Below are 288,358 nucleotides of genomic sequence, written 5' to 3' on the forward strand. Positions count from 1 at the left end.
GTCCCAATATTCTAATTTCTTTCTGTGCAAAGTGGCACTTCTTGGTGTTGAGCTGAAGGCCTGCCGAAGCGAGACAGGTGAGGACTTCATTCAGGCGCGTGAGATGGTCATTAAAGGTTGCCGAAAAGATAACAATGTCGTCCAAGTAACACAAACAGGTTCTCCATTTTAGGCCACGAAGTACAGTGTCGACCATTCTTTCAAAAGTCGCTGGTGCGTTACAAAGTCCGAACGGCATAACATTAAATTCGTAAAGGCCATCGGGTGTTGCGAAAGCGGTCTTTTCTTTGTCGTCCTCGTGCATAGGTATTTGCCAATAACCTGAGCGGAGGTCCAAGGTCGAGAAATATTCGGAACCTTGGAGGGAGTCAAGGGCGTCATCAATTCGTGGCATCGGATATACATCTGTGCAGGTAATTTTGTTGAGTGCGCGGTAATCAACACAAAAGCGTACCGAGCCGTCCTTTTTTTTAACTAGCACTACTGGGGAGGACCATGGGCTTGTTGAAGGACGAATTATATTGCGATGGAGCATGTCATTTACATTTTCTTCAATTACTTTTCGTTCAGAGAGGGAAACCCGATAAGGCCGTCGGCAAACGATAGTTACCTTCTGTAATGATGCGATGGTGCGCAACACTAGTCCGTCCCAGTGGTGTAGAAGTGGCATCAAAAATGGCTTGGTGGTGTCGAAGCAATGTCAGCAGTTCTTGGCGTTGGTTCGGCGTGAGTTTAGGATTAATAGTCTTTGAGAGAACAGAAAGAGAGACGTCTGACGAAACACGTTGCTGAGGCGGAGGGGCGGTGAGCACCATCAGGGGAAAAGGTTGAACATCCATCATACAATTCAGAGAAGTTCCTTTTGGGAGCACGAGGGATTCACGTGAAGTGTTAGTGGCCACTACTGTCGCTGAGCCGTTGTGGAACCGGACAAGACTTGACGGGAAGGCGATGCCGCGTGCAAGTTGACTATATGATGGTGCTATGAGTACGTCCCCGTCAGTGATGTGGTCAGAAACAACAGTAAGTAGTTTTTCGCACTGAGGAGGCAAAACAGTATCAGCGGCGGCAACGAGGGGATGATGTCGTTCAGAAAAGTCAGATGAAAAATCGCTGTCTGTCATATGGATAACACGGTCACCACAAGAAATTAACGCTGAAGCAGTTGACAAAAAATCCCATCCGAAAATCATGAGATGCGCACAAGGTGAGAGCACAGCAAACTGCACATGATGGCGGATGCCGTTGATAACAACTCGTACGGTGCACTTCGCTGAAGGGCGCAAAGGGACGTCATTGGCTCCACGGAGTTCAGGCCCATCATATGGGGTTGTCACTTTTCGCAAACGGTAGCACAAATCAGCGTGAATGACAGAAATTGCAGCCCCTGTATCAATCAAAGCTTCAACCGGTAAACCTTCAGCGATAACAGAAATCACGTTATACGGGCGATCAGGAGGACTTTTAGTAAGTTCGCAGAGTGCAGTTTGACCTCCGGAAACTGCAACACTTAGTTTTCCGGATGGCGGACAGGGAGAGCGGTTGCGGGGCGGAGAGGGGAAACTGAGCGGCGGTATGGGGATGTGGACCGGCGTCGGGAGACATGGTTCCCCTGAGGCTCAGAGGAAGATACTGGAGGGGGGGAGGATCGTCGAGGTGGGCTTGGAATAGACTGGCGTTGATAATATGAGGTTGAAGGCATGTCGCATTCGAATGCGTCGTAACCGCGGCGCTCGTTCTGAAGGCGGCGACGACAGAAGCGGGATATATGTCCTCTAATACCACAGTAATAGCAGACTGGTCGGGGGGGACGCCAAGGTGCGTAATTGGGTTGTGTAGGTTGAGCCATCGCCATTGCATTGACGTGATTGTATGTTGGTGCCGGTCGGGGCGGGGGAACCAAAGAAGGGGGAGATGCAGTGACGTGCGCGTAGGTCGGCGCTGGGCAGATTGCAGAAGGTTCGGATGTCATAGGGCGGCTGATGGTAGCTAACTCTTCTTTAATCATGTTGCGGAGAACGGCGTCATTAGGAGGTGCGGAAGAATGATCGCACCCATGTCGACAGAAAGGATTGAGGGCTTGAAGCTCCTCACGGATGATTGCTCGAATCATTGCCCGCAGATCAAGGTCAGCAGAGGTCGGACCCGTTGCGAAGCCAGGCTGTAATCGAGAGGACTGCAGCTGGTCGAGGCGTTGACAGGTCGTAATAATTGAGTCAACACTTGAAGGATTCTGGGCAACTAAGGTGTGGTATGCCATAGCATTGATCCCTTTTAAGACGTGGTGCACACGTTTAGGTTCCGTCATGGTGGGACTAATGCGCCGACAAAGTGCAAGAACAGCCTCTATGTAAGACGCATATGATTCATCAGGACCTTGAATGCGGGAAGCGAGCTTGTTTCTCGCGATCTCAGTCCGAACTGCCGGGTCAGCGAAGTATTGTCGGAATTGCTGTTTGAAAGTGGTCCAGTTAGTAGTGTAGGGTTCGCGATTAATGAACCAGGCTCTGGCGACCTCAATTAGATAGAACGAAACGTTGAGGAATTTTAAAGCATCGTCCCACCGGTTATAGGCACTGCAGCGTTCATATGTGTCGAGCCAGTCATACACGTCTTCGTCACGATGACCAGCGAACAGCGGTGGGTCGCGTTGACGTGTGGGCAGAGTCGGAGGCATCGGTGCAGCTGAGGTAGAGGGTCCGGCCGGGTCGGGATTGCTCTCGGTGGACATGATTATGGTGGTAGTTGCCAAACGGCAACCGGAACGTAGCTCCAGCGAGAGGTAGCAAGGGAATCGAATACTACCTCCACCACTTGTGAAAGAAGGCTAGGTTGAGACGGCAAGGTCGTGACGGCAAGGCCAGCGATGCCTTGTCTAGCGTTTTAATCCGGCGACAAAATCCAGGCGCGTGCCGGAGCCGGCGCCGCGGGACGATGATGATGGTATGTACAAATGAAAGAAGAAGATCATGGCATGTACAAATTAAAGAACATCCACGGAAGGCTCACAATATATATATTGCATCGCTACTGCCATTGCACTTATCGTGTAGGGAACTGGGCATGTGAAATTGAACAAAGGAAACCTGTGCCACACTTTGTAATCATCTATATTGTTACGGACGAGCAAGGAAGAAGAAGCGGGCAGTGGCGCGGGCAGGAGCACTCGCGCTAGGCCCGCTAACATATTCATTAAATGTCATCTCACGGTCATCGAACATCTTCTCTCTGTCCTCCGTTCTCCTGTTTTCATCGGCTTGCCGCTTTGTAACAATATCATGAATTTGCATTGTGGAGTGGAAGCAAGGCATTTTTAATCGTTCACAACATTATCAGAGTCGCTGTACGCCCAACTATTGGATTTCACTTATAACAGAGGCCTGGTAGAGTGGTTCTCAGTGTCTTTTTAAAACAAACTCTGTAGTCCACCATGCAGCTTCAGTATACAGTAATTTTTTTTATTATTATTTTGAACTGTCATACTGTAAATGAACTGTCAGTGGCTTCCCCATTTCATACAATCTGCTCATTGTGCTGGCTCTATGGTTGGTGTGCTTGGGTATTGAGCTGAGGACATGGGTTCACACACTGCCCACACACAGGAGCTTTATTTCTGTGAAGGCAGAATGCAGAAGACAGTGTTAACTGTCAGAAAGTGCAATGTCAGTGCACATAAAAAACACCGAGTGGTCTAAATTAATCTGGAGCCCTCTACCAGTTTCCCTTATAGCCGATATGTTGCTTTGGGACATTAAGCCCCACAGTTTAACTTAATTTTGGTAGTACATATGGTATTTGAATTGCAACGAATCACTTATCTTCGTATTGATCATGTACTGCTTACTGATCACTTCATGTTCTGCAGGAATGCATATGTGAGATGGGAACCAAATTTAGCAGCACACTCCTCACGAAAGATCCATCTTCCCACATTGTTCTGTACCCTGCTCCTACACAAAGCTTGTTTTCGGGAACACAACGAAGTAAATTTTTATTCTGACTGCAAACTCACTAACTAGTATAGTAAACCTGGTGGTGCCTGAAGTTGAAGTATCCTGTCATCTCATCTGCATGAAAAACATGTCCACTTTGTGGAAAGTTATTTAGTGACTTTGTTTCTCCTGCCAAGTCCATATTAGGTAGCGTGTTTGCTAAACTGAAGGTAATCAAAGGGATTTGGCTTTTGTGCAAACCTGGGACTAACTAGACTTCACAGTCATCATCTTTCTGCTCTCTTTTTGCTGAGAAGTACTTATTGCCTCTTTAATGTCCTTTGAGGCAAACAGTAGTAGTCCTTGCTCTATGCAAGCTCTCATTCAGGGCGTACTTGGATAAAACCCACCAACCTCATATAGCTCACTCGACAGTCCTGCCTCACTGGCTATCGGATCAAGACAAAACATAATGCTCTAGCACAATGGAGAGAGCACAATGGAAAGCTTTAGAAATATGATAACCCTATAGACTGCATCGAGTGAGGGAGTCGCCGAAACCGGCTTCGCTGTAGCTTCCACAGTGCTTGCGCGGGGTGCACCCGACTGTCCAGGGAACAAAATGGCAGCGCCCAGGGAGCCCAAAATGCAAAGGTCTATTAGAGGTATGGGGGAACAGCGGGACGCAAATGCACCTGCACAGGACACTGTCGCTTCTTGGGTTATTGGATGAGTAGTTGGCACAGATTCGAAACTGATGAAATGGCGTGGCCTCCAAATGCCGGATATGGTTGGACAAGATGGTGATGTCCAGCAAAGCAGGGCCCGCTCGCCTCACTACCAGTTTGTCATTGTCACTTCTCTCTGTCTCGCGTTCGTTGGAAATGAATGATGGACAAAGCTTTTTTATTTTTAAGATGCTCACACCATACAGTTCCAGTGACAAAACACCTCAAATTTTGATGTTCTTTCAGAATTTGACAACTGCTAAAGTCAGAATGCGTGGGATGTTCAAATAACTTTGCTTTGGGGGCAAAAATAGCGGTCACCAAGTATTAAATTTCACATACAGTAGAGCCCCTCTATAGTAAAGTCACAGGGACCAGCAAAACTGTTTACCATATCAGAGGTTTTATTATATCAGATGTTGGTGATGACATAGTCCAGAAGATCCTGTCACAATGGTTAGCTTACACACCAGTGCTGCTTGCCGTCACATCTGTGATGGTGGCGATCTGCTTCTTGGCCCAAGAATGAGAGATTGGCGCTGGGCTCTGGCGCACGATTTTGAAGCAGGCGAAAATAAAGTGGGAGCAGGTGAAACACATGTGAAGGTGGACGGCTACAAAGGGTGCATCAGCGAGGGCTCCTGTTTTCGACCCCTAATAATGGCCTCATTGGCCAGGAGACAACCACAAGGAAATTTCACTTACCCTAACTTGGCAACAGCAATGCCATCCACTTCGGAGTAAATTCTCCATGTACTAATTTGGCGGCAAAAATTATTTTTTTGGAGAGCACTTTTGCTTTTGTCACCGCCTTTCATGCCTGAATGGGAAGTCTGTCAAAAGCCTTTTTGGCAATACATTGAAGGTATGTTTGAGTGTAATGTGAATAGTATTGCTGGAAACATATCTTGGGACATCACTTCTCGTATGAAATGGTTCTAAGGGAAAATCAGGGCGTAACGCCATGGCAGTTGCATTTTAAATGGTCTTCACATTCTTCACATACATTGGCTGGACCACGAGCCCATGCTTATGGTTCATTTTGCTTCGTTCGGGAGGGAGTTCAGTGCATGGAAAGTGCCCAGAAACATAGAAGTAGAAATGATTATGCAAGTTACTGCTTACTCTAATGTTTTTTAGGGGAATCCCCCAAACAGGAGTATATTTGTAATAAAGGAGTAATTATTCATTGACATCCATTCAAGCGCAGCCGTATAGTTACAAAGGGTACCTACATCCACCCCGGACCAGGACGAACTTTTCTTTAATTGTGAAGTTTCTAAGATAGCAGTCTAGCTTTCCTTTGTAATCGTATGGCTACGCTTGGATGGATGTCAATGCGTAGTTACTCTCTTATTAAGTTACTGCTTAGTATTCGCAGATTTCGTGTGTATGCTATGTGACAAGGGTACACTAAAGCTTTTTTTTTCCACTTTGGATTTCTGAGGCTGAGTCATGCTGCCATTAACTTCCTGTAGAGATGATGGAGGCCTTTCCGTTATTGACCTCAAGTTACAATAGTATGTTGGGGCAACAACTACTACGGTTTTAGGTGTAGTTTTTATAGCAGTAAACCAACATAAAATGTAGCCCTAAAAGCCCGAAAACTGACATTTACAGTAAATTCTTGTTACAAGAGACACTCAAGGGACGCGGAAAAGATGTCTCTTGTAAGCAAGGTCTCTTGTAACCAAATATTCTAAAAGCACTATATTGATCAGTTTATTGTACATCAGCATATAAATGCATTCACACGCATTGACAGGAAATTGTTTAAGAAACCTTAAAGAAGTCATTTATTCTAGTATGTCTTTTTGTGAGTGCAGAGTGTATTCCTTCCCAAATTCTGGAGGTAAAGCACTTCGCTTTGCAAGCCTTCCTGTTGCTCACAATACCTTTGAAGCACTCTCATATGCTCGTCACCCTCAGATGCTGACACTTTTTTCTCTGAAATATCCTCGTAGTCATCCTCTATGGCACATGTGCCATTTACTTGTGTGGGAATTGCACAGTCTCTAAGCTCTTCGGGAGCACTCAAGATACACATCTGCAGATACGAATTCCTCAAAAGATTCTGATACCTCAGCAACCCCTTGGATGCTCGACCAAGCTTCACCTTCAAGGAAGCTTTCCAGAGTATCCATATATGGGCCCTCTTACATCATGTCACCAAATTTAAAGCCTACTTGTCTGACAGTTTATCACAGCTTCATTTCTCAGGCCATTCCAGACACCTGAAATCACCTGAACAGCAAACTCTGTATCAATTACAATTGTACAGTCTTGCTGCCTGCCGAGCAACAGGCGTTCTACCAACCTTGTTTTGTGCAGCAACTTGACAGGGTGCATAATTCCTTTGTCGATTAGTTGAAGGTAGGGCGTGGAGTTTGGAGGGAAAAAATAACTTTGGTGACTTTGAGCACAAGAACTTTGATGCTGCAAGAAGCATTGTCCACAAAGAGAAAGACATCAGGATTCTGAGCTTTCATCTTGTGATCAAATTTTAACAGCGAGGAGTTGAAAATGCTGGATGTCATTCATGCATTTTGATTTGCTTCGTAGGTGACAGTAATGCGATGCCAGTGGCTGAAACAACGGGGTTGTTTTGACTTTCCAATCATAAGGAGGCACTCCTTCTCAATTCCTGATATATAGCAACAAAAAGGATGCTGACATGGAACAGAATTAAGGGAATCTAACTGCTAAGGGAATCTGAAGTGCAGCATGTACAAATTGGTATACTTGAGCTACATTGAATGAGCATGCCTGGGTTGTGTCTCTTCTAAACAGTGAAGAATTTACTCTAAGGACCTGAAAAAGTTGTCCTCAGTAACAGAGTATCTCTTGTAATCATGTCTCTTATATGCAATGTTGTTAGCATGGCAGACATAGGAAAACCAACCAAACCATTTTCAAATGTCTCTTTTAACCGAGTGTCTCTTGTAACAAGATTTTACTATATAAGAGAAGCATTTCCTAGAGATGGTTGCCCTCAGTGTCCCTTTAGCGGTTCATGTTCATTCTGTGTTCTAGCCCTTTTATAGTGAAATGAGCAAAAAAATAAAAATTGGCATGTGGTGAAGCCAGTCCTCAGAGAATGGAAATCATGGTGGCATGAACTTTTATTGAAGTCATCTTGCTTTGGAAGTATGCATTGTACACACAGTTTCAAACTATTGAAACAGGGATATCATCCTTGTGAACTGTATGAAAAATCTCAGAAAGCTAAGAAAAAGGCATTTTGCATTATTTTACAGCAGATTGGTTCTTTACACTTATTGAAAATTCCTGCTGTTTCTAAACCAAATTTTAACATTAACAGGTAACGAGCACAATAGGTAGCAGCGTGCTATAATAAACTCTGATATGGTGAACTGAAACAGCAGTCCCAGTTCACATTTACAGACTGCTGTACGTGTTTTTTTTTTTTTTGTTGTTGTTTTTTTTTCCACAGTATAGCCATTTAGTAAGGAAACTGTTAGTAAAGTGTGTCTGATCACAGCAGCCTACTTCCCACGGGATGGTGTCATGGCACGGGCGCAATCCAGGATCACTGGGCCAGTTTGTTATATTTATTGGGGGGGAGGGGTTAGCTAATAACGATAAGTAAAAGAATATTTTGTTTTTGTTTTTTTCTCCTTTAGGTGGCTTAACCACCCAGCTTACAAGGTTTGGGAAGAAAGAAGAAACCAGTTTTTTCAGAGCATTAGAGCCGTTGGCAAAGCATGTGGCACGCAAGGGAACAAAATTAAGACTGGCTGTTAGCATGGAAAGAAGGCGGTGCAGTCAGTTGAGAATGCAAAAGACAGTAAACATGCGACAAGAAGCAGGGAAGGGATTAAAAGGGCAAATTTTTGCAGCAGCACGAGGTCGTGATGACAAGTAGTGGAGGTGCGGCATGTGCGCTTTTGCCGCGCTTGACTATCGCACATCTTTTTCTACCTGTTGCATCCTAAACAACACTAAGACTCCGGAAGATGACGCCTTGTTCATGCAAAGCTTGTGTTTTCACATGGAATAAACTCTCACTGCATTCGTGCTAAAGAGGTATTTCGACTAGATGTAAATGGACTCAAAAATGTGCTAACATAAATTGTGATGACTGGAAAAAATGTCACCTTGAGAAGATGATAAGGAAAGGATGTAAGGTGTTGTTTGGGCTTCTCTTATAAACCAACAAGACGTGTTAGCAGTTGCCACTTAATTTCCAGGCAGCATCTTCAGGACCATGCCATCGCCAGAAACTGATATAGTGGACGCTGATACATTCCATAACTTTTGCTGACTCGAGTGGCTTTACTGTAGAGGAATTCTACTGTAGTGGGGTTTCTCCAACCTTGTGTGTGGTGCATGACAGCTTCAGCTGCTTGTGCGCCTGAAAACCCAATGCACCAACCAACTTTTTGTTTTTAATTTTCATTGGCAGAATCACAGTGCACAAAAACGTCACAAATGATGAGATGCACGAGTTTGCATTTGTTATTAGTAAAGCCAACCTACTGTTCTGTCTCTCTTATGTTGTTGTCTTTTTTTGCAGGTATCTCAAGCAGCTAAAGAAGAACCGTGAGGAAGAGCGGGAGCTCATGAAGAACGTGCCCGGCTGGGTAGTGGGGACCTATTTTGGAGAGCCCATTTACAGTACTCTGAGTCCAAACACTCACATGGACCCCATTCCCGAGGAGTACTTCGCGCACACAGACCCCAAGATCTCCGACTACAACTGGCACTACTGGGACCACAACTTTTAGAGCAAAAGTTCAAACTCGTGAATGGGCCCTGCCCCGAGTCGCTAGTTGTGGTGTGATAGTCACCTAGGCTGGAAAGTTCAGTTCTTTCATTAAAAAGTTCCCCAGTTTTGTTGTGCTACGTGGGTTGCGTGTGAAGAGCTCTAGTTGGATATTATCAGTTAAATTGTCAAGTCGATCACCATGGCCAGTTTTCCAGGGAGCCATTCAAGCTACCCTTTCACTGCCCAACCACCATTTCAAGGTCGCTGCAATCAACCATTGGTAGTATCACTTGCGGTGCATGTGTTTTGAAACCGTTATAGCTGACATAGCAATGTAGTCTTTAGTAAGGAATTTGCTTCATCAGAAATTGTTTCAGGTGGAACTATAAGGGCAGAATGAAAGCATCCCCAGAGAAGTGAAACTGGTACAGTGCCAGGCTGCACCTGAAACTATCAAGAATGATATTTTAAAAAATGTGTAACAGTGTTGTCAAATAGACATATTTCAGTTTTGATGCTGACCCACATCTAAATTTCTAGTTGTGTACATGCTTAAAAGAGTAGATTAGAAGCTTTGTATATCTCGCTTGCATTACTTAGTTGTTTCAAGCATAGTATGGCAGACAAAGAATATGCTGACGATAGCAGTCATGCCTACTATGGAAACTTCAGTGTATACAAGTGCTCTGGTCAAGCTTGCGACAGGCAGAGGAGTAAGTATACCCTACAAAAATAGCACAATTTGAGTGCTCTTTAAACCAAGTAAAAAACTGCAGTCTGCATGGAGTAACGAAACAAATAAGTTACATCTGTCAAAGCCTGCGTTAGGAGAATTAAAGTGATAATATGCACACCAGCAACATTTCATGAATAATTTGTTGGTCCTTACATCACACTGACAAGACTAGCTTCCTATGTGAAGTGGATAGAAGATCACAGTAAGGCATGTTTTATTCTTGTGCTACAATAAACGTGAAAAAGTAAGGAAAATGTTTTTACTGCATGGTTTTTACTTTTTCATGCCACATCGCTTCTAAATAGGAATACCCGTGTTGATTTATTTATTGTTTATTTGTGGAGAAGAATCAAAATATCTTAAACTGTAGAAACAAAAAACTTTTCAGTGCATTAAAGTGGTACTGATAGCAATATCTACTTAATGCTGTAAAGTGAAGTGTAACACAACACACAACTCAAATTGATATTTAAAGCAAAGTGCCTAGGACGGGACAGCTAATGTAAACCACATTACTTGTGAGCTCTCTCTCTCTATCTCTCTCTGTTCTGCATCTTGACAGCGAATGCAACAGTAACTACACTGTACGCATGCTGCATGTCAGGGGAGTTATTGGCAGCGCTGTGGCTGATTAGAAAAATTTGAAATCTTGCTGCTAATGGCAAAAATGGCAGCAATAGATGGTGCCAAGTTGCAGTAATTATGTAATTTATTTGAAATGCATTTAATAAGTAAAACAGGAATTTAAAATTTCTTTAAAGGGATTCGTTTTAACAAAATATGTTGTGACCTATAACCGTTGCATAGGCCAATGCTGCATTTTGAGTAAACCAGAAGCCGCCACAACGAGAGGTGAATTAATTTCACTGGTAAATGTTACGACCGCATTTCCGGGCAAATCGTTACGAGGTGGCAATACTGGCACAATGGCTTTGTGTGTGTGTGTGTGTGTGTGTGTGTGTGTGTGTGTGTGTGTGTGTGTGTGTGTGTGTGTGTGTGTGTGTGTGTGTGTGTGTGTGTGTGTGTGTGTGTGTGTGTGTGTGTGTGTGTGTGTGTGTGTGTGTGTGTGTGCGTGCGTGCGTGCGTGCGTGCGTGTGCGTGTAAAAAGTACACGTGCGGTCTTTCCATGCAAAATAAAATTAAGCAGCCTTCACTTTTTTTTCTCTCTTTGCCTGTAAGGATTCATGTGATCTACTCCAGCTATCTTGTATTTGCGCCGACACTTGAAAACCTTTTGGATCGATTTCCCTTGAAGAACACAGGAAACAGCTGGACGAGCCACTAGTTTGGGGAGGGTCTCCTTCATTGGTCGCTATGACGACAGCGTGTAGACGTGATACAAACCTGACAGCGCGCCGTATGCTTCCTGTTCCAGCGCTGGACCACGACTGCGCCTGGACGAGGACAGTAAGTCGCTACTATGTCGTTGCATTCCGCACAAAGAGCTGCCAGGCGTGGTAGCAACGCCTTTATTTTCGTGTTCGGTTAGAGGCGGCAGTGAACAATAGCAGGCTTATGCCGCGTGTCCTTTCGCTTATCCGTCGAAACAGTTTCACTCCGCTTTGCCACAGTCGGCACCTGTGTTTCAAACTGCATCTGGAGGCAACGCGCTTTAGGTGGTCGGTGTAATATAATCGTTCAAACTTTCCGTCGTGTGCAAACTGTCGACTCAAATTTGGCTGTTATTTGGCGCCAAAAATCTGTTGCCTTATTGTGGCTGTCAAGCATCTTTATGGTAAACCGTATAAATGGAGTAATGTCTTGCTTATATGGAATAGCAGGCCGTAGCTTTGATGGATATTATGCCCGCGAAGGAAACAAGCGCGCTGTAAACAAAGCCGCTGTTTGCTATGTTAATTTTTCAAGGGCCTCACCACGTAGTGTTTGAAGGCAACGATGCTAGATGGCACCACTAGTCAGTATTCGAGCGCTTGAACAGTTGACCTTGGTTTCCTGCGAGGCTCGTTGCGCGGAAGAGGTCCGCGGCGGGCCGTCGCAAATAATTTTACAATCCAGTGGGTTCTATATTTGCTATTGAGTGTCTAAAACCGCATCATAAGTGGAAGTGAAGCGCTCGACAAGTACAGAATACTTGCTTACGAACAAGGTACGGCAATGCTACGGTCACACAACGGCTGCAGTTGTAACGAACGCTCGCTTATTACGAACAATTAAGGGCAGTGCTACCGTCAAAATATGTACTAGGGCTATGTCACTGCGTCTCAGGTAAAACAATTTATTTATAGGAAGGGAAAGGCGCTGTAACTGTCTCACTTGTTTTCTGTGGACACCTCAACCGCGCCGTATGGGAAAGGAGGAAGGTGGGAGTGAAAGTGGAAAGAGAGAAAGAGGAGCCGTAATGGAGGGCTACGGAGCAATTTCGACCACCTGGGGATCGCACAGCACACGGACGCCTCTTCGCTTCGCCTCCATCGAAACGCAGCCGCCGAGGTAGGGTTCGAACCCGGGTACTCCGGCACAATAGTCTGGCGTCATGCATCACCCCGGCAGGGCCGGGTTTTTAAATTTCTTGTTTTTGATTGTGTATGCATGAACGAAACTTCCAAGTTTGGTTGTCACCTGCGCTGTAGAAAAATGAAACAAATAATTGGGTCATAGAAAGGGAAAGGCGCAGTATCGGTCGCATCTTCACTTATTACTGATTTATTTATATAGGAAGGGAAAGGCGCGATAACTGTCTCACTTGTTTTCTGCGGACACCGCAACCGCGCCATAAGGGAAGGGAGGAAGGTGGGAGTGAAAGTGGAAAGAGAGAAAGAGGAGCCGTAGTGGAGGGCTTCGGAGTACTAATTTCGACCACCTGGAGACCACGTGCGCTGACATCGCACAGCACACGGACGCCTCTTCGTTTCGATGGAGGCGCGGACACCTGAACCGCGCCGTAATATAAGAGAGGAAGGTGGCATGAAAGTGGAAAAAGATGAAGAGGAGCCGCTGTGGAGGGCTTCGGAGTAATTTCGATTACCTGAGGATCTTTAGTGTGCACAGCTGGCATCGCACAGCACACGGACGCCTCTTCATTTCGCCTCCATCGCAACTCAACCGCGTGCGGTCGGGATCGAACCCGAGTACTCAACTCGTCTCCACTATGCAAACGAAGAAAGGGGCCCGGCTCTGCCTAACTTGTGCGTCCCTGCATACTGGCACAAAACAACGCTCGAGGCCTTCCGGGAATGTTGTCAGTCACAGTATGGTGACTCAACCGAAGGCTCCCAAGCCAAAACGCAGAGTCACGTTCTCTTCACTCGCTAGCGGCGTCAGCGGCATCAGTCAGTCGCTGCTGTTCTTCGCGCAACGTTCCTATGGGCCCACGCGCTGCCTCTCGCAACCTCCCGATATAACTTAATTGCTCTCTTCATTTCTCCGACCAAAAAACTTCTTCCATGACAGCCAAGAACTGTTAGTGGAGTGTTTCTTGAAGGAATACGCGTGAAAAAGTAAAAAAAAAAAAAAAGGTCTGTAATTGTGCATACATGTCTTGCTCGAAATCTTTGCCTCAATCTATCGAAAAGGTGAAACAGCTGATGAGCTGCGCTCGAATTTCGCATTAAGAAATTACGTAATCGTCGGCATTTTTTTTTTTCATTTCCTTTTCCCCGTTAATGCTGTAGTAATTTTACTAGCGAAATAAATTCACCTCTCATTGTGGGGACTTCTGGTTTACTCAAAATGCAGCATTGGCCTATTCGATGTTTATGTAGGTATCTCATCAACATTTTTCGTTAAAACGAATCCTTTTAAACGAATTTTAGGTTCCTGTCGAGTTTGAATTTTTAATGTGTTTCAAATAAATTCAAAAATTTTTCGACTTGCCACCATCTATTGCTGCCATTGTTCCCACTGCAAAGCAAGGTGAGTAGCATGCCACAGCGCTGCAAATATCTCCCGTCATGCAGCATGTGTACAGTGCAGGTGCAGTTGCACTTGATTCGCTGTCAAGGCGAGAACACACACACACACACACACACACACACACACACACACACACACACACACACACACACACACACACACACACACACACACACACACACACACACACACACACACACACACACACACACACACACACACACACACACACACACACACACACACACACACACACACACCAGTTTTCATTGCACACGCACATCGCGCGCAGTTGCAACTTGTCCAAACACTGTTTTGTAAATTGTGTGCATGATGATAAGAGATTGATTGATTGATTGTTTGATTGATTGATTGATTGATTGATTGATTGATTGATTGATTGATTGAAATTCCGGCACAAACGCCCATGCACGAACATCAAGCACTGATCTAGGAAAAGCTCCTGTACTCAGAAACGTGCATGCAAATGTGTGGTCCGCATTGTAAATCACGTTGGTGCGCACACCACAGCACAGCGCACGCAAGTGTCACAGACGGGTATCTAGTCCAGTTCAACATAAGAAACTTGAAAGAACCTCTTATCACACATAAATCATTAATGTGTCTTGTCCTGGCGCCTAAAGTAGTTCTCTTGGAGAAATGCTGATTGTCGAACTTTTGAGAGCAATATACAAAGCCTTCCTCGCATCAGCGTTTTCATCTGCGAGAGCATTCGCAAATAATGTGATGAATTGTCCCTTAGGTATTCAACTTCGATATTGTATAGCTTTTGGTGTACGCGATTAAACCATGATCGATGGAACAGAGTTCCCTGATGTCGCATAGCGTATTAGATGTGCTCGTCATCCAGTATCAAGCCGAGAGATGCGGTCCTCATCAGCCACCCAGCTTCCGCTGACACTAATATATCACGCGCTTGTCTACTCACCACATACACGGACATACTCCAGCACTACCGACTTGAAAGATGCACATATCCTCCCGCACACCGCAATCTAACAAGACGCGAGGCCGTCCAATGGCGCAAACTACAAACTGGCAGCTTCCCACACCCCACCTTATACAGCAGTATCTTTCCGGAACAGATAACCCCCATGTGTAAACACTGCTCAACTCCGGCCACTCTCATACATATGGCGTGGACTTGTACACATTACAACACAGACAACTCAAACACCCCAGAGACGTGGGAGTCTCTCCTGCGTACTTCCGAGCCAGCAGACCAACGCCGGCTTATCCAACGCGCGGTGGAGTCCGCGGCATCCAAGGAATCTCCGCCGACCTCCTCAAAGCCAGCGCAACCGGTCCTTTGACTGCTCCCCTGTTTTTGGGCGCAATAAAATAGTTCACCACCACCGTGTGGCTCACATCATTCCAACACAACTGCATGGCAGCCTATCACTACACGAGCCGGTGAGGCTGGAACGTCACTCAGATCGTTAATTTGCCTGCTATACCGCAATGTCTGGGCATCCAGTGAAGCTTAATGGTGTGGCCGAACTAAAACGTCTCAGCTAGCAAAAGTATAACATGCTCGATTAGTTGCACGCATGTGCTTGGTTTCAAGCTATGCAGGTCTCGAGTCACAGAATATAGTCCAGCGATTTTCAGTCTCTGGATTAGTGTAACGGATGGCCCCTCGTATGCCTGCCGATTCGGCTGCCGTGGACGATGTTTTATGCATGAGCCCAAAGCGGTGGCTGAAGACCGCTTCTGCTTCCGAAAAAGTGCTCATCACTGATCCGTTTGTAGAAACATGCTGAGATGAGATTTTAAGATGTATGATAGCGTCAATTGCTTCAGTCCAACTTTCGCGATATGCGTCTTCTGTGGTATTCCTGGAATAGTTACACACTCGTTGAGGTTTGGAATTGTCCATAATAATACTCTGGGGGTGTAATTTGTAGGCATACCATTTTGATTCGTCCTGGTGGCTTTCGAATTGTTATTTCACAATGGTTTTACGGGAGTAATGAACTTTCGCTTTAGAATATGACGTTGCATCTCGCTGTTCAATTTTCTCAGTCGGCGTGTCCAGCTGTCATATGTCCGGGGAGTCGGAATGGAGTAATTTTAGAAAGGTCTTGACGGTGCTGAATGCATCCCTATTCATTTTTCCTAGCGCTCCCACTGTCCTCCTCAGCCGTTGGAACTCAGATCATACGAAATGATTGGCTATCTTCTGTCTTCTCTCACATGAACGATGTAGGTTTAACCAAGTGTGAATAGCCGTTGCTTCTTTCTTTCTTTCTTTCTTTCTTTCTTTCTTTCTTTCTTTCTTTCTTTCTTTCTTTCTTTCTTTCTTTCTTTTTTCTTTCTTTCTTTCTTTCTTTCTTTCTTTCTTTCTTTCTTTCTTTCTTTCTTATCCGATGCAGTCATTATATTCCTTTGCCAGACTTATGATGATGTAGCCCAATGACTTTAAGCTCGTCCTCTTCTCGTCATGTCTTATTTAGAATCTTGAACGTGGCTATTTTAGTCCACCTTTTTAGCCGCTGGAACGTAGGCGCACTTTTGCGGTGGCAACTGCAGGTCTGTTGTATTTTCGACATAATGTTTAGGGCCTCTTTAAAATGAAGGTGCTGTGTTTGAAGTTCCTAATTGGTAGACCAAATTGACATTGCCTTCGTAAATCATTAACTGCGCGTACCGATGGTGAAGAGTAATGAACCTAAAACTGAGCATTGTGACACTCATCTATATTTGGCGGGCAATTACCCATTAGTTGTCCATCTTAACCAGATAGGGATTGTCCTGTCCTTCAGACGGCTATATATTACATGCACGACTTGTAGGTCAATGTCTATATAGTCCATGTTCTCAATGATAATGGCGCATGACATATTCCTTTATGCATTACGCATTCGCCACGTCCATTGCCCCACTGCGCGTACAAGGTGGCTATGAGGCGTCACATGTATGACCTCAGCTAATATAGCGAATCCAATTTCCGCGCATCAGCGCGACCGGAATTCAATCGGTCGTGCATTGTATCGTTTTTTTTTTGTTTTTTTTTTTTTTTTTGTTTTTTCTTATTTTAACCGCGGTAAAAGGCTCGCGGAAGTAGTCTTTTCACCGATCATTACAAATTGTGGGTGTTATCGGCCGTAATGACTGTACGTCTTCAGTATTGGAACCGTGCACGACTATTTCCAGTCTTAAGGAGTTCCCCCTCCTTGTCATGCACCATTTATTACACCTCCTAAGTTCTTAACGGCTTTATAAGAAACACTGTCGTGCCCTGCGTGGCGTACTTCTCCCACTCGCTTAGGTAAATGGTAACGTTACACCCGTCTTTTCAACTTCATCTTTGGTCAGTGCTGGCGTTGTAGGTCATGCATGATTCGAAAAAAAAAAAAAAAACGCTTCTGGATGATCTGAAAATTCATCTGGCGTTTGCCTGCTAATGGGGGTGTGGTCACAGGGGCGGATTTATGGGTCGCTCTCGGAAGGGTAGGTTGAGGGGGGGAGGGGATCCAAGTATTCTTGGAATTTTGGGGCCGAAAAAGAAAAAAAAGACGGTGGGTGAGGGAGGAGGAGGGCTTCAGCATGGTTCTTTTTAACATTTTCACACAATTTTCGGACCCCTTTGATGGAAAATATAGAAAGGAAACGGACTGCAACATCGTTTTCGTTCTGTAAAATGTCTCGTTTTGGTGGGAGGATGGGGAGGGAGAAGGGGAGGTTGGCGACCACCCGTACCGCTCCTGGAATGAGAAGGAACGTAGATGCTAGCCTGATACCAGCATATATGAAATCAGATAACGCAATAAATGCCGTGATTATTACGAGAGAGAATGGACCGATAGCTGCTGCAATCATATATAGTGCCCGCAACAGCACATCCAAGTTGGAATATTGGCGGTACCATATAATTCAACGTTTTTGTGAGTGCTCGAAATTTAGGCCAAGTATTGCTAACTCCCTTTTTTTACTCTCAGGGTTGAACAGGCATGTCGGGGAAAAGAATTGAGTACAAGACGAAAATGGCAAGTATATACGCGAAGGATATTAGTACATGTAGTACTGTTCCTATTTTTGGAATGTCAGTTATTTATGCATATAATACAAGTTCCACGAAAAATATGGTTATGCAAAATTTCCTGGTACATGAAAGATTGTTCGTGATCATACACAAGGGGAAAGCAACAATACCAAAACTGTTGTTGTTGTTGCTTTCCATTTTTCTCTACTTCTGCATATTTGTCGTTCTGTGTATTTATACGCTCACGCAATACGTTCGCGCAAGACGCAGAATAATCAGTTGCTGGCCAGTGCTCATGCTTATCTGCTCTTCCTTCGTCCCGTTTCTTCTTTTTTTTTTTTTTTTTCGCTGTTTTACTCAAAGTTGAGGGAAAAGCCCGCGCCAGGGAGCAACGCCTTGTTACGGCGATTATCAATCAGTCAATGGAAGTTTATTTGACCAAAGTATCTGGATGGTCACTCTGAGCTGTAAGCAGCGCACACAGCTTGACAAACGCCCAGGGAACTATAACATGGCAGTAGCAGACGCCAAATTACTGCACTGCTATCCTGACACAAAGACGATGTCCAAGATATTGCATTCAGTTCTCATAGGAAAGACGGAGATACAATCGCATTTTTTTGATTTACTTTTTTCTTTAGAAAATGATGACAAACATGAGGTATAAAACAGAAATTCAATAAAAGAAAAAATTTTTTTATGGCATGATCAACACTGACGAGGTTGCACTAGAGCACAATCAAGGAGTGAACTGAAGTGCAAGTCACTACAGTACACACACATTTGTGCGATACGCTGACACAATTAGCACAGGCTACATTTCCGCGAAATTTCCACGGAAGTGCGTTGGCAGCCTCCCACGCTGTGGGAGGCTGCCTCGGCAGCTATGCCGATGGCGAAAATTACTGCCATATGCGAGGTCCACCCGTCTAAATTTGCGCAGCTGCATAGAGCTGCTGTGTTATCAATTCATTCGCTCCAGTTGTGCAACATCATGACCGCACCACTCCGCCGTTTGTTTTTAAAATTGGAGATCGGGAAAGGTTAGCGCAGGCTTCGTGCGCTACTGCAAGCAGGAGCCACACCGCGGCCTGACGGTCTGGCTTGGCTTGTTCACAAGGACATGGACGCGAATGATCAAAATCTGGCCAATTGTTTCAGCGTATAGGACATAAAATGTCGCAGAACTGGATAAATGAAAAATCTCGGAAGATTTGATGGGAGGAGATTTAACACCTAAGCTTTGCGAAGGGGAAAGTCACACATTGGCACATTGAGCTACCGTGCTCGCAAATATATGCAAAGCAAGTACTTTTCTAATTACTGACCACGGTGGTACTGATATAATTTTTGTCTACTTATACAGCATAAACTGTGCATCCAAGACCTGCCATATGTGCGATTCTGTGCCAGTAATATACAAAGGAAATGGTGTGGCACTGTGCTTTACGTTCTACTGTGTGTGCGCGCGTGTGTGTGCGTGTGTGTGCGTGCGTGCGTGCGTGCGTGTCAGCATTGTTTGTTTGCCAACCTTTGAGAGATTTGGAAACTAAAAACCTAACGCTCCTATGGCGAGTGCACCTAAATTAATGTAACATTAAAGGCCCCGTTCTCTACAAAAATCTGACGTCGGTGTTGGCGCTAGCGTTGCGAGCGAGCATGGCCACTCTAGAAGCCGGGGTGCAAATTAGCAGCTGACATATAGCCGGACGCTGAGTGGTCGGCTAATGTGCGACGTCACAAGACCACGTGACATAGCCGAGATGGCAGGAGCAGGCAATTCGGGTAGCTCCTTTGAGATGGAAGGGTGAGGTGGGAATGGAGCCCTTCGAGATCCTATTATCCCGTGTCGGACACTCTACTCCTATATGCCAGCAGGCACTTTCGTGTATATCGTATATATAGACCTCCTCCATGTTTACATGAGGTGGTATTTGAGGTGGTCTTTCACATAATTTGGCAGCTTGCTACTGTAAGGCTATAGAGACATGACTTAATGGATTACGCGAGCAGCAAAGTCCAGGATCCGTAAGGGGAGCCAGTCTCATAACGCGGTCACGTCACGCCCTTAAAAGCAGAGCTTAACTGACCGCAATTTTTGCTGCTCCAAAATGCCCCAAATGAGAAATTCCAGTATCCTAAAATTTGCTCTTAGTTGCATTTTGCCGTTGGCATCGCTGGCTAGGACAGGCCAAATTATGAACTGCAGCTAGCTGTGGCCATCACCGGCCATTTTCACGTGTAAATTGTGTGCGCTGGTGTCAACTTTTTGGCGCTGATCAGAGACTAAGCTACGGCACCATTAAATTGTAAATGGCTGCTACAAGTCCTTTTATGTCAGAGATATGCCACCGGTTTGAATCGACTGGCAAGATATTTAAACGCGTTTTCCTGCTTCGCGGCAAACGTCAACAACGTACCCAGTAAGGTAATGTGCCTTCCGATGGAGTTGTATTCAGTGTCTATTTACTGTAAGCCTCTCGGCAGCGAGGTTTTCACTAACATATCCGTCTACCAGCAAATTTCGGGCTTATAGATGTACTGCTGAAATGTGATCGCCATCGTGCCATTGTTATTCATTGTCGGGCTTGCTGCAGCACATCCGCACGTTATTCGCTTTCTGTTTTTACGACGTCAAAATTCTCGTGGTGCACTTAAGTCTGCTCAGGCGCAGTAATGCGAAAGCACTGAGAGTTTCGTAACGCCGCCTGGTGGATTCACCCGACACTACGCTAGCGGACCTCGCATATAAGGAGCGGACGAGATGGGACTTTATGAAGACGACGATGTTCCCTGCACAACGCGAGAGTGCGCTACAGTAGTGCTCTCGTACCTGGGTCAAGGAGAGAGAGAGAGAGAGAGAGAAACAACTTTATTTGCTCGAGCTAAATACGACGTCTGCTTAGACGCCGTCGATGGGAGTGGTTCCCTCTTCGCGGGACCCATTTGCATCCCTGGCCGCCTGGCCCCTGGAGATCAGGACGAGCTGGTCTTCTACGGCGGGGCTGGTTAGCAAGGTCTCCCATCGCTCGGTAAGAGAGGATGAGGGATGGGTTGGGGGGTAGTGGGGCAGGTAAGAGGTGGGGGGATTTCCTTGATGAAGTTGCATACTCCAATGACATGTTGGAGCGTGCCTATCTCAGTCTTGCAGAAATCACATTCCTTCTGGTACCTTTCCGGGTACATCTTGTGTTGAAGCTAAGGGTGCGGGAAGGATCCTGCCTGTATCTGCCTGTAGATCGCTTGCTGTTCTCTGATAAACGATTTGTGAGGGTCAAGGAAGCTGATTTGTTCGTTCTGGCACGGGTCTATTGACAGTGGCGTTAAGACTTTTTTCTTTATTGACGGTGCGTGCGGACACGCTCTGTCCCCACTTCCTGTCCACGCTATTCTCAAGTCATGAAATAATTTCGCACTAAAAATCACGCATTAGTTATTGGAAGTTGTTTTTTATGTACTGCACCATATATCTCTTTTCAGTGGACAGTGGTGCAACCGGCAGGCCCGCGCAAGTACCCTTCGACGGATTCTTCAACCTCCTGCTCGACACCATCTACGATGAGGTAAAGTGAATTTGCGTTTTTTTTTTATCTTTCTGTTACGTCTTTGCGTTTTGCGGCCGGGGATACGCATCCAGGCGTCGTAATCTTAGTGATAAAACGTGCCACTATGTCTCGACTACCGACGTTTACTCAATTCCCCTGTGCCTAAGAACAGCTGCTCTTTCCTTACCCGGCAGCCTTTTCTCAGGGATCACTATCCAGATCGAGTAGCCGTCCTTCTTTGCTCCCCATTGTTTCCCTCCTCATTCTGTTGTCTTTTTTTGCATCCAATGGCTCATATGCGCAAAGAGGTGCCCGCAAAGAATCTGGAACATGGATAATAAGCAGCACAGTATGTTGTCATGAATGGTTGAAGGAAGAGAAACATCACTTGTGTGTCATTTTGGTCATGTGGGAATAAAAAGAAACGACAGGAAGGGGGGAGCGCGACGGCGTGGGGACGTTTAAGTGGAATAAAAAAATTGAATGGATAATACTTTTTACTTGATAGCCCAGGCCATTCCAATGCGATATTTTTTACGGCGAAGCGATCACTTTTGTCTCTGCTTCCCCGTACTGTATACAGACAATGCTGCTGCTAGCGAGTTATTCTGATTTGCTGTTATTATCGAGCAAACTGTAGAGTTCCCAGAACGCTTACAAACGTATACAAAGAACAGGATAAGCAAATGAGAATGAGCTCATCCTCAGTGAATTCTGAAAATGGGATATGCTTTGCTATTTCAAGCGCCACTTCAATGCGCTTTCGACTATTTTGGATAGGAAACTTCTGGATACCAGTGTTCAAGCCTCTTATATGCGACAGCACTTCTTCATTTCGAACAGATAAATATCATGTCTTGACACCTGCGGCGACTGATAACTACTTCTTTGTGCGGCTATAACTGAGATATTACATTAAAGACGATGACGATGAGACGTGCATGAGCTGTGCAATGGGATCCAGGCTTTGTGAGAAGTGCCTGCTTAAATCATCCTGCGATATATTAAGAGAGTTTGGTGCGCACCTGCTTCTGTGCTGACGGATTTAACGCGTGAAGTAAATTGTCTGTATGGCTACATATATTCTATTCGTAGAATAACCTTTACAGAGACTCTTGTAACATTCGTCCTGTCCTGGAGCTTTCATTTCTCTAAACACAGTATAGCAGACAAAATCGATGGCGAAGTTATATCAGTGCTCGCAAAAACTTTTGTCATAACCGAATAAGTCGCGTCATTTCCGGTTTTGTTTATTTGTGTATGCTGGCTTAACCGGCGGCTTCAACCACAGAAGATGATGCCTAAAAACTGACTGATAATTGTCATGGCTCCAGCTCATGGGGACAAGTACAGAGAACAAAAAAATTATGGACAGCGACACATAACGCGCTTCTCATTCTCGTTCGAAATCTGGCAAATCAGGGTCTAGAGAGTGACGTCATGGTCACCCTCACCAGTGACGTTGCGAGCGCAGTAAGTGCAAGAGGCCTTGTAGGATGCGCTTGTCTTGGGAAGTGCATCTGAGCACCTTTGACTTTGCAACGAAAAATAATTTAGGTTCCAGACCTCCTTGTTGACATCTCACTAAAGGTGCGTATAAAATCGTCTTTGGGCGTTGTAGCCTGCAGGAGTGTGTGTGTGTAGGAGGGAGGGAGGGGTAGAGGGGTGTTGTTTTGGCGTCTGAACACCCCCATAATTGCACTACAGTAGAAAAATGAATAATATATTGTTTGTTTGAGCACAGGCTGTCTTTATTTACGCCTATTTAGCACTCTCCAAAAACTACTTCCGGCTACGCCAGTGAATTTAGGATCCTTTCAAAAGAAAACTAGTAAATTTTCTGTGGACTCATGAGTATAGGCTTCCAAAGCACCGTCGAGCGGCGCTGCTGCTCCTGACAGGGAGCGCCATCTCTGACAGAAAAATAGAAACTGGGGATAAACGCGGCGGCACGGCGGCACCAACTAGGCTTCCCGTCCAAGTTTTCTCCTTTCGCTCGCTCGCTTCCGCGCGCGTGCAGACGTCTCGCGCTGCTTTTGTCGCGCGGACAGAAAAGCACGCACTGGACGCCGCCGGCTCAGCTCGATCGCTGCCTTCACGGCGTGCGCCGCGAGCTTTCTCTCGCATGAGCACGCGCCTTGACGCGCCCCCGCAGGCGCACCGCGACATGCCACCTGCATTCCGGTTTTATTGGGCAACCTGACGCGTATTGTCATGAAGGATACTTAATTATAGGCGGGAAACTTTTTATTCACGTCTGCACTGTAGAGCAGACAACAGACGGAGATGAGTAAATATTGATTGTGATTGCGTCCTACGTTAGCAAAAAACGTAGGAAGTGCATCTCGAGGTAAGTCCGCTATGTAATTATATTGTCGTATATAATATGTTTAAAAACTGCTTAAGTATCATCAGTACTGTGAAATAAAGTGGCCCGCTTGCTGACCATCGTTTTGGCCTGTCGCATGCGATCTATATACGGATTTCTTATTTTATTATTACGACGTTGCCAAAGGAAATCTTGCAGTAGAAGAATAAGTATGTAGTCCGAAGAAGGTGTTTCTTCAAAGACAAGAACGCTAGCAATCTCATAAGCACATGCGTGCTCCGTGCGCTGCACGCGACATAACCGGCTCGCTGGCTAGGGAGGCAGGTGAAATCCAAGGTTGTACTACATAGTGTTTTATTTCGGTTCTTATTAAATGATTGTGCTTCATTTATAATATTTGGTTTGCACTCACGAACCCTGTGACGCGAATGGGGTGCTCCGTGCGAGTAGTGTCAGTCGAGCCATAGCTAGGATCACTTTTGTACTGCACTTCCGACATATCTTCGTTAATAATAATAATAATAATAATAATAATAATAATAATAATAATAATAATAATAATAATAATAATAATAATAATAATAATAATAATAATAATAATAATAATAATAATAATATAATAAAATTGGTTCACTTATTGGCCAATTTGCGAAAATCTGTAAAAGCGTCTCAGCAAGGCATGTTTTCCAACACCATCCCCACCCCCGAAAAAAAAAAAAGGCCTCGTTCCTAGATATTTTCTTGGTCAATCTAAAAATGAAAAGGCAGCTGTGGACACTTAGAGCACATTCACACATCAGTCTCGATCGCGGACGTCGCATCAGTTGATTTGGTTGCTTTCAGAGCACCCACAAAGCAGGAAGAGAGCACAGAAAATCGCCGAAACTAGACACGCGGGGAGCGAAGAGAATCTTCCACCCTCTTCACTTTTTATGCATGGTGTTAAACCACTGTACTTTTTTGATGCCTCTCCAAGCCGTCTTTGTCAACTGTCAACATTTCTGAGTTTACAAAGAAAGGGGAAATTTGCTCTTTTCGTTTCCACAAAGAACGCGAGACTTCCAGAACGCTGTCATGCGGTTGGAAAACAGGTCTCGCGGACACGCTTCCAAAGAAAACTGCGAATTTACACGTGAGCCTCGTCTTTTGGTGCTTCGCCTACTATTGTGGCTTCCCATGACAAAATGCTACTTAGTACACCCGTTTCACATCAGCGGAAGCGTTTTGTATAGCCAAATAACCACCAGGCGCGACGCGATCGCCGTGCGTGCAAAGGAAGCTAGCGGAGCGTCTGCTCCGGTGAAGCCCCATCGTTTCACATTTCGCCACCACGCCAGGAATGCGGCGCTGCCGTCGCGCGGCGAAACTTGAGCTTGGGCTCCCTATAAGGTGCAAAATGATCAACGCTTGAAATTGACTTGAAATTGAAATTGACTAAAATACAGAAGAGGAGAGTCCGTGTAACACGCATATGACGTAATATGGAAGTACGCCGGTACATCCTTGTTGCTTGTTAAGGGCCTGATACTGCGACCCTCATCTTCTTAGTATGAATTTTTATTTCATATCTCGATGTTGCGACTTCTTTTTGTCATCAGTATGTAAACTTTTGAACTTCGCAGCCGCGGTATTTTCGTTTCAGGTTTTCTCTTTTCTTTTTCGCTAAACTTGGGAATTCCCAGGGAAATGCCTAGGCACTATAGCAATGCCAAGCTGCGCGGATTTGACATCGTTATTTCTGCCCCGCCCAAAGTTCGAAGCTCATCCTCTAGGAAAGCGAAATTTGTTGACAGGAAATCGAAAAGCAGCGCTTGACGTGGGAAACCCACCGAGTTGGTCCGATTTAGTCGGGCGCTATCGAGCTCCCGAGAGCGCGGCCGAGTCGGAGGCCTTCTCTCTGGTCCAACAGTCCCCACCAATCTGCACCGGCTGTTTAACACCGGCATCGGCACGTGAAAGTCGCGCGTTACCCGCGATTCACTTTATTTTGCTCGTTTCGAGCGGGGCCAGCCCTAGGTAGAAAGGTGGACTGCCGTCATCAGCCCCTTCCTCGTGATGTAGCTTGGTCGTTGCAACTTGCCACACGCGTGATGCATATATGCTCTTGTTCCCACCGCGCGCGCTACAAAGATGAGCATTTGGCCGCTTTGGCGGCAGGCAATGCAAGAGGAGGAAAGGGGAGGGATAGTCCTCTTCGCTCAGCGGCCGGAAACCGAAACCTGTTCCCAGCGGGACGCTCGGGTATCCTTCGCCGCTGTCGAGCTGCAGTCCGAGCGCATGCTGCCGCCGCCGCCGCCGCCGCTGTTTTTTCTACCTTCCTCCTTTCGCGCGAGCGCTTTCCCCCCTCCTCTTCCGCGAGAAGTTTGAGAGAAGCAGCGCGCTTCTCTCTGTTGGCTGGGGCAGTAGCATCAGTCGGCTGCCTGCACGGCTTGCCTGCCTGCCTGCTTCGAGGGCTGCTTGGTTGGCTGCCGTCGCCGACGGAGCAGCGCGAGATATGACGGCAGCGGGCCCCCCTTCACGTGCGTTTCTTCGCCGGCGGCTTCCTAGGTCGAGACGCGTGCATTGTATTATTCCCCGGCGCTGCTGCGGCAAGGAATGTGCCGTCAGTGTAATGGGACGGTAGATGGTGATCTTACGGTCGATGACGTTGCCTGTGTCGTCGTTCACTGACGTTTCTTCTCTGAAACTGTTTACGCTGACAGCACTTGACTCAGTTGAGTGACATCGCAGTGATCGTTTATAATCGAGTTCCCAACCCAGCTCTAATTTTGTGTGTTTGTACAAACGAAGTGAATGTTCATTTCCCATCCGCTGGATATGTGATTACTTTGGATTGTGTCCCGGATTTCGTGGACGGTCGCAAGACCTCTTGATATCTGTACTGCCGTGTGAAAGGAATACCTAGCTCTGCCGTGCGCGTGCTTATTTTGTGTGTGTGTGTGAAAGTGCCGATCAGTGAGGTGTGCCGGTAAGCTGGCGTCACGCCGAGTCTACCGTTCCGCGATGAGTTACGAAGTGGATGATGACTCGTCCTCCGAGTGCGAGGCGGCTCCTGTGTACTTCGGCCAGGAGCCGGATGAATACGATGAGCAGCCCAATTTCGTCGTCGTTTCCACCATGGTGAGTCCACGCACCATTCTGACTGCGATGATAGAAATACAGGGTGTTCCGATTTAGGGTGAACAGGTGGTCGCTCTCTTTAAAGCCTAATTGCTGTTGACATAGAGGTGTGTCGAATCAAAGTGACCCAGGAAGACCTGTGGCTTCGAATGTTCTGTCGTTTAGTTTCGATGCGCAGTCGGGTAGAGTGCAATGACGCTCTGACGATAACGGTCACGTGCTCGTGTGTTCACCATAAGAATGCACGACCTTGTATGTAAAGGTGTTTGCACGTCGTTCCAGACGGTCTGAACGCGGACCTACTACTATGCCCGAGAAAGGACTTGCAGAGTTTGGTGCCTGACGAGAGACATCACGAAAATTCTTCTTAACGCGCATAATTGTCATCGATGTTCTCCACGCACAAATTACTCTTATCGTCTAAAGCTTTCGAAACACTGACATACTGACATCACGGTTTTGTTTGTGCATAGGGCGTTATATACAGAACTTCAAATTAAGGTCACAATGTGATTTAGTATGTGTCCTTTAGCGCTGAAATGAACGAACGAGTAAGAAGGCAACTTCATATTGTGCAAACAGCGCTGGTCAAATTGAGAGCTTGTCTGCGCTCAAGACGTGCTCATCCTCTTTCGGATGGCAAGGCAGTTCACTTAAACAAAAATGCGTTCATGTGTTCATGATGTTATAGGACAGCGGCAAGCGCACAGTGCCATTTTTTTTTGTGTGTGTGTATGTTCTCGTGAATATTCACTGTAATGGCTAAGCTCTCAGTGGGTCGACTGCCTTTAAAATGGGTGGTTCTCTGCTGGACTGTCGCGCTCGAAATGTATTTTGCTCAGTTGTCACACTCCGGATTCCGAGTCGAGTTGAGCTACGAGGGTGCCAGCAGCTATTGCATTAACGTAGAAACCAGCAATGGCTGCGGACACCGTTGTGTGTCCTTCACTGGCGCCTCTGACTAGGGTGCCTCTATGCCTTTCGCCTACCTCTGACGAAGCTAGCGCGACCACTGCCAGCTTGATGATAGGGGTCGGAAACCAGATTCTGGCTGTTCTGACTGTCGGCACTGATATCTTTGACAAGAGAACAGCGGTCTCTACACGTATATGTCTTCGTGTCGCAAAATGACGCAATGTCTTTAACATGAGTGGAGCTGCCAGAGGAGCCATTAGCCTGACTGTCAATGCACGGTTTTCTGACAGTGGTCGGGTTCGATCTTTTGTATCATACGTGGGATATGACTCCCGAGATCAGTGTCGATAGCATCGGACTTAGGGATATTCGACAGCCCATGTAACACACTCTATTTACCATTCTTTTTGACAGTTGTAACTGTCAAGGGGATCCCCTGGGGGTCCCCTTTTGGGAACGGAAAAGTGCGCAGTGCTTGTACAAGCTCGCGTGGACTAACAGAAAACGCATTACATACGCTTTAGATTTTTGTCAGAGGGGTGGGGAAGTGGAGACAGACCCATGTGAGCAAAGTGCAGAACGAGCCCACAAGGGTGGCTCCCATTCAGTCATTACGCAACTCGGAACGGAGGCCGTGCAGCTTCGCTCATAATGAATGCAGAATTAATGAACATGGAGCAGCTGATAGGAAACGATTAAAGATACGTGCATGAGGTGTTAGTGTCACGAAATTGAATGCGATTATATTAGATGCTGCACGGCTCATTTCCGCGTTCGTACTGTTTGTGCTGAGGAAGCACTCGACCGCTGCAAGCCGAGGGCTTCTTTGCGGCGAGCGGGAGGAGAAGGTCGTATGGACCAGTTCACTTATCAGCTGATTGCAGGATAACTAATCTACAGTGGTGCTTTAGGCGGGCACTCAGTGTGCGTTTAACGCGCGCTGTAGTTTAATAAGTACCGCTGAACAGAAGTTTCTCCGCATATCCCCTGCAGTTGGGAAGGCAGGGTGTTAGGAAAGCTTCGACGGGGGAGCCGCGATGTGTCAGTCGAACTTGAGATCGAGAGAGGCGTTGATGTCACATGTGCACATAAATCGCTCCTGTTATTATCATTTTTCCTTTTCATCGCACTTACAGCTAATCAGCTCGTGCAAGTTTGTTCTCTCTTACAATCACACTGATTGCGACTTCTTTTCTCAAGGACGACTGCACGTCGTGTGAATGGTTGAAGACTTTGCCTTTTCAATTTTGGCGCGCCAACTCCTCTGGTCAATTTGAAATCATCAGCGCAAATGTAATACTTTGTTTCTGTAAAATTTCTTGAAAAGCGGTTTGAACTTTCTCAAGAATCAGTCCTGCCGTATGTCGATGTCACTCCCAGCACCGGCTGCGCCGGAGTTTACGCGCTGAAAAAGAGACTGAGTTTAGGGCAGCTCCCGACGTACGCAGATTGCCTATGCGCAGCCCCACACCGCTTGCGGAGCTCACAGAATGAATGACAGCAGTTGGAGGGCGTGACGCATTGTTTCATGGATCTGATAACCGTGTGCCGACTGTGGCGTCGCGGAAGGTCGCCCGATAAGGTTGCCCTTTCCCCATTTGCCTCATATTCGGAGCCATCTGAGTGAAAGATAGAATCGAATACAGTTGACAGCCAGCGATAAAACCGAGCTGCGTTTTGGAGTAATCTTGAAGCAGAGGTAGGTAAAAGCGTTCTATGTAAGCACCTGTAGAAGTGCAGAAACGATTATTGTGGCACTGATCAATTAGGCAGCGTTTGAAATAGCTGCTTCGATCGATTAAGCGGCAAGTTTGGCTAGTTGATGACTCAAATAGGAAAGCGTAATTTCTGGCATGGACAAGCATGAACATGGAATAAGAACCGACAGGACAAACGCTATACGTACCAGCTGCCTTTACTGCAAAAAAGAGAGAGGAAAAAGAAAGTACACGTTTAAGTTGATATATTTGTTGGCGCTAGCCATTATGCCTTCCTACGCTTAGTTCCAAATATCCTCGTACTATACCGAGATACTAAAGAGGTAACGCTTCAGCTGTTGATGGAACAGGACATTTTTTGTTTTGTTTTTCTTCACGAAGCGCTGCTTATCACTACTGATGGAAACCTTTGCAATTCCGAGTTACTGATCGTTTCCAGGGAGATGTGTATAGATACCGCGCTGCAATCCATTCGAAGCGGGAAAACGCTATACTGCGAGCTTTTTCGTAACCCTTTCGGCACTCTATTATCGCGAAAAATTCCTTCCATATCAGCCATTCGCACGACCGTTTTCGACCGCATGTATGCATTCTGCTATTACCGATCTCTGAAGGCACATGAACGACAGAGTTGTGTTGACGTACAATGTCCCGCATACTTGCGCGCTGAGTCTGAGAGCTGTTTGAACTTGTCAACATTAAATGCGTATACAGGCGGCGCTGAGCATCATAAAGAAAGTAGCATTGTATGCCGTGCGTTGGTTTAATTAACGTCCCGTAGCGATTCGTGGGCTATGACGGACGCCGTAGTGCGAGGTTCCCGATCAATGGACCATGCATATTTTCTTCTTCTTTTTTTCGACATGCGCTGACATCACACAGCACACGGACATTTTTTATTCTTCGCCTCCATTGAAATACGGCTGCTCCGGTCGGGATTCGATCCGGCGACCTTAGGGTCAGCAGATAAACGCCATAGCTACTGAACCTCCTCGATTTGAGATAAGCTAGTAGCGTACCGTTTGTAGTGTAATTTCAGTGCTGAAGCTCATTAAAGCTCATGCAACACAATCCACAGAAACAAAACTGAAGTTTACATTACAACGATTTACGCGTTCTGCGTGCTGCTCTGTAGCTCTATGGTCCTAGTCAGGCTAGCTTCGCTCGCCGTTTGCTTGATCTTCACGGAGAGGTTCCTTTGTCATGAAAACAAAATAACGTTAAGACCAAATTCATGGTACGTCAGTGCGCTGCTCAAACATGGGTCTTACACAAGTAAGTTCTGTAAAGCGCTCCGGAAGCAGCGCAATTACTCTCTCGAAATCGCCGTTGTCACCCGGACAAAATGCAACAAAAAAAGCTTCGCAACTAGGTCTACAAGTCGTTGTGCTTTCTGTTTGTATTTCTCTGTCCTCATCTATGCGCGCAACCGGCTTGAACGACCACTAAAAGCAGTGATGTCACTTGAACTTCCGTGCTGTTTACTCTCTCTCTCTCTATATATATATATATATATATATATATATATATATATATATATATATATATATATATATATTTTTTTTTAAGGTTTAAGTGCATATTAGTCTAGACGTGGGTGCAAAAATTTCTCCCCCCCCCCCCGCCCTCCCGCCTTTTTTTTTTTTTTTTTTTTTTAGAGGAGATGAAAGGCCTAAAGTTAAAGGACTATAGACACCAAATTTTGGTGGAATTTTTCTTCTTGTTAATGATGCGTAAGTCATTACCGTATATCGATGCGCATGCAGTTTTCGCCTACAACCGCTAAATAATTTATAATTAAATTTTCTTTTCTCGCCAGTTTAGGTTTCGATATCTGAGAGATGGCTGTGACGTCACAATCATGTCTTGATGCACGGCATGAAAAAACAGCGACATAATCTTTCATTCTTCACTTGTAATGATTCCTGTTCTTGAGGCAGGCTGGCTTTATCATTGTAGTGAATTCAAATGGCACAGCAATGATTATATCGCTGTATTTTCATCCCTCGCGTGACCTAGACTTGAATGTGACGTCACAGGCTCGGCTGTTGAAACTGAAACAGGTGAGAAACGAAATTCTATTATAAATTGTTCAGCAGTCGTAGGCGAATGTGACGGAGTGATCCGTGTACAGTATAATGTCCTAAGCATCATTACAAATGATAAAACATGAACCTTAAAATTAGGTGTCGATATAGTCCTTTAAGATTCCGGGCTTCTGCGTTGGAGGAACGGGCATCGGACATCGCACACCCTGAAGCCTGGCTTCTACTGGTTCTTTCAAATTTTTGGCAGGGCATTTCTTGTGGACGTCGTCAGAAATGAGGGAACGGCGGTTCTGCCGACAACGAAGGGCCGAGGCCTCGCAAGGTCGCATTCGGACAGCGGAGCTGGCTCAGACTCCTTGATTGGGAGTGAAGCCAGTTCTTCGTGCAAAATCCTGAGAGCAAATCTCTTTTTGGGCCTGAAAATAAGAACTGTACCGGCAGCAGGGGTCGTCGGAATGGAACAGGGCCTGGCGCATTTTTCGAGGTCCGTTTTATGGGCCTCTTGAACCGCGTTTTCGAACGGTTTTCAGTACAGCTTCGCGATTTGGGGAGTCAACCCAACGGCTGAAGTGAGATGTTTCTGCAGCAGAAAAAAAAAAGCAGACGACGATGGTGCTGCTCTGACAAGTCCAACTAGTGTTTGTCAGCTAGTTCATCTATACCTTTCAACGAAGGTCACCTATTTCTCTTTCTTTCGATTTTATTTTAAACATTCATAGCTCGTCGTCTTCGTCTTGCATTCCTTTGTGCGCTTTTCATTTTTAAGCACTCTTAAGCGGCCACAGTATAGGAACTGCCGCGAATAACTGGACTGCGACAAGGCGCTTGTTCGCGTGTGCATACTTATTGCGTACACATTTTGCAAATACCCAGCCCCTCATGCATTTCACCCCTCCTCGTTGTCTCGTTTTGTCTCCCCCTGTTCCCTCCACCGCCGACTGTTGTCGAGGTGCCAGTCGTGGCACCTGCCTCTCTCCAGGTTGAAACCTCAACAATCCTGAGCCAAGCAATTATGAGGCTGGCAGCCTTTCTCTTTCATCACCAGCAGCGCTAAACGAAACCCCCTCAACTCTATCTTCGGTACTCCCACGTTTTGTGAAGTTGCTGTTGCTCTCCCACTCCGAAGACGAAGACGCGCTAACGGACCAAGGGCGCCAAGTTCAGGACAATGGTGGCGGCCGCTTCCCTTGCTTTCGCTCCTTTCTTTAGAAACAACCCAATCAATAGCAGCCAGGATAAGGCTACATTCAAACAGAACGAGGATAAGCAAGGGGGGGGGGGGGGGGGGTGAAGGGAGGGTTTGTTCGCGAAGGCATGCAGTACGGGCCTCGTTTTGTCGATGTGGCGGACGCCACGGCCGAAGGACGTGACAAAGTAATCGAGCCGCACGCTGCAGCCCCCCTCCTCCTCCTCCTCCTGCGGGCCTGGACGGTGGCGAGCGAAACTTGTTTTTCTCTCGCGAAGAGCCCCGCCGTTTCCTGGAAACACTTGGTGCTACGCGAACAGGTCTCTCACAGCATGCTTTCGTCTGGACGCTGCAGGTGCTGCAGGTGGCCTTTTTCCTCCCGTTTCATCTTCCCTGTGACTTCTCCTTACCCCTCGTCACACCGTCACACACTTATACGTGTATAGACCCTTTACAGCGTGAGCGCATGGGCGCTGCCATATTTGATCATGTGACCCTTCCGCCATTGCCGGCCTTTGGGCCCTCTGGTTTGACGGCTTCCGGCGCGTAGGTAATCGGCTGCACGGAACGGCGCACCCGCTATCGCTGGGGACAACGGGCTTATAGATAGCCAAAAAACTTCATGTGAATGCTCATAGTGTTTGTAGGTGCTAAAAAATATTTAATTTAACCACGTAGTTCATTTATTGCGCCCTCCTAACTCTCTGCATTGGCTAGAACGTGTCGGCAAACCCGCCAGCCGTCTGCTTGTTTTTTTTTTATCCCTTTCTAGCGTTCGTTGTGGGAAACACGGTTTTCTGTAAAACTGAATAGATTGCAAACTGATTATTCCCTCAAACGTATTTTCTTTAAATTTTCTTGCGCAAAATGCGAACGCAAGTTCAGACCGTGCTGGCTGAGACGAATTATGAATATTCACCATTTAGCATTGTACACAATACTTACTGCTCAATATGGACGCGCATGTAATCCCCGACAATTTATAGCATATAATTTGTCTCCTGTAAACGTCCTGGTTTCAGAAGACAATTACGCTGCTCGAAGGCCGCATCAGGTGCTCAGCGGCGTTCACCTGCGCTCGGGCGCAAATGACTGTAAACTGCACCGGAATTCAGAACCCACAGTAGGTAGTCCCAGCAAGCAGGGATATAAAAAATCTTATCATGGTAAATTTCATCATGACCCGTGCATTATCTTCATAAAATCAGCAGTTATTACATGTATTGCAGTAGTGCTTATCTAATTAAAGTTTGGTTTGGTTTTTAGGGTTTAACGTCCTCTCAAGTGACTCAGGCTATGGGTCGAGGACTCCGGAAATTGCCACCCCCTAGGGTTATTTAACGTGTGCTGACATTTCACAGCAAATGGGCGCCTGGCTTTTCGCCTCCATCTAAAAACAGCCGCCGAGGCCGGGATTCGATCCGGCATCCTTGGTAACAGTGCATACTTAAAGTAAGCAGATTCACTGACAGTTTTCCTACCCCGTGGGGTTCTTTATCGTGCACTGACATTGCACAACACGCGGGCGTCTGGCTTTTCGCCTCCATCGAAAAGCAGCCGCCAAGCTAGGCCAGGATTCGATAACGCATTCTTGGGAACAGTACTATAATTAAAGTAAGCAGATTCACTGACATACCCATACTGACTTTGCCTCTCTGCACAATCAATTCTTATAAATGCGTAGAATTAATAGCCACGTCAAGGTACTTACTAAAGCCCTGCGAAAATAACGTGGCAGCAGTGCATAGACGCATTATACAACTCCTCAGAAAACGCCAGGGTCGTTTTTGCATTCTCATGGCTACTGCCGGTGCTAAAATGAGCTGGTATGAGAGGTATAGCCTTTTTATACAGCTCACAGGCGCTTTCTTGTCCCAGAAAGAAACATGAACTTGTGATACATCTCCGAGAGGCCATTATGTGCACATTGTGTAGAAAACACAGTCTGTTCTTCCGCAGTAAACAACAGGGTCATTAGCTCTACTTCCTCGCACAATACTTATACAATAAAGATGACATCTGCATCAAAGCAGCAGTGTTTAAAAGTCTGCCGGCATTCTTACACAAGGCGCACAGCGCAGCATCCCGCACTGCGCGTCGGTGCGTTCTGAAGGCCAGCAATGACGGCCGTGCTAGTGGTGCCACCTGCTAGGGATGAGTGGAACTACTCTCTGTAAACGGTCTATAATTGCTGGCATCTTGGTTTTCATTTTTTTTTCTTTTTTTTTTTTTTTTTTTTTTTTTTTATGGACGGCTGTGTTTCGCCACGGCCGTATAAATAGCCTCGTGGAGATTGCAAACTGCCCCACATATCGAGCTTGCCCGTTCTCCCGCCCAAATCTTGCTCGATTAGTTTGCGTTCAAAACGGACGTATGCTTTCATTAACTGCAAATTAACCACTCTTGAGATGCTCAGCAATGACCGTTCCAACGCTTTCTCCCAATCGGCGCTGTTATTTGAGGAGCAAAAAAAAAAAAAAAAAAGAAGAAAAATCGTGTGTTCGGTGCAAACACGCTCAGGCTTTGCCTCATTTCAAGTGTGCCACTCTTCTGGAACAAATAGTCTTCGGGTTCATCTCAGTATGACGCATGTACCTAGGCAAATTTAAGGTAAGGGGATACTGTTTTGTTAAAGAAAAAAAGAAGACTGTTATACCATATTAAAACCTTCTGACAGAACATTTTTATTTTCGCTCACGAAGGATATATATTATGTATATGCGTTATCAAGAATTCCTTCTTTTTAAATTAATTTTGGGGTGACGTCGAGCAGAAAGGTGCGTGGCTTCATAGTTTTTATTTATATTTCCGTGTTGTTGCTTTTTTAAATAAACAAATTTTTCGATTGCCGATTTTATTTTGGTGATACATTCCTCTAACTTTCAGGTAATAACTAACACTTTGGTGCTTGTCTTTTCAAAAAAGCCTCTTTCAATATATTCTGTGTCCGTGTGGGCCGGAATGGTGGGAGTTTTCAACGGCTTTATTTGCATTTTTCTCAAAACGGCATTTAAGGAAATTTATTAACATTTTTTGGGGGAACTATAAAGCGCAATAAAACAATTTTTTGTGCATTTCCACCAGTGCCTTTTACATGAGCACAACTAGAATCAACAGCCTAGCGAAGTTTGTATTTTTACCACTAAATGATTTGGGGTCGTATTTTTTTGCACCAGTGTAAGAAAAATATAATAAATCAACTATTGAAGAGAATAATTCTACTCACGGATGTATAACATGACCGCTTACAAACTGTCAGAACTCTGCATTCAGTGAATTTTGGGAGAAAGGTATGCAGGTTCCACTGAATGAGATGATTGTTACCACGTGCATTTTTGTAACCGCAAGCTTTATTATTATTATTAGCATTACGAATGCTACACCGCCGCTCTTTGAAAGCTAGTTTCGAAGTCTCACTCCACTTCACTAATGCTACGAGTGATTTTTCTCAAATTTTATCTGTTGTTGGCCAGACCCGATTGAAACATATAGTGGCTTCGTTTTCATTCATGATGATTTTTTTTTTTGTCTACAGTTATTGATAAGCTATACGCTGTTTGTATGAAGACATGAAAGCACTCTTTTGGGATGCCTCAAGTCCCACTGACATCGACGTTTCACGTCTTATATTCAAAACATATGCACAAATGCTAATGCTCCGTAAAAATGCCTGGTTGCAAGAAAATGGCCCGTTGTGTCGACTAGTAGACAAGCCCCAAGTGTTTAAAATTAACGTGGCAGGGCAAAAGCTCGTCCTACGACATTTTACACTTTGCGTTCCTTGTCTCCTCACACCTGTCTTCTACGAGCATACTCCTGGATTCTAAGCTTAGTATCCATCTTCCTTCAGCAAAAGTAAGAAACTATGCGAAGTTTCTGACTCCATTCTCTTTACCGAGAAAGCATTAGAGACGTGTTATCTCTTACCTGTAGACGTACTTTGCCTGCTATTGTTAGCATCGCATTTAGACCTGAAATTTGCGCCAAATTAAGCAGTATGTTATAAATTATTACTGGTTCGAGCTAAGTTTTCTTCAGAATGAAAATTCCCACTTACCTGAGTTCAAACCTGTGCCGCAGAGCCTTCTCTAATACAAAATCGAAAGTGTGCAGATGAAATAAAATCAAACCAGAGCTCCTCGTTTTCATGGAATTAGCGACTACTCTCCAAATACGAGGAGAATCGCACTTTTTTTTTTTTTTTTTTTTTGTAAGTAAATTTTTCTTTTGACAAGTGATCCATTTTGCTCAATACCAACTGGCATCGAAAAGTAAACATAGATTTGGCTTTGAATGTTTATCCCGTACTTGCAAAGCACGCGCCAGAAATGAGGGAGGGCGGTAGGGGCGTTGTCCCCGCTTGATACAAACGCGTGTACCGCTGCCACTCCAACCGGTCTTTACTGCGTCGCTTGCACTGCCAGTTTGCCGCGAAAAATATACGTTCGTGCTGAGGCCGCCGTCTTTCGGGAGACCAATCAACTATACCCTCTCTGCCCCGCTTTCCTATTGGCATGTTGCGTGCCGCCTTGGTGTCGCCGAATCCACTGAGGCCCACCCAGATGAGAGGCCGTCGGGCGTTACTACGGCCCGAGAGGCAGGTACTACTTACTACTCGCAGGCGGGAACGCGCGCTCGCGAAAGCGATGAGTCATCCGACTAGCCGGGGAGGTCAGGTCGCGCGGCGGGCGCGTCATCTTCTGTTGCCGTCGGCGCGCCGCTCCGTTCTGCGCTCGTCTGGCGCTCGGCGCTTTTTCTCGGTCAACAGCAGCAGCCTCTAGCGTAGTACGTATACGTACGCTTACCCCACTCCTTCCCCGGCACCTCGCTCGATTCTTCGTCCTTTTCATTGCTCGAGCTGACGTGTGAGTTCTCTTCCTGCCGGCCTTCGCTGGCCGGTTTAGTTACGCTGGTTGCGAAAGCTATCGCTTCTTTCCTCGCCTCCCTCTCTACCTTCTTTTTCTTTCTGACCAGAAGGCAGGAAAGAAGTCGCTGCCGCACCAAAGGCGCATTTTTGTTGCGGCCGCTGTCTCCTGCCCAGGGTTCGATCCTCATCTCCTGCTGTGACCTCGTTTCTATGAAGCTGAAAAGTGGAAACGCCCTCGCATCGATATGTTGGCCAAGTTGACAGGGCTTTCCGAACTGAACCCTTACGGCCCGTTCGTCGCATTGGCTTCTGTCATGTGCCATCTTCGCGGTATTGTCATCTTCGATTGTGTTTATCGTTGACTCAGTGTAGGTCGCGTGCCAAAGGTCACATGCATGGCTGAAAGTGCAGATGGAGGTTGTTGCCCAATCTGAGTGCTTTCCGGGCCTCGTTTTTCGGTTCTGTCGAAATCCACGTGCTGTACACTACGGTTATCTATGCGGATAACATTGGAAGAGTTTGTTATTATTATTATTATTATTATTATTATTATTATTATTATTATTATTATTATTATTATTATTATTATTATTATTATTATTATTTTTTTTTTTCAATGGGCGTAGGAGGGGGTGTCTGAAACGAGTCAGGTCTACTGAGCCCTTTGTGAGCAAGTTGGGGCAAGACCGATTGACTGCAGTGTGCAGCTAGCTAGGTTAGTAACGTTCGTCGACTTCAAGTAGCCAGTGCCCTAGTCAACAAACAGAGGGGTTTTGAGAAGATGGTTTTGTTATTTTTCCATTTTTTTCCGCTCCAAGAAACGGCGCACATCAATAGCTGAAGAGGAATAATACGTCGCTGTGATGGAACGTGCGAAGGTTATAATACTGTTGCTCATACCTGCTGCACAGCGGAAGAACATAATCGGAAATGGTGGTGTTTTCGCATGGCGCAGCTGATGCGCATATTTTTCGTTATTAACGTTGCTCGGATTTTGTGTCTATGCTTAATTATGTGGCAGCTACCACAGTGCGGGTGGGAAGTATACAACAGCACGTCAAGCTAGCGGGCTAATGATACTTTATCGAGACACTACAACAAGAAGTTGAAACAAAGCCTCGAAAATTTGTCTGTGCCGGAGATAACTGTACCCTCTTGGTCAGTCATGCGGTTTATACCGCGCCTCCGATCTCTCAAAACGACTCGTGTAATCGATCGTGTTTTAGAAACAGGCGCAGAAATTCTCATTTGCAAGGACAACTGGGGCACTCGAACAATGCGTCAAATGCGGGTCAGTGCGCAGCGGCCACTCCCCAGCCTCTTCCACCGGTGTTCTGAATCTGTCTAAAGCTTGAAAGCCATTCCCGCGCAGTGTGTGGTGTCGTGACGCTGGGGCTACGTCGACCCGGCCTTCACTTGGTAGCGTGCAGAGACTCGGGGTTGAAGTAGGATTGAATCTTCGAAGTTGGTGAAATATGTACAAGCAGGTTTAATGGCACTTTGAGAAACTTATTTACAAGATTATTTACACGAAAAAGAAGGGTACATCAGCAAAATGGCAAGCGTTAAGAGTTCATAGCGAGAAGCGACTGGATGAGCCGTTTACCCAGGGCCCAGAGCGACATTTCGTGCTCTGCAGCGTCCTTAAAAACCCCCTATGTCCAGCCCCTCTCTGAAGATGCTGACCAACCAAATCCAGGGCACGCCCCTCAGGTATCGGCATCCAATCGAACACATCACTGCACTGATGGTCTGAAGCACTGACTGGTCCGGCATTCATTCGTTGGGCGTGATCACTTGTTGGCGGGAAAGCTTGGGAACGGCGAGGAGAGGAGGTACATTTCTATTCTTCAGCAAAGAAACCACAGGCTGGTTCTGGGGGTTTTACTTCTCAGAAACCCGAGTGCACGTGGCGCCGCATAGGGCTCCCAACATGGTCCCTTTTCGACATTTGCAAATCTTTCCTGCATTCCCGGGAAATCACTTAATGGCCGTATGAGTCATGCTCTTCTCTTGTCCTGCACGTCAGCGGACATGTCACTCTGTCGTCTCCTTTGGATAGGAGGCATTCATCACTGGAGGATAGCACTTCTCGACTGGAAGGGTGAACAAAAGAAAGCACTTCCTGCTATTTCCCGCAGGGGGACGTTTCTTTGTGTTTTTCCAGACGTTCTCTTGACAGGGCCAATTTGGCATTTGCAGGTTGTCCACAAAGCAAAACATGCTTACAAAACAGGATTCCTGGAAACAGGCTCACTTAGAGCCAATGGACCATCACCACATATTCACAAAACTTTTCCATGCCCACAGGCGAACAATAGAGCGCGCAAATGCGGATGCTTGGTCGTAACAGCCTCCTCCCCCGCCAGAAGAGACTCGGAGGGCAGCAGCCGCAGCTGCTGCATGAAGAGACGACTTAATGGCCTGCACGTGAACGCTTGAAGCTCGCTGTTGCATGTCGCGTTGTCTTGATTGTTGTAGGCCAAATTGCTTGAGCTATCTGAAACTCAACCACATGTCGAAGCAAGCACTCGGCTCCCGTCTGAAGAGACCAGGTCAAAAGAAAACTGCCATTGTTGTTCGAGAAAAGCCCACTCTCAAGACGTTCAGGACCCACGTATGCCTCGAAAACCAAACGTGCTGCTTTACATAGTCATCTATATTCAAGCGCACGAAAAAAAAAAAAAACCTGATTATCAATTTGGATACATGGTGAGGAACATCTCGGACCGCTTAGAAAGAGCGGCTAAGCGCGTCCGCATTCCCATTTAACTTCCCCTTTTTGTATCTTATTTCAAAATTGTACTGCTGTAAAATCAAGCTCCACCTAAGAAGGCGACTGTTCTTCGATGTCGCAGTTTGCAGCCAAGCCAGGGGACAATGGTCCGTCTCTACGGTGAATTTGGCCCCTCCAAGATAGCACTGCAATTTTTGAATGGCCCATACAATGCAAGCGCATTCCTTCTCTGACGCGCAATAAGCCCTCTCTCTAGAACTCAGTTTTCTGCTCAAGTAGAGCACGGGGTGCTCATTACCGTCGTCATCTCTCTGGCAGAGAACAGCACCTAACCCTCGATCACTGGCATCACACTGGACCGTGAATTCTCGGCCATAGTCTGGAGCTCGCAATACCGGACGGCTAATCAGCACAGCCTTCAGGTTTACGAAGGAGGCTTCCTTTTGTTCGTCCCAGACTACATTTGTCGGTTCTGTCTTGCGGAGAGCGTCGGTCAGAGGGCTAGCCAAAGCTGAATAGTTAGGGATGTAGTGATTGTAGTACCCAGTCAGACCCAGGAATGCTCGAATTTCCGTCTTCGTGCTCGGCCGCGGGTAGTCTGCTACCGCAGAAATCTTAATCTCGCTGGGTTTCCTGAAACCTTGACCTACATTGTGACCCAAGTAGTCCACGGTCGCCCTTGCCAGGCAACATTTCTCGGCCTTTACGGTTAGTCCAGCTTGACGCAAAAGGCTCAGTACAGCTCTTAGATGTACCATATGGTCCGCCCATGAGTCGGAAAAAACCGCAATGTCGTCTAAATAAGGCACCGCGAATGTTTCACACCCCTTTAAAACCCTATCCATGAGTCGGGAAAAACAAAATGGAGCATTTTTGAGCCCGAAACTCATCATTGTTGGCTGGTAGCTGCCCGTCGGAGTGACGAAAGCCGCGTATCTGCTGGCGCGTTCAGTGAGCGGTACTTGCCAGTATCCTCGAGTAAGGTCCAGCGTAGTCACATATGCCGCTCTACTGACCTGTTCTACTCTCTCCTCAATATTCGGAATAGGATACACTTGATCCCTGGTGAGAGAATTTAGCTTTCGGTAGTCTACCACAGGCCTAGGGTCTTTACCTGGAGCTTCTACTAAGATCATAGGCGAAGCATAATCGCTTTCCGAGGGTTTTATTACTCCCAATTCCAGCATGCGAGTTACTTCCCTATCCAGAATTTCTCTTTGCCTTGGAGAAAATCGGTAGCACCTTGATCGCACTGGCACGTCTGAAGTCAGCTCAATATCGTGCTCAGTCAAATCAGTTCTGCCTGGCCTGTCCACGAAGCAGGCCTCAAACTCTGTTATTATCTCGCCCAGATCGGACAGCTGGGATTTCTTTAGTTCTCCTCTCTGCTCCGTCTTTTTGAGAAGCTCCTGAGCGTTGCTTCCTTTTCCGCTGAGGCAAATCAAGTTGTCCCCCATCTCCTCGGGAAGGTTTAACGTTAGATTTACCACGGCTTCCCTCTGCACATAAGGCTTCATAAGATTGCAATGATAAATGCGCACTTCTTTACGCCTACCGGGAATTTTCACTGCGTAGTTAGTGTTAGAAAGCTTTGCAACGACTTCAGCCGGTCCTTCCCACTGTACTTCGAGCTTATTCTGCCTTGAACTTCTCAGCAACATCACCTGGTCCCCGATACAAAACGTCCTTTGACGGGCTGACTTATCATAGTACACCTTGGAACGAGCCTGGGCTGACTTCATGCTGGCCTCAACGAGTTCCTTAGTGTTATGTAAGCGATTCAAGAGGTTCAGAATGAATTCTACTACTGTTGGGTCTTCTCCGCGCCCCTCCCAGGCTTCGCGCACCATTCGCAAAGGTGAGCGCAGTGACCTTCCGTACACCAACTCGGCTGGGCTAAATCCAGTGGATTCGTGCGGCACTGACCGCAAAGCGAAAAGCGCTGCAGGCAGGCAGGTATCCCATTCGCGCTTGTTTTCATAGCACAGTCCCCTCAGGACTCGTTTGAGAACAGAGTGCCATCTTTCTACGCTGTTGCTCTGCGGATGATGGATCGAGCTATGCACTACCTTAATGCCGCATCGCTCGAGAAATGAGGTGGTGAGGACACTCGTGAAAACGCTACCCTGATCACTTTGTACCTCGGAAGGGAATCCAACTCGTGCAAACACTGACAGCAGCGAATCCACTACACTCTCGGACGTCACCTCGCGCAGCGGAACAGCCTCTGGAAACTTTGTGGCTGGGCATAACATAGTGAGGATATAACGGTACCCTGACTCGGTCACAGGAAGTGGCCCAACTATATCTATTACTAACCGGTGAAACGGCTCGGTAATGATTGGTACTAACACCATCGGAGCTTTCCACTTATCTTGCGCCTTTCCAACCCGCTGGCACGTGTCGCATGACCGTACAAAATTTTCCGTGTCCTTAAAACATCCAGGCCAATAGTATTCTTGCAACAGCCTCTGCTTTGTTTTCTTTATTCCAAGGTGACATGACCACGAGCTGCCATGGGAAAGTCGCAGTAAGTCTCCGCGGTACTTTTGGGGAACGACTAATTGGTCCCGCTCTACTCCGTGCTTATCCTTGAATAAGCGATACAGCACTCCCTTTCTCATCTCGAAAGAAATATTGTTTGCTGTCTTAGTGGCGCGGTGGCGCTCCCTTATCTCCTGTATATTGGGATCATTGGCTTGCTCTATAGCTAAGTCCTCTCGGGTTCCACTTAAAAGTCTCGTGAGATTACTAGACACTGGCGGCAAGAGGTTACTCTCAAGAACGTCCTCATTCCGCGTCTCATCAAGCTCACTTTCAAGTTGACTTATCTGAGATGCCTCGCTCTCAAAGTTTTCTGACCTGCTATCTTCCGCATTTACCATTGTTTTAACTGCCGTTTCCTCCGCTGTGGATTTTTCTGGAATGAGCAGTGTAGCTAGTTCTCGCGCCTTTGAACGTGTTAAGGCTTGCACAACTCTGTCTCCGAAAAGGATGCCCCTCTTTCGCAGCAGCATGTCCGATTTGTTGGAGAACAAATACGGATAGCACTTAGGAAGCTTTCCTGAAACGGCAGCCTCGGTTGTTAATTCGCCGAAAGGGCCCTCGATGACCACGTTCGCGATCGGCAAGCACACACTCTGTTCCTCAACTACCTGTCGGATCCATGCACACTGTCCTGTATAGTCGGAAGGCGATACATACGCCGGATGGACAACATCCATCGTTGCGGCCGAATCGCGCAGTACCTTGCAAGGCTTCCCGTTGACTACTAGGTCATGCAGGTAGGGTTCTAAAAGCTGCATATTTTCATCGCAGTCCCTGACATACGAGAAAGCAATCTTTTCTTTCCGGCAGTTGACGGCAATGTGACCCTGCTCATTACACCTAAAGCATGTGAGCGGCTTCCTAGCCTCAAGCTTATTCTTTGTGTTCTGCACGTTGGTCACTTCCCCACTTTTCTCACTGCCGTCCTTTCTAGGGAATTTGCCTGAAGAAACCTTCATTTCTTCGTTTCCAACTCTAGCAAAGTGCCTTTCCTGACGGTTTTTCACACTGAACTTGGGATTGCGGGGCCTATCCACTGCTGGGTTGCTGAATTGTCGGCGCGAAGCATACTCCTCAATAAGTTCGGCAGCTTCAGTTGCCGACTTAATTTCGCCTCGGTCCTGTAACCAATTTCTTTCTTTTTCTGGGAGGCAGTTATAAAACTGCTCCAAAAGAATTCGCTCGACTACAGCGTCCCTATCACTGTAGGAATCTGTGCTCTTTAGCCACTCGCCCAAATTTACTCTTAAATTGTACAGGAATTCAGGGTAACTCTCGTCCCTGGACTTAGTAGCGTTCCGAAAACGTTGTCTGAACGCCTCGGCGCTAAGCCTATACTTTCTCAGAAGGCAAGCTTTGACCTTCTCGTAGTTGTCCGCGTCCTCCTTGCTTAGCCGCGCGACAACCTCCGCTGCCTCGCAGGGCAGAACCGTCAATAATCTCTGAGACCAAGTGTCTCGCTGGAAGGACAGTTTTTCGCAGGTTCGCTCAAAGTTAGCCAGATACAGACCGATATCCCCTGATATCACATATGGCTGCATGTACTTTGACATCTTGAAATCTGCCTCCTTGTTGAGACGAGGTACCGCTAGCTGGGGACAATCGCCCGACCTCTTGCTCAACTCTAGTTCTAATTTCCGGAGCTCAATTTCTAGCTCCAGCTTTTTTGCTTCTCTTTCAATTTCACGCTCTTTCTGCTGTCTGAGCTGTTCCTTTTTTTGACCGATGAGGTTCCATGCTTCACTGAGCTCCTCATCATCGGTTCCTAGATCAGTGATTGCCTTTATAATCAAGGGTTTTCGTGCCAAACCACTTGTATCAATTCCCAATTCCTCACACAATAGCAACAGGTCCGGTTTCTGCAGCTTTTGTAGGTCCATGATCGCTCCGAGTGTCGGCTACTTCCAAAACAACTGTGCAAACTACCAAACCTAAAGGCGTTTCAACACTTTTTACCAGTTCTAAAATCTAACCCTGTTCTAGAACCTGGTCCACATCAGAAGAAAAGCCAAGCACTCACCCACACATGCGATCGATGTTCCGAGCTGCCCTCTTGGCCGATTGTTGCTCCTGCTTGTTGCTTGAGATGCCACCTCCGATCACAAGGTGTTGTGGCTTGTAGCTTCAGATCCACCTCCAATCACCAGATGTTGTGGCTTGTAGATTCAGATCCCACCGCTGCCACCAGTTGTCGTGACGCTGGGGCTACGTCGACCCGGCCTTCACTTGGTAGCGTGCAGAGACTCGGGGTTGAAGTAGGATTGAATCTTCGAAGTTGGTGAAATATGTACAAGCAGGTTTAATGGCACTTTGAGAAACTTATTTACAAGATTATTTACACGAAAAAGAAGGGTACATCAGCAAAATGGCAAGCGTTAAGAGTTCATAGCGAGAAGCGACTGGATGAGCCGTTTACCCAGGGCCCAGAGCGACATTTCGTGCTCTGCAGCGTCCTTAAAAACCCCCTATGTCCAGCCCCTCTCTGAAGATGCTGACCAACCAAATCCAGGGCACGCCCCTCAGGTATCGGCATCCAATCGAACACATCACTGCACTGATGGTCTGAAGCACTGACTGGTCCGGCATTCATTCGTTGGGCGTGATCACTTGTTGGCGGGAAAGCTTGGGAACGGCGAGGAGAGGAGGTACATTTCTATTCTTCAGCAAAGAAACCACAGGCTGGTTCTGGGGGTTTTACTTCTCAGAAACCCGAGTGCACGTGGCGCCGCATAGGGCTCCCAACATGGTCCCTTTTCGACATTTGCAAATCTTTCCTGCATTCCCGGGAAATCACTTAATGGCCGTATGAGTCATGCTCTTCTCTTGTCCTGCACGTCAGCGGACATGTCACTCTGTCGTCTCCTTTGGATAGGAGGCATTCATCACTGGAGGATAGCACTTCTCGACTGGAAGGGTGAACAAAAGAAAGCACTTCCTGCTATTTCCCGCAGGGGGACGTTTCTTTGTGTTTTTCCAGACGTTCTCTTGACAGGGCCAATTTGGCATTTGCAGGTTGTCCACAAAGCAAAACATGCTTACAAAACAGGATTCCTGGAAACAGGCTCACTTAGAGCCAATGGACCATCACCACATATTCACAAAACTTTTCCATGCCCACAGGCGAACAATAGAGCGCGCAAATGCGGATGCTTGGTCGTAACAGTGGCCACAATAGAGTCTGCCTGCTTATTCATGGCGCCGAAAACCTTTTGTTGTCATCAGGGCGCGTAGCTGCGAAGGATGATATAGAAACGGACGCAGTGGGAACGCAGGAACTCGTGTTTTGATTTTCTGAAGGCGGACTTTTGAGCAAGCGCTTATATGATATACGGCATCGCGGCGTCATGTTGTTCTAGTAACGTTGACTGCCGCCCCCGGTGAAGGTAGTGGTTTATTATTATTAATCAAAAAGAAGGAAAAGAGTGTTGCCGTCCGCGGCAACTGCTATCTAAAATCTGAAGAACGTGAGCGGCAGCCGGCGGGAAAGAAAAGGGGATAGGGAGAGGATAGCGGAGGGGGGGGGGGGGGGGATACAGAGGGGATAGGAAGAAAGGACAGAGGAGCTTTGTACATTATTTACAAAATACAAAAAGGACAACGAGTTCGCGCGTCGCTCGTGCGCTAGTGTCCGAGCCCTGTCCACAAATGCCTGCACGCGAGCGGCCACTGCAGTTGTTTACAATATAATATATAGTTACATTGGCGTATATACATAGCCGCGCGCACGTAGCGTCCTATCGCAAACAGATCGCGCGCGCGACACAATGCACAAGTTGCCGGTGTAGGGCGCCCGGCAGCACCCGGTGAAACTCACATTACCTGTTTTGGGCAAGACAGCAGGGACGGTGATTAGCACCCAAGGTACCGCAGAGCCCTTTGGAGTACTTGCCCTTTGCGGTGAAGTATGGAGGAGGCAGCTTGATTGTGCTTTGTTCGCGGAATCTAGCGACAACTTTAGCAGATTTTAGTTTTTAAAATATAATTGCAACCGCACCAGGACTGCATACGAAGAGGAGGAGATTGTGGACATGCATGGGGCCTCATCACTGCACGACGGCTATCGATGGTGTGAAGTTCGGTGAACTTTCTAATGCGCCATTCGGTCTCCCGCACAGAGTGTACGACGCGAGGTAACTGCTTCGAGATGTCAGTGTGCACCTGTCCCCGGTCGCAAGGGTTACCAAATTGGTGGAACAGCGGACGGAGGCTCGGTGGATGCTCTATTGTTGACGGCGGCACCGCCGCCAAAGCACTCGTTCTATCCCCGTCTTGCCTTCCTACTACAGATGTCTTTCCGGCGCGCAGCTTTGTTCAGTAATCACAGTGTTTGAATGCATGCAGTCGTCATTTCTGTTGCCAGTAGGCGCTTTTTGTGTCCTCTCGTTTCCCTGCGTGCGCGTCATTCGCTCTGCTCATGTGACATGTCCATAGCTTTTTGTGATAAAGCAGGGGTGCGGTGGTTGACCGGTACGTGATGCGGCGCCAAAGAGTTGTTTGAGCATCAGGTGTTCAGAAGAGGCGCCTGGTTAAGCGAGTCTCTACTGAGCGCTTGACCCTTCAACTACAACTTTCCTTTTATTTTTTTGTAATTATAAATACTTTAAGCGATCGTATGTACGTGTGCGGAAGAGGAAACGCAGGTGAAGGCAGAGATTTGTAATGCAGTGACTTCAGTGTTATCTGTATGTTTGCTTGGGGCCTCTCCTTTTCCAAGTATTTGATTAGTTGATATCCTTTCCCCGGTCTTTGATTAGCTGGCAGAAACCTTATTTTCCTTTCCCTAACCATCGACTGGTGATAAGTGTCGTCTGATTTCTTATTGGTTGCCGTCCCCGCCAAGGGCGGAGACAGAGGGTTTAAGAAAGCGCTCTTGGTTAAACCAGAGCTGATTTCGTGTAATCAACGGTTCAGTCATGTTGTCTCTCCTTGTTTGTTTTTTCTTGTTTTATTTGTGTTGTAAATAAATAGTTAACCTTCCTTTCCTGCCCTCGAGTAATGTGAATGTTTGCGAGTCTGAACCATCAATACACCAAGAACCCCGATTTCTATCATCAAGAAGTGTTTCCTCACATCGTCACCTGAAGGGGAAACTCAACTGATGGGATGAATAATGGCCTACGAATTTCATGCAAGGGCAACTGATTGCGATTCGGAGCTTGCAACAAACGTAGACGATCAGAAGGAGAACGCCAACTGACATTAAGATGATTCTTCGCGTTAGCAGTGGTGTGATTTCTCTTTTCGGCACGCGTGGCCTGCATGTGGTGCAGGCACATGTGGCGAACGCCAGGCGGAGAGTCGTGTGACTCGTGATCCCGACTCTTCGCCTGCCGTTCACTACATCGGCTGGTAAGCGTTGCCAAGAGAGGGGAGGGGGTAGGTATGACGTAAGTGCCGGCGAGTAGGTCACGCCGAAGTGATGCCGTCTCCGCACGCATCTTCTTTTTCCTCCTGGCCGCGCATGCTTCCTCCGCCCGCTGTCACGAGACGAGGGGGCGACGTGTCTTCTGTCGTGCCTGCACGTATAACGGGCGGTCACAGCAAGTCATTACCCTCTGGCTGTGAGAAGGGCTCCCACTTCGTCTCGTGGCGTGCCCGCCCGCATGTCACACGAAAGGGGCAACGGCGTGATGCCAACTGAAGAGGGCGTAATTGGGAGTAGGGCGTTTCAAGACGCTGCCCTTCTTGACATCTCCGTGCGCTGACTGTCTTGCGGGCCCGATTCGACTTCCTGCTTTCCTCTTTCGCTGTCGAGTGATTTAATTAAAGAAACTCGTGCAGCCGTTCCTGTACATGAAATGGCTCGGAGCTCCGATTGTCTCATGAATAATATATTGCGTTGCGTGTCGCAACACTCATCATAACCCACTTTCTTCTTTTTCCCTTCCTCAGAGCGGAGAACATCAGGCCGCGTAATTATACCTTAGGCATAGCGTTGTGCATTTCTCCCGAATAAGCCACTCTCCCCGTTACTCTGTCTACTGCATACTTACTTAACTGTGCTCATCGATCGTAGCCCGCTTGGTCGACGTCACATCGCCTTCATTTCATGTGACCGCACTGTAGGCGAGCCCGTGGCAGTTCTTGGCTGCACTTTTCGACTTTCGAAGCCCAGCACGCGTACGCACGCACGTACACGCAAATAGACGCGCACGCACTATCACAGACGCACGCTCATATAATATGCATTTCACCTAATTCTGTCCCAAGTATTACGACAAATGAATATGGTTTAAAGGCGCATCATTTATTCTCGGCGTCGTCAGTAAAATCTGAAACATTAGTTGACGGGGAATCTGTACAGAAGCACGGTGCCTATCTTGTGGTTTCATTTCGATGTGCGCATAGAGTTGAATGAAGGCACTAGGGTCAGTATACTTATAATGCCATGCGTTCTCCCAAGTAAGAATCCCTTCGTTCTCCGGGCCTTTTCTATTGAAGCTAAAGGGTCGGTAGATCGCAATGTTCGTGGCGTGCACAGAGCTGCGAATGGCGCACAGTACACTCCTACGGTTTCTTTATGGTCTCATGTATCCACACAGGAGTGTAGTCTGCGCTTAGATAACAGTTACTTATTGACGCCTTTACAATCTGTTTAACAACTCGATTGATATCTGAAGGAGGTTTAACGCATGCGTCTAATACCAATGCACGTTCTTCTATGAGTGGCGATTTTGGGACTCCGAACATGAATGCCTATATCTTAAAGTGTGGCATCAGTGCAGTCGCGTACATTCAGGGTCGTATAGAGCTGCGTGCGCACATATCACTCGGTTCACGTTCGAACCCGTATCTTCTGCACACTTTGCGCATATATGTCCGCGCGTAAATATATTTTCTCTGTAACTCTTTAGCCTAACGCCGCCGCTGTTCTGTTATAGGTAGTGTTATCACCAGGTGCAAACTGCACATGGGCGTCACGGTCTAAACGTATCAGACGATGTCGGCAGTGTGGATACCGCGGGGTAGTAACGGTATGGAGGATTAGAGATCTTGGAGCAAACTAGTTGGACCACTTCTCTTCATGCCCTTCTCTTCTAGCGAAGCACTTCCAGTTTTTAAACGGTGCAATTACCATGGGCTTGGCATTCATTGCTTTAGCATTCCACAAGTTAGTATTAGTGGAGGCATCCACTCTAACTAGACATGCTACATCGGCGCACAAAATATGCTGAAACCGCGGGCTCCATCTTAGTGATCAAATTATGCTGCTTATAATCCCTTCAAACGGGCCGGCCCGGAGAGTGCTTCTGGTTGCCCAGACTGCTGCGGAGCCATCCCGTCCTCTGTTGGAGGAGTTCCTGCCATTTCCCGTTCTTTTCCGGGTGTGCGTAGACCGGTGTGCGCGATGCCTTATCTCGGCTTTCGTTCGTTGCTGCGCGGTTTCTTGACCCTGCGAGCGGGATTCCTCTTCCTTCCCGGCTCCTTATCTATAACGCTGGGTGGCCTGGCCGCGATTCTCGAGTTGCCGGAAGAGAAGCCAACAGAGCCCCGACGCTGTGGGAACCGGCGGGCCGTTTAGGTGTACTGCCAGATATCACGCACAGCGCACCGCAAGCAGCAGCCGAGCATGGACATGGTCGATATATATAATGCACCTTTCTAGGAGAGTTGAGATTTCCCATGAAGAACGTAGCGTGACAAATGTAGTGTACAGACAGCGAACAACTCGAGTAACGGATCACGTCCTCGCTAGATGTGTGGTTTATAGTGCCTTTTTTTTTTTTTTTAATCTTTGAAATGTGCGGCCTCAAACTTCGCTATCTCGCCATTTGTGCTTTGGTGTTGAACAGATAGGCAGTTTCAACAAATAGACAAAAAAAGAGAGAAAAGAGATATTGCGGCCGGAGCAGTTTCCAGCCATAGTGAACGATAAGAGGTAATTGCATATTCGTCACAATGATAGCCAGCTGAGAGGGCTCGTCTGTCTAGTTTATTGCTATTGTTTTTGTTATCGAGTTCAAGCCCTTTCTAGCACTTCAGATGAAGTCATGGCTATAGGGCGGGTTTTTCTTCAATTAGTGCCCTCGTATATCGCCAGTTATCTTTATGTTATTGTTTTCGTTTTCAAACCAGCTGTCATTAATTTGCACACTTATCAGAATTATAATCGCATAATGCCCCCTCCCCCCCCCCCCCCCCTTTTTTTTTTTTTCATGTACGCATGTTCATGCATGCATATTCGACCCGCGCGTGCACTGTATAGTTCGCATTGTGCAGCAGAATGGTTGCGTGCCACCATAATTTGCGCAGAGCTAACAAGTGAGCTTCTTGGGGAAGCAAGAAAGCAACATAGGCTGGGGGTGTATCGTTGATAACACATGATGAATTCATTGCATTGGATGCCACTCCAGGCCTCTGTACACACTCACTGTGTCCCTGGAAGTAGCGGTTTGTGCCCCGAGGTTTATCTCTGCGTAGGTTCCGTGCAATTGCGTACGTAGCACAAAGCAAGCTATACGGAATGCAAGAGACAGAGGAACGTCTCTTGATTCTAAATTTGCTCGCTCCTGCTGCCTTTGATAGAGTGCAGAAATGCGAAGGCATCGATCTACCCAGATGTATAGGCACACATTGAAGAACCGCTGGTGGTCGAAGTTCGAAGCTTATATACCCTCTACGGAATGCCGCAAAACTCACGTAGACAGTTTGGCGCGCAGAAGCCTGACAAATATTCACAGTTTTATTTTATTTTTTTCCAAGTTTCTTTTTTTTTTTTCCTGCAGCTGATTCGGCACCTGTACTGCTTGTTTTGTGCGGTCTCCTTTCCCGTTAAGCTCGCCTGCCAGTGGGAAACAGTTATATAGTTTTCATAGACTAAGTCACGGATCACATAGCGGCGCCATCTTTGGAGAATATGGGCGTTTTGCTAATCGAACACTGTGGAAGACATTTTCAACGCAGCAAAGATGACGCTCGTAATGTCACGTGAAAACTGCGTATACAAAAAGAAAAAAATAATAACACGCGCAATCTTTAGATATAGTGCCCGCTTTGAGCCAAAAATGGGCAAAATGGGACGAAGTGTTCCACAAAACGAGTAGACACTCCGCGGATGCCTTTTTGCGGTTGAATAGTTCCTTTCCAGTGGATTAGAAGAACTGAGGGACGTGCATGCATAGATCGAGGCTTTGCATGGATCAGAAAAGGAAACTTTGCGTCAAGAAGCTAGCGTTCGCATACCAGGCAAAGTCGGATCCACTCGAGGGCCGAGCAACTTCCCTGGCGAATAGAGCGCAACTTCCCTGGCGAATAGAGCGCAACTTCCCTGGCAATAGGGCATGGTGACGACTTTCTACTTTTAATAAGCAGCCTCGGCAACTGTAACATGACGCTCCACTCCGAGTTTTTTCTTCCTTCATGGCTGCCCCTCCGAAGACGACGCGTCATAACGTCATGTCACGCGCCTGATCGCGTGCGGCTCCAGTATCGCGCGGCCTTCCTTCGACAGTCGGGGACGATTCCTGGGAGCGCGTCGCGCGATTTCTGTATCACATTCCTCTCCTATGCGTGAGCATGGAGCTGCGCGATCGCAGTCGCGCTCAGTGCTACCCAGTACGGAGAAGGAGCGGTTGCTTGCGGGGGGTCCCAGCTCCCACGAACCTGTCGCGCGGTGAGAGCGCTCGCACCTCAACGCACGGTTGATTTGCTGCGCGCTCGCGTCGACGGTGACAGGTGCGGCGCCCGGAGAGCGTCAAAGCGCGGCGCGGGACACTTCCGCGTGAGAATGACGGAAGATGACGGCTGCGCTTGGTGTTCCGAACCGGTGAGCAGCGCCTGGCGCGGGAAAGAGCGCGTGTGTGGCGGTGTAGCGGAAATGCCTGTCTGGCTGCCTGCCGGGGCTCAAGTTTTCGCGTATCGCTATTGGTGCCAGCAGAATTTGTCGAAGGAGCGCCACGCGGAACCCACGTTGCGCAAGGAATGCGATCTGGTCGCGTATTTGCATATGATAGGTATACAGTACACCACGGTGCTGCGTGTTGGAATATCTCGCATGCATGTATGCCTTATTATATATCATATGGCATACATACATTTGGCTATAACCCATGCACAAATGCCATGTCACATATGACGCATAGTGCCGCATATGCGTGTCACTAACATAGCATGGTTCACGCAGTTTAATTGAAGAGTGATCAAACACCGTGCATTTTTATATGGGAGGTTAGGTTTGTATTTTTTATAACAGAAAAAGTAGTAAATGTATGTACGTCATTGTCAAAAATATACAGCCCAAGGGGTTTGCTTCTAAGCACTCTAACTAGGCTATTGGAAGCAATACCGGTATATGGAGTTAATCATAGAAAAGAGTGAGGACTAAATTTTTCGTCTACGAGATTTAGAGCTCTGCAGATGCGTAAATAGCTTCGTTACGAGGCTTAGAAGCAAAACCCTTGGGCCGCATATTTTTGACAAAGACTGTACTTTGGTCGATGAAGAAAATAGCGCGGAGCTCGGGTACGAACCAGAACACATTTCAGTGTTAAAAATAACTAGAGTACGCTCACGTTCTAGTATTTCTTTTATTTCTGGTAGAATGGTGCTTATTGTGCAAGTGTTCTTTTCTGCCACGTTATTTCTTGCGATGCTGGCTTTGCCTCGCTCCTTGGTGCCGATGAATTTAGGACGAGTTGATACACGTATGATTGCGCCTGACCTTGTTGCTGCATCCTAGCTCGCGCTTCGCCGACCAGGATATGTAGATCGGCAGCAGCGTTCGTGCAAATTTCCAGCCTGGCATGCTGGATTCTCACCGATTTCACTCGAGTGCATTCGTTTGCTATAGCATAGGGTTGGTGGCAGCACTGCTCGCTCTCAAGAGGGCTCCTTACACTCGACGCTACATGAAACCAGGTTGCATAAGACGCGCCACTTGGTTTCGTGCGTTTTTCTTTTTTGTGATTCCTGTGTTGCCTTTTCTCTGTCCCCATCCAGCTGCACTGATTAGCAGGTAGTATTCTAGGCAGTGCCTGTACTCTGTCGCTGGGGCGGTCTGTACATGGCGCGAGTGCTTGACGCGCATTGGATTCGAGCGAGATGCTTCAACGCTACATGACACAAAAATTCAGCGCTGTTTGGTGAGCGCAACTTTATGTACCAAGAAACGCGTGGGAAGTCGACGGGGGTTCGAGAATAGAATGATAAAGAAACAGACCTTCGGACTCGGTCATGATATATTCGACGTCCTGCGTTTTGTCTTGTTTTCGCGTCCCTGGTCAGTGCCTTCTCTTTTCACCATGTCTTCGAAAGTGGAGAGCACGAGGAGGAGGAGTGGAACTTTTAATGAGTATAGTTGATTGTCTTCCTGAGTGAGGGCCGTCAACTTGTGCAGGGCTCGATATGCCGCCGCGATCCTGCAGGCGCGAGCAGCCGTCGCAGCTCTTGTGGCTTCTTGCCAGTCAGAGCGGTCTCAGCAAGAGTTCGGTTTGGTTTGTGGAGTTTGACGTCTCAAGGCGACTAAGGCTATGAGAGACGCCGCAGTGGAGGACTCCGGAAATTTCGATCAGCTGGGGTTCTTGAACGTGCACTGACATGGCACAGCACACGGGCGCTTTGCTTTTCGCCTCCACAGAAAAGCGGCCGCTGAGGATTCGATCCCGTACCCTTGGGCACGGTAGTCGAGCGCCCTAACCACTGCACCACCTCGGCAGAGATTCATCAACAATCAAGAATTAAGAGATTAACTCAGAAAGCAACAAAAAAACAACAACAACAAAGATATCCTCTCAATCTGTCATTACATCGGCGCTATACGTATTTCACTCGATCACTTTCTTTTTATCTGTTCGTGCGCTTCTTGTGAAGAACTCATGTTCTTGTGAACATGAGTTGCTTTTCTGTCGTTTCTGTCGAGTATGTGATAAATAAAATAAAATAAAAAATAAGGAAACAAGCAAAATTTACAAGTGTCCGTGTTGTGTTTCACGCTGTTTCTTATTTTCACTCCACCACCCTCAACGGGGGCGAGAGACACCAGCAAGCAGCCCCAGTTACGTTCGCCTGACGAGTGAAAATGTCGCGGTACGTGAGGTTCGCTTAGGCGTAAAGATGTTACGTTGAGAGCTTATTTCTTTTCTTTTTTTTTAATATTATTATTATGGCTGGAGTTTTTCTTGTCGCGCGCCCACCGTTTCCTTACGAGGTGCACTCACCGCGACGCATGCCGCATCCCCGTTATCGTCCACCGCGCGCGTAAGGTTTCCTCGACGGCTTCGTGTCGCAACTGCGGGTCGCGTTATTCGCTTATCCCCGCTCGCCCCGCTTCTCTGCTTCTCCTTGCTACTGCGGCGCCGCGAACGGGCTCGCATTCCTGCGCGGAGTCGTTGTCTCCGAGGCGCAGCCGCCGCTACCTTTCTCTCCTCGCACAGGGCGCGACTTGTCTTCTTTCTTTCTGTGCGCTATTTTCTCAGTTCTTTAAACTCTTCGGAGCGCGTTCGCCCGGACTTTGACATCTCGAGCGAGCCATATCTCGGCGTAATCTGGCTGCATTCTGTGTCGTGCACGACGCCAACAGCTAACGGACTATACACGCTCGAGTAAAAGCAGACGTTTGGCAAACGTTAGCCTGTGCTGGTTGGTTGGTGTTTACGCGTGCGTGCTTCATATCTGGTATGTGCCACTAAATAAGAAATAATGTTGTTTTTTTTTGCCCCACGCGTTCATAGGTGATACACGGTCCACTTTGGCTAAAGCGAATACGTTCTACCCTGTTAACGGATGGAGGCTTACCGAGGCTTACCGGAACTCGTTTGAGAGAGCTATCAAATGATGTCACGATGTCACTACTTCAGAATCACGTGATCGCTATCGCAAAATGAGTGTAGCATTGTCGTAGTATCCAGCTCGGCGCTGATAGAGAGAGAGATGGCATACTCTCGAGCCCGTTTATCTACTTGGGTGATGACGTAGTTAGTTTTTGTTTACAAGGCACTGTGTACAACAAGCAGTACCCGCAAACACTTTCGTTGAAACTATAATAACATATCTCAAAATGGGGAAGGCAATCGAAGATCTTTTATAACCTCTCTCGCAAGGGCGTGGACGCGTCTCTTGGCATCGGCATGCGTCGACCAATCCCAGCACGCGTAGGAAGCGAATACGCAGTTTTCCGCGGAATGCGACGGAGGCGGCTCGCCCTCCACAACAACATATCTTGGTATACAGGTCGCCGTGGTGGCCGTGGTGCGTCCACTGTTGTTTGGCGGCGGATTCGACGAAAACGAACACCGCTCGATCACCTTGCGAGCGCGCCAAGTGCCGCTACAGACTTTGCGTAACGATTACGGCACTTTTTTTTTTCTTTTTTTTTTCTTCTACCATAGTTTGGTTTGGTGCAGCTTATTACCCTCCAGCGGTTCACTCGCGCTGCTTGTTCGCACACGCCTCGGCACAGTATTCGCAATTTGCATCGACCCTTTCCTGCCACGCGGTCTCTGCCTAGACGCGCATGGGGGCACCGTCTCAGGCTGGTGCGCCCGGCGTTAAGATGCATTGTGCCCTATGGGCTTACAGGCGTCCGGTTCGGGCGCGTGCGCTGTGAAGACTGATGCCTTGCGTTGACCTGGCTGTATACGCCCCGCCGCCATTACGAATCGAGACCGCCACGCACCGCAGTACACGGGAGAAGGGTCACGAGCAAGCGTTGCCTTACGCTGGATGTTGTATAAGTCAGCCATCCCTTATGGGGCGAGAGCGAGTCCTGTTTGCACAGCACCGACCGCGAGAATGCAGGTTGGCGATGCGGGACACGACAGAAAAAACCGCATTGAATAGCGCGCTCTTTCAGTCGCAGGTGGTATTTTGTTCTGAAACGCAGCAGGAGCTGAGTGACACTGGCATACCTTCACTGTACAGGGTGCTCGACAGCTTCTCTGAAGATGTCGATCACCCTGTGCACACAGAAGGGCTGCTTCAAATTATTCTCTCTCGTTTTCCGTCAATATATCTTCAATGTCCTTGTGGTCAGCCTTCCGTACCTAACATATTTAAAAATGTTGCTCACCACATGGTGTCTAAGGAAGTAAATGTGCTTTTCTGAGTGACTGTTGCCGCGTCTGTTATGTGAAGAATAATTAATGCTTGATCCAGGCAGTATCCCTAAATGAAGTATAATGATTGAAATTAATTGCTTAGCGCTACTCGATGAGGCGCTTATTTCAAATTGCTTTGAACAGTGGTTTGCGGAGTAGCAGTTGCGTCCACTCTGTGATCGTTAAAATGTTCCTCGTCAGACCAAAGTGTTTAGGCGTTCGGTCATCAATACCTGCTTACGGGCGTATGGAAAGCAGATACGAGAGGGTGCCGTAGACGAGATGAACCTTGGGAGGTTTTTGTTTTCGGCAGAGTGCGAATCGATTTATCGGTCTCACCGCACACAGCCGTCGACGCGTGCAGTCAAGTCATGCGAACTTCCGCTGGAAGGGCGTGCGAGCAGTGCTTCGCACCAGTGGGCGCGCTGTACCCCAAATATGAGACTGCGTGGCTTTTAAATTCCCTCGAGGAGACGAAGTCTTTTCTTCTGTTCTTTCTTATACTACATTCATATTTCGTCTTTAGTACTTCCCTCTTCGTTCCCTAAACAGGCTTGCAGTAACCAAACCTCACACGAAGCCAAAAGGTCACTGAGCTGAACTGACGTACGTGGTTAGGGAGTTCGTGCAAGCAAGACGCAGCAAGATTGCTTATATCTATCTCCAGTTACACTTTCTTCCTCGTGGTTTCCAGTTCATTGTTGTTCTTTTCCTCTCTTTTATACAGAATAACGGGCGGCAGATGCTCACTACGTTTAGTGGCGTGCTCTCAGTGTAAAACAAGTTGCGCCATTCGAGAGAGAGAGAGAGAGAAAGCGGCTGCAGAGAGACCAGAACTTGGAGGAAACGATGCGTTTCGGAATACGTGGTCGTCTTCGTCGGTCTGCTTCGCGGCACCAGACTCCAAACAAGGCAGCAGCGGTGGCGCGTGAGCGCAATTCTGGTCGTCCATTAGGGGACAGGTCAGAAAGAAAAATTGGGAAGCAGCAGTATAAAATAAAAAATAGGATGAGAAAGAAGCGAACGAACGCAGCGGTGTCCGAAGTGCGTGGATCGGCTCGCTGAAGGAAGCGCAGCGAGCGCTTGTGTGCGCCGTGCTCCTCAGTTTTCTGCAACGAGTGGTTTGGGAGAGTTTGCAGTGCGAGAGTCGTTTGGAATATTTTTTTTTTACTTTCTTTGTCTTCTTCGTACTCTCTAACGTTTTCCTCGCGTGGTACGTCAAGTGAATCAGGTCGTCTCGCATCGGTGCAGTAAACCCAGGCAAATAAAACCGCAGTTGTGGGCGCCCGCACGCGCGCATGTGTGCGCGCATATGTGCGGGCTTGTGTGCGCGCGCGCGCGCGCGCGCGCGTGTCTGTGTGTGTGTGTGTGTGTGTGTGTGTGTGTGTGTGTGTGTGTGTGTGTGTGTGTGTGTGTGTGTGTGTGTGTGTGTGTGTGTGTGTGTGTGTGTGTGTGTGTGTGTGTGTGTGTGTGTGTGTGTGTGTGTGTGTGTGTGTGTGTGTGTGTGTGTGTGTGTGTGTGAAATGCGTGTGCTGTGTGCGCCTATCTGCTACATGCATGAAGATATGTTTGTTGTATGTCTTCACGGAACCGCGAGCAAATTGTATACTTTCTTTGTGAAGCGAGCTTAATCTTCCAGCGGTACTATGTACAAATCCCCCCACCCCGCCTTTTTTTCTTTCTTTTGAGGTGCACTTTTTTGAGCGGGATACAACTCAAATCTGCATTAATCATGCATCGATCGAATTTCTCCCTGACACAAAGTAGTCCTCTGTTAAAGCTTTCCTTGTTGCCTAAAGCTAACCATGAGACCATATTATAAGCTCAAGAATTTTGATGCCTGTGGCTTCTTTGGTATGTTCAGATATAAGGAAAATACTAATTATGTTGCTGTTCAACGGAGTAAGTAATATCACCACACTTACAAACTGCTGCTTTTTTTTCTTCTACTTTCTATTCTATAGTTTAGAATATTTAGCGTCTCTGACGCGGGTCGCACTGTTGATCAACCGCATTTCGAGAAATAAAAAGACTGTCGTTCGGCTTCGTTGTTGGAAAGCGACAGGAAACGCTTATGCCTGCACTGTGTATAAGTGTGGCTCGTCCATCAAAGCCTGCTAACTGTGTCTGTGGGAAACTCCAGAGGCGCGCACAGAGATGCTATAAAAAGTGCTGCTTGGCTTACTTTGGTCATCTCGACTTAGGACAGCTCCCCGTGCCCACTTATAAATAGCGTAATAGGATTTTCTCTTTTCTTGGAGACGTTGAAAATATGCTGCCTCTAGTGAGACTTCAGGAAGTGACACTTATAATGCAAAGGAAAGGGGACATGCTTTTGGTCGCTTCTCTTACTTGCAGGTCTGATGAGCTCTATTGTTTCTTTCTCTCTCTCTCTTACACTCACGCACAGTCTCTTTCTCTCTATTTAGCACACTAAATAAGGCAAGCTGTAACCGTGTAATACTTAGGGATAACCATACGCAACTAAGGAAAGCGAGCGAAGGTTGCATATGTTCGCCGAGCTACGCGTAACTAATTGTAATTGGTGTTTGACGATATCGCGCCGCTTTGGATGGCAATTTATGACGGTGTACGTAGTTGTCCAGCATTTATTTTACATGAGATCGCTGTTTCGTACATGGCGCCGTCGATCTGGGGATATTTTTCTTCATATATATATTGGGTAACGAATTTGGCAGAAAGATTAATTTTTACGGAGTTCGGGTGTTACGACCAAGCATCCGCAATTGCGCGCTCTATTGTTCGCCTGTGGGCATGGATAAGTTTTGTGAATATGTGGTGATGGTCCAATGGCTCTAAGTGAGCCTGTTTCCAGGAATCCTGTTTTGTAAGCATGTTTTGCTTTGTGGACAACCTGCAAATGCCAAATTGACCCTGTCAAGAGAACGTCTGGAAAAACACAAAGAAACGTCCCCCTGCGGGAAATAGCAGGAAGTGCTTTCTTTCTTTTGTTCACCCTTCCAGTCGAGAAGTGCTATCCTCCAGTGATGAATGCCTCCTATCCAAAGGAGACGACAGAGTGACATGTCCGCTGACGTGCAGGACAAGAAAGGAGCATGACTCATACGGCCATTAAGTGATTTCCCGGGAATGCAGGAAAGATTTGCAATTGTCGAAAAGGGACCATGTTGGGAGCCCTATGCGGCGCCACGTGCACTCGGGTTTCTGAGAAGTAAAACCCCTTGTCAGAACCAGCCTGTGGTTTCTTTGCTGAAGAATAGAAATGTACCTCCTCTCCTCGCCGTTCCCAAGCTTTTCCCGCCAACAAGTGATCACGCCCAACGAATGAATGCCGGACCAGTCAGTGCTTCAGACCATCAGTGCAGTGATGTGTTCGATTGGATGCCGATACCTGAGGGGCGTGCCCTGGATTTGGTTGGTCAGCATCTTCAGAGAGGGGCTGGACATAGGGGGTTTTTAAGGACGCTGCAGAGCACGAAATGTCGCTCTGGGCCCTGGGTAAACGGCTCATCCAGTCGCTTCTCGCTATGAACTCTTAACGCTTGCCATTTTGCTGATGTACCCTTCTTTTTCGTGTAAATATTGTAAATAAGTTTTCTCAAAGTGCCATTAAACCTGCTTGTACATATTTCACCAACTTCGAAGATTCAATCCTACTTCAACCCCGAGTCTCTGCACGCTACCAAGTGAAGGCCGGGTCGACATAGCCCCAGCGTCACGACAACTGGTGACCAGCGGTGGGATCTGAATCTACAAGCCACAACATCTGGTGATTGGAGGTGAGATCTGGATCTACAAGCTACAACATCTGGTGATCGGAGGTGGCATCTCAAGCAACAAGCAGGAGCAACAATCGGCCAACAAGAGAGCAGCTCGGAACATCGATCGCATGTGTGGGTGAGTGCTTGGCTTTTCTTCTGATGTGGACCAGGTTCTAGAACAGGGTTAGATTTTAGAACTGGTAAAGAGAGTGTGGAAACGCCTTTAGGTTGGTAGTTTGCACAGTTGTTTTGGAAGTAGCCGACACTCGGAGCGATCATGGACCTACAAAAGCTGCAGAAACCGGACCTGTTGCTATTGTGTGAGGAATTGGGAATTGATACAAGTGGTTTGGCACGAAAACCCTTGATTATAAAGGCAATCACTGATCTGGGAACCGATGATGAGGAGCTCAGTGAAGCATGGAACCTCATCGGTCAAAAAAAGGAACAGCTCAGACAGCAGAAAGAGCGTGAAATTGAAAGAGAAGCAAAAAAGCTGGAGCTAGAAATTGAGCTCCGGAAATTAGAACTAGAGTTGAGCAAGAGGTCGGGCGATTGTCCCCAGCTAGCGGTACCTCGTCTCAACAAGGAGGCAGATTTCAAGATGTCAAAGTACATGCAGCCATATGTGATATCAGGGGATATCGGTCTGTATCTGGCTAACTTTGAGCGAACTTGCGAAAAACTGTCCTTCCAGCGAGACACGTGGTCTCAGAGATTATTGACGGTTCTGCCCTGCGAGGCAGCGGAGGTTGTCGCGCGGCTAAGCAAGGAGGACGCGGACAACTACGAGAAGGTCAAAGCTTGCCTTCTGAGAAAGTATAGGCTTAGCGCCGAGGCGTTCAGACAACGTTTTCGGAAAGCTACTAAGTCCAGGGACGAGAGTTACCCTGAATTCCTGTACAATTTAAGAGTTAATTTGGGCGAGTGGCTAAAGAGCACTGATTCCTACAGTGATAGGGACGCTGTAGTCGAGCGAATTCTTTTGGAGCAGTTTTATAACTGCCTCCCGGAAAAAGAAAGAAATTGGTTACAGGACCGAGGCGACATTAAGTCGGCAACTGAAGCTGCTGAACTCATTGAGGACTACGCTTCGCGCCGACAATTCAGCAACCCAGCAGTGGATAGGCTCCGCAATCCCAAGTTCAGTGTGAATAACCGTCAGAAAAGGCACTTTACTAGATTTTCAAACGAAGAAAGGAAGGCTTCTTCAGGCAAACGCCCTAGAAAGGACGGCAGTGAGAAAAGTGCAGTGACCAACGCGCAGAACACAAAGAACAAGCTTGAGGCTAGGAAGCCGCTCACATGCTTTAGGTGTAATGAGCAGGGTCACATTGCAGTCAACTGCCGGAAAGAAAAGTTTGCTTTCTCGTATGTCAGTGACTGCGATGAAAATATGCAGCTTTTGGAACCCTACCTGCATGACCTAGTAGTCAACGGGAAGCCTTGCAAGGTACTGCGCGATTCGGCCGCAACGATGGATGTTGTCCATCCGGCGTATGTATCACCTTCCTACTATACAGGTCAGTGTGCGTGGATCCGCCAGGTAGTGGAGGAACAGAGTGTGTGCTTGCCGATCGCGAACGTGGTCATCGAGGGCCCTTTCGGCGAATTAACAACCGAGGCTGCCGTTTCAGGAAAGCTTCCTAAGTGCTATCCGTATTTGTTCTCCAACAAATCGGACATGCTGCTGCGAAAGAGGGGCATCCTTTTCGGAGACAGAGTTGTGCAAGCCTTAACACGTTCAAAGGCGCGAGAACTAGCTACACTGCTCATTTCAGAAAAATCAACAGCGGAGGAAACGGCAGTTAAAACAGTGGTAAATGCGGAAAATAGCGGGCCAGAAAACTTTGAGAGCGAGGCATCTCAGATAAGTCAACATGAAAGTGAGCTTGATAAGACACGGAATGAGGACGTTCTTGAAAGTAACCTCTTGCCGCCAGTGTCTAGTAATCTCACGAGACTTTTAAGTGGAACCCGAGAGGACTTAGCTATGGAGCAAGCCAATGATCCCAAGAATAAGCTCGAAGTACAGTGGGAAGGACCTGCTAAAGTCGTTGCAGAGCTTTCTGACACTAACTACGCAGTGAAAATCCCCGATAGGCGTAAAGCAGTGCGCATTTATCATTGCAATCTTATGAAGCCTTATGTGCAGAAGGAAGCCGTGGTAAATCTAACGTTAAACCTTCCCGAGGAGATGGGGGATAACTTGATTTGCCTCAGCGGAAAAGGAAGCAACGCTCAGGAGCTTCTCAAAAAGACGGAGCAGAGAGGAGAACTAAAGAAATCCCAGCTGTCCGATCTGGGCGAGATAATAACAGAGTTTGAGGCCTGCTTCGTGGACAGGCCAGGCAGAACTGATTTGACTGAGCACGATATTGAGCTGACTTCAGACGTGCCAGTGCGATCAAGGTGCTACCGATTTTCTCCAAGGCAAAGAGAAATTCTGGATAGAGAAGTAACTCGCATGCTGGAATTGGGAGTAATAAAACCCTCGGAAAGCGATTATGCTTCGCCTATGATCTTAGTAGAAGCTCCAGATAAAGACCCTAGGCCTGTGGTAGACTACCGAAAGCTAAATTCTCTCACCAGGGATCAAGCGTATCCTATTCCGAATATTGAGGAGAGAGTAGAACAGGTCAGTAGAGCGGCATATGTGACTACGCTGGACCTTACTCGAGGATACTGGCAAGTACCGCTCACTGAACGCGCCAGCAGATACGCGGCTTTCGTCACTCCGACGGGCAGCTACCAGCCAACAATGATGAGTTTCGGGCTCAAAAATGCTCCATTTTGTTTTTCCCGACTCATGGATAGGATTTTAAAGGGGTGTGAAACATTCGCGGTGCCTTATTTAGACGACATTGCGGTTTTTTCCGACTCATGGGCGGACCATATGGTACATCTAAGAGCTGTACTGAGCCTTTTGCGTCAAGCTGGACTAACCGTAAAGGCCGAGAAATGTTGCCTGGCAAGGGCGACCGTGGACTACTTGGGTCACAATGTAGGTCAAGGTTTCAGGAAACCCAGCGAGATTAAGATTTCTGCGGTAGCAGACTACCCGCGGCCGAGCACGAAGACGGAAATTCGGGCATTCTTAGGGCTGACGGGATACTACAACCACTACATCCCTCACTATTCATCTTTGGCTAGCCCTCTGACCGACGCTCTCCGCAAGACAGAACCGACAAATGTAGTCTGGGACGAACAAAAGGAAGCCTCCTTCGTAAACCTGAAGGCTGTGCTGATTAGCCGTCCGGTATTGCGAGCTCCAGACTATGGCCGAGAATTCACGGTCCAGTGTGATGCCAGTGATCGAGGGCTAGGTGCTGTTCTCTCCCAGAGAGATGACGACGGTAATGAGCACCCCGTGCTCTACCTGAGCAGAAAACTGAGTTCTAGAGAGAGGGCTTATTGCGCGTCAGAGAAAGAGTGCGCTTGCATTGTATGGGCCATTCAAAAATTGCAGTGCTATCTTGGAGGGGCCAAATTCACCGTAGAGACGGACCATTGTCCCCTGGCTTGGCTGCAAACTGCGACATCGAAGAACAGTCGCCTTCTTAGGTGGAGCTTGATTTTACAGCAGTACAATTTTGAAATAAGATACAAAAAGGGGAAGTTAAATGGGAATGCGGACGCGCTTAGCCGCTCTTTCTAAGCGGTCCGAGATGTGCCTCACCATGTATCCAAATTGATAATCAGGTTTTTTTTTTTTTCGTGCGCTTGTATATGTGAGACTATGTAAAGCAGCACGTTTGGTTTTCTAGGAATACGTGGGTCCTGAACGTCTTGAGAGTGGGCTTTTCTGGAGCAACAATGGCAGTTTTCTTTTGACCTGGTCTCTTCAGACGGGAGCCGAGTGCTTGCTTCGACATGTGGTTGAGTTTCAGACAGCTCGAGCAATTTGGCCTACAACAATCAAGACAACGCGACAAGCAACAGCGAGCTTCAAGCGTTCACGTGCAGGCCATTAAGTCGTCTCTTCATGCAGCAGCTGGGACTGCTGCCCTCCGAGACTCTTCTGGCGGGGGAGGAGGCTGTTACGACCAAGCATCCGCAATTGCGCGCTCTATTGTTCGCCTGTGGGCATGGATAAGTTTTGTGAATATGTGGTGATGGTCCAATGGCTCTAAGTGAGCCTGTTTCCAGGAATCCTGTTTTGTAAGCATGTTTTGCTTTGTGGACAACCTGCAAATGCCAAATTGACCCTGTCAAGAGAACGTCTGGAAAAACACAAAGAAACGTCCCCCTGCGGGAAATAGCAGGAAGTGCTTTCTTTCTTTTGTTCACCCTTCCAGTCGAGAAGTGCTATCCTCCAGTGATGAATGCCTCCTATCCAAAGGAGACGACAGAGTGACATGTCCGCTGACGTGCAGGACAAGAAAGGAGCATGACTCATACGGCCATTAAGTGATTTCCCGGGAATGCAGGAAAGATTTGCAATTGTCGAAAAGGGACCATGTTGGGAGCCCTATGCGGCGCCACGTGCACTCGGGTTTCTGAGAAGTAAAACCCCTTGTCAGAACCAGCCTGTGGTTTCTTTGCTGAAGAATAGAAATGTACCTCCTCTCCTCGCCGTTCCCAAGCTTTTCCCGCCAACAAGTGATCACGCCCAACGAATGAATGCCGGACCAGTCAGTGCTTCAGACCATCAGTGCAGTGATGTGTTCGATTGGATGCCGATACCTGAGGGGCGTGCCCTGGATTTGGTTGGTCAGCATCTTCAGAGAGGGGCTGGACATAGGGGGTTTTTAAGGACGCTGCAGAGCACGAAATGTCGCTCTGGGCCCTGGGTAAACGGCTCATCCAGTCGCTTCTCGCTATGAACTCTTAACGCTTGCCATTTTGCTGATGTACCCTTCTTTTTCGTGTAAATATTGTAAATAAGTTTTCTCAAAGTGCCATTAAACCTGCTTGTACATATTTCACCAACTTCGAAGATTCAATCCTACTTCAACCCCGAGTCTCTGCACGCTACCAAGTGAAGGCCGGGTCGACATAGCCCCAGCGTCACGACATCGGGTTAACTTGAACAACTGAAATTTTCTCACTTTGTTTCCGAATTGACAGTGTGCGAGCTTCTGAAAAGAAAAAAAAATATAGGAGGAAGGGGAGGGGGGAATAGGGATTTTGACGCCTAGTTGATGTCATTTTCTGCTCCGGAATAGAAATGGCTTGACGCGAATTAACTTTACGTGATGCACTGATCAGTTCCAATCGTGGGCGCTCATATTCGCGTGGCTCATTGCAAGGCAACTTTCGAACAGCTGCTTCGAACCTGTTGCACACCTCCCTTTCCTTATATCGTCTATAGTGCACTTTACCGGCCTAGGCAACCGAAACATGCCGCTGAATTCTTCCATGAATTAGATATTCTCTCAGCTAGCTGCAGGAAAAGGAGCGTGAGAATAGTATTCTCTTTCGTGTCCCTCGCCTTCTTTCCATGCCTCGGCGGCTCAATGGTTACGGCGCCCGACTGGTGGACCGAATTGGATGCGAGATCGAACCCCGGCAGCGGCTAGTGCTTTTCTATGCAGGCAAAAAACAAGGCGCCCGTGTTCTGTCCGAGGTCAGCGCAAGTTAAAGATGGTCGACATTTCTGGAGGCCTCCACCACGTTGTTCTTAAGCCTGAGTTAAACCCTACAAACCAACCAAACCCTTCTTTTTGATTTACCAGCTGCTTCTGCACTCTCGTCTCGAACGAGGGAAGTGCCTGAGGCTGGGGGGGGGGGGGGGGGGGGGCAATGAAACTGCGGCTGTAACACGTCTGCAGCTGTGACCTGTTGCTGTTGCTGTCACTTATCGCTGTCACTCAAGCTCCTGTCGTAAATGCCCGCGGCCTTTCCGTAATGGCCGCGTCGCCTACTTTTGCCCCGTGCTAGCTGTTATCTGATCTCTCTGCGCCTGTTATTCTCGTGACACGTGTTGCGCAAGCACTCCCGTTTTCCTGGCGTTGCTGCTGCCGCCGCCGCGTTTGCGCTTGTTTGCGTTTGACGCTTCCGGTTTCTCCCAGAGAACCAGCTCCTATTTTCCGCGTGGGTCAGCAAATGTGTACTGGAGTTATAGTTTGATTTGACGCTCATGGTTTAGAATAAGCGTGCGGGTTAAAATTACGCAGTTTATCCCGTGCTTTGTAGAACACAGGAGCTAAATTCGTTAAATAATTTAGCTGGCAAATTTGGAACGTCAGCTATGTGCATTTATGCACTTGGAAAACCAGAGAACAAGCGAGATGCTTCCTTATCAGTTTCCTCTTTTTATTCGACGACTGCACCGCTCTTATGGACTGTAGAGTATGCTCAAAACAAATCTCAAAATATTTCGTGTAAGTTATCCTTGTCGTATATACGGCTGCATTATCTCTTGCTAAACATGTTACTGCGTGTAATAATCTGCGCGTAACGTGCGTCCTATATCCCGAAACATATATCCTATTATCACAAGTGCGCAAATAAAATATTTATTTTATTTATTTGTTTACTTTTACACGTATGCGCTTCACCGGTTAATCGTATATAAAAGAAAATTGATGTTAATTTGCATACCAAACAGTGTCCTTCCATACACACATATATAAGGCTGATACTTGAGAAATAAACGTAAGCTTGTGCTAAGTTGCCCGCGCGAGGACTCTATATTTAGGATCGCTATAACGTACATACGTATACCTATTTATAACGTGTCCGCTGAACGTCGATCGTGGGAGCCTGCATCCAGTCTAACGGGACATTATTTATTCGTGCAGTTTCGGTGCGATCCTATAATGGCATCATTTTCTGATCCGGCTGCCAAATCTCTCCGTCTTGCCTCTAAGCGCACGTCTGCTCACCGAAACAAGGTTCGCTGTCGTAAAGATACAGGCGATAACCGAGGCTAACGGCTGAAAACAAGGTAGTATATGCCGGTGCGTCGTAGTGTCGCGCCTCATCCGGATATATGCGCAGAGCTGTTTCGACAGGCGCAAAAACCATATGTCCGCATTTTGAATCCCACGCCAGTTATCCGAGTTAACTGTAGGACGTTGCCCGCGAAACGCAGGCGTGTGCATACATTATCCGTTTCCGAGAACGCACTAACGTGAGCGCTTTCGTTTCCTGTCGGGCTCGGCGGCTCCATGGGAGCAGGAAGTTTCGATATCCCCCGCGCGGCCGGGCCTAACTGCTTCGTGCTGGCACCGCCTCCGCCGCCTCAAACGTTTCATTTCTTTGCACCCGTGCCGAGGCTGACGACGTTTTGTTTCCCGCTACTTCCGTCTCTGCTTCGCTGTGCGCGGTCCCTTTGTTTTTGGTTCGTTGCGCGAGCAGCTAGCTAACACCCATTCGTCGCGGCCTGGATTCGAGCCAGCGTGATCCGCATCGGCCTCCGAGTTTCCGTCTCCGTTTCGACGCTTTCGTTTTTTACTCCCGCTCCAGAATTTTGTGCCGCCGAAAGTTGAAGTAGGTGCGCGGTTGGCAGCACCCACCGTGACATTGAGGCTGGCGCGAGGATGCTGTTGTGATGATCGTGGTGTTTAGGATTGGGGAGGCCGACCAGTCTTTTCTGTCGGTGTGATCCAGCTACTCGGCACCCGGTCACCTTTTCCGTTTCCTTACCATGGCTGCCACCACAAATCCTTGCTGTGGGCGCTCTGCCTCAAGTGACATCAAGTTATGACGGGCCTGGCGTGCCGCCAGTTTTTACTCCATTGTACGATTCTTTTTTTCCTTTAAAATTATCTGCTTTTTGCCCGTTTCAGGCCACGGTTCTTTTAAATTTGACTTTCATCCCGGGGATTTCTTTACGGGCTGACTGGCTCCACTTTTTTTTACTTTGCTTTTTTTTCTCGAAGAGCCCGAAAAAATCAGAAACAATAATGTTGATGATGAAAGCAATATCCTGGAGCGGGTAAATGTATCGCAGTTTATAAAGCCACCCTTATCTCGTGCCGTTCCCTTGATAATCCTTGGTTGGACCCTTATATTCGAATTTGTATACAGTCTGCGGCGTTTGCAATTGCGCTTCTTGTCCATAACGCCTGCCATTGCGGGATCCGCCCCTTGTCATTTCACTGAATAGCACGAATACGGAATTTCGACTCTTTTTGGGGATCGAACCACTGGTACAGAACAAGATGTGATAAAGAGCACCAGCATTCAAGTTTTCGCGAACTTAAGGAGATCTTGAATTACATATAGCCGCGGAACTCCATGCGTTTCCTGAAAGTTTGCATAACTTCAAGCACGGCCTGACTCAATCGGCGGAGGAGCGCGCCGCCGTCGCCGCCGCTCGAGTCCGACCATGCTTCAAGTTCCCGTGAACTTCGTGCAACAGAGGTGCATTCCTATACAACCTATGGGCGATTCGCCAGTGGTTCGAAGCTATATTTTTTGTTAAATTAATTGTTTGCCCCAGAGACTCAGCATACGCCATTATGAGGCTTCAGAGCGCTCTGGCGTCGCTCGAAAAAACACGGGCGCTATCTCTTGTCGCATATATGCGCGCGGAGAGGTCAACGACACCCGAGCTGTTCAGGACATCATAAAGATGCAGTGTTATCATATATGGTATACGGTACTCCGTGGTAGTGTACCAACGCTGCAGTGTATTCACCTAGTCATGTTGTATATGTACAGTGTCCTGTGTGTACAGTATATGTATGACCTCTTTCAGCGCCGCTGTAGCTTTTTATCAGCTGCGTTTGCCATAATTAAGCCTGTTTTTGTACAGTTGCGCTTGGTTTTCCGGGCAGTAAATGAAGCCATAATGTTCGCTCTCCAATCCACTGCCCGCAAGCTCTCAGCTCCACATTTGTTTTCCTGCACTGGCTGTCCTCACACCTCTACTTCGCGCCTGACGTTGCCAAGTCAGATTCTGCAGAGTTAGTCTAGCATGTGCAGGGGAATACCCAGTTAGTCGGTATTTCCCCAGAGGTGTTTTTTGGAATGTCGTCGACCTAGGTTCTTGTTGCTTAATTTCCATCGTAGGTATACGCCAGATATGCTCCCTTAGGCTCACTAAAAGTGGCGGTGGCTGCCCCTACAATACGAAGAATATAGTTCTGTATTACTTCACCACCTTATGATGAAATCCACATCAACGATGAATGACAGTGTAACCTTTGCTTCCCTGCAAAAAAAAAAAGGGGGGGGGGGATTGGTTTTTTGGGGGCATTCCTGTTTCTTCTTTTTCTATGTGTGTGAAAGGGTGGGTTGAGGGGGGAGGTGGCAGATTATTATTATTTTTTTTTTCATCTGAGCTATTTCACGTCACGGATACACTGACCGCTTAGGCGTGGTGCTGCGCCTTCGCATTAAGTGAGCGCTTGCAGAGTGCAGGTGTAAGAAGACGTCCATATTTAACGGCACAACGCCGCAAGGATGATCGTTGCTAGCGATCTTGTCTTTCTGGAGCTCCTTGCAGCGCGGCAAGAGCCCGTACACCTACGCGGCATCAGCCTGACAAACGAGTTTTCGCGCTGCTTTTCGATTGCTCAGGCGAAGAGATTGTCGTGCTCGGGGACTGACTCACCCGCTCGCTCCTCAGTCAAGCGGTGCTAAGCTATTCGTCGTTCGAGATGCGTTCTTGCGCAGCCAGGAACCGTATGTCATTTTACATGCTAAGGTAGCACCTTACCATGCTCAGGGGTTCTTTCTTTTATTTGTGTTTCGAAGCGTTGCCATATCACGGCCGGTCTCGAGGGAGAGCGCGCGCTAAGAGAAGCGCGCTCTCCCTCGAGACCGGCCGTGGCCATATATTCGACATACGATGAGGCTGTCGATAATCTAGATTAGGTCGTGGAGGCTATTATTACCTTCGTGTTTCCCTTCTTTTCAATTTTTGTCGGGGTATGACCACTCAGTAGACTTCACCGTATTACTGCTGACTAAGCAAACCCTCCAAGCGATTGAGTGAGAGGGGTGAATAAGTGAGCAGGACATGTGAATGCGTGAGCTGGCGAGCTTGGAGAATTGTGAGTGGGGTGACTGAGTGAACGAGCGTGATGTGATCATGTGAGCGAGTGACAGAGTAAGACGGGAGGGTAAGTGAGCGTGTGGGAAAGTCAGTATATAGGGTTAGCTAGAGGTATAGTGAATGAGTACTATGAGTGAGAAAGCTTGTGGCAGAGTGAGTACGGGAAATGAGTGAGTGATCGAGCGAGCGAACTATCTTGTGCGAGGGAGTGCGAAAGCGGGTAAGGTGATGAATGAGGAGGGTGAGCGTGCTTGTGGAAAAATGGTTTGATTTGCTTTGTGAGGTTTAACGTCCCAAAGCAACTCGGGTAGTGAGAGACGCCACTGTGGACGAATGGGTATACATGAGTGAGATAGTAATGAGGCACGCATCAATGGATGACTCCAGGTAATTTCGACTACCTGAGGTTCTTTAACGTGAGCCGACATCGCACGGCACACGGGCGCCTTCCGTTTCGCCTCCATTCCTTCCCACTATTATTCAACAACCTTACATTCACAGCACGCCCTTCGTAATCCATCGAAACACGGCTACCCCGGCTGAGTTGCCGAGCCCCCTAAACTCTGAACCACTGCTCCGGAACCAACAAGTGATTTAGTGTGCTATTGTTCATATCTGGCTTCCGCCGACACCCAGAGGCAACTACTTTCTTGGTGCCCTTTCTCGTGTTCGTCCAGGAGATTCGTAGGTCGCATGTAAAGACTGCCGTTGACCTGAGGTTTTCTCTGGAATTCAGAAATGAAACGTAGTCGTCTACCTGACCTAGATGTCAAGCGTGTCCGTCGCGTGATACGTCCCAGCTTTTATCTCCCTACATTTATTTTGGCCTCCTCATAACGCGCTGTCGTTCGTCAAACCCCAAGAGCAGCTCCAAAGCATTGTCACACGCTCACCGGCTATTGATTGCCCCAGGCGTTGTCAGTTGGCAACGAAGTTTCCCAAACGGCGTGTCTGATCTCAGGGAGCATGCATTTCTCTTCCTCCGTGTGTAATGAAGTGAAATCGGCAAAAATAAATGCGAGGCGATGCGAGTAGTAGACAACAACGCAGCGTTCGTAATAAAACGAGGTCGTTGGTGACTTTTCTCACGGTTACCGAATGCACGCATACAACATTCACCATGCAGTTTTCCGCCCCCGGGCATTGCCACAAAGTCACGAGCAGTTAGCGAAGCATGATAGGAAGGCGTTCTATATAATAGAACACAAGAACTGAAACGAAATCGGCGAACGGGTTCGTGCAATGCACGTCAGACGTTGTATAGTATACAAGCCCCATCGCAAAAGGCGTGTCAGCTCCCTGGCGGCTATACCGAGGCGTGAACTATCGAGCGGACTTGCTTTTCCACACCGCATCGTCGCGACTCCCGGTGCTATCCGAAATTGGATGATCGAACCGGATCGGAACCGGTCTGGCGATCCGGTCGGCATCGGCGCCTGCTATGCGTCCGCGTCGAGCAGCTAGGCATATGCGCATCGAAGCTATGTCGGATGGTTTCTTCGGCGCGCCATGCTGCTGTCTCCCTTCCCTGTGTGCCTTGTGACCGAGTGACCAGCGCGGCGGATGATACGCTCCAGTGGTCCTCGCCGCCTCCGCCGAAGCCTTTCTGGCTCCGAGACCAATTGACCCGGTCGCTTCGCAAGGAAGGCCCATTGTGTGGTGGTGGCGTCTACCGATTGTCCCAGCGGCGCGCGAAGCGCTCCGCTCTGCACCGCAATGAAGCAGCATGAAGCAGCCTGGTGAATTTACGTGCAGTGTTTCCTTGGCTGAAGTCGAACTGAGGCAAGTTAGTTGCTCCCGAGCATGAAAAATAAACGAAAGAAAAAATGTCATCACGTTTTCTATGAAGGCTTGCGGCAGCGATTTATATTCCCTCTGTCAAAGTGGACTTGCGCAATGGCCTATATGTGAGTCCGAGATTGATGGCGTTTTTTATAATCGATCATTTGGTCTCCATACCAAGCTATGCGTCAGACTAAAATAGAGCGTTTCAAATAAGCCTTCGCTGAAAAATAATATACTGACGTGGGGACAAACTGGAGTCGCACTCATAGGAAAGGCGTGTGTTTCATTCCTTAGCGTTCGACTTGCTTTGAGCTAGCTCCATTAACGCAACTCCGGATTTTTTTTTTGACATTCGAATATTCTAGTAAAAATTTTACCACAAGTTCTCCTCTTCATCTTGACGCATTCTACAAAATTGGCGTCGTACGATAATCCGTTCACGCGTAACACGGCTTTTTAAGTTGAGAGTATTTCTGCGAGCAACACTGAGTTTGTGACGTTACAAACAGTATACCGGCGTTACTGTCCACTTCCCGCGTGATTAAGAAATTGTGGGGCTTATATTGAACTACCTCAGACTCAGACCTCAGATGCAGTGCGTCTTGATTTCCATACTTTATTTTCACCATCCAACGCACGTACGAGTGTTTTTCTAATACTGAGTGTGATGTCACTATTTCGTAAACTGGGACGTCGTGTCTGGCCGTGAACGCAGTTTCGGTTTCGATTTGCTGTTTTTATTTTTTACAAATACTTCTAATTGAAATTTCGAAAAACGTTTTTTTTGTGTTGGTGTCAGAACATGACGAGGAATATAATTCAACTAAAAACACAAAATGATGAAAACGCCACCGGAGTTCCATCAGACCAACCAACAGATGGCGGCGCTGTTTCGTTCACTATTTGTGGCTTCAGAAAACGCGCTGCGCGATGAAACCGTGCGTGAGTGATGACGTCATGAGAGGAAGAAATTAACGCATGCGTAGGTAAAGCCCTGGTGCGTGATGCTTGAAGATATGCGTGCGGTTTCTTGAGGCGAGCATGTGCTTAGTGTTTGTGGGGAATGAATAGTCATTTACAAAATGGAATAATTTCTGCTTTGTCCACTTCTTCGGGGTTTCAGAAGCTTTCATACCGTAGACATAAATGAACTGGAATAAAGTGATTCATTTTACTTTACAGTTAAGGTCAAACTGAGCTATTTACATAAGAAGTAACGCCGGTGAGAAAAAAAAACGGATCTTTCTTATCAAACATGGCTTCGTCAATTGAAAGAGGTCTTGAATGCGGCGTTGCTGTCTGACTTCTCAGTTCTGTTTTTAAAAGAAGCTCTTAAAAGCCGTTATTACTTCTTTGTTCTTGGTCTGTTCCTTAGTGGTATTGAAATACATTTATTTGGCCTGATAATGTCATTTTATAATATGTATGTTCAGCAAGAAACGCGACAACGCATTGAGCGAATGGTCGAAAAGGCTTTCTCCCACGCTTACCGGTCAGCCCCTTGGTCGTTCCTGCCGCTATAACAGTGCACGGAACTGGGAAAACGGAGCGCGTGGCGATTCGTCTTCGAGATGGCGCGCGCACAATGGCGGCAATGCGCGGCAGATCGAAGCGCCGATCGCTGTCGTTAGAGGATGGGGGATTGAGGGGGGGGGGGGGGGGGGGGCAGCTTTGTTCGGACGACTGCGCGTCTTTGAAAAAGCGAAGCAAATCGCGTTTGCAATGAGCCGAAGAGCGCTTATAATGGCGGAAAGATAGTGCTTCGACCATTTGCGGGCAGTTGATCTTCTTTTCAGTGTGAGAAACCTGTGTATAATTGATAGCCGGAACCGCTGTCCGCCCAGGACGCTTTGTTTTTATGTGGTTGATGACATGCTTTTCTTTCACTTTTTTTTTTTCCACCAAAATATGAATCCTCATTTTGAGGAGCGCGGCCGAGTGAGACGTTGCGAAGTAAATGTATAATGTGAACTTTAACTGGCTGTAGAAACTGATCTTTCGCTCTACAGACGTTCTCGTGAAGTTATGCGACAGTTATGTAGTGAGGTTTGCCGTCCAAACTATTTCTTTTTATCAGAGACTGGTATTAAAAAACATCACATTGAAATTACAGTCTGTAATGTCCACACTGTGTGAGGAACATGCCATTGTGTTGCTGAGCCGGCCCAGCGTTGCTTGGTGTAGACGGATTAGCAAAAAGTGAATAACAATACACAAAAATGACTATAGGACTCTCCACTTCAAGCTACAGCTTCGTTTTCCTCTGGACTCTTCGCGGTATATACATATATCGCTTTCAATTTAGGAATGCAAGGTTAATGTTTCATATCACTAAAATGAAAGGACGTCGCACCCTCCGACTAAAGCGTCCACACAAGCGAGGCATACGTCCCGCCGCTGTGTCTCAGTGGTTAGGGCGCTCGACTGCTGTGCCCAAGAACGTGGGATCGAATCCCGGCCGTGGCGGCTGCTTTTCGATGGAGGAGAAAAGCAAGGCGCCCGTGTGCCCAGGTGGTCGAAATGTCCGGTGCTCTGCACTACGGCTCTCTCATATCCTGAGTCGCTTTGGGACTTCAACCACAAACTAAACAGCGAGGCATACAGATGGTTCAGCGCATGCGCCGCTGCGCTCCGCTCCGTCCAAGTGATGCCCTTTGTTTTGTAGTAATAAGTTTTCAAGATTTTCTATTTTATTTGCAGCTGTGAGGGGCAGAATCCTTGCTCCATGTTCAGAGGAAACTCGCCATATTCTCCGCTTTTGAGTTTGCATATCAAAAACAGATCGTAGATGTACAGTCGCCGTGGGGCTACTTCTCCTCGCGTGTGGCCGGGTAAACAGAGCACGCACTCAGCTTGATGCTCCTTTTCTTTTTACGTCATTTCGTTTCCCTCGTTTCTAAAACACTCATGATCGTTCGTGCGTGATATACGTTTCCCACCCCTTTCAAAGGGCCCCCTTTGTTTCTTGCCGCAGATTTTTTTCCCGCCGTACCGGTCAAGCGAGAAAGCAGGTCAAAAAGGCGCAACTCCGAAGAGAACGCTGGAAATGACGAAGAAAAAGAAAAGCAAACGTTTCGAGGGACGCAAAAATGGCCTAACTCCCTCGGTGGCCTCCACCCCCACTAAACGCGGACATCCGGCATCCACACTGGCCGCTTCTGGTTGGTACGATTGCCCGGCGGAAGGGGGGAGGGTAAGAAAGGAGAAATAGAAAGACGCGGATGCTGAGAAGCATGGGGCTGTTCGGACTCGGAAGGCCGAGGTAGAGGCGTGCTTTACTCATCTTTACTAACACTTCTCCACATCTTCCGCCTCCTCCTTCTCCTCCTCCTCCTCCTCCTGCTTCTATTCTCTTCGTCTTCCACCGGCCACTACGCGCTCACGGTGTGCGCAGCTGCCAGTTGCATGCAAGCAATCCACTCCGTCGTACCCCACCCGCTCCCATCCCACAGTCAGAGCGACCACTTTGTTCACGGCGCCATCGTCGGACTACGGACGTTGCGCTGCAACGCTGCTGGACGCTGCACGCGCGCTTTCGGCCTTTAGGAAGCGGTCGACAATTGCGCGACACGGAGAAGCTGCCGAGGCCGACCGCCACCACCGTGGCGGCACACGCGTTCTCTCTGTCGTGCCCAGAGGCGACGACGACGACAATGCTGCGGCGTAAAAAGCTCGCATAAAATCCCACCCCCTCTCAGGCTTCTCATCCCGCCAAGGGCCACTGCGCAGTGTGTGTGTGTGTGTGTGTGTGTGTGTGTGTGTGTGTGTGTGTGTGTGTGTGTGTGTGTGTGTGTGTGTGTGTGTGTGTGTGTGTGTGTGTGTGTGTGTGTGTGTGTGTGTGTGTGTGTGTGTGTGTGTGTGTGTGTGTGTGTGTGTGTGTGTGTGTGTGTGTGTGTGTGTGTGTGTGTGTGTGTGTGTGTGTGTGTTGAATGAGCTCTTTCTCCATTGTGAGAGGGCCCCCTCCGGCTCTGTTCTTTTTTGCTCCATTGTTCTGCTGTTTCAATCCCATGGTGCTTTTCTTTCTTTCGTTCCCGCTTTCTCGTGCGTTCCGTATGCACGTATAGTATACTGCGCTCCGATCGAGGTCTAGCTGCGTGAGACACGGAGTGTTATTCCTTCTGCCTCCGTGTGCGGTGCACCCGTAAGAGGCCACATCTCATGGCCTGCGGCAACAAAGGTCGTGGGCAGAAATAGCAGTTTGAATAGCGGTCCCGTACGGCGATTCGGCAAGCACATGCGGTGCTTCTGCTTGATGTGTGTCACGGAAGGAGAGCACTGCTCGTGTCCACAGTGTGTTGCTTCTGAATACTGTGCGTTGTGCGTAGCCATGAGCAGCGCTTGCTTTGCAGCGCTACCTGCTCGTGAAGCAGCTTTTCTGGGGCAAGAAGCATGATTCCCACGTTCCTGCTTGATCTGCTTTTCGTTCTTCGTATTTCGTTTCTAGTTTAGCGTGCCGAGGCTATTCAGCACCAAATGACCCGTTAACTTTACTATATGTTGTACTTTCGCTCATAGTTTGTTGTTGTTATTCGATGTTCGCTTTAAATCGGGACTGTTTTATTACCACTGTTCCCACCATTTGAGGCGGCGCATGGAGCGTACCGTATGCCCGGTTTGCATCATAGCCCAATATTGGAGCGTTTGCTGCATCTCGCAAGTTCTAAATCATTAGAACGCAAAGGAGACCCCGCTTCCGTAGCTTTTTGGCATCTTTAGGTTAAGGGGCTCTATCACACGCCTAGGAAGCACACCACGCGGCGCGGTTACTTTTGGCAAGGGCGGTGCATACTGTGCACCTGAACGTTCGAGTGTCGGGACAATTCATCTCTTTCACTCTTCATTCGGGTCTTTTCGACTTCCGGAGAGCGGTGTTTTTTACGCTGCACGCGAAGCGTCTGTAATAACCACGTTATTTGCGACAAGCACGGGCGACTAATGTGCGTGGTGTTCCGACCGTGGCCACCTGTCTACGTACGAAAGGTGATAAAAAAGAACATCGCCGAGAAAAACGTAATAACCCAAGAACACCGGGCAGCCATGCGCGTCAGAACGCATCGGCGCAAGTGCGGCGACCCGGGCGTCGTGTGTGCGCGAGCCAAAGGGCAGCGCACACTTCGTGCTTGGCGAAGCAGCGATGCTCGTTGACCGACGTTGGCCTCGGTGTGTACTTAGCGCGCTAGGCAGCCGCGATTCAGGATCGCGCGCCGTGGAGAAGTTCGCTCGCATCGCGCTGCTGGCGTGGCGCGTGTGCGCGCTTTGGCTCTTCGGCGTGATTGTGGCTCCGTCTCCCCGGCGCGTCACAAAAGAGCGCGACCCGTCGAGCGCAGCTGCGCAAAGACACGCGCCTTCTCGAAAAGGAAGGAGCTCGCGGGTTGTGCTTACGTTTGGCAGCCGGGTCTGTGCGGGCTGTTTATTCTGTTCCGCCACTTGCCGCGCGGTGCATGCAGTCAAAGGGAAGGAGCGATACGGGTAGATGGAAAGGGGCAGGGAAGGAAAGGGTAGGCTTAGAAAGAAATGACAAGGTGTATGGACCTGAACAGGTGGCTCTAGGCTTGCTCACTTACGTCAGGCAGGCAGCCGGATCAGTCTTCTGTTCGAAGGAGGCGTTTCCAAGAATGGGCTGCGACAGTGATCACGCTGCTGTGCGCATATATACAGGCGCTGTCAAACGCGTGTGGATGGAAATATTAACGAAAAAAAAAAGTAATCATTTCATCGCGCTCATTTGATGTATACTTGAATAGTCATATGCAGCCTAATTGCGATTTTGCCAATTACAAGGAAACCAATAAATCTCGACCGTTACGCTTTGGTTTCAAAACAATTTTCTTTTTTTGTTAGACTTGCTTTCCTTCACTTTTGACAATGTAATGTACTTCAAAACACTAAAGCAACAAAAGACGAGGGTAAAAAAACAGAAAGGAACACCACGAGCGGTAATGATGTTCTATGCACTTGTGCAAAAACTTTCTGGCAGGATATCGTCACCAGTGCTGTCATCACCGCCATGTTTTTTGACTCGTATATACTGCTTGCTTCGCGAGTTTCCTGAGTGAAGGAAAAGGTTCCGGCGCTAGCTCAGATGTATTCGGGGTTCTCTTTGTTGCATCACCTGCTTTCGGCATTCGTATGGCGGGAGTGTGCAGTATTGAAATCACAACGGACGATTACCGACTGAGCTGCATTGATCTGACGCCCTTCTGTTTTGAAGGTTGCTTCACTACTTTGACTGAATCCGTCACTTCTCCCCTTTAGTTTTTGTTACATGTATCTACTGAAAATAAAAAGAACTTTAGCAACTGTTCGTTGCTGCATAGTTCTCTACAGCACGGGCTCGCTTGATCTTAGCAAAAATTTCTATAAATGGTCGTGGACACTTTTTATAACGGTAAAATACATTCTCTGGCACCCACCGTTCGCAGCTGTAATCTGTAGTACATATGCTGAGTTAAAAACATCCAAAGATCTCACACAATGGCTATTATGCTATTTGTTTCGTTCCATTCATGGGTAAGGCTTGAATGCACAGAATCAGGAAGAGCGCTCCTATCTTCAGCCCCTATCTGCAGCCCTATATCTGCTGAACAATCGCACGAACGATGCATTGTGTACACTGAGAGGCATGGCATTTGTCATTTCATTTATTGATTCCTTAAGGGTCCGAATGCATTACATAAGGGGAGACATTTTGTTATTGGAAATGGCAAAAAAAAAAACATATAAATGGATATTCACCAGATTGAGACTATAAATATTAAAATTTTAATACTTCCTAAGACGTTTCGTATAAAGCAATAAAATGAGAAAAAATTACTTTCCGCGCTGATTTGTTGCGAGAAACTGCCCTTACTGAATTCCGGTTTGGTTTCTTATCTTCGCTTGTGTTTTTCACTGAGAGCTCTGGAACTGGTAAGGCAAAATGCAAACCTTCCAGGCAATAGTTACACTTTTGAGCATTGTCTTGCGTATCACGTGCTACTGCCAGGTTTACGCGATGTGCGCCATATCATAGCAGCTAAGTATCCATGCCGCGCAACGGACTGCAGTTAAAGGCTCGTGTCCTCTCCTTATCGAAGATAGAATGGTGTCAATTGTCGCTTACGTTTGCTTGTCCCAGAGGTTCAGTGGCCGCTGCATTGTTCAACTAAGCTCGGACTTGGGCTGCAGATCCTGCATTCTAATGGAGAGCAAGGCCGGATTTTTTTTTTTTATAAAGGTGGGGGGGCATAGGAAATTCATACTGAACACTATGCTTTGGTGACAATTTACAAAAATAAACACAGCGCGAAGAAACAGCACACAGGAAGAAGACACATACAAGGTGGGACTGCCGCTGTCTACCAACTTTATTGCATGTACAGCCGAAGCCCGTTTTATAGCTGCCACAAGGACCAAGTGGGTACAATCACCTACTGCAGAGTTAGATATCGAACCTTCTCCTCCTCCCCTTTCGCCTTTCCCATCAACCTCCCGTCCAAGATTTACCCAAAAATACGCCCCTGAAGGAGAAATAAAGGTTTGCTATAAAAAGGAAAAGGCAGAGAGCTCATTTCAAGCTACAATTTTTCTGACGTGCTAGTTGGCATATGGGGAAAGGGAACGGGAGACGAGAACACGGGCTGTGGTGGCCCTGGTGGGTGACGGTCAAGTCTATCCCTGTCTTTGCGCATACCACAAAATCCAGCGTCGTCGTTGTGTGCGCAAAATCACGGACCTGACACTGCTGAGCGTGGCCTAACGCTGAATGGTCGTAGAGCTGTGCGACGTAACGCGGATAAGTGACATTTCAGATTTAGCAGGAACTTCTAACTTGGGCTTATATATTCAGATGGGATCGAAGGTGACGCGTAAATGGAACCTTTCGGGACCCTTGGCCTGCTACGTTTCGTAAGGCTTAGTAAGCGGGGCTTTAAAGCTATGTCCCTATACCCCCGCCCTCCGTGGGCTGGTAGACTAGCCTACACTATCGAGTCATACGCTTAAATGCAAATATTAAGTGTCCCCCGTAATTCGGCCACCGGCGTAGCTAGGCAAAAGAAGTTTCCGCTTCCATCCAGGTTTAATCAGAGCTAAACCACAGCTAATCTTTTTAAATATTTTACTTTCCAGGAAACGCGACCGCTTTTGAAGCTCGCACTTCATGCTCGCACCAAACATCATTCCCATTCTCACCCCGTCCTCATACCCTTCTTATACACCCTACAGAACCCACGCTCAGCAAGCTGCCCTGATCCCTGTGCAAATCGAGGACGCCGTCTTCTCTCTGGTTCCGACTGCAATTCGACTACTTTTTCGTCCTCTTACATTAGGCATTTTGCCGAGATGCCTAGCCAGACAAAAATATGTAATAATAACTGGGCAATCAGGCGCGCGTAGGGAGTTTGCTATTAGAGGAATAACACCGTGCCAGCGAGGAGTTCATAACGAGCTAGTGCTCAGTGACATTTTCTTTTTGCGGGTGAGCTCGTTGAAGCGATTGTCGCAGCCTTCGCACGGTTGTCGTCGCACACGCGGTGACGTCGCGAGTACCCTTTAGCGCCGCCGACTGGAAAACACGCGTGGTTCTATTGTTCTGTCACATATCGGAGGCAAGCGGGGAAGGATCGCGCGCTGTGTGCCGGGTATGTATACCTCTCCCTCTCTCTTCACCTGCATGCGGTCGTCGCATTGCGGATTCACTGGTTATCAATATATTACTAATGCCTGCACAGCGAACTGCCCACAATGCGTACAGAAATGCCCATCTCGTAGCAAATGCACTCGCGGAATGCATGGAGACATGTTCCGCAGTGCACATAGTGTGGATCTTTTACACGCATGTATGTTTACTCAGTGGCCATGTTACACGCATGTATGTTTACTCAGTGGCCATGAACTGACTCAGTAACTGAGCTGGTTGTGCCTTGTTGCAAGTCTGCTGGGAACAAAGTTTAGCTTCGATGTGTGTATTAACCTATCAGCTGTACATGTCGTGGCTTTACGCATGTGTATGCTATTGTAGGACATGAACCTTGCGCCTGAAGGCGTGGCTTGCGCCGAAGGAATCTCTGTAGAATTCTTTCTTTCTTTCGCGAGTCGAGCCACTGCGCGGAGCCATCGCGGTGACTGCCGATGTCATGACGTCTTGGTTGCCATGACGTCTGTCGTCGCTTTGTGTTGTTTGACTTTCTTCCCACTCCCCCTGCCGTCGCGTCAGACGATGCTTCTGATATCATGTAGCATGTTCGCGTTGAGAGCGTCAGTCGTTGCGCACCCCTTTGTTACGTCAGTGTTTATGTCCATGCGATGTTCTTGTTTGTTTTCTTTTTCGTGATCATTTCTGGAGCTTCACGGCTAAATGAAACGCTCATCAAGTAGAGATCATGGTGAGTTCATTTTTCGTTGTGCATCGACCGGCGCTTGGGGACAGGACAGAGCTGATTAGAACTCAGCGAAAGGCACCGTTGACTTGTAGCGTGAGTGACGACGTTAATTTGCGGAAAATAGTCTGCTCTAGTGCCGGTTATTGCATCAGGTTTACATCAGTCACAGGGCAGCTGCCTTCAAGTATCTTACATAGTCTGATAATGTTACGATTTTTTTTTCTTTTTAGATTGAAAAAAGAAATTGTTTCCAAACAGCTGCCCCGTTATCGCGACAAAAAATAAGTAAATAAAAATCCTAGCACGTGAGCCAACCTTGTGCGGTCAACCCATCCCACGATTCCGCGCATGTCCGGACGGCTCGTCTCTCCTAATGTCCGGCGTTCACTTTCGATGCCCGTCGAGCATTTAAGACGAATCACCGCGTCGAATCCTCGGCCGAGGCTGATGGCGTCCGGTAATGACACGCCGACTTTCCCTGCATGATATTCGCGCTCGCTGTAGCGCCCACCGCTCTCAGCGTCGGCGGCAATCTCTTCCCACGGACCAGCGATGCACTTAATTGCGTTTGCCGCGCGTCGGCGATCGCCGGTCGCTTGTTTTGCCTTTCGCCGCGAATCGTCGTCGCAGCTTCGCTCGTTCGCAGACGACGGGAGGAGGACGAAAGGGTCCTCGACCTAGACCTTGTTGGCTTGGCTGAAGGAGCGCCCTATTGAGACTCCCACGGAACCGCGTCTGCTGCCTACCTGCGTAGCGGAGGTTATCTCTCCGGGATGGGTGCGCAACCGTTTCATCGCGAGAGAAGATCTTGCACTGCGTAGGTTCGCGCGCTGGTGGTTGGGTGCCTGCGTGGACGCGAGGACGTGCGTCTGGAATGAAATCGAGAGCCCAGTTGTCGATGGGAAGAGCGGTCGTCGCTGCGAGGTCATGTAAGGAGCAGCCTTGTTCGTGTGTGGACTGAGGAGAAAGGAGGTGTTTGGCCCTTAGCTGCGCTGGGTCAAGGGGGCACAGAAAGGCAGAGACGAGACTCTGCATAGGACGAATGCCTTGTTTACTGAAGTTACTTCGGACCGGTTTAGGAGTGCTTGCGTTCCGAAGATTATTTCTTCTTTTCCTTTGGCATGGTAGGCAAATATTGAAAAGAAAGAAAAAGCGGAGAGGTTCGAGATCAGTACCTGAAGGGTTATTTGTCGTCTTGGTTTTGTTTATTGCATAGGTGTAAGGTAATCTCACTGTAGTAAGTTGCTACTCTTTCGTTTGGTTGCTTTTGTTTTTCTCGCCTGAAAACTGAAACACATTATAATACAGAAGTTGGCCTTTTAATCACATATTTTTCTTTTAATTTTATCCTACCTGTGTATGTACGCGTAGTGTTCTCGGTACCTGTACGCACGTTATAAAATGTAATAACAAAATTTCCTTCCTATATGTACAATGGCCACGGTGGCAATCATTAACGGACAGTGTTCGAAAGAAACCGCGCTTGCTTTTAATGGAGTTCTGTGACCTTCGCATTGCTCACGCGTCTGCACAAATACGCTCGGAGACAAATAGCCTACGTCTTGGCCGTGCGCGCAGCCGGCAAAGAAACCGCCGAGCAGAAAAAGAATCGCAGACACACACGCACCCGCGCGCGCGCTCTCGGGCCGCATTCGTTTTCTCGCCCGAACAGCAGCCGCACTAATATCGCTGTGGCGCGAGCATTCGTGGCACTGGCAATAACTGCGCGCGGATGCCGTTTTCTTGGTGCGCTTGGCGACCGCGCTAAAAGCCGCTTTCATTCGCTCGAAGACGATCGGAGCCAAGGCTGACCGGCTACTTACGGCAGCGGCCAGCAGTCAGCACTCGCGACTGCGCTCCACTATGCGCGTGGACTCAGTTGGGTGCAGCGTCGCGTAGACTTCGACGCATGCCCGGCACTGTGTGCGCAAGAAGTGACCAGATAGCGGCAGAATAACACATAATGAGCATTCGTCCAAATATTACTCTACGCGTATGAGTGACAACCACATGGTTTTCTTTGTTTCCTTTTTTTTTTTTTTTTTTTTTTTGCCCGGAGTAGTTTCCCTTTGCTCGAATGATGCCCGCTGGACATTTTAAAATTCAGTGCAAGACTCTTCTCGCATCCAATAAATTTTACTGTCCTCTTTCATATTGAGCCTAATGGTCCACATACGCAGCCGAGAGGATTCCCGCTAATGAGTGCTTCTTAATTACTTCCCTGGGGAAGGCTAGATGGGCATCCATTTTACAGTCCTCTTAATTGCTGCTGTCATTGGTTTATTATTCGTGACTCACAAACTCGTGAGAAGACAATTCATTACAGTTCTCCCGTCAGCATGCAGTCGAGATTTCAGCAGCGAAGCTGAAATACTGTGTTCGAAAATTTAGCTTTGTGATGTTGCTCTCCTCTTGCTCGAAAGCTCTATAGGTTGAGCTATTAGTCCGTACAGTCACTAAATTCCATGTACTGAGGTCCGAGCATCGTGAGTTGCAAAGAAGCAGAAGAGCCTCGGTCTGCCCGCGCTGCGATGACCTTCCCGCAAGAATGTGCTCTGCAAACATTTCTGCTTAAAAATGTCGCGCGTCTGTAAATGTATACGGTTGGCTGTGGGTAACTGTAACTTGAAGACCGAGAATTTCTTCCAGTTATGCGGAGTTCGAGCTACCTTTTGAATGCACTGGACAGTGGCGAGGCTAAAATCTTCAGTTCGTATTAACCGGAAGTTCGAAATAAGGGAGTTAGAACTAATGAGAGGCCTCCGTGAGTGTGCAAACTAAATGAATGGGCCGTGTTTTTAACTTCAGTGGTGCTGCGGCGAACTACCGAGGCACAGAGTATGTACTGGAGGGCCGGAGGACGGGAAAGAAAAACACGCTCCCGACAAGTAGCTAGCCTTGCATTCCATCCTGCCAAGAGAGAAAGGGTCCCCGTTTCCCAGAGACGGAGACGGCGGCGCGCGCTGTCGGATCGTTGCGAAACCAGCCTCGCCGCGTGGACTGTGTGCGTGTCTCTGTGGCTGGCGACCACATGGAACGGGCGACCGTCGCCGCTGTTGCTGCCGGTGTCACCGGGATTCCTTGCCCAATGCCCTCTATTTCTCAATGACGCCGCAGCCGCGCCTTCCATAACGATATGCATGCCCTAACGCCTTGGGAGTCTGATATTAGCTCCTCGCGTTTGGTTGGTTTTGATATTTTAGTTTGGGCTCTCGTAATTATTAACGACTGCCGCGATTTTCATCGCTGATATGGAACGGGGGACATATTGGACGTCGGAGTTCTGTTTGGGCGATAAGTTCCGACCTTGCTTTGCTATTGAAATTTCTCGTGGGATCATTTCCCTGTGTGGTTCCAACTGGGAGCCCCCGTATTCGCTTAATAACACGCCCTCGCGTTTTGCTGACCATGTCGTGGAAAGGTTAATGATATAACACATTGCTGTAAGTGTTTCAAAACGACAGTCTGCGAACGACATCATACACGAGTCGCGACAGGAAACAAAATGGCCAGTGTTTGCTAATGCTTCTTTTCTCATGCTCTCCATCATTCTACTCACGGCATACGTCGCGCTTCGTTAATATGGACACTTTGGTTCCCGACCAAAATCGTCCATAAAGCGAGTCGTCCGTAATAACGAATCGCAAAGATGGCATCCTCGAGGCGCTGCAGATGAAGTTATATGATGTTAGGAAGATAGTGAGAGATCGTAAAGCGTGGCGTGATATGGTCCATAGGGTCACGAAGAGTCGGACGCGACTAAACGACTGACTCTGAACTGAAAGAAAAAATGTAAAAAAAAAAAAAAAGCTAGCTATAATTATGGTCCACTTTTGTGCATAGTGGAGGCCACAGAGCTGAAATCAGTCGTTATTTGGGCAACTAGAAGTAAATTATCCCGAACGCCATTATTCTTAGAATAATGCAGTGCAGCCTGATGCGTCTTGCGATGCAGATTCGCCTAATGAGTCATGACGTCTCATGGAAAAATAACGTAACTTCTATCACAACTGCTCACAATCCACAAAATTCTGATTTGTGATATCAGCTTTCAATTGGCTGAAAGCTGCTGACTCTGGCTTTCTACTTTGCACAAGCTGCAGGGAGTGTTTTCTTAACAGCCATTCCTGCAATACGAGAAGGGTTAAATGCATTTCCTAGGAAACTTCACACTGTAAACATGAAACCACAGAATAGAAGGGTCGTTATTTAGTCATTCCTTCCTAATTGCGTTCCTGCGATGATATGTAGGGGTAACATTAAGAGATAGGAGGCGTGCAGAGTGGGTCAAAGAAATGACTCAAGTTACCGACATTCTAGTGGAAATTAAGAAGAAGAAATGGACGTGGGCAGGACATGTAGTGCGAAGAGAGGATAACCGATGGTCGCTGAGGGTAACAAACTGGATTCCAAGGGAAGGAAAGCGTAGCAGGGGGCGGCAGAAAGTTAGGTGGGCGGATGAGATTAAGAAGATCGCGGGGGTAAAGTGGATGCAGCTAGCACAGGACCGGGTTAATTGGAGAAATATAAGAGAGGCCTTCGTCTGTCAGTGGGTATAGTCAGGCTGATGATGATGATGATGATATGTATTAGAAGTCCAGGAAATGAGATGTCTGGTTGGGGCAGTAGATATTTTCTTGCCATTTCTGTCCATATATATTAATGTGACAAAAATATATGGGCCCCAGTAGGATTTGCGCATTTTCTCGCTGTCCATTGTCCAGACAGCGAGTTTCCATTATAACGAGGCATAAATACATTGAAAAAGCTTGGTCCCCAGAAATACTGTCCAGAATTCGAGTCGTCCATATTAACGGGGGTCATATTAACGAGGCGCGACGTTACTGTGCCAGATTATCCAGGGTTCAAAGGGTTCAAATGAATCGGGCCCTCTATTCTTAGGGGCCCTCCGAGAGCTGAAAAAAAAAATTGCGGATTTCGAGGTTTGGGCCGAAAATATGATTTATGGCTTGTGGGGTTTAATGGGTTTAATGTACCAAAGCAACTCGGGCTATGAGAGGTGCCATAGTGGATGGCTCTGGAGTAATTTGGACCACCTGAGGATCTTTAACGTGCATTCACATCGCACAGCACACGGGCGCCTCTTCTTTTCGCCTCCATGGGAAAGCGCCGCGGTGGTCCAAAAATAGACAAACCGCCTTCCGGATTTCCGATGATTAAATTATAGCTTATTTATTGCAATTCTGAATGTTTCAAAACCTGTTCGTCGCATCGCGCGCAAAGGCAGCCTCATATTTGGCCAGTCAAAGTACAAAACTTTGTACTCGCACAAATAGATGAGAAAAAAATCCAAAATAGTTCTCGCTGGTTCTAACCGGTTTCAGTTGGTCTCAGCTGATCCCAGCCGACAGTTAACTGGCATTAACTGGTCCCAGATGCCTACCAGTTGGTAGTCAGTGGGTCTCAGTTGGCGGTCAAGTGGAATCAACGGGTTCTAGCTGGCTTCCTGTTGGGAGTCAGCTCTTAGCAGCTGGCAAACCAACTGTCCTCTGTCATTCCTGCAGTTGAGGTTGTTTCTGTGTTTTATTAATCTGAGCAATAAAAGCTGCGACAAAGCAATAAATTATCAGTTACAGATTATGACTGTTCATTGCTGACAGCCACCACAACAATTTCTCTCTGCTGAGAGTGGAGACGCAGATTCTCCGGCGGATCAACGTTGATCAACGTAAATACCTATATTTGCTTGCTTAAAAGCGGAATGAAAAAAAAAAAAAAAAAAAAAAAAACGTGTTATAAAAATTGTCGCCCCATTAACTTTCTCTTTTATGTGAAATATCGAAACTTGTATTTTCTTTTTTGTGTAATATGCAATGTTTGTGTAAAAAATGTGAAGTTCGCTTAACTTCACCTTGGAGGCGTGATGGCACGACTTATGTGTTCGCCTTATTTTAAAGGAAAGTGCACGCACGCGATTGAGGATCCACACGGGGAGCCTGCAAATAGCACATAAAGGCAGAGCTTAAGTATTCACCCTATTTTCTGCGCCCACTTTACTTTTTCCGACCGCCGCCTACGGTGGCAGTGGCTTCTCGGCCGAACGAGCTGCTTATGCTAGCTCGTAAAGTGTAAATTTATTCTATAAATTGAATGCGGAAAGACATGTACATTCAAAAGTGCATTAATTCGGTTTTAAAACTAGAAATTATGCGCAAGAATGAAATATACTGTCTGTGTAAATGGGGACAAGATGTATAAATGGAAATGCATATTAGATTATTTGAGCGTGACAAAAATTTATATTTGTGAAAGTTTAGTACCCATGTCATTTTATACACGCGCCACCAATTCCAAGCGATTTAGCGCCATGTTTTATTACAGCGTTCTCAGTAATAAATATTTATTGTTGTACTTTAGGTCAGCATGCATATCAGCATATAGAACATTACAAAGTAGTTTCTGTACAGGCAGTATCTTCGTCTTGCTGGACGAATTCCCAAACCTCTTAGGTGATTGATAGCATATTCACGGTAAGAATTTGTGAACAGCTTTGAACGAGACCCATCTGTGCTTCGTCTGAACACACACGCTGCCCATCGTCCTGCGCTATCGAATTAGCCAAGAAAATAACCACTTGAGGAATTGATTTTTCACGAATATACGGTGAGATTTTTGAGTGAAGATGTTGTGTGTCCTGTAATTTTCTAGAATAGATCAGTTTAGATGCCAGTCTGTTCGTGTGCTCAACGCGAAAGTACGTGCTCACATAGATAGATGGATTTATTGAAAGGAAAAGGCAGAGAGGTTGGCCGGAATAATTTAAATCTGGCCTGCTACTCTGCACTGGGGAAGGGGAAGGAGAGAAGAAAGAAGATCATGATGGGTGACGATGTGGGAGAAGGCATATGAAATACATATCTACAGGCACAGTGGCTTGCTTTACAAGCGCGAATTAAATCGCTAGCGCACAAAAAACGGCAAAGAGCACGCACTGCCTGGACACCCTTCCCCTTGTCCTGCCAAGCGCCCTGCTCAGGTGATTTTCATGAAGAGTCCGAATATTGTTCGAATAAATTGGCGTGTCGTCTCCGTAGGACGTTTTAAAATGCGTCAGGTCTCAAACATGACAACATGGGGCTGGGTAGGGGACAGGAGAAGGGGGGGGGGGGGGGGGGGGGGGGCACTTTTAATTCTTTTTGAACCGGGCCCTCATCATTATTTGTTAATCCGCCCCTGACGACGTATGACGATCGGTTCTACGAATGCGCAGGAAGTGCATCAAAAGGTAAATTATGCACGCAGAATACTTTATCCATATTTGAACACCGTTACTGCTTCCTACACTTCACGCGTGTAAACAAAACGTATTGTAATGAGTTTCTCCATGTGCGCACTTTATGCACAGACCATTCCTTTTCTTAGCCACCGTGTTTCCCGTTCTGTGTCTCTGGGTTAGTCAGCTACGTAGGTTCGGCGTGTGCCACAAAATAGGCTTGCTGTTTAAAACTTCGCAGGTTTCGTGGGCTTCAGAAAACACGTATTGTTATAACCGGCTCTGTTCAAGTTTTAGGTATAATTCAGTTATTCACATTTCCATAAGTCGAATCTAGCTCTTTAGGTTTACAGGGGGACAAACAAAAGGCGTTTGCCACTAAAAGTCGCTCTCCTAACAAAAGGGAAGGTCCAGTGTCAACAGTAATTCTCAAGTCAACTGCCTTTGTATTTTAGTGTTAAAAAAAAAAAAAAAGCACGTTGTATGTTAAACAAGCGTATGTATATGGTCGGTCTTGTATTCCGCTCCTCATTGCTTAGATGCATTTACCAGTAATGTAGTTCATTAGTTGGCAGCAGAAACACTATAGTACTCGCCTGTCGTTGTTATATATAACATATATCACAATAGCGCTTTCTTAGTAATGTGCATATTTGAGGTAAGTGACAAACCTGGAACGTTTATACTCTCTTTAGGTTTGCAAGGAAAGGAAATTGTCGTTGAGTATTTTCCCTCCGGTGGAAGGACTTGGAAGGCGCTCGAACGAGTTTCCTATATAGTTGAAGTTAGCATGGCAGTGAGGGATGCAGGCCAGCAGCTAAAACCCTTTCGGTAGCGTGCAAACTAAGATAGCCATCGTATATTATTGTCATTTTACAAGCGTTTCTGTGGGAGTCCTTACGCTCGCTGAAGTTTAACAAAGCCACTCTCTCTCTCTCCAAGCTATAAAATTGTTTCGTTCATTGATATACGAAATTCAGTTAATCTTCAGTAAAATTAGCAGCCCTTTTCGTTCGCATATGCATTGCCGTCATAGGGCTCAGATGCTGTGAGCAATCGCGGACGCCGAAAGAGCCGGAAGTCGTGTGCCTGATGTTCGTCGTCGTTAAACACCGCGGCTCCGTTAAAGCAGTCGCGGCTGTTGATTGCCAAACTTATTTCCCAAGAACCGCGCTCGCGTCGCCGATCGCTAGCAGCGTCGCGCATTAAGGAGTATGTAGGCCGCTGACCTCTCTCGAGACTTTGACGGGGAAAGTATGCGATAGAAACTGCGCACTCCGTCGGGCTTCTTGGTCGCGTGGAAGAGTTTAGCGCTGAGCTTGGAGGACTGACAGGGAGATTGCGCTTTCCCCAAGGAGGCTGTAGCGTTGAGAAATTCACCCTCGGAGAGATGCAGCCTCGAATTTTGTAGGCAACGCGTACACGGCGTGGAGCATTTGAGAATTTGCCGTCAGTCGCGCCGACGGAGCATGGAGAAAAGGTAATTTCACGTAAAGTGGGCCGAAACTATAGCGGCTTGCTGGAGCTATAGGAGAAACAGCGATTATCTTGAAATAGCGCATTTGGTGTCGGCCTCCATGAGGACAGCGGTCCCAACACTTGAAGTAAAGAAACGAGTTTACGGAACGATAAAGGTACACATAACACGGAATGTGGTGCACATGAAAGCCGACACGAGAGTACAGTGCAAACTCACACTACGCTCAGAAGTAGACACGCGAGATAAATGTTAAATATACAGTGACCATTCAGAGTTGATCTCAGAAAACTGTAAGCAGCTATTTACAATAACATACAATGAGACATTGTCTGTGTAAAAGGTGATACGACCACACATGTATACCTACATGCTACGCGGTTAATACATAGATGAGGGTATATTACAGATGAAGACAGCGCGTTCACCTCAGGATAATGACGTAGACACGTTCATGTACAACCGCTATTGGATATCTGAATACTAGAGCTGTACAAGCGATTCTATCAGCTACAGAAACTAGTCCGGCTGGAAAACAAGCCTCATGCAACCGTTTGTTATGAATAAGAAAGGGAACCACCATTGGCGCTTGAACTCCTGCTCTCTTAGAAAAAAAGAAAAAAAAAAGGGGGGGGGGGGGGGGGGTTCCTCCGTCAGAAAACTTATATAGATCCCAATTTATACATTTATACGCTCTTTCGCTTTATATATATATATATATATATATATATATATATATATATATATATATATATATATATATATATAAACTGCGGCTAAATTCTTCGCTATAGGGTGTACGAAAGACAAGTGTGCGAAACTACAGGTGTATTAATTAACACGCCTGTGTTACAGCCGTATTTAATACTGTGCCCTGGCACTCACGAAAGAAACGCTTGTGCCACAAACACGAGACACAAATTTCACTCGTGGTTTTTAGAAAGTACAGCGAACCTGGCTGACACATGTTTGACGCTAGCTGTTGTCTCAGCATCTGCAAGAAAGCGAGTGTGTGCGCGAACTCTGAACCATGTTCGTTCTTTAGAATGTGCATCACACATATGAACCTATACGTATAGTACCATTGCAGGTTGTGCCTGACTTTAGTATATTGTGCCGGGAAATATGAAGAACTCTCAGCAGGCGTTTGGATCATATGACTGCTGTGTTTTCAACTTTGTGGTTCTGCTGAAAGAAAAAAAAAAAACGCAGTCCCAAACACAAGAAAGGAGAAGTAGCATTGTGCAAGGGCGTGACTACATGCTGTCTCCGTGGTTCGCTCCATTCGATTCACGTTCGAGCAGGAAGAAACAAACGCTGGCGTTTCCAGTCACGACCGTGTTCCACTTTCTGTCATTTACACACACGCGGTCATCGCCGCGGGCGACGGTAGCGTACATCGACCGCCGGGTGTGTATGTGTACACACCCCACATAAACCTGCGCGCGATAATATCCAGAGTGCGAGTGTAACCCGGTGCTGCTGCTACGACCGGCTCCGCCTGAGGGCGAGGAGGAGGGTAGAAAAAGGGGGAGGTGAGGTGAGGTGCTTTGGAAAGGAAAGACACGCTCAGTTTTTACCCACTTGAGTGCAACGTTTCAGAATGCATGCAGCTGAGAAGTATACACGGAGAAACGTTAATTGGCTTAGAGAGGTTGCAGGTTATCTGCTTGTGTATGCGTAACCGGCTGTTGTAATCGCACTACTCCGCTGATCATTGCTCATTTCGAACATTACTAGATAAGCGACTGCGATCACTTCTGGGTGTGATAAATTGGCCCGTGAGAAGGGTATGTATTGCGATCTTCACTGAGACAGAGGTTGAGGCGGCGTTCATGGAGGACTTCGGGTCAGGAGCGTATTTTGGGGTACCTATGAAGTGCTCTCATACACATGATGTATTTTTTAATTCAGTGTTGTTTTCCGCTCAAAATTTTGAAATCACCTTATGCTATACCCTCATAGAAAGGTGTGTTCTCATTCAGTGGAGTTCCAAAGGATCAGCGTATGAAAGAAACTTGTGCAATGCTGTTTACGTCCCTGTTGTGTCGTGAACCCGCAGTGTACCGGTTGTTGTAGTGCATTTTCGATTTTTTTTTTTTTTATGCTTACTGCCCATCTTAGAGAACTGAAGTACAGCGTATAATATGTATATGCGCGAGCAGTTTGCTACATCGAACGTGTCGGAAGATTTGAAATCTGCCTAACTTAACGCGAGGATGGTTGTTGTCTTTCAGAGCTTGAAACACGCTGCGAGTTTTTCGCGTCTCTGTCATGCATCTTCCGCGCTTCGAGTACGTTTCTCTCGTACTGTAGTGGGCACATGAATGTTTTCATTATCAGGCGTGTTAGTTCAAATAACAAACAAGCATGCACGTTCTATCGTTTCCTTTATGTTATTGAATAACAGTTGCTACTGAAAGGCTACGGAAATTTCTTTCGCAGCACTTATGTCGTGGGTCGTGTCATGGCGACTATGCACTGCTGTTGGACTCGGACATTACATCGCAAGTAACTAGAATCAGTTCAGTTCAGTTCAGTTCAGTCGCGATCAGTCGTGTCCGACTCTTCGTGACCCTAGACCATATCACTCCACGCTTTCCGGTCTCTCACTATCTTCCTAACATCACATAACTTCATCTGCAGCGCCTCGAAGATGCCATCTAACCATCGCGTTCGCTACCTACTCCTTCTCCGGCGACTAGAAGGGTTTAAACTAGAATAGTTTAACCTATTTCGGCTAACTCACGCCAAAAGCACTTGCTAGACGGCGACCGTAGCTGAAAGCGCAGATTCAGCCTCTTCCGTCGAAGGCGTATTTATCTATTTATTTATTTCATCTCAACGTATTTGTCTGAACGATAATGAAGGCGGAGAAAAGGTGCACGCTTTTCGTCTCTTCCGGGGTCAAGGCAAGTGGTGCAGGGACATGTGCAGGCAGCACAGTTGTCGGGCTGCCTAGGCCGACTCACGATTGCCCATCCTCGAAAGCACCAATTTTCCGGTCCACATGTCCCTCGCGGCTCAGGTCGTGAAACATCGCCTAACGACAGGAGGTAAACATAGGCGTTCACTCAGACGCCATCTATGTTTTCTCCAGAAAAATTTGCCTCACCAGAATTTCAATACACAGGTCATAAATACTCCGTGGACAGACTACAAACTGTCTACACTGTCCTTTTTTTTTTTCTTTTTTGTTACACAAAATTTTGCTGCAAGTAGCTTAGAGTCTAGTTATCGGTGAGTTTTGTTTCCGATTCTCAGTGTATAAATGGTAGTGGCGAAAAGGAACTTCCGAAAGTGGGACGCGACGCTCTTGTACACCTTAAGTTCTCCACGCGCGTCTGTGTATGTATACGTGCCCGCCTTCATCAGCGCTGCACGTAATACCTCAACGAAGCGCCTAGTACGGCGTGCGCACTCAGGTGTGCCGGCTCACTACATGCATCCGCGGGCCACTTCTCCCGTTCTCCTGGGAGCCTCCCCGGCGCCGTATAATACACCTGCTTGCACACGGCGGCCCGGCGCACTTACGCGACCGGACAGGATGAAGCCAAGTCTGGCCTTGCATAGTTGCGAGGCCCTTATGCGAGTTCCTGCTTCTTTCTCTCGTTGCGTGCGAGTGGGGCGTAGCAGCGCCGACGGCAGCTCCGCGTGCATAAGTCGCAACGCGCTACTTACCCTGGTTCGCGGTGCGCGCGGAGGGAAGAAAAAGAAGCATGCTGAGACCCCCGCCCGCATTTTTAGTGCCTGCTGCTGCGGCTCGCAGGGCGCGTCGCTAGATCTCCTGCAGTTGCCCGCCTTTCTCAATCGTCGGAGTCATTTTGCCTGTTTGCTCGAAAATGCGGTGATTGCGGAAAATCTGGGCCGCCTTCGCTGTGTGCAACGAAGCTGCTAGAGTTGCAGATGCAGTGAAGATCCGCTACATGAGGGAAAGGAAGATCAAATTGCTGAAGCGCAGGCTTGAGCAAGGGCAGTGGGAGGTCTCAGTCTTCGCCTGTTTCCAGATGAAGATGTAGTAATTTGGTCGACTCGCTGGCCAACGGGCTGAGTCTTGCCCCCATACCCTTGCTCAAGTTTGTTCTTCGAGTGCAGTGAAACATACTATACGCATGGATCTGTAAACGGCATCGTGAACAAGAGTTTTGGGGGTGATGGAGTCTTACATAACAAGACAGAAATGAATGGATGAGGTTTGCAAAAGAACGCGCACAGTTAGACGAGAGCTGCTGAGGACCTCCCCTGATCAGAACTCTTGGATTGTGACTGTACGAAAACCTCGTGCTCATATATTTGGCACACAAATTGGTCTAAATTTGAGGACATACAGCTGGTTTCCGTCTTGCCTTAGCAATTACATATCTCAGATTATTAAATGTATTCCAGTACTCTCACTAGATGGCTGTAACGATCGGAGCTGGTGACGCCTGTCAACTAACTCCATTAAACTGGCAGTAGCCATTTTCGCTACTGGTGGAACTGTGTACGAGAATGTACGTAGACTCCGATTATCATAACGAAAGTTCTGGCTGTGACAGTAATTATATTACCTCGACGCTGCGTGGTACTGCTCTGAAGAACACCGTAATGGAAATTCTCGGAATAAATATTTATTGCGTGCACTATAGTTTGTCACTACGTCTTCACAGTTTACTTGGAACCGGGGGCGCAGTGATGTAACATTGTGATCAGAGTATACATAAGAGACTTCCCCAACTCCAAGTTCCGAACCGTGTCACAACCTTTAAGGGCGCCAACCGACGATGCAGCCTCGATGGCGAGGCTAAAGTTATTAGTAAGCTAGTCGAGGCCTGCACAAAGCACCGCGGTCTCAACACCATGACTGCATTTTAGATTGCATCGTCCGGTGGCGTCCCCATACACGCTGACATCATATGACAAAGAGACGCTCAAACAGAACTGGAAGCTCCGTGCAGCTCCCGAGCCAACAACTGCATAAACGCCAGCAGGATCCTGCTGGCGTTAATGCACAGCACTAAGGGTTTTTCTCCTTTCAAATTGAATATCCCTGCGTTAATAACGTTCGTAAAAATACATTTACAAAAGCAGGGGGGCGGTAGAAGCAAAATATGATAAAAAGTAGCTCGACAGCAGATAGTACTCAAGCACAGATATCGTGCAAATGATACAATAACGAACAACAAAGCCACGCCCCTCGTGTCCCCTAATGCTGACTGCGCTGATATTGGTGCGCTTCTCAGTATTGTAATGTGGGAGTATATCTCGACATTGCTTCATTTCCTGTTGATAGTGGGACAGTTCCACTAAAGGATTTTGGTCGTCGCTGCTTTCGTAGCAGCTTAGCCTGTCCATTATTGTACAATTCCAGCGCCCATTCCACAGCAAGCCTTCAATCTATTTGCTACAACCGTTCGTTTCGTATCGGTTTGCCTGCTCGGTATCGCGTGATTTGCGACGATCTAATCCGTTGATTATACGCAGGCGTTGTTGCTGCATGCTGTATTTTCCACCCGTGGCGGTGGACCGTACGCCGTCGGTGTTCAAGGCGAAGTGCGTGCTTTCCTCTCCAAGTTGAAAATACTTATCTTTAGTCGAAGGTCACTGAAGATTACGCACCTCGAAGGAGTCAAGCTGAAGGAATAAAACGGAAAGAGAGGAGCGGGGTGTAGGTCTGCCAGGAATTTCTAAATAAATACCGCCGCGGAAAGAAAACACCTGGAATAGCAACGTGCAATCGAGGTGCAACGTCGGGGCTCGCTCACATCCGCTGACGAATAGTCGGCGCTCCCATCGCGACCTCTGCGCTGACCGCAAACTGGTTTTTCTTCCGGAGACTTCGCCGGTGCTTCTTTCGCGCTAGTACGGTACATGGTCACCTCCCGGCATAGCTACACCTTATCTACAGATTCTGCCGCCGGTGCCGCGGTAGTCCCGGTTATTTTACAGTGGTTTTGTTTACAAGACTAAGATGAGTAGCTTTTGCAGCTCATCTGTTATTGCACTTGCTTTACGCATAACAAAGCACGCGTAACAAAGACTGCTATGTGTACCGATTGCGTTAAAGGATTAGCAACAGCGCGCTCTTAAAGCTGTAGTGAATGAATCGGGTAAGATAATAGCGGTTTACGACGACGGCTGTTTAATCTTCCACTTTTTTAAAGCATTTGTGTTGCGTGCAACCTATCCTTGAGTGTTTTCACCAGCGCCACCATCCTTCTGCATACCTAAGAAAGTGGAGGTAGTAAATCAGTGGTAGATCGCTAGACGAGAAATTCGGAGGTCGTGGGTTCGGAACCCACTGGTGACGTGTGGTTGTTTTTCTCTACTTTCTAGCCACTTACTTTCACCACAACTATTATTACTTCACATTAATCAACAACAACAACAAAAGCATCCACTATACGCTTTCCTTTGTGTCAGTGTACTGCTGGCTCATTCCTTATGTCTCTTTTAACGAAGCAATTTCCCAGTATTAGCGTGCTGACCACTTCGCAGGCTGGTTTCGTTAAGAAGCGACCTACTGCAGCCACCTGCAGTAGTACCACCACGATGAGTAGGCGCATATATGAAAGCTGCTGGACCGTGCAGGGGACGATATCCGGTGACTGCAATAGAAGCAGGGCCGGCACGCGCCGTCTCCGGATGCGTGTCGGTGTTCCTTGGTGCGCGTGCTGTGGTTCCATGCTTCGACGCCTTCTGTCCCCCCGCCGCCACCGCACTGCGAATCGGTTCGATGCCTATTGTGCCTCAGTGCTGCCCTCTGGCCATCGAGGCAACCTATAATTCCATGCAGCGACAACCGCTGCGCCATTGGGAGCACGGCGACGAGTTTTGAATCTGTAAAAAAAAATAGTGCTGACATTTCCACTCTAGTGCATGTATAACTCTCTTCTTGTTTTAATGTAGTTTCGAAGAATTCGAAATGGCGGATTTACGAAATCTCGCTTAGAAAAGGAGTACGGGCGTTTTTTTTTTTTTCTGCCAGTAAGAGGGAGGCAAAAAGGAAACAGTTTGATGGCCCTTATTCTGTACGTTGCCACCGCGCTTCTTCTTTTTTTTTTCTTCGTTGCCTTCTTGAACCATAGATAATCGGTGCTCTCAAGGTTTTCTTCCATTTGGTACGAGATAGCTGTTGCTTTCCAAAGGACACAGTGCTTAATTTACTTTTGTTATCGTACTTTTGGATGAGAACCTATAAGATATTTTCGGTGGAATAGAATTTATTCTTATTGGGGGTGGGGAAGGACCACCGTCTGCTCTCTCCTTGTAATATATATATATATATATATATATATATATATATATATATATATATATATATATATATATATATATATATATATATATATATATATATATATATATATATATATATATTTTTTCAACATTTAGAAAGAAATATATGTGCCAAGCTTTCTCGTTCCTGTTTATTTATTATTTATTTATTTTTTCTTTGCTGTCTTCCTCTCCGTTCGTGTTTTGTCGGCGTTAGGTGCAGACGTGACGCATGAATTACTTTTTTTTTTTTTTTTTTTATCGTTTAAGCTAGGCTGCAAAGATGCAAAATTTGGAAAACCGGAGGAGCATTTCACTTCTTTCTTTCGTCACAGTGTTCGTGAACATTTTCCAGAGCTTCTTCCTGAATTCCTCTCATTTCTTTTGGAAGGACTCGTGGTCTTCACACCACGTGTACGAGCAGCTCCACCAAGCGCAAAAAAAAAACGTGTTTTGGGGCTCCACAGCATCGTCCCAATTTTTAACGGTTGCAACTCGACCGGGTTCGTCCAGCCAGCCCTCTGGGTTTTCTCCCCAAATGAATTCCGCGAACCATAGTAATATTTATTTATTTATTGCTCTCAACAAATAAATATTGTACAATAGTTTGCGGCATTTCATGAGGCCGCAAGTCAGTAGTTGTTTGCAGCAACGGGTAAAAATTGCGCTGGTTCGCTGAAATATAAAGCGTTCGATTTTAATAAAGGCCCGATAGTATGTATCCTGGTTGCAACGATATCAGCTCAGCTGGGTGTGAATACTCCAAATAGAGCAGCGCAGCAAGTCGATTGATCAGATCGGAGCCTCATGTATGCAAACAGCACTTTGTGATTTCTCCCAGAGGGAGTCAGACACAGACGCCGCTCTACCTCCTCCGCACCTTACCCTGAAAAAATAAAAAAATAAAAATAAAGAAGAATAAAAATAGAAAATGAACAAATAAAAATTAATATTGTAAGAATGGGGGGTTTATTCAGCGGATCAACAGGACTTGATCAGCAGGACTGAGCAGATCAGCTTCGAACACAGCGGCAGCGAACACAGGCAGATCCAGCACGCGCAGCGATCACGATGCCACTGACTGGCATGTTCCTTGTGCACTTCTTCCTCTTCACAATTACCCGCGGGACGAAGAGGAGACATCCTGGCGACTTACGGTGTGAGCAAGACGGCAGGGTCGTAATAGGGTTTGAGGCGCTGGACGTGAACAATCTCGCGTCCGCGCCGGCGTAGATCATGGGACGGCGTAACAGGTTCCACCACATAATTAACCGGAGAGGTGCGCTCCAGAACACGGTATGGGCCATGATATTTAGCAAGAAATTTTGAAGACAGTCCAGGGGCATTGGAAGGTATCCATAGCCACACAAGAGCGCCAGACGAGAAGTGCGGTGTCGAGTGTTGGCTGTCATGGTTGGATTTATGGCGGTACTGGGTGTTGGCCGTGAATGCGCGGGCGATTTGTCGACAGTCTTCCGCATGCTGGACTGCTTGAGACGCAGGTGTATACTCTGATATGTCTGGCTGATACGGGAGTATGGTGTCGATTGTTGCAGAGGGGTGACGGCCGTAGAGGAGAAAAAAAGGAGAGAAGCCAGTAGTAGACTGCGTTGCGGTATTGTATGCGTACGTGACATACGGAAGGACGAGGTCCCAGTTTGAGTGGTTGGAGGAGATGTACATAGAGAGCATGTCGCCAAGGGTACGATTAAAACGCTCAGTGAGGCCATTAGTCTGGGGATGATAGGCGGAGGTGGTTCTATGAATTATGTTGCACTTGGTGAGCAAGGCTTTTACAACATCACTCAAGAAAACGCGTCCTCTGTCGCTGAGCAGCTCTCGAGGTGCGCCATGGCGAAGAACAAATCGCTGCAAAATGAAGGAAGCTACTTCTGACGCTGTGGCAGATGGAAGTGCGGCGGTTTCTGCATACCTCGTCAGATGATCAACGGCTACGATAGCCCAGCGGTTGCCGGCCGCAGTGTAGGGAAGCGGCCCGTACAAATCAATGCCGACGCGGTCGAAAGGACGTGGTGGGCTGGGTAACGGCAGCAACTCTCCAGCAGAACGTTGAGGAGATGGCTTGCGACGTTGACAGGTGAGGCATGAGCGAACGTACTTGAGTACAAAGGTGTACATACCCCGCCAGTAGTAACGCAGCCGGAGACGAGTGTATGTCTTGAAGACGCCCGCGTGACCGGATTGTGGGTCAGCGTGGAAATAGTCACAAATTTGCGAAGATCGGCATCGATGGAACGGAGAAACAAGTCTGTAGAGGGGGGAGCGGGCGCAATTGAAGGGGGGCTGAGGGCAGTCACGGCACAGTGCGGCGCGTCGTCAGGTTCCTCAGAGATCAGAAGAGATGCGATTGGCTGGATACTTCCGAGACATTCGCCATGGCGCAAAGCAGTAGGGGAGTTAAATGGGTTAGAGACCCATAACATGGAAAAGCCAGCGGAAATAGCGAGCACTGCGTAGGGCAATGGAAGGCACTTGCGGCGCAGGAAAGTATGGGCTGGTGTGAAGAGAACGGTGTCATCGCTAAGAGATGCACAAGCGACACGAACAAGCACTGAAGAGCAGGGAGGAAGGTCGATATCTTCGGCGACGAGGGCTTTAGCACCGGAATTTGACTGATCAGCGTCTGGTAAGGCATCGGGCATAGTCGAGAACCCCACTTCAGCTCGAGCACAATCGATAATAGCAGCATGACGCGACAGGAAATCCCAGCCTAAAATTACAGCGTGCGAGCAACTTGGCAGCACGACGAACTCAATCGTATAAAGGGAATTTTGAATAACTACTCGAGCGGTGCACGCTGCTAAAGGCTTGATATGCTGAGCGCTGGCCGTTCGCAACGAAAGTCCCGCAATTGGCGTCTTCACTTTCTTTAAAGTGCGACATAGTTTTGCGTCCATTACCGAAATCGCAGCACCAGTGTCAATTAGAGCCATGACAGCAACACCCTCGACGAAAACTTCAATTAGGTTTGTCGGCGACAGATGAGGACTTGGGAAGTTCGACTGGGTCGCAGTTCTCGCCTCAGGAACTGCGGCCTCTAGTTTTCCTCATGTGAAGCATTCTGTCGACGTCGCATCGGAGAGATAGAGCGGCGTCGCGGCGACGGTGAACGGCGGTCGGACATGGCTGAGCGGTCTGGGGAGAACTGAGGGCCAGCTGGAGGCTCGGTAGGCGCGGAATACTGAGGCGTCGGAGACCAGTATGCAGAACCATGAGTAGGTGGTGCCGACACCGGGAGACGGTTGCGGCAGTAACGAGAAATGTGTCCAGCAAGCCCGCAAGTGTAACAGATTGGCCGGTTATCCGTCGTGCGCCAGGGATTACGTGGTCTTGGAGCCGGTCGCATAAACTGCGCAGGTTCTCGCGCAGGCGCAGGAGGCGGCTGAACGTAGGCTGGTGGCGGTGGAGCATATGCAGGTGGCTGTCGGGCCGCAACAGCCGCATAAGTTAACGGCGCTGTAACAGGCATGGGTTGAGGGGCTGGAGGAAGAGATTCAGCTACCTGTTCTTGAATAATGTGGCGCAAACTAGGAGCCAGGTTTGAGGAAGGTTCTTGATGGCAGGATATAAGGGAGAGCTGTCGAGCAACTTCTTCCCGAATGAAGCTCTTAATTTGTGGTAGGAGCGCAGAATGTTCACATGCATCTGTCAGGCCAGCAAGGGACTCGGAGTGCATGGTGTTCGCGCGAGTTATGGCCCTTTGTTTTCGCAGTTCATCATAACTTTGACACAGTGTGACCACTTGTGCGACGGTGCGGATATCTCGAGCCGACAGCATCTGAAAGGCATCGTCATCGATGCCTTGCAGAATGTGCTTGATCTTCTCGGCCTCTGACATGTGTGGGTTAATGCGCTTGCACAGGTCGACGACGTCCTCGATATAGCTCGTGAAATTTTCGCCAGCTTGCTGAGACCGCGTACGCAAGCGCTGTTCAGCGCGGAGTTTCCTCACAGCTGGTCGGCCGAAGACTTCAGAGAAGCTGGCTTTAAACGCGGACCATGATGGAATGTCCGCTTCATGGTTTCGAAACCATAGGTTTGCTACGCCGGTGAGATAGAAAATGACGTTGCTTAACTTTGTTTCCGCGTCCCATTTGTTGTAAACGCTCACTCGTTCATAGGATGTGAGCCAGTCCTCGACATCGTGGTCGTCAGTGCCGCTGAAGATGGCGGGGTCACGCTGGCGGAGGGAGCCGGGGCAGATGATGGCAGAGCCAACTTGTACGGCTTGGTGGTTGACGTCCTCAGGCATCGCAGGAGGTGGTAATGTACGGCTGCGGAGTTCCAGGGCGAGAGGATAGATCTTACCCAGCACCTCCACCAAATGTAAGAATGGGGGGTTTATTCAGCGGATCAACAGGACTTGATCAGCAGGACTGAGCAGATCAGCTTCGAACACAGCGGCAGCGAACACAGGCAGATCCAGCACGCGCAGCGATCACGATGCCACTGACTGGCATGTTCCTTGTGCACTTCTTCCTCTTCACAATATATATATATATATTGTTGCATTCATAAAAATAGTCCGACTTGGGAGCCTTAATCTGGTGCCTTCGTTAACTAATGAAACTCATTCGAACTTGTTTTGTGCCATTCATGGCGAGTATCGTGTATGTTCGCCCCCTCGTGTAAATAGTGATGCTTCGTAACTGCACGAATGGCATCGTTTTACCACAAGGACACACACTGTGATTTGGAGGGAGGCTCCTCGATGTCCGAAAAAAAATGCCCAGGAAACCGAACTGGATCGCATGGGATGACGTTCGGGGTTGAGAACTTTTCCTAACCGCTTATAAGAATAGTGGGAGAGGACATTTAAGGTACCGCCACTACCGCAAACAGATAGTGGCGGTATATTTTTGACATATATGGTATATCGCTAATGCAGCAGCTGCGGACACAACAGAAACTGCTCACAGTGCTCAGTGTCAATGTGTTCAAGCAGCACAAACAATTAGACAGTGTGAGGAAAGGCACTGTACGTATAAAGCCGGACATTTCCAGCACATTGTCAACATTTGGCTGATTCTCTCTGCGGCGCGTTGAGGTCGTGAATAGGTTGTGCATTCTCCTCAGGCTTACATATGCACAGTGTGGTGGCATACACTTTTCAGAGCCTCCGGCGGTCGCAGTGGTCCCCCCAGAAAACTAGGCCGCGCTCGTTTCATCTCGCAGGCGAGTGTCCCGCGGCGGCCACAAATTAACGAGCGCCTCGCGCGCTCTTTCTTCTTCTCTTATCTGCCTAACGGCGCGACTCTTTGTCTTTCCTCTGTCCCCAAAGAAAGTGCACGCCGTGCAGCTCTATTGCACATCGTTTTGTCTTCCTTCTGTTGTCTCATCAGGAAACTTCAACCTGAAATCTATTCTCTCATGACGGCAGCACGGGGCAGTTCTGGTGTCCACCCGAGGGCGCTCTGAATCGGGCACAGGCCCAAAACCTCAACGAGCCGAGTGATCGCTATGCACGGCAAGGATATATAGTGTCCGATCTAAAAATAGCGGTCTCTTTTCAAAGCCCATATGACGGTCGATACGGGGTTTCCAAATCGTGGAGAGGATCGCGACGCCTCGAATGAGCGGATGAGTGATTTCTGTCTTTGGGCGGGGACTCCAAATTTATGCTCGCGAAAACAGTTTGGAAAGAAATTGATACTCTCTATATATTAAAATCCGAGGAGGAGGAGAAAAAAATTGTTTACGATGATATGATTTGGGAAGGGAGTTGCGTTTTGTTGTGGAGCTGAGTGGCAGACCCTATTCCGGGACACCATTGGCCGCCGCCGCTGCCCGAGCTCTGGACCAGGACACGCTGGGCCTCCAGGTCCGAGCTGGGCAGGGCCGCCTCCCAGCCCTCCCTAGCTGGCTGTTTTATAGCTTTTATTTTTGTATTTTGCTGGCATGCCCACACCATGTGGTATATAGGTCAGCATACTGCCCGCAGAATTTGCACCTACCCGTGAATGTCGGGTCCATGTGTTTTAGTATGGCGGGATTTAGAAAACACCCGGTTTGGAGCCATCTAAGGTGGCACTCCTCAGAGATGTCGAGACCTTTGGCGGGTCCCGGGAGTGCCCTCCTGCAGAGGCGTAAATAATTTGTAATGTCCGCATAAGTTATGAGCGGGATTGGTGTGGTTGCCGCGGTAGAACCGGAGGATTGAGCGGAAGCCCGGGGGAGGAATGCTGGGGCAGCCGCGTGAGCGGTCTCGTTCCCCTCCACCCCCTGATGACCGGGCACCACCCATATACCCTGTTTTTTGCTAGTAGCCGAATCTGAATTTTTCGTATGTGCCAATAATATTCTGCGGGCGAGTGGCGCTATCCAATGTGTCGCCGCGGTGTACTTTGTGCATCAATAGAGAGATTTAGCTTACCGTGATCCGCGATCCGCCACCGTGACTCTCTACTGCGCGTGGGCGGGGTGCTCAAGCTGATTGGTCCCGACGCGGTAGGTCTGTGTGCCGACAACCGACATCCAGTATGTGGCGCCATCTATCGGCGTCTAGGGGGGTCTGGGCATGCGCAGTGGAACGCGCGGTGGCGGATCCCAGTAGCGGATCGCGGATCACGGTAAGCTAAAACTCTCTAATAGAGAGATTTAGCTTACCGTGATCCGCGATCCGCCGCCGTGGCTCTCTACCGCGCGTGGGCGGGGCGGTCAAGCTGATTGGTCTTGATTGGTCCCGACGCGGCAGGTCTCTGTGCCGACATCTAAAGACATCCAATATGTGGCGCCATCTATCGGCGTCAAGGGGGGTCTGGGCATGCGCAGTGGAACTGCGGTGGCGGATCCCAGTAGCGGATCGCGGATCACGGTAAGCTAAAACTCTCTAATAGAGAGTTTTAGCTTACCGTGAACCGCGATCCGCTACCGTAATCCGCCACCGCGCGTTCCATTGCGCATGCCCAGACCACCCTTGACGCCGATAGATGGCGCCACATACTGGATGTCGGCACACAGACCTACCGCGTCGGTACCAATCAGCGGTAGAGAGCCACGGTGGCGGATCGCGGATCACGGTAAGCTAACTCTCTCTAATGAACCGCAACATTACCGCGGAAGTACGGAACAGGAGGCTTTCGTGCTAGATAATGCCCATGCGTTACTCTTGTTTCAAGGAGATTGTAACCAGTTATAACCAGTATTCCGGCGATGAGATGGACATCCGACAGCGAATTCTTGGGCATTGTCCAGTTTCCAGTAAACATGGCACTGGCTGCTAATGTCCCTCGCTTTTGTATCATCGTTGAGAGAGAAAAAGAGAGAGAAACTGTTTAATAGAAAAACGGGAGATTAAATTTGCCTTTTAATGCGCCGATTTACAACTTTTCTTGTGAAAGGATTTGAGGAGAGGAACAAGGAAGGAGAAGTGTGCAGGTAATGGTAAAATAACAAAAATTATAGGTAAACAGTTGCGGCCTTGCAGCTTGAGGTGAGGTGCATCAAAGTGGCCGGCATTCTGGAGAAAAAAAAAAATGATCAAGTGCAGTACTTTACAAATGTAGACAGGAACGCGCAATTATGAAGAACATCAAGGTATGAAAATTTGTCTAAAAAACCAATTTAATTTATATACCATTCCAGCCTATTACATCTAATCTTTCGATCTCATCATGATAGGTGGTTTATTTATTTATTTATTTTTATTTTTATGTGCGTTTCCATTTTCCCCAGATGTCTGGGGCCCCTTTTTCGTTGTTATTCGCCAGTGCATTATTTAAACCATATCGCTCACAGCGATATGACGGAAAATAACGGGTTTCGGGCATGCTGATCAGGTTTAATCCGCGCTGTCACGGGATTGGCTGGGAATACGGAAACCAAGACACGAAATACAGAGGCGCCGCGTCTGTATTTTCTGTCCTTCGGCAATTGCTGTTGTCTCCGGTTTTCTATACATGATTGCGTTGGATGGTTGAGAGTCGAGGACGACGCCTTCGCGTAGCCGAAAAGCTATACACCCGCTATTAAGCTGTCATGGTCTATACAGTGCCTCCGCCGGCGTGTTCGAGCGCTAATCATCCATTGGCGCGTGTCTTTCCTTCACGGCTGATTTCCTTTCGGCGCTCCGAGGCTCGACCTCGATCACGGAATAGCCTGCCTCTCAGCGAATGAGGCAACATAGGTAGCGTGTGTGTTTAAATGCAACAATAACCAAAAAGGATCAAACTCCGCATCACTGCTCCCATTCACGAACCGTCGATACCTTGTGCAAAATGAGTAATTCTGTTGAAGCTTCTCTACTCCCACCAATTTGACAAAGGCTACGAAGTACCACGGGGTTAGCAACAGCACTAACATTTGTGTTCTGATTTAGAGTGAATCCTCTTTTCCTCGGAGGGGGAGAGTTATCCTATAGTCAGGAGCGAAAGAGGTGATTCTTGTCGCACTTTTCAGAAACTGCGAGAAGCGCTAGGAGCAAGCTCCTTCCCTCCCCCTCTCTCCTTTCCTGCCTGTTTAAATGCCTACTCAGCTGCCTCAGCGGCACTCTGCCGCTTCTTACCTGCAGCGCGCGCAAGCGTTCGCCGCAGGCGGCGGCTGTCGCGCTGATTGCGGTTGCCGCGTGGCACGGATACACCTTCTGGGTTTCTCCGCTCACCGTGTCGTCGTCTCGGCCTTCGAGCCGCTGGAAGGATGAGAGAGAGAGGATGTACGGATGAGTAGAGAGGATGAGGAGGACGGTCACCTGGCGTCCGAAGAAAGTGGGACACCGATACGCGTAGACTGTCGCCCGTGATGGTGGTGGTGGGGCTTGCGTTGTCACGCCGCAAGTCGATGAGGCGAGAAGGCGCACGGAGCGTTCCACTGCGCTACGTGATTGTGCCCCGAAGGGCGGGAGCGACGGCTTTGTCCACATTCATGGGGATCCCTTCGCTGGTTGCCCGTATGTGCATGGCTCCACGTTAATTATTGTATATAGATCTTTTTTCTGTCCCGGGCAAGCCGACAGAGGTGTTGCCCTCTGCCCTTAATTGCATCTTTAACCCTACCGTTATCCCCTTGCATATGTTTGTCGTTTTGGGACGTGATTGAGCTGTTTGGGTGTGCGTTCCATTTCGGCAGTGCCATGTGAGCGTGTGCTTTAGACGGACAGTCGGCTGCAGAAGTTTGCAGAACAAGTTGCCCGTGGCCGTTCAATGCAAGCTGACCAAATGAGCGCCCCCATTGAGCTGCCGTGCTAGGATAAAGACGCGCAGCGCATCATTGGACACTCAAGACACGCGATGAAATAATATGTAATATGCGTACCCATAGCTGCAAGGCAAATGTGCATTTTAAGGCGAAAGCCTTTCTACACACATGGTGAAAATCTCGCTTTTGCGAGACATGTTCGCGAGATACCGCGAGACGTCGCAATAGGTTCTGACGTCACATAATTTCCCCATTCGGGAAGTTAGGCCTTCATTCTCAAATGTCAAAGATGGGAGGAGATGCCGATGTCGCCGACAACGAAACCAAAGAAAAGGAAGGAAGGAAGGAAGGAAGGAAGGAAGGAGGGAAGGAAGGAAGGAAGGAAGGAAGGAAGGAAGGAAGGAAGGAAGGAAGGAAGGAAGGAAGGAAGGAAGGAAGGAAGGAAGGAAGGAAGGAAGGAAGGAAGGAAGGAAGGAAGGAAGGAAGGAAGGAAGGAAGGAAGGAAGGAAGGAAGGAAGGAAGGAAGGAAGGAAGGAAGGAAGGAAGGAAGGAAGGAAGGAAGGAAGGAAGGAAGGAAGGAAGGAAATGATAATAACATATACAAACGCGCAGTGTAGAGGTTGAAGAGAAGAGGTGGACAGAACAGGTAGAGGGAAAAGATAGAAGAAAGGAGGAGGACAGGCTTTCGTCGTTAAGCTCCTAAGCGAAGCTTAAGTGCAAGCCTATAATTCTTGTTTTCATGGTTGCCACGTATGGTAAACATTTGTTTATCGCACACTACAAATCAAGCCCCGTAACACGAACCCTATAATAAGCATTGTTCTCAGTTTCATTAGCTCCGCCAGCGGACGATGACCCTCAGTCCTGTGCAAGCCATTACCGCTTACACTCTGGAATTGAAAATTTGTGATCTCATTGTTCTGCCAGAATCTATGATGCTCATTATTTTGTTTGCCTCTTGATGTCTATCTGTGCATCTTTTGCTTGCGTCCGAACTTCGGAGCCCACCTTTTTCTGTGCGTGTGTGCGTGTGTGTGTGTGTGTGTGTGTGTGTGTGTGTGTGTGTGTGTGTGTGTGTGTGTGTGTGTGTGTGTGTGTGTGTGTGTGTGTGTGTGTGTGTGTGTGTGTGTGTGTGTGTGTGTGGAGAGAGAGAGAGAGAGAGAGAGAGAGAGAGAGAGAGAGAGAGAGAGAGAGAGAGAGAGAGAGAGAGAAACGGTGCGGTGATGGCTGTTCTAAATGTTAGCTTCAAGCTTAGGTCATGCGCCGACAAGGGGGCATCTGTTTCAGTGTTCCTTCTGACGCACATCTTCAATATGTGCTGCATTCGAAGTTCTTGCATAGCTAAGGCAATGCTGTTCAACTGTTTGCAGAATATGGAGACTTGAGCCGCGCGCATTGAGCCGAAGCGAGCGTTGAGATTACTGGGAGACCAAAAACTAAAATATATTTCTCGAGTGTACAGATTATGGCCGCATCATCGTCATCGTCATCATTTATTGTCCCTTAAGGGCCCTGGGCCGGGCATTACATAGGGGGCGGGGGGGGGGGGGGGGGGGGGTATAACGAGTAAAGTAAGTACGTGGTCATATGATTATATAGTGAAATGAAAAGCAAAAAGGCAAGGCAACGTTATACATTTCTATGGAACCGCAAGTAATGAAAGTGGACAAGAAGCCGCGTTGCACGGTGCTTGTTGGTTTGGTGTATAGGGTTAACGTCCCAAAGCGAATCAGGCAATGAGGGATGCCATAGTGGAGGACTTCAGAAATTACGGCCACCTAGGTTTCTTTAACGTGCATTGACGTCGCAGAGCACACGGGCGTCTCGCTTTTTACCTCCATCGAAAAGCGGTTACCGCGGCCGAGATCCAACCCGCTTCCTTGGGATCAGCAGTCGAGCGCCTTAACCATGAAGCCACCGCAGCGCGGCCTGTAGCTCTGCTTGCATCGGATGCTTGCTTGCACCTTGGCCAAGAGAGATGCCTCGGAATTCGCTTTCGCGCATTCCCAGACATGCGCGTAACGAGCTCCTTCGCCTTGAGTTCACAAGGTAATCATGTAACTCATACCAGTTGGGTTTAAAATACCGGTTACACGTTTGTTTCATCGCCGCTCCAGCGAGAGAAGGGGTCACCTTCCTTGGCCAACCGAGTCAATTGAGGTGACTCCTTCTCTCGCTGCTCAAGATCAGAACTCTTTCTCTACCGCCCCAAGCAATACGATTCAGGCAGTCCACCTATTTCTCTCAAGCTAGATACCCATTCCATCCCACTATAGTATCCAAAATCCGTGTGTTGGGTCTAGTTCTTCACTCCCATGGTGCGCACGGAGAAGTCATAAGGTCTTTCCATACGCATAGTCAACAGACCACCCGACTGATTTGTCGCATAGCCAACCGCCGGGCTGGCTCACGCGAGCGAAAAACACTTCGCCTCTCCCAGACTTACATTATTTAAGCCGCGCCATATATGCCTTCCCATACCTCCCCCTCAAACAAAAGGAGAGAGACCGGGCGAACGCGCTCCTACGAAATTGTACGAAAACGGCTCTACGACTTCCCCCCAGTACATCTAACGCCCGACTCCTTAAACTGACCGCACTTTATTATCCCAAATAAGCCTAAGCCCAGTTATACACCTCATTGACGATGTCCCCTTTCTCCTAACCTCCGCTCTAACCTCATCATACCTCCCAGCCCCAAAAACATGTGTCCTGAATGAGACCAGAGCCGCAGAATAGCCAGGGCTCACGCCCTTCACAGACAATATAGCGAGGACCAAGAAGTGGTCTACGTGGACGCAGCTGAATATACGTCAGGTTCCCGTATTGTCCTGTCTGTAGCCGACAAGCAAAGCTGCTTAATTCCAGCTCTATAATCACCAATTCCACCACAGCGGCAGAGGAGGCAGCCTCGCGCTTGCTCTCATCTCTACATCTGCCACTAAAATTATATCTGGCTCCAAATCTGCCATTCTGAATTATGCCAACGGCTATATGTATCCCGCACCGCTGCTGGCATATTACGCTTCTGGCAGCGCCGGCGCCCCATAAGCCTCATCTGGACGCTAGCACAAGCCGGCCTCCCTGGCAACGAGGAGGTTAATTCCCTAGCCCGATGTCTTGCATTCCGGGCTAGAACAACGGAGCCCCCTCTACAGGCCGGGGAGCGCCTGCTCTCCTTTCGTGATATTCTCTCGTACTACCGGGACAAACGAAGGGAATATACACCCCCAGCACCCTCTCTCACCATAGCGCAGACCGTACACTGGCGAAGCTTGCAGACTCGGCCTGCATCATACCCTACACTTCTACATGCCCGATACCCAGACCAGTTTTCCTCATCATGCAGACTCCGCGGCAAATCAGGAGACTTCCTACACATCCTTCTTACATGCCCCACCTTTCCTCATCCCCCATCACCGAACGTCGCGTAGTCTTACTGGGAATCTCTTATGAAGAGCACTTCAAATCAACACCAACGGAATATCATTTCCAGTGCTATGAGGAGGATTGCTTCCCAAAAACTTTCTTTTGCCTTATAAGGGTGTCTCCCATGTAGTAAGGGAGCACCCAAGTGCCATGCAGGGGGCTTCGTCCCACTATTTGTTCCAATGGCAATAAAATGTTTCTACCACCACCACCACCTTCCTTGGCCTGTTGTTGAATCGGGTACTCGCTGTTCCTCCGCCTGCACGCTTTCTCTCCTATCTGTCCCTTTTTTTATGTTCACTTTCGGTGTTTTCGCTGAACCAACACTAAATAAAATGCACCGACGTGCAAGTTGGTGCGTAGCTGGATGAAGATGAAGCGCTATAAAAAGCGGCGCATAGACAAAACGAGGGCACAACAATAGCAACAACAACAACAAGAGCAACAACGATGGGACGTCCCATCGTTTTCTTGCCCGTCCGCTATTTTCTAGCGCTTGATCTTCGAGTCGGAACCTGTCCGCTTTCGCATCTAAACCGCAACTTTCGAAGATCAGAAAGGTATAGCGAAGTGCACTCTTTGCCGTCTCTACTTCAGCCACAACACACACAGCCGCACATGCGTCAGCCGATGTGCGTCTTCTCGGAGGCGCCAGGGAGAAACCGGGCCGTGGTGATGGCCGAATCCATTGCGGCTGTCTTTTGTTTCGCACGGCTCGCCTGTAGCCTGTGCGCGTGCTAGTTCTGCCGCGCTTTCCTTTGTCCGCAAACAAAAGGTTGCTGGGCGCGTCGCGCTGTTTTATGAGCCATGTATGGAGGAGAACGCCACCTCCTCGATCTCCGCAGCGCCTGGACGTTTTACTCGGTACCCGCCCCGCGGTGAAGTGAGCTGTCTCTTCTGACCGCGTCGTCGCAGAGTTCCTGATTCGATCCTGGACGTGACAGCCTCGGAGCGCGCGATGGGAGGAAAAAAAGAAATAGGGGGCACTTTGAAGCTGCGGCCGTCGCCATGTGCCTTCCACAGCCACCGTCACCCGGCAACTGTAGAACCATTAGCGGCGATTGCATCAATGTAAAATGCTCAGCTCCGTCCGTCTGCCGGCATAAATACGTCCAGCTAAGCGCTTCTTTTTATATTTATACAGTTTTTTTTTTCTTGCTTCCCTTGCGCCCACACCACTTGCAGTTCTTCATTGCGTGAAGGCCGCTCGCTCTCAGCAACGCACTTCTTTGGCCCGAGCGCGCTCATTGGTCGTTGACCTCTGACTGCATGCACGCCCTGTAGATGCGGTCTTCGCCCCTCTTTTTTTTTTTTTATCTCTCTCTCTTATTTCTCTTTTTTTTTTTTCACCGGCTTCTTCTGTTCTCGCGTGATCTTCACCAGTCTTTCTGGCGCTCTTCCTCATTGCCCGTGGCTTCCTTCTCTGGTTTCTTGAATGGCGTCTTTCTTTCTCTCCGTTCCACCCCCACAGACGTCCTTGTCGACACCTCCAATTTTTTCTTCCTTTCTTGTTCATATTCCTGTGACTTGGCCTTAGTACGAAACGCACATGAAAGAAAAAAAGGAGACAAAGGAATGGCTAGCCAAATTCGTCTACGAGAAGTCTTCAGAAGGAGGCATGCGTAGTCATTGCCTCTAGCGGTGTATATTAACAGCAACAACAGAACCAGGCAACCAGCCACAGGTTCGCTTCCCGCCCGCACTGCTCGTTGTTTGCGGTCTTTGCCTGCGTGTAATTGTGGCTTACGGTTGGGTTGTTAACCAGCCAAGGAGGTTGTGGTGCGCACTCACAGGCGTACGTGCCATGGCGGAGTCACGGACCTTATCCCGCGTGTAATCTTAAAGATGGCATAGTTTTTGTTTGCTCCCCTCTTACGCTAGTAATTATTCGTTGCCTTGGTGCGCGTGCCCTCGATTCCGAATGCGTGTTTTTGTTTCTTTTCCCTTTCGCCTCGCAGCGGCCAATGAGCGAGACACTGCAGCACGCCTGTGCTCGACAAGCGGCGCGAGTTTCGCTACATGCTTCTTAGTGGTTGGCATAAGTCATTAATTATCGTCGCGTGCACGCTCTGCCCTGGTTACTTTCGTCGAGCGCACGACGCGACAGGGTGATCGATGAGGCGCGATTAAGGGACCCATGTACCGTTAAGTTAAGCTCTTCGTCCTCGGGCGTCAACCGGCAGCACATGCTGCCTCAATTTGTCACACGCACGTCGCGAAAGATTAGGGGAGCACGTCGATGCTGGAGATAACTGTTGATATGCTGCATCCTGCAGACATTGGGTCTACCGGTGGTCGAATGTGCGGTTTGTGTTCCGATGCTGCTCGGGCGGGCTGCGAGGGACGCGGTAGCGGAAGACTTGAGATCAGGCTTGGGAACAGCTGACACGTACGTACATCGCACAGGCGCCTTTCCCCTTTGCATCCATCGATATGTGACCGCAACAGCTCTGACTGGACCTCACGATCTTGGGATCAGCATCGGAACGCTGAAGCAGCTGAACAAACCGCGGTGGGATCTCGCATGGTATAATAGTGGCAGTGGTTAGCGCTTGCTGCGAGCAGCCACTTCCTTGGAGCCACTTCGCTTTCTTCGACTGATCATCTTCCTCTGTACCCATTGAAATAAATATACGGCGCTAAAAGCCTCCCTTTATGCGCCGCTCAGCTTCTATTATTGGTGATCGGATCGATCTTGGCATGAGGCCGATTTTAAGGTAATGGATTGGGTCCCCTTTATTTTAACAGTGATTGCTTTGCTCTTCTGGGGACTGTCGGGGTCAGACATTCAAGTAGCCTCGCAAAGTCTCTGGATCCATATGAAGGCAGCAAGTTAAGGAAACCCAAGGCCAGAGCTTGTGCCGGTTGTTTCATTCATGTCCCTCGCAATGGTCGCGCTTTTTCCGCATTCTAGCGTGCGTAAGCGTGACTCGTTTTCTCTTCTTCGCTTTGCCCTGGCCACCTTGCCTTCGGACGGCCGTTTCTCGCCAGTCTCGTCGCTGGCTTTGCCAGCTTTTGCCTGCGAGGTGCTCGATGCTACCGGCGCGGACGTGACTCAGGAGTCGGGAGGACCGATCCCGACGACACGCTTCGTTTGGCGTTCCGCCGAGCGCGTACAATTTGGCATCCGCGCTCGTTGTTTTTCCCTCTCTCTTCTCGTAAAAGGGAGGCGATGGGTGGGAACGTTTTCTAGTCATAGGCGAATTCCTCACGCCTGTCTTGGCATCTCCGAACATTGTAGTCTCGCCTCTCTCTTCATCCCCCTGCTGTACGAGTCATGATGGCGCGCCGCTTGGGTGAATGAGAAACTCCGTCGAGGAAGTCTTGACGATGTTGAGAAAAAAGTGTGAGAGGAGCTTTTCGGAGGGGCGTCGCCGCACCGGCGTTCGCTTGGGAATGCAGAGACAGAAATAAGCGAGCGTTACGTAAGCTGTTCAGCTTTCTTCGGTTTCTTATGTGATCTTGACAGCTTCCATGGGAGGCCATGACTAGTCTTAGCATACGGAGTGAAACTGGAATACTCCAAGCGGTTGAGGTTCTCTGTATGAATTTCTTTCTGCATGCGTGCACACATGCATACCCTGGCAAACTAGGGGTGGTGTTCTTGGCGCTGAGCGGCAATCTAAGCAACGATGAAAAAAAAAAAAAAATAAAGCCACAAGAACATTTACGAGCCGAAGAATTTCCAACGAGTGAAATAACGACAGTGATGCAGCGTTCGAGTCTTCTTAAATGTGTACCACACGACACCGCAGTGCAGTTGCCGGCAGAAATTTTACGGGATGCATACCGATGTTCGGAAAGAAATTAACTGCAGTGTTTCTTGGCGACCCAATATCCCGATAGTGAGCATGCGCGTCTCCTCGTACTTACAAGCACCTCAGGTTTCCGGGGCTGCACCGAAATAGCTTTATTTTCCCCATCCGCCTGCGCGTACCGCACATTTTTTACTACCGATAGTAAACAGACCATTAACTGGCAGTCCCCATTACTCAACTTCACTATACCCGTGCGCTTCTCTGGCAATCTCAGAAAATTGGAGGGGGGACACTTAAGCTCCGCTTTTAAGTATATGATGCGTTAAAATAGGCTACCAAAGCCCAATTTTAACAATTTCGTATAAACGTATCTGCATGGCCGGGTAAGGTGTCTGAGTCGGAATGCAAGTGTCCTGTCCTGGCAGGCTGATTCTGATATCACCCTCTCATATGAAAGGTGAGGCCCGAGGTGGCTAATGTCAGACAACCCTACGACCAGTCAGTACTCGGTCATGCCAACCGCCAGCTACATGCCTACCAGCACTATTCTCGTGAATTAATAAGAATGTCAGACGGAAGTGTTCGCATTTCATCTTACGGACTTTGCATACATACGTCCTATGTGAAGTTAATGCAGCTAGCGACCGGTCGAGAATAAATAAGACTTGTATAAGGAGTGACGCGAAGGTCTACGACCTTCTGGCGCCAAGTAATCGACTTCCTTTCCCCGTAAAAGCGAAAAAGAAAAGAGATAATAAAGCATTGCGCGAACGCTTGCAAAGACAGGGACCGGAGGTTGTAGAGGGTATACATGTGCTCAGTAAATCCGAAAGAGAAACGGACACAGAACATTCCTGGAACCTTGTTTTTGACGCAAGAGCTCTATGCTTTCTCGGTGGGCCGATTGAACTCTTTAGCGCAAAAAAAAAAGAGAAGAAAAAGAAAACACCCCAAGGTGCATGTCAACCGCGAACCTGATTCTGACGGCGCGGGAGAGAAAAAAAAAAAAGGCATGAATGTGAGGAAAATTAAATATATAACTGGGGAAAAGGCATTGCAGGTGCCGCAGGGTGTTGCGCGCGGTATGTATGCTTTACCGCTATGGCGCCGCGCGCACGGCGAAGCCGTGACTCATTTTCTTCGGCGTGTGGTCTCGCGGTATCTCGCGTGACGGGCGTGGTCCGCTAGTTGAATAATAACCGAGGCTTTTGCTTGTATTTTTGGTTCTCTGCTGAGTGCGTCATGTCATCTATTTTTTACATGGGTGTTCATACAACCATGCTGCGCACAAATGTTGGTAGCGCACGTCATCGTGCGCATCTGCGATGTATAAACAAATGGTGCCGCAGTTCCTGTATACATTGACATGCATCACGCACTTCCACGCGCCATCATTGTCTTGAACTGGATGACAACAGTCGTCACTAGAAAGAGAGAGAGAGTGACTTTATTCAAGAACGCAGATTAAGCTTTCAATATATTTGCGCCTGGCTGAACAAGGCAAGCTGGTCTTCTATCTGTGCCGACGACAACCAGGCACTCCAGGCGTGAGGTGAAGGGAAGAGTATACTGTAGGGACTGGACTGGGCGAAAGGGTAGAAGAGGCATTGTTCTATAGATTGGCATACAGAGTAGGACAGTTGGAAAAGGAGGGGTCAGAACGAAGACAGAAATTGAATTGCCGGGAGGTTATAATATGATTGTTTGTTTCAATCGTGCGAAGTATATGTGCTTGAGCAACGTTGAGATGTCGATGGGGGCTGGGTATGTGTCTATATGACGTTTTTAGCCGGCCGTAGTGTTCCTTAATTGTTAGTTTATAGGCCAGCGTCTCGTCCTACGTTGGAGGACTTGACCACGGGACCACAGGCGCGCGGATGGGAATACCGCGGACTCCCTGATGAGTCAGCTCATTTCCTGTGATCCCTGCAAGGATAGCTACCCACCGCATAGGTTCGGTTTTTGGATTTATCGTCCCAAAGCGACTCAAGCTATGAGGGACGCTGTAGTGAAAGGCTCCGGAAATTTCGACCACTTGGGGTTATTTAACGTGTACTGACATCGCACAGCACACGGGCGCCTAGCTTTCGCCTCGATCGAAAAGCGGCCGCCGTGGCCTGGAATCGATCCATCGTCCTTGGACACAGTAGTTGAGCGCCCTAACCACTGAGCCACCCCGGCGGGCTAACCACCGTACAGCTACTGACGATGGAGCCAAGGAGTGTAGGGCGCATGGTCTAGTTCTGCTTCCAGGTCAGAAGAAAGTAGCCGGTGTTGCAGCAAATTGCGTCAGTGTAAATTGCGTATACGAAGAAGTGCGAGGAAGCTCAGTGAAGGAAATGGTAGCATGAATGATAGGCACAGTCTGTATAGTAGCGATGAGGGGAGGGTTGCTGTATACGGGCTGCATGTATAAAGGAAGCGTCTGCCTGTGAAGGGTTGAAGACCACATACCGCCGAACCTGTGTTCAATATGGTGGCATTTGTATACGGTCTGTATGGATAAGGAGGATTGGGGTGGGCTGCGTGCGCTTTCCTGCGACCATTATTTAGGGACTATATATGACGGGGTAGAAAGGCAACTTGACGAGAAGGGGTGGAGAAGATTCTATATATACAGTAATTACGCCATTTCTCATGTTCGACATCGATCTCTTTTTGTCGGGAAATATATGAAGTTTTTTTTTTTTTTTTTCTCCTAATGAACCAAATGCACCAAAATAGGAAGGGAGAAAAACGCGGGAACCGTGGCGTTATTCAAGCCGTTATGCTTTACAAGTACGCTAGTAACAAAGCCACCATGTACTCAAAAATTATGTAAATAATTTGATCGATACGAAGATGTAAACTTTGGATTTGGCTCTTTTCGATGTGAAATTGTAAATATGCCCCAGTTTCATGTCGATATGTTTACATCTCCAGTAATAATCCGAGTCATATTTATAAAAATAATGCTTTAAGTGATTTTATGCGAAACAAAGCTGAAAAGAGCGCAGATGTGATGGTAATTTTTTTTTTTCTTCTTATATGCTCCCACGTCAGTAGCAGAGGTGTAAACTAGCTAGAGCATATTAGAGTGGAAGTTTATTTCATTTCAAAATAGCGTCCTAAATTGGTGGCTTGTGTGCAGACAGTACTGAAAATGGCAGGACAGCTGCTTGTCCGGTCGTTTCCGATCTGAGTCGGTCACTTCCTCCGAGGAACAGATTTAGGAAGCTAATACCAAGTAGCCCAACCAAACATTTTGAAGGCCAGTGTAACAGGGGCACATTCTCTGTTCCTCAGTGACAGGGCTAATGATTCCTTCGATATCACCGCCTTCTGGGGTCGGGTATTCCATCGACGTATTCATATATGGTGCAGTCGATCGTAATTGGACGAGCTGGAAAACTACAAATGAAACTGTGCTCGAATCAATGTAAGCTATAGGCTCACTCTGACATAAGAAGGCTCCTACAGATGAATCTGGCTCATGTTTTTTTCCATCTTACATAAGAGTCGCGAGCGGGTTTTTTTAAACGTTAGGGGAACTTCGATGTAGCAGTATTTTTCAAGGAAACATAGATGGACTGACTTTTTATTGCAGCAAAATTTTATTTAGCTTCGGTTTCTGGATTTGGTTCACTTCGAAAAAATAAAAAAAAAAACCTTATATACCATAGCGATTATATTTCATTTCACTCCGTCCTCATTCTTATAGCCCTAGTGGCTAAAGTGGCGTAGTTTCTTCGCCGTCTCTGCGTTATGTGCGGCGGATGGTGAAACCGGAATAGAATCAGAAGAAATATCTGTAAATTATGCAGGCGTCGACCTTCTTTTTAGCAGAAGGCCACCTTTCAGCCCCAGGTTAGGCCAGTGCCGCCGGCATTCGCAGAAACCCTCGTTCGTTTCTGTTTCTTTTCTCGCTTAACAGAGTAGGTTGCTGATAACGGGAGAAAGGAAAAAAAAAAAGAAAATTTATTGTCTTTTTTTTTTTTTCGGGTTAGGGGGGGGGGGGGGGGTGCTGTCCGAATCGAGGAAAGTCTTTCAATACAAATGACCCTAATGAAACGACATCGCCAGTTTGTACAAACCTGAAGATCGAATCAAGCGAGTTCGTACCAACGAGACATTTGTCACTACAAGGACTTCTGCTATAGCCCACACTAAACCGCGCTTAGTTGTCGTGTAGACGCATCCGCATGATGCGCGGTAGAGTTCGTCACGCTCGGTCAGGTTGATGTTAGCGAAACAACATGAGTATACGTACGCAGGGCCACACACTCTGCTACACCTGGCCGATCCGATCGGAGTGGGTTGGTTAGGGAACATTAAGCGGGTTTCGGCGGTGACCGGCAAGCTGGCCGATCGCTTTCTCGGCTCGCTGGTCGCGAGATCGTCGCCACCCACGGCCGTGCGTCAAGGTTACGCGTGACCAAGCATTCGCATTGCGTGTAACAGACTGTGCCACTCGCCTCTGCACTGGGATGCGGCGCCGACCGAACACAAAGGCCTCCGTCGCGGCAGGGGTCTCCGAAATGGCGCACTAAGTACCCATTGTCTGTCACTTATGAAGCGTGCGGCAAAGCGTGCAGCCTTCGCTGCTATACGCCGCTGTGCGGTGCCCGCTGTGTTCATGCGTGCTCACGCTCGGGTTAGGCCACCGGCGTGGAATTTCGCCTCGCCTCCGTGATTCGTTTCAATCACGCAGTTGAAGCGGGCGTGCTTTGTTGTGTCGTTGATTGATACGATGTGGAGAGAGAAAAGGGAGGGAAAAGGCGCGAGAAAGTAGAGAATTTTCCTGAGAGCATTATCTGTGTACGCTCGTTTTAATTAAACAAAAAGAACAGAGAAAGGAAACACAGAGAAAGAAAGCATAACAGCCTCGCCAACGTACACGAGAGATTTGATTGAGGAACCCGCGAAACGTTTCGCAAATTTCGTTGCTTAAACTTCAGATATGTAGTACTCAAATACCTATTAACCTATTAGCCAGAAAACCCATCGTCGGTGTCAGCGTCGGCGTTGCGAGCGCCAAATCACGGGCAGGTGGTAGCTGGCAGCTTTTATGGCCGGGCACTGGTTTCTGAATGATTTCTGTAACTTAACGATAGGCATTTTTTTTTTTGAAGCGAAAGCCTCATTATGTCATGTAAAGCCAAGGACACAGTGCCGGGCACAAACCACAATTGCGCATGTTCCCCATATTCTTCTTCCCTTCTTCTGTCTTCTTCTTGGCGTCTTGCGAAACTTCTTCCTTCATTTGACCATCTTATTCTTCTGTAAATAAATAGCTTTATCACGTGTAACCATTAGTAATGAAGCTTTCACTTACGAGCTAGGTTTAGTCAAAGCTAAATCATCCGCATTTCTTTCACCTTGCCGGCTGGTCGAAAGTCCGGGCTCTGAAAAAAAAAAAAAAAAAAAAAAAAAAAAAAAAAAAAAAAGGCATGCACGGCAGACAGACACTAAAGTCGTAGCTGAATTTAGGCATTTCAATCATGCCGAATGCACGTGAAGTTCATTCCAGCGACGCTTTGGCACGTGTACACTACATGCAGTCAATCATCGAGCGGCGAAGCTCGCTCCATGACCAACAGCGACTAGATCAGGGACTTGGTACTTCGAAAGGCCGAAACAGATTAAAAAAAAATAATAATAAAAAGTGAAGTAAACGCTCTTTCGGGTGCAAAAAAAAAATAAAAGTGTTAATTTTATCTTGGGTTCACCTCTGCAGAGTATTTATTGCTCATTTTCTCGTTTTTTTAGGGCTCGAACTTGTATGTAGCGCTCTTTTCAGAACAAAAAGAGAGCTTTAAAACCTTTCGAAAGAAAGCCTCTCGCCCCTCTCTCGTTCACTGCGCTCCGGTACAGTGAAATGCCTTCGCTTCGCGTCTCGTCTAAGGTCACATATTAATTGCGCTTAAAACATCTCTCTCAGAAGCCGTTGCCCTCAGCACTGCCGGCTCCTTCGTAGATACCTTTCGTTCGCTGTGCATGCTGAACCGCGCTCGAGGCTTACAATTACGGCAAGTATGTGTAACTGCACTGCTAGGCAGCCTCGCGGCCGACGGCCTTGTCTTGAGGCGTCCGCTAGCAGCGGTCACGGATTCGCTGAGCATCGCGGTCACCGAGTCAGTCCTGGAGACGAGATAAGCGCCCCCCTTCTCGCATCCCCATCTTGCTCGCGGGGCATCGGGCTATGCTGCGGGAAACAGACTATAAGACATTATGTAGGAAAGCGCCCCATATGCAGTAAGACGGTTTGGAGGAGAGGCAAATGCCGCATTATCTATAGACTACGAGCAGCCTAATGCCCGCGCTCACGAACCGCGGGAATCTCGAGTGCATGTGTTCGCATATTTTCCCCAACCCACCGGGAACGCGGGCATAGCCAATTCGCATGGTATTAAGCCGTGCTCGCATTGCCGGTTTCAGGCTGGATGGCGCCTCATATCACCTTTCTTTATTTTACCCCCCTCCTTTACGTGCTTATGGAGATTATCAAGGCGCTTTAAGAGGCTTTTTAGAATTTAATAATATTTACCGGTTTTGCGTGCCGTTGGCTGCGGCGTATATGGCAATATAGCTACAATGAGGCAAGATGCGGGATAGCGCGGGTACACGGATACTACAGCTTATCCAGCGTGGATTTATATGAAATTCGGTCGCTTTACCGGTGTTTGGCATCTACACATGTATATGCTGAAGTGAGCAGTAAACGCGCGAGCTTATATAGCTGTGAGGATATATAAAGTAAATGTCACCGCACCCAGCAAGTGACCTTTGTGTAGCTCTTGAGTTTTAGACGTTGTTGTTGTTAAATGGCGACAGCCGACGTGATTATAGTTTGTCTTGGCAGTTCTGTGTGTATACCCTTCGTTGCGTGCCCGGTATATACGTTCTCTGCCTCGGAACGGGCGTTTCGTTTTGTCTTCGTGGCATATATTGTGAGTCCTGTGCATGATCACGTGTTTAAAAGTACGCTCTACATATGGCTAGGTGCGTGAACTCAGAGAAATGCATGGTTCCGTTAGTGCGGCTCTGACTGAAGAGTATAAGGTGAGTCAACTTTACGCCTTCCGTGGTTAACGAATGCAGTAATCTTTTCGTATAGTATATACGTAGCCGTCGGGGTTTGAGATCTAGCTTGTTGCTTCATACATCTCTTCTCGTCCAAAATTTATATGCTTTCCGCATACCTTTACTTTCGCATTCTTGCGGGAGGATCGATTTTGGAAGCTGTGTATGCAGGAGAGGAAAGTGTCACAGCAAGGTGAAGAGAGAAGAGACGTGCTCCGTCGAGCATGTGTGATAAGTATGCGAATAAAATAGCGTACAGATTGTTCGAGCATGCTTTCGCGAACCTTTCACGTCTGTGCATCATATTTTCTTTTTTTTTTTCTTGCGAGAAACATAATTCGTACTTCAAAAAATGCGCTTTATTGGAATAAATACAAGCAACCACGCATGACAGGAGTCTTTCGGAGTCAATAACAATAGTTTTATGTGTCACACAAATTGCGGCACAGTAGAACGAGAGTGCGCAGTACGGCGCCGGCGGAGTTCAGCCTCGTTCCATTCAGTCTTGGCCAAGCCCCATTACTTTCCCATTAGCGTTCTTAATTGCTGCCTGCTATTCGGTGACCGGCTGCTTTCTTTCTTTTTTGTTTTTCATGGTTCTGACAAAATACGCTGCTCGCTAAGCTGTTCCCTCTTTTCTTTATTAGACGACTATTTGCTGTACTCTGTGGTCGACAGTTAATGACGCCACGCAGCGTCAGCTGCGCAACTGACGTCTGCAGCACATAACAAGCAGTCCTCTTTCGCGGAACGTCGTTAGCTTCGGGTAGTCGCTACAGGGGGGCACCGCAGGCGAGTGACTCTGGTCCAAAAGCAAGCGAAGACAAATCGCTGATAAACTTGTGCTCATTTATGGACGGCTTGCTCGTGCGCCCGTGTACGGAGCTGCACTGCGGATGCGAGCATTGTTTGTGGTGCTGTCGGCGCGTCCTCTTCCTTTCGTCGAAGGGCGCACCGTCCTACTTTCTCCGCGCAGTCATCTCGTGTCAGCGGGCCACATGCCCTGGTATGATGACCCTCGCGTCCCGCGGAGACATCGCTCGGTGAAGGGTCTCTCCTTCATTCGGTTGCGCTTGCTTGTGTGCGTATATATTTAGCCGTCAAATCGGCCGTGCCTGGCTGTCCAGAGGAGGGCGTATCTGACGGCTAACGCGCGGCAAGGGTCGTCTTGACGTCTTATTACTCCGCGCTTTTTACGCGCCTTCACGTTAGCTGCACAGCTTCCCAGTGTGGCTAACCATGCAAGACTATATACGGTAGTGGAGAGAATGGCAAGCGTCCCATCTTCTCAGTGATGTGAAGATGAAAGCGACGTCAGCCTCCGAATATAGAAACACTCTAAGCACGTGTGCACTTCCCGACCCGCCTCCTCCAGTCGCGAGATCCTCAAAGTATAGGTGAGACTGTGAAAGGATATTAGAGGTGATCGGATGTCTGAGAAAGCTTGGAACGAATGAAAGGCAGTTGGGATGGAGAGTGGGAGGGTAATGTACGCAGCATAAGCACCTACTGCGAATCTCGCGTACAGCCGCGGCCAGTGAATACTTATTATGCCCGTCACTTTTTTTCTCCTTCTCCCGATGACGTCCCTTTTGTTTCATTCCGCTTCGCGCGCACAGTTCGCGCAATTTCCAACCGGCCCCGAAACGATAATATTTCGGCGGCGGCCTGCTCGGCGAAACAAGAGCTCAGCCGTATATATATATGCGTTCTTCTCCGCAGGAGTCTGTACCGTAGCCAGTGCATGATTGTTTGTGTGTATAGGCACTTCTGGCGCACGCGTTTATTGTTTCGTTCTGTGCGTGGCGAAACGATGGCTTCACGCGCCGGTGCTCGAGACAACGAGGTGGTGCTGCCGCTGCTGCGCGTTTTGCCGCCCCGCACCGCTGCTCCCGTTGCTGGCAACGGTGGCGGTGCTTAGCTCGCTTTGCAATACGCTGTCGGTCTCTTCCTCCTGTGCGTGTAACGCACTTGCACGTACCACCACTGTGCCGCCGCGCCTGGCGCGGCCCCCTTGTCTTATCGGGTGCAGACTTTTTCCACGCCTTCGCCGCTTGGAAGAGGATGCCGCTCTCGCCGTATTGTTTTTTCTTCTTTTGTTTCTTTTCTCTTGTTCAGCTCTCGAAGAGTATACGGGTAGGAGAAAGAGGAGGTCGTAGTGGGAGGCGAATGCGACGCGGCCATTTCGAACGCCCCTGCGCTTCCCACTCGATTTCCTTGTGAGCAGCAGTCGCGTTCCATGCTGGGACCCCGAGTGGCAGAGCGAAGGTCTGGTGTGCGCGGTGTAGCGTTGAGAGCACCGTCAACGGAGCGAGAGGCGCGCGTTCCTACTGCTTTTCACGCTGGCCGGTCATGGTGATGGCCGGCAGGCACTCCTCGCCGAATCAGACTGGCCGGCCGCTGCTGCCAGTCCGACCCTAGGAGTCCTCTCTTCTACTTCTCTCTTGGGGCGTTTAATGTGGCGGCCGTGTTTACGGTACGGCCGCGTGTTCCTTTGTGAGTGCGCGCCCGTGTGTTCGTCTATATGAGGCCCGGACGAGCGGGGAGACCTGGATGATGGCGGCCTCATGGGAGTGTGTGTGTGTCCGTTTGGGAGTGGTGTTTCCTTTTCAGTCGACGTCTGCGCAGTCATCAGTGGTGTGCTGTTGCACGCGACGTGTGTATTTTCGTGACGTACTCTTTCCGGCGTGACGTGCGGGCTCTCTGCTCTGCCACTCGGTGCTTTTGTTTCTCCTTTCGTCGCATCGTGTGTAGGGTGTGCGGGCGGTGTTGCCTTCTTTCGTGGGCAGAGTCGTGGCTGCGGACGGAACCTTTCGACCCTGCGGAACATCCGTGCGGGCATCTGCGTGTTACTGAGTATGTGCGATAGTGAAGGTGGCTTGTTGTCGTTGTCGGCCATCTTCCCCTGCCCCGAATTCGGACCGACATAAGATGTTCGACGTGAAAGCTTATTAGGACGAGGAAGGCCTCTTGCTCTGTGGGTGGGCTGCATACGACGGAGGATAAAAGGAGAAACTGCTGGCTTTTTTCTTTTGGTAGTGTTCGCATCTGGAGGAAGCTTCATCACCGAGAACCGAAATACGTGTGGCTCTAGTTGTACTGCAGGCAGTCAAGAAGAAAAAGTCTGATATTCCTCCCCTGCTATTTTTGAAGCCGAGAAATGGTTAGCGGCCGTAATGGTCACCGGCCAATGGTGTGTGCATGGAACTGAAGATTTGGGTTCAACACTCCGCATTCAGCAGCGGCACTCTGGGGTATAGTAAAGAAGCTTCCTCCTGGCATTCTTTATAACCCAATTATGAGCGCACGCGTGCGTGTTCCTTGTCTTGCGAAGGAAGCATGTTATGCGACTGACACCTTTGCTGGTTCGTTTTGAGCAGCCATAGTTTTTCCCGCCTTTATTTCTCGTATTTTATGTCGATGGATATACATTAGCAGACTGGCCGACGCCGTCATTCTCCACTTCTCAGCGTTTTTGACTCAAGGCATCTCGCACTGAGGCCAACGGGAAGAGTGGAATAGGAGTGCTGCTGTCTGCCTGTGGGCCGCACGCAGTTCTTTGCCCACGTACCTCTACTGCTGCAGAGCAGCCCGAGCAAACAGCGCATGAATTGGGAAACAGTGATCGCCTGTTCGACGAACCGATCAGTATATGGTCGATAATCGACGGAATGTCGATTGTCTGATGCATTTCCGATGACGCCACGGTGCTTCCATCGACGGAACCGTGCTCCGAAGACTGCTTTGTGCCCGCCCTGAGCTCGACGTGGTGGAGGGCGAAACATGTACATGGCACGGAACTCGGACTGGGTGGGCTTGGACGACGCGCCGCCACCGGACTCGAATGCCGCGCCGACATGGCGCGAGAACATGACTGCTGCCATGTGCACCATTCCCCTGCCCAGTTTTCCCTTCTCGTACGTAAGTACAGCGCAAGGCGTGCTTTTGTTCAAACTTTGCTTCACCTCACCCCGAAAAAACAACAACGCGTGTTTTGTCGGGAGTGGCTGGCGGTTAACAAAAAGCCCGCGCAGTAGAGTATGCGGTCCGTACTTTTCACTTTATGCCCACGCTGCATTGACATGGTTGCCGAGCGTTAAACCAGCTTTAGCAAGAAAGCAGTGTGGTGCCGTTCGTGTCACGCTGTATACTTTTCTCCTCTTGACTGCCTCGTATATTTACAGCCCCTCTTTTATTATAAGTGTACAGTACAGACTGGAACAACTTTTATCTTCGTGCTGTACAAGCTCCATCAGTCTATAGCGAGACGCTTACATTTCCCTTTTTTTTTTTAATTGTACCGATGTATGCACTGTCTGACCAGTTCATCAAGTTCTAAGATTGAGAAACGGCTCCTTCAGACTAGAAGCAAGGGATGCACCAGACTTAAACGCCTCGTAATTTTCTGGGCAAGCCCCTTTTTACCACGCCTCGCGCTGGAGGATAGGCGTGCCACAAGGTAGCAGCATGAAACAGTCGCTAAATGCTCCGAAACACCCCGCGAGGTTATCCCACCGTCCGCATTTATTTATTCAAGCAAGTGGGCACCGCGCACGTCATGCAGCCCGTATAGAGCTCGGGCAGAAGGGAGGCGGATGGGAGCGCTCGGCAATCAGCATAAAGAGGCCGTGAATCTTCCGCGCGAACTGTCGAGTACGTTACCATCCTGAACGTTCATCTTTGAATGGAGTTCCGTTGAGCTCGGCCAGAACCGCATGCTTAGCTCACTCACTTACGCTGAAGTGGGCGAATAATAAAACAAAAAAAGCCGCATGTGGCCTGCCGCGAACTAAGCTGCCTGTATCCGCTTCGTTTCAAGTATATGCGCTGCACGACTCGCTGGCGTAGCCCATGAGTTTTCGCGTATTGGGTTGCTATATGCGGCCTTCTGAAAGTTGATGGAAGCCGCCCCATTATCCCCTGCGTTAGCAGCGGCGGAAGAAGGAGATTCGTCGTTATTTTCTTCGCGTACGCGGCTGCTTCGGCAGCGCTGCACACAATTAACGAGCGAGGCGGCGTGTAGCGCGGTCCGGCAAATTGCGTCACTCGGAGGAGGAAGCGAAGAAGCCTATGCAGCAACCGGCTAAGTACAGTTCCGTCGTGCGGGCAAAGGTACGGTGCGCGTGAGCTGCCGGCCAGTTTTAAATTTCTGCCGCACAACTTCCCCCATACCCCCCGGTGGCGGACACCGTCAGAAAATAGCGGAGCAATAAGCGTTGCATGTGCAGCCGCGGGGCAGCATTCGAGTCACGACTCTCTATGGCGGGCTGAGCGTTCTCAACGAGGATGTAAGCTCTTTCACCCTTTCTCTCGCTCTATTCATTTCCACGTTCCTCTGGGTACAGTAATTGCTGCGATTCCATTATTTCGACGCAGCTCTGCGCGCGGGTCGTTGCTTAACGTAGAAGGGCGCGCAGAGCTCTGTCGCTGATATACTTGGTATCAGGGAAAAAAAAATAAAAAATAAAAAAAATATATAGTGGGAGATTCATGTCGAAAGTAGCGTGTATACTATAACGACGGATGTGAACAGCTGTCTATATGCCATATATAGTTCTGCATCGTTAACCGGGATCGTTAGCAGGCTGGCCGGCGGCATAATCGCCGTCCCAGCCGGAATTTCTCCCTTACGTATCGTTGCTTGTGTGGGAACAGCTTTAGCGCTAACCGTTCCCGAGTTATAGTAATTGTCAGCTTGGTAAGAATAGCGATCCTGGTTGTTTTTGCTAGGCTTTCTTTGCACGTAAGGTCGGTTAGTGATCAGTTAGCCTGCTTGGATTAAGTTTCCTAGCTGGTTTTCTTTTTTCCTTCTAGGAAGAAATACCGCACTACTTTTTCAGACAATAACACCCAACGACATGACAGCGCGGGCGCTGTTCATGACTAGTTTTGACGTATAGTATCGGTCTTGTGAACCTCGCCATCCGAGTTACTATGGCTACATTTATGAGTGCCGATTGAGAGTTCTATGCCGCTTGTTGCGCTCTGTTCAAAAGATAAGTTATCAGCTACGAAGGCGCAGAGTGATCTGTGCGAACGAGAATATATGGAAAGGGTGAAACATTCAAATGGCACGATGGTATCACTGACCCACTGAATTAAGCCTCACTTGCTGAGACGAGCATGTGAGCCACCAGTTAGTCTTTCGATATACTCGAGATGATTTCATACATCGTCAGGTCTTGGGCAAGATGGAGGCTTGTATTGCGTATCCGCATTTCAGCGTAGCTGTTATGGAAAAATTACATGAAAAGGTGTCTTGGTTGGAGGTTGTTGTATTGCGATTGCACCCTAACGCGACTGGTGATGTCACCCATGGCATCGCGATGAAAGCCTACCCAGGTGTTTATTTTATTTATTTTTTTATTGTGCGAAAGGACTAATTCGGAGGGTCAGAGCATATCAAAATTGTGCGACGCTTGTGGGCCATCACTTTTGCTGCTTAAACTGTTTAGTGAGGTCACAGCCACGTGGCCTTGCGCGAGTAATTTTCCAATGCGAGACGGCCGATGGGGTGTTCTTCAAGTTCGCCAGCCAACAGAGAGAGTGATGGAGTCTATGACTGGCCAGTGACCATAATCTCTTGCAGTCCATTATTCGTTAAAAAAAAAAACAAAACAAAAAAAAACGCTCGGGTTCGAACCCTGGAATTTAGCCACCGAGTCAACGTACCGAGTGCTTTCGGTCGTTATAACCAGGTTTACTGCGTTGCTAACACAAAAAGAGCCAATTTTATAGTCTTTTGAGCAGAAACTTCCAACTCTTGGTATATTCGTTGACTTTTCAAACGCATTTGATCGCATCAACAACAAAATAATGTTAGCTAAACTCCGCGGACGGTTTATTATATATAACGATACAATTTAGGTTCTCGATCACAACAAATAAAAATAAACAATGACTTATTAGAAGTCAAGCACGTCGTTTCTGGTGTCCCGCTAGGTAGTATCTTGGAGCCATTGCTGTTACTTCTTCACGTCAGTGACGTTGTCTGTATCAATAATCTATTACCTTTTGTCATTTACTCTGACGACAGCAGTTTATTTTTTAGAGTTGCCCAATTATTACTGTGTTAAAAATGTGTTTTCGGTCACACTAAACGAGTGCAGCGTAGCACTAACTAGTAGCTCGTGCTTTAACGTGACAAAAATTGCGCACGGTTTATCACAACTCCACATTCACTATTTAGAGAGCAGCGATTGCGTTACTTAGAGGTTGTCCCTGTGCTTCCGGGTTTTATAAACAAGCAGAAGCTTTGCAGTACTGACACTGACCGAAAGGCTCAGTATATACATTGTGTACAGTGGATTTTTCAGACAAAAAATACAATGGCTTGGTTTAAGTGGTTTAACATCCCAAAGCGACTCAGGCTACGAGAGGCGCCGTAGTGGAGGGCTCCGGAAATATCGACCACCTGGGGTTCTTTAAGGTGCACTGACATCGCACAGCACACGGATGCCTTGCTTTTCCCCGCCGTCGGAAAGCGGCCGCCGCAACCAGGATTCGATCTCGTATCCTTGGGTACTGTCTTCGGGCGTCCTAACCACTGCACCATTGCGACGGGGCAAGCATGCAATGCAGTGTGTAATAACGCTGATATGCGCTATACGAGGGCATAAGAACGATGTGTAAGAGTAAGTTAATTGTGATGAGCCATGTTATAGCGCGCTCTATTCTCTCACGCCGGGCAGCAGTTGTGTTTATAGCGCAGAAGAGGTGAAGACGCGCAAGCGAGGAACATATTCACTTGACCTCGTGTACGGTACTGCTGTTCGGTTTACCTATACTTCGCCCTTGCAAATACAGCTATACAGCCCGTGACCCGCATATTTTACACCGAAAACGTGTTTACCTGCGCAGTCTATCTTCTGCGAAAACACGTGGCGTAATGGGTTTGTGCGTGCGTGTTTTCGTGCGCGTCCGTGTGCGTGTGTGTGTTTGTGTGTGCGTGTGTGTCTGAGTGCGTGCGTGTGTGAGTCTGTGTGTGTGTGTGTGTGTGTGTGTGTGTGTGTGTGTGTGTGTGTGTGTGTGTGTGTGTGTGTGTGTGTGTGTGTGTGTGTGTGTGTGTGTGTGTGTGTGTGTGTGTGTGTGTGTGTGTGTGTGTGTGTGCGTGTGTGTGTGTGTGTGTGTGTGTGTGTGTGCGTGTGTGTGCGTGCGTGTGCGTGCGTGCGTGCGTGTGTGCGTGCTTTCGACCAGGAACGCGAGAACCATTGTAACTGTTTTTGTAAGGGATGGTCGTTTTGCGCTTTGCGGAGAACTTCATGCGTTTGATCAACGCGTCGTTTTTACTCGTTTATGCATTTACGCCAGACTTTGTTTGATTTGCTTAAGGTCCGTCTTTTCCGCATTCCAAGCGCCTTTGAGCGACAGTCAATATGTCGCCGCGGCGTCTCGTGCATTGCTCACTCTGTTGGAACAGCCGGGGAATCGAGGCCTATATACCTCCGTCTATCTATGCCGTCGTGTGAGGCGAGGCACGCACGCTCATTTTCATACGGCCCAGCTGAGACTCTCTTTGCAGCCTCATTTCCATGTGCTTGTAGAGAGAACGCGGACCCGTGGAAACAGACTCGCGCCATCTTTTTCGAGGAAAAAAAAAATGTTTCTTTTCGCATACGCATATCATATACGCGTTGGGCATGTACGTGCGCTGTGCCTCGCTGAATGAGGGTCACGTTTCTGCGGAGACTTGAGAGACTCGCACTGAGGCGCGTTACCATGGTTACCAAAGTGCGTTTCCTCAAATGAAGTCTCTATTGTAACGGCGGTGATCGACCGGGCAGTTTTACTACGTGCCTCATTGCACTGGCCATTGCAAACGAAAGATTTACGTAATAGCTTGCTACGAATAGCGGGAGGCGGGAATCTGTACCCTGCCTAACGATCTTGCACTGACAGGAGGAGCGACAGCTGGAGCCAAAACATTAGGGACCGAAGTGTCAATCAAACTTTTTTGCCCGCAAGAACCGTTCGTGACTTGCTCGCGCCGGTGACTTCGGCCGTGCCAGCGAAGGACCGTTTCTCAGAGTAACGCGTGAGATTTTTTGACGTTTTTTTTTTTTTTTTTTTTTTTTTGGGGGGGGGGGATGAAAAGTTGTATTAAGGATTAAGTATCGCTCGCGATTATTTAAATTCATAAAAAATTCCGGCTTTTTCTCAAAGCGTGTTTTTGTTTTTAGAAAAGTGAGAAGAGCACACGAGGGGCTCCAGTCGCATATTCCCGGAAGAACCCATTGTCACTAACTATATTTGAATCTCTTACCCCGCATTTACTAACGCCAAATGTAATTTAAAGCCGCACAAAAAAAAAAAAAAATGGAAACCGTGCACAGAATAGTGGACTCCACTGTGCGATCTTCGGAACGTAATTTCTACACGCGGTTATAGTAGCCGCGTTATTTCCGGAGGTAAAAAAAAAAGAAAAAGAGACGTTGTCAAATACGCTGATTTTGTCAGCATGGTATTTTCATTAGCGCTTTGTTGCCGAGAGCGAGGACATGGACGTGTGTTTATATTTTCAGGCAGCTGCCTCCGCTTATGAAAATCGCTCGCTGTTAGGCATGCAGGCAAGTGCCTGTGTTGCCGTTTCCATTTTCTTCGTATTTTTACTCTGAACAGGCTTTCTGTTCAATCATTTAATATTCCTGGCCCTTTAACCGAATGTGTAACACAAGGACGGTTGTAACTTGCATTTCAGCAATTGCTTTGTCGCGGCTTGGTCGTGTTCCTGTTCTTGTAGCCTTCTTGCACTCTCCACATGACTTCACAACCACGAAAATGACTGTGTTCTGCATAAACCTGCCGCTTAATTTGTATGATGAATCCAATCGTCAGGCCACACCACAATGCCAATCGAAATTGGCACATTAAACAATACTTCCAAATTCAGAATATTGTAGTGTGACCTCTCGAATGCATCTCGCATCGCAATATTTGAGAGTGAATGTTGCGAATGAATACGTGTAATGCATGGACAAAAAAAGAAAAAGAGAAGAATAAACAGAAGGCTTGGATCTGTTCTGCGACCGTGGAGGCTTATCGGTATGCTCCTCGTGAGATTCCTTTGTTTGATCTCGGAGCCAGCCAGAGGCGTGGTTCAGGGGCATCTCCGCGTATTAACCGACCGCTCTCGAGGCCTACTAAGTAGAGGGTGTGGAAGCAGTCGGAGCAACTAAATGATTGCGTGGGATAAGTCTCGCTGTTTCTCGCGTTCGCGCTCACAGTCCCAGATTGCGGCCGTACATGCCGCGTAGCGCTTTCTTCTCACGTATCGGCATTCCTGCATTATCTTCCAGCCAGCTTGCTCGATTCCCTTGACCGGAGCGGATCTCGCGAGGAAAAACTGAGGTCTGTGCAAGTGATATCGAGGTCTAGAAGCATACAACGAGATGTTGGCTGCGTGGGCAGTTTTTAACTGCGCTGGATTTCCCGCGCATGCATGCATGCATGCACGCGCGCGCGCGCGCGCGCGCGCACACACACACACACACACACACACACACACACACACACACACACACACACACACACACACACACACACACACACACACACACACACACACACACACACACACACACGCACACGCACACACACACACACACACGCGCGCGCGCGCGCGCGCGCGCGCATTATGTATAAACACCAGAGCGTATACCTTTTTACGTGAGCATAGTTTCGATATTGCATTAGCCGAGAGGCAATAGCAGACCGAAAACTTCACGATGCAGTGAGATTTGTTAAAGCGTTTTGGCGTCATTGTATATGCATACGTGTGGCTCTCAAAACTCGTTGCGTTACCGCCAAATGGTACCTATTCGTAACAAACAGTAAATGGCATATATGAATAGTTCTTCATACTCAAAGAGACGCTGTTAAATGGCACATTCTCTCCGCGGTTCCTGTAAGCTTACGCCCCGCGAAGAATATATGTGCCGGAGCCTCGGCACACGGCTCTGGTGTTTTCGCTTCATGCTTCTCGCTTCAACGCACAAACTCCGCAATTCTACATTGCGCCTGCGTCCTCGAAGTTAAGCATTAAGAACGTCCCGCCGCGCTTTGCGGGAGCTTCACTTAGCCGCGGGCTTCAAAAGTGGACCAAGCGTTCGACCCAACTGCGCATGTAGCTATTACGACGACGCCCACGGAAAACCACAAACTCCGTTCCACTAACGTGAGCAGAAATAAGTGGAGTAATGGTCTGAGGCCTCACTGCTCTCGCATGTGAATTTAGGCAAATCAGGAGGCGCGCCGGGCCCATTTGCGAACATGTTAGCGGTACAACTGCTTACGACCGCACTGCGGCCCTTCAGTTAGGGACAGTTATATAGGTCACCCGACCCTGCTCGCTTAATTTTCTATAACCACCGTCGCTCAAACGTGCACACACGTAACATCGCCGCGCAAAACGTGATTTCAAACCTAATTCAGCGTACATGATGTTTACAGTACAAATATTAGTTTCTGTTCGTGTGGGAGCGGGAAGGTTAGAAGAGACGTCGTTAGTACACGGATCGATTTAGGCCACTTTGGGTTCTTTAAAGTGCGCTAACATAGTAGAGCGCAATTCGCTTTTGTTTCGTTTGCACCGAAACATATCCCGCGATATTGGGAGCAGCCAGCGAAAGCAAAAACCCCTGCCTACCGCATATCGATACACGGTGGGGTATACTACGAAATTTGTGATGCGTTTATATGTGCTGATGAGTGTCGCGAGGACATCAGGTGCCCAGTGAAATAAATGAATAAAGTTTTCTTTATTATTTTTTTGGAAGCACTGGTTAACGCCGTTGTCGGCCTTGCCTCAATACTATCAGCGGAAACTGGTCGCATGGTGCGCATACCGTAATTTATCCCCATAGCCGCTGTGTTGCAAGTACTAAGTTTTTACAACTGTCGCGCAATATTTTTCCGACTACATGTGCGTAAACGAGGTCTGCGTCACTAGCATTTCCGTGTATGTTAATGTAAAAAAAAAAGAAAGAAAAAAAAAAAACCACTGACACCTAAACGCGTGAAGAGGTACTTAGAGTAACGAACAAATCAAAGAACAGAATAAAAGATTATCCCAGAACTACTGAATATGAACATTTCAAAGCAATATCGCTATTATTTAAGAAAATAATTAGAGCTTTCGGATAATACCTCTTTTGCAATCGTTGGCCATTCCACGCGTAAAGGAACTTCGGGAGTAATTTGGCTACTTAGGAGCGTGCCGTTGTTATTAGTGGTCGTGCCCTATTAGAGGTTCTGCTGATCAGCAGTTAACAACGGCGCCTTTAAATGGTGGCGAGGGGGGAAGGTTGTCCCTGTCCGCTGCAGGGGACTATCTGCGCAGAGAAGCATCGGGCCCGCAGCTTCCCCATTGCGGCGTCGGCCCCGTGACCTCGCGACGCCAGCAGCGACCTGGAATGGCGGCGAAAGACGAGGCGCGTTATGAAAGCGCGTTCCGCACTGCGACGCCGCCGCCGCCGCGTGCGCTGACCTCGGCGACGGTGCTAAAAGGGAAGGACAGCCCCTCCTCCGTTCCCCGCAGCGACCCCCGTACCCGCTTGCACGCCGGCCCCGCTAGCTTCATCCTCCTCCGTCGCTCACGTTTCCTATTTATCTTTCATAAATGTTTACCGTCACCGTCGTCCTCTCTCGATCAGCTGCCCCGGGCGGCGTACGCATGAATTAGTTGCATGCTTCGCGCCTAGCACCTCTCGCTGCGTGTTCACTGATGTTGCGGAAAGTGTACACGGTGTTAGCTTTATTACGGAAATAACGATAATAAGACTGTCGTAAAAGAAGAGGACGGTTGCCGCCCGAGGAAACCGGCGCACGTTGATCGGATGCCTGACCTGCGACGGGAGAAAGTAAAAAAAGAGAGGGAAGAGGTATCGTTAAGAGTAAAAGAGGCAGGGGAAAGTACAGTGGAGGTATAGAACCTGTATACATACATGGTATGACACTTGCACATAATCGCACTGTTCCGTAAAAGAAAAGAAGACAGAGCGTTCGTTGGGCGTCAGGTGTCGGCCGCTTTAAAGTTGCCGATTCTAACTGGTTGGCCTGTTTTTGCTGTTTGCATGTTCGCGAATGAATGTGATGCTGGTGTCCACGAAATTCAGTTTTGTGGGACTTTGAATATGATAAAGCCGCTAGTCTTGAAGGTTAGTGAAAAAGAAAAAAAGTCTACTTTACTCCGCCTTCACTGCACTGAACCACCAACGGGCGTCGCAGTTACTGCAGTTGGGTCTCTCGGTGTTAGGAAGTTAGTGCACGAACGAGGATCTACAATTTCTTACGAGATGGGCCAAGAAATGCCCACATGTACGTGCGAAGAATATGGGGTATTGGGTAAAGATTGCATGTTTACATCTCCTGCGATAAGGAAAGCGAAGACAGCGATAGGAGGGCAGATTAAGGAAAGAGGAGAATGAAACTCACGTCACGTTCCGACGACGGAGCTTCTTGAAGTATATCATTCCTTAGAATCAAGAGAGACAACTTGCGTGTTTGCTTTGTGCATTTTTGTTTGCCCGAAATGGGGGTGCAGGATCCAAGGTTATGGGTTCGATCCCGGCCCTCCCGGTGGTCGTATCTAGATTGAGGCGAAGTACAAAAACACCCATGCGATGGTGGCGTCAGTTGGTTTAAATTACTTTGCAGCTGTCCACTACAGCGACCCTCATAGTCCGTGTGCCTTTTTGGTACGTGAAATCCCACATTTTTCAATTCACCGCCCCCCCCCCCCCCCGACGCGCGCGCGCACACACACACACACACACACACACACACACACACACACACACACACACACACACACACACACACACACACACACACACACACACACACACACACACACACACACACACACACACACACACACACACACACACACACACACACACACACACACACACACACACACACACACACACACACACACACACACACACACACACACACACACACACACACACACAACCTTTGCTCTAAAATATAGGGTATGAAGCTTCCGAAAATCGGTCGCAATATCATCACGTCGTTACCAACAGAACATGCTTACAATGTGTACACCGAGAACTCCTGCATCGATTTTTTATTCCGAGTAAGATCTGATTCTATGGCTCCCTTCAGGTTATGCTGATGTGTTTTTGGAAGTAAAGATGCAGTTGTTGCTAAAAAAAGTTACATTCTGGATTTATTTCCGGCCTTCTAACTGATGAGGTCTACAGAGCGAAATTCACTTCATAATCACCGTTTTCATTTGAACGAAAATTGTGTCGGCACTCACAGCTGACTTGCGAAACCGGCCGATGGTGGCGACACATGCACTTCATTTTCTAGACTATTCGTCATTTTGAATGAAAGTATAGCGCTGTTGTGATGTGCTGATCGATACAGAAACGAAATTTTTTCTTATGTTAAAACAGTGCTAGAAACACGGACATATTAAAAGACAAATACTTTGTATCTGCTGTCTTTCCATCTGTCCGTGCTTCTAGCGCTGTTTTAGCATAATGTCCAACCAACTCGCCCAACAAGCCACTTTGCTTAATTTTTCTTAGTATTTGAGATAACGGTCGGATACAAGCATTCCTCTCCAATACCAAAACAACACATTTTTCTCCAGTTCCGCCTTAAAGGCACGACCCATTTCGTGTCGCAAAACAAAAGAAACGGGCAAGTAAAATAAAAAAGGACCATACGACCATACGTTCGGATCTCGGTTTGAGCAGAATGACTCGTGTTAACTGACCTGGTGTCCCCATCCCCCCCCCCCCCCCCCCCCCCCTCCCAAACACACACCTTTTTGTTTTTTTCGGCGCGAAACGGGATTTCGAGTCAAAATGGAGCATAACGGAGCATAACGTACCTGTCTGCCCCCATGTGGGCAGGAATAGTAAATTTACTCACTTAATTAATCATTGTTGTACTATCAGCGGACAGCTTCTTAGCTGTCAAATTGCTTTTTTTCAAATTCTGATCACCCCTTGTGACCATGTATTCATACAGAGCAGACTAGTTTTGGTACTTACATACGTCTACGGGATGTAAATGAGATCATGTAAGTAGGCAGAAAACGTTACTGACTCGTAAGGGCTAAGTATAGATGGATTTCGTATTCCATGGTTCCCTTGATATGTGCAGCATGCCCATGCCCGTTCCACGAGCTTTTATGGCCCTTCTTTGTCCGAGCTGGACAGGGTTAGGAACTGGAAGAAAATCGGTCTGAATAGCTAGCGAGAGGCTTCCTCTTGTCGACTCTTTAGAGGCGGAGACCATGATGCCGCAGTGGAGGGCCCCGGAAAATTTCTTTAATGCGACTTGACAAGTTGACATCGCACACTACACAGGCGCCTTGCGTTTCGCCTTCATCAAAATGCGGCCACCGCGGCCGGTTTCGAACCAGGGTACACTGAACCACAGCGCACAGAGAAGAAAGGAAACGTCGGGAGCTTGATAACAAGCAGACCATGCCCGGTTGACTGTACTCTACACCATGGGATAGGAATAAAATGGGGTTAAAAAGGAAAACAATGCTCGCTGCAAGGTGCAGAACACCAGTTCTGACTGTGAACTATGTCGCTTTCTTTTTGGGCCGAATAATTACATTAACACGATGAAGGCTAAAATTGATAAGCTGCATGATTTTAGTTGACAGTCGCCGATTGCATCTATTTGTCTCCCAATCCGCGTTGGTTTTATCGCCTAAACGGTTTACCGATCTGTTCACATCAGATCGAACTTCGTGCAAATGAGTTTTCTGGCGTCACTTTGTATATACGGGACGCTAAATTTTCAAGCGTCTTTATCTAGTGATTGGTAGTACTAAAGTGGCGTGACAGGGAGAAACTTTGAATAGGAACACTTCCTTTTGAGAAAGAGTCACGCCATTGAGCACACGAAGGCACTTAACGCGATTCCACGCAGTGGTAGTCGGTGAGGAAGTGGACCACGTTTCTTCTGCGCGTCTCACAGCGCAGCTCCGCTGAGAACTTTCATACGAAATGGATCACTTAACCGAGATCCACGTACCGTGTGCCGTCGCTGTTTCCTGCTCGGAACTTCTTACCGCGTCTTAATTACGAATGCACACGCCATTGTTCGGTCCATCAGTGTATAGTCGGCCGATCGACGAGGTCACGTCCGACAATAAATGACAAATGAGGGGCTGCGGCAATTCGAGAGCTAATGAGGGCGCTCATTCTGCACGCATGCGCACTGCACTGGTCACGCTGTTCGCATATGCGGTCGAGCAATGAGGGCGACCATTGCTGTTGAGCAAGGAGGCGGTGCTATTTGTGGTCGAAGGCAGACTCTAACGAAGGAATAATGCGACCCGTAACCGCGCACACGCAATGGAAGGCCGAAGTGGGGCTAAAGTTCGCATCCGATGCGCGACTCCCGTGGGAGCTGATGAAAGGAAGATGGCAGTGTCGCTCCCATTAGGCGTTAGCTATGACATGGGCTGCTATGTTTTCCCAACCCCTCTGTTGGCATGTTCATAGCCGAGGGGACAGGACAGTCAGAGGAGGCCTAGTGTCAGCCCTCTTTCTTCTATAATTATGTTCTCTGTTGACGGCTTCTGCGGGGCGCTCAATCTCTTCTTTTTATTCTTCTCGTGTCCCCCATCCCCAAAACCTCGTCTTCCTCCTCCTCATTCCCTTTGCAGATGCCTGCGCGAATCTGCAACACCCTCCACAGGTGCCATTCTTTCAATCCTTATTTTTGCACCTTTCTCCTCTTACGCGCCAAGCTCTCAAACAGATTATCGACGTCAATTCATGTTTCTTCCTTCATTCAGCTGAAAAGTGCATTTACCGAGGAAAAACAGTGACATCCACATTGCCAGAGAGCTCATTAGGCTCTTTCCTATTAAAAAAAACAAAACGAAATGATCAGATATTCTCTGAGTGGGCCATAGAGTTCCTTACCTAGAGGGAAAGCTGAGGCCGCTGCACTTCAGCCACCATGGGCGCGCTAAGAATCATGGGCCGGTGTGCTACTTGTTGCGGGACAGTCGGGTTTTCTCGGGTACGTGGAGTGGCGTTACTGCGATGTTTCTTTTTCGTCATCATAATCATCTGAAGGTGCGTACATAGACCGCGAAAGCCATAGTAGCGAAGGCGCAAAAGCAGACGTCGTCACTGAATGGTTTCTGTTTCCCGAAATTCCACTAAAAACTTCCTTAAGTGATTGTACAACCATAAATATTTTCATAACGTTTTTTTATTTCAAAGTTTGGGTATTAGGTGCGAAATATTGGTATTTGTGCTGCTGAAAACTAAGCCAATAGGAGAAAGATCCATCGCTTCTATTGGATAAATCTCACACTGACATGCTGTCTCTCTTTTTGCAATTTATTGTCACAATATTTAATCTTAGGACATTATTTACGGTCGAACAACGTTTATCTTTGCATTAGTTTTGCCCAAAAGTTGTAGTTCTGCACTCGGTAGCTCTCCGGCCCATGATGCTTTGAGCGCCCATGGTGGCTGAATTGGCCGTCTGGAAACTCCATGTAAACTCCCATAGACGGCAGCACAGCTTTCCCTCTAGGTAATAGTACGAAACTCTATGGAGTGGGCACCCCGTGGTCAGAAGCAACCATGCCGAACCTGCGAATCAAAATGTTGACGGTGAATTGATTGAATTGGTTTACATGTTTTAACTATTTATTTCTACATGCTTTTTAGTGTTGCGCAGCATTCTTGGAAGCAAGTCTCAACTCGCGGATTAAACTGCACGTCACTCACACAATCACAGCTAGGCTGAATAGCAATATCTTGCTAGCGCCCGAGTTTTACTGCATCGTGGTTTTACGTTTCCAAATTAAATGGCCGAACTCTGCCCGGTGTTCCTTACTTGCTTGAAAAGTGAGGAAGCGACACCTTTCATGGTGTTGCTTCCTCATAGGCTTCTCATCGGCTAAAGATAAAATAAAATAAACGAGGAGTTCACGCTGCAAATAAATGAGTGCGGGACCGCGGTCTTTAATTTGAACGCCCGGCCCCCGGGACGTGTCACGTGGCTGGTCCGGCTAGGCGCAGATGATGAACTCTTCATAGCAGCCTTTATGATCTTGTACTTTCACAGCCTTTGCGGAGTGATCAGATACGCCTATGCGCACCGCCTATAAGCGCAAAGTAACAAAAAGAAAGAGGCACTTTTTGCGATTAATTTGGGTTTTGTAGTCTGTATTTTCTTTACTAGGTGGGGCGATAATCTGCAAGCCTTAGGTGAGCGCTAATATCGGTGCTTTATTTTATCACAACTAGAGATGAGACGCCTTGTGCGGCGACGCCTGTGACGTCACGCGCGCCCGAAATTGATCGACCATCCCGGGTCGGGAAGGAAGACGACAACGAGGCGAGCTCAGGCGGAGGGGAGGTTCCGGGTTTTCCGAACCTGGCATTCGCGGAAAGGGCAGCGCCTGGCTGGACGCGCAGCAAAAGCGTCTCGCCCTGGTCGCCGGCGGCGCCGGTCGGTCCATTCACGGTAACTTTAACCGCACGCTACACTCCGTACGTGCTACTACGCACGCGTGGAGCGCGTATCTCGTGCGCTTGTGCTTTTGCTCGAGCTATAGTGCTGTTCTTTTTCATTCTTTGCCACCCCATGCGTACTCCCGCGGGATATGTGCACCGTGCACGTTGAGGCACGGCGCGATGCAGTTCGTTCGCCGGGTTTTACGAGGTGCAGCACGTTCCGCATTTGAGTGCGCTTGCTTGCGCTGCACTTGGCGCGGTGTTTGCTTCGAAATGTGGACCGTAAACGAGTCTGTTTTATGTGCACACTATCGAGATGATGGGTACAGGCGGGAGCCAGGGACTTAGCACGCAAGCTATCTCGCCTCCCTTTTCCACCGCTTTGTCTGCACCGTGGCTCGCCGGGCGCGGCTCGTTAATACGATTATATATCGATGCAATGCATAATTTCGAACGCTTGTTTTTTGTGCAGTTTTAGTGGTTGCTTTTTGGGCAGGTATACGCCGCTGCTTGCATTTCGGATTCATTTCGGGACATTTCGTTTAATGTGTGCATGCTGTGCTGTTTTGAATTACGCCACACTTGATCGGTCGATGACTGCTGCGGTCAGCAGCTCCGCCGCTGATGGTAGAGGTGGTTTTATAAGTAGGAAGAATGCTTCAGCATTCTTCCTACTTATAAAACCACCCCTACCATCAGCGCATGGATTCTCATGCGCATTATCATGTAAGCGCATGGTTTGCCGGTTTGCCGCCTTTGTAAACGTCTGGAAGGCATAATAAGGCTTTGCTGTTTTGTGTTGAAATATCGATTTCCTGAGTTTGATGACCCAATTTTCTGGTTTGTTCTCTTCCCTCTGGATTCTGTGCTCCGCGATCATTCGCGTTCTCCTTTCCGTAAATCCTTTAAACCTTAACACCTTTTTTTATTATTATTATTCCGTATTGCGGCTTTTCTCGAGATAGGTAGAATTTAATAGAGCGCCTGCATTGTACATACTATTCCAGTTTCACCGGACAACTCCCATGTTCGTAGAGGAATATCACACAGCCGATTAACACCATTAGTCATGCTAATTAGTGTATACCGACTGTTTACAGCTATTTTTTCTTCCATATGCCACCACTGCAATATTTTACGCATAGTTTGAATGCGCACTTGAAAATGAGTAAGCAAGAGCCCGAAGGTTGTGATACGCTGAACAGCTCTTTGGGCACTTGTATGCGAGATGCACGGTATGTCTTCTGTATACGTTTCCCTGCTTCACATAGACATGCTGTGCTTGCGTGTGCGCTTAAAACGATCTGGTAGGTGGAACGTTGATTCTCTTCTTCTTCTTCTTCTTCTTCTTCTTCTTCTTCTTCTTCTTCTTCTTCTTCTTCTTCTTCTTCTTCTTCTTCTTCTTCTTATTATTATTATTATTATTATTATTATTATTATTATTATTATTATTATTATTTTGCTGATGGTGCCGTTGTATTCATGTATCATAAATCGGTCGGGAGTATAATCATGCTAAGGTGTTTCACTGATTGACCTCCAAAAGGGAGTTCGTTTCGCTGATCAGAAGGGAGTTTGTTTTCCGTTAACTTCAGGGAGTAAAGTGTACACGCCTTTTTCTGGTACCTGCTTGAGTTGTAGTGTAACTATACCACTGCTCAAACATCGCACCCTGCAATTGGACTGAGGCTTCTAAGCCATGTGAAGAGATGAACGGGCACTGCGGTGGAGTTCACCTCCCAACTACACCCTGTTTCACTTCCAGCAACGTACACATGCACATCCATGGCTTTATACGACCTAGGTTTTGTTTACGGCCATTCAGGTTAATTAATGCTGACATAATTATGATTTATCCACAAACGGCGCGCGTCTAGCAGACTTGAATGGTCTGCACAAAAGCGTTTTGTTAATTCTGTCAATACTGCACATGATGGATGATATGTGAACTCCTGATGAGAGCGAGCTAGGTTATACAAGAAGCTGCGATGTGAAAAGGAGCGGTTTGTTTACACTCAAGAATGAATTCTATTGTTACTTCTCCGACTGAAGTTGAAATTGTCCCACGGACGCTGTCCGTCCAGAGCATAGCTATTTAGAACAAAGGAGTATCAATTTTCGTTCATGATTGTGAAGTGGCCACTGTCTGAATGTCCAGTGTCCGCTTTTGCACTGCAGCTGTGCTTACTACCTATACTTGAGTACAGTGTTTCGTCTGAAGTTGACTGCGGCTATGACAAAACAACAACAACAAAAAAAAAAAAAAAAACGTGCATGTTTTTTTTTTTTATATTTGCATGCAGTATAGGCGCATCCTGATTTTCTTTTCACGCTGTGCGACAACGGAATAATAAAGTGCGATATTGTGCTTAGCCGTTATATGGGCAGTGAAGGGTTTCGTGATGGATATTTTTTTTTTTTTCGGCTGTCTCCGCGGAGACTGCGCAACTTGTCTGCCAAGGTTTCGATCGTTGCTGTCGGAAACGCCGCGTACTTGGTACACGGCCTCGCCGCTGTCCGTTCAGCCCGTACGTGTCAGCGCAACCCGGATAGGCGGAGGGCGTATAGATTGCTTCGTTGTTTCAGACAGGCAACTTTGACAATGCGTGCACGCTTTAAGCAACGCCTATAATGCGTCGTATACTTGCCCAGACCGACAGTTGCCTTGCCATTGGTTCATTCTTTTCGTTTTCTTTCCTTTCGCAGCAAGACGAGAACTTCGTGGTGGCCGCCCTTTTCTGCGCCGTCGAAGAAGGGAACTACGCCGGCCTGGAGGAGCTCTTCTCCATGTCCCACATCAACCCAAACCAAAGCAACAAGGTGTGTGTGTGCCCGCCTTCCTTTTGTAACGTGGTTTAGTTTGGCGAAGCTTCCCCCCGTGCTCATGTTTGTTTCAGCTATAAAGCATCGTGGCCATTTGTAAGCAGTCTGTTGTACGGAAATATATTTCATTTTCAGAAGCAATTCTATGGATGTCCGTAGAATGTATTTTCTTATTTTAGTGTTTGTTTTTTTTTTTTTTTCTACGACAAAGGAGGGCGCGTCGTCGACATCATGATCACTGCCAGTGGCTCCTGCGAGGGCACTTGAGCGCCGAGAAACTCGGCGTTGCAAGCGCACTGTGTTCCACCCCCTTTCCCCCCCCCCCCCCCCCTCAAAAAAAAAAAAAAAAATACGGCGACATCGCTGATGTACTGAGCTCTCAAAGTATGCCTTATGACGATTTCCATGGGATCAGAACAAGCGAATGCATAAGGAAGTGGTTTGGTTTGGTTTGCAGGGTTTAACGACCCAAAGCTACTCAGGCTATGAGAGACGCGCATAAGGAAATCATTTACCTTCAGGGCTTCGTGATCAAGAGTGGTTTTTTGGCTTATTAGAGGCTGGCAGGTAGCCCTTGGCTTGTTGCGGCCTCTTCCGCCAGATGGACGGTGCGGTGCTGGATCGCAGGGTCCGCGCTTCGCCGCAGGGTATCCCAGGCTACTCTACTTGTAATATGTTGTCCATATATCCCTGGAGATTGTGGGCACTCCCGAATTATGTGGTCGAGGGTCCCTCTCGTCCCACAGTCACGGTTTGCACAGATCATTGTCCCTAAGGTCTGGTAGCGCGTGGAAAGCCCAGACCGGGTTCATGAACGTATTAGTTTGTAGCCGCCTCCACGCGACAGCTTCTCTATTATTTAGTCTAACATCTGGCGGGGGTACCAGTCTACTTCCCAATTTATAATGGTCGATGATTTCCCCATAATTTTGCAGACGCTCGTCGTATGCCCAGTATTCGGGGGGCTCGACGGCTACCCGAAAGTAGAGAGCTCGGGCTAGCTCGTGAGCCGCCTCGTTACCAGGGGCGGCAGCGAGAGCGGGTGTCCAAATTAACTGAATTTTCCTATTCAGCGTTCTTTGGGTGAGGATTTTGGCCGCCTCCGGCGATATCCTCCCCTTTCCAAAATTTTGAGTGGCAGTTTTGCTGTCGCTAATTATGAACTTGGCTTCCGTTCCTACGCAAGCTAGCGCTATCGCAACTTCCTCCGCAGTCTCTATGTTGCGGCCTCTGATGGCTGCCGCGGATACCGGCGCCCCTCGGCCATCGACTACCGAAGCTACCGCCGCACCTGTTCTGCCACTTGCCGCATCAACACATACTACTTCCTTCGCTCCCATGCTCTTGAACCGTCGCTCTAGAGCTTCGGCTCGTTTGGCCCTTCTTTCGACATTAAATTCTGGATGCATATTTCTAGGGAAGGGGGGGGGGGGGGGGCATTCCTGCTTTCCCTATTAATTGTGACTTTTTTTTGAACTCCTCTGTCTGGGTTGAGGCCTACTTTTGCAAGGATTACCCTGCCCGTCTCGGTCGAGACTCGCACTGCCTCCGCCAATTCTGCCCACCTGTCATGCACCCCGAGTTCGGGCAGTCGTTCGCTCGAGGTACCCATGGGTAGTCCTAGAGCCTTCTTAACGCATCTTCGAATCAGGCAGTCTAACTTCTCTTTTTCGCCGGCCTTGATGTCCAGGTAGGGCGTGGCGAAACTGATTCTGCTTATTACGTACGCCTGGATTAGTTTTAGTAAATTTCTCTCCATGAGGCCTCTTCCTTTAGTGGCGACCCTCCTCAAGAGCCCGAGGGTTTGCATCGCGTAACTTTCTAATTTTTTCAGGACCTCTCTGTTATGGCCGTGGGATTGGATGACCACCCCCAAAATCCTGATCTGATCTACGTTTGGCACCGGTTTGCCCTCCACCTGAATATGAAACTCCCCGCTATTCTTGCAGCGGAGGTACTTTGGGTTATAAACGAACAACTCAGATTTATGCGAGGAGCACAAAAGGCGCAGTATCTGTCACACTTGTTTCTGTGGACACCTGAACCGCGCCGTAAGGGCAGGGAGGAAGGTGGGAGTTAAAGTGAAAAGAGACAAAAAGGAGTCGTAGTGGAGACGGTGAGGAATTCTTTGTCCTTGGGCATGCACCAATCGAACAGCACAAATTGCCACTCCCACACGACACTATCGAGGCCCGCCTCCACATTCTTGCACGTAATCACTGCAGGTAGACGCACATATAACCAGATCTTGCTCTGAGGCGTGTATGTATTTGCAGCCGGCGGTTTACAGTAAACTAGCCCCCGCGCAAAGCCGTCGATGCTTCCGTCATTCCTACGACGCGGCACCTTGGGTAAATGTCGCCGTTTCAAGGGTAGCCTGTCTTTCGGCCGCGTTAGGATATCCGTTACGACGCAAATTGGAGCTCCGTGTACGTTCACGCGCTACGGCAACCTTTGTGAGCGCGTGCTTGATGCGAGACCATGGCCGCGATCGTCCCTCGAGCTCTCGAATTGCGCTTGGCACCAACGCCGCCTTTGCAGAGGTATTAGAGAGTTTTAGCTTACCGTGATCCGCGATCCGCTACCGTGATCCGCCACCGCGCGTTCCACTGCGCATGCCCAGACCCCCCTTGACGCCGATAGATGGCGCCACATACTTGATGTCGGCACACAGACCTGCCGCGTCGAGACCAATCGGCTTGAACGCCCCGCCCACGCGCGGTCGAGAGTAACGGTGGCGGATCGCGGATCACGGGAAGCTAAATCTCTCTATTGTTCAGACAGGACAATGCAGGCACCGCTGCGCTCGGTTTACAAACACAGGCCCGTACGTCCGCCGCTCCGGAGCTTGATGGGAGGAAGAAAATAATGCATAAATTGGTTTACAGGAAATAAAAGGCGTATCTGTCACACTTCTTTCAGTGGACACCTGGACTAAAGTTTCTAGTACAGTTTACCTGGGCCGCGCCGTAAGGGAAGGGTGAGAGTGAAAGTAGAAAAAGGGGCCGTAGTGGAGGGCTGCGGAGTAGTTTCGACCACCCAGGGTCTTTAACGTGTACTGACATCGGGGGTGAGGGGAAGGTGGTGAAGGGTGGCTGATCCTGGCCCTGATCAACACCTTCTCGAAAGGTGTTGCCCTGATGGGGCTGGGACAGGTAGGTCACCGCCGCTTGCGGCGGGGGCTAGCCTGCCACCGAATTTTATCTGTTGTAGGCCGTCATTGCACCCGCCACTGCTTCTGTGGTTGACGATGGCTGTTGTTCCGGCGCACGTCTTTCTCTCCCTCTTCTTTTAGAGCGCAGCTCTTTGGCGCTCGTTCCTGGGTTTCGCGTCGGCGTCGGCCTCGTAACCAGCGCCTCCCCACTTTCATCCCCCCAGTTCGAGCCGGCGTTTGGCAACCGAAGCCTCGCAGGAAGCGCGGAGCAGCCGGAGAACACAAGGAAAGGAAGGGGGTTTGGGGGGGGGGGGGGGTAGGGGTCGCCGGAGGAAGCGCTAGCAGCGACTGTCTGATGCCGCTACCGCCGCTAGCGAGTCAAGGCAACGTGACCGCGTAGATTATAATAATAATTGGTTCACAGGAAGGGAAAGGCGCAGTATCTGTCACACGAGTTTGTGGACACCTGAACCGCGCCGTAAGGGAAGGGAGGAAGGTGGGAGTTAAAGTGTAAAGAGAGAAAGAGGAGCCGTAGTGGAGGGCTACGGAGTAATTTCGACCACTTGGGGATCTTAACGTGCGCTGACTTCGCACAGCACACGGACGCCTCTTCGTTTCGCCTCCATCGAAACGCAGCCGCCGAGGTCGGGTTCGAACCCAGGTATTCCGGACAGTAGTCGGGCGTCTTACCACTGTACCACCCCGGCGGGGCATGACCGCGTAGAAAAACAGATTTTTTTTATAGGAAGGGAAAGGCGCGGTAACTGTCTCACTTCTTTTCTGTGGACACCGCAACCAAGCCATAAGGGAAGGGAGGAAGGCGAGAGTGAAAGTGGAAAGAGAGAAAGAGGAGTCGTAGTGGAGGGCTACGGAGTAATTTCGACCACCTGGGGATCTTTAACGTGCGCTGACATCGCACAGCACACGGACGCCTCTTCGTATCCCGTTCCTCTCGCTCGTAACGCGTCCCACGGCTGTGACAACCTCGCGAGGCACTTGTATAGATCTCGTCTTTGAGAATCAAGCATTGGTGTACCAAGTCGAACATATATCAGTCTATTTCTCCGACCACAAAGCTTCCTTCGTGACTGTCAAGAACTGTTAGTGGAGTCTTTGTTAAAGGAATACGTGTGAAAAATAAAAAAAAAATCTGTGATAGCGCATACATGTGTTGCTCAATTTCTTTGCCTCAATCTATCGAAAAGGTGAAACAGCTTATTTGCTGCGCTCAAATTTCGCATTAGGAAGTAACGTAATCGTCGGTAATTTTTTCTTTCTTTTCTATTCTCTCTTCTTCTCTATTCTTTCTTCTGTCCGCCCCGCCGGGGTGGTGCAGTGGTAAGACGCCCGACTACTGTGCCGGAGTTCCCGGGTTCGAACCCGACCTCGGCGGCTACGTTTCGATGGAGGCGAAACGAAGAGGCGTCCGTGTGCTGTGCGATGTCAACGCACGTTAAAGATCCCCAGGTAAAGATAAATTTTTCTCTGGCTCTGTAGCTGTTAAAGTTAAATTGGTTCACAGGAAGGGAAAGGCGCAGTAACTGTCACACTTGCTCTGTGGACACCCGAACCGCGCCGTAAGGGAAGGGAGGAAGGTGGGAATGAAAGTGGAAAGAGAGAAAGAGGAGCCGTAGTGGAGGGCTACGGAGTAATTTCGACCACCTGGGGATCTTTAACGTGCGCTGACATCGCACAGCACACGACGCCTCTTCGTTTCGCCTCCATCGAAACGCAGCCGCCGAGGTCGGGTTCGAACCCGGGAACTAGCCACCTCCGTGCGGACAGAAGAGGAGAGAGAAAGATTTATTTATAGGAAGGGAAAGGCACGGTAACTATCTCACTTGTTTTCTGTGGACACCGCAACCGCGCAGTAAGGGAAGGGAGGAAGGTGGGAGTGAAAGTGGAAAGAGAGAAAGTGGAGCCGTAGTGGAGGGCTTCGGAGTAATTTCGACCACCTGGGGATCTGTCCGCACGGAGGTGGCTCAGCTACAGAGCCAGCGCACGTTAAAGATCCCCAGGTGGTCGAAATTACTCCGTAGCCCTCCACTACGGCTCCTCTTTCTCTCTTTCCACTTTCACTCCCACCTTCCTCCCTTCCCTAACGGCGCGGTTGCGGTGTCCACAGAAAACAAGTGAGACAGTTACCTCGCCTTTCCCTTCCTACAAATAAATCATAAATAAATCAGCTACAGAGCCAGTAGCAGGCCCGTGCGTTTTCTTTTCCTTCTTCCTACATCCACAACAACTGACATCGCACATCACAAAAACGTTTGCCTCTTATTTTCACTACTGCGCCACCACGGCGGGCAGGAAGAAAAACCAAGGAAGGGAGAACGGGCACAACCGGAGCCGCGGCACAGTGAAAATGCTCGCGGCTCTCAAACAGAAGCAACCCGGTTCGAACCCGACCGCGGTGGCCGCGTTTCGAGAGGCGAAACGCGTATGCGTCTGTGTACTGTGCGATGTCAGTGCACACTAAATATCCCTAGGTAGTTGAAATATTCCGGATTCACTACTTCTTCCTTTCTTGCTTCCGCTTCTCCCGCTCCCACCTTCCTCCCGTCTTTTACGGCGCGGTTCTGCTGTCCACAAAAAGTGTGACAGAAATCAAGAAACGTATTAAGGCGAAAGCCTTTAATGTCTCATCGTTGTCGACAGAAGGTTGTCAGCAGAGGTGGCACGCTTTCGAGAACGAGTTAAAAATAAAAATAAACCTTGTCTCCACCGGGAATCAAGCCTCCATCTTTGGATCCCCAGCCCAGCGCTTCACCAATTGCGCCCTGGATCGTGAAACGCTCTTCATAATTCCCCTTGTCTACCGTGAGGATGATAGCGGGATTCAGCTATAGTGACAGATACTGCGCCTTTCCTTTCCTGTGAACGAATTACAGAACGCCGGTGAACTTTGATGCGTTCAATGAAATGCTGGTTGTGTTCGACACAGGGCGCACGATGTACCGTCATGACAGGTCATGGCGTCACCAGGCGGCCTTTAGTCGCGGAGGCTCCAGCCCCCATCCCCTAGGCCTGCGTGCCGGGGATGGGGAGTAAGGCGCCTCTATTTAAGGTGGACAGTAAAGATTGTCATCCATCCATCCGTCCGTCCGTCCGTCCGTCCGTCCGTCCGTCCGTCCCTCCATCCGTCCATCCGTCCATCCGTCCGTCCGTCCATCCATCCATCCATCCATCCATCCATCCATCCATCCATCCATCCATCCATCCATCCATCCGTCCGTCCGTCCGTCCGTCCGTCCGTCCGTCCGTCCATCCATCCGTCCGTCCGTCCGTCCGTCCGTCCGTCCATCCATCCATCCATCCATCCATCCATCGATCCATCGATCCATCCATCCATCCATCCATCCATCCATCCATCCATCCATCCATCCATCGATTGATCGATCCATCCATCCATCCATCCATCCATCCATCCATCCATCCATCCATCCATCCATCCATCCATCCATCCATCCATCCATCCATCCATCCATCCATCCATCCATCCATCATCTACGAAGCTGACCCCACGGGTAGAAACCTTCCTCGAATGCCACACCATACTGCAAACAGAAGCAGACCTAGATGTCTAGGAGGCGTTAGTACAGCAGGCATCAACGGCGTTTGAAATTGATTTGCAGGAAAGAAAAGGCGCAGTATCTGTAACAATTCTCCGCGTACACATGTATGTACCATGCCGTAAAGCTAGAAGGGAGGAAGGTGGAAGAGAAAGAAGAGAGGGAGATAGACGTGCCGTAGTGGAGGGCTACGATCCACAGCGCTGTAATGGCTTTCACCTCATCGCACTTTAGTGGTCCAAAGTGCCCTCTAGAATTTTTTGATTGATATTGTACAACTTATTTCCGCCAGAAAAAGGGCGCCTTCTTCTCTGCCTCCGTCGCTTAGGCCTGGGAGGACGGGGCGGGGAGTAGTGAGCCCGGGATGTTGCGAATCAAACGTCAGCTGATGACGTTTCATGGGCGGAACGTAGTCGTCACCACCAACGTTTACAGCAAATCAATCAATCAACCGAACGTTGATCTGCTTTGTTTTTTAGTTGTTTTCTTTCTTTATTTTTTGGCTATTGCCCTAGCGGTGGTAGCGCGCTCGAGTGATTTGTTTATTTGGGTTGCGGGACGATATCTCGGCACGATAATCTGGTACCTACTCTTTAAATTTGGAGTGTAATACTCCGATCCGGAGCGTGGTATTTCAATGGACACTCTATCGGGGGCAGTTTTCGCGTTATCAGTTGAAGGAGGGGGGGTGGGGGGAGGGGGGCACTTTCGATCACCGATAGCTCCAGTGTTAACATGAAGCCATAGCTCAAAAATTCTTGGGATGGAGTGACTAGTGATTTAATGTCTATCTCTCGTACGCTTACCAAACCTTTTATATGCATTTCATGGTCCCTTAATGAGGAGTCGACGACCTCTTCGACCGTTGCGGTCGCCGTGTGGGCATCAGTGTACGGCTCCTGTCACAGTCAGTGCATGTTCGCTCTGTTGTATATATGAGAGCTGAAGGATTAACCGAAACCATGGTTTGAAATGTCGGCACACGCGCGCTTTGGTTTTCAGCTTTGTTTTGGTTTCCGGTGTGTACGTATTCGCACTCCCCTGCTAGCTATATATGCACACTGCTCGAGGGCAACAGATATGACATGTTGGATGTATGGTAGGCGAGATGGTCGTCAATCGCCGGTTTTAGACACAACAAACCTTGTGTTGAACCTTAAACACTTAAACATTTGTGAAAGTTAATTAATACAAAGAAAATAATAAAAAGTGGCCCAATTAGATATAGTATTATGGCATATATGTTATTTATTAAGCAATACTGCATACAGCATTGTGAAAAAGTAAAAAAAGTTAGTTCTTTGTCATGCATGATATGAATGAATCAGACAGAGCATTGATGGGACAGGTATGTATGATCCTGCCTGCTGTACACGTGAAGTGGAACAAGCAGATCACCGTGCAGTTTTTAAAAAGTTATTACAAAAGAGTAAAAGATGGCCACAAACATTTTTTTCAATTACCACACTTTCTCATTGAACTAGCCAATTCTCATTGCTAAAAAGTAGCTATGATATATGAGAAGTGGAGTTAAAAGGCACGATAATTTAATTAATATGTTAAAATTGTTTTCAACTGCAGCATCAAGATAATTGTATGCACAGTTTTATGAATTTCCTGAACACTTTTCCGTGACAATTCTTGCTGTTAAACTACTTTCCCCTGCCCATTGTTTCTAGAGCCCCCTTAGTCATCAGCTTCATGCATGTCTCTCTTTTCTTTTCTTTTTTTTCTTGCAGCATGGGGAAACTGCTGTTCATATTGCCGCAGGCCTGGCTCAGTTACAAATTCTCAAGTTGCTGCATTCAAAGGGAGCCAACCTGAAGCTGACCGACAGTGTGAGTTGGCACTGTCTTATACCTGGAATTTCCCCTGCTATTCATATTTCAGTACACATGAGTCATGCAGACATGCGCTGCGATAGTCACCCTCAAAAATAGGTGAATGTTTATAAGGCACCAGATTGAGCTTATTTGCATTGTTTGTTTAATTTGTTCAAGTAAAGCATATATGCTAGCTTACAAAATTGTTGTGGCATGCTGTGCAAATTTCATGAAAAATTACATATGCAGCATCCATGTGTTGGGCATTCTACCTGTAGTTATATGATTTCGCTCTGATAGTTTGATTGTTAAATATTGTTCCTGTGACAGCAGCAGCAAATATTACGACTGTAGCAGCCATAAATAAATACTATTGCTTAATTTATGCTCTCTTATCTTATGTCTTATACAATTAAAATGTGCTCTATATTCAGCTGTTTCGTTTATTTTGTGTTCACTTACTTGAAATATTCGGGGATGCTGGCGATGCCTTGTAGTTTTATTCCTTACATCCGCATTTTTAAGGATTTCTTTCCCTGATGTCTGGACCTGTGTGCATGCTATGCTGAGGTGGTGGTGATAATGCACTGTAATCTGGCGCCTTGTGCATCACTCAGCTACTCTAGGGCTTTGTAAACCTGACTCGTTTACAACAGAAATAAATTGGTGCAATACTTAAGGGATTTTTTCAAAAACCATTTATACTTAAAAGATATTTTTTCATAAATCTTCGCATTAGACAAAGAATGTAGCTACATGCTTACAGAGCAGTTACGTGTAGCAAATGTCAATCATTCGTTGAAAAGGCTTGTGCACACACATGGCAGCGAGAAAATGGGAAGTGCGGGTGACAAATGGAATATGTGTGCCTAATCATTTTTATTAGTACAATAGGTAGATAACAGTTTGAGAATATGTCAGATGTATTCAGATGCATCACAAAATTTAAAATCTAGCTGAGTGAATTCTATATAAAAACAGCAGCACTAACCGTCAGCAGCAAATGAAAAACTAGGTGACCACAAGTTTTAAATTTCTGAATAATTTGAAAGCAACTGCAAATATTGTGGCAGTTTTTTTTCTTTATTTTTTTTTGTGAATTCGGCTCTATATTATGAGTTTCGTACAACCGCTAATTTACTTCACTCTTTGACAAGTACAAAAAGAAAATATATAATATGTAATACTTCTGGCTGTACTGGAGCCGCAGCATTTGCAGCTGTTTCCATGTTTGCTACACATATTTTGAGAGACCAGTGTGTAAGACTTTAGCACTGAATTTTGGAATCTTGATTTTTTTTTTAACTTTTGCAGCATGGGGATAGTGCCATGTACTGGGCAGCCCGCCAGGGCCACACAGACGTGATCCAGTACCTGTGGGAGAATGGAGTCTCAGTTGACTGCCAGAACAAGTCTGGTGAAACAGCGCTGCACGTGGCCGCTCGCTATGGCCACCACCCGGCGGTTAAGCTGCTTTGCTCCTTTGGTGCCAACATAAATGTGACTGACGAGGCAAGTGTCAGTTTCTTTTTGGTTTTCTAATTGTGGTGCACTGCAGTCAAATGGCATGCACCATATGCATGACCTCATGCACATCAAAAATGCCTCCGCATGCAAGCATATGCTTCAACTATTCATCCCATGATGATGGCAGTGGTCTGGCGGTGATGAAAAATGTAATGAAAATTGCTGTGATAGCATCCCAATGTTGCCGTCCTACTATACACTCACCAGTGCATAATGGAAGAAGCTAGGAAGTCTGGAGAAAGTCACATCTTACTGAACCGTTGGTTTCAAGATTGGCCATTTAATAACTCTCTAGCTATTTGCATTTTCGTTATGTTGGTTGGCTTTCTTTTCAAAGTCATCTGCATGTTACAGTAGTAGTTGCCCTCTCTGTGCTGAGGCACGGTGAACCTATTATAAGTGAAAAGTAGTGACTCTGTCTATGCGTTAGTTATTTTGTCCTTTTTAGGTTCACAGTCCTGTTTTGTGTTCTTCATTTTGTTCATAAATTTTTGCTTTGCTGCAGCATGGAGACACGGCATTGCATATTGCAGCTTGGCATGGGTTTCCAACAATTATGCATGTTCTGTGTGAAGCAGGAGCCCACACACATCTTCGAAATAAGGTTTGACCCGTTATTTCTGTTTGATTTCAGAATGTTCTGTTGGTTGTCTATGTTTCATGCATGAGAGGTACATTGTGGCATTCCTGTGACAGCTTAGTGTGACCGAATTAGACTTTGTAGCAAAGATGTTAAAAAAATAACAAAAAGAAAGTTACATAGGAAGGAAAAAAAAATCCTGTGCAAAAAATTGCGAACCATGTCTGTTGTGTATAAGATGGACTCCTGTTTATTTGTAAACTTGCTTAGTTTGAACATCTAGTTTATTCAAACTGATGCTCATTGAAAAGCCTGACCTTAAGGTGAATAAATTTTCAATACGCTCCAACTTCAGATTATCGAGTGTTGGCTGCAAAGGAAATCTATGCCTGTTTGCAAGAATTACCTCATATTTGAATGTTTCCTCTAAATATGGACACTTATATAATGTGAAGGATGCTATGCTCTCTTAAGAAGCTCATATGTTATCAATTAAATATCTGGTTATATTTTTTGCTGCAAGATTGTGCACAAGTTCAGCCCATCATCATTTTCATGGAGCTGCATTCTTTGTCTCAGACAAGCCTCATTTGCTGAATTATTTTTCTACAATCAGCTTGAGGTTAAATATATTTCTCTATTTTACTTAATTCACTGTCATGTCACTTATTGGATGCTTTCTTGGGGTAGCATTTACTGCTCTCGCCTGTCTGCTATTCACCATATACAGACCAGCCTTTCCATATAAATCACAGAAAACCCCTTTCACCTTAGTACCAAATTCCTTACCTATGCAGTTGAAATTTTGTCTATTCTTAATTTATTATTCCATAATCTCATTATGCTTTTATGATCAACTGAAGAACAATGGCCACTCTAGGTCTTCAACAGCAATATTTTACTGCCAAAGGTTCATAGTAATTATGGACAAACAGCATTTTTTTTTCACGTACTGTTTTTGAATACTTTGCTAGTACTGATAAAATCTTACCCGCCCCATTTTTAAATTTCCAAAGATTAGTAGAGTTTGTAATCTGACACGAAGCAGGTTCCCCTGCATTTTATTTTTGGTGCTCTTATTTGTTACAAGATGGCTATTCTAAGATACCTTCTCAAAACTAGTGAACAAGCTGTTTTAGCTGTATTTTTATGCATGCTTGTTTTTAGGTGTACCGGCACGGAATTTGGACTAATTTTTCTCTATTTTAGATGTGTAATAATGCATATAGTTTCTTTCTTTATTTATAATCAATGAATTTGACCTGATTTGATTGGAATGCTATATGACATACACGCTTCAACATGAGCATCTGCTTGGTTTAATGTTTGTTTTACCTGCACTCTCACAAATGGAATTCCTTGGTGAAGAGAATTCGATTATAGGCACCATTGGCAAAGTGAAAACTTAATTTTTCAGGTTGTTTTTTTTTTTTTTGTCACAAGATTTCTGACACAAGATTCTATACACATAATACATGTCTTTTTCTACAGGAAGGTGAAACTCCAGTTCACACTGCATCAGCAAGAGGCCATCTCGAGAGTGTTCGCTGCCTTCTAGAGGCTGGTGCAGATCCTGATCTTTTGGACAAGGTTAGTATATCACGTTTCAGTTATAGTATTATATGTAGAGGTCAGACTTTTTGATTTATGAAAATTTGATGGACTTTTTTTGGTGTTTATTTCAGAATGCTGTTTTTTGTTGTGAATATGTTATTTTCCATCATTAAATTGATACTTTTTTTGGTGGTATAATGTGGCATTTCTGTGTGACCTAAGGTCACTGAGTTTATCTTAGCTTTTTTTTTCATCACTGGCAATGATTTTTTGGTATCTTATGCTCAATTAGAGCAGTGTTTGTGGAAGACAATGCTATCACCGTTAAAAAGAAATACAATTGAACCATCAAATAAAAATAAAAGCAGTATAGTTTACTATCATTCGCTGTCTCGTTTGGCTGAGTGAGAGGCATCACATGGCTTTCATGTTTGTAGTAGCAGTGAAACTGCTGTTGAACCATTATAGTAGCCAGAACATGGCACTCTTCTGTAGCACTTTTTTTATGGCTCCATGGCAGTGCAGTGGCAAAACCTACCTAACCATGTCACTGCCCTATGCGAGAGATATGATGGTAAACAATTAGTGCTAAGTGATCAGGTAAGGCTCTACGATAAGATGGAGTCTCCCAGTCGGTAGGGCCATGCAAGGAAGGTGAGCGATGACTCAAAACGTAAGATAGCCGTACCCAATCCTGTGGTACCACCATCTCACCATGCTTTAGCTTCCATACCTTGTTAACTGCCTCCTTTGAGTCTCACATGAATTCGCTAGGAAGCTAGCTGTAGCATGCATGCCAGGGATACTGATATTTCTTGGTTAAAACCAAAGATGAAAAATTCAATATGATATACTTTTCTTTGTTTTTGTTTCAGACCAGAAAGTCAGGACGCTAAATATGTGACATCTCAGTGGCTCTGACGCAGTTAAGTATGGCAGAAAGCTTAGGAAAAAAAATCCTTTCTGTGATCTGCATTTATGCAGTGCAAAAAAAAATTATTCGAAAAAATTGTAAAGGGTTTCAGAAATGTTTAATGTGCCTTAAGTGTTAGGGATGTTAGGAAAGCATTGACGGTGCCGTGGTAACATGTTTATTGAAACAGCAGGTGTGGAAGCCCTTGAAGCTGTTGCAAGGAATGCTTAATCACTGGCAACTTATTTTTCCTCTGAGCACAGAGTTCAAAATTTAAATAAGTCATGCGCTTGCCTGATCTGTCATGGATGTGTTTGAATGAGATGTTAATTGTTTGGGATAAGCATGGTTCCATACCAGGTGGAGACATAAACAGGAGTGCTACCAAAGAAATGTTTACTCTGCTCACAGCATTGATATTTGATATGCGTATTTATTTTTTTACAGCATGGCTGCACAGCTCTTCACTTGGCGTTGAGAAGGCATCATGTCTCCATAGCTCTGCTTCTTCTCCACAATGGTTGCCAAACTGATGTTGTTGACAATGTAAGTCATGCTAGCTAGCGTCGCATCGATGCACTATCCATGCTGTACTTACGTGTACATAAAGATTATAATAAACTAAAAAAGGTTCACAGCCTTGAAAAAGAAGCCTGTGACAAATTGACTCCAAGAAAATGCCCTCGGGAGAATGTTTTGAAATGACGTTAAAAGGCAAATCTACATTTTCAATTTCCAGTCTGACAGGTATTTGTTGTAGCATACATCGGAAACCTTCGTCCATGCTGTCACATTATTACTTGTCATGGGCTGAACTGGAAAATGTCCGATTTCTGTAGTGCAGGCACTGAAGATATGATAACCAACTTTCGATGTGTTCGTTGCTGTAATCATTTGCCACAGTCGCTCTGGCAGCCCGCTGCAGAACGTAACATCACAGAACTGAGTCCAGCCACCACGTCTTATTTTAGCCGTGGTGAAATTAAAAAATGAGTCATGTTCTTTGCAATGCCTGAGTACATTTATTTATCCTAGGTGGTCAAAGTTAACCTGGACCTTCTCATTGTGATGTGTTTCGTCGCCTAGCATGTGCAGCTGTGGGATGTTCGACAAGTACTACATGTCTCAGAAGCATTGTAGCTTTTTCGTATGATAGCATTTTAGTTGCAAATTTCTCCTTTGCAACGATGAGTGCTACATTGGTGGACATGAGTCGCTACTTTAAACATGCCTACACCTAGCAACTTATTTGTTATTCAGTTTCTTCTGTCTCACTGTTTCTGTTTGTTTTAACAAACAGCGGTGGCTGTTCTGTAATTGTAATGTAAGACTGTAATGTAATTGCCGCTCTGTCTTCTTTATCCATCTCACTCTCTAAGCTAACTTGCCATAACAGCTTCAGTGGTGGGGTATGTAGAAGATTTGTTGTGAGCACGTCTGTAGCCCATGCGTGTCATGTTTTAATCTTTCTGCAGCATGGGGAAACAGCAATCCATGTTGCTGCCCGTGATGGTCTGCTGTCCTTAGCCCAGACACTGTGTGCCTTTGGATGCAAGGTTGATGTGCCAAACAAGGTACTACATTTGACTAAACCTTGGATAGTTATGGAGACATTTAAAATTGGTGCTGTTTTGATGGAGAGATGAGATAGGTTGAAAAAAAAAAAATGAGGTCATAAAAGTGGCTGAGTTTTAGACATTGTATCAGCTACTTGTGCATTCCGTGCTTTTGTTTATTTGTGGCGCCTGTGGCCTTCCACGCCATAATCACTCAGTGGCCCTCGGTGTTGTCATGGTCTAGAAGAAGAAGCAGACAGTTTCATATGATGGAGCACTTATGCTAGGCCCATAGTCATGAAGTCATGCCATTGCCATTTGTCATGTCTTTCTGTCTTCATGATCTTGCCATTGTGGAACACTATTTTATCAGGCAGTAGTCACTTTAATTATGTACAGTCGTGAGCAAAAGTGGTATACAACACTTAGTCGGTGGCGGAGCTCGAGAAAACTGCATCCCAACTTTATCTAGCAACAGCTATCTAAGATCGAGATAATAGTGGCAGTGCCCCATTTTATCCACATGCATGTGCCAATGTCACTGTCCCTTACGCTGTCGCTAGATGGCATTTCGATGCAGTTTTCCCGAGCTCTGTCATTGGCTGAGTGTTGTACACCACTTTTGATCACAACTGTACATTTTTTAAACGTGAAAGCCTTACTTGACTCATGCATGGCGGGGACAGGAAGCGTCTGCAACCAGCAGCAAAAAATCTCATCATGCCTCACTGGTTGTCATAGCAACGAGGCACTGAAGTGGTGACAGGTTGACGACACAAACGATACTCTTGTAGCAAGCTGTTGTCAAAGGAGGAAGAGTGGACAGGGCATCGTCAGAGAAGCAAAAAGAATACAGAGGGCATCACTATTTCACTGGTCACGCAGTAGCATGTGCCACAGGAAGGAGGTTGGGAATCGGCACCGCCCCTCTTACGTCTTTTTTATATTTTTTTCTGTAATCGTGAGAAATGTAGCTGAAGTATATAAATTGTGGAATAATCCTGCTACAAACTTTGCATTTCACATTTCATGCGTGTGCTCAGTGCGATTTAATGAAATTCGTAATAGCTTTCTAGGGATTCGTCAAGTCAAATCACTATCTTCAGCAAGGCATTCAACTGCTTCTCACATGAAGAACTATTGGTGCAACTAGTGTATATTGGTCTCCCACCATTCATAATTAATCGTACAAATCTGTACTAAACAAAATTTGAGAAATAATATTTTGACTCCAGATTATAATCTAGACACTTGTTAGTTGAGAGCATGCGTGCTTAGGCCCATTCTGTAGAGTGGAGAGTTGGGCCAGTTGGTACATATTGGTAAGGATTAAAACCAGCGGAAAGACGCAGACAAAGAGAGAAGCACACAACACAATGCTGGTTGTGTTGTGTGCTTCTCTCTTTGTCTGCGTCTTTCCGCTGGTTTTAATTCTTACTAAGGCCCATTCTGTTTCTGTTTAACTATATTGTTAGAACAACTGTAATGAATCTGTCTGTATGCATTTAGTTATTTGAAGGTGGTTGATTTTTTGTGAAGATTGCAGCACCCAGTCATAAACTGAGCTTAAAGAGCAATTCGCTAAAGCTTACTGAATGGTGCAACACCCGGCCAGTGAAACTGAGATCTGATAGAACAGTATAGCTCCATGTCAAAAATAAAAGATCACCTTATTGATTTTCTTCCTATATGGACAAAGCAGCTGTTAAAAGAAGTCTTTTAGTACAGAGGGGTTACTGTGGGTTTTAAGCACAATTTTCAAGTGGATTAACCATGGCAGAGAAATTTGTACAACAGCAGTGCAGAAGCTGAAATTTTTGTGGCACTGATGAAAATGGCACCTTGATATACTGTGATCATACAAAGCCCTCATAGTACCAAAGCTTTAATATGCATTGATTGTTTGGGACCTTTGTTATAAAAGAGATGTGCAGTTGTCTTAGCTGTGTACATCTGTTAGCAGTATATGTGAAAATGCTGCCCTCTGAATTTAGAAATGTTCGGTCAGGAGTTGTGTATGGGTTACGTATGGTTATTATACAGTTAGGTATTATATATTCCTGAAAGTTGAGATGTCTGCAGTCTTGTATGCATATTGGTCATATGCTATTCTCACTAAGTGAGTTTTCGATATATGAAATTACATAAAGAATTTATTTGGTGTTCAATAGACTGTAGGATACCTGCACTGCACATTAGCATACTAAGAGCATTATCTGGTTAGGTTTTATCCAGTTAGGTACGGCCGTTGCGACATAAATGCTGCATTGTACGAGGCTCCAAAGAAATATATGTTGTAGAATGGGAAGGTGCTTCTGCTATTCTCTTTTTTGCGACTGATATAAATGGGCTGATAATCTGTTGCAAATACATGTAGTCTTGTGCATGACGCCTGCCATTGCTTTACTGTAGCCAAAAGCATTAAAAAATATTTTTCTTTTCTTTCTAGGCTGGCTTGTACCCTCTACACCTGGCTGCCAAAAATGGCCATACAGAAATTGTCCGCTGCCTGTGCCTTGCCGGCTGCAATGTTGACCAGAAGAACAGGGTATGCCATTGTTTCAAGGTCACATCCTAAAATATTACGCCGTTGAATTGTACTTGGCTATGTTGTTTTTTAGTTGCTTTTGTTGGTTATACTGTATGTCCTAGGTAAACATAACCACATTAGGTTTTAAAAAAGATGGTGCATCCTAGCCTAGAGAAGCAAGCTGAGAGCTGTTAACAGTCACGTGTCCTAGTCTTCAGTACTTTTTGATTAATAAAGAATAATTATCTAACCATTTAATTATTGGTTTGTGGAAAAAAGTGCTAATGGAAAAGTTGTAAGCAGCCTCGAAAAAACAGCTGACAAGTGTTTGTACCAAGCCACCATTTATCCAAAGTGCTTTCTTAACCGGCATTAAACAATGATTCAAAATAGAAAATGCTTTCACATGATAGCGGTGACACTTTGGAGCCCCAAGATGCTTCTCAGAGAACAAGATATGCTTTTCTATGGAATGCTGCCCTCGATGCAGCTTTGCATGTACTTGGCGAGAGATGTGAGCAAGCAGCTGGTCATGGGACAGCCTTTTTGAAGGCCCATAAATAAAACCGAATACATTGACACATTCTCGAACCAATTAGTGAGCCTCCGCTGCACGGTACCAGAAACGATTTGCAGCGAGCTCGTCTAATGACCCTGGTGAGGAAGAAGGGCCAACAACCCTGGGAACGAAGGCGAAGAAGGCTTTTCTTTGTTTCTGCGGAAAAATTCTGTTGGTTCCAATTACAATTTTTCTAACTGCAATAAAATGAAACAGTTTGGAAATATACCTAGTTAGGTTATCAGACTGCTCCGACAAGTTCTTGTAGATTCCAGTTAATGCCAGTTGGCGTTCCCATTGGACTTAATAAAAATTTTTTACCATCTGAATCCTATGGCAACTTTTTTCTATTGGAATCAGTTAGGTTTCAATTCTAATTCTAGTTGGTTCCAGTTAATACCATTTTAAATTCCAATGGGAGGTTCCAGCAGTGATTTCTTGTCCCTCTTTAAAATTTTATTTTGTTCAGATCTTGTATTATCTGTTCACCTAATATAGAGGGAAAGGCCATGCTGCAATTGTCATCGAGATTGACTCTAGACCGCGCACAACCATGTACTAGTTACCCTTAAATTCAGCTGGTTAACAAACAGCTATTTCAAAAACTAAAAAGGCATCCTGCAGTTAATTTGTGCTTCTGACAAAGATTTGCCCACACCAGTTAAGTTCGGTAGTAGGTCTAATTACTATTATCTATAACTTTGGCACACAAAAATATAATGCAGTCTAGGCCAGATGACTCTCAACAGCTCTCAGTTTGCTTCAGTCAGCTAGGACACTCTATGTTTATTTTAAAAGCTTGGTTACATTTAGCTGGTATATCTGCATAAAAAACATCATGCATTTTCATCATCATCAGCAGCAGCCTGATTATGCCCACTGCAGGGCGAAGGCCTCTCCCATATTTCTCCACTTAACCCGGTTCTGTGCTAGCTGCATCCACTTGACCCCTGCGAACTTCTTAATCTCATCCGCCCACCTAACTTTCTGCCGCCCCCTGCTACGCTTTCCTTCCCTTGGAATCCAGTTTGTTACCCTCAGCGACCATCGGTTATCCTCTCTTCGTACTACATGTCCTGCCCATGTCCATTTCTTCTTCTTAATTTCTACTAGAATGTCGGTAACTTGAGTTATTTCTCTGACCCACTCTGCACGCTTTCTATCTGTTAATGTTACCCCTACCATTTTTCGTTCCATAGCCCTCTGGGTTGTCCTCAACTTAAGTAGAACTCTCTTGGTTAGCCTCCACGTTTCAGCCCCATAGGTGAGAACAGGCAAGATGCAACTGTTGTATACTTTCCTCTTGAGCGATACCGGTAAGCTGCTAGTCATAATCTGCGAGTGCTTGCCAAATGCGCTCCATCCCAATCATATTCTTCTTGTTATTTCCTTTTCGTGGTCCGGATCTGCGGTTACTACCTGTCCTAAGTAGACATATTCGCCTATTACTTCCAGTATTTCGCTACCTAATGTAAACTGCTGTTCCTTCCCGAGGCTGTTGAACATTACCTTAGTCTTCTGCTTATTGATTTTCAAGCCTACCTTTCTACTTTTCCTGTCTAGGTCATCAATCATTATTTGCAGTTCATCCCCCGAGTAGCTTAGCAAGGCAATGTCATCAGGAAATCGCAGATTACTGAGGTATTCTCCATCTACCCTTATCCCTAACTGCTCCCATTCCAAGTCTCTGAATACTTCCTCTAAACAAGCTGTGAATAGTACTGGGGAGATTGTATCTCCTTGCCTAACACCTTTCTTTATGGGAATTTTGTTACTTTCTTTATGCAGAACTATGGTTGCTGTGCAGCCACTATATATATCTTCCAGCACTTTCACGTACGGCTCGTCTACCCCCTGATTTCGCAATGCCTGCATCACCGCCGAGGTTTCAACTGAGTCAAATGCTTTTTCGTAATCAATGAATGCTATGTATAAGGGCTGGTTATATTCCGAGCATTTTTCTATCACCTGATTGATGGTATGGATATGATCGATAGTAGAGTACCGTTTCCGAAACCCTGCTTGATCTTTTGCTTGATTGCAGTCTAAGGTTGTCCTGATTCTATTAGTGATTACCTTAGTAAATACCTTATACGTAACAGACAGTAAGCTGATTGGTCTGTAATTTTTAAGGTTCTTAGAGTCTCCTTTCTTGTGAATGAGGATAATGTTTGCATTCTTCCGTGGTTCCGGTACCGTCGATGACACCAGGCACTGCGTATACAGGGTGGCCAGTTTTTCTAGCACGATATCCCCCCGTCCTTCAGCAAATCTGTAGTTATCTGATCCTCTCCAGCTGATTTCCCCCTTTTCATAGTTTCTAGTGCTTTCTTGACCTCGTCCTTCGTCACTGGTGGAAAGTCTGACTGTTTTTCCCTACCGCCAATCTCATTATGGTCCTGACTAGTTTGGCTACTGTAGAGATCTGTATAGAACTCCTCGGCTACTTTGACTATCTTTTCCATATTAGTGATGACGTTGCCCGCCTTGTCCCTTATCGCATAAATCTGGTTTTTGCCTATGCCCAATTTCTTCTTTGCCGCTTTAAGGCTTCCCCCGTTCTTTACAGCATGCTCAATTTTCTCCATGTTATACTTCCTTATATTGGCCACCTTGCGCTTATTGATTAGCTTTGATATCTCGGCCAATTCGATCTGGTCTGTTGGGTTGGAAGCTTCCATACTCTGGCGTTTCTTAATCAAATCTTTCGTCTCCTTAGACAGCTTGCCGGTATCCTCTCTAACTATCCTACCGCCTACTTCTACCGCGCACTCAGTAACGATATCTCTGAAATTATTGTTCCTTGCCTCCAGGGTAATGTCGCCATCCTCAGTTAGAGCTGAAAACCTATTCTGTAGCGAGATCCTGAACTCTTCTGCCCTCCCCCTCACCGCTAATTCGTTGATGGGTTTCTTTCTTACTAATCTGTTGCGTTCCTTCTTCAGATTTAGTCTAATTCAGGACCTCACCATCCTGTGGTCACTGCATCGCACTTTCCCGATTACCTCTACATCTTGCATAATGGCAGAGGTTGAACACATTATGAAGTCGATTTCATTTTTAGTCTCTCCGTTAGGACTTTTCCATGTCCATTTCCGGTTCTTCCGTTTGCTGAAGAAGGTATTCATTATTCGTAAGTTATTGCGCTCTGCAAACTCAACTAGTAACTCCCCCCTGCTATTCCTAGAACCAATGCCATAGTCACCTACTGCCTTGTCTCCTGCCTGTTTTTTCCCTACCTTGGCATTGAAATCGCCCATTAGTACAGTATACTGCGTCTTTACTTTTCGCATTGCCGATTCTACATCTTCATAGAAGATTTCAACTGCCTGGTCATCATAACTACATGTAGGTGCATAGGCCTGTACAACCTTCAGTTTATACCGCTTATGAAGCCTAATTATGATGCCTGCAACCCTCTCATTAATACTATAGAATTCATCTATATTACCCGCTATATATTTATTGACAAGGAAACCTACTCCTAGTTGTCGCCTCTCTGGTAAGCCTCGATAACACAGTACATGCCCATCCTTCAGTACAGTATATGCCTCATTCGGCCTCCTAACCTCACTAAGCCCTATGACATCCCATTTCATGCCCTCTAGTTCCTCTAACAGCACTGCTAAGCTAGCTTCACTAGCATTTTGCTCTTGTTTTTTTGGTAGCACTACTAATATATTTAGTAAAACACTCTTTCTTCTAGGAGACATGAATCGGCTAAATTTTTGTTCCATTACTATAACAATATCGCACATGATCTGTGCAGAAGCCAAAGGTTTTACAAATTTCATTTTGCTTTATTGGTCCTTTGCCAACTTTGGGGTTACACAGCATGTGCTTCTCTGTCACTTTCCAATAGTGGCATTTGCAAAAATGCTTATTGGACATGTCTTACACTATTCAGGCTGGATTCCCTGCAGAAATCACTGCCCTTGCCCAAGGCCACAGTGCTATAGGTGATCTGCTGAATCGCCTCAGGAATGTAAGATATAATTGCTGCCTCTCATGTCATTGCACGGCAAATTTTTCTCATAATCCTGATTGATGTGTTTCCTGTATTCATTGCATTGCTGTCTCTTACTTATAGGAACAACTTAAAGAGGAGTACATAGCCCAGATGATACCGGGGACTCAGCCACTCTCTCGAATAAAACTCAAAGTTCTGGGCCACAGTGGTGTGGGAAAGACAACGCTTCTGGAGTCTCTAAAGTGTGGATATTTCAGCAGTTGGTTTCGGCGCTCCAAGACATCTCCCACATCGCCAAAGCCGAGGCCAAGTATGCACCACTTATACTTTGGTCTGGGCTAGTTGATCCACATTTAAAATTAAATGGCTTTAGTACAGAGATGAAGACATAGTATGCACACTGTTATGTGTTTTGCTGATTGTCCTTAAGCGTGTGGCTTTTCAGTGTGGGGGTAGGGTTAACATTTTACTGTTTTTTGTTTTAGAGATGCTCTTCAATTCACGGCAAGCTTAGGTGATTATAACCTGTGCTCATTCAGCTCACCAACAAGTTTTGGTTTTTCTGGTGACCAGTTATCATGACCACTTTTCTTCTTTTTACTATATACTATGTACATCTAAGCAAATAAAGTTTTGTCATTTGCCTTCAATCATGCAAAGCGTTGCTTCTTTGTGCAGCGTCAGGGCCTCACAGCAGCCGATCAAGCACGCCTGCAATGGATGAGTTCACGATTGACACGGACAGCGAGAACAACATCCGGACTGCAGACCTCAACGACATGGCCGAACTGAATGACTACAAGAAGTCCACTACTCCTCCCGCCCTCCTCATCTCCAGCTGTGCTGATGTGATGGGTCCTTCACAGCCACTGTTTCCTGATACCACAAATGTAAACTACACACATGGCATCGACGTGCAGCAGGTTCGTTCGTGGTGTGGAAGAATTTACGAAAATTGTTCCATGACACCTAACATATAAATGTTTGTATGGTAAACCTCTCTCTTAAAACAACATTAAGGTTGTTTAAAAATAAATATGAGTGTGCGTGCTCCTTTTCTCAACAGCAAATCTAAAGGCACCTTTGGGTTGTGAGATTATTCAAGATGTTTCAATGTGAATTGAGTATTTTTATTCTGTTTGTATTAAATTAAGAAATTTGATGCTTAGTTTTTATATACTGCATTGAAATGAGTATTTTGCCAGATCTTTTCAGGACCTTAGACCATGTCATTTTTCATATTGGTTACTGGGGCTTAAACTGCAGATGTTTTTAAAAGTAGCTGCTTTAAAATAGAATATGAAAAATTCTGGATAGGAGCCCTAAATTTATTAATCAATGAAAATTTTCATCACTTTGTCAAACATGCATATTGTTGATGTTTTCATTCTGCTCTTTTCATCATGACAGCCTCATTATTTTAGTTTGTTTTTAGTTTCACGTTTTTCTTCTGTTAGTGTGTCCTAGCACGCTGAGAACCATTATGTAGAACCAACTGGCCCCTATGATAGCACTGCTTGTTTATTCCTTGCCTGAAAAGCACTTTGTTGTACAACAGTTTACTTAGTCCAGCAATATGTTATCCACCATTATTGTCATGATTCTCATCATTATCATCATCAGCCAATCACATCCATTGCAAGACAATGGCCTCCACTAATGATCATCACTTACACTTGCCTTGCACCTGCATCTTTCGCTGGCCTCACTTCCAGATCTTATCTCTCCACCTGACTTATGAACATTTCCGTTGGTTATCTTTTTACACCGTTGGTTATCTTTTTACTGCATCGCATGTCCTGCTGAGGTTCATTTTTTCCATATGATGGTTGCTCTGATATCATCATGTGTATTTTTCAAGCAAACTTTTCCCTGCCATTTTTGCTGAGAACAGCATACAAGTGTGTAGTACTATGAAACAATGACAGTTTCCTTTTGGATGTGAAAGTGCTGTGAAACTTACTGCTCTTTGCCTGTGCAGGTGACAGTGTCTGGAGTGGGTGACCTGAGCATATGGGAGTTCTCGGGCCACGAGCCGTACCTCATGCTGTATGATCACTTTGTGGGCAATGCCCACTGCCTTCATCTGGTCGTGTTCAGTCTTGCCGACCCTGTGCAAACGCAGATCAGGCAGATCTGCTTTTGGCTGGCGTACCTGCAGGCGAGGGCACCTCCTGTGGAACCCCTGGGTAAGAGGGACTTTTTCTTTATCTGGTCAGATCCCTTTGTGTGATCACCTGTTCAGGAGGGTACGGCTTTATTGCCATTGCCTGCCCATGCACTACATTTGCTCTTCTTTGCAGCCACGCTATTGCTAACTTGCATTTGTTACCTAACATACCCCATCTCTTATGAGGAAGAGAGAGTTAGCAAACAATCGAACTGAAACTTAGGTGAGGTGAGGAAATAATTGTAGGCAGCACATTATACAATTAAGTTTGTTATTCTTTGAGCTGTAGCTTTGCTTTATGCATTACATCTTTGGTACATGTCTTTTTTGCAAAAGAGTGCCATTTATTCTTCTTTCTAACCTTTTGGCAGTTTGCATGCTGCCGAGTATGCAGCGATAGATCTTTAGCATACTGACGTGCAGTATGTTTATAATATTAATTAGCTTGCAGGTGCACAAATTAACCTTCTTTTTATGTGTCACTTGACGAGCAGAAATCCACACTCCAAGTAGAAATGGCATTGTGTTTTATGACTTTGCACTTCGTTTAATGTGTGCATGCATGTTTTCGCTTCTTTTAGTAGTATCAATGTCAGTGCACATAAATGTGATAAAATGTTTCAGTTTTACACCTATTCATCTACACCAGGTCTTGACAGTTGTGAATTGAAAAGAAAAACAAAAATGTTTCAATGTATATTGACGCTGTCTGTGCCATTGTAAATAAGGCCTTCCAGTAGTGCTCTATCGTCATCATTGGTTTTGAGGTTTGAGAAAGTTCTGTCACATAGTGTTTTCTGTTCATTAGTGTAGTATTTGCTCTCTACCTCAGCATTGTATGCCTGTATTAAGCAGAGTGCATACATATGTTTACTCTAACAACGTTTGCTGGTGTGTGCAGCTCAATTTAGCATGCACTGGCAGCCCTGAATCTTTCAAAACGGCACAGCAAGTCAAACCCTCATTCTCAACTTTCAAGATATATCGGTCCTTAATGTTAAGTGATGCAGCATTATGCGGTTAAACAGCAATTGAACCCTGTGGCTCAAAGACTTTCAGGCGAGCGTGTACTCATACCTTCGCTCCTTTATTTAACAGACTTTTTTTTTCTCATAGTAATTTTTTCAGTTGCTTTTATTGCTGCAAGAAATATGAGAACACTGTGCTCCTTAATGAATTTCTTCCGTCTACTCACCTGCAGGAATGGGAGGTAAAAGTGCCACTCCTCTTAGAGTGGCTCTGGTGGCCACGCATGCTGATGTCTGCGCAAGCAACACCTACAGGAACCAGAATTGCGATGCACAGCAGCAGCAGAACAATGCAGAAGCGGAAGCTAGAATAATCCTGGCAGCCGCCAAGGAGCGCTTCCAGCATGTGTTCGACCTGCACGAGACCGTGTTCGTCATGGACGCCCATGTCGTTGGGTCACAGAGCATGAAGTCACTCAAGCAGTACCTGTCTAACAACAGAGCAAAGATCATTCAGGTGAATGATTGTCTTTTAATTAAAATATGGCAACTACGTAATGGGAGAGGCCTTTGCCTTGCAGTGGGTATAGTCCGGCTGATGATGATGATGATGACATCGGTATTTGTAGCTGTCTGTGATCTATCCGAAAATAATAAAAAGCATGATGTGTATTTCGGTTGCTATACGGTTGCTTAAAAAATATTTGGCAAAATAGTTTTTTGAGCACTATGTAAAAAGAGCACCACACGCGAGATGAGAAAGGTCATAATTTACCAATTTGCCTAAGCCTCCATCCAAACGTTAATTGTTAAATATACATCTTGTGACTTACTCCAAGCACATATTGTGAATTAGCATGCATGATTCTTTAATAGTTTTGTAGCCCATATTATTCATGTAGCGACTTTTTCATCACACTAGTTCTGTTACCAATTAGCAGTCAGTATTATATGGAACGTGATACAAGCATTTATCATGCCATTTTCAGGGTTGGTAACCTCACTGATAACTGTGATAAGGAACTCTTATAGCTCAACTGTCAACCAGAGACGTGGCACATTCTATGTCCTAATGTGCCAACTGAGGTCTGTTGCTGCAGCCCTCTGAACAAGCTGAGAAGTCATGCTTCTCCACCTGTGCAGCAGTTTCTAAAATCAGCAATAGTGTAAAAGGCAGTTCCCTGTTTATCTGCAACATTTCTGTAGCAAATTCAGCCACGTAATATAACTGAAAACTGAATAATGTGGTGAAGTACTCAATCTAATTTGAGAGAAGTGTTGGTCAGTGCATGGATTTGAATATTTAGGGGAAGAAAATTAAAAAGTAAGCAGTAGTACTTGTAGTACTTCTTTCCATGTGTCCTGATTACCTTTCAGTTCTAAAGGAGCATAGACACTTAATTCTTGGTTGCACGTTTTCCTCTTTCTAATGCCCGGCAAATGATTTATGAATTGAATTTCTTCTTCAGGTTTCCAGATCTGAGCAAGGGTATGACTTGTAGGTCGGCTTCAGGCTATGTGAGGCATAAAAAGACAGCAAATTGGTTTAATTAATTTCACCTCTTAGACAACCAGCCTCAAGATCCAGAATGAGAACAAATGAACAAGCAGTTATAACATTACACTCTGCAGCTTTCTTATACTCATGGAACCTCCGGTCTGCTTACTGGTGACAGGCGCTGTATGAACTGAAACCAAAGCAGCATGCGACAACAAATTCAATTATCGATTACTTGTCAGGTGTTGAACTCCTAGCAGCAGCTTGTTTACTGATGTCTCCAAATAAATGCAGACAAGCAACTCATGACCAAATTTTTGCGCCATTAACCCTTTATAGTTAAGCATGTTCACATGCATAAGAATGCTAGAATGTCACTAAGGACGGCTCTAGAAACAGAATGACGCCAATTTCAAGCTGTTTTCTTCACTGCTTTTATAAAAAAAAAGAAAAAGGGTTAAACTATGATATACCATCATCCTCGTAAAAAGACTTCAGACGTGATGTGCAATCCCTACTTCAGACTTTTCTTATGCATTAGGAACTTACCTACGTTAGAATTGAAAATTGCTTCAACAAATATTACGAGGCAGGTGAAAGATTGAAAAGATGAACAATGTTTAAAATAACATTTTTATGCCAAAATGGTCTGTGCCGAAATGTCGAAATTCTCATCTACAGTAAAATACCTTGGCCTTTACTTCGATCAACATTTGTCATGGGCTACACATATTCAGCATGTTGTCAATCGTCTTCGAACTGTTTCAGCCCAACTGTACAAGCTAAGGTTCACCTGCCCAATCAGGCACCGTAAAATGGTTTTTAGTGCTTAGGGTGAATCTGTATTACGATATTGTGTCACAGTCTATGGCTCTGGTTCGAATTTCAGAATTTTTCAGGTCAATAAACTGCTGTACCGAATTTCAAATAATATTATGTATGGGACTGTCCCAGAAAACTTAGATGAGAGGGCTAAACTAATCAATGCAGAAATCTGTTCTCTATCAGATCTTTTTGCCTTAGTACTTATCACAAAAAACTTTTTTTCGAGTAAATTCAAACTCCCTCAGGATACACCTAGAGTGTTTCGCAAGAATGAACGTTTTAAACTACCAAGGGTGTACACTAATTTCGGAAAAAGGTGTCGTGCCTATTCCATTCCCTATCACTTTATTAGATTGCCAAATGAAATTGTACAGTTGACTTCTCTTGCTCAAGTTAAGCGAGAAGCAGAAAAATGGTTGTTTAGTCATTCTACACAGCATGCTACGTGAAAGTGTTTTTGCCATGTACTTTATTGTATGATGTACCTTTAGTTTATTATTGTTTATTTTGGCGTGGAGCATGCGCCCGCCCACAAGCGCTCCTGCACTTTTGCGGGCACGAGAATGTACTCTGTATTGATGAATGGTAATAAAATTATGTAATGGGTATGTATGTACACCTGCAATTGTAAACGTGCACAGAACTCCAAGCAAGCCTATCTGCAACAGATCAAAACGTACTGAATGGTTTGTTTGATTGTTTGGTAGCACTCAGCATGCAAAAATGTGGTGCAGAGGTGTAACATTGTCCTTTTGCCTGCACTTCAAGCTAGCAGGACAAATGTGTCCTGCTGTCATATAAAGAATCAATGGAACATACCACAACCTTGTTCATACATATTCTTTACTCGCTTTTCACACCATGTGCGGACGTATGCACCAGTAGAATAGCTTGAAGGTGAACTGAATTCTTTCTTTTCTTTAGAGCCTTCCAAAAAGCACTGGGTTTCTGGAATCAATGGTTGGGCACCTTCCAAACTGGAGGAAATCATCGCCGTCGTTCCCGGTGCTCACATGGCGGCAATTCATGGACATGGTGCATATACAAGTGAATCCTTTGGCTGGCGAAGAACACATGCGTGAGCTAATCCACCAACTGCAGCTCATGGGAGAGGTGAGCTTTTACATCAATACAATTGTAAACATATGATGTTACCATACTGCTTGGTGGTATGTAAACTCTTCTGAAAAGCATCTTGAAACGTTAGTTATGTTTAATCACTGTTCACAAACTAGGGAAGTAGTAAAGCTCAGGGTAATTGTTCTTATAAGGCTTGAACCATCTGTGCTGCTTACTGCAGCATGGATATCAAAGCTTTCCTAAATGTGTGAATGTGAATCTGGAAATAGCAGCACTGCGGTTCACATCCTGAAAGCACACGCAGTCCTTGTAGTTTTCTCATTCATTACCAGAATGATTCCGGTATCTACATATGACCAAACTTACATCAGAGTTAAGATACAGGGGCGAGTAAAAAGGTATTTGCACATTTCATTCTAAAATTGATTTACATAAGTATAGATAATGACATGTATATCAATTTTGTACATACATATATATCTCCTTGAATTTTAATGAACTCATCCTATCAAGTCAGAAGCTTAAGTATTCCTTACAAGAGGAAGGTTTTCGTTTAGTCTGAAAAAATTTTGTACCGCTTCCTGGCAGTATTGTGTCTGCAATGCGCCGGCATTATGCAGTCTGTGCATGTAGTATCAAGTTATGCCTGTGATCCAGAGTGTGCAATTTGGTCTCAATCTCATCCACCTTCTAGCTATTTCTGTATTAACATGTCTGCACTGCTAGAAGTTTGCATCAAGGAAGAACAATAAGCAGAGATTCCACTTCCTTGCTGGTGTGAAAGGAGTTGAAATTCATCAAATGTTTTTCATAATACACTACTTCATCACAAATGGTTTTTTTCTGGTTTGCTCAAGGGTGTTTTGCTAGGTCTTATGTTTTACCACAAACCTTCACCTATGGAAAACAATACAACAGCCTTCTTCTTAAACTGAATATGTGAGCTCATAGGCTAATGGGCTTAATGCATTGAAAATGGGAGCTAGCAAAAAAATGCATAATTTCATCGCCCTCATTTTATGCATTCTTGAATAGATATATTTTGCCTGGCTGTGATTGCATGAATCACACAGTGCATCAATTAATCTTGACCACTATGCTTTGGATAGAAATAGAATTTTCCAACAGAGTCGCCTTCCTTTTACTTTTGAAAACACCAGTACATATTGTACATCTGCTTTTGTGTAAGATAAATCGTAGAACGAAAAGTATGGGCAATATGTTTTCTTGTCTCTGTACGCGTGTCTTTATAATCTTTTCTCTTTTTCCTGTGTTGAGCTACAGTATGCATTTATTGTACTACTATATTGGGTGCAGTATCTTGTCTCCTATGTTATGCTGGACTTCTCTGTCTCAACATGCTTTATTTGCACATGCATGTTTTTAGTTGTTCTTTCATAAAGAATTTGCTATACACACTTGTGTGATGAATTGTGCCAACACTATAAAAGCATTAATCGTGCATTTTCATAAGATCTTCTGGTATCTCATTTTCCTGCGAGTCATGTAGAACTTTCCCTCTGTAGTAAAGTCACTTGGACCAGCAGAGATCTACCTCGTATATCGGTGCCTTTAATACACCAGTTAATGGTGATGGCACAGCCCTAAAAATGATGCCTGGTATTATTTGAAATTTGAAATTTATTCCACAACAAAGAGATGCTGCGAGGAGGACAGGAAAAAGCTGTGTGAACAGCTTGAAAAGCCCAGACTCCCTAGCACACGGGGTTTTTGCTACTTACTAATCACATCTTTTTTGTTTACAAAAAAAGCACTTAGACATACAGAGATGATTCTTAAGTGCAAGATGATTCCAACAAATGCTAACAGAGGGGGAAAAAATGTTGCTGGGGAAACAGAGGGTCAGAGGGGTGGATGAGGTTAGACAAGGTCAATTAGAGATCCTTTGTCCTGCAGTGGGTGTAGTTAGAATGATGACAATTATGATGACAACAGTGGTGATGAATTTCCGTGCCAGATCAGGCTCATACATGTAAGTTCTTATCAGCTGGGCCATATGTCACACGCTACTGCGCATTCCCCGCTTGCAGGTGCTGTACACAAAATCTGAGACGGAGGACATGGTGGTTCTGAACCCCAAGTGGCTCTGCAGTTCCGTCATTGGTGAGCTGCTCTCCCAAGAGCACATTGAAAAGGCACGTGTGACAGGCTGCTACACAGTGGAAGACTTCCAGTTTGCTTTCCCCGACACTGATGCCATAGACCTTTTGCAGGTGTGTTACAGTGCTCGTTGGTTTCTCTTATTTGTCCTTTTGAAAACATTTGCTTAGTGGGTCCTAAAAAGAAAGTCTTGTGGCAGCCAACAGCTAGTAATGGAGCTGATTAAAAAGTGCACAAATGCATGGCAACAGACAATAGAAGTTGAAGTTGTAAAGAATAAGAAGTGTTCTGAAAAGGATCCGAGATATATTACTTCAACACTCATTATTAAGAAAGAATAAGGTAAGATAAACACACTGCATCCTCTCTGTGCACTAGCTTCTTGTGCCTCATGGTTTCCAGTTGCTGATGTATTGCTCTAGTGCTGGAATATTTTGTCAAAGTCAGTCCATCTAGTGTTTTCAACTAAACCTGCCAGAGTTATAGCACAGTACCCTGCTACTGCAAAAACTTTATATTTCTGATGCCTTCATCTTTTTTTGAATCTTGTTATGTGGCTATAACCGAGGAATCAATCTTTTTCAATTGGTAATGCTCGTGTTTATGGTGTAGTAATGGTGCATGCTTGCTGATGCTATTCAGGTGCTGGAGAATCTCAAGATGTGCACCAAGTGCGACAATGATGGGGATGTAGAGTACGAATTCCCATGCTTCAACCTATTTGAGACACTGGATGGCCTCTGGGACCCTTCAGATCCCAACTACACCCAAGGCGTTTACTGTGGGGTCCATGTCCTGCCCTTTGATGACTTCCCACACATCCTAGCCATAATCTTCTCCAGAATGCAGGTAACAGCAACCATTTGTCATTTTTTTAGTCATGTACTGAGCTGCTAGATGACAACAGAATTAGTTGAGTGCACAGGAGGAGGATGGTGCTGTAGTGAACTCGTGTATCAGCTAATTTCATGTCTCAGGCCATTGGGTTTAGACCTCTAAATAAATTCCCGCATAATAAATAGTTCTTCATAACTGCATTAATTTGAAGTCACTTGAATTATTCAAATTGACACTTTGGTTCTGTTGACATCACCTGTATTAAAAGAAAGGGGGCCATGCAGTGATTTTACATGGCAAGACATGCATAGCAGGGTACGAATATTATGGGGGACACTTAAGCTGTGCCTTTAAGGACATGACACGATAGCGTAGGCTACCAGGCCACATATAAAGCCCCACTAACTAGGCCATATGAATGTGCCTGTGTGGCCTAGGGGTAACGTGAATGCAAGGCAACCCGAGTTGGCAGCTCCTGCCAAATGTAATGTCGGGCATTATGTCCAGTTAGTGCTCGGCTATGTCATCTGCCAGTTACCACCTGCTAGCACCATGCTAATAACTTTTCGTTCACAATACCAACGCCAGGTTTTCAGTGAACGAGGCTTTAAATGCTGCTGCATTAACAATGCTCCCCTTGGAGTTCAAATTATCAAGAACCAACTCCATGTGAGTAAGAACATATGTAACTAGTTAGCATTTACATATAAGAAGAGCATGAAAAGACGAGCACTAAATGACATCGGTATGCTTGCAAGAAGGAAAGAAATGAGTCTCAGTAAAAAAATGTAGAAATCAGGAAGGGAACAGTAGCTTGACTTGCACCTGATACAGCCACCTGCCAAAACCGAACACATCTGTACCCTCCTGTGTCTTAAAAGGCCAGGAGCAAATTGGACTTGGTCTATATTATATTAGTACGAGGGACAAAAAGACTACTTTCACTTAAACTAGAGCTTCCGCAAAGATAAAATGGGCCAGAAAATGAGGTGCATGTATTGCTGAAGCAAACTGGAATGACGTCAATGCTCTTTTTGTGTGTGGACCTTGGATGCTAGACTACACCACCAGTCTCATCCAGCCAGTAGTCGTCGGCTTTGTAATTCTCTGGACATCATTGTAACGTAACAGTAGCATCGCCACCAATGTCATAAGTTCAAATAGAGTGCCAGGAAGAAGTGTCACACAAAGAATTGATGCATGATACTTTTTGAAGCATGATCATTTGCATGACCGAGGCCTCATGAGAAAAGTCTTTTTCCATTTTCCAAAATATTTTCTACTTTCTTTTCTTGTGCAGTCCATGTATGTTAAAAACAAATTATACTGCATGTTCCTGCACGTCTGATCTTTACCCGCTACACGGGCGGGGTTAACTGTGATTAGCGCAACCGCAGTTACGCGAATAAATGACATCTGTATGTGATGTTTCGTCTCAGTGCTAATCAATTTTGGAGCTATAGCTGCCTGTTGGCTTTTGCGCTATCCCTTAAATTTGGATAGTTTCCAGAAGGCAAACATTATCCACTTATTCGTGCCCTCCCCATGTTTTTCAAGGTCAGAAATTTCATGTTTTTTCTTTGTCCTTTGAGATAATTTGAAATCTAAACCATTTTTTGTAGTCTCCGTTTTATCTCTAAAATGCACAAATGCCAGTTTTGCCAATGATGTCAACATACTGTGATGCCTGAAGAGCTTTGGCATTTAGCTGCCGGGCATGGGACTGTGAGGATCGACTCCTGAACATGAAGCCATATTTTGATGAAGGCGTAATGCTAAAATGCCTGTGTGCTGTGCAGTGTCACTGCACATAAAGAGCCACAAGTTTTCGGAAATTTTTTTCAGAGCCATGCGCCTACATAAGTTCTTTCTTTTCCTTTTCGCCATTTGCATCGTCCCTGTGCCATGGCGCAGTTCCTTCAAAGCCATACATAACATTGTGACAGGATCACGAGATCAGTTTCAGTTTTACGGTTACTCATTATTTGAAGTGATGCTCAATGTATTGCAGAAAGGGAACTCCAAGAAGTATTCCACGGTTATTAAGCCAAGGTGTGGATAGTTTGCCTTTTTATGCTCACAGGAACATTTGTTGCATGCACGCAGGTTCAGCTTCGGCGGGCGTCCATGGAGCATGCAGAATCTGATAGTACAGACTCTGAGAGTAATCTGTACCAGTGGCAGCGAGGCAGCAAGTTCTGCAGTGGAGCGCTGGAGGGAATGCTCACCCTGGTGGACAATGACAGTGCTCTAGAAGTGAAAGTGCGGGGTCCACGAGGCTCGTCTTCGAGCTGGTGAGTGATCCTATTAGCCACTGAGCGTCACTTATATGGTATGGCGCTGTACAAATGAAAAATTAGTGCATGTGTGCGATCATGCATGAAAAAAGAAATGCATAAGGGAAGGTCTTTATCTGGTGGTGATCAGCAAGAAATCAGTATAGTGTAAGCATTTTTTTACTGGACTGATAATTGGTGATTAGAAAGTGTTAAAGCAGCATGCCACTGATAAGGTCTGAACCGACGACCACCTCATGTTGCACGTTGTGCTGTACCGAGTTTGACTGTCTACTGTCGGGAGTATTTATGTCGCGTGTATCCTAATCACGAGAATGCTCAATACTACCACTCTCATAACAAGCCCTTCTATTTCTTCATTGTCTGCTATATGTATATATTTATTTGTTTATATGAAATAGTTAGTGATTGCAAACTTGAGTAACGAAAGGCTATGCAGTATTTCAGTGTTCATCTGCCAGTGAACATAAAATGTACAAGCCCATTCTTTTTAACACATATTTTAATAGCTATCAGCCTATCACTCATTAGCATAAGTTAACTACATAATCATATTAGTTAGGATGAAGTAATGTGTTAAAGTGAATTAACCAGTGTTATGTTGAATTGCAGAAGCATACTGCTGAAAAGCAAACTGTGTAGGGTTCTCTTAAATAATCACCAAGTCTGCATTTAATTTACAACAATAACTAAATGGTTATAGTAATTCCAGTTGAGTATGTTCAACACACTCAACTTTTTGCAAAGGCACAACAAAAGTGCTTAGTCGAGCAATAGAATTTTCTTCTGCTCTTACTTGTTTGCCTCTTGAAGGTCAAATCAACTATTATAGTAAGCTACTACAAAAAGCATTCCGTGCTTAAAACATACTCTTGATATGCCATCCCACAAATCCTCAGCTTCTACTTCTTGGAGGACCTGCTGATGGTTGTCGATGACGTGCTGGGTGAGATCTGCCCAGGCGCGCAGTTCGAGCGGCATCTGCTCAGTGCCGCTGACCTGCGTCATCACGCGCCCTCTCCAGCACGGTACCCGGCGCGACTGGTCATGCGAGCCATGCTCAATGACGGAGGCCTGCACGCCCAGGTGCTACACCCACAGACTGGCATGCCGGAGTCTGCGTGCGACCTGCTCTGTTGCCGAGACGTAGCCTCGGTCGCCTCACTTGTCTGCGGGCCTGACACACACGCGTCTCAGCTGTCACTGCTCACGCGCCAAAGGCTGGGTGCCGCACTGGACCCACCCGAAAAGCTCGGCCGCGACTGGTGCCTCCTCGCTGTGCAGCTCGGAATGACCGAGCGGCTCCCCGAGCTGGATCCCGAGTCGAAGGAGTCCGGTGTTCTGGCTACCTCGGGCAAGAGCCCGATCGCCAGGGTGCTCGGGGAGTGGACTCTAGTGATGGACAGCACGATAGGGCACCTTGCACGCGCACTGGATGAACTAGGCAGAGGGGACGCGGCGGACATAGTGCTGGGCACATCGCCTCTTGTCAAGGTGGCCGTCACGGCGCCGGCGTCTCCCGTGTCTCCAGTGTCAAGTCGGCACGATGACGCGAGAGTAGCGGCCGCTGTTTCCGCGGCATCGAGTTCGAACATTTCGCGCTAGTGCCTGTTTTAATTGAGGTACGTGTTGTTCTGTGTATAAGTCACTCTTGCTTAGAAAATATTTGTTTATATTATGACTACAAGTTGGACATTAGTTAGTGTGGAGGATACTGAAATACCTTTTGCAAAGAGAACAAATCAAAAGCAGGAAGGGCAGAGGAATGCTTTTCATCTGCTCACTAGAAGTAATTGCTGGTAGGTGTACCAACAGGTGCTGTATTCTCTCTTGGAATGGTGTACGGAACAAAACCCCGCAATGCGGAGTGCTGTGATTTGCATAACCGACCTGGCAATTAACTGCTTCTTATATAGCTTTTTTTAGACACCGCTACATGACTGTTTTTTACACTTGCTCAATATCTGTGGCAGTGACTGATTGCACATAATCTAGATAAGTGTGTGAATTTACTGTCATCATATTTCAGCACTTTATTCAATCATACTTTCATAGATAAGTCGCTTTTATCACTCAATAAAGTCAAGAGTGTTGGCATATAGTGGAGAGGCTCAGCAATTAGACTAGAATTGTCTTAACAACTTATTACTTGCTTGTTGCAATTAAAGGATTATAAAGTACACCAAAAATAATAAATCAGTGTACTTTGAGCTTCCTTCCCACTTTTACATAATATGCCAGTCATTGTAGCTGCCTTATGTTACAGTATGTGTGCATGTGTGTATATAAATGTAGTGTGTGCAATGAATGAAGTTAATGTTTTGTTTTGAACCATGGTCAGCTGACTAACACTGCTAATAAAATGTAAAGAATACCTCTGAGACATAGTGTGTTGAATGATGCCATCTAAACCTGAAAATTATTTGAATTGTTAGGAGGTTGTCTACACATTTCTTTTCTGGTGTGTAACATAGGTGGATAGCACCTAGTAGGTTGGTTGTGCATTGTGATGTGTAAGCAGCTGATCTGAAGTGCAGTAACACTTCGTAAGCATAGGGGCTGACTTCTTCATAGGTCCAGCTGATATTCTCGATGCAGTGTGATGCAGTTTGTTGACAGTGCAAGTGCAGGTCCATTTGCTGGCAATGCTAAAAAAAAAAGCATATTCCGCTGATGTTTATTGATCTACTTCTGGCACCTTATATTTTATTTTGCACATTCAGGGTGCAGCAGCTACTTAAATTGTTTTGTAGGAAATATTTAGTGCACTCCATGTGCAGCTTGTCAGTGTGGCATGTTTGCAGGTATGCATGATGAAATATGAATATAACTGATGCGCAAGTGGCAACCTATGCTATGTGTTTATTCCAGTTCTTATTGCCTCTTCACTTATTTTGACCAAACTAATGAAGTCGTAAAGTTAAAAAGGAAGTTACAGCCAAATCACATATGACTTGCATTTTATACATGTGTGCTCATGTTTTTGAATTTGTGCAGTTTGCAAAGGATGACAGATTGCTAGCACAATCTGCATAAGCCTTCTTTAGCAGTGGCAGTGTTCAAGACGCTGCCACTTCAGGTGGACACTGTTTAATTGTTGAGAAATTTGGTTTGTGTCTGGACTGTTCAGTTATTTCTCGTCTTCAGTACAGTGTGATGTGTTGATAGCACTACCAATCTCAATACCTCTAATATTTGTTCATTACTTGCATGCTATGCCTTGTCGTAAATATTAGTTCTCAAGAATTTTGTTAAGGGTAGCTAAAATCAGTGTGCTACTTTTTTTAAAGCGATTAATCAGACATGAGCATAAAATCATTATACTACAAACGACATATTATAAACGTTTAATTGTTTATTGCAATGCTTTTTATAAAAGAACTACAGTAAAAACTCGTTAAAATAACCTTGAGCGGACCATGGAAAATGAATTATTCAAAAGTTCTGATTATCGAATGACCCTAAGAAGTGGCAGAAAAATGCTTGCATTACAGCAATTTTATTTAATGAATGCCTTATGGTTGTCTGCAAATTTGAATTGAGAACCAGTTGACAACAGCAATATTTCGTGGTTTCGTCAAACGCTTTGCTTTGTGCACACTGTCAGGAATGTTGAAGAATTGCTTCAAAATCGTAAGTTGCTCCGCAGCCATTTTCGCAGTGTGACACACTAGCAGAGGCGCATGTTCACAAATGGCCCCATTGCGTTTTGAATATGTTTCACCACACTCTTCATCCCACCCTGTTCTGAGTCATTGCACTGACTCTGCGATGAAGCATCCTCAAAACGCAATGGTTCAGTGCACTCGAAATAGGCATTAGAATGGCATGATGCCATCCAAAACTAAAACTAAAGGATAAGTGATATGCAATGCAGTGTTCAAAATGGCACTTCAAAATGGTGCAACCAGACAACATGCGTGCCCGATGGCAGCAGTGAGATGGCTTGAATTTAATAAATGAAAATGCAAAACAAACCATGTTGCAATTTGGATCGTTATCGTGCCTGCCATACCGCACACGCCTGATGTGCATGGAACATACCCCGCCCCCTTAGAAATCTGGTGTGAGCCTGCCTATTGCTCGCATTAACAAGAGAGAGTCTGACTGATGCCATTACCATTTTATGGGCATTCGATCAAGACTGCGCTTTTGACATGAATTATTCGAATTTCCGAATTTACAGAGGTTGAATTAATGAGATTTTACTGTATTAAAATTGCTTCTGTATCTGTTATCCCTAATGAAAAAAGTTCTGTGTCTTTTTGTATTGCAATCCATGATTTAGTGAAATGGTTGCATGGAAATGTGCGAGTGTTGTGACCCTGGACAAGTCGAATTTTTGTGAAAGCGCCATATTTGCAATCTCTTTAGCATTTATCAATATACTGCAATGAAGTTTCTGAAATGTGCCAAGTAGGTCAGTCTTCATTTTTTTACTCTAATGACATGTTGCAGGTGTACTGCACGTTTGCAATTTTCGTGTTGCTCTAGCTAACACTTCTGATGCCTTTTAGTAGTAACTACGTTAAAGTGCATTGGTACTCGGCTCTTGCTTGAAGTAATGGCATTCATGTACCTTTGAGGTTAAAACCTTGACTAATTCTTTTCACCTATGGAGTGGTTGCCATTATTGACCAGGCAAGACAAGATGTTTCAGTTACCTCGATGTTCAGATGACGGTGCTAAAGAATAAGACCATTACTGACTCAGACGATTAGTTCAGTTGGCGCTCTGCCTACAGGAACAGTGCAATGAGTTTTGAATAGAGTCGCTTTGTGTCTAACCTGGCGTTACTCATGTTTCGTTGAATTTTGTTGCCGCTTTTTTTTGCTTTTGACAATAAACCTGCCATTCCAGAAACAATGATTGCAGTCTGAATAAATAAAAAGACACATATGTTGCCCTCCTTAAGGTGCATTCACACCACTGAGTTCATTGGTTGGTTTGGTTTGTGGGGTTTTAAAGCGACTCAGGGTATGAGAGACGCCGTAGTGGAGGGCTCCGGAAATTTCGACCACCTGGGGCTTTTTAATGTGCGCTGACATCGCACAGCACATGGATGCCTTGCTTTTTGCCTGCATCGAAAAGTGGCTGGCGCGGTTGGGATTAGCTCCTGCATCGTTGGGCTCAGCATTCGAGCGCCCTAACCACTGCACCACCACGGCAGGGCTAGAGTTCATTGGTTGCTCAGCTTGTCTATGGTAATTACAGACAGTGTGCAAGGAAGGAGGCATGTGGTTTGCGGATACTGTCACTATTAAACCTAAAGGAAATATTCATCAGTAGCTGTAATAGCAGCTAGAGAGCCTACATACTGTACAAACCTGCGTCACATTTCATCCTCTGATTGTAGTCTGTTTGCCCAGATCAAGAATAGTGTTGGCTCAAGATATGGTCACTCTGTCTAAATTCCAGGGGTGTGTGAATATTCAAAAATTTCAGATAGCAAATTGAATACTTTTCAATACAATTATTCGAAAAAATCAGTGTATGTTCAAAATTAGCTGAAATGAATTGAATATGTTTGCATGTTTTTGAATATTTTTGAATAGTTGGTGCGGTTTTGAGTAAGGCTCGCCATGTTTTTTTTTTGTTGAAAACTTTCAAAATGGTCTTCACCATTTTGAAACCTGGAAACCTTTTGGAACCTATTGGAAATTTTCAACTGAAGTCATAGGAACCAACTGAGTGTTGAACTGTGTTTTTAACCCGTCCACCAATTGCAGCCATGGTGAGACCCGTTATGCACAATACTACCAATGGGACTTACAAATTAGACCCAATGAATCACTGCATGTTAGTAAAGTGGCACATACCAATTAAGGCAAAAGGAAACTGCCAATTAGCATTTTCACTAAGGAATGAAAACAGTCCACTGTACATGAATGCACTGATAGCATAAGCTCAACAGGTTACCCAGTGAATACACTGCTGCTCACTTAAATACCCAATTTATTAGAGTCTCATGCTGGGACCGGTGAGACTTGACCATTAACTGCAGTGATAGTGCAGATGATGAATACCATATATATCAGGTAAAGTACTTATAGCTCGTATTATAGTATACGTACTGGCTCAAAAACCAGCGTCCAATATATTGGACAAAATGCTCCTAACCCCATCTTGGGATGATATACACATCAGTTTGCATGGCTTGTAGATGGTCTCTGCCTCCATTCTGTCACGCCTCCTCTCACAGTATAAATATAATGTTTTGCCATAGAGACTTGCTTCGATTTTCTTCGTAACCTTTATCTTTTCCTCCTGTTATATGCACCTTAGCCCATTGAAATGATGAGTGTGTGTCAAATAATAAGATATCCCAGTAAAAAATAAAAAATAAATAAACGCTACTGGAGCCCATTAGCTCCAGTTGGTTGGGATTCAATGGATTTCAAGTGGGAGGCCCAAATGAACTGTCCGATCGGTTCCAGTCGTAATTTTAGTTCCAATGAGATAATCCAATTGGTTCTTTTTGAAATTCTCGTTCAAATTCGACAGTCCAAATTAGCTCCCAGTTAATTTCCAACTGGGTAATGCAGTATGCCGCCGGATAAGCAAGTACTGCTTCTGGTATTTCTACGTGATTTCATGACACAAGTATATAGTTATTAGCTTTGATATACCATATGTGGCTTTATGTAAAAGTTAATAATAAAACGAAAATATATGTGTGTTAAACTGTACGTGCACAATAAGCTTAATTATATAAAAATTCCAGGCATTTTTTATCTTTGTGTTTAATACACTGAACATTGCACTGAGCTGAAAAATTGAGAAAATATTTTGCAGCACATACTTAATTTCACTACAAAAAGCTGACACCAAATTCTTTCTAGCTGGGCGTCGTTGATGGAGGCTCGCAGTCCCTTTAAAGATCCACAATCTTCTCGCAAGATGGTGCACATTCTGCTCACATGTTTTCATGCTGATATTTTCAAAAATCCTATCCAACGAATGTTTCTTAAAAAGTTACTCTTCAGATGCCACTAACGCGATTCCCGCCATGGCGAGAGCTGGCAGCGCATGGCGCTTGCAATACAGCTCTAGCGGCTGTGGTCGTACTTGGGCCCGTATCCTAAGTTTCCGTCGTCAGGCATCGTTTTCAAAATTGTCGTTTGTCGTACCGGCCGAACTGGGCCGTACCGCTGCTCGCAAATTCGGCGCGGAAAGTGCGGAAGCGCATGACGCGCACGAAGCCGCGGCTCCGTTGCTATAACAACACTGCGCATGCGCAGAGAGCAGTAGAGGTGAGAAAAAAAGGCTTGTCAACTTTCATGCTTTCGCGCCGCTGTGTGCCATGTGCGTGTAGCCGTGTGGTGCGCTAATGCGTCTTAGAGCAATGAACCATTTACGAACGCTAATTGTGTGCTCGAGAGCATCAGTTTGCATTTGCAGCGTGCGGGTGAGCTGTTCATTTACTGGACTTCTCGATCTTATAATTTTGCTTTAGATGTTCCTTTGCTTTATTCGCAGGGAATGAACCGAAACTTCCTTAGTATGTGCCCTTACTTTTTTTTTTTTCTTCTTTTTATAGTGCCTTGAAGCAGCAACGTTTTGTATGCTTGAAAGACTTGAGCTAGTTATAAAGATGCTATATAGGAACATTTAGGCTAATTGCTTCGGACGTTGGTAGTGTATGTACCAATGTTGATTTTGTAAAGGCTTGTAGACGGTAATAATAGAAATCGTTGGCGATTGTTGTGTTCTGTTCACTGTTTGGTGCGCAGACAATCACTAAGGTGCGCAGCGCTGTTTCGATTCCACAAAGTCTCACCGAGGCTCTTGAGACTTCCGAGCTCAAACACAAGCATCACCCTGGCGCGAGAAAGAGGGTGCAGGTCAAGCTACCAGAGAAACTGCTTGTCGCAGCCGGTCGGGTTCTTGAAAGTGAGTTGCCTCCAAGCTTGCCTGCGATTAAACTGCATGACATACTGCTGAACCTGTCAACTACGTTCACTTCGCACGCGTTGTGAGGTACCGATGCAATGCGCATTCACGAGAAGAGGTAGTGAGCGTGCGACTCCGCCTTACTACCAGAACATACTACCAGCTCTTCTGTTGTTTAGCTAGGTTCACTAACAACAAGAAAAGGATGAACGCTCCAAGCTTAATTCGGAGTGAAGATGCTGCTGCACTTGAATTGGAAGTTTCTTGCCAAACTAAGAAGTATGTTAAAGTAATCTGTTAAGCTTCATACTCATTGCTTATACATGTGTGACTTATATGCCACATAAGGCACATATGAACTGCATGGTATGCAACGTTTGTTTATACACCAGAGCCTTGGCTTTATTTCAAAAAGCAGTGTACATCATCAGCAGTGTTCTTAATACACTGCAGGATTGCTTTGCTTGGCTTTATTTTGTGGACTGAAGCTTTGAGAAGTGTATCCTGGGGGCATAGTCAAAGGGGTGTAGATATGTTTGCATGAGTGATATTTCACCCTTTGCTTACTTTTTTCATATTTCTTCCAAACTTCTTTCACTGCATTGTAGCTCAAGACATGACCCGCTTGCGTGAGGCAGCATTGTTGCTTCGTAACCAGCACTGGTCCCGCCACCTGCCCACAGAGGATGATGAGGTCAGAGCTCGGGCCATGAGCATTGAGAAGGAGCTTCTTGGAAACGGTAGGCTATATGCTGCTTTACTGCAATTTATGATGGTCATCTGTTAGCAAAGAGACACAGTCAGTGCCAGACATGTAGCCAGGATTTTGTTCCGTCGGCACGTGCGGGGGTGCGCACGTGCCGACGGAACAACCTGGTAACCCAATGAGACAGGCTCTCCGAATACTTAGCTTTTGAAGAGAAGAATGCATGGCTCTAGCCATGGACAGAGGCAAAAAAGTGCCACCTGTGCTGCTCTGGCCTCACATTCTCGGCACACCATTGTTTAGTCGTTCTGTTTGACTATTTACACTATTTACAACGATGCCTTCAAACTCTTCAGACAGGGGCCACATGAAAGGAAAAGCGAGACAAGCCGTAGAGGGTCACGCTCTGTCTGTGGACTGAGGGAATGTGCTGAGCGGAGGAAAGAGGTGTCTGAACTTTTCCTTTTGAGGAGTGCCAGCGGGCCGGATGGAGGAATAAAACCGAGGCAGTAGAAAACAAAAGAGAAATAAACACGAAAATGAGGCAGCGGCTGGGAGCGATGTCAACAACCGTGGAATTAATTAAAATAACACTGCAGATATCTGAACTCATTCTATAGAAACTTCATAGAAAGGGCACTCCAGGGTTCCTAAGGAATTAACCGTGCCACACGGTCCCCTTCGTGCTACAGGGAATGCTTGCCAATCAAGCTGCCAACGGGCAGCTTTTTCTTGCAGCTCCCTTCCATCTGGAAATTTCTAGGTGGCAAATAAACTTATAGAGATAGGGGTGCCCCGTCGGCGTGTACATTTCGCCCTTTCGTCTAGGCCGGGGGCCCTATAGCGCCGGCGACGCTATAAAGCGGAGGCACTTAGATCAGTGTTAGAGGAAAATAAAGATGTACAGCGCGTGCTCGGAGTGCAGGCACAGCACGGGTTGTTCAGAATGAGAAGCCTGCCACGCTGGTCATCTTGCTCTGGTGCTCCATCGCAACAAACTGATTTGATTTGATTTGATTTGAGCTTGCATGAGGCAGATGAAGTTTGCTCCTTTTAACCTCATGAGGGGTAGTGCTTATGCCGCCCCTGCAGCGGCACAGTGACTTTATGAGCATTTAAATGGCCCTGGTCAAAACCAGGTTTGAGTTATTGTGACCTGTTATAGTTGTAAAGACTATTTATTTCAACGATGCAATGAGCACCATGGTATGCACTAGCAACGTCAATAATGAGAGCACAAAAGCTTTGGCAGTGACGATTTCTAGCGGACTGGGACATACCAGTTACTGCACTGTGCATAAGAGTACATACAAACATAGGGAGATCCACAAGTTTCAATTTTTTGTGGATGGACTGTGAAACATACATAGCTTGAAAGGTCACATGAGGCTTTTCCAACAACAGTTGCTTGATATTTCAAAACAATGACACAATGAGAAAGGCAAACATATTGATTTATTGTTTAGCTGGGAGTATTGCTCTCTTTCATGTCTCCAGTTCTCTGTCATTTCCCTTCAAGAATACTGTTTCAGAGTCTCTTTCTTTCTCGCTAGCTGCACTGTATGCACATACTGCTGCTTTTCTGGAAACTCGTGGCCCGATTAGCGATTGCTTCCAAGCCTTGGCGAACACCTGCGAATAGCTGTAAAGTAATATGGCAGTGGCTTAGAAGTTCGTGCGAGGATAGAGGGTCTGAAAAAAATGAAACACGGTTTTACTCTGCTAACCAGCACAGTACTGTGCGAACGCATCAAATTATGAGTTATGACTCATCCAATAGACCACCCGGTCATGTCACTTGCCAACTACCGCCTGCCAGAGGCACGCTTGTGAGGAGGACCATGATATATTGTGTTCAAGTTGGCAGGGATGGGGTAAATATAAAGCCCCGCTTATAACCAAGTTGCACGAACGTTCCTCCATGGCCTAGGAATAGCACCTCTGACTGAAAGTTGGTTGCCCGAGTTGGCAGCTTCTGCCGACTAGATTACCTGATGGTGATGCACAACTTCATAAACCTGGTTAAAAAGATGGAGAACAGTGCAAAAACAGGATGAAGAGAGGAGCAACACAGCACCTGTGTCACAGGCACTGGGTTGTTTGTTTCTCTCTTTGTCTTGTTTTTGCGCTGTTCCCCATTTTTAGCAATGTTAAATTAACTAGCCTGCAACAGCATCCTCGTGAGCTTTCGCATCTAAATTTCAAAGATGGGGGGGGCAGGGAGCCCTCTCCCCACCCCCTCGCTACGTACCTGATCAGTGCACTTGTCAGTTCTAAATATGAGAGTCATTGTAATATTACTATTCTTGCCCAGTTCTTTCCATTTCTTCATTTCCCACCATTCACCATGGGCTGAAGCAACACTACATTTCGTTCTTCAAGTAGTAACGAACGGTGATGTGAGGCATGTTGCCAAGCAGAAAATTAAAAAATGGAATGGAGTTTTGGAGTTTATATAGTATGTAAGGGGGAAATGGATTTCAGATTTTTTATTTCTTCATGCATTGAAATGTATTTTGTTGAACATATTAGGAATAATTTTTACTATCACAAAATTTCACTGCTGTACCTGAGAACATTGTTCTCTACTGTTTTATATGTATTCTTTTAATCTTGTTAAAAGTCTAGGGAGTACAGAAAAATGTGGCCGGAGGTTGGTTTAACATTCATTGCATTCCTACAAACAAGGTACAGGTCAAGGCATGCCTAAAAAAATTCTTTTTGGGACACAGATTTCCAGCTTTGAATTTTTGTGATGCAGTGTCTGTTGACTTATCTAGACCGCAAATAAAATTTCTTACAAGAAGACATATCTAGACCGCAAATAAAATTTCTTACAAGAAGTTTGAAACTAAAATTGAAAAGCAAAGAATATCTTGACCTGTGATATGGTCCTTGGAGTGCAACAAAACAAACAGATTCAAAATAGATAGGACAATCATGAAGAAATCTGCTTCGCAGGGTGAATGTCTGGTCAGAAACTGGAACACAGGAAAATGCTGATTGTTTTAGCATTTTTTTCTATGGCTTGTGAAACAAATTTAGAGCACTTCTTGGTGGATTTCAGAAAGGAAACTTTGGGAAATAAAGCATACAATACAGTGATTTTCAGGAAAATAGATTTGTGGCCATTTTTCTCAGTTTCATAGCTGTATCCCCATTTAGTTTAGTATTATGTTCTTGAAATTTCATGCCAAATTTAGCCACAGTGGACTCATTATTTTGAACTGATGGTTAGGTATTATCACTATCAAATGTTTTAGAAAAAGCTGGTTAATGTGAACTTTCACATAATTCAAACGTATATTCTTTTCAGCCTGCTTTTTTGCTGTGCGATGTTTTCCTGATTAGAGGCCCAAATGGTCTTAATTTCTGGAGCCTTCCATTTACTTTGTCCCTTCCTTCATATCCTGAGTTGCTTTGGGCCTTTAAACCCTGTTTTAAACACTTTTGCAGTGCACATCATTTTGTATTCATGTTGAATTTCACAGCCCACCCCTCATGTAATGTCCCCCGACCTTTGGAGGAATAAATAAATAAATCATCAAGGGCCAGCAGCATTTTTTTCACCGCTTGTGGCAGATTTCAGAAGAGTGCAGTCAACCAAGGTTTGCATGAGGCTGCACTTGATTGTTGTGACATCCCACGTTGACAGGAAGGAGCTGCTAATCAAGGGTCCTACTCATAGAATATGTTGCTTGCAGCTCTTGAAATGATGAGCCAAGAGGAAAGGGAGAGTGTGGAAGAAGATGTAAAAAGAGCAGTATTTGAGAAGTTGAAGCATCGAGTAAGACTTTGGAAGCCTGTCAAGTGAGTACAGAAACTATTAGTAGGCCATTGCATAGTGTTCATTGACAGGGTTTAGAGCAGAAAAATATTGTTATGCAAAGACGAAGTCGAAGTGGTTCCCCCCCTTATGTTAGTGAAAATTGATGGAAATGGTGCATTAATTTAGAAAGTGCTGCGAACATTTGTGTTGATGGAAGTGATAATATTATTGGTATTACTTCCCGTAATCCATCTGCACTGAGCAATTTGTTCTAGTGCCAGTGTAAGTGAAGTGCAGGTGAACCGCTTTTGAGAATAGTTTCTGCATGGTTTATTTTGAATACACTTATGTGATATGTGTAAGCAGTTATGACTGGCCACATCTTTTTTTATCTACTACCTTACTGAGGCTGGCATAGTGAGTGAGCCACTCATGAAGAGCGTCGACAGGTAAAATGTTACCTGATAAACTTTTATCAAAAACACAACCACTAAGGCCAAATAAATTTGCTATGATCGGAATTGAATTACAAAGGATCATTTTAAAAGCCTGTAAATTTTGACAGTCACCAGTCATCGGAAAGTAATCTTTTCCTGCCTTTTTAACAAAACAACAGAATAACAGAACACAAATAATCTGTAGATGGATGTTTTCTGTTTGCATGAGAGGAAAGAATGGTGAGGAAGTGGCATGCATTTGTGCTACTATCCCACATAGTGTCACACTGCAATTGGTGATCTTTCTGCAAGCCTAGACAGAGCACTTCTGTGGTGTTTTGAAAGCGTCTGGTTCTTTGTGCTCATATTCAATCTGCTCTGACGCAGTCCTAAAGTTTGATGAGCGCACAGGAATTGGCAGCGTGTTCTGTTGAAGGTTTTCCAATTATAGAGTAAAATCTCTTTGCAGGAGACATGGTTACAAGAGACACTCAGTTATGAGAGACACTTGAAAATAGTTTGGTTGCTTTTCCTATGTTCGCCATGTTAACAACATCGCATACAAAAGACACGGTTACAAGAAAAACTTGGTTATTAAGGGCAACGTTTTTGGGTGCCTAGAGTAAATTCCTCTATCTTTAGAAGAGACGCAATTCAGATACACTAACACAATGTGGCCGACAATGTACTGACTTGTATGCGCTTTATTTCTCGTTCCTTTTGCTTGATTCCATTCTGTTCTGGAAGTGGATGTCACACCTCGCATGGTTGCGACTATTGTTTTACTACACTGAAATTTCCGTCATTCTGCTTCTATAGTGGAAGTTAGATTGATGTCCACAGACAGACATTGCCCGCACCACTACTGTATCGCGGGTAGAGAAAGATTAAACCGGTTTAAAAGATAAAGAAATTAGGCCATCCAGATAAAGTATTTTCGATTAGAAGTTAATAAAATAAAGTGGGGAAAGCTGTTACAGCAACCCACAGCCAGGGGAGCGGAGCCGGGAAGACTTCCTTAATCTCCCCTGGCAAGCAGCAGAAGGAGTGGGACTAAGGAAAAGGAAATGGGTTGATGGGAAGGGGTTACGGGACTGGGAAGGATTGGGGACAATGAAGGAATTTGCCAAATTATACATCCAATTGAGTTGAGCTCCCTTTCGAGTCACCTTAGAGGGCGAGCGCTCGCCTTAGCCAAATGTGCGGCCCTTGGCCTCCAGGCGTATTCCAGCCACCGCAGGGCATTTGCCGGACCTTCAACCTCTGAGTCAGGTCCCTTAATGTGAGGTTACTTTTAAGGTTCTTCCCTCAAGCCAGGGTCCCTCACACCGACCCTGCTCAGGATACTAGAGAGAAAGATTTCGCCGTTGTGGGTAGTTTTCATCCCTGCTCTAAGGTACTATGCAAGTGGTTGTGAGTACTGGCTCTGACGCGCACTGGTGGATACCTTCCTCGACTTTCGCGCTGACATAGTCTGTAGGATGGTATCTCGTCCAGGGTGAACAATCCTGAAGCCCCATCCCTGCTATGCAATAATAGTTGCGGTTACTCATGGTGCTGCCTACAAAGGTATACACCTTGGGCAAATAGGGTAACTCTGACATATTTCGTCGGGCTACTAATTGCTTCCGAAGTCAGTGCTTCCACGCCTTTCCTGTACTCCTACTTGTGCTGATTGTGTATCGAGCTGTACTAAGTGCTTTAACACTCTTCCTTGCTCCTACTACCTTCTGGCCCCTTTTCAAAGCAGTGCTCAATGTTTTAAAACCTTTCTATACTTGGTGTTTATGCCGTTCCTGCATGCCTTCGTGGGCCAGCCATGTTTAGAGTTTTACTTAGTGCTTTAGCACCTTTCCACTCTCCTACTTGTTGTTGATTCATTCCAGCATGGTACTCAATGCAAAGACCTTTCCATACTAGGCGCTTCCACAACTGTTATGCCACCAGTTTATTACCAACTCTTTTGCTCTTTCGAGCCTAAAGACGAATTCCCCAGAACCAAAGCTTAGTCCATTCCAGCCACCAGGCCTCCGTGAGGACCCATTCTCTTTGGCAACTGAAATCTATGCGTTTGCCTCTTTGGCACAAGGGGGACTTTCAATTGAAGTGTCTTTATTTTACCGAATTACATGTGTATCGTCTAGACCTACTATGGACCTGCTGCCGCCGTCCCTGGCAATAGCCTAACGCTAGGCCATGGAACACTCACAGTGCCAAGGGAGTACGCTGACAGCTTCCTGGGGATTTGTCATCCCTCAGTATGGGTTCCGGTTGCACCCATATTGGCCGCTAGCTGTTGCGACTGAGCAAAGCTGGGCAGCCAAAACCATCCTTGTCACTCAACAGGCAGGGGCGTGATGTTGTGCATATCGCCAGATCTGATTCCCCCCCCCCCTTTTGTAGTGACAGTCGGACTCCTGCAGTGACTGTTAAGTTCAATTTACGTTAGCTTGAATTTCGGTCCCAGCTTCCGCAATGCTGGTTGGTCGCTTTGTACACCGGTAGTCAGAGCGGTTGGACTCTAGAGCTGTCATCTTTCACATGGGGCTGTTCTGCTCGATGATTCATCCGCATAGTTTTGCATCAGACACAAATTCAAATGTTTATTTAGTTGTAGAAAAAAGACAGGCACAGTAGTTACTTGCTTTTATGTTACGTTTACCTTAGAGCACTTCAAAGACATTGTGAGCAACAAGAAGGCTTGCAAAGGGAAGTGCTTTACCTTCAGATGTTCGGAAGGAAGCTCTGTACTCACAGAAAGACAAGCTGCTATGAAAGGTTTCTTTAAGTCATTCTTAACAATTTCCTGTTAATAATGTGTGAATTTGTTTATATTTGCTTTCGTGCTGGTATGCAATAAACTGGTCTAGTCTAACTCGATCCTCAGCGTTTTAAGAATATTTAGTCACAAGAGACTTTAGTTATAAGGGGCATCTTTCTTGGCTTCCTTGAGTGTCTCTTGTAACGAGGTTTTACTAATGAATACTTTATGTACTTTATGATGCACATCATATGGTTTGCCATTTGTCTTGCTGTGAGCAGATGTTTCTTTCATATCTCAGTAGCTGCGAAAGATTTAAGAGACACACCATGTAATGTGTCGGTCAGAAACTTAAATGTGCATCAGTTTTGAACCACTAATAATGCCACATTTCACCATTTCCCTCCACTGGTCGCTGTGGATTGGTGACTGCGATGACTTTAATTTTGCACGGAGGCTGCCTTGCAATCAATATTCATAGACTCATTCTATCCACCTCTTCTCCATTTTTTCGTCTGTACTGCACACCACCGGAACAAGTGGCCTCATGACAATCATTTAGAGGGTGGTCATGTCACTAATAGCGCTGCACATGTTTCATTTACTGACAGCCACGCTCGTACAGCTCTAGCTTTGAATGGTAGCCTCTCGGGTAGCTGAAGAGGGCCATATTAGGAACCAGAAAATGCTGTGCAATGGAAACCACTGATTAATGTGTGCACAACAAGGCTGGGTGAATTTATTAGAGCAGACAAGCTGAAACTTGCAAAGAGAGAGAGAGAAATAACTTTTATTGGCACCCGTCAAAAGGTTGGCGAGGATCGATTTCATGCCTTTAAGATGCCTTTTAGATATGCCTTTAAGTCCTGATCAATTATTTTGTATATGTCTCAGGCGCACTGTTATTTTAAATTCCTGGGCAGACTCCGGCCTTTGACGCATTTTACGCATAATAGACAAGTGTTTCTCAAATGGGGGTCTGCAAAACCTGCAGTCACAGAAAAAAAAAAGGAAAAGAAAGGTCGCACGATACCTCTAGCCTGGCTAGACACAGTTTTGTCGCCTCTTCCTCACGTCTTCTGCAGGTTATGCAGGCTTATAAAGTATGTGTTTTTTAGAAGCCCATTTAGCCTTGACTCAATCCCAATTCTGCTACCTCTTTGAGAAACACTGTAGTAGACCTTGCTCTCTTGACTCGTTCTGTGCATGTGCGAGGTTAGTTTTTTGTCATTGGGCATAGAAACTCTGGAAAGTAATCACTATACATTTGTGAGGCTTTATCAGCAGTATTACCACACACTTGTTCAGGTTGTACTGTTGGGAGCAACAGTTTTGCTTGCAACCTGAGCTTTACTATATTGTTTCAACACCCACTTCTGGTACTGTTAGCCGTCAGTGCAATCGAGGAAGGGACCGTTTGCATCTAAAGGCATGTCAATTTTCTCGTTTAAATTCACGATTCTTTTGCTTGGTGAAAAACTGCAAGAAGTGTCATGAAGAGAGGCAGGCGTGGCGAACGCCACTTTTTCTCCTGACAGTACCAGCGTTGGCCTGAACTAACTTAGTAACAAAGGAGAAGGGATGCTAAGAGAAAAAAAAAATTAGGATGGTCTTGTTACCTTGTTGCTTTTGTCATTCAGGATTTTCCTGACATTTATTTCTTATTTCTTTGCGTCTACATCCATCCCTAACTCCTTCCCCCTCCACACCCTCGTTTTCTCCGCATTGCTGTGGACCGCAGGATGAAAATGAAACATCGGAGCAGTGCTCATGTGTATTGCAGCTACATTTATCAAGCAGTTTTCGCGCATTGTTTGTGTAGTTGTGTAATTGGCATATATTGTGACACTAAGTCCCACATTCTTTCTGTGTCATGCAGCTATGATGAATTTGGTGCACGGACCTATCTTGTGGCACGGCTTGCTGCTGACTATGCTGTAGTCCACGACGTATTTCATGAGGTAAGAGCAGTGCGTTGATCGCAGAGTTGCCTCAGAAGACCCAGAAACCTTTAAATATGAGCTCTGGGGAGGGCTCCACCCAATTTTCGTTTGTGACAATCAATTGTTTGGCTCATAATGACTGTGTTGATTATCTGTTTGTCAGCAAAATACATATTTATTCTCGATGAAATTAGATTTTAATGTTTCGTTTTATTTTGTTAGCAGATACTTTGTAGTTGGTCAGTTGCAGTAGCCAATTAAATTTTTATATTCGAAAGTGCAATTCTCATTGGCACGGCAGCGCAACGAATTCTAGCCCTACACTCATTTCATACAGAAACCGCATGGCTGAGGAGCTCCTGTAGTCATACCTACAAATGCACCACCTTGTAGCATCCACAGGTCGAATGCTACGACCCTGCTCACCTTTCTGATAAGGTGCTGTGAAAGACAGCACACGGTGCACGCTTCCAGATGATATGTGCCTATAGAATGTCTGTGGGGGGTTCTCAGCCCAACATATAAATATTGGTAGCAATATCTTTTCATTTCAGAACTTAGAAAAAAACTGACTTTGCACTGTATGGCTTCTTTTTTGCCCATTTACAGATTCGGCATCTGGATCCTGCATTTTCCCCTGCTTCTATCATGGACTTTGGGTCAGGCATTGGCACTTGCTATTGGTATGCTTCTTTTTTTTTTTTTTTTGCATGCTGATTGTAAATGAAACAATGGCAGAGTCAAAAATTAGTGGCTTGGTGAATTTCTGATCAGAGAAATGTTGATATGGAGCAGTGGTTACTGTTTAAACTAAGCAGCCCTATTCTTAAGGCCCCTGACTTTCTGCAGTGGCAAGTATTGAATTTTGCGTATGAATAGAAGTATGCATACAAGTATTGTATTCTACAGATATGAAAGTGACATACCTTGGCAGTAGGCACGTTTGTAGACAAGCAAAACCTCAAATGAAAATGTTGCACTAACTCCAAAGTTGATTTATTTTTATTTGAAGAAATCAGTTATTCTCTTCTGCTGCGGGCAGCAAACACGACCGCACACGATATTGCACCACTCCATCACATACACCTTCCACATTTGTGCAGCACTTCATCGGGTGCATGATTGCACCGAGCGATGAAAATATGGACTTTGTCCATGTGCAAAAAAAACATCATACTTCGATATGACCTCATCTTCAGTGTTCCCTGAATTTTGAAAATCTTGTCTCGGTCTTTTAAAATATTGCGGCGATGGGGCTATGCTAGCTGTCTGTATAGGCGGATTCGCTTTTTTTCTGCATCAATTTCTTGCAGTGAAAGCTGCTTTCCTATCTTCTTGGCACTTTTGCTGGCTGCAATCGTTGTCAGATCTCGCACAAACTTCGCAATAAGGTAATCTGCAACAAAAAAAAAAAAAAAAGAAAGAAAGAAAAATCTTCGCACGAATGACACGAACGGCCAACCGTCGGATAACACACAACACAGAAAGGAAAAAGGCGACCGGCTAGGCCTGCTGGCTACTGCGTAATAATCCACAGCTTTGTGCTGGCGCTAGAAGCTGGCACTAGACATGCTGATGATGATAGCTACAGCCCACTGACCATACACACAGAAACAGCAGTTTCTGTATCAAGCGAGAGCTGTGAGCTGTGGCTCTGTCAATTTTACCCTGATTCGTAATACTGATATTCCTACATTATAGAAGAAAAGATAAAATATTTACGTTATTCTGAAATATATGCTATATTGAAATTCGTAATTCTTAAATAGTTTTACATTGAAATCATAGGAAATCAGCTGGGGATTCTGAAAAATTTGTTCATTTGAAAAATTTGTTAATATAGAGTTCGTAGTAACGAGCTTTGACTGTATTTTCCTTCCCACACGCATTATAGCAGCACTCTGCTTTCATACTGAGAGGTGTGTGCACTTCGGGATTTGGGTTCAAATTAATCCTTTAGATGTGCCAGGTATTCAGTTGCTCTGATCTTTTGAAAATGTTTTGCAACGTATGGGGTGAATATACTAGGGATGCGTTAATCATTCTGTTGAAGCTGTGCCTAGAACTGCATTGAAAAAAGAACAGCATGATGCTTGTTTGCGGCACGCGAAGGGTGAAATTAGAGTGCACCCACACCAGCGGTGTACTGCTTGCGAAGTAATGCACTTCACTTCGGCTTGGCGGGTGACTGTACCATGGCTAGCTTGATGTCACTATGCCTAACATGCTCTGTACTGAAGCCGCAGTGAACACACTTTGGAACTATCCGCTGCTTTTTACTTCTGATGTTGTTACCTGTCTCTGTTGATGCGATAACATTAAAATGGACGCACAACTAATTTTAATCACGCCTTCATCTCGGCAAGCAAGAGAAGCTGAAGGTTGATGTGGGCCATTGCTAAACCGTCGTGTGCCAGGCCGCTTCTTTATGCGCACATTGATGCTTATTAAATTTGATCTTTCACGGAGTGTCAGCAGAGCTGCAAAAATTTTTTGTTGTGGGAGGAAATGCTTGCATTGCTTTGTATGGCTTGCTGATGGGGAATTGAAAATACATTGCTGTGGCGGTGTCTATTGTAGAGAGCGCGATTGCTAAGACACAGTTGTATGAAATATCCACAAGTTTTCATGGAATCATGGGGAACTAGGGGTATTACCAGTAATGCCCCTAGTTATTGCTTCATCAGAGCTCACTCTTTGTGTGTTGGCATATTTCAGGGCTGCGAAAAATATCTGGCCCAAGTACTTCCAAGAGTACTATAGCATCGACATCTCTAACCACATGCATAACCTGGCAAGGCTTCTGGTCAATGGCAAGTACTACTATCTTTAATGTGCTCTGGTCTGGTTATTGCTTTGCTGACTGGTGTTCATTTTTTCCCCTGGAAAGCCGCAGTTATGTGGGTACCAAGAATGAATTATGAATGATGAAAGTAATTCTCTAAATTGTACTTTCAAATTCTCTGCAGCATAGTTAACTATTTTGACCAAGAACTCATTATTAGAGGTGCTTGCATTGAGTACGCTATAGCAGCTTTCCTAATCCATTTGACATCATCATCGACACCATGGGTTAGTACCATTTGGAAGTAAAAAAAATTATACATTGAAGTTCAAATTCTTAAGCAGTATGCATGTCTTCATGTGTCTTTGTCTCCATGTGTGTCAGCAGTTTTTCGTGTGAGTACTTTATAACTTTATGTGACATTATAAGAGAGAGGATGGAAGGCAGCTTGGTTTCAATAAGCTCATCTGGGTATATTACCTTTCAAAGAGCACCGCTGGTCTAGTTCTTTCAAACTGATCAGACTGGTTCTCTTGACTGTGTGTGCCTGTTCAGTTTGAGCGGTAAAGCTACATGCTTAGTAAGACATGCTTTGTTTTTAAACTTCAGTCATATGTCTCAGGAGAGGTTAAACGGTCTGGCTTGTGTCTATAATGCTATCATCACTGATTTAGTGCCATGTTGGGCACACCTTTAGGTAGTGGTGTTCAATCGAACCTGGATCTATCAAGTTTGAAGGGAATTGCGGAGTAGTTTGTAATGTATAGATATTTTGATAAATAAGACATGCCAGCAAATGAGCTTCTCTATAACCCAGAAGCCCGAATATGATGCACCCACGCTAGCTGCGCACTTCGTGTAGCAGCACGACATGCTGCCCGCCAGTATGCTGGCAGAACATCACTTGTTGTGAATGGTTTGGTTTATGGGGTTTAACGTCCCAAAGCAAGTTGGGTTGTGAGAGATGCCGTTGTGGAGGCCTCCAGAAATTTCGACTACCTGGGGTTCTTTAATGTGCACTGACATTGCACAGCACACGGACGCCTTGCTTTTCGCCTCCATCGAATAGCAGCCGCTGCAGCCGGGATTCGATCCTGAATCTTTCGGCACAGTAGTCGAGCGTCCTCACCACTGGGCCACCATAGTGGGTTCGTGGTGAATGTGCAACCCACGAGGCAAACAAGTCCCTTAGTGTGCGCACCCGCGCACTGAGCTGCACCTCGTGGCAGGCATCGGAAAGGGGGGTGCATCTTCATGTGCCACTCTATGGGCCAGTATGGAGTGTAAGCGATTGCGCTGCTCGCGTCTTTCCACGTGGTGGCTCACTGCGTACCTACACCGAACGGTAGTTTGGGAAGCTCGCTCTGTTACTGGTGCGCTATGAATGCGATAATAGGTATCTGAATTGATAATAGGGTACAGCTTATTTTTGACGCTTTCTGCAGTGACTAAGGTCACTCAATAGTCAGAGAATAAAAACTAGCCAAGGGACGAGGACGAAGAAAGGCGATGTACACACGGAAGCTTCCGTGTGTACATCGTCTTTCTTCGTCCTCGTCCCTTGGCTGGTTTTTATTCTCTGACTATGTACCAACTGACCCAAATTTCAACCCTCCGTCACTCAATAGCCACAACAAAAATTCGGTAATCCAGGCTGCCTTCATCTGATGATGAACAGTGCACCAAATGTCAGTTACCAACATGGCAACAATGTAGCGTTAAAAAGGCAGGAACACCAAATTTTAATGCTGTACTTTTATGTTGTAAATTGTTCATAACAATTCTGTAAGCATAGAGCAATGTGTTAGAAGCCCAAAATCACATTACGTAATATATTATCGTATTATTAGTGCACATTTTGGTCTCAGTTCGTAGTTGCCACGTTTTTACTTGACGTCAAAAAACGGAAGACATAACATTGATATGTCACGTGGGTCAAAATCTCGTGACATCAACGAGTAGACGCGTTGTCTGCTCTGTTTGCAGTGGGATATGCTCTCATGGCGGAGTCACACTGCGGGAACAGCTGGTAAACTGCATCCGTAAACATGATGCTTGCGTCGTTTTAGCGATCCTGTCATGCCGTGCCAACGCGAAATATTCTGAAACATGCCGTTGTCGCCTTCGAACAACTGTCACAGACTTGGCTCTCCGACAGCTTGTTGCTCGCAGCAGTGCTGATATGTCGGTTAGATGTCTCATCACCGAGCCTCATCTTGAAAAGTTATTTTCTTGAGCTTTTTGAGAATATTCTGGTGTCTGTGGAAGTGCTTTCAGCTTTTGTCTCCTCTCTCTCACAGCATCAGCGCAGCAGAAATTCGGTATAACTAAAGGCCTGAAAAATAAGGCCATCATGGAGGGCTCACTATGAACAGCCATTTTTGTTTAAGATTTAATACCAGATAGTTTTGAACTTGAACCGCTGCAGTTCCTGACAGCTCTTCTTGAGAGTTGCGCAGCTGACTGGCTAATCCTTTTGTCCATGAGCCAGGCCAAATTCGGGCTTTTTTTTTTCCCATAGACAAGAAGAATGGTCCCACACTATAACACAAACGTTCCTAGAACAGAGTTGGCTGCCAATGCCTATAGGCTGTCGGCCATTCACACAGTGCTATTCGAAAGAGAAAACGGAGCCATGCGGCAGTATTTTTGTTGAGGTGGGTTTAAGACATTGCCTGTATTGCTATGAGTGCATAACATTTGAAGAGGAAAGGGGCTCGAAGATTTCGTGGCGAACACAGTCGCCTTCTGATCTCAATAGGCCTAGAAAATGATGTATTTCGGTATTAACAGATATTCCTTTTACCGGTGATTGTTTCTCAGCATTTTTCAGTTAAAACCGGAAAGCAGATGGCCTAGGTATAAGTAATAATTCGATATATGCAAGTTTAATATATCCAGGCTTGACTGTTGTTTCAGTATAGCAGAGCTCATTTGATATGTTCCCTTACATGCGCACTGGTACTCATTCGGTGGTACGTTTTATGAACATGCTGCCCTCTTCTGGTCATTGTTGCTTGAACAGCATCTGTGGTCAAAATATATGTTTGTCATATTACAGTTGAACCTGGACATATGGAACTTGAAGGGAACCGAAAAATAGTTCAATATTTCGATAATTCAATATTCATAAATCGGGCTTGCGATTGTGAAAGATGACACCGTATTTGTCACGTAATCAACTCACTCTCACAATAAACACACCCCACCCTACTTTTGCTGCCGAGAATTCAAAAAAATAAATAAATAAAACATGTTAGTCGGTGGCGCGTCTCTCCGTTTCAGCCGTCGCATCCAAAGCGCATTTATTGGTGGCACGCCATGATGCTGCGCAGCGACTATCGTTTGCCCATACTTTTGACATTAGCTCCTGCGGTAGTGGGGAGTGAACTTAGCGGAGTGCCTATGATGGCTTTATTGCACAAGCCTGGTTCAGTTTATCATGCCGCGCTTGGGGCGGGCAGCGCCCACTGCCATAAAATCATTCGAAAGCGTGTTAGCATCAAATGCCATTTTAAGCGAACAATTTTGAAAGTCGGTGTCATGATCGCCGCTCATCACGTGCTTTCTGTGATTCATAGATGCAAGGATGGACGAGTCTCGAAAAAAAAAAAAATCCCGCTTTTTGATGTCCGCAGCTGTGTCCGACATTTCGTCTTCCACGAGCTGAGCTTGCTTGTCTGCACATGAATAGTGTATGCTGCTTCGAACGGAGACCGGGAAAGAGGGAGGAAGGCGATAGAAAGCTCGGCAGCTTGGGCACACCCTTACACTTCGCTCTATCTTGTTGTTTCCCCTCCCTTGAACACCACGACTGCATTGACTGCATCTGCTTTGTACTGGTCGTTGCCAAACAGGTTTCCTCTTTTTTCTTCACGCACATGGCTTGCAAACGTCACTTGCTGCTGCATGGTGAACGATCACCGCATATGCGTGCGCCTTTGGGGAAAGGGCGCGGTGCTGTTCTAGACTGGCCTTCGCCGAACCGGTTCTTTCTCACTCCTTCCACGCATGGCTTGAAAACGTCATGAAGCAAACGGCCGAGGGTGATGTGATCGTCTCTGGGGAAGGCGCACCTTCCAATGTGTGGTGCGGAATTTGATATATCGAACGACAGGTGTAATTGGAGTTTGATATACGACGCAGTTTTCTTCTAATTTTACATTGGATTTTCAAGGGGATATTTCATCTGTTCGATATAACCAAAATTTGAATTATCCAAATTTGATATATTCGGGTTCGACCGTAGTATATAGAGAGGGTGTTACATGTGCAAGTTCAAACAAAAACACATTTCAAAGAGCAAAAACTGTGTGAATTTTCTTTTTTGTTGGTGGCCTATGTGTTGAAGGGGGTTTTGTGTTCTTTTAAATTAGGAGGCAACACCAAATCGGAGCTGAAGTTGCCATCCTTTTTCCAACGAGAGTTCCTTCCAGCTACAGATGCGGTGACTATTTCTCTTTTATTTACTTGTTCAGCCACTTTATGTTCCTACAGGTATAGATAGGTTAACTTGCGTTCTGCTTCAGTGGAAATGCCGCAGTTAAGCACCCTAACTACTGAGCTATCTGGCAGGTCAGGTGATGTGGCAGTAGAAGCAAGGCAGGGGTGTGCTAGCATATACTTTTTAATGCATTCATAACTTACACTTTTTTTTTTTTTTCATATGAAGTATTTGGTAATGAACCATGGGTGCTGTAACATATATTTTTATGCTGAAACATTGAACTTTGTTGAAGTGTGAGCGTTAACAGAGATACGTCTTGCCTAATTTGATTGGCCAGATGTGCTGAAAATGGTATGGCTTTGTTTGTGAGAAAATGGCTACATCATTATAATTGCTGAAGGTGTAGCATGGAAGGGTGTGTCCAATGCACTGAGCACTGAGATTGCTTTCACAGTGGCGAAACATTGGCACTTGTCAGAGCCAAAAAGCACTTGCGTAATATCTCGTACTGGCATGTAAAAACGCCAACTGTCATGTGGCATGATACAAAGTATAGGGCACTGCAGTGGCATGATTGGCGTGCCTATTGCGTCGGGCTGCACCAGAAGATAAAGCCTTCTGCATGCTGCTCCATTATGACAAAACACAAGTGATCTATGCCAAGCCTGTGTCAGAAGTCTGTATTTTAGAATGAAGTTGTCGGGTGCCTGCCGCATGTAACCTCTACATCTCTGTTAGGTGGCACGAGCGGAAAACCTAATTTTTTTTTTCAAATCCTTCACCAGTTCTTTTTTATCTATATGGGTGGGATAAAAAGCCAGCTCAAGGGAAAAAGATTTCTTGAAATTGCTGACCGGCAGCAATAAGAGCAGGAGCTTCCTCTGGTTCCTGTAAGAAAATGCTTCACACAATTTCCTGTAGTATGCCTTATGGCAAGTTTTCGAAATAAATAAAAATAGAAGTCAACTTAGCGAGTTTTCAGATGGGTATTTTTGACGTTCAGTATTTTGAGTCACATTGCCGATTGATAAAATTTTAAATAGGTACTACTTACCTTTAATGTTGACGCCCTTCGATTTTGCAATATAATATTGTATGACTTAGCATAGGGAAACTGCGGCAATAAGCACTACTGAACAGTAGGGAAATGGGGAGGACTAGTGCAACAGAAGGGAGCCCAAAACGCGCGCAGATCTGCCAACTGCAGTGCCTTTGTTGTTATCGAAGTGATGTGCTTCGTCTTCTTCAGACACTCCAATATGCCCTTAAGATCAAAAATGAAGAAGCTGGTTAGTTCAGTTTAGCTTATTAATCATTAATCATTGAGCTCTATAACATATTTAGTGTCCGCCTTGCTGTACAACCCACCTTCGTAGACTGCACCAACTTATCTCTCACGATTTTTAAAATACAAATCTACAAACATAAGAATGTACCCTGTACGAGACTGAAAGCATGAAACGAGCTCACATTATTCTACTTGAAAGCAGCAGGGTCTAGTTTTCTTTTTTCACTGTCTGATCTTTCTCACTTCGTCCCACAGTGGCTGCTGTTTCTTTTTCTTTTTTCTTCGGGGGGGGGGGGGGGGGGGGGGGGGGGCCCTCTAACTAGCAAAGCTGTTAGCTCCCATACGAAGAGCAGGCACATAGCATTGTTGCCTGGGCATCTATGCGCCACAGTAACATGTTGTTGTGATGTGTCAGGAGAAAATGCAACCCTGAATTTTTAAGCCTCCATTCAGCGATCAGGCAGCATGAGGCACTTGACGCACATGTGAGAACAAGATCTACAGCATCAGATCTCCATCAGTGCGGGCACTATGGTGCCTTGCCTTTTCTCTATTTGCAAGAAACTTCCCACCCAAGAAAGCATGCTTCAGCAAGGCAGCTTTCTCGCAGTGCTCTGTGTTGGTACTTGGAAGCCATCTTTGGGGGGATGCATTGTGGGGATGCATGTTCTTTACAGCGTCAGACATTGTGTGGCTGAAACCTGTCCAGAAATACCGGTAAAAGCAGCCAGGAAAGAAACATAAGAGAACAGAAATGGGCGGTGAAAAGAGAAAGAAGGAAAGTGGGGGGAGAACATCGAGTTACGCTAGCTGTTACTGATGGAGAGATTGATAGAAGAGAAAAGGCAAACCAGGAAGAAACTGGGTGGAGTGGTTTTCCTCTTTATTGCTTTTGCTCACTGCTAACGGCACTGCATTGAGCTCATGAGGGGTGTTGTCGGTGATGGAGTGTCTGCAGACTTTTATTGCCTTCAAGTCTCACTATATCCCACTCCTGCCTTTGTGTCTTAATCTCTTCATCGCATGAGGCATTCAGATGCAACTCTGAAACGTAAAAACTTGGCGAGAGGAAGTGCACCCAAGATTCCCTCTGCAGGTGGCCGGAGGAACAAGATATCAAAGCGAAAAATCGGGCCATGTAGCCGACCCTGCAGCTACGAAGCTCAGCTACTTCGCAAGTTTTGTTTGTATCTGCGTATATTGCATCTTATGTTTCACTTTTTCACTCCTTCAGATTACATTTGACCTCGTAGTTAGTGCATTCACAATGATGGAGCTGCCAAATGCACAGCGAAGACTGGAAACTGTGGCCAGCCTTTGGGGAAAGACTAGTCGCTTCCTGGTAAGGCTTTGCTTTTTTCATCACCAATCCATGCATCTAATTTTTACCACTGCCAATTAAGGAAGAAGGCGACATCTGTTCCTGACCGCAGTTTTGGTGCTATGCGTTTCCACACTCAATCCTAATCAATCGAGCTGGTACTTGCCAAGCAAGTTGTACTGGTTGTAGCAAACAAAGAAACTGCACTCAAGTGAAGTGAACGAACAAAATTTTATCTAGATACTGTTCCTGTATTTTTAAAGTTATGCAGGCTAGCAGTTTAGCCTGTTATTAGAGTGAACTTTATTTTCTCAAGCTTGATAACAACAGTGGCAACCACTCGACCTGCCTCAAAAATTCAGTCTGCACTTCAGGAATCAACTTGGTGCCAAGTGGCGTAAGGCTTGATTTCAAATGAAATACTGTATTTACCCAATTCCAACGTGCCCTCAATTCTAACGCGCACCTGATTTACGACAAAACAAACAAACAAACAAACAAATCATTGCAAACTTCGGTTCTAACGTGTGCCTAATTTCGGGCAGTTTCGGTTTATACCCGAATCTAATGCGCATGCAATTTTAAGGCTTATTTTCACCGAAAAAAGGTGCGCGTTGGAATTCGGTAAATACGGTAAGTCATGTGGAAACGCTTGATCTGCATTGAGTTTTGCCCTAGTAAACTCTGTTGGAATAAGAAGTGTCCGCACGACAGTGATATTATAATGCAGTTGGACAAAGCGACTTTCTCTGTGCTACCGCGCAGAGTAGAGCAGAGCCGCAGCCAGGGCGCGGGGTTGTGGTGTTGGAACACCTTCCGAAATTTTCTGAGCGCTACATCCCCCCATCCTTTCGAACTTTTTTTTGCCCACTTTTTTTTTTTTTTTCAACTGGTGACGCATAAACCTGCCCTCCCCATCAGTATTTATTTGCTTGCACCACTGTAGTACAGCCTCAATATTTGGGATTTGGTTGATTCGAAATCCGTATCATTAGAAGAATTTCTGCATTCGTCTAATTTCTAGTGTAACTTTTACCGGATAATTTGAACCAGTGACCTGCACTATCCTGGTTAATTCGAAGGTATGCAGGGCTATTTGGGAATGCCCAGTTTCGCCGCATAACCAGTGAAGCACAAGTGCTTTCGAGCTACAAGATGGTGTCACAGGGGGATGCCAATGCTTGATACATGAAGCACCCGACTTCTCCCGGCACAAAACTTAGTGCATGGTATAGCTTGTAGAGTGCTATAACGTGCACCTGCAAAGGAGAAGACATGCTTCACTGCAACACGTTGGAGAGTTATCGGTTTCACTGTTGCTGGCTGCAAGGCTGGACTGGAGGCAGCAATCGGTGCAATCATTCTCTCCAATGTGCTCTCTTCGAGGCATAGCAGGGGCACGAGTATCAAGGCACCTCCCACCTGACTAGTGTCATCTGACGATGCTTCTGTTCTTACTCTGTGCCTGCAACAGGCTACTGATTCCTCCTCCACCCCCTTTCCCCGCTCCCTTGTGGACGCGTCGCACTAGCCGCGGAGGCTGCCGCCGTAGTCGCGCTGCGCTATCAGCGCGATCGCGAGACATTCCCTTCTATCACTTCAAATCTGATTTACTGTAAACACTTACAAGGTGCTTTCTCTTACATCAATTCTTCATCTGGTTTCATTCTACATTGTCCTTTTGGGTCTTCATGCGAAAACTGCATGTAATGAAAACCTGGATGTAATGAAAAATCGCGGACATTTTACAATTTTGTTATACCCAGGTTTAACTGTCTATCCGTTTCCTTTCTTTTTCTTCCCACAGGTTCTTATTGAGAATGGCACGCAGGCTGGACATAACGCAATCGCAGAAGCTCGCGACTTCATACTCATGGTTAGTGCCCAAAATACTTCAGCCCTGCAAAGGTTGCGCTAATGTGGCAGCCGTGTGTGTGTAGTTTGCACACCTGATTTCGTTCTTCAAGATTCAGCTTTGTTTTCACCTCTTGTTTACCTTTACTTTAATGGAAAAGATTGATGCTCAATGTGTCTGACTTTGTGCAGGCTCTGAACCTTAACTTCTTTCCAAGTGTTGACTGTGATGATTACAACCTTGTTATTTCCTTCAGATCAGCAAAGACAGTGGTCAGAAGCCTGCCAGAGTTCTGGCTCCCGTGAGTGGATCTTTTCTTCTTCGACCTGACAAGGGACAGCAGTGGAGAATTTCGGGCAACTATTATTTTTTGTAACAAACACTCTTTTTAAGAGCAGTATAGGATAGGGTGTTGTTTTCTCGAAGTTGCACGTCTGATACCATTAACCAAATTCAGCATTGATTATAGTTGTACAACAAGGGTAGCAATATGGGACAATAGAGGACAACAAAGCAGATGTGTATAGATCCGTCTTGTTTGTTTTGCCCTCCGCTGGTGTTCATTAAGCAAAGAAATGAGGCCCTAACTTTCGCACTTGTAGTTCTGCGTGTGACATCTTGCCACAATAGCTTCACCTGGTAGCTGTTGCAGTGTAATGTCATTTTCAGTTTCATTCATTTGCCGTTTCTTCAAAAACGTGGTGTTCATTTTTCTTGTCTCTTTCCTGTGGTGCTGTTGGTCTGGTGCGCATTACGCCTCCACAATATTCAGTGCCCCCATGACCGTGACTGCCCAAGGGAGACGCAGGCACTTGGAATTCCATGCAACTTCGAAGCACGCTACGAGGAGCCCCTATTCACGCCGGTCTGTGGTCACTTAATAGTAGAAATTAAAAATAATAATGATCAATCAATTCATCTTTATTTAATATGTGCGGGAGCAACCATGTGGTTTTGTTTACTGCAACGCAAATATGACAGTAAAATATGGCATTGCACACGTGGCACACCGCGATATGGCTGGCATTTCCCTTTAATGCGCTAAAGTTTCAGCGCTAATATTTAATTTAAGAGATGAAACGCTTTGATATCGTGAATAGGATGACAAGATGAATCGAGCAGCTTTATTTTGGACGGATTCAAGAATGTTAGTTAGGGTGATTTGATAAGGGTGTCAAATTATTGATGCATATTCCAGAGAAGGACGTACAAGGAAATTATAAGCTTCAAGTCTGGTGTTCCTGTCGGCGAGATATAAGCGATGCTTGAGATAGCCAAGTTTCTTTTGTGCTTTAGACGTAGTTTGCTCTATGTGGTCAGTCCATGTTAATGTAGAATTTAGGTAGACGCCAAGGTATTTAATCGAGGAGACCGAGTCTATTAAACCATTATTTATAGTGTAGATATTGGGAGAAGACTTTGAACCTATGGAAAACTTTATATGTTTAGTCTTTTCTGCGTTAATTTGTATCTGCCAGTTGCAGCACCATGCCGTTAGCTTGTCTAAGTCAGATTGCAAAGTAGTTGTGTCGTTAGGGCTGCTTATATCTCTGTAGATTATACAATCATCGGCAAAGAGCCGAACTGTAGAAGTAATATTATCAGTTATATCATTAATGTATATTAAGAATAAAAGCGGGCCTATTACCGAACCTTGAGGGACACCAGACCTGACTGGTGCTGGACTGGAAATAGTACTGTTCAGTTTAACGGCCTGAAGACGATTGGTGAGGAATGCTTCAAGCCATCTTATTGTCTTATTATCTAACTCCAGATTGCGTATTTTCATTAGTAATCGTTTATGAGGTACACGGTCAAAAGCCTTTGAAAAATCGATAAAGATGCCATCCACATAATGGATCAGATGCAATGAAGTGTGAATGTCTGTTACTAGTTCGTAAAGTTGAGTCTGGCATGAAAGCTTCGGACGGAAACCGTGCTGATTGTTTATCAGCAAATTGTTTTGGTTCAGGTGGGCCATAATGTGGGAGTAAAGAATGTGCTCGAGCAGTTTACAACTGATTGAAGTTAGCGAAATAGGCCGGTAGTTGCTGAAAAGTGTATTATCGCCAGATTTAGGTATTGGTAAAACATAGGCTAATCTCCAGTCATCAGGTACACATCCAGAATCAATTGATTGTTGAAATATAAGGGAAAGTATAACAGCTGAAAACTCACTTGTTAGCCTTAAAAGTTTAGCACTCACGCCGTCGGGCCCTGGGCTAGTCTTGAACGGTAGACGGTCTATAGCGCACTTCACGCCATGGGCGGTGATGATAATGGACGGGTATGCGAACGGGATGCTTAGCCTGGGGAGCGTAAGGGAATCGGAGATTGGATGTTCTTGTGTGAATACGCTGGCAAAGTGCCTGTTAAAGTGTTCGGCGCACTCCTCTGGTGGTAGTATGTTGCCATCTGTCCCTGTCATGGCTGGAATGGACTGATTTTGCTTAGGATTTACCATATTCCAGAACTTCTTAGGATCTGTTTTTAAAAGATTTGGGAGAGTGCAATTAAAATATTTCTTTTTCGCATCAGCAACTGTTTTTTCGGCAAGCCTGGAAATTTCCTTGTATTTCTGCCAATCTTCATGGGCATTTGACCGACTAGCTTTTCTATACGCTCTCTTCTTCCTGTTTAGGTGTCTTCCAACATCCCGAGAGAACCATGGGTCGCTTTTACGAGATGTTATTGTACATTTGGGCACACATGAATTTTCTATATATTTTAGCTGATCTCGAAATAAGCACCAGTTTTCATTAGTTGAACGGCTCGCGAAGCTGGAGTGAAACTCGGTTAAAAAAACTATCTAATATGATATTTATTCTTTCGGTATCTGCGCGCCCATAGTTTAGTATTTGTTTTTTTATTTTTGTTTTTTCAGTGCGAGGTAGAGACAATGAGCAATGAACGGCTCTGTGATCGCTGATGTTTTCCATGACTTGAGTACATGCAAGGTCAGGACTGTTTGTCAGGATGAGGTCTAATATGTGATTTCCGCGAGTTGGTTTATCGACTACCTGGGTGAGGTGATGGTAGTGAAGGCAGTGAAGAAACCGAAGATTTTCTGCGCGATCATGCTGTGTGTTAATAGATGAGGTGCTCCAATCTATGGCTGGATAGTTAAAATCACCGCATATGACTAGAAAACAGCGTGGAAATTTGATCGAGATTTGATCAATTGCGTCACTGAACAGTTCAGAGAAATTAGAGCGGCAGTCTGGCGGTCGGTAGCAAGCACCAAGGACACAATGAATGTGCGAAAAGTGAACAGAGACCCAGATTATTTCTAGAGGCGATTCAATATCTATGAGCGATGGTTGGAACTGTTCCTTTACCGCAATAAGCACTCCTCCTCCTCTAGCCCCGATCCTATCTCGACGGAAAAGTACAAACGACGATGGGAACATTAGTTCGCTGCTGGCGATGTCATTAGAAAGCCAAGTTTCAGTTCCCACAAGGATGTCAGCAGAACAAGTGTGAATTATTGTTTTTAAAACATCAAGTTTACGAAATATGCTGCGGAAATTTGCCAAGAGCAGAGAAATCGGATTTGGTGTGGCCGTTTTCTTACGTGGTTTTACATACTGTCATTCAGTGGTTTCCTCTTGGTTTTGAGAGTCAGAAGTATCGATTACAGTAGCAGAGGCGCTTTGTTCTTGCACATGAGGGGCAGAGATACGAATAACACAGTCTGAGGCTGAATCATAGCGATAAATGCCGCCCCTCATGTGTAGTTTGTTGTAGCGCACACTGAAACGCTCGTTTGCACTGCGTTGATCCTTGGCGAAGTCGCGTAGCCTTTTTCTTTCGTAAAGAACTTTAGGAGAAAAATCCTCATCCAACCAGACTTTTGGTGTTTTGACATCCTTTAACTTGAATGCATTACTTAGAACTTCGGTTTTAGACTTAAAGTTAAGGAATTTAACAATGATTGGCCGATGACTATCAGCACGACGCTGTCCTAACCGGTGGGCTCTTTCGATGTCGCCGACTTGGATACCCAGATAGGTACCTATAAATTCTTTGACAATGCGCTCGGATTCAGCATATCCTTCTTGTTCGACTTCAGGAAGGCCTTTGATGATCAAATTATTTCTTCGCATGCGGTTGTTCATGTCCTCTACCACACCAATCAATTCACTGTTTGTTTTGTTAATGTTCACCTTGCATTCCTGCACAGAGTCGCTCATTGTGACAAGGCCGTTTTTGAGCCCCGATACACCAGTCAGACATTGTTCAATAGTGGACACTCGCGCATTTATCGAGTTGATCTGCTGATTGATTTCTCTTAACGACGTAGTGGTTTCAGCGTGGCACTCTTTTAGCAGCGTGAGTACATCGTCAATCTTAGGACCTGGGTTAGCCTCTACGTCGCCCGCACAGAGTAAGAGCATTGCAATACACATGGATAACATAAGCGAAGAAGTTTTAGGGCACAGCATACGTAGAAGGCCACATTCTGATGCGAAACGCTCACTACGGGAGCAGTGAATTGACCGACGAGCAAAAAATGAACCAATGCGAGCACGGTACGTACACACATCAATACCCATTTAAGCAAATATCAAGACACAGTAATAGGGATTGGCAGCCACTGAGGTCAGGAACTTTGAAAGAACAAAGAAACAAAATGCCTACCTATAACAGCAAAGGACACGAGTTACATATGTGCAGTTGTGGCTGCGAATCCCAGGGCGATGATGCCAGGCGGTGGTTTTTATAGGGTTTGATGGCGCGGCGACCTCTCGTGGTTGGCCGGCGTCCCTAGTTACGGTGCGGTGCAGGATGATCGCCGGTCCTCAGCTGGCACACCTGGGAGCCAGATAAGATGGCGAGCTGGTCCTCGGTAGATAGCAAAGATGAATCAATAGGGCTTGGCTGGCACGAGGCAAGGTACGCCGATCTATAACAGCAAAGGACACGAGTTACATAGTTACATATATGTAGGTTAGTTACGGAGAGTTTCTATTAATTTTGTTATCCTATCTATTGGGGCTGTCTTGCAGATATTACTGTGAAGGTGCTGCTTTCACTGAGGCTTCACTTCCAACTTGTTTCTGACAACATTTTTGTGTCTTTGTTCTCTGCATATTCAGAAAATGCAAGGTGCTGCTGCAAGATACTCTTATGTCGTGCTGCAGAAACATGGAGACATTCCCGGTGAGTGATTGGAACGTTTGAAATAGGGTTGCGAGTATTGAAAGTTTAAAAAATGAATTGAGTAAGATAATGATGAGAAAATGCCTTATTGGATTGAACATATTGTCATGTTGTGGTGAAAAGCCCGTTAGCCACAAAAATGAAGACACTGCCATTGTGCTTGAATGAAACTCTTTATTGGGCCGACTTGCACCCGCAAAAGAACTAAGGAACCTGTGGACCAATTGTATTTATACAATCCGCTGCATAATGTTGCTGAAAGTTTAGGCATTCCATAGTGATACAAAACCAGAAGTTCAATTATTTACCTATTTTAGCCTACCCCGTGACTTTAACGCCACCAGCAATAAAATTTACTTTGACTACAAATCCCGTTAATGTGCTAAATATGTTGTAAAACTAATTGTAATGAAGTTTCGTGCATTTTGTAAACTAGTTCTGTGGTTTCAAGTGTTTAAAAAGTGGTGTAGCAGACAATGCTTTCACCTGGCAGCATCTCTTGGAGTTGTGCAACTTACCAGATATGATGTAGGAATGGGCACTTGGAGAACTGTCCTCACGCCATGCCCATTTTTAGTTAGCAGTCTGCAGGTGGCTTGTGGTAAAAAGGTGGCGGCTAAAACGTGGCTTGAAGTTGCTAGGCTTGTTACAGTGATGAAGTTTTTTATAATTTCCAGTGTGATTACCATGCTGAAATTCTATTCTTTCGTCGGGGCGTTCACGCGCACAGTAAGAATTAGCATGTTGCATGTGTTTCAGAGGTGCGGAAAACATAGGACAAAAAAAAAATTATAGTCCATGTTGACATTAAGTGTTTGTTCACAGTGCTGTAGATCTGTGCATTTGGAGTTCATTTCTCTAACAGTACATACCTGAGTATGATGCTTTCCCACTCGCTAAGTTTTCTGCAAGCAGCAGCAAGCTGCCCGAATGCCACAGCTGCAGCAGTGCATGAGGGCTTGATTGTACCCCTTTCTACATCATTTCCAGCTGAGTAATGCCCACCATTTTTTCAGCTTCAGTTTCGAAAACGACGTCTTTCCTCAAATTATTCCTGAAACACGCGCTTCATTTACGAATGCCATGTTTTGTTTTCAGTACTCTGTTTACGTACCCCTAGAAAACACTCCTTATGTTGCACTTGGTCTTTAGAGCAGCAGAAAGGGTCTAAGGAACAACTAATCCAATTTTTTCTACCACCATATCTCCACATGGGCCTTTTTTTTCAGCATTTAAATCCTGTGGAAAATGCAACTACACGTGGTATTGACCCAACCTGCATTTGTGGTTGGTCTATTGTCAGCTTACGGTTCTTTGTAAATATAATTGAGGGAGGCACAGAGTTGTTTGACCATTCGTTCTGGTGTCTTGCAGAGGAGAGAGAGTGGGGCCGTCTGATCCGTCCAGTGCTTCGTCGGAGCCGCCACGTAGTGTGTCGCATGTGCTGCAGTGATGGTTGCCTAAAGGAGTTTGTCTTTACGAAGAGCAAGCATGGCAGGTAGGTCAGCATCAGGGACCGTAGCGCCCCGCTGAAATATTTTAAGCGCTGCATCCTCATTCTCTCCTCTTTTCCTGTGTGCACTCATATTTTTGTGGAGATATCACATTAAACAAAACAGCAAACCTTCAGCTTTATTAAAGCAGAATAATGACTAACACATTGTTTGGGAGTTGACTCTCTTCCTTTTTATTTTTTTTTTACCGCTGGCATATAAAACTCCTTGAAAATTACTTTTTGCTTTGCCACTGATCAGGAGACTTGTCTAGCTGCTTTATAATAGGCAGAGGATTCAGCTTAAGTCGCATTTCTTTCATACTCTTGTCCGCATAAAGCATAAGCTACCTGTGGGCTAGTTGCATGCAAGTTCATAGTCGAGCTATTTGTGTTCTATAAATAGTTCTGAATGTATATTTTTTCACTTTAATTGGGCTATCTATCTGTTTGTCTTTAAGCACCCCAGTGTGCTTCATTCAGCAACAGTTGGGTTAGAAATGCTACAAAATATATGTATAACAAGAATTTTCCAATCAGTGGCTTTTCTGGGTTTGTACATCTTGATTAAGATACCATTGTTCCTGCACTGCTCCTGCAGATGTTTTCCTGGCTAATTCATAAGCATACCTTAAATTGGCACTCTGCCTCCACTCCGTGAACTGGACGTTGGAGCCGCTCCTCCACTCAAGGGCCATTTGGTATTCAGGAATGCCACTCAGTGTTCCCTTCAGCAAGAAACTTCTTAAGAAACCTTCCTCCACTGGGCCTCACTTGTGCAAATGCTAGTGGCACATAAAGACGAGAATAAGGGAAAATTTGTCTGTAAAACGGCATGCCACTATTAATTACATTTGTACTTTGTCACATTGTGCCATCGAAAAAAAGAGAACTTTAGAGGTAACCTCAACGTGTACAGCCTTGTAAACATTTTTTTAGAGAAGCAGTGCGTGCAAAATGGCTGAAAATGCTTTTGTGTCTGGCTGCTTTCACTGCTGATGAGATAGCTTATTGTGAAAAGCTTGCAATTGGGATTTGCGTGAAATTTGTCGCACTTGCAGGGCCAAGCAGTGGACAGTTGCCTACATTTAGCCAGAGTTAGTAGTGCATTACAAAGCATGAGACTGAAATAGTGGAGCAGGTTCCTCATAATTGAATGCCGCTTGCTGGTTGGAAGTCAGCTGAGAGCGATTACGAATATCCCTGTAGCGGTACGAGCAAAACCGTTTGCTTCCTTGGCGATGTTGTGTCATGTTAGGAGGCATAGATACGCTGAGGCACCGGGCAAATCATTGAAGCTTGTAAAAAAGGTGTTTGCACTGCCTCGCCATACCTGCATAGCCCTTGCTGCTGCTATGCAATAGGCCTTCCCCCATATGTGCACCACCATCTCCAGAAACTTTGCAACACAGTTACAGAGTAAGTGCGGCATAAGTTATGCAACACACTCCACAACTCAGCACACAGCGGGGTGTGAAACATTGAGCAATTGCTGGGGAATTGTAGGGGTCTCCCCCTCAGTGACAGATTGGCATTTGCCAGTCGCCAGTGTGAATGAATGCGGCTTTACAGCTAAAGCATTAGAGATGGCAAGCGACCACGATTACTGGTGTTCAGTATCAATAGCAGGCACGCACATAAGCAAGCTAGTCATGGTTGTCCTCGCAAACTGCAACTTTGCAGAAATTCCAGGTCGAACACACTAAGGCCATCACTGAGCCAATGGTTTGACACACAGCATCCCGCTTCCGCATCATATGCATGTTTGTGAAACTCTTCTCTTATGGGCAGAATGATGTCTGCACTACAAGAAAACAGTGGGACGTCCACCATGTTTACGAGTAAACTGATCGTCAAGGAACACTCAGTGTTGCATTGATGATACCTAAAGATTCTTGAGGAAATCATTAACTTTTTGCGCATTCGAAGGGCAGTTCAAGTGGAGCTTGGTTTCCAACATTAAAAATTGCCCTTGATGACTGCTTAGAATAGAAGCTTGAGTTAAGGTTTTCATATGAATTTAGCATGCAGTTCTTGTATTTCGCCATTTTTCCCACTGACCAGTCAGTGCTTAGCAAGGTCACGTGACCTTGTTACTTAACCTCTCGACCAGTAAGAGAGTTTCGTAGCAGAGTTGGCATGTGTTCTTGAAGAGCAGAGTTGCGTGTGGTCTTGTGGGCGGCAGGTGACATGGCAGCGTTCTGCACAATTGTGACAGTACCCACAAGTTCACAGTGTCACCTAAACAACATTGCAAAGCTCTTCTGAAGAAAGCAAAAGGACTTTTGCGAAAAAGACAAAAGGCAGTCAAGCGAAATTGAACTGCTGCCCTCTGAATCTCAAGCTGGTGTGCTACCTCTTCACTACTGGTTTAGTGCGATATAATTTAGAGGCCTTAGGCTGCCACCCTGTAAGAGGGTAGACATTAGCCACACATTGCATGACACCAACACTCCATTGAAATCAAGACCATCAGTTAGCACTACTACTTGGCTATGCTGCTTAGCAATTTTAGGCATCAGTAGCTTTTAGTCTACTATCTGTTAGCGACTAATTGTTCATTACATAGCAACGATGCATACTGTCCATACGGCTATGCTATTGCATCACTTCTTGAAGATACTTAAGTGTCCCCCTAGGCTTTTTAAATCTAGAGTTCCTAATGTTAAGTGTGTCTTTAGCTGTTGGGCTCGTGTCAGCAAATCGGAAAACCTAGAGAGTGAATTTTTACTGATAGTAATAGGTCGAGTGATTCACAATGTCCCATTATTGAGGGAGGTATGGGGATATGGTAATTTGTGAGTGCCCCAGGTCGGTCAAGCAGGGCTGCTACGCACAACCTTAACCATTTCTGCATGTGCAGTATGGAGATGGCACTCACGTCACTTCAACTGCCTTTTCTTGAAAGTAGAAAAATTTCTGTATCATGGCTTGGGATGGATGCAACCTTTTCATTTGTGGAGGAATAGCTAGACGTGCACATATCTGTCCCACCAGCAAGACTGCCATCGTCACACAGTTCCCTGGTTGTCATGTGCAGCTTGTTGCTTCCTCGGCCCATGAGCATGAAGACATGTGAAGTGTCATTACTGTACAAGCTTCTTGTGCTGCTTCGAATTTATGGCTTTCATGACATGTGCTGAACACTGTGTAATCAGTAGTTTGTCTACCTGTCACTTAGTTGACTTGCTAGGTAGCTATAAAAAACTCATTGCTCAAATGCATTGCCGTGGTAACTCACGACAGCTTATCCAAGGGCTACAATCCTAATCCACAGGGCCATCACTGAGGTACTAGCAAGGACCTTTGCCTAACTGTGTGCAGTGCAGTGAAATAACCCTGACATCTTTTGATGAAAGAGAGAGAGAGAGAAGTGTTTTGTCGCTTCTGGATGAGAGCACAAGGCTTGAGTGTGGATTGCTTGTTCAAGTGACTGGAGTGTAGCTTTTTATCATTTTGTTTAGTGTACACTATCCTCCAGTTCAAGTAAGATGGCATAGGGTAGTAGTGATCACAAGACCAAGACAGAATGTTGCTCTTTCGTTAAGGTAAAAATGAAGGCCGGCCAAAATGAAAAATGTAAAGGCGCGATGTTTCAGACCCTACTGATGATGGAGCTGCGCACAAGGAAAGTCTATTTGAAAGTGGTTCATGTCATCGCAAAGATACCTTCAAAACATGAGACTAACCTGTCCTTGCATGAAAGAAAAGCTTGAGGCGCCGCCATCATTGTTATTCTCCCAGCTGACAAAGACAGCTCTGCTGTGGTGATGAAATGCCACGACTATGAAAAGAAGGCTAAGTAGCGGGCATATTGAAAGCTTCATATGGTTTAAACCTCATGACCCTAACTGACCACACAAAATCCTTGCAGAAATAGTCAATCAACACCTGGATTTCAAATTGCTCTACCTCCAGCCCATTTCCAGAAATGGTTCAGCTTTAAGCTTCTGGGCTTTAAGACAGCGTTCTGTGCCGTGTGGTAAAATTTTTTTACCAGAGTAAATGAGAAGTTACTCCTGTAGAGTTTGTTTATGGAAATTTCGGGCAATGTGGCCAACAGTGAGATTGGCTGTGAGGCGCGATTTGCCTGTCCACTTGCGGCAAGATTTTTCAATTGCATATAATGGCTCGTCTTAATTCGAAGACATTTGTGATCTGTGCGTGCAGCTCGTGCGGCGCCTAGATGTATTGAGGAACGGATTCTAACACAGATCGATATTGCCACAAGGCGGCAATGCCAGTCCGGCAGATAGTGAAAGCAGTAGAAGGTGTCCAAACTGAACCTTTTGTTCGGCTGACTTGCGCTCACAAAGAAATGCACAACTCGGCAGTAGCGATACCAGCAAGCATGCTCAGTAGTCGTCAAGCAGAATGCCCACCACTCAAGCTATGTTAGGTTGCATTTTTAATACCAACATACCTTCTTTCCATGGGAATGCACTATGTAAGTGCCTAGCCGCTTGCAGTGAAGGACACCTGTTTCATTCTGTGTGTGCAGGCATGTGTACCGCGTGGCACGCTGCAGCAAGTGGGGAGACCAGTTGCCTTTTAGCATCATGCCTCCTGGTGAAAAAGGAATGCCACTTTCTGAGTCAGCTGAAGACATTGACGATGAATTTAAACATGTAGATAGTGAATAAATGATTATAAAGATCACTCTATGTTTTGTTTTGCAGAAAACTAAACCTTTTGTTGGGCTGACTTGCGCTCACAAAGAAATGCACAACTCAACGGTGGTGATATCTGTGAGAATGCTTCACATAGTGGGTAGTGCTTTTTTGTGGTCGCTGGTTGAAGTTTATGTGGCAGTTTTGATCTTTGCTCAACATGCAGAATGCAGTATTTGTGTGAAATTTCTTACCACGTGATTGTTTTTCACTGTACTACCTTGTGACACATAGCTCTCCTGGTTTCGTGCAGTTGCCGGTCATCCATTGAGAGTCCTCTATCACGTGACCGTTTTATGTGCAACCTTTACCATAAGGTGCAGCGCAGTTGCAACAAGACGGTGCCAATTAAGTGCTTCAAAATGGCTTTCTGGGAAACATCCCAAATTTTGTCGTCCTCCCTCGCCATTTCGATCGCACTTAGCCAATCATCCTTACTGGCATGCTCAACATTTACATCACATCAAGGAACTTCGCTCTCGGAACCAGCCAGCCAGAGTCATCTGGGGTTCTGCGGCCATTACAGTTCAAAAGTGATTATGCCTACAAACACTCATCTCGACCGCAAAGGAGGCCTAATCGGTATTCAAGAAATGGAAGTGGGACAGAGCCACTAGACATAGTAGCGGTGTACTACTTACAAGCAGGGAAATGATTTTCTGCAGCCCTTCAGCGAGAGCACTAGATTGATATTCTTGAAAGCCAGCACCATACAAGCTTCATAGACTTCCGTTAGCAATCTCCTTGTGTGCTCTTGTGCTGAAAAAAACAAACAAAAACGAACTTGCTTATCTATATTGAGGCCGCAGTTGCGTTGCAGCGTTATGTATGTATCTATTTTGCATCAAGAAAATGCTTTTTGCTTTAACTTATGCTTGTATATTGTTGGTGATATTGCGCGATTGTCAGTTGGTTGGCTTATTTTTGTCTAGGTTTTGTGTTTCTTTTCCTATGCTTTTTTTTTTGTTTGCATGAAAGACCCTAATGTGATAAGTGGCAATTCAAATCATTTGGAAATCAGCGCTAGTGCTTTACTTAAGGGCCGTCAGCGTGATTAACCCCTGTAAGAATCTGGCAGAGGCTTAACATTCTTTGTTGTCATTCAGCCACTTCATGGTGTGCACCGTGCCAAGAAAAAATTGTGTGAGAGAAAATGTTGGGGTCGGCGAGTCACGGGCGTGTGAGTGACAGAACAATTGTGGTTATATTATTCTAGAGGCGTGACTCGTAAAGAGTGTGATAAGATGAAATAAGCTGCCAATGTTAATTTTAGCTTTCGAGGCACGATACCCAACCGCAGGAGTTCGGCTCACGCTCGAGCCACATCTAGCGCAACGGGGGCACCAACCATCTTTGTTACGCCAGTCGTGTGGAGAGGAGGACATGGCCAGGCCTGTCTACTGTAAAGAAGACAAAGAACAGAAAACGCTGCGGCATCGCCATCACCATCGCTTGTCTCCGGCGCCCATCTCGCTCGCGCTGAAGCTGTGCCCTGCGGCTGGTAATTCGATCCCTTGTGCCCAAAGTACTGCCAGCGCTAGACGTTCCAACCAACCATTAAATCCACATTACACTTGGTGGAGGTCAATCTGAAGTTCCCTGTACCCATCTCGCCCTGGAACTTCGCAGCAGAACATTGACTACCCCAATGACGGAGCCGACTTCATTGCACCTGCCTCCGCCCGTCACCTGCACAGGTGCGCTCCGTCAACGGGACCCGACTACCTTCAGCGGAAGCAGCGATGACGACGTCGACGATTGGCTGACCACTTACGAACGGGTCAGCCGTCACAATAACTGGGACGACAACCGTAAGCTCACCAATGTCATCTTTTACTTGAGCGACGTCGCTAATCTGTGGTTTCGAAACCACGAGTCGGACTTTTCCACCTGGGCGAATTTCAAGACTAAATTTTCTGATGTCTTTGGCCGCCCCGCCGTCCGAAAACTCCGCGCGGAACAGCGTCTTCGATCGCGACTACAGCTGCCCGGTGAAACGTTCACCAGTTATATTGAGGACATTGTTGATTTGTGTCGCCGCGTTGACCCGGCCATGACCGAGGCCGTTAAGATACGTCATGTCCTCACAGGAATTGATGCCGGCGCTTTCAACATGCTTATCGCCAAAGGCCCCAATACGGTCAAGGAAATATACGACCTCTGTCAAAGCTACGACGAACTCCGCAAGGAGCGTGCTTTGATTCGCCAGCCTGATGCATCACTCGCTGGATTAGCCGCGGAGAGGGAGTCATCTAGCCTCTCTGAAGACATCAAGGCTTTTATACGTCAGGAGGTCGCGCGCCAACTGTCCCTACAGCCATATGTTAAGGAGTCGTCAACAACTGGCCTTGTTCCGGAGCTTCGCCATGCAATCCAGCAGCATGTCTCTGAAGTCCTCCCTAATCCTGTTCCTCAATCAGCTCCGGTCGCACCCTCAATGCCGTTACTCACGCCCACAGTTTCATCCTCCGGCGTTGCGCCACTGAGCTACGCTCCAGCATTCGCGCCGGCTCCTCCTCAAGTATTGCGTCGCACGTATGCCGAAGTCACTTCAAGTCCACCGCCTGAGCCAGCATATGCCTATGCTTCGCCCCCCATGCGGTCCGCACCAACAGCCTTTGCTCCCCCCTTGCGTCAGACACCATCTCCATGGCGCACTGCAGACAACAGGCCTATTTGCTACCACTGCGACATCCCCGGACACACTACACGCTACTGCCGGCGCCGAATAAATATGGCCTTTGCTGCACGGCCTGCGCCACCTTATTTGGCCCCCCAGTTCCCAGTCCCACCGGGTCCTCCAACAGCACCCCCTGAACCTCCGGACTTCCGCCCTCGTCGTTCGCCATCACCACGTCGCCGCTCCATTTCGCCAATGCGCCGACGACCCGCTACCCAGCCGGAAAACTAACCGCCGCAGTTCGCGAGGCACGAACTGCGTATCCGACCGAATAATCCCGCGAATGTTATTCCTGTCATCGTTGAAGGTGTTCATACTCTTGCGCTCGTCGACACCGGTGCCGCTGTATCAGTTATCAGCCAAAAACTCTGCCGCTCCATCCGAAAGGTGACTACGCCTCTCGAGGGACTATCGCTTCGTACCGCATCCGCTCACAGTATACAGCCGACAGCTATCTGCACTGCTCGCGTCGTCATTGCTGCAGCCTTGTACATCATCGAATTCGTCGTTCTCCCCACATGTTCTCATGACGTCATTCTTGGCTGGGATTTCCTGTCCCAGCATCATGCTATCATTGACTGCGCCAGTCCTCAAGTAGAGCTCATTGAATCGAGTGATGCACCGTCTGATGCCCTGCTCCACGAGCCGTGTCCTCGTTTTGCGACCAAACTCCTCGTAGCACATGACACAACCATCCCACCCGTTAGCGCTGTTCTGGTTCCCCTCACTGCCTCTTTTACCACCGCCGCGACAGTCCTCTTTGTGCCCTCTAACGTTGTCTGCCGCCGCCGCCACTTACCGCTGCCGTTTGCCGTCCTTGACATGAAAAACGGCGCTAGCACACTTCTGGTAGCCAATCCTCTTCCGTCTCCCGCTATGTTGATCGAAGGGGAGTGCCTCGGCCGCATCGAGCCCGTGGACCTTCTGTTCACCTTTGATGATGTGTCATTCCCTGTTTGCCAAGTTGACGCCTTGACTCCAACTCGTGTGGCTTCAGATCCGCTACAGCGGGACCTTTTTGACCATTCCGTGGACAGCGTTCTAGAACCGCGCCACCGCGAGCAACTTCTCGACCTTCTACACCAATTCCGCGCCTTCTTCGACATTCCGCAATCTTCCTTGGGCCGCACGACGACCGTTTCCCACCTCATCGACACTGGCGCTCACCCACCTCTCCATCAGCGGCCGTATCGGGTGTCCCCGACTGAGCGCCGTGTTATTGCCCAACAAGTCGATGACATGCTGCAACGCGGAGTAATTAGAGAATCCTGTAGCCCATGGTCGTCTCCTGTGGTTCTAGTTAAAAAGAAGGATGGCTCCATACGATTTTGTGTTGATTATCGCCGCCTCAACAAAATCACTCGTCGTGATGTGTACCCCCTCCCACGAATCGACGATGCCCTAGACTGTTTGGAAGGCGCAGAATTCTTTTCCTCACTCGATTTACGCTCCGGGTATTGGCAGGTGCCCATGGCAGAGGCGGATCGTCCTAAGACCGCCTTTATTACTCCAGACGGACTATACGAATTTAATGTTATGCCATTCGGACTCTGTAACGCCCCAGCCACATTTGAAAGAATGATGGACACTGTACTGCGCGGCCTGAAATGGAACATCTGTTTATGCTACCTCGATGATATCGTCGTCTTTTCAACCGACTTCCCGACCCACCTGACTCGACTTCGCCAGGTCTTCACCTGCCTAACCCGCGCCGGTCTTCAACTCAACCTCAAAAAGTGCCGCTTTGGTGCCCGCCAGCTCACAATACTCGGACATGTTGTGTGTAAAGATGGAGTTCTGCCTGATCCTGAGAAGCTGCGCGCCGTCGCTGACTTTCCGAAACCGACCACTTTGAAACAACTGCGAAGCTTCGTGGGCCTCTGCTCGTACTTTCGTCGTTTTGTTCGGAATTTCGCAACCATCATAGCCCCCCTTACACAGCTCTTGAAAGGCACCCCTAACCTCTCCTCTTGGTCGCCAGCCTGCGATGATGCATTCACGACACTGCGCAATGTTCTGACGTCACCCCCAATCCTTCGCCATTACGACCCTACTGCACCTACAGAACTTCACACCGATGCCAGTGGTGTCGGCCTCGGCGCCGTCCTCGCCCAGCGCAAGCCTGGCTTCTCCGAATACGTTGTCGCCTACGCAAGCCGTGCTCTTACCAAAGCCGAGTCCAACTACTCCGTTACCGAAAAGGAGTGCTTAGCAATCGTGTGGGCTGTAACGAAGTTCCGCCCTTACTTATACGGCCACTCCTTCGAGGTAGTTACAGATCATCACGCTCTCTGCTGGCTCGCGTCTCTCAAGGATCCGTCTGGCCGTCTCGGGCGCTGGGCTCTCAGGCTTCAGGAATACGACATCCGTGTAGTGTACCGCTCTGGCCGCAAGCACTCTGACGCCGACGCTCTTTCTCGGTCACCGGTGCGCTCGCCTAACTCATCGTCCCCTCCTCAAGCACTCTTGTCAGCACTCACCATTGAGGATATGCCTTTCGAGCAACGACAAGATCCTTGGGTTTCTAACCTGCTGGATATCCTTGGCACTACTTCCGCGGCTACACATCCTCGGGCACTCCGCCGACAGGCCTCCCATTTCGCCATTCGCGACGGCCTTCTCTACCGCAGGAACTACAACTCAGACGGCAGAACGTGGCTTGTCATTCCGCGCCACCTCCGCTCCGAGGTTTGTGCCCACCATCACATTGACCCTCAAAGCGCTCATGCCGGCGTCCTCAAAACCTATGATCGAATTCGTCAGAGGTACTACTGGCGGGGAATGTACAATTTCTTACGGCGCTACATTCGCTCTTGTACCGCCTGTCAACAACGCAAGATTCCTCGCCACCCCGCTGGCCCTCTCCAGCCTTTACCTTGTCCAGCTCGCCCGTTTGATCGCGTGGGAATCGACCTTTATGGTCCGCTACCATGCACGGCCGCTGGTAATCGATGGGTCATCGTCGCAGTCGATCACCTGACCCGTTACGCCGAGACTGCTGCACTTTCCGCGGCGACAGCCCGAGAGGTAGCCCATTTTCTTCTACACCACTTCATTCTTCGACACGGCGCCCCTCGCGAGCTACTGAGTGACAGAGGTCGTGTCTTTCTTTCCGAAGTAGTTCAAGAGCTCCTGTCGTCTTGCAAATCGATACATCGGGCTACATCCGCGTACCACCCACAAACAAACGGCCTCACGGAGCGCTTCAACCGTACGCTTGGGGACATGCTCGCAATGTATGTTACATCTGAATCGGGAAGCTCCAACTGGGACCAGGTACTGCCATTCGTAACGTTCGCGTACAACACAGCCACCCAAGCAACAACTGGGTTTTCGCCCTTCTTTCTCTTATATGGCCGTGAACCATCTTGTACTCTGGACACAATTTTGCCATACCATCCAGATGCCTCTGAGTACAGTGCCTTGTCAGATATTGCACAGAAGGCCGAGGAATGCCGTCACCTAGCTCGCACGTTTACCTCCAACACTCAAGGCTATCGCAAAGATCAGCATGATACCGATACCCCTGCTCCCACGTTCCTGGCCGACAGCTTCGTTTGGCTATGCGTTCCTGCCACCAACAAACTAGACACCAAATACCACGGACCTTATCGCGTCTTGGAACGCACATCCCCTGTGAACTACGTCATCGAGCCAGTCACCCCTTCTTCCGACCACCGCCGTCGCGGCCGCGAGGTTGTCCACGTTAGCCGCCTCAAGCCATATTACAACCCTCTGGTCGTCTCTTCTCCCTGAGTCGCCAGGATGGCGACTTCTTCACGCGGGGGAAATGTAAAGAAGACAAAGAACAGAAAACGCTGCGGCATCGCCATCACCATCGCTTGTCTCCGGCGCCCATCTCGCTCGCGCTGAAGCTGTGCCCTGCGGCTGGTAATTCGATCCCTTGTGCCCAAAGTACTGCCAGCGCTAGACGTTCCAACCAACCATTAAATCCACATTACACTACATGCATTGGTCCAGCACGAGCACTCTTGCCCATGCCACAGTCCGCTTCCTCTTCCTCCGTAGCACTACCCGGGACAACCGAGTGAAAGCCGGAGCGGGCTTAGTGCGAGTGCTCCTGTCATTTCTTCGTTTCTGCGCATGTGGGCCACTGAGCGGTCGTCCCGATCGTGGACACGAAGGCTTTCTGCTGTGATACTATGTGACTAGTAGAGGGCTTAGCAAATGCTTCGCTGGCGTTAGGTTGCTCAGTGCCGCCATGAATGAGCACGTACGTGTCGGTCCGAGTGCGTCAGCACTACAGCACAGGCGTCGGGCTGAGTCTGATCATTCTCCCGACATAGCTCACCAAGAAACAGTAGCGAAGAGAAAGCGTGATCGGCTCGAGACAGAGACTGACGAAGAGTGAGCAGTCTGCATAGATAAGAAACGCCATTATGATCGTGTAGTCATAATTGTTGGAGCTTATGTTCGAATAACAAGGTTTAACCGGGGTAAAACACCATATTTTTAAATGCAAGCTGTTGGTAGATGTGTACCAGCTTTGATACACGACAGTGATGGCTGCTGCAGCACGAAAGTAAATGTGAAACATTGAGTCCTTTGCAGCACTTGTCTATAGTTACAGCGCTCAATGTGTAATCTTATTCATACTTTCATGCTGCAGGCTTCAGCAGTGAAAACTCTGTAAACATGTTAAATGAAGTACGGAGAAGGTACAGCAAAATATATGGGGGAAAATTAGAAAGCTGATTTCTATTAAAAGATATCGATATGTTAAGTATTATGCCCTTTTCGACTGAGAAGCCTGCGACGCACGCTTCAGCTGAGGAGAAAAATATCTGACTTTGATCGCAGTTTCGGAAAAATTTAAACTCTGGGAAAGCTGTGTGTACATGAACCCACCTACAAGCGAACATACTGGGGCAGTGAAGGCGGCTGCCGTTGTATTGTAGCGTGTCCGCGCAGATTTTTTTTTCTTTAAGCGATAGCTTCACTACTTGAGGTAAGGCCAAGGTCACAGTGTGCTTCCGATGACCTTCAAACAGCTTCGAGGTCAAGCTGGAATTAAGCCGCAACCACTTTGGGTAGCTATGTTGCCAGTTGCCACCATAGGCCAAAGTAAACTGACGTGGGAAGTAGCTTAACGCATGAGCAGTTGCGTGGAGAGACGCTATCGCTGACGTCAATCCCGAGTATATATCGAGGCTTGCCGTGCACCTCTCGAACGGCCGGAGCTATCGCTTCACACTAGGTTTAACCGAAGTTAACCGCAGCCAATTTTTTTCATCTGCCCTGCGTTGTGCCTGCTATGGTGTTCGTGAAGGTGTGGAATGATAGTGCCTGCCTGCCGCATACAGGTGCACCGAAAGTAAAACGGAGCGCGCGAGTGGGGAAGATCTGGAAAATCATTCTAGGGGGCACTCTGTACCACTAAAGTGCGGCGAGGCGAAAGTCTGTTTAAAACGCAGCTGATTCCTGCTTCGTGTAAGACTGATTACGATGCTGTTTACGTTTGGTTCGACTAAGTTATCCGGGATTATATTTCGCGACTCGTCATTTCCAGCGGTTGTCGTCGGCGAAGTGTGACGATACGGCGCCATTTCTTGCCTCTACGGACGTCTCATTCGTTTAGCCTCCATCGAAACGCAGCCGGTGGTGGTGGTGGTTAAAACATTTATAAATAACAATTAAATGATTACAGAGGTGTTTGGGTTAGAGACGTATCGGTTTCCCCCTCACAATACTAGGTGGAGCCCCTATTCCGGGGCCCCATTGGCAAGCAACGCCGCCCGCGTCCGTTGAACCAAGGCCTTTTGAGCCTTGAGGTCTTGACAGCCGAGCAGGGCCGCCTCCCAGTCCTCTCTAGTTGAATTGGGGTTGGGGGGAATGGATGGGTTTGACTGGCACGCCCAGACCATGTGAAAGGTGTCAGCCACCTTCCCACAGTACTGGCACGCACCATCAAAGGACGGGTTGAAGTGTTTAAGCACCGCCGGGCACAGTACTGTATTGGTAAAAATTTTGATGAGGAGGCGCTCGTCAGCGCGATCCAGTCCCTTACAAGGGGCCGGGTAGCGCCTGTGCTCCTCCTTGTAGTAATCGGTGATGTCTTTGAATGTAAGGGCCAGATTGTCTGATTGGGAGTAGGCTTCCAAGGACAAGGAGATAGCCCGGGGAGAGAGTGCGCGGGCGGCCTGATCGGCCTGTTCGTTTCCCCTGAGTCCCTGGTGACCGGGTGCCCAAATGAGATTATGCGGAGTTGGGTCTATGTATCGGCAGCTAGATTGCAATATACGCCGGGCAAGCGGGGGAGCCCATCCCAGCCTATAATTCCGACAGGCCCCTCGCGAGTCGGTGATGATGTGTTTCGAATTGGGAATACTGAGAGCCAGAGCGATAGCAATCTCTTCCGCGTGAGTTGTGCTGTAGGCTTTGAAAGTTAGCCCGTTAACCGTGTTTGTGTTGTGTACGACTGCAGCCGTATACCACCCCCCATGGTAAGGGCCGGCAACATCCACATAATACACGTGTTGCTGGTGACCATAGTATCGCTCCAACGCTTCCGCGCGCGCCTGGCGACGACCGTTATGGTCTTCTTTGGACATGTTGCGGGGAAGGGGTCGGACCTGGAGGGCGCGTCTCCAGAGTTCTGGCACTCTCACCCTTTCCTCAATGTGGTAATCGTGTTTGATGTGTAGCCGGTCCAAGAGGCGGCGACCGGACGTGGTCTGTGTAAGACGCGTGTATTGGCTTAGTAAGTGGGCTTCTCGTAGCTCCCGGAACGTGTTCACCACGCCCAGAGCCAGAAGTCTCTGGTTGGACGTGCTGACCGGAAGGTCGAGAGCCCGCTTGATGACTTTCCGGTGGATGGCCTCCAATTGATCCTCATCGTGTTTACGCGGGTACAAGTAGGGTGTCGAGTAGAGGATTCTGCTCGTTACAAAAGCATGGGCAAGCCGCAGTGCATCCTTGCTTCGTAATCCGCCCCGCTTGTTGGAGACCCGGCGGACCATACGGCCCACCTGGTCTCCCACCATGCGAAGTTTGGCCAGAGTGGTGTCAACTCTGCGTTGATGGTGTATGAAGAGGCCAAGGACGCGGATCTCTTTGGCCTCCCGGATCGGTCCCGAGGGGAGACTGATGCGAAGCTGAGTTGTGTCTCGAGGGGATGGACGTACGTGCACAAATTCAGATTTAGCTGGGGCGCACTGGAGTCCACAGTAGGTCGCGTAGTCGTCGACTACGGTCGCCGCTGCCTGCAGGCAGGACTCCATGTGGCCCAGGTTACCTTGCGTTGCCCAGATTGTGATATCATCCGCGTAAAGTGCGTGATGAATCCCGGGAAGAGAAGCCAATTTGGAGGGAAGATGAAGCATGGCTAAATTGAAGAGGAGGGGAGACAAGACAGCGCCTTGAGGTGTTCCCCTCGAGCCGATGATGTATGGCCCGTGTTCCGCATCTTGTATGCGTATGTAGGCTTGGCGGTCTGTAAGGAATTGTTTTATGTAATTGAAAGTTTTGTTACCACAGTTGGTGTGACTGAGGTGATCGAGGATTACTTCGTGCTTCACATTGTCAAATGCGCCTTTAAGGTCCAAGGCCAGGACCACCTTGTCATTGTGGGGGCATTCGACAGGAGCTAATATGTCGTGGTGTTGCTGAAGGAGTATATCCTGTGCTGATTTTTGAGGGCGGAAACCGAACATGGTGTCCGCGAAAATGTGCTGTGTTTCGAGAAATTCGGAGAGTCTGTCGCGCACCATTGTCTCCATCAGCTTGCCGACACAAGACGTGAGAGAGATGGGGCGAAGGTTCTCCACATCAATAGGTTTGCCGGTTTTCGGGATAAAGGTGACGAGAGCCGACTTCCAATCGAGAGGGAGAGGAGTGTCTCCGTCCCAAATACTATTGATGTATTTGAGAAGCACGACATATGCTGCATCGGGAAGGTTGGCCAAAAGCTTGACCGTAACCTTGTCGCGCCCGGGTGCAATGCCGCGTTTCATCTTGCTTAAGGCCGCCCGGAGGTCGTGGAGCTGGAACGGAGTGTCCAGCTCCGTGTTCTCTTTGCCTGCATACGAGTAGGCGACCGCCCGGGGGTCCTTGGTGGTGCACAGGTATCGATCCCTGAGTGTGTGCGCTAGCTGTGTTGTCGTTCCTGTAAAGTTGTGCATGACTTTATGTAAGTGGCGTTGGGTTTCCGTGCGTGTTTGTGTTGGATCGATGAGCGCGCGGAATAGGCGCCACGTATTACGACCAGACATCTGGCGCGCAGCCGTGTTGCACCTGTCTACCCAGTTAGTGTCGGCTAGCTGAGCAGCATATTCCGCGGCTTGATGTGTGAGTTCGAGGATGCGTTTTTTGAGGCGTTTGTTATGTTTCTGTTTTTTCCATCTTTTGGTGAGGCTGCGGCGGGCCTCCCAAAGATGTAGGAGGTGGTTGTCTACGTCCGTTTGCGTTTCCGTGAGCTGTATCTGCCTTTCGTGTTGTTTCAGAGCGGACGTGAGTGATTTGTACCAGGTGTCATATCCCGACTGGAGGGGGTCTACGATAGACAGAGAGGTGCGGAATTTTGTCCAGTTCGGGACACAAGCTTGTGTTTGTGGGCGTTTCAGTGGACGCGTGTAGATGGTTGTGTAGATTATACAGTGATCACTACCAAGAGTTTCCTCTGTGTTCAGCCAGTCGGCATGGCGTATGTTGCGTGTAAATGTGAGGTCCGGGCAAGTGTCGCGTTGAATCGAATTTCCTACACGTGTTGGGTTGGTGGGGTCGGTGTGGAGGGTGAGTCCGAGTGTAGAGAGAAGTTCCGCAAGCTTCCTCCCACGTGTGTTCTCCCGGGGATACCCCCAGAGCCTGCTGTGAGCATTAAAATCACCAACAATCAGAAGTGGGTCCTTTCCCGCTACCTGCATAGCTTGCGTGAAAATTTCGCTTAACGTAACATTTTTAAGTTTCGGGGGACAATAAATGTTTAGAATGTGTACAGGTGGGTCAGACCGCCTTAGAGGCAGTACTGACACCATCGTGTACGCGAACGGTGGTGTTGTGGGGAGTGTGACTTCCTGTGCAGTATATTGCTTGTGAACAAGTATACATGTCTGCGGGTTGTGTTGAAATGCAGTGTAGTTTGTGAGCTTGACGCCTGCGCCGGGTTCCTGAAGGGCAACCGCGGCAACGAGGAATTCAGAGGTCTCAAGGTAGAGGCGGAGTTCATCCCGCTTCTTGCTGTTCTTGAGACCTCTGCAATTCCATTGCGTTAGTGTAAGCGGCTGAGTTGTTCTGGCTCTCGACTTAGGGCTGGGGGCCATGTTCGGATACGGAGGGTGGGATTACGTTGTTAAGACCTCCCAGTCCGCTAGTGCCCGGCGCAGACATGCAGGAGTCTTCAGAAAGGTCAGACTCATCGGGAATGACTGTGTTAAATTTTGAAGGTCGGTTAACGTCCCTCATTGCACCCATGCGTTTAAGAACGCGAGGATTTTCTTGTATCCATTTTTGGATAATGTGAGTTACAGCTTGTGTCACCTGTGTGATGACATTGTCCAGCTGACGCGCTATTGTGTCATGGATAATTTTGGGAAGATCAGCCAACTGCGTTTCAATCGCGGTGACCCGAGTCTCCAGGGTTCCGAAGCGACTCTCCATATTATTAGGAATCTCCTTGTCTGTTATGTTTTCTTCCTCGTCGCTAGAGGAGGGTGGCGTAGTGATTTTATTTTTCAGCGAGTTAAGCTCACTGGCTAGTTTATCGTTTTGAGCTCGCAAAAGGGCGAGCTCGCGTTTAAGTTCCTGCGTCTCAGCGGTGCTGGTGAGGGGGGGGGGGGGGGAGGGGAAGAAGAAGAGGAGGTGACCCTTGCCCAGCTGCCTACCTTGGATTGTTTGCAGGCGGCGCCGCCAGGAGGAGGCTTTAGAGCTGGGAACTCCGCGTCTCCGGGTGGTGGCGTTGATCCAGTTGATCCCGCTGTCTTGCTATTTGGTGGCGTTCCGCCGCGGTTTTGCGTCTCCTGTTGGCGTTTCTGTTTGGCGGGGGGGCCCGATGTCTTGGGCCTTGGCTGTTGAGGCCTGATGAATTTCCCCGTGCATTCGCGGGAGCTGGTGAGGTGCGGTCCCCCGCAGATTATACACACTGGATTGCATTCGTGGGGGGCCATCCCCTCAGTACCAGCCCCCACGTTTTGGCCACAAAGTCCGCATCTTTCATTCACTGGAGTGGGACAATTGTCCGCCCGGTGACCCAGGGTGCCACAACGGTAGCACGCTGGCACTGTCTTCTTGTAACCCCTTACGGGAGTCAGTTCTGCGTTGTAGTGTACGTGCCGCGGAACGTTACGCCCCGCGAAAGTGAGCACAGCTACGTTGGAGTTCCCCAGCTTGCGCACATGGACGAGTTCTCCACCACGCCACTGCACACTATGTTTCAAAGAGTCACTGGTTTCTAGGTTGTGCACAGTAATCACTCCGCGACACACATCACCGGTGAGCTTGAGGTGTCCGTGAAGCGGGAGCGGTCCTTTGCTGGTGTTAACTTTGAAGTCCGTGAGCAGCTTCTGAACTACCTCGGCGTTCTGCGTGCCACAGACGATGATGTTTTGTTCCCAATTGGGAGAAATGGTGATGGCGTTCATGTGCTGCCTACCAATGTATTGAGAAATGGCAGCGCCGAGCTCCCCCTGTTGAAACGCTGTCTTGAGGTCGACCGTAGTACTTGGCTTGATCACGATCACGTAGTCGTCAGAATTCATCCTGACGGTTGGTTTCGGCGTCCACTTGGAGAGTGGGGATGAATTTTGTTGAGTTTTCGAAGACGGAGCACGAGCGTCTCCCGTGTCTGCATTATTCAGAGGAGTCTTTGACTTGGCCGCTCCTCGTGCGTTTTGCCGGCGAAGTCGCCGGTTCTCGACGACTTGAAAAAGGGCAGCTTGTTCCGCCGAAATGGTGGATTGGCCGTCCTCTGGCTGGCTTATAGGGACAGACGACCACGACAGAGTCGTGGGGTCGTAGCCGCGTTGTTCGTGCTGAGCCATGTTGATTGGGTGGCCAGCGGGCGTCTCCGCAACCAGCTTAGCTCAGGCTTAGCTCATCTGCTACGTGGTTATGCGCAGATTTGCTCTAAATGGCCGAAAATTGAGCGTACCTGGATATGATCGGTGTCTCCAGGATCGCGCTGCCTTCACGGATGCAGATGCGCAAGTTTCGCAGGAGTCAGATCCAGATTTCTGCGTTTCCAGCCGAAAATCGACGGAGCCAGTACGCCACGCGTCCGATCGCTCCGCGCTGCGCTGCCGACCCAACGCAGCCGCCGAGGTCGGGTTCGAACCCGGGTACTCCAGCACAGTAGTCTGGCGTCTTACAACTGCACCACCCGGACAGAAGAGAAAATAGAGAAGAAAGAAAAAGAAGAGGGAGAGAAAGGCGCGCTAGCAACAACGGCCGTCGTCCACCACCTAAGCGGTGGCGGGTGCAATGACGGCCTACAACAGATAAAAATTCGGTGGCTGGCTAGCCCCTGCCACAAGCGGCGTTGACCTAACGTCCCAGCCCCGTAGGGCGCACGTTAAAGATCCCCAGGTGGTCGAAATTACTCCGTAGCCCTCCACTACGGCTCCTCTTTCTCTCTTACCGCTTTCACTCCCACCTTCCTCCTTTCCCTTACGGCGCGGTTCAGGTGTCCACAGAAATGTGTGAGAGATACTGCGCCCTTCCCTTCCTGTGAACCAAATATTATTATAAATGAAAGGTGCTGCACGGCTGGCCTGGTGAAGTAATTGGTCATGACCGAATGTGATGTCATGATGGCGTCACGTCCGGTCATACTCGATGACGTAGTCAAGTGATGACGTCACAATCACGCGGAATCTCGCAAGGTATGACACACACGCGGAATCTCGCAAAGTATGACACTTTCCGCGAAGGCTTTCGCCTTAAAAAAAAAATCCATGTCAGCGCGCTCTATGAGTAGACGTTCAGCAAAGAGCGAGAGAGTATCGATCGGCACATGCGATATGCAGCCGACCCATCTCGATGATCGTGCCTAATCTCTGGCACGAGCAAAGCCGCGCTGTTACCATCGCTGCTTGTCAGGTGCGCTTGCAATGACATATGTAAGGGTGTATTGCTTGTAAGCGTCGTGCAGAAAATCTGACCTTCAGCGGAGTGCGCTTTTTGCTTCGTCAGGAATGTCACCACATTTAGTCTGTGTGACCGCCGTGGTTCGCAGTGCGCACTTTAATTGGCGACGAGTTTGTTGCGCTATGGATCATAAACGTTCGTGCATCGGTTTAGCAAGTGCGATTCAAAATTTCGCTTGGCTCATGAGCATGCATGTATCTTTGAATTTCTTTGACACAAGTAGGTGTCATGTGGCGTGTAGTACGTATGAGTCGATCGAAAGTTCCTTGTTTCGACACATCTTGGCTTTCTTGCACTGGAGAAAGCAAAGTTAAACACCTTTTCGTAGAAAGTAAGGTTTCCTCTGGCTGAGCAGTGCTATGCGCGAGCGTTTTTCTCTTGTGCGCGCAAACCCGCCGCGAAGTGAAGCGCAAAACGTGGCGGTCACGCAGACAAACATGGTGCCATTCCTGATGTAGCAGAAAGCGCACGCCGCCGAAGGGCAACTTTTCTGCCCGTGTGGGCAGATATTAATTCCTTGCGCGAATAACTGAAAGCTGCCCTGGCGAGCAGTGGTGGTAACAACGCGGCCTCTCTCGTGCTTGCGATAAGGCGAGCATGAGGTCATCGGGATGGGTGAGCAGGATGTACCGGCGCTCCATCGCTCTCTGCTGCGCATCTGCTGATAGAGCTAACCTGCTGGTAAGCAGACTTCTCTTTTTGTTTTTTGTTTTCTAAAAAAGTTTGGCCACCGCTCACGTGCCCCGTATTACTTTTGGAACACCTGTACCTGGGCTTGACGTCCGCATGCAGGGGAAACGAAGTGTCGATATTCTGCCCGCCTATTGTCGGCAAATGGCGGGAAATGCGAGTTGACTCCTCGTACACGGTGTTCCCGCACGTGCGTGTCTACAATAGCGCTTCTACGAGTGGCATTATTTGTGTGGACCAATGGCTTGCGAACGTATGGTTGTGACGTCGCAACGCGGGGTTCGAAAGCATTTTCTGCGCGCCTGGCGATGATTTTCGACGGCATCCCATGGGCATTTTTCGGAGCCCGCCCTCATAAGCAGCAGAAGTGTGCCAAGTGTCGTCAAGAACCATCATACGTTTGAGGCGACATGTACTCTTCGCGGCCCGTCTAACACAGCTGCTGCGCAGAATGGTGCAGGTTATGAAGGTGACCGTACAGGGTGTCTTGTTGCATACTTGTTCTTTGCCTGCCCATGATGAAGTTTGCAACGATGATAAGCTCCACCTACATTCGATCCTTTAAAAAAATTAGACGCCGAGTAGTTTGGCTGTTGTAAGAACGAAATGCATTTTGCAAGTGCCTTCGACCGCTTCTCCAGCCTTTTGAAGATCATACAAGACTACGTTAAGAAGTTCGCTGTTGACAAAGTTTCATCCTTCAGTGCCTGCATGAACACCGCAAAAGTATAATGCATGGTAGTTCAATTCTTTCTGATAATGTGGTTTTGTCCCTCATATTTTGTGGCAATCACCTCAGAAGTTGGCCATTGGCTTCTAAGAGGCAGCCATCTGCATCTTTTCAACACAGAAAAAAAAAAAAAAACAAAAAAAAAAACAAAAAAAAACATAACCAATCAAGGGCTTGTGTGCGCACATTATGTCCGGCTCAAAGTGAGGGAGAAAAGTTAAGTTGAGGAGCCAACCGGCTGCTAGTTAAGTATAGCCATGTCACACCTCTGTAAATAATTCTTTTGTGACTTCTTTAAAATTTTGAAATAATTGTCCAGCTTTAATAGATTAATAAAATCACTCCAACAATACTTCCTGCAACTCTAATAGGCGCAAGCCGTCTTCCTTAATTTCGTTTTGTTTGCATTTGGCCTTGGTCATCCAGGAGAATGACTTGTGTAATCTGTAAAACACACTCATTAGGATATGTAAACGTTTGTTATAACGAAAATTCTAATCTAAACTAAAATTTTCCTTTGGGACTGCAGCTCGCCGCTTCCTTTAGATGTCGTTACTTCGCTTCACTCTCCTCAAGTTTGAATTTGGTGGACCGATAAAAACCCACGTGTAACATAAGCGCGCATATATAAGACTCGTTGACTAGCGATTCGATCGGCACCTAATGAAAGGCGAGACACATCTACGCGGGCGAATAATAAAGTCGAAAAGAAAGAAACATAATTCGGTACGTCACAACTCTCGCATGGAATAAAACCAATAAAAGGGACTCTAAAAACTACAAAACAATGCAAGAACAAACGAAGCGTATAAGCAGCCCGACACAGCATGAAGAAAAAAAAAAGCATATGCAAAACGGAGAAATGATAGAAAAGCCACTTCATGTAAAACTTGGTCTTCGTTATTTACTATTTTACAATTTGCTGAATCCGAAGCACACATTCATTGTCAGTGACTGCTGGTCCAATGGATATGAGGTACATATGGTATGTTCAGATAAGAACGGTAATCGAGGTCCCATGACCATTTTTTGTTTTCAACATGCGGTGGGCAAATGTCTCGACACAAAGAAATGGGCTTTAGGTTTGCAAGATACGGCGTAGTTTTCTGGGAAAAAAAAAAAAAAATCGTATATCACTAAGGTGGAAAACGCCATTTTTGCCATTTCAAAAAGTTGCAAGTTTGGAGATCTGCCTGCTAGCATACTAAAATTTTGCCATCTATTCTTTTTTACCTACTAAATATATGCAACTTTTACTTCTATGTTTTGTTGTGGCAGTTGATTTAGTAAAAGATCGTAAATATTGCTCCAGAAGCAACGCGCTACAAAAAAGTCCATTTTATACTTTAAATACGGGCATGATGCGTTGTGTTTTTAGCATTGTCTTTTTTAGTTTATTATTCAGATAATATCTTTAGTTTCAGGTAAAATTGGGAGCTCTAGAATTCTAGATGTGTTCTCTACAACGCATCAAATTCTCTCAAGATTCCAAAAACAGCAAAAAGGGCTCGAATTTGATTCCAATTAAAAAAAAAAAAAAACAATCGATTTTTATGAAAATCTCTCTCAAGAATACAAATTGCCTCATAAATATTTCGGCTTGAAAAAAGTGTTGCATTATATCGTCTAAATTTATAAATTTAAGTATAAAACTGAAGGCTGGTTCTGAAAATTGTCAATATTCAGCCCTATATTCTGGCACGACTTAATAAAGTGTTGCTGCTGAAACTTTTTCCCTGTGTTATCCAGAACTAGTTCTCTGTTTCTGCAAAAATCGAAATATCTAGAGCTGTTTCTTCTTTCTCCATATTATATTGAAATCGGCCAAAATGCAAAATGATCAAGAACAGGCAACTTGGACTCGAATTAAAAAACAAACAAACTACCGCATCTTTTATATTTATCAATTTCTTCTAAAAACAATCCTAAGTACTTTATAAACATCAGGTACTAAAACGTATTGCACTGTGGAAACTAAAGATATAAAAACAGATATAAAACTAAACGCATGTTGTCATTCTATAGAAGTGCATATGGCTTCCCCTGAAGGAGTAGGCGTCAAAAGTACGATTTAGTATTTGCTGAATTCAGTTACATTTAACTTATGCAATATCCAATGCCTTCTCAATGCTTGTAAAGCCGTTTTCTGCCTTTTGACAGTGTTGATTATCGCAAAAAATGGAATAACTTCGCTATTTCTGTCAATTTCATGGGGGAATGCAATTGACGGTTGAACTATTTCTCTATCCTGTATTTTTTTTTATTTGGTGCAAGTTGCTGTGATATTCAATCCAGTTCCTGATTATATTATTTCATTTTTTCTTTATGATAAAAACTGACAATACCTTATACTTGAATACGATTTTTATAATGTGCACATAATTACAATCATAAGCAAAACGCTTTGCAGCATGATAATTTAGGTGAAATTTTATATTTCTTTATAGCGTGTTGGCGGTGTGAGCCGCATGTGCTTCCTTATATTTCTACCATGTGACATGATTTTCTGCAAAGAACCGTTTGCTACACGTCTGGTTCTTTCACGTGGACCGGCTTCGCCAGGCCCATTGCACTGAAAGAAATGGCCGTCAATATTGCCAGAACAGTACCACGGCTGACTATGCGTTGAAACATAAAAAACAAACAAAACCAGAGTGAGTACGTCTGCCCCGAAAGTAGACTGTGCGCCATTTTAAACGAAATCGCTGCACAAGCCTATTTTTGTACGGCGGGCTCATTTAGAGAAAATGTCGGTGAAAGAGAAGCACCGCCCCAGTTTTGGTTCGTTCCGATACGGTTGTTGCAGTCATACTGGCGTTGAGATTGATCCACTCACATGAGGCAATACTGTGCGCGAAATATGGCGGGGGTGATTGCGAGCGCAGGGCGGCGTGAAAAAGAAAAGATGGGAGGGAAACGTTCTTTGTTTTCGTTATGTCCAGCGAAGCGAGTCTTGCTCGAGCACTTTGCTTTTAGCAAGAAAAACAAAACAAAAACAAAGCAAAAAAAAAAAAAAAAGCACCTGTCATCGGCATCAGGCGGTGTCGGAGCTCAAGTCATTAAACAACGCTTTTCGGAAAAAGAGTCGCGTCGACGCATTCCTGTTTTCTGATAGTAAGCCGGCCGCATATCGTTATACGAATGTTTTTATTCCTTCCATAGCGGGCACTACAACAATGGTGACTGCTTCATCGCCTACCACAGTACAAAACTACGTCACAGTATCACCGTTCCACGGTTTCGTGTTTCGCTGGACATAGAGACGGAACAAGGAAACGGAAATGAGAAGTCTGAGTACGGGGCTAACCTCTTGGGGCACAGACGGAGGAAGGAGAGAAATGGCGGCAGGGGGTCGACTAAGACAGCAAAAGACAAAGCACCATTTGCGCTTCTGTGGCACTCTCGGTGGGGCTCCAGTCCATCGAGCCGTGACGGAATGGGTGGATGGGCGCTAAATGAGCTTGAAGGTTCTTCGGCCGGTTCTTCAGCAACGCACGCAACCCGAGTAGCATGCAAGGAAGCGATTCAGATTTCGCGACCATTCTGTTGTTTCTCCCTCTTTTTTTTCTTTGTTTAGTTGAGATATGATCCTTAGGCAGTTAGTTCCGAACAGTTAGTTCCAGACTTCTGCGAGGGAGACGCATGCTGGGAACGAGCAGATATTTTTTTTTTTTTTTTAATAAGTGATGGCAGAATGAAGTGCTGCGCTTTTGCACGGGACTTTTGCGCGCTTTAATGTGTTAAGACAGGTGATGCCCAATTTTCGCACCTGCTTCATATAGAAATGATAACTTACATTTCGCTGCACATGCGTTCATAAATAGGTGCGAAGAAGTGATGGACTGCTGCGAAAGGAGTGGTTTTGAGTGTTCTTATGCAATGTATAGGCCCCGAAGAGTCTCGATACCAAGCGTGTTACAGGTGCTGTAGTGAACGCGTTGTGGAGCGTATGACTTACGTGTTTTTGAACTGTGTACTAACGTTACAGTAATCATAATTTTAAAACGTTCAATAATTTAAACAAGAAATTAAAATAATGCGCCATAAAACCGGTGTTGAAGGTGTGCTATTGCGTTTTATAAAGGCGACGCTTAGCGTCGCCTTTATAAAACGCAATAGCACACCTTCAACACCGGTTTTATGGCGCATTATTTTAATTTCTTGTTTAAATTATTGAACGTTTTAAAATTATGATTACTGCGTCTTAGTAATTTTCAGTTATGAATTTGGCAACTTCGGTGTTACCACAGGGCACGGCTTCCGCTTCGGCGTAGCGGGTCAAGTAGTCGGGTGCTACTAATATCTACTTGCTTCCACAATGTCAACATTGTGATCGAAATCGAACGCTTCCCCTATGCCACTCAGTCACATTCGCACGAGTTGGTTAAAGCAGGGATTTACATTTCTGCGGGGCCTCTAACGTAACGTGGCAGCATACGGTTGCATCCTAATGAGGATGTGCCAGATGTTAGTGGCCAGAATTAAGGACTTCATAATTAAGTGATGAGCAAACTCTACATGTACGCTAACCAGGATCCGCAAGCGCTACCGCGTCTTAAAGTGTCCCCTCAATGCAAAAGTCGACTTCCGTGTCGCTGCGGTCCTTGACCTTGACTAACCTTGATAAGACAGCATAACAACAGAATCATGACTTCATGGCCTGCAGAGGACATGGGGAAAAGACGACACGTCGGAGCCGGTATGCCGGCTGCTATGGGCTACGGGGGTTCGACTCCTCCCAGGACCGCGCCGCTCACTCGTCGCGCACTCAAGACGCTTTGCAGCCCCGTCCTGCCGTGTAGTCAGACTTGACTCTTTCGTGGTCTTTCAGCAGGACCGTACTCGCTATTGTAAACCCTGAAAAACTGTCTAAACAGGTCAGAGCTACCGTTCGACCTTTGGATGTAACTGTGGTTAAACCGCTGCTACTACCCTGCTTCGAGCACTTTCCGGATAACTTTGAATAGATAAATAAATGCATAAATAAATACAAATACCCCCTCCCCACCCCCACCCTCCTCGTGCTACAACCACTTGGCTTCTTTTTAGATTTGGTTTGTGGGGTTTAACGTCCCAAAGCGACTCAGGCTATGAGAGACGCCGTAGTGGAGCACTCCGGAAATTTCGACCACCTGGGGTTCTTTAACTTGCTCTGACATAGACAAGCAGCGAAGCAGATCTGATGTTAATACGTTTCCGTGGTGACAGCAATTGAAGCACTTCACATTTTAACTATATACACTATCCAGTTACTCCTGGAATTCGCACCCCTTACCATGTGGTACCGGATGTGAAGATGACCTGACTGTAAGATCATTTCAAGTGATTCCTCTTTGCAGCGTCTGTTCGAAGTGCATACGATAAGTGTGCGGTGGCGCCACTTTCCCGTTAGAAACGCTTTCCTGCGTCAAGTTCGCTGCAGTGCTTCCTCGCGATGAGGCGAAGCAACCGTGTCTAGTGTTAGTCGTTCCGCAAGAAGCACACAAGAAGGCGGGTCGCTAAAAGAGAACGTTACTCCTTCGATAAATTACGGCCTACAGTATTGGAATCATGATTTCAATCACACCACGACCGATAAGTCAGGCAATCGTTTTTCGTAAAATCAAAGCTACCTCGTCAGGGGTAAACAAAAGCACTGGAAAATTTACCTGCTTGTCGTAATCAGCCCTCCTCGACGAGCTTACCGATATGAGTAGCGCCTTGACTGTGTCTTTTTTTCTTTCAAACCATGTAAAGAATGTACCTACTAGCATGCACTTTTGCTACGCGCATTTTCATTTGCGTTGGCTTGTTTCTTAGTAATGTTTGTATTTTCTCTACTATTGTGTATCATTCTCGTATATGAATTTTTATGTGCTTTTTTGAAGACGCAGTAGGCTCCAACTTGTTCGCTAATTAACTGAGTACGTTAATTAACCTTTTTATTTTCATTTTAAGGAGTATGTTGTACTTGCAGAATTGGAGCTCGTAATATTATTGCCGCGAAAAAAAAAAAGATTTTTTTTAAATTGCAGTGGCTGTTTCAAGACCCACAAATGTGAAGCTGATAGTTGGTTTCACCCATTAGCACAGCACCAGCGGCATATGTAACCAGGGCAGAGCTATCGTTCGACATTTTCATAAACATCAGTTGATGCTTTTAGTCGGGTACTTAAGTTGCATATGAAGTTTCCAATAAGGTACTGAAAGGTGAGAACGGTTCTCTTAGTCCCTGCACATATTTTGACATTCAACTGTGTCCTAATTACCAGCCTTAAAACATGGCCCAAAAGAAGACCCTGCGGCCTGCGAACTTTGGCCAACCCTGTAGCTAGCCTTTATGGCTGACTGCGTTAGCACTTTTCGTTCCATTGCGAATCGGTAGTGTGTTTGTTCAGTTATTAAAGTCTGGCTCCATCGGAGGGGGGCTTGTGGTGATTCGAGTACAGGTGGAAAGAGAGAGAGAGAGCTAAAGAGAAAGAGGAAGCGGCAGGTGGCCTGCTTTGCACATTTTTTTTGCACAAAGAGGAGAAATTATGTTTATCCGTTTTGAGTTTTAGAAATTATGTCAATGGTCTTATTAATATTCAATATGAAATTGTGGAAGCTATAGAGAAGAAATGTTCTGAAAACCACTGACAAAAATAAAAAAATGGCAGCCTGCTTCGTATTCATGCAGTCCTTATACATTCGAGCACGGCGGGACTCAGAACCCTCTTAAATACTGGCGGGGGTCTCAGACCCCCCTATACCCTCCTGACTTTAAGCCCTGGGCTTGTTGTGCGAATACTGCATACACTGTTAATGCTTGCAAATATCCCTCGGCGACATATAATGAAGTAATTATTTTATCTCTCTTTATTTCTGCCTGCTCCCCCGGGAAAGCGTTGGCTGTAACCATCTCATTGAAAGCTTGCCTGTGCCAAGCCGCCCTCCCTCACCTAGCGTGTGCTCGGAGCAGGGTTTATCCGCGCCGAGGTCGTACATCTGAACCGCCGGCAGCTTCCAGTGCACAACGTTTAGCGTGCGAACTTGGTGCAGGGAGTTCGCTTGCGTTACATATCGAAGAAGTCACACGCTCATGGAAACATTGACACGGATGGTGCAGTGACTATCTCACCACTGCTGGCATTTCTCTTCAATTAACGCTCATCAGGGCTCACGACGCCTCACCGAGACCAGGGTATTATTAAATGGGTGCTTTTAGCTGAGCAAGTTGGTGCATATTCAGGAAGACACAGCAGCGCAAAAAAGGCACAACAGACTTATAGAGGGAACAGGGCCGATAGGAGGGACAGGAAACAGCTCTCGTCTTGTTTCCCCCTCTATGTTCGTGTGCCTTTTTCGTGCTTCTGGGTGTTCCTGAATAATTACGGGGTCCGCACTTTCATCCATTTCGGCTTTCATTTGCGTCCCTATTGAATAACGTCATGTTTGTTGCTGAGGCTCGTATTAGTAAAATGGTCTCACTATCAAATAAAACTAAAATAAACAACTGCGGGTACAAACGCAACGACAAAAATGTAAGACAGGGGAGCGGGGAGAGGGGTTACATCCTTTCAGTCCTCTTTACTTGGACTACTTGCAGTACACAACTTAAATGGTTGCTTAAAGTAATTTGCCACTGCTGCCACCAATGTTAGAAGGCCTCAGCCTTCCCCTTGCAACTGGATAAAATCCGAAAGTTCGGCACACAGCGTTACGACTGCAATAGATTGGTTAAAAATGGGAATTCGAGAACAAATCCTCATAGGAGAGGTTTATTCCACATATTTGATAAGGCGGATCAGCGGAGAAGCACCAGCGCAGCGCTCATCGTAAGGCTCTTTTCATGATGGTCTCAATTCTCCAAGGGCGTTCTAATTATTTGAGTAAAGTCAGAACAGGCCAGGATGCTGTGCTGCACCTACACAGAGGAAAGTCACCTGGTGCATTCCAGAAGCTTCTACCTGATGGAAGGGGGTGCATTCTTGAGGCTTATATCTGATGGAAAGGGCCAAGACGCTGCAGGAGCTGTCGCCCTCCGTTTGACGCTGGTCAGTGATGAAAGGAAGAGGACAAACTTGCCGCCACACCTTCAGAGAAAACAGAACACAATTAAAAACGAGTATGAGAATTTAATGCTAAAACAGATCTCACGCGCTTAGCTAGATACCCCTGTGCGAGGAAGCTGGAGCTGCTTGGAGTCTGTCAGCGCATCCATGCAATAAAGGGCATCTCAAATTCACTCCCCTCCGTGAGGTGGACAGCGTTCTTTTCTACACTTACTGCAAGCGGGGCTCGTGCGAACTCCGGAAAACCACACGGTAATTAAGTGACTTTGTTGAGTTATGCCGACGAGTGACACACTGACTGATGGACGGAATTCTCTCGTCACATGATATTTTACAAGATTTCACGCTTAATACGTTGCTGTCAACGTTTCTTGATACCAAGTGGTCACTATTTTCTTGATCACATTTAAAAAACGAACACGGCTTTACGGCTAATAACGTATTTAATCGTTGAGGTGCGTTGTTAGGCTGCTTTGCGACGTGATGCGCTGTACTGACTCATGCCAATTGTGATTGGTTCTTTTGTGTTACGTCATGATCAGATGCTCTGACACGCCATGCTGGCTCAGAAGCTCGTCTGATGGGCTAGTGAAATAAAGCAGTCCAACGTATGCCCCCGAATCGGTTCTGCTTGTCTCTCACTCACTATGAAAGTGGAGGCGAGGAAGTCTGCTTTAACAGAACTACCGCTAGTCGTACTTCCAGAGATGCAGAAACATCACCTACTGTGCCTCATTGTTTTATAACGTGGTAGCTAAAGATTCCACATTTGCTTCGTGTTCCTGTATTTTTTCGGGCACTTTTCTTTTCCTTTGTTTTTACTTTCTCTTTTCCTTGTCCTAACTAACATAACGCGAAAGGACGTCAGCAGCCTGGGTTGCAGTTTTATGCTTGTTCAGCGATAACGTGGGCGCCAACTAAAATGGTCACGCACACGTGATGGATGCAGGCGGGCAGACATGCGATGGCAAATGGCCGAAGACAGACTAGGTGCCGCGTGCCTCGGTGCAGCAACATATAATGGAAGCTCTTGTAGCGTCCTATAATACGTGGCTCTATTCCTGGCGAGGACTATCTGTGCGAGTCATCCCCGTACGCTCGACGCTGCACGTCGTTCCATCTGATGGGCTCCCCTCCCTCCAGCCGTTCTGCATCTTAGCTTTTATCGGTGTTTTTGTTTTGTCACAGAAAGGACGTCCGCACACGGGCGGGTTGATCAAATGCTCTGACACGCCATGCTGGCTCAAGAGCGCGTCTGATGGGCACGAAGCTGTGGGACCGAATCGTGGCTGCTGCGGCTACTGCGCTTCAACAAAGGTGGAATGCAAACGTGTGCACCAAGGTTTCGGTATGGGTGAAGGAACCCCACATACCAGGGGTCTCAAACACGCGGCCCACGGAGTTATGTGATGCGGATCCCCGGCTCCGAAAATTTCAGCCTTTGTTCCGAAAGCATGTGCCAGCTTCACGAGTGCCAGGCGTTTCCCAACTAAAATCAGCTGGCCTCGTCCCCATATAGTACACGTTTTTTGTGGAAATGAAAATAGGTATACTGTGCCCTTAATCATAAGCGTACGCCAGCTGCTTTCAAGGGCAAGCTCCGGACAACTCAACCTCTTTCATCTCCAAGTCTGCATTTTTTTTTAATGCGTAGACGTTAACTGGGTATGTTTTCAAGGTCGTGTCACCAGAAGTTTGTCGGCAGGATTACGCTCTAACGAAACGAATGATAAGAAAACGAAGGGTTGCACTAGATAGAGGATGAAAAAAATCTCGCTGGGGAAAAAATTTGGGGCATGCAGAGCAATTAGTTAATTAATAGAGCCAGTTAAGCCAATCAGACGTCAGGTATACCCTGTCACTAGCGGCACAATTACGTTCGAACGAAACAATTGATACGAAAACGAATGATTGAGTAGATAGACGATGAAAAAATCTCGCTGAGGAAAAGTTTGGTGCATACGGAGTAACTAGTTCATTAATTAGAAGTCAATCAGACGTCGGGTATGCCGTGTCACCAGAGGTTTGTCGGCAGTATTACGCTCGAACGAAACGAGTTACAAGAAAACGAATGCTTGCACTAGATAGAGGATGAAAATATATCGCTGGGGAAAATTTGATATAATACAGAGTAATTAGCTAATTAATTAGAGTTAATTAAGTCAATCAGACGTCGGGTATATTTTCAAGGTCGTACCACCATAAGATTTCCGGCAGGATCACGTTCAAACGAGTTAGAAGAAAACGAGTGGTTGCACTAGATACAGGATGAAAAAATCTCGCTGTTGAAAAAATTGGTGCACGCGGAATAACTAATTAGTTAATTAGAGCCAGTTAAGTCAGCCAGATGTCGAATAGCCAAGGGGGTAATGTCGACCATAGAGTTCCTTACACTAACTAGAGGGAAAGCTGAGGGCGCTGCACTTCAGCCACCATGGGCGCGCTAAAGATCATGGGCCGGTGTGCTACTTGTTGCGGGACAGTCGGTTTTTCTCGGGTACGTGGAGTGGCGTTACTGCCATGTTTTTTTTTCTTCATCATCATCATCTGAAGGTGCGTACATAGACCGCGAAAGCCATAGTAGCGAAGGCGCAAAAGCAGACGTCACCAATAAATGGTTTTTGTTTCCCGAAATGCCTCTAAAAACTTCTTTCAGTGATTGCACAATCATAAATATTTTTGTAACGTTTTTTTATTTCAAATTTTGCCTATTAAGTGCGAAATATTGCTGCTCAAAACTAAGCCAATAGGAGAAAGAGCCGTCGCTTATATTGGATAAATATCACACTGACATGCTGTTTCTCTATCTTTTTGCAATTTATAGTCACAATATTCAATCTTAGGACATTTTTAATGGTAGAACAACGTTTATCTTTGCATTAGTTTTGACCAAAACTTGTAGTTCTGCACTCGGTAGCTCTCCGGCCCATGATGCTTTGAGCGCCTATGGTGGTTGAATTGGCCGTCTGGTAACTCCATGTAAACTCCCATAGACGGCAGCACAGCCTTCCCTCTAGGTAAGAGTAAGAAACTCTATGATGTCGACGTCGAAAGGGAGTCACGTGGGGCCCAACTTCCATGCGGTGTTACCTCATAGTGTGGCGTCACTAACCGGAAGCCTCTTTTTCTTCTTTCTTTTTGTGTCGCTTCATTCTTCTAAAAAGAATGCTTCTCAAACATAATTATTTTGAGGGCAAGTGACTGCGATATTTATCAATCATTGTATCCTTTCAGTAACTCTCCGCGAGACATCCTGAAGTGGCGCCCGCGCGGGTTTTAGGCGCAATCGAGCATGCGTCGCCTTCCTTTTGTACCAAGAACGAAAAAGTGTGATCTTGGAATGAGGCGCTTTTGGTTGATAGTTGTTTAGTTTGTTGTTATGAAGCATTTTTACGCTCGAAGTATTGTTTCTATTCCTATCGTTTTATGGCACTTTTCGCCTCTTGGCTCGCGAAAAGAGACATTTTTTCAATGCGGCCTGCGCAAAAAAAAAAAAAAAAAAAAAAAAGGAATCCGTCGTTCAAGACATCAATTATCAAGCAGTTGAGAACGGAAGAGAAGAGGGAGTGGGGGCGGGGGGGGGGGGGGGGGGGATACGTTCGCCACATCAGAACACACTTTTACCGAAATGTCTTAAAAAGATGTCGGTTTCGAAATGGCATTACTTACTTTTTATGCCCGATTAAGAGGGCTCGCCAGCGTTTAACGAAAGTTCACAATCAAAGGTCAGAGGAGCATTATGAAATTCGGTAATTCGCAGTTTTTTCACCTGCTTCTATGGCCGTGTTACCTCCTAGTATACCCACCTGGAGTAATTTAGGCACATATACACTGGCCTTAAGAAATACGCTGGCGTTGAAACGGTGAGCCATACCTGCATATTCTATCCTTGGATGTGCATAATTCATTTTTAACAAAACGTTTTGAAGACATTTTTACATGCATTGTTGTGTTCCGTGCCTCAAGCTGTTAAACCCATGCGGCGACCGCAAAGCTTTCGTGTATTGCATGCGTCACATATCGGCGTTGATGCGTAGATGTTTGCAGTGATTTGGAGCCCTGCACTGCGACGTGTTTCATAGCCAGCCCTATTGAGCTTTGCAGCGTAAAATTATGTTATTCACTGAACCTGGAGCCGAACATTCCAAGTCCCGAGAGTCGCCTGGCCGTGTTAAAATAGAAATAAAGTCCGCAATTCTTGACGGTATTATAGTGACCCCGTGTGCTAACTATGATTGTGGAACATAAGTTTGCATTAAGTTTTACGTGTAGCGTTTTATTTCCGTTTTGGCCTGGATTGCCTTCTGAACCACGGTCCCACACGGTTTTCTGACGCTTCAACGGCTGCACGGCACCACAGGCTTCCTGGCCAGTGCACATACGCCTTCCGTTCTATCACGCACATAGACAAAAAGAACCTCCAGAGCAAAATCTCCAAACGAAAAAGAATGACAGAAACCTATCGCCGTGCCAACGACCTCTGGCCCCCAGATGCCACCTCCTCTTCCCTTCTGCCTACCATTCTTCACTACATCGTTTTTACTTCTCCGCACACTGTGCCCGGACCCTCGGCGCACTCCCGTTTTATGCCGTGGCATCGCAGCCGTTCATCTCCGCGCAACCGGCGCAGGAATAAGCCGCGTTGTGCCGGCATCCACCAGCAGCCTCTTCCTCCGCCAGCCTGCAGCGCGCGCGGCTTCACGCAGAGTGTCGCAGTAGAACGCTGCTGTGCTCAGATAGGAGGGATTGTTAACAGAGCGCGAGGAAACGTGCCAAATACGACGCGTCGATGAAAGGTGCAGACACATGCGGCTATTAATGAGATATATACTCGCCTCTGGGGGTACTTTAAGTGGCGGAAGGCTTGCTCGCGATGGGAATTTGAACCGAGGACATGTGCACCTCCAATTGTATGCTTTCAAACCGTTCCCGAATTCTGCATAATAAATTGCGGAAAGGAGAGGGGGCAGTTAAGCTTCGCCTTTAAGGGTTTGACGCAGTAGCATTCATGGCTTCCGTCTGCGGCTACTCGCGAATTCTCGATCGTGTATATTACCTTGGCTACTCGATCGGTCCTTAATCCTTTAATTTTCTGCCTCTATAATTTCACAAATACTCTTCAGCACATGGTCTTAAGCTGCCGTATTATTTGAAAGACCACCCGATATGGTCCAAAAACATACGCTGTCTGACAGCTAGATATCCCGGTCGAAAAAAACACACGCACACACTACGAAAGGGTGTCAAAAATACGACAAAATATTCTGTAGTTCTGTCGTAAACGTCAAAACTTTCTGTAGTTCTTTCTGCAGTACTTTTCTGTACTCTGTAGTTCTGTAGTACTTTTCCGTTGTAGCTACAGAATATTTTGACGTTACTATAGAAATTTTTGTTGTGAAAACAGGTTTACTGTCAGAAACCGCACATAAATTTTGTTGTGAAAACAGAAACTTTTCTTGTTTAGGCTTGTTTTCCAGACTGCAATGAGGTATATATAGGCGAAACGGCTCAAAAATGCCTTGCGATGGCGGAAACAAGAATCGCGAATCGAATGCACTCGCCGGGAGCGCGCGCAAACTTGAATGATCAGGTTGACTGGGAAATTTCGGCGTCTCTAACTAAATAGCTAGTGAAGCGGGACAACGCGCCTTCTGCTTGAGTATTCCTTAATTCAAAAGATCAATACAACGAACCGTGCAGAGTGAAGTATGGAACAAACCCAAAGACAGAAATAACGCTAGAGATTAAAACTTTTAAATTTCACCCACTCCTGTTTTCCGCCATATTGTGTTCGAGCCACCCGTATATGAGTCCTCGAACTTTATTCTTTATCAAAATTACGTTTACAGTGACTATGAATTTGCTGTCTAACCAGACAAATTTTCATCAAGTACTTGACTAAGTGTAACGGCAGCTAATGACGATGGCAAGTCCGGCGTTGATGAGACCGCCACAAAGCTGCCAAATTGAAGCTTATAACTCCGCATAGAAAGGAAGAGAGAGTCTCTTCGCTGACGTGATGCCTTAGATATTTGCTTGTATTCTTCGTTTACACGGCTCAACGGTTGCTTCCATCGAACATCTCGTCTCAGCAGTCACACGAGGGTGCCTGGAGTAGATCTCTGCCGTTATAATAAAACAGATAAAAAACCCGTAACATCGGTGCACGCTGCACAGGTAATCTCACGTAATAGCAGAGGTGTGTGGTTTTCATCGCATAGTTGTTCATACTAGTCCCTTTCCTGTATATTTTTTCCTCCTTGACACGCTTCCCATACGCATACCTCACGCCGGGTTCTCTGACTTGACAGGTTTACTCTCTTTCAAGCGGTCCGGATCGGCTTAAAGTCCGTAGCAGTCTTGCACGACAAGCAAAACCTACTATACAGTTGTACGCTATTCGTGTTTTCCTTTCTGCGCGCGCGCGTAAATTTCTTTTATAGGGCCGCTTGGCGGCGCCTCGCTCACACGCGCGAACAAGTCTCGCTGGTAAGCTTCGGTGCTACCAGGTGCATGCGCGCTGAGCGCTTTACGAGGTCGGCCCCCTGCGGCTCCGCTGTGTGTCGCCGGCGAAACTCGCAGCGTGGCGTTTGCCGCGGGCGAAGCGGTACGTTACCACCAGAACCGAGTACACACATCGAAAGAGGACGAGGAGAAGGGCATGTTTGATGGGGTGGACGGAGCTTTATGTACCAGGATATAGAGGCGCGGCCGCGCGTACAAGCGGACGGGCATATAGCGCGTTTGGCACTTTGCTTTGAATTGTTTTTCTTCTCACCTCGCTGTATTGCTCGTGTTGGCTGCGACACATGTGTAGCATATATGGTTGTCATCACTTCGATATTCCTGTATGGACCGTTCTGTCCCTGCTAGCAAGGGCGGTATTTTAATCATTTGTTCGGCTGTTTCGCTTTACGTATAGCACGAATTTAAGCACGAACTTATAATTGTTTCTCCTTTCCTCCTTTGAGCCTTTTGCAGTTTTCAACTGCTATGTGTAGCTTTCTATACATGCATCTCATTGTATATACTATATACTCGTAAATGCACGTTCCTGTTCTTTGATACCATTTTTCCCTGCTCCAGTTGATACCCTAATTAGTTTGCGAAACATGTTCTTCCTAGAACACCAACCTGGATTGCAAAGCAATTACTGGTGGCTATTGCGTTGAAGAGTGACAATTGTCAGTCTCCGGATGTGCGTGGGGGCCTTCCTAGACAACTGTCGAGTAGCCCTACATTTTTGTTACGAACCATGGCTCCTAGCATGCATGCTGTGAAAAATTTTCGTTTTCTTCTTTGCTGCAAAAACGTTACGCTCTGCTGCTGTGTCGTCCAGTAGCGGAGCGGGACACTTTCGTTCTCGTCACCCAAACCCTTTCAGTACTTTTGTGACCATAATGCCATTTCCTATGGAATAGTTTCACGCACTCAAACGGGGCCTGTATTCCGAGTTAGCGTCGTTATCGAAACTGTCGCTATCTCACGTGACCTCGAGTCATCTGATTGGACTCCAGAATATGATGTTGCCGCCTCTTCCGGTTCTGTAGTGGCAACACCCGGTTCCAGCGTTTGAACCAATCAGATGACTCGAGGTCACGTGAGGTAGCGACATTTCGATAACGACACAAACTCGGAATACGGGTCCAAGTGTGCACGATACCGGCCCACACTTAAGGACTGTAGTAAGAAGTGGCTGTAAACTAGAATGTTTCGCGTAAGGTCATTTAGAAACGACAGCGCATTGCAGCTAGGCGCACCACAGAAAAAGAAAAGACATAGAACCACGGTTCCACGTGATTGGAAGCACGAGGGAAGCTTTTGAGAAGAAAAAGAAGCCACCCCCGGTCGACGGCACCTCATCCGCCACCGTTGCAAACAGCCGCATTCGAACCGGCATTGCGGCATTTGCATTCAGCGGGGCCCGGCCTGCGCTGAATCGCAGCGCGTCGCCACACCGGAAGGAGGCCCGAGTCGCCTCGCCCGCACACGAAGCCGATATGCTGCGCCGCACGACGTCGGTAACCTCGCTACTGCTACGCACTCAGTATCCATCGCCGTCATCGAAGCCTCTGAGCAAATGCAAAATCGCGGCAGTTGTTAGCCTGCTCGTCATTGGGACCGCATCGGTCGCTGCTGTGGGCTTCGTGTTCAGGCCACGACATGACCAGCGCGCGATTCCTCGGCGTCCGGCGGAGATGGCGCGGGTGGTCGGGACAAACTTCGACTCTGTCAACAAGTCCGTCGCCGAGGTCTTCGTTCTACCTTCGGCCGGCCAACGACTGGTGGAAGTGGCTCCTCTGGATCCTGTCAATGGCGGCCCCAACAGGCCCAACCTGCCGAGGACCAAAAGGAACTTAACATCTAATTGATCGCATCCTGCGGGTGGAGGCGCTTGAAGAGTTCTTAAATGATTGTAAAATTTTGTGCTCTTGTTTAAGATACGTCCATAGTAAACACTGAGAAAATTTTGAAGATATTTGATACGTGCAATAAACGGGGCACGTTGGCTGACTCGAGTGTTTATGACCTCATAATTAAATACCTACTTTATTGGTGTCAGTAATGAAGCGGAAGAAAGCAACATATCGTAAGAATCACAATTACTGCTTTTGCAATGCATGTGGAATGTACGGAAGCCACAGCCTCGCATGCATGTATAGTACCTATAGATATGGATACATCGTAGCCTCGTTGTTTTGTTATCCCGATACATATCGTTCTGATTATATGCCGCTTGTCTATAGGCGTGATTTTACGCCCATTCCTGGTTTCTGTGCTCGGATTTGTATCCAGACAAACTATAAGTCTAGACAGCATTCGACCGCGAAGCACGGAAACGACGCCTCTGGTCGCGGACGTAATCTCGACGGAGATGCTCCATGTTATACAGTCGCTGTGCTCAGGAGTGTCGGGGAGCACGGAATGAGATGCCTCTTCCGGTCGAAGTGGACTGATTTACAAAGGTTATCAGCCTGCACTAAATAATCGTAGCTTGATTTGTCCTGTGCAGAATATTCCGCCACTACCGTTAAGAAACAAAGCGTGCGTTTGTTAAACCGTTAAAATTATGTAACCAATACTTTACATGTACGGTATGAGTTTCTGTAATGCGGAAAGTTTGTTCAAGGTTGCATAAGAATGTGCAGCTATCCGATGAGATTATAACGCGTCGCTGACGAAGTGTTGTATACAGCTCTAGTCAGGAACTTCTCTGCAGGTGAAGATTTAATTGGCGATGGTAACAGTGTGAACTGCAGGTAGCCAAACTACGCTGTAGAACGCGATAAACATCATAGTAATAAAGCAGTAATTACTCATTAGCATCCACCTATGCGCAGCCGTATATACGGCTACCGAGGAAAAATGAGCTTCCATCGGCTTCTTGTTCAAGAAAAAAAATCACCCTGGTCGGAGATTCGAACCCGTGGTCACAGTCTCACAGGGGGAGGGAGTTCGCTTTGTCAATTGAGCTAACAACTGCGGCTAGCAGGGCGAAAGCGAATTGACAGCAACTGGAAGTGGGGAAAAACACTGAGGTTTAGTTATTCTGAACCAAGTGAGACAGAGCGAAAGCTGCGTTACACTCGGCTACACATTGTTAAATATAACCAAGCGTATTCAAGTGTAGCGGAGCCTTCCCCAGTCTTACTTGGTTTACAAGACTTACACCACAGTGTTTTTTTTTTAAGCGAGCGGCGAGTCACGTGGTTTTTCAAATGGCCACAGTCGGCGAGGCAGGGTTCTGCTCGCAGCACAACAATGGCGGCGACGCAGCGGTCGCGTCACGTGGTATGACGTCATGATACATCCCCGGCACTTCTGCGGCTGAAGGTCAAATTATCCCCCATGACCTTGGCGAAACATGGCATAGTGGAGCCTTCCGCTTGAAAAGATAAGACATATGTACAGCTGTTCTTTTTTTTTTTTTTTTTTTTTTTTTCTGCAGCGGATCACTTCGCTTTGGTGGAAGCCAATGATTATAACGAATATACTCCATGGGCGACTCCCATAAATAGCTGACCAGCGCTTTTCTCCGAGCTGCTGAACAATTCGATCGGTTGATCAATTCGCTTCCGGTTAGCTTGGTTGATAAAGCGACTTTTCGGATGAGTCCCCAGCCGGGTTCGAATCGTGAACCGGGACCAAAATTTATTCAACTATGAAGGTTCTGTGTCAGAGTTGTTATGCTTTCTTTTGTAGCCACTTGAATGCGCATGGGAGGAGGGAAACGAGTAATCCCTCATTGCAAATCTGTATCACCTTGGTAAATGACCTTATATATCTGGCCAATAAACTTCGTTACTTAGTACACAAATGAGTGGAGACATATTGAAGTTGCAATATAAAATAACGGTGAGCTAAACTCACTATCAGTTTTGGATTGGATATCTATTGCTTATATAAGAAGCGAAACTGGCTTTAACAGTCAATAACTAAGTCACTTATAAAAACAACGTGTGCTGTCTTGTATGTCGATTACAGCGACGCGAAGCACGCGCCTTTCGAGAAAGGCAGCTACTTCGTAGATGTAGAAGGCCGGCAAAAAGGCGCGAGCTTGTCTTATGCATTTTTAGGCAGTCAACTTAACAAGTTATGTGTGATGCGAGACAGAGAAAGAAAACAAGTGCTCGTTACTTATTCATTCTTCGCTCAGGCATATATTTGACTTGACAATGAGCTGCTCGGAAACCATTTCCGCCTGGAACAGGAAACATTTATGTTCCCGAGAACCAGACGTACTCCGTACCAGCCCGGAAATTGTTTTGAAAGATGCACTTGTGTAAATTCTGCTTACCAAAGCGACAGCCGCGCATGAAGTGTCTTCGGTGAAGCGAAAGAACCCAGGTGGCGTTTCTTCAATGTTTTTGCGTTCTTTGCAGAATCTAAGCTCATATATACTCTGGATGCGAAGTTATTATGACTGTCCCGCTGTCAGCAGGAGTGATCAGATACAGTGCACTTTATAGAGTATCGGTGTACCAAATTCGACTTGGTCTTTTACCTCGCGTTTCTTAAATGCGTTTGCGGACATATGAGAGCTCTCATAATCATTTCATATTCCTCGTATACCCAGTCTGAACAGGCTTGTGCCATTCATATAGGTGCGCACGAGAGGAGACCTGAGTTCACACTCATATTTGATTCCTTGACAGATATGACAGAACCCCCGGATTCATGACATGCCTTTCCGGCAGAGTTATAATCCGCAAGATGTGTTGTTGGTCTAGTTGGTGCAGTACTTCAGACATCCTATAGTGCGCGAAAAAAAGGCACACACAAGGCACACACACACACAGGACGAGCGCTCGTCCTGCCCCAGAGGAATTTTGTGCTGCGGTTATTGCAGATGCGACCTGTATCCTATACTACGCTCGTCGCACAATTTTAAGGTGTTCTAGCGGTTCATATCTTTTCGCTAGCTAATATTAAGTGCTATGCGCTGACCTCGTCACTTGCAACTGGGATTTTCACGCTTGAGTTATTATGTCTGAAATGTCGACCGACCAATTGCCGCAACGAAACGGTTTAATCATTCTGTCTTGCACTTCATACAGACCTTCAACAGGGAAGCGAAATCGAAGGGACCGTTTCCCTGCTTGCTTGTATCAGTATCAGCCTGTGAAAGTCTGGATCCTTCAGCTGGCGCCTTAGCACTCGGAGTCAACTAACAAACCGGTCTGCCCTGCTTCGGGAAGGAGTTAGCCTTCCCATCGCTTACAAAGGCGTGTGGTGTCAAAATCGGTTTTCAAGCCTCACGTTAGTCCTGGTATAAAAACAGCGACGTCCTTGTCACTACGGCACGGTATACGCGAGTGGATTCGAAACAACTTGACAACCGTGGCGAAGTGGCGGATGGAGCTGCCACCATGGGCGCTATGCGGCTGACACTTGACCTACTGCCGTCGCCACTTGTAATTGACGAAGCGAGCCTGTGCTCTTGAACGATCGGTGCCGCTGGCATGGAACTGTGTTTCACACATCGGCAGTGCTTGCGAGGAAGAGATGAAGAGCAAACAACCGCACGCTTGACACAATGATGGCCCTGGCCGAGTCGATGGTTCTAAATATGCGAGTAGAACTAGTTCACTGTACAGTTTAGGCAACGCGGAAATGTTTACCCTGGATCAACAGGACTCCGAGCGCGCTTCGATGCACCCTGTTCTCGATGAAGGATTGCGACAATATGAGGATAAGCATGCATAATGCTTCTTGAGAATTATTCTTTTTTTCGTTAATTTTTTTTTCTCTTTACATGTCCGATTCATTTTTTTGTGTGTGTCTGTATGTGCGGAAGGAAGACAAGACTATCAACAACAGTGTTCCACTGCACCAGGAGAGATGTGGCTCAAGGTTTTCTATAAACAAGTTGACAAGCAATTTCCAGTGTATACATGGGAAAGTTTCTATAGGCTCAATCAAGACTCCCTCCAAGAAATTACCTTGGGCCCCAGGGAGCTCGAAAAAGAAAGCTTCTACTGCGTGTTTGCTATAGCGATTTGTGCAAATATCGAATCCCTACTGTGCGTAGTTAGTTCAGATGTCGGCCATTAGCGCACACATAACAAAAAAAAAAAAAAATACGAGCGCCTAAAACGACTGAAAATTGAGGCGCAGAAGGACCGGCGCACTAGACTCCAAAAGAATGGCACCAATCCTAATACTCGTGTATCTCGACTACGCTCAGTCACTCAGTGACAAATCGGGGAGTAATGAGGCATGCGGCTGGACAAAAATACCCTCATACAAAGATAGTGCAAGACAGAGTTCTTGCTCATTGCTTTTTTTCTTTTCTTCAGTTTCGGCAGTCGTGCTGCTATATAGCAACGTCCAAACTGCTGCTGCAGCAACGATCAATACTAGCAGCGCCAGCTAGTACTAATTGCCGCGCTCCTGTCGTGTTCCTGTCGTGTCTTGGTGCTGCGCTCAGCGCGACGCGACAACGACACGCGGCGGCGAGCGAATGCACTTCTTCATCGCGGGGACTTTTCGCGCACCTGCTGTCACCGGCGTATGCCACGGCCATGGGAGACGCCTGCAACTTCTTTCTGGAGACACGTCCAGGAGGCTTAGAACAAGAGGACGCTCTCCCAGACCTTGAAATATTATCACGATGACAGCTGCAGGAATGTCGCGCAGAGAATATTAAGCGCGGGCCTCAGTCGCCCGACGCTTTTCGCACTCTCTTTCGCTGTCGTTCGTTTGCGTTCGTGGACCCAAATGAATGGTCGAGGCTGACGACATCGGCAAAAAAGGGGGAGCAAGTCAAGGTGGCATCGTCGCGGCTTTTTAAGAAAGCCGGTGGTGGCACAAACTTAGCGCGCCGCCTGTCTGCAACGCTCCGGCAGCTGCTTGTGGCTGATAAACGGCCCAATGAGCAGGCCGGTAACAAGCGGCTCGTGTAAGCGTCGGATGTTTATAGCCCCGGGACTGCTGGTGCAGGGGTGGAGATACAGAGAGGAGCCGCAGAGCCTGTCATTTGTTTCACCTGTTGTCGCCTCGGCTAACGAACCCGACAAGGCATGTAGAGATGATTCTGCGCGGCCGCGGTACCGCTTAAGAGAAAGGAAGTTACCTTGCAAAGTTCACTAAATGTGCTGAATATAGTTTTCTGTGAACTTCATTAGATGCCTTCCAAAATTATCACAATTATCACAAGGAATAACGCGTCTAATAATTGACTTTTCATCCCGGACAGCACCATTTGGAGAGACAGAGAGATAATGCATGGATGTGCGAGTAGTGTTCTTTTTTTTTTATTTTTTTTTCAAACCGACTCGAATATGAATTGTGTAGGTTCTTTTTCAGATCGAGAGTGAATAGTAAACCTAACACAGAATATTTTTAATATAATAATATTATAATAATTGGTTGACAGGAAAGGAAAGGCGCCGTATCTGTCACACTTTTTCTGTAAGGGAAGGAAGGAAGGTGGGAGTGAAAGCGGAAAGAGAGAGGGGTGCCGTAGTAAAGGGCTCCGGAGTAATTTCGACTACCTGGGGATCTTTATCATTTGTTGTAGGCCGTCATTGCACCCGCCACCGTTTCGGTGGGGGACGACGGCTGTTGTTGCGTGCGCGTCTTTCTCTCTTCTGCCTGCACGAGGAAGCGGTTCGGCGGCTGCATTTCGATGGAGGCGAAACGAAGAGGCGGCCGTGTGCTGTGCGATGTCAATGCACGTTAAAGATCGACTACTACGGCTCCTCTTTCTTTCTTTCCACTTTCACTCCCACCTTCCTCTCTTCCCTTACGGCGCGGTGGAGGTGTCCACAGAAAACGAGACAGTTACCACGCCTTTCCCTTCCTATCAATCAATCAATGAGGCAGCGGAGGTGGTTCAGCTACAGGGCCAGTAGCAGGCCCGTGCATTTTCTTTTCCTTCTTTCTACAGCCACAACAACCTCCTGGTGGTGTCATAGACTAACATATAAGTGGCGTTGTCTTACGGCGCGGTTCCAGTGTCCATGGAACGAGTGCGACATATACAGTGCATTTACTTTATTATTATTATTATTATTATTATTATTATTATTATTATTATTATTATTATTATTATTATTAATCCTAAAAGAGGAATCTTGTTCACATCTTGTGCCGCAAAACTGCGGATTTGTTTTATGATGTTTTGTGCCCACCGCTGTAATGCCCTAGTGGCGCTGCGGGTATTGTATGAATAAAGAAAGAATAAAGATTAGAAGAAAGCAAAGGACGACGACGATTGCATGCGCGCGTTCCGCGTGAGTCGCATTCGGAGAGCGAGCTCTTTCTTGGGGAGGAGTGCGTTGCGGTCGAAGTCGACTGCACTTTATTCTTCTCATATCCGAGAGAGAACGTGCCTTTTGAGAAGAAACTGTTCTTCGCCGGTCGCATTATCGAACTCGTGTTGGTGCAGCTACAATTGGTGTAGGGTACCACAGCCGTGCGGTGCTAGCTGCAGCCCTGGGAACACGACTGCCGACAGCTCTTGACTCAACGGACATGTCTTCACCTATGGGGAGCAGCGCGAGTCGTTCACTGGAGCACAGCCACCCCGGGGCCATGGACGTCTGTGTGCTGGATTCGCCCGCGGACGAAAGTGAGCTGCGACAAGAGCCCACTTGGAGGGGAGACGAACCCGGCGCGCCACAGCCTTCTTCGCCGGACGCTGTCTTTCCAACGGGCAAGACGGACACGGTAGCGTATGGCGTCGGGCCTGCGTCGCTTCTGCCATCATTGTGGTGATCGTGGTCACGTGCTACATCATTGGCACGCGCTTGGCTTTCATCGCTCGTTGCCTGTCCGAGTCCGGTCTTGCCGCGTTCCAATCTTCGCGAAGACCGGTCGCCCTTGCTATTTATTCATCGACCGTCGCCTGTCCGAGCTCGGCCTTGCCGCGTTCGAATCTTCGCGAAGACCGGTCACCCTTGCAAACAAGTGATGGCCAGCCCCGCAGACGTAAATGCCGAGATTCCTCCGGCCATGCAAGTTTCACGTTATGGATTCGCTGGATCGCAGCAGTCATCAGTGCTACTGCTGTGTCCGTCTCGTAGCGCAACAATTGTTTTAGCAAAATTGTCCCCAAAATAAAATGTTTGCCACTGAAAACTCTGTTATTATAAAACATTACCTTCGCCTTGCAGTGATAGCTTAGATGTAGAATATCCGCCTCTTTGTAATCACAAAGAACCATGGAGGAGGAGGAAAAAACTTTATTTAATTAAAATGATGTAGACACTCCCAGGAGGACCCCTTAGTCCAGGAGCCCTCTGGCTGTTCCTTCTAGCTTAGCCCGCTCGATCAGCTGTAACCGATCTGCGGGTTGCGTGTCTAGAAGGGCGGCCTCCCAGGAGGAGGAGGTAGGATGTTTGATGGGAGGAAAGCGGATGGAATGTGGGCATTCCCATAAGTAATGGTAGAGGGTGGGTGGGGTGGCGTTGCATCTGATGTAGTATGGTGGGAAGTCCGCGGGGTCAATGATGTGGGCAAATTAAGGAGATGGGAACGAATATGTGTGGAGTTGTCGCCAGCACGTGTTGTCGATGTGAAAAAGTTTGTGATGTGGTGGCGGGTACGTGGCATGAAGGTTTGGGGAGGCCATCCACTGGCGTCCGGAAGCTTCTCGGGCAAACGCATGAGCGTTCTCATTCCCGAGGATATCCTCGTGCCCAGGAACCCATGTGATGGTGATGGGATCGGGAGGGGTAGGTAGAGTAGATAATATTTTAGCAATTCAAGGAAATGTCGAAATGAAGGCAAACTCGGTGAACTTGTTCCTGCAACATGGACAACGCGATGATATTGTTGTAGTGGTTATTTATTGTATATACAAAAGGAAGGAAAATATGTTTGCCAGCCCCGGTATCTGCTATCTGATATCTGAAGCACCTGAACTGGTGCGGCGAAAATAAAGGGATATCGAGGGATTTAGAGGAAATTAAAGAGGTGAGCGATAGGGAGAAATAAAAGGGTAGATAAAAATAAAAATATATACACTATGGTACAGTATACAGTAGTTTGCTTGAGGCCCACGCGCAAATGTCTTAGGTCACTGAGCACTCGGCACATCGGACGGGCCTCCGCAATAGCTCTGCGTCCATGCAACTGTTCACGACGCACGCACGTGCACCGTACAAAACACTGACGGCCGTCGTGGGGCGATCGGCCGTTATTGTCCGAAAGAAATTGGGAATGACTAGGGCGGGTATTGAGATCGAACACAGGAATTTTAGTTGTGAGACGAACGCTGCATGTACTGAAAGGTGAATTGTAGAAGCTGACAAAAAAAAAAAAAAATTAATGACAACAATGCCTTTCGCGGTTTAGTATGAATATACCGGATAGGACGTACGATTTTTCGTGTAACTTTCTACTTCATGGTCACGCACTACGAATGCTAGCTGGGTGAGGCGCGGTGAAAGGGACGCGGGGAATGCGATGTGGTCATTCACTTAGTGCCGTGTCTTGAAGGCACATACTGACGTTAAGTGTAATTAGCAGTATGGTAATTAAAGTCAGTAATTACGTACAAAGCGACGTTGTCATCAAAAGGAAGAGCCGTTTTGAATAAAAAAAAAAGAAAAGAAAGGAATGCTCAGGCCAAAGCAAGTCATTGCCTGAGTTAATCGCGTGTGGTAGCAACCGACTAGCAGGAAAGGCGATGACGAGGTATATTAACGCTAATTGCGTTCTGCTCTTAAAGCGGATTTTAAGCATCTCCTACTTAATTAAAAAAAGGTGAAGCAAAAAATAGGAGGTCTTGTTCTAACCTCGTGCAAGTATTGTAAAATTACAAGAACATGTGACGATGCATCCGATTCGTTTCAAATAATATTGCATACACGATTCTATTTGTTCGTATAATAGAAGATGATGATATATTTATGCCGATATTCAAAATTTTCAAATATTTTCCCGCCCCTAACAGACAACCAATAAAGAAAAATTGTTCTAGCCTTGTGCTTAACATTCTATAGGTAAAAAAAAAAGTGACAATGCGTTCGATTCGTTTCGAATAATATTGGTTATTCACGATTTGATCCGGCCGAATAATCGAATAGGATATATTTGCAAAGTTATTCGAAACCTCAACTATTCGCACACACCTAAAGACTGGGAGAAAAGGCAAAGTTAACCGACACAGGCTTCATGTTCCAACTCTGGCTACCTGCTGTGGCAAAAAGAAATCGTGTACGAGTTAGCATTGTAAGGCAAAGTCAAATTAGGTGCGCTATAGCACTTTCATCCAGCGTTGGCATACGCGGTTATAGGTTTGTAAAACCTGCGAGGTTTCGCTTCTGAACGATAAGACTGAGAGCGGCCTCCTGTTCACCATAGCTGTGGGGTGTAATTGTTTAGCTTTTCTTTGGCAGAAGATCGCCAACAGTTCCCAGATGCGGCAGGAGCGTAGCTTCTTTATCACAAATACGAGCGTGTCGCAGAGGAACTTCTTGCCCTTTCAACGAAAGGTGGCTAATCCTGGCTCTGATGGGGCTGGGACAGGTAGGTCACCGCCGCTTGCGGCGGGGGCTTGCCTCCCATTGAATTTTTATCTGTTGTAGGCCGTCATTGCACCCACCACCACTTCGGTGGTGGTGGACGACGGCTGTTGTTGCGGCGCGCGTCTTTCTCTCCCTCTTCTTTTTTCTTTCTTGTCTATTTCCTCTTCTGTCCGCACGAGGCAGCGGATGTGGCTCAGCTATAGAGCCAGTAGCAGGCCCGTGCGTTTTCTTTTCTTCCTACAGCCACAATAACAACCGACAAGGGGAGGCACGAGGATGCAGCAAGACGGAAGCAATGTTGGCGAAAACTAGGCCCAAGAGCTGTTTAATGCGATTGCAGCGTAGCCAGAGGCTTCGCGGCAAAACAGTCATGTAAAGATGTTATAAAACAACAAAGTGGAGTACCTATACCGACAGAAAATGATATTTTAATGTCGTGCTTTTTTATTTTAAATGGTAAGTTATGTCATAAAACATTAAAAATTTCGCAAATTTTATTAAACAACTCTTGTAGCGTCCCCTATTCATGACTGTGTTGCACTGGGAGGCGTTGCTGCAATGCTTATGGTTTCTCAGCTGTATCGTATCGCTACCGTCTCGCTGTTTGCCCTGATGTTCCCAGGAAGACTCCTATGAGAAACACCCCGGGGGGGGGGGGGGGGGGGGTGAAAACAAGAACAGGCAAATAAGCGAGTTTAAAGCTCAGGCCGAAGGGAAGACATCAGCTTCGATGGTCAATCTCGGTAGTCACTTTATCGCGTGCTGAGCTGCCACGCTTCCATGCCACACTTCGGATGTCGCCGTCTTGATAAAGTGCGTTAATGTGTACGCGTGTGCGCTAACGTGTATTTAAAGACACCACTTACGATTATCCTTTTGAAATCGACATAACACAATCAAAACATCACAGTGCACGGCATAACAAACTCAGTACACTTGTTAGTACTAGAACATTTTTAATGAGCGATTAATCGGATAAAACAACTGCTAACCGGTTGTACACTATCATGCATCATTAGTGGTGGGTTGCGTGTTGTATTAAGCCTGAACAAAGGAGCTTAAAAATTGTCAAGAATATATCGACACAAAAATGGCATAAACGCACGTAGATGAATGTGAATGAATCTTAGTCATGCACAGATGATGTCTGCTCTGGAAAACGGACACGAAAATATTATATACGTGCTCACGAGACACCGATGATGAGCGGTGGTTGCTCTAACACTTAATTCGAGAAAAAATATCTAGTAAGAGGGTGCCGCTGTCCCCAAGGAATCATTTCAGCGCCGTGAATGTTCTTTTTTGCAACGCACAGGTCGGCCAGGGGCCCATAAGAACGGTCTCTTACCAACAGCACTCATATCTCTTTTGAATCTAGTCCTGTAATGCTCATGCTCCAATAATACGTGAGATACGTACTCGTCTTCATGGCCGCTCACACTTTGGGCTGTCTGCGCTGCCTGTAGTAAATGCGTCTTGCAGGCTGTTCCCAAACGCAGGCGGTGAATGAACGTTTCTGAATTTCTGGGGAGAGATAATGCAATATTACATCGTGACAATGGATTGATTAAAAACAAGTTGCAATTTCTGTTGAGAGCGAAAAGTCAAAAATGAGAGCATTGGTGTGAGCTAGAGCACAACCGCGAGAAGCCATATGTCACTTGAGGATGAAATAGGAGCAGTATTACACGCGATTCTCTTGCACCCCCAGCCCCCTTTGACCTTCATCATCAATAATGATAATAATAATAATAATTGGTTAACAGGAAGGGAAAGGCGCAGTATCTGTTTCACTTGTTTCTGTGGACACCTGAACCGCGCCGTAAGGGAAGGGAGGAAGGGGGAGATAAAGGGGAAAGAGAGAAAGAGGAGCCGTGGTGGAGGGCTACGGAGTCATTTCGACCACCTGGGGATCTTGTAACATGCGCTGACATCGCACAGCACACGACGCCTCTTCGTTTCGCCTCCACCGAAGCGCAGCCGCCGAGGTCGGGTTCGAACCCGGGTATTCCGGACAGTAGTCGGGCGTCTTACCATTGCACCACCCCGGCGGGGCATCCTCAAGAATGCATGTGTCGTGTAAATAAATGTTTATCCGCCTGTCTTTCTTTCGTGTATTAGAAGCACTGTTAACATTCACTGTACAGCCTCGTCCACTTCTAGCTAGAACACGGTCACTGCTTTCAAGGTGTCATTGCATCCGACCCGGCCACGCAGTAATCTAAAGTGGCTGGCCATGTGAAGCAGCACATCCGTGTCTCTGTGTGCTTGTATCGCTTTGCATCGATATCTGCCTGCGTCAGATACAATGTTGCTTTAAAAGCAGTGACCGTGTTCTAGCTAGAAGTGGACGACCCTGTACACTTCCATCCCGTCTTTCGTGTATTAGAAGCACTGTTAACATCCACTGTACACTTCCATGGGGGAAGTCCTCCCCTGATGGGGCTGGGACAGGTGGGTCACCGCCGTTTGCGGCGGGGGCTAGCCTGCCACAGAACTTTTATCTGTTGCAGGCCGTCATTGCACCCGCCACCGTTTCGTGGTGGACGGCGGCCGTTGCTGCGGCGCGCGTCTTTCTCTCCCTCTTTCTTTTCTTCTCTATTTTCTCATCTGTCTGCACGAGGCAGCGGAGGGCCCGCCGGGGTGGTGCAGTGGTAAGACGCCCGACTACTGTGCCGGAGTACCCGGGTTCGAACCCGACCTCGGCGGCTGCGTTTCGATGGAGGAGAAAAGAAGAGGCGTCGTGTGCTGTGCGATGTCAGCGCAAAGATCCCCAGGTGGTCGAAATTACCCCGTAGCCCTCCACTACGGCTCCTCTTTCTCTCTTTCCACTTTCACTCTCATCTTCCTTCCTTCCCTTACGGCGCGGTTGCGGTGTCCACAGAAAAACAAGTGAGACAGTTACCGCGCCTTTCCCTTCCTATAAATAAATCAGTTTTTTTTTTTTTAGGCAGTGGAGGTGGCTCAGCTACAGAGCCAGTAGCAGGCCCGTGCACTTTCTTTTCCTTCTTCCTACAGCCACAACAACAACAACAACACTTCACTTCCATGGGATTTACACCGAGTGCTTCAAAGGTGACGACAATTCTTTTATTTCGGCAACAAGAAAGGTCATTGCATAATTGGCGTTGCTTGAACATTATTTTCCACGCAGACCCCTGTACTTTTCCTCGCCTGGATAAGCAATACAGATAATGAGAAGCTCTCTGCACGAGCGACGAGAGCGGCGATAATAGGCGACCAGGCTAAGAAGGCAGTGACAGACGATGCACCTGAGACAAAGGGAGGAGAGTGGCCCGGCGCAAAGCATTCATACGCCATCCGATCTCCTCTTAGTACGTGACGGTGTTGGCACATGACGTCGATGTATGCGGGAGCATGGCGGCCAGCGAGACCATGAGTCACGACTGGGCACTTCAGTGACCGAAGGTCCCATTAGGCAGCATTGCGGCAATGGTTTTACGCATCTCCTTCAGCTCCTTAGTAACGACTACCGCTGCTACGAGGTCGGTTTGTGTCAGAAGTTCTGGGAAACCGGTTACGCGTTCAGCTGTGAAGAGATTGAGCTGCTGCGCAAGCTAACGGTATTATATAAGTATTGTGTGAGTAAAAAGTGCTTTTTATTTTCGTCTTAGACGCTTCACAGCGCGAGAGCATACGGGCGCCGCGATATTTGTTCCCGAAATTACATTTCCTACAGGAGGTGCCCCGTCGTGGTGATGCAGTGGTAGGCCCTATTCCTCTCATGCATTTTAGCCTAGTTTGCGACCTTTTTTCTCGTGATCTACTGCGGCTAGAGCATTAACCTTGGTATGCTCTGAGGCAGTGGTACTGAGGCAGTGGTACTGAGGCAGTGGTACTGAGGCAGTGGTACTGAATCAGGATTTTTGTTTTCTGGGCGTTGTATTTTTGAAAATAATTTTTTTTTTTGCTAAGACAACCAATTTAACGCCAAAATCTGCAGTAAATTGCCTTTAAATCAAAATTCTCTCCATCAATGCTGATAATTCTGGTTCAGTAGACTCTCAGTAGTGTTTACTCAGTAGCTTTAAATTTGTATCCCTCTGGCTCCTAGTTTCTGAAAAAGAAAGGGTCAAATGCAGCAACATTTCACGTTTTAAGATAATTGGCTTTGAAGAAATAGCTTTATTACAATATAGTACTCTAAAAGTACATTCTGACGAATTTTTTCTATAGCCGCCAGCCTGTTAGTCACCTCCACTATCAATACTTCTTTTCTGTGTTAGCTGCCTTGCCCTACGGACCTCCTTAGTGACCTGTCATGTAGCCCTCTGCATGAAGTATAGTCACCGTCAGTCATCTTCGCATAAACAGGGGACTGTTAACGGTCTTGCAGAAATTCGAAATGACCTCAAATGTCAGCTCGAGCCATGCTGCTCGATGTTTGCCGTTTGGATGTCTCGTTGTGTTGTTGTGGCTGTAGGAAGAAGGAAAAGAAAATGCACGGGCCTGCTACTGGCTCTGTAGCTGAGCCACCTCCGCTGTTTCGTACAGACAGAAGAAAAAATAGAGAAGAAAGAAAAACAAGAGGGAAAGAAAGACGCGCGCCGCAACAACAGCCGTCGTCCACCACAGAAGCAGTGGCGGGTGCAATGACGGCCTACAACAGATAAACATTCGGTGGCAGGCTAGCCCCCGCCGCAAGCGGCGGTGAACTACCTACCCGAGTTCCATCAGACAATTCAATGTCGGGAACCGGCGCGCAGAGAACCACTTAATACATTGCTGGGTGAACGCGCAAGCAAGTAATTGTCGTGCAGCGTCTTCAACCGTGCACATGCAAATCCTTACAAACAGTTTTCGGCGACGGCACATGAGAGAAGGTTAATGCCAGTCAGGCCATTGCCACGGTCGCAAAAATTTGCCCTTATGGTCTCTATGCGTCCCACCGAGTGTGAAAGCTTCGATGCAAATGCCCACGGTAACCGCGGTTTCCGCCGCTGAATTGTGTTGCGGAGATTTGGTGTCATTGCATTCTAGGCACTGTAGTCATTGCTGTTGTTGTTGCTGTTGTCCAAATAACAGATGGCATATACCCACAGAGGGGGATCGCCAAGAATTGGGTAGCAAAGAATTGGTTTTTGAAGTATACTTTCATGTAGGAAAAAAAAAAATAGAATGTGATTGGAGGGGTAAAGGAAAAGGAAAGAAAAGGTGAAATAAATGAAATATAAAATGAAAAGTCATAACACACACGGGATATTGACACTGGGATTGTAGAACAAGCGACGTTGAAATATTAGCAAGGCAAACGATTTGAATCCAGTAAAAAAATTTGCATAGCGGTAAAACAGACCAGTGACTGTGTCCAAGGATGGTGGCACCAAATGATAACAATATCGGGCTACTTAAACTGAGGTCAAGCTGTTTCAATGGCCTTTGCATCAACTGTCTTCTCAACGTAGTGAAGCGGCGGCAAAACAATAAAAAGTGATCTGATGATTCCTTTTTACCGCAAAATGCGCAGGCTGGAGAAAGTGCCTAACCAGACCTGTGAAGATAGAAATTTAGATTTGGGATACGGCATCGCAGTCTTGTTAGAGAAATCTCAAGTTGCCGTGAATGACATAATTTTCTACTCCAAGAATATTTTAGTTGCAGATAGTCGTCAGATTTAAAAGATGTCCAATTCGCATGTTTAATAAAATGTTTCTCCGAAACCTCGCTGGTTCCCATGGAAGCGTTGTCTTCTAAAGCACTTTGTCTTCGTCACTGGATGAGCGCTAAGTATCCATGCAGCTTCAAAATAAATAATAAATAAATGTTGGTTGCCCGCGAAAACACAACGAAGCACGAGCAAAATACTGCGAGTAATCCGACTGCGCCTGAATGTTTCCTTGCCTAAACAAAATTTGCAAGCTAGCTTTTCACTGTTGTCTAATGAGTGACAACCATCCTGCTAAACGTGAACGAATTTGGCGCTGAAATTTTTTTTTTTTTTTTTTTTCAGATTAGGAGAGGTACAGATCTCAAGCAGTCGTCAAAGAGGGACGTGGCTGGTTGCTGCATAGGTTTCAAGGAATGTCGATGTCTGAGTAAATATTTCGCATGTGCGTAAATGAAATACTGGACTATGTAAAGGATAGAATAGTGGTTTGAAATTACACAAAAATAAAAAAAATTGATTTTGTTTCCCGGAACTTTTGCCTACCGTGTTCCCTGCCCGACTACTGTGCCGTAGCACCCGGGTACGAACCCGACCGCCGGCGGCTGCGTTCCGATGGAGGCGAAACGAAGAGGCGCCTGTGTGCTGTGCGACGTCAGAGCACGTTAAAGATTCCCAGGTGGTCGAAATTACTCCGAAGCCCTACTAGGGCACCCCTTTCACCTTTTCCACTTTGACTCCCACCTTCATCCCTTCAATCCCTTCTCTTGTGCAACGCCACCTAGACTGGAGAATTTCCTCTAGATGGCGTTGGCGTGCGGCGCGGTCTAAAGCCGCTGTAGGTGCTTTAGTTCGGTGTCCATAGAACGAGTGCGGCATGTTCTGCGCTTTTTCTTTCCTGTGAATCATTATATTATTATTATTATTATTATTATTATTATTATTATTATTATTATTATTATTATTATTATTATTATTATTATTATTATTATTATTATTATTATTATTATTATTATTGACATCTTGACATCTTCCAAAACTCGCTCTGTTCATTTACATTGGATGTTCGTAGCGTTGTATTCTAAATAGTACTTTATCACATATAACTCCCACTTTCTAGCCTTAAATTGTATTTACTTCACTTTTTGCTTTTTCTCCTGTTCAATGCTGTCTGTATCTTGAACTACTTTTTATCCGTTTCTTGCTTATATTTCAACTTTAAACTTTATATTCGAATCTTACTGTCCCTTGTTCAATTTTACTTCTTTATTGTATTATTCTGTATTTCTAGCCTGTGTTTTAAGTACCATGCACTTGTTGCGCCTGGAATGGTTGTTTATTTTATGTATATTTCTATATTACTATAATCAATATCAGTTATCTGTGTTTTTTTTTCTCTTCTACCTACCGTTCTTTTTTTTTTTTTCTTTATTTCCTGGTGTGCTAAAAAATTCTCTCACTGTGTATATAAGTGATGATACTCATTGTTTGCTTAATTTCTGTGATACTTTTCGTCTCAGTTTCATTTCATGTATTATTTATTTCTTTTTTTTGTGTTCTCTCTGTGTGTGTAAACATGTTTGTGCTTTTTCATTTTTTTTTTGTGCTGCAGCACAAAGACCACATGGTTGTTCCTGCGCACATTAAATAAAGATTGATTGATTGATTGATTGATTGATTATTATTCCTACAGGAAGAATGTTGTTCACATTAGGAGAAAGTGAAAGACAGCGACGATTGCGCCTGCATGCGCGCGTTCCGCGCGTGTCGCATTCGGAGAGCGAGCTTTCAGCTGCAGCTCTGCAAACACGACTGCTGAGAGCTCCTGACTCAACGGACATGTCTTCGCCCATGGGGAGCAGCGCGAGTCGTTCACTGGAGCACAGCCACCCCGGGGCCATGGACGTCTGTGTGCTGGAGGCGGCTGCGGAAGAAAGCGAGCTGCGACGAGATTCCACTTTGAGTCGAGGCAAACCCGGCGCGCCACAGCCTTCTTCGCGGGACGCTGTCTTTCCAACGGACAAGACGGACACAGTGAGCATATAGCGCCGGGCCTGCCTTGTTTCTGCCCTCATCGTGGTGATCGTGGCTACATACGTGCTACATCACCGGCACGCGCTTGACTTTCATCACTCGTCGCCTGTCCGAGTCCGGCCTTGCCGCGTTCCAGTATTCGCGAATAGCGGTCGCCTTTGCAACCAATGATGGGCAGCTCAGCGAACTTAATGACGGGATGCCTCCGGCCATGCAAGTGCCATGCTCTGGAGTCGCTGGATCGCAGCAGTCATCAGTGCTACTGCTGCGTCCATCTCGTAGCGCGCGCATTCATTCGCCAAGGACTGCTACGTAACGAGGAGTTCGGCGAAGTTATGCTAAAATAAATGTTTGGCATCGAAAACTCTCTGTTATTAATAAACATTACCTTCACCCTGCAGCGATAGCTTAGGCGTAGAACAGTCGCTTATTTTTAAAAGGACCACGGTTCGGATCGTAGTGTTGTGCTATTCTCTACCGGATAAAAAAAAATATGGCCGATTATCCCCGTTATACTTTTCATGTATTACCACACGCATTTGCCATTTACACACTCTCCAAAATCTTCTCTCAGCTCACGCAAAAGGTGGCCAGACAAACAGCACCGACGGTTGCGCTTCCAAAACACGCAACACACAAACCTTTAAGGCCCAAACATTCCGGCTGGGGAATACTGCGCTACTTGATATACAGAGACAAGTGAAAGACGACACACGAAGCAATTTGGCAAATTGTTGCCAAACATTCCGATCGCTGGCCTTGGTCGATTGCGCGCAGGCGGCGGTTTCAAAGGGACGTATGTCCAGGCGTCTTCCCGAGAAGATACCGACAGCAGCTCCCTCGGCCGAGCATTGTCCCCAGCCCGTGTTTCACCGACCTGCTCATGCCGTCGCTCCCCCTGACGCCAGATTTGCTTTTGCTTGTTTAGTTTTTTTTAGTTCGCCAAGCTGCCACCGCATGCTGTGGCGCCACAACTTACCCTCATCGCTTCGCTTTCAATCGCTGTCTCCGCATCGTCCGCATATTGTCGCGTGCGGGAAGACGCTTGCTTTTGCGACATTCAGAGGTGATCTTGCGTCAGTTCTCATTCAGCGAACGCAGTCAAGGGTACGGCAGCAGTAACACCGTTTCCCGGAATGGTTTACTGTTGCGTTCCTTTCTGCAAGTCCAGCGGGCGGCAGTCAAGAATCACGACTGGGATATCGTTCCACGAGTTTCCCGTTACCCAAATTCGAAATGAGTGGTTGAAGATCTCTCGACAGGCAGAAGGTAAGATATCGAGAAAGTAGAATTCCATACTCTGTGAAATTCGGCTAAATGGCTGGTCAGTTCTCACGCCACGTTGTCTGCTGGTCTACGATATACAGCTAGAAGTATTGTGTTGTATGTTTGCTGGCGGCTAGAAAAAATACGAGTGCGGCTCGTGGATACACAGCCAAGCAACTGCAGTTGTATTTTGTCGGCTGTGGCAAAAATTCAGTACCTGACGTACACCGGTTTTGATGAGAAGCTTTAGCGCATTGTACTGTTTTGCGCAAACGCGCCTTGAAAAACTACGACTACCTCGAAAAAAGAAAAAAAAAAAACAGAAGAGCAATGTGGTCGTTCTCGGCAAGGGGAGACAGGCACAGGTGCAGCTGTCAGTGCATCCAGCCAGTATATTAATTGGAGTGAGGCCAGAGTAGTGAGCCTACAGGTATTTTTTATGTTTCACGCAGTGGTCTTCCCATAAATAGCAAATTTTATGCTTCCGTTGGTTGCCACCAGAGATTTGTGGTGCAAGAGTATACACCCGGTTATATTTGCAGGCCCAGGGAAACAGCCATGTTACATGTTACTGTTTCAACAGGAGGTTAAAGACTGCCTTCTGTCGATAGCAGTTTCTTTTTTTATTTGCCATAATGAAAGTATCAGTGTGCCTTGTGTCGATATCAGTTTTTTTTTTTTTTTTGCCATTATGGAAGTATCAGTGTGTTCTTTAAATGTCTTTACAATGAAAATGCCTTGCATGCTGTTAATTCTGTCTTTCTTTTTTTTTGTTTGTTTAATCCTGTTGATAATGCTGTATGTCTTAATTTGCAGTATATGTCACCTTTTGAGCTCGATTATGTGCACTTTAATATGCTGTAAATTGCCATATGTATTCCCAGGAGACCGGAGCTGGTCGGGCTGCTTCTCAGCTTCTTCTCCGCAGTGTACTTCATCTTCGTGAAGAAAACTGAACGAACTGTTATTATTTTGTGGTTCCAACTGCTCCCATATGTTCAGGGAATAAACATTTATTTGAACTGATGTAAGCTTGCTTCTGATTTCTCTTTCTTGCAGTGCATACAGCTGCCTGCGGAAGCTTTAAAGCATGGTACTTGCAAGGAATTCTATATTTTCAGCATTGAGCATGGAAATTATGAAAATATGTAGTGGTCATAAGGAAATTTGTCCACTGGGTGAATTGGCTGAAGCAGATTTTCGTTTCTGAATTTCATGCTGCAGAGGTTTCTGAGGTGTTAATCTAGCATTAATAGAAGTTAATATTAACTATGCTGGTTAATCCAGTTTTGCAAACAAGAGGAAGTGACATTAAGATTATGTCTACTCCCCTTTATCCCCATCCATGGCCATGAGCCTTCCAATTCAATAAAGGACATTCAATCAATCAATCAATTTAAAAATTCAACCAGAATATATGTGTCCTTTTCAAAGGTGAAAATACTATGAGAATAAAGGTTCTCCTACGCAAAATTTTCATGGGTAGAGTATCAAAAGTGGTAACACTACATGAAGTCCGACTTTCTACATAACATTCCCAAGGATCCGCAGTGCTCACGAGAGTTGCTGAATTGAGTTCTGCTTGTCTCCTAATGCTTTCATCTGAAGTATTAAGGCAGTGCAGCTGCAGTGATGAACGCGCGGGAGCACCGCCGATGCGAGATATGCGGCAATGCCAGCGAAGCTCAATCGACGCTCGAACAACGGTCGTAACCGCGATAATTAATGGTGTGAGCTAGGAGTCATTTTGAAAATATTGTAGGCGCGAATCGTCTCTGTAGCACGTAGGGCTACGATGACGGTTGTGTTGCACACTTTAGGTCGCTGTATAGACCCCAACACCTAAAAGACGGCCACTCCTTCCGCTCGCTTTTATCTTCCTTTATGGACAGGATGATGAAGGTCAAGTTTATCCAGCTGGGATTAGCAGACCGTAAAGGTAATTAACCGACTTAGACGAACGACCGCATACGTTGTTTATATATGTTCTGTTGCTCACGCTGCAGAAACTGTTTTCAAGATTAATGTATCAGCTAGCCTAAGGGACAGTTATTTTTTCATCAAGCAGCGAGGCGCCGCTTCACAAAATGAAGCAAGGAAATGAATATAAGGGTTACATTCTTCAGGCGAAACGCTGTATATATATATATTTTTTTTCTATGCGCTCCCACTTCAAAATCGCTCGTGCGCCAGGATCAGGCGGTCAACAATATTTTGAAGCCCTCCATTGCGGTGCATCTCATGGCCAGGATGTTGTTTTGAAACGTTAAACGCCGTGAATCAGTCAATCTACGCGCTAGGAACACGAGAAACAAACCGAATAGCGTGCGCAGCGGTGCGCCGGGACCGTCGTGCGCGACATTGCGTCGTCTGCTGTGGGGGTTAGTTCAGGCGGCACCTGGCGGCACCTTCGGTCTCTACACGACAATTTTTAGGCCCGCGCGCCTCCGTAGAGGTAGCAAGGTATATGTACAATGGTAGCGAAGGTTCCATAGGCTCCCATTGGTCCAAAAAATGGCGGCTCATGGGCACCGCCATATTGGGGGGCAACTACGTATGAGTGACGTTGAATGACGTCACGCATACGTATGTTTTTAGCGCGAATTTTAAAGTGGTCTTTTTAAAGAACCCGCCTTTTCAAGCCGGTATCTCATGGAGGTTGCCTTTCAGTGCGCACCAACCTTTTCCAGTCAAATGTGCTCGAGTTCCTGCTAGTTATGGCCTTGGTAATGTGCAATTCGGAACCCAATGAAAGTTACTGGCAAAGAAGGCAGCATAGAAAGGCAGCAACACTTTCAGACGCTGGCTTATCTTGGCTGGCTAAGAATGCAATCATGCATGATTCGTAGGGGAAACCTTTGTGGAAATACTGGTGCTACTACTTTTGAGTACAAGGTATGATGCACAAAGCACAGGCTCAAGTGCACAGTTTGCAATACAGTGTACGGCAAGTATGGTTTTCATATTCATGCTTTATTACAGCAACCAAACAAATACAGTGATAAAGCACACCAACAAAAAATACACGTCACAGGCAGCTCAAGCAGTAGTTTCTTTAAGCTGGCTATTCATCTTAATGGTCACAGTGCGGATAGAAAAAGGCCCTGCAGTTCCACGAACGTTGCCAGGTAGGAAATTGAAAAGCATAGAAGACAGTGCTGCTTCAATTGAGGCAAACATGACATGACATAAGTAGGCGCATCAACACGGGTCGCAGCTTTTTTGACGACAGATACGCAGACGGTTCGAAGTGCTTGAAAAAAAACCCCGCAAGTCTCGCAGCTGCCATGGTGTCTTCTTCTCCAGGCTGACGTTGTGGTAGCACCCACGCTCACGCTCGGCACCTGGACGTGATGCAACGTGCACGTTATTCACAATTGCGCCGTAAGGAATACTGCATACTCCAAACGCCAATGCGTCATTATTCCTGTCAATGCTAACTGCAGTACATTATATTTCCATTATATCTGAACTATGGTAGTAAATGCTCGCCCCAAGCTCTCAGCGCCAAAGAGTGCGGTTACGTACGCTCGTCCTCATGGCATGCGGGTAGCTATACTTTTCTATGGTTAAGATTGACGAGAATGAAGTGCGTTTAAAGTTACCCTAACGGTCATGCATATGCAGGATAGCAATAAGAAGACAGGCAGTAACTCCTGAGTGAATTCAGTTAAAGCACCCTCAAGGCCGCGCATATACACGTGGCTGAATTTTGATACTACCAGTTGCGAGGATCAAATTGGCTTCGCGGTGTTGGAAAACTATACAGTGTTGTGCTCAGACTTGTCAGGCAGCACAATTGGTTTTAAATTGGCCTTCCGGTCAGTGGCATGCGCGTGGTTGCTCCTGAGAGCCCGGTATCAAGTTAACGCTGGTGATAGCCGGCTGCATGAAACTCACCATAAATCAGACAAATGGTGGGCCTGGGGGGCCTCCTTCGCACAGCTCAGCACTTAAAGTGTGTGCCTTGTAGTGTATTACATAAATATCACCGAAAAAATGAAGCCACGTGCGCACGAACTGGTTACAGAAACAGAAGCCCAAACAAACAGAAACAGAAGAAACAGCCCAACGAAAGCATTCGGAGCATACCTAGAGCAGACGCCTTGTAGCAGACGACACTGACAACAGCTCACCTGTGAAAGTCCAGCGGGAAGCGGTGTAGCTTGACACCGACGCCACTGTCCATGCTGTCGCAATGTGCCACGGCGCATCGTTTCTTCACACGCCGCAAGCTCATCTTGAAATAAAGCGCTAAGCGCTTCAAGAGAACAGCGCGAAGCGTGCAAAGACGGAAAAAGACTTCGCAATGGCCGCACGTCGAAGGAAACGACAAAAACCGAGAAAACTGCCGCAGCGGTGCGGCGGGGTGCGAATTTTACAAAACGGTGACAGAGACGCGACGCGCAAGGACGACGAAAACTTCGCAAAAGGGGCATTTCGAGACTGGCGATATGAAACCGCTTCGTGAGCTCCCGCGGCCACTGTGGCTGGGTGCCGAAACAAGGCCTGCAAAGTCAAGCTGCAAATGCACCGCACACTCATCAACAGGGGGCGTAACAAGAACGTTGCAAAAAATTAAAAATGGGGAGTAATATTTTGCTAAAATAGTTTACCTATTTTATAAAACGTGGCATTAAAATGTGTATTTCTTTATGTTGTTTTATAGCGTTTTTATTTGTGCTTTTGAATTTCATTATCTAAGTGTTTTGGCCCCCCCAAAGTGGCTGTGCTGCTGTCGCGCTGGACCGTTTTTGGGCCCAGCCTTCGCTACCATTGTACATATACCTTGGAGGTAGCGCCAGTGATCAGGTCGGAAGTTTATAGAGGAGGTCGTGGTTTCACCGCGATTTATGGCCTCCGCGCCCTTTAGCCTCAAACCGAGAGACAAAGCAGTTAGCGCCGAACCCACAACCACTGCGCTTACGTTGGGCTTTTTAACTGTTCTGGTTTTCCTCCTTCGCGGCACGGTCGGAGCGCGACTTTTCCGAGAATCGGAACGGACAGAACCGACGGTGTCGCCCGTTTCCATATGTTCCTATATCACTTCCGAAGAGCGACCGTCATACTCGTGTCAAGCTCCACTTGACCTTGGCCGCCTCTTCAAAATCTCCCCCGTGATAGTGGAGCCGCGGTGAACACTTGAAAAGCCCGCAAACTTAACTGTCGATATACGGGCCTCCGGCTTTCCGGTGCTGCCTTCGTAATCCGTTCAACTTTAGCACTTGAGCACGGCGAACCTGCGCCGCAGTGCCAGATGGCCCGGCTCCATCCATTGCGATGCGAAGCAAACGCACGCACACTTGTGCAACGCTGCCCAGCGACGGCTGCCACGTCCGTAACTGACACCCCCCCCCCCCCCCCCCCCCCCCCTTTCTCACTGTCTTACTCTATGCGGTCGCTCCGCCCCCTCAGTGTTAAGTCGCGTGATGCGGGCGTCGCCACTTTCCCTTTCCTCTCTTCAGGTTCATGGAGAGATTGATGGACAGAGAGAGAGAAAGAGAGAGAGAGGCTTCTACTACAGCTCTGCGGCCGCTCCACCTCCTCAATGCTGAGCCGCGAGACGCGCGCGTAGCCACCTTCTCTTTCTCCATTTCAAGTTCACGAAGAGAGAGAGTGAGCGGCTTCGGACAGACATCGTCGAAATCCGTGATTGCGGCTAGTATTGCTACGCACTAAAAAGAAATCAGCTTGAAGATGGAATTGCACAAACCAGGTCAGGGTCCAGTGCGGCCTGATCTCTGTGACCACCTCCGGAAACGCACTTCCTCACCAAAACAGTATTTGGCCACGCTGGTGTAGTAATTGTAATCACATTCTATGAATATGCCTATTAATGCCCCCGAATGAATTAATGAATTAATGGCATATTAATGAATATGCCCCCGGCTCTCAGTCACGCAGCGGCTCCGAAACTGCTGACCATGGTGGCGGTCAGACCTGTGGCCCTGAGACGCTGCGGAGGCTGCCAAGAATGTGACTCCAGACAGGCCGCCACTGGAAACTGGACCTGGCAACGTTTTACGCTAGAACTATATCAAGTAAGATTAGTCTAGCAGTGCTATTCGAGGAAATAGCGGGCTCGAAATAGGATACCAAAGGGCTTAGCGAGGTTAGGAAGTAGAATGAGGCATATACTGTATTAAAGGGTAGGCAGGTAGTACGTTATCATGGGTGAACAGGATTCCTGATCAATAAGCATATAGCTGGAAACGTATAGGAATTCTATAACATTAACGTGAGGGTGGCAGGCATCATAAGCTTAATAGGTGGTATCAGTTGAAGGTTGTACAGGCCTATGCGCCTACATCTAGTCATGAAGACCACATAGTACCACCGAAGACCACATCATATTTTGGTATAGTTTGCGTATATACAGCCAGTTTGATAGTCCGGATCTCTAGCCGATAGTCGCTTGGCTTTCGAGGAAGGCCTGGCTCGGATATAGCCCGCCCTCATTTTTCTTTAAAACCTACTGCTAGAAATTCGATGAGACACTTGCTAACTTTGGCTACAGCCTTTTCAAGTCAGTTTAAGATATTTGCGAAGGTTCTTTCTTTTCGTCTGCAGCTCGTGGCATTTTTCCTCTTCTACTCTTACACCGTAGTCGCGCAACGTTTCTATGGGCCCACGAGCTGCCTCCCGCAACCTCCTGATGACTAAATTGGTCTCTTCATTTCTCCGACCACAAAGCTTCCTTCATGACAGTCAAGAAACGTTAGTGGAGTGTTTCTTGAAGGAATATGTGTGAAAAATAAAATAGTTGTCTGTAATAGTACATACATATCTTGCTCGAAATCTTTGCCCCAATCTATCGAAAAAGGTGAAACAGCCGATGAGCTGCGCTCAAATTTCGCATTAGGAAGCAACGTAATCGTCGGAAAATTTATTATTATTATTATTATTATTATTATTATTATTATTATTATTATTATTATTATTATTATTATTATTATTACCCCTACAGGAGGAATGTGATTCACATTAGAAGAAAGTGCAGGGCAACGACGATTGCGCCTCCATGCGCGCGTTCCGCGAGAGTCGCATTCGAAGAGCGAGCTCTCAGTTGCCGCTCTGGAGACGCGACTGCTGACAGCTTCTCACTCGCCGTATATGTCTTCGCCCATGGGGAGCAGCACGAGTCGTTCACTTCAGGACAGCCACCCCGGGGCCATGGACGGCTGTGTGCTGGAGGCGGCTGCGGACGAAAGTGAGCTGCGACAAGAGTCCACTTGGAGTGGAGACGAGCCCGGCGCGCCACAGCCTTCTTCGCCGGACGCTGCCTTTCCAACCGTCAAGACGGACACGGTGAGCATATGGCGCTGCCCTGCCTCACTTCTGACATCATTGTGATAACCGTACCTACGAGCTTCATCATCGCCAGGAGCCTGGTTTTCATCGGCCGTCGCCTGTCCGAGTCCGGTTTTGCAAGGCGCCGCCCTGCTTCACTTCTGACATCGTTGTGATGACCGCACTTGCGAGCTACATCATCGCCACGCGCCTGGTCTTCATCGGCCGTCGCCTGTCCGCGTCCGGCCTTGCTGCGTTCCAATCTTCGCGAAGACCGGTCGCCCTTGCAAACAAGTTATGGCCAGCCCCGCAGATGTAAATGAAGAGATGCCTCCGCCCATGGAAGTTCCACGCTCTGGAGTCGCTGGATCGCAGCTGTCATCTGCTGCGTCTGTCTCGTAGCGCGCCCATTTATTCGCAAAGGACTGCTACGCAACGAGGAGTTCGGCGAAATTATGCTAAAATAAATGTTTGCGATTGAAAACTCTCCGTTAATTATAAACATTACATTCGCCCTGCAGCGATAGGTTAGGTGTAGAACATCCGCCTCTTCGTAAAAGGACCACGGTTCGGATTGTGGTGTAGCGCTATTCTCTGCCGGATAAAAAAGAAATCCGCTTGAAGATGGAATTGCACAAACCAGGTCAGGGTCCAGTGCGGCCTGATCTCTGTGACTACCTCCGGAAACGCACTTCCTCATCAAAACAGTATTTGGCCACGCTGGTGTAGTAATTGTAATCACCTTCTATGAATATGCCTATTAATGCCCCCGAATGAATTAATGGCATATTAATGAATATGCCCCCGGCTCTCAGTCACGCAGTGGCTCCGAAACTGCTGACCATGGTGGCGGTCAGACCTGTGACCCTGAGACGCTGCGGAGGCTGCCAAGAATCGTGACTCCAGACAGGCCGCCACTGGAAACTGAACCTGCTAACGTTTTACGCTAGAACTATACGAAGTAAGATTAGCCTAGCAGTGCTATTCGAGGAAATAGTGGGCTCGAAATAGGATACCAAAGGGCTTAGTGAGGTTAGGCAGTAGAATGAGGCATATACTGTATTAAAGGGTAGGCAGCTGGTAGTACGTTATCGTGGGTGAACAGGATTGCTGATCAATAAGCATATAGCTGGAAACTTATAGGAATCCTATAACATTAACGTGAGGGTGGCAGGCATCATAAGCTTAATAGGTGGTATCAGTTGAAGGTTGTACAGGCCTATGCGCCTACATCTAGTCATGAAGACCACGTAGTCTAGAAATTTTATGAGTATACGTAGAATCAGCAATTCAGAAAGTATTCAGTGCGGATGGTACGTATATAGGCAAGAAGCAGGCTGGAGACCAGGCAGTAGGTGAATAGAGCATATCTTCGCAGAACGCAAAAATTTACGAATAATGATTACCACATACAAAAAATCGAAAGTGGACGCGGAAAAGATAGAATGGGGAGACAAAATGAAATAGATTTCATAATGTTCATCCTCTATTCTGGCACTGTACAGGATGTGGCATCATCGGCAAGGTGCAATACAGTGAGCACAAAATTTAAGATTCAATTAGAGAACTGAATGAACTAGTAAGAAAGAAGCTCATCAACGAATTAGCGGTAAGAGGGAAAGTAGAAGGATTCAGGATCTCGCTGCAGAATAGATCAGATCTAACAGAGGAAGACGACATTAGTGTAGAAGCAATGAACGATAATTTCAGTTATGTCATTGCTGAGTACGCGCTAGAAGTAGGAAGAATTATAACGGTATAATTATGGAGGATAGCGGTGAACTATCTAAGGAGGCGAAATATGTAATTAATGAATCCCAAAACGTAAGAGACACCAGACCATCTCCAGGGTTGTGTATCTACAGGTGAGGTTGGAAGGACAATCGTTTTTAGCTACAGGTGTTTTTCCTAATAATATGAAACTGGCTAAAATCACAGTTGCGCACAGGGGTGGCCTTAGGAATGAACTAATAGATTATTGGCCCCTATCAATACTACCGCGGTATTTGAAAATGTAGCTGAACAGGCTATCAACAAAAGACTTGATCAGTATCTAACTGCACAAGATATCATAGTCAGTGAGCGAATTGGCTTTAGGAAAGAGATGAACAGAAACCGCCATCACTATGATAAAGGAAATAAATTCTAAATAATTGGCCGTGGCTTAGCTCAGCTAGGCCCTAGCGCAAGTATGGTATGGCGCAAGTATACGTAGCGCAAGTATGTGTGCCTGGCGCTGGGCTGGCTACTCCTCAACAATCCAATCTAATCCCATCCAATCCAGCGTAATCAGATCCAGTCTAATCAAGTACAGTTCATTCCAGTCAAATCCAATCCAGTCCTGTCCAATGCTGAGTACGCGCTCGCCCGAAATGCGAGTTAGCGCGTACTCAGCATTGGACAGGATTGGATTGGATTGGAACAAATCTGGATCGCAAGATGCCGAGCTGTCTACAGCCCGAAAATACCATGTCTCCTCGAGGTGAAGAAGAAAATCAGGAAGGAGTTGTGGTTTCACCTTGAACGGGAAAGACGCCAGCTCGGCAAGAAAAAAAGTTTATGAAGATTGGGGTCACCCCATGATAATTTTCAAAGAAGAAAATGGAAGAATCGAAGTCAGGTATTAGAAGATTTGCTTGCGCCAGACTTTGACCCGCCGGGGTTGGCGCGGACGTGGTGCACTGGCACTGCGACTCCGCCCCGGTGGGAATAAGCCAGATTGCATGAGCTCCGTGGCTGACAAAAGCCCGCTCCCCGAAAGAAAGACCCCCCACCCTTGTGGTGCGGGAGGACTTGCCTCGGGCTGCCGTAGGATGATGATGGTCGTTTTTTGAGGTCTGTACCCTCACAGGAGGACTGCACCTGGTGTATCCTCCCTTCCATCTGACAAGACAATGCGACAATCAAGATGGGCGGCTACAAGCTTTCGCGGTGTGCTTAAGTGGAACTGTAGAGGGCTCTCCATAAAGGCCGGATAGCTTAAATCCTGTCTCCGCGTGAACAAGCTTCATGTGTGGGCCATGTTACTGCAGGAGACCAACGCGTTTCCAGCCATTCCTGGTTTCAGCTGATACGTGTCTCCTTTCATGAGCCCCCGCAGCATGCGGTGGTGACCTACCTGTCCCATCCCCATCAGGGCCAGGAGCAGCCACCTTAATTATTATTCGAATGCAGCTCTTTGGCGCCCGTTCGTGGGTTTCGTGACGGCGTCGCCATTGCCGCCGGCGTTGTCCCTCGTAACCAGCTCCACATCAACTCCCATCTCCATTCCTTACTTTACGGCGTGGTTCAGGTGTCCACAGAAATGAGTGTGACAGATACTGCGCCTTTCCATTCCTGTGAACCAATTATGAAAGGCACGCTTCAGAGCTCGAGTGAAAGACTTGACCAAACATGGTATACACTGCAAAGATAAGGGATCGAGACTATCAAACTAGCTGTATATACGCAAACTACATCAAAATATGATGCTTTTCTCTGTGACTGTGTCAATTCTCGGTTACTGCACATGTTACCCTGCAGTTCGGTGTGGGCGCTCACTCACAGAGAAAAAACATCATATTTTGATACAGTTTGCGTATATACAGCCAGTTTGATAGTCCGGATCTCTAGCCGACCGTCGCTTGGCTTTCGAGGAAGGCCTGGCCCGGATATAGCCCGCCCTCATTTTTCTTTAAAGCCTACTGCTAGAAATTCGATGAGACACTTGTTAACTTTGGCTACAGCGTTTTCAAGTCAGTTTAAGATATTTGCGAAGGTTCTTTCTTTTCGTCTGCAACTTGTGGCATTTTTCCTCTTCTAGTCTTACACCGCGGTCGCGCAACGTTTCTATGGGCCCACGAGCTGCCTCCCGCAACCTCCTGATAACTAAATTGGTCTCTTCATTTCTCCGACCGCAAAGCTTCCTTCATGACAGTCAAGAAACGTTAGTGGAGTGTTTCTTGAAGGAATACGTGTGAAAAATAAAATAGTTGTCTGTAATAGTACATACATATCTTGCTCGAAATCTTTGCCCCAATCTATCGAAAAAGGTGAAACAGCTGATGAGCTGCGCTCAAATTTCGCATTAGGAAGCAACGTAATCGTCGGCAAATTTGTTATATAATAATAATAATAATAATAATAATAATAATAATAATAATAATAATAATAATAATAATAATAATAATAATAATAATAATAATAATAATAATAATAATAATAATAATAATAATAATAATAATAATAATAATAAAAATTATTATTATTATTATTATTATTATTATTATTATTATTATTATTATTATTATTATTATTATTATTATTATTATTATTATTATTATTATTGTAATAGGGCGTTTATTGACGCTCAGATGGAGAGCTGTGAGGACAGGACCTTGCAACGGCGAGCCCAGCGTACTTCTTCTTTGTCTTCGTCGCACAACGCACAGGTGCATGTCGATGGCTGAAGTGCTGACTATCACAGTACATTTTCCCCCTGGGTAAAAAAAAGGGAGCCATCCTGGCGACTTATGGCGCGGAAAGCACAGCTGGGTCATAGAATGGCTTCAATCGGTTCACGTGAACTGTTTCACGACCACGGCGACGCAAGTCCGCAGAGGGCGTGACGGGCTCAACTATGTAGTTGACTGCAGATGTTTGCTGGAGGACCCTATATGGCCCGTGGTAGCGAGCAAGAAACTTCTTTGAAAGGCCAGGGGTTGTGGAGGGCACCCAGAGCCACACCAGAGTGTTCGGGAGATATGACGAAGCTTCGCCGGTATCACGGAGGTATTTTTGTTGCCACTGATTTTCTGTTGTGAGAGAGCGGGCGAGCTGACGGCATTCTTCTGCGTACGTGACGGCATCGGATAGCGGGGAAGATTCGGAAACGTCAGGGCGGTAGGGAAAAAGTGTGTCCATAGTACAGGGTGGCTCGCGCCCGTAAAGGAGAAAGAATGGAGAGAATCCAGTAGTGGCCTGTGTCGCGGTGTTATATGCGTAAGTAACAAACGGTAGAACTTGGTCCCAATTGGAATGGTCGGTGTTCACGTACATAGCCATCATGTCACCGAGAGTGCGGTTGAAACGTACTGTCAGTCCATTCGTCTGAGGGTGGTACGAGGTAGCGGTGCGGTGTATGATGCGGCATTCTTTCAGGAGAGCCTCAAGAGCGTCTGATAAGAAAACGCGTCCGCGGTCACTGAGCAGTTCGCGAGGGGCACCATGGCGAAGAACCAGGTTTTTCAGAATAAAGGCAGCCACGTCGCGTGCGGAAGCAGAGGGCAATGATGCTGTCTCAGTGTAGCGGGTTAGATGATCCACTGCCACGATAATCCAGCGGTTGCCAGCTGAAGTTGTAGGAAGGGGACCGTATAGATCTATGCCGACATGATCAAATGGACGGGCAGGACAGGGCAACGGCTGCAACGAAGCAGGGGACTTGAGAGGAGTTTTTCGGCGTTGGCAAGACTGGCAAGAGCGGACAAAATGGCGGACAAAGCGGTACATTCCACGCCAGAAGAAGCGTAGACGCAAGCGCGTGTAGGTTTTCAACACTCCGCCGTGGGCGCACTGGGGATCAGTATGGAAAGCAGCACAAATTTCGGCGCGGAGATGACGGGGGATGACTAAAAGCCACTTCCTTCCATCGTGAAGATAATTGCGGCGATAGAGCAGCCCGTCACGAATTGAAAAATGGTGAGCTTGGCGGGCAAGCGCCCGAGACAAACGACCTGGAGAGTGACTTGAAAGAAAGTCCAGAAGTGTAGATATCCACGGGTCGCGCCGCTGTTCCGTGGCCATGTCGATAGTGGCAAGCGAACACAAATCGTAGGCGCAGATCTCATCAGACAACGAAGAGGGAGGCAGCGGTGAGCGCGAAAGAGCATCCGCGTCAGTATGCTTGAAGCCTGAGCGATATATGACACGAATGTCATACTCTTGGAGGCGAAGAGCCCAGCGAGCAGCAAGGCGGCCGGACGGGTCCTTGAGGGACGCCAGCCAGCACAGAGCGTGATGATCAGTGACCACATAAAATGGTCGGCCATAGACATACGGATGGAATTTGCCGATGGCCCAAATAATGGCCAAGCATTCTCTTTCCGTAACAGAATAATTGGACTCTGCCTTGGTCAAGGTGCGGCTTGCGTACGCCACCACATAGTCTCGGATACCAGGTTTGCGTTGGGTGAGAACGGCGCCTATCCCAATACCGCTAGCGTCAGTGTGAATCTCAGTTGGCGCATTCGGGTCGAAGTGGCGGAGGATGGGAGGCGAAACTAAAAGACGGCGTAAAGTGTTGAAGGCGTCATCACAAGCAGGTGTCCATGCGCAGAGGTCGGAGCTGCCGTAGAGGAGCTAGATGAGAGGAGCAATAATAGAGGCGAAATTTAAGATGAAGCGGCGAAAGTAGGAGCACAGGCCGATGAAACTTCGTAGCTGCTTCAGTGATTTTGGGCTTTGGAATTCGGAAACTGCACGAAGTTTGGTGGGATCGGGAACAATGCCATCCTTAGAAACGACATGACCTAGAATTGTTAGTCGGCGAGCAGCAAAGCGGCACTTCTTCAGATTCAGTTGGAGGCCGGCGGTAGCGAGACAAGTGAGAACGTCCTTCAGTCGGAGCAGGTGGGATTGAAAATCGGTAGAAAAGACTACGATATCATCGAGATAGCAAAGACAGGTTCGCCACTTGAATCCACGAAGCACAGTGTCCATGAGGCGTTCAAATGTGGGCGGGGCGTTGCAAAGCCCAAAGGGCATGACGTTGAATTCATATAATCCATCTGGTGTGATGAAGGCAGTTTTAGAGCGGTCAGCGTCATCCATTGGCACCTGCCAGTAGCCAGATCGTAAATCCAACGAGGAGAAAAACTCGGCGCCCTGCAAGCAGTCTAGTGCGTCATCGATGCGTGGCAGAGGATAGACGTCCTTGCGCGTGATCTTGTTGAGCCGGCGGTAGTCGACACAAAACCGGAAGGAGCCATCTTTCTTAGGTACCAACACAACTGGAGACGCCCAGGGACTGTGGGATGGCCGAATGACACCACGACGGAGCATGTCGTCCACATGATCAGCAATTACTTGGCGCTCCGAAGCCGACACGCGATAGGGGCGCTGGCGCAAAGGTGCAGTTTTACCGGTGTCGATGGTGTGCTCTACGACAGACGTGCGGCCCAAGTCAGTTTGAGGAAAGTCGAATGAAGAAGCGAAGTTCTGCAAGAGGGCGACAAGTTGATCACGTTGCGCAAGTGGAAGATCAGCATCAATAGCATGTTGGAAAACGTCGGAGGGCGTCGAAGCGGTCGCAACATCGCAAGAACACAGACTAACGTCGAAGGAGGGGGTTGAGTCAGCAAGAGTGGTGATATGACCGGGATCAAGCTCTTCAAGACGTCCAATGCATTCGCCACGGAGCAGGACTGCTGGGCAAGAAAATGGGTTCGAGGCGTAAAGTGCATTCTTGCCGTCTTGAATTTCGAGAACTGCGAACGGAAAAAGGAGGCAGGGATGACGGGAGGCGGCTTCGGAAGGTGTAAAAATCGCAGTCAAAGGAGTTACCCACTCACAAGACAGTGGTACGAGGGCAGCAGAGAACGGAGGAATGTCGGTGTCATGGGCGACGAGAAGTTTTGCAGTGCGGGGAGGGGTATCACAGAAGGGGGCATTACAGAGGGGGGCGAAGGCAATTTGCGCACGAGCACAGTCAATAACGGCTTGATGAGTCGATAGAAAATCGTATCCGAGGATGATATCATGCGAGCAGTTCGGCAGAACAATAAACTCGATGGGGTACAAGACGTCTTGAATGAGCACACGGGCTATGCAAGATGCGGAGGGGTGAATGTGCTGTGATGAGGCGGTGCGGAGCGAAAAGTCGGAAATCGGAGTGGTCACTTTGCGAATTCGACGGCAGAGCGCTTCACTGATGACGGAGACGGCTGCACCGGTATCGACGAGAGCGAGAACTGTGGCGCCTTCTACAGAAACTTTGATAACATTAGCGGGACGACATGGAGGACTTGAGGAATTCGAAACAAGCGCAGTTCTTGCCCCCGGAACTGCGACTGTTAGTTTCCCTCAACGGTGCTGGTAGAACGTCGCAGCATTGGAGAAAGCGATCGGCGCCGAGGAGAATGTGATCGACAAGTGGTATAGGTTTGGCGGTCTTGTGGGACAAATTGAGAACCGGGCGGAATCATTTGCGAGCGTGAGTCGGTATCATACGGGTAAAGTCGAATGTCAGGCTGTGAAGGTTGGAGGCGCTGGCGACAAAGGCGCGCAACATGGCCCGGCCGACCGCAGGCATAGCAAATCGGAAAGTTGTCCGTAGTACGCCAAGGTTTCATAGGATGTGGGCGGAACCTTGAGGGTGGGGCTTGAAACGAAGGCTCAGCATGCGGCGGTGAACAGTAGGCAGGGACCTGCACATAGGAGCCAGACGTGGGCGAAGGTGGTGGCCTAGCCGTTACTTGGGCATACGTGAGGGGGTTGGACGGCAAGACATCAGCGACGTGTTCTTTCACGACACGGCGTATAGCAGGGGCCAAAGATGGAGCCAGTTCAGGAACGAGGCGGCCCGAGTCTTGAAAATGGGGAAGGAGTGAGATTTGACGTGCGACCTCTTCATGAATAAAATCTTTGATCTTTTGATTCAGCGGGCTCCCTTCAGAAGTTGGCGAACCACCCAGGGCTAATGCGGATACGCCTTCGTCGCACACACTGGAGCGGCGCCTAGAAGCGCGCCGCTTGCGGAGCTCGTCGTAGCTCTGGCAAAGCTTCACGAGTTCACTAACGCTGGTGGGATCTTTCGCTACCAGCATCTGGAAGGCGTCCTCAGAAATGCCCTCGAGGATGTAGCGGATTTTGTTTGCTTCCGGCATGGCCGGGTCGACTCGTTTGCAGAGATCGACGATGTCTTCTATGTAGCTGGTAAAGGTCTCATCAGCGCGCTGAACACGATCGTGTAAACGTTGTTCGGCACGAAGCTTACGAACTGCCGGGCGGCCGAACACTTCCGCGAAATTCTTTTTAAATGTCGACCAAGATGACAGGTCAGCCTCATGGTTGCGAAACCAGAGGTTCGCCACGTCCGTCAGATAGAATATGACGTTACTGAGCTTGTATGAGTCATCCCGCTTGTTGTAGCTGCTTACTCTTTCATACGATGACAGCCAGTCGTCGACATCTTGATCGGCCGTGCCGCTGAAGAGGCAAGGGTCACGCTGGCGCACGACGCCAGCACACATGATCGTGGGTGAAACGGCCGGCAGCGTCGAAGTGGACTCGTCTTGCATGGCGGTCGTAGAGGGTAGTGTACGGCTTCGCAGTTCCAGTTTGGGTGGGATCGTTTCCGGCACCTCCGCCAATTGTAATAGGGCGTTTATTGACGCTCAGATGGAGAGCTGTGAGGACAGGACCTTGCAACGGCGAGCCCAGCGTACTTCTTCTTTGTCTTCGTCGCACAACGCACAGGTGCATGTCGATGGCTGAAGTGCTGACTATCACAGTACATTATTATTATTATTATTATTATTATTATTATTATTATTATTATTATTATTATTATTATTATTTCTCGCCATAAGTGTGGGCTTCTATCTGCTTGTTTTCATTGTGTACTTTGCGTTCATAACTGTACACTGGCAAGAGCTGTATTTATTACTTCAATGTTTCCTTACCTTGTGTTTAAATTCACATGACATGTGCTTTTCATATATGCCTGACTACTGTGGTGCTGCCAGAGTGGGGGCCCGTGGCTCTGTCAAGCAGTCAAACGGCAGCTTTTAACCCGGGCTCCCGCCATCATTTGTACCAGGATGGCAAATAAATTGATTTGAATTGAATTGAATTATTGTTATAGTATTATTATTATTATTATTATTATTATTATTATTATTATTATTATTATTATTATTATTATTATTATTATTATTATTATTATTATTATTATTATTATTATTATTATTATTACCCCTACAGGAGGAATGTGATTCACATTAAAGAAAGTGAAGGACAACGACGATTGCGCCTCCATGCGCTTGTTCCGCGAGAGTCGCATTCGAAGAGCGAGCTCTCAGTTGCCGCTCTGGAGACGCGACTGCTGACAGCTTCTCAATCGCCGTATATGTCTTCGCCCATGGGGAGCAGCGCGAGTCGTTCACTTGAGGACAGCCACCCCGGGGCCATGGACGGCTGTGTGCTGGAGGCGGCTGCGGACGAAAGTGAGCTGCGACAAGAGCCCACTTGGAGTGGAGACGAGCCCGGCGCGCCACAGCCTTCTTCGCCGGACGCTGCCTTTCCAACCGTCAAGACGGACACGGTGAGCATATGGCGCTGCCCTGCCTCACTTCTGACATCATTGTGATAACCGTACCTACGAGCTTCATCATCGTCACGCGCCTGGTTTTCATCGGCCGTCGCCTGTCTGAGTCCGGTCATGCAAGGCGCCGCCCTGCTTCACTTCTGACATCATTGTGATAACCGTACTTGCGAGCTACATCATCGCCACGCGCCTGGTCTTCATCGGCCGTCGCCTGTCCGAGTCCGGTCTTGCCGCGTTCCAATCTTCGCGAAGACCGGTCGCCCTTGCAAACAAGTTATGGCCAGCCCCGCAGACGGTAAATGAAGAGATGCCTCCGGCCATGGAAGTTCCACGCTCTGGAGTCGCTGGATCGCAGCTGTCATCTGCTGCGTCTGTCTCGTAGCGCTCCCATTTATTCGCAAAGGACTGCTACGCAACGAGGAGTTCGGCGAAATTATGCTAAAATAAATGTTTGCGATCGAAAACTCTCCGTTATTAATAAACATTACATTCACCCTGCAGCGATAGGTTAGGTGTAGAACATCCGCCTCTTCGTAAAAGGACCACGGTTCGGATTGTGGTGTTGCGCTATTCTCTACCGGATAAAAAAGAAATCCGCTTGAAGATGGAATTGCACAAACCAGGTCAGGGCCTCTCTGTGACCACCTCCGGAAGCGCACTTCCTCACCAAAACAGTATTTGGCCACGCTGGTGTCGTAATTGTAATCACCTTCTATGAATATGCCTATTAATGCCCCCGAATGAATTGATGAATTAATGGCATATTAATGAATATGCCCCCGGCTCTCAGTCACGCAACGGCTCCGAAACTGCTGACCATGGTGGCGGTCAGACCTGTGGCCCTGAGACGCTGCGGAGGCTGCCAAGAATGTGACTCCAGACAGGCCGCCACTGGAAACTGGACCTGGCAACGTTTTACGCTAGAACTATACGAAGTAAGATTAGTCTGGCAGTGCTATTCGAGAAAATAGCGGGCTTGAAATAGGATACCAAAGGGCTTAGCGAGGTTAGGAGGTAAAATGAGGCATATACTGCATTAAAGGGTAGGTAGATACTATGCTATCGTGGGTCAACAGGTTTCCTGATCAATAAGCGTCTAGCTGGAAATGTATAGGAATTCTATAACTTTAACGTGAGGGTGGCAGGCATCATAATTAAGCTTAATAAGTGGTATCAATTGAAGCTTGGACAGGCCAACACGCCTACATCCAGTCATACATAGACTACATAGTCTAAAGGCTCTATAAGTATGTAGAATCAGTAATTTAGAAAGACGCTGTATATTGTAATGATGGGGGACTTCAATGCGCAGTTACACAGGCAAGAAGCAGGCTGGAGCTATAGGCAGTAGGGGACTAGAGAATGTGTTATAGAGATATTAGAGGATAGTTATTAGTAGAACTTCGCAGTACGCAATTATTTACGAATAATGAATACCGCGTAAAACAAACGAAAAAACCGAAAGTGGACACGGGAAAGCCCCAATTGGGAGACTAAAAAGGAAATAGATTTCATAATGTGCATGCTCTATTCAGGCACTGTACGGGATTTGGACTTCATCGGCAAGGTGCGATGAAGTGAGTACAGAATTGTAAGATTCAAAGAGGGAACAGAATAAATTAGTAAGGAAGAAGCGCGTCAACGAATTAGCTTTAAGAGGGAAAGTAGAAGGATTCAGGATCTCGCTGCAGAATAGATGTCTAGCTCTAACCGAGGAAGACGGCAGTAGTGGAGACGCAGTGAACGGTAATTTCAGATATATCATTGCTGAGTGCGCGGTATACGTGGTAGTATATTTATGGACTCGGGATACCGGTGAACTATCTAAGGAGGCGAAAGATGAATTATATGAACGCCAAAGTATGAATGGCACCACACCATCTACAGGTTTGTTGTATATCTATAGGTGAGGTTGGAAGGATAGATGCTTTTATCTGCAAGTATTTTTTTCTAATAATATCAAACTGACTAAAATCCCTGTTGCGTACAAGGGTGGCCTCACGAATTAACTAATAGATTATAGGGCCGTATCAGTACTACCATGGTATTTGAAAATGTAGCTGAACAAGTTATCAACAAAAGACTTTTTCAGTATCTAACTGCACAAGATATAACCGTTATTGAGCAAATTAGATTTAGGAAAGAGAGATCAACAGAAACAAATGGCAGAAATTGCAATCACTATGATAAAGGAAAGAACTACTAAACAACACAGAAGGGTCTCTTAGATATCGCTTAAAAGGAGAATGGTGAAAACCTACCCCTCCTCTCTTATTATTTGCCTCTCATCGTTTGCATCCCATCGGCGTGCGTTGCAGTGCTGTATATAACTATAATTGGTTTACAGGAAATGGTTGGTTTGATTTGTGGAGTTAAACGTCCCAAAGCGACTCAGACTATGAGAGACGCCGTAGCGGAGGACTCCGGAAATTTCGATCACCTGGGGTTCTTTAACGTGCGCTGACATCGCACAGCACACGGGCGCCTTGCTTTTCGCCTCCATCGCAAAACGGCCGCCGAGGCCTGGATTCGATCCCGCGTCCTTGGGAACAGTAGTCGAGTGCCGTAACCACTGCGCCACCCAATGAAAGACGCAGTATCTGTCCCACTTTCTCCTGCAAGTGTGGGCTTGGACGATAGCACCCGGGTTCGATTCCGACCGCCGGCGACTGCCTTTCGGTGGAGGCGGAACGAAGAGGCGTCCGTGGGCTGTGCGATGTTTGTGCGATATCCAGGTGGTCGAAATTACTCCGAAGCTCCCACCTTCCCCCTTTCCCTCACGGCGCAATTCAGAGGTCCGCAGAATGTGTGACAGATACTGAGCCTTTCATTTCCAGCAAACCAATTATACGCCGTCGCTCCTGTTGCGTGGCTTTCCTTGGAGTGCGTTCAAGTGTGGAATTGCAGATGGCAGGCATGCTAGACAAGGAAAACCCATCTCGCGGAATCTCGCGCACAGATCTCGTGCACAATTCTCGAGCACGGGATTTCGTCCCA

General features: G+C 46.7%; 3 protein-coding genes across 6 annotated transcripts in view; all 3 read left to right on the forward strand.

Annotated features, from left to right (window-relative positions):
* Window positions 1-9,514, forward strand: part of ND-B16.6 (NADH dehydrogenase (ubiquinone) B16.6 subunit) — a 19,743-nt gene extending 10,229 nt beyond the window's left edge. Inside the window, exon 4 of the mRNA XM_084599272.1 lies at window positions 9,198-9,514. Coding sequence (XP_084455398.1) covers window positions 9,198-9,408 — 211 coding nt within the window. The 3' untranslated portion in view covers window positions 9,409-9,514. The remainder of the gene's footprint in view (window positions 1-9,197) is intronic.
* A 16,772-nt stretch (window positions 9,515-26,286) lies between these two features.
* LOC146197448 (death-associated protein kinase dapk-1-like) lies at window positions 26,287-180,965 on the forward strand. 3 transcript variants are annotated; one of them, XM_084599273.1, is made up of 19 exons: window positions 26,287-26,998; window positions 142,449-142,562; window positions 151,031-151,129; window positions 152,429-152,626; window positions 153,147-153,245; window positions 154,713-154,811; window positions 156,136-156,234; window positions 157,164-157,262; window positions 159,694-159,792; window positions 164,241-164,318; window positions 164,424-164,613; window positions 164,982-165,226; window positions 166,285-166,492; window positions 167,675-167,958; window positions 170,689-170,877; window positions 172,896-173,078; window positions 173,608-173,814; window positions 175,909-176,096; window positions 176,999-180,965. In XM_084599273.1, the coding sequence occupies exons 1-19, from the start codon at window positions 26,882-26,884 to the stop codon at window positions 177,702-177,704; spliced, it is 3,501 nt and encodes a 1,166-aa protein (XP_084455399.1). In that variant the 5' UTR covers window positions 26,287-26,881; the 3' UTR covers window positions 177,705-180,965. The 3 variants fall into 3 exon arrangements, with proteins under 3 accessions (XP_084455399.1, XP_084455400.1, XP_084455401.1); XM_084599274.1 differs by lacking the exon at window positions 26,287-26,998 and adding an exon at window positions 81,606-81,894; XM_084599275.1 differs by lacking the exon at window positions 26,287-26,998 and adding an exon at window positions 124,673-125,181.
* Window positions 180,966-183,352: 2,387 nt separating this feature from the next.
* Window positions 183,353-216,632, forward strand: LOC146197449 (ribosome assembly protein METTL17, mitochondrial). Of its 2 annotated transcripts, none has more exons than XM_084599276.1 (15): window positions 183,353-183,507; window positions 183,833-183,992; window positions 184,601-184,732; window positions 188,403-188,508; window positions 193,545-193,626; window positions 194,218-194,291; window positions 196,327-196,421; window positions 200,770-200,840; window positions 203,363-203,470; window positions 205,257-205,325; window positions 205,561-205,605; window positions 206,077-206,169; window positions 210,404-210,467; window positions 211,842-211,965; window positions 216,461-216,632. In XM_084599276.1, the coding sequence occupies exons 1-15, from the start codon at window positions 183,430-183,432 to the stop codon at window positions 216,600-216,602; spliced, it is 1,443 nt and encodes a 480-aa protein (XP_084455402.1). In that variant the 5' UTR covers window positions 183,353-183,429; the 3' UTR covers window positions 216,603-216,632. The 2 variants fall into 2 exon arrangements, with proteins under 2 accessions (XP_084455402.1, XP_084455403.1); XM_084599277.1 differs by lacking the exon at window positions 183,353-183,507 and adding an exon at window positions 183,638-183,739 and having other exon boundaries at window positions 216,461-216,631.
* Window positions 216,633-288,358: the final 71,726 nt, after the last annotated feature.

This window comes from Amblyomma maculatum, chromosome 3, assembly GCF_055883805.1.
Source record: "Amblyomma maculatum isolate TAMU_Amacu chromosome 3, ASM5588380v1, whole genome shotgun sequence".
In the NCBI taxonomy this organism is placed as follows: domain Eukaryota; kingdom Metazoa; phylum Arthropoda; class Arachnida; order Ixodida; family Ixodidae; genus Amblyomma; species Amblyomma maculatum.

Excerpts from the sequence above, each read along its gene's own strand:
- LOC146197448 (XM_084599275.1), top strand. The coding sequence starts at position 125,044 with ATGTACATGGCACGGAACTCGGACTGGGTGGGCTTGGACGACGCGCCG. Across the intron at positions 125,182-142,448 it reads CCAGTTTTCCCTTCTCGTAC|CAAGACGAGAACTTCGTGGT; the intron begins GTAAGTACAGCG and ends TTCCTTTCGCAG. Across the intron at positions 152,627-153,146 it reads ACATAAATGTGACTGACGAG|CATGGAGACACGGCATTGCA; the intron begins GCAAGTGTCAGT and ends GCTTTGCTGCAG.
- LOC146197449 (XM_084599276.1), top strand. The coding sequence starts at position 183,430 with ATGCGTCTTAGAGCAATGAACCATTTACGAACGCTAATTGTGTGCTCG. Across the intron at positions 188,509-193,544 it reads AGACTTTGGAAGCCTGTCAA|CTATGATGAATTTGGTGCAC; the intron begins GTGAGTACAGAA and ends TGTGTCATGCAG. Across the intron at positions 211,966-216,460 it reads ACGAAGAGCAAGCATGGCAG|GCATGTGTACCGCGTGGCAC; the intron begins GTAGGTCAGCAT and ends CTGTGTGTGCAG.